Source organism: Polypterus senegalus, chromosome 7 (assembly GCF_016835505.1).
Source record: "Polypterus senegalus isolate Bchr_013 chromosome 7, ASM1683550v1, whole genome shotgun sequence".
NCBI lineage: Eukaryota > Metazoa > Chordata > Cladistia > Polypteriformes > Polypteridae > Polypterus > Polypterus senegalus.
The window spans coordinates 34,472,016-34,760,373 of record NC_053160.1 but is presented as its reverse complement, the minus strand read 5'-3'; the positions used below and the strand labels follow the sequence as shown (position 1 = coordinate 34,760,373).

The following is a 288,358-nucleotide window of genomic DNA, read 5'->3' as shown; positions in this document are numbered from 1 at the left end:
ATGTGTTAAAGAGACTAAATAAGTCAAAAATCAAGTCAGTAAAATCCACTGACTGGCTATTTTATCCAGATGTGACCCTCAGTTCATTATAGCCTGGCCTCAAAAATGTGACTAAGGAGTGCTGGATAAGTTGTTGCAGGTACACTGCTTCTGATAGCTTCTTCTCCTCCCACAGTTTCTCAGTTGGGAATAAACATCTGGCAATGGCACTAAGATGACATTGCAATCATTTACCTAGAAACATTCCAGCACTATACAGCTGTGTGTTATGAAATATTATCTGGCTGAAAACAAAAAAAAAAACACTTGCAAGCTGTGACTCCACCATATTGAAATGTTGCTATACTGATATCAAGGGCTGAGTGTGTGGCACATTACAACCGCACATGACAGAGTGGACATAAGGATTCAAAGGTCATCACATCAAAGTGTAGGGGTATCGAACCTGGACTAATCGGATTAGGCAGTGGTTTGCCAATCCTTAAATTCTTATTTTATCAAGCAGAGGGAGACATTTGGTTGAGTAATTCCACCATGGTGTCCTAAGAAGTGTCTCTGGGGGTCTTTTCTGCCCACTGCTATCAAGCAATTTAATGCTTCCACCCAATGTACCTATTAGGTTTATTCGTATTTATTTATCAATTTATTGGCTGTATTATTTTTCCTATGCATTTATATCCATGTTTTTATGTTTCTGCTGCTCTATACATCTGAATTTCCCCATGGGATTAATAAAGTGTATCGAGTCTGGTCTAATCTAATTAACAGCAATACCACATTCAAGAAAAGATATTATGAATTGTGTTTTCTTATGCCATCTCTGCCATCAAAGTGAATTAAATCATACTGTTGCCTGATTTCCCTCATTGTACACATAAAGGACCCCCTGGTACCTGCTTAAGCAGGATTGACTGTATATGTGGTACATTTGCCGACTGAGATGTTAACTACATGGGAAGGGTATGTGTGTGTAATAAGTGTGCACATAGTGTAGTTATCTTGAAATTAATTAGAATTTACTGATCATATATATAGTCATTTAACTTATCATTTTTGGCAGTTTCTGAAAAACAGAGCTGGAAGCCAGGCAATCATATTCCTTTATTTAAAAATGAAGATTATATTACTGAAGAAATTCCACAGCCGTTATCTCAGCATTCCCTATAAACAAGTTAAATTGTATGAATATAAATTAGCAGATGGAAGAAAATCTATTCAGTAGCTGAACATTAGGACAGTCATTGCTGGCTTTGACAGCACAAAGGCTAAGTAATGATATGCTAAACAGAGCATTTGAGCAATCTGCAGCATGTACTGTATATTAAAACTGCCAGTGTTAGTTTTTACAAAAATCTCAATAAAGAACCTCACAAGTAAATAAATATTAAACTACAAGAAGTGAGGTTCAGGGTGTTGTGTGAAACACACTGCAACTAAACTTTAACTTTATCACCTGGACTCTCATTACCTTCTTATTCCAAAAAAAAAAAAAGAAATCTTATAAAGTCAAGAATGGTGGGATGGATATGAACAAATTTTCAAATGATGCCTTCTATAATGCTTTACACATGGCTATAGACTTAGATGAATTGATTTTTTTTGTTCTTTAATTTAAAAAAGGGGGGTAGGGAGTTTAATCTTATTTTTGTTTCTTTGTATTTCTATATTTCTTTTAACCCAGCCACAGGGGATGCACAAACAAGTGTATTTCTTCGTGCCAGTCCCAAGCTCAGACAAATGGGAAGGGTTAGGTCACGGAGGTCATCCTGTGTAAAATTTTGCCAGATCAATATGCGGACAACAATACAGATTTCCATACCGGATCGGTTAAGCCCTGGGTTAACAATGACTGCCACCAGTACTGTTAGCCAGCAGGGTACTGGCAGAAATTGGCATGCTGTTGGCCGAAGAAGAGGTGGAAGGTGAGGGACAGGCAGGGGGAGAAGAGGAAGGTGAACAGGGTGAAAGTGAGGGTAGGAACTTTGAATGCTGGCAGTATGACTGGTAAGGGGAGAGAGTTAGCTGATATGATGGAGAGAAGGAAGGATGATATATTTTGCATGCAAGAGACCAGATGGAAGTGAGTAAGGCCAGGTGTATTGGAGGTTGCTTAAAATTGTTCTACCATGTTGTGGATGGGAGGAGAAATGAGTCGTTCTGAAGGAATAGAATGTCAAAGGTGTTTTGGAGGTGAAAAGAGTGATGGACAGAGTGATGATTATGAATCTGGAAATTGACGGTGTGATGATAAATGTTGTTATTGCATATGTCCTGCAAGTTGTGTGTGCGATGGATGAGAAAGAAGATTTCTGGAGTGAGTGTTGGATGAAGTGGTGGAGAGTATACCCAAGGGAGAGAGAGTGGTGACTGGAGTGGATTTCAATGGACATGTTGGTGAATGGAACAGAGGAGATGAGGAGGTGATGGGTAGGTATGGTGTCAATGAGAGGTGTGCAGAAGGTTAGATTGTAGTGGATTTTGCGAAAAGATTGGACATGGCTGTGGTGAATACGTATTTTAAGAAGAAGGAGGACCACTGGGTGACATACAAGAATGGAGGAAGATGCACACAGGTAGATTATATCTTATGCAGGAGAGTCAGTCTAAAGGAGACTGGAGACTCTGAAGTGGTTGCAGGGGAAAGCGTAGTTAGGCAACATAGGATGGTAGTCTGTAGGATGACACTGGATATCAAGAAGATGAGGAGAGTGAGGACAGAACCAAGGATCAAATGGCAGAAGTTGAAAAAAGAAGACTGTAAGGTTGAGGTCAGGGAAGGAGTTAAGACAGGCACTGGGTGGCAGTGAAGAGTTACCAGATAGCTAGGTAGCTACAGCAGATGTGGTAAGTGAGACAGCTAGAAGGGTGCTTGGTGTGACATCTAGATAGAGGAAGGAAGACAAGGGAACCTGGTGGTGGAATGGGGAATTACAGAAGAGTATTCAGAGGAAGAGCTAGGAAAGATGCACAACAGGTTGGGGAGATAAAGGTGTCGGAGATGGCTGGGGTGGCGACCCGGCCGGGACACCTAGGAAGACCGGAGGAGGGCTTACGCCTTCCCCAGACCATGTGAGGGCGACCGTCCTGGTTCCTTTGGGGGCCATGGGTACAGAACTTAGAAGCTCAACCCTGTAGGGGCCCGTGGTCACTACCAGGGGGCACTCCTGTGCCTTTGGAGCCCTGGACCCCGGCACTTCCGACACACCCGGAAGGGCCGGGAGGAAGAAGACTGGGGAAACCCTGGAGTATTTCCGGGTATACAGCCGGCACTTCCGCCACGCTGGGGCGTGTCGGTGGGTGATTGCCGGGAAGCACCTGGAGCACATCCGGGTGTGCATAAAAGGGGCTGCCTCCCTTCGCAAGATGGCGAGAGTCGGGAGTGGAGTGGACTAGAGCTGGAGAAGAGAGAAGGAGGCGGTCTGAAGTGAAGGCATTGCGCTTTGTGGCCAGGACTTTTGGGACTTTTGGGGGTTGTGCACTGTACATAATGTTCAATAAACATGTGTTGGGTGAGTTGAACGTGTCCGCCAGTCTGTGTCCGGGCCAGTCTCCACAAAGGATAAAGATGGAAACTTACACACAAGTGACTAGAGTGTGTTGAGCAGATGGAAAGAGTACTTTAAGAGGCTGATGAATGAAGGGAATGAGAGAGAAAGAAGGTTGGATGATGTGGAGATAGTGAATTGGGAAGTGCAATGGATTAGCAAGGAGGAAGTAAGGGCAGCTATGAAGAGAACGAAGAATGGAAAGGTTGTTGGTTCAGATGACATACCTGTGGTAGCACAATAGTGTTTAGGAGTTTAGTGTTAGTTTAAAGTAGTAATAGATTTGCGGGTAAATGCAGACAGAGGCCATTTATCTGTTCTCATCCTCTTAGATCTGAGTGTGGCATTCGATACCATTGATCATAATATTCTTAGAAATCGCCTTAGTCAATGGGTGGGCCTCTCTGGCAGTGTCTTAAATTGGTTTGAATCATACCTGGCAGGGAGAAAATTCTTTGTTAGTTGTGGTAATCACAACTCACAGACACATGATATCCAATATGGTTTTCCACAAGGCTCTATCCTGGGTCCGCTGCTCTTCTCAATCTACATGCTTCTGTTAGGTCAGATTATCTCAGGGCACAACATGAGCTACCATAGCTATGCTGATGACACACAGCTGTATTTATCAATAGCACCTGATGACCCCGATTCTCTTGATTCACTAACACAATGTCTGACTTGTATCTCAGAATGGATGAATAGTAACTTTCTCAAATTAAATAAAGAGAAAACTGAAATCTTAGTGATTGGCAATAATGGATACAATGAGGTTATTAGAAATAAACTGGATACATTAGAATTAAAAGTCAAGACGGAGGTAAAAAGCTTAGGGGTAACTGTTGACTGTAATCTAAATTTTAAATCACATATTAATCAGATCACTAGGATAGCATTTTTTCACTTAAGAAACATAAAGTTAGACCTCTTATATTACTGAAAGATGCTGAGAAATTAGTTCACGCGTTTGTTTTCAGTCGACTAGATTACTGTAATGCACTCCTCTCAGGACTACCCAAAAAAGACATAAATCGTTTGCAACGAGTGCAGAATGCAGCTGCTAGAATCCTAACTAGAAAAAGAAAATCTGAGCACATCTCTCCAGTTTTGATGTCATTACACTGGTTACCTGTGTCATTCAGGATTGACTTTAAAATTCTGCTTATGGTTTATAAAGCCATAAATAATCTTGCCCCATCTTATATATCGGAATGTCTGACACCTTATATTCCAAATCGTAACCTCAGATCCTCAAATGAGTGTCTCCTTAGAATTCCAAGAACAAAACTTAAAAGAAGTGGTGAGGCGGCCTTCTGCTGTTAAGCAACTAAAATCTGGAATAGCCTGCCAATAGGAATTTGCCAGGTTAATACAGTGGATCACTTTAAAAAACACATTACTTTAACATGGCCTTCTCATAACTTCACTGTACTTAAAATTCTAATACTCTGAATATCCAACTCATTATAATACCTATTCATGGTGGCTCTAAAATCTGTACTAACCCCTACTCTCTCTTCTGTTTCCTTTTCCGGTGTCCTTTTGGTGGTGGCATCTACATAAAAGTACCGTGATGTTCCAACAATGATGGATGGATTAAAAGCCAGAAGTCTGTATGTCCATCAACATCAAGTGACTCCGTGAGAACCCTAACTACAAAGAGGACTATTTCATTTATGTTAGGTAGAATGCCTAGAGGGGACTAGGCGGTCCCATGGCCTGGAACCCCTGCAGATTTAATTTTTTTCTAAAGCCGTCTGGAGTTTTTTTTTTTGTTTTTTCTGTCCATCCTGGCCATCGGAACTTACTCCTTTTCTATGTTAACTAGTTGTCTTATTTTAATTTCTTATTTTGTCTTTTATTTTTCTTTTCATCATTATGTAAAGCACTTTGAGCTACTTTTTGCATGAAAATGTGCTATATAAATAAATGCTGTTGTTGTTTAGGAGAGATGGCAGTGGAGTTTTTAATGAGATTGTTTAATGCAATCTTGGAAAGTGAGAGAATGCTTGAGGAGTGGAGAAAAAGTGTACTGGTACCGATTTCTAAGAATAAGGGGGGTGTGCAGAGCTCTTGCAACTACAATGGAATAAAATTGATGGGCCACAGTGTGAAGTTATGGGAAAGAGTAGATGAAGCTACAGTAGGTTAAGAAGGGAGGTGATGATTAGTGAGCAGCGGAATGACAGAAGACTGCATATGCAAAGTTTGCTCTAAGGGTGTTGATGGAGAAGTGTAGAGAAGGACAGAATGAGTTTGTATTGTGCCTTTGTGGACTTAGAGAAAGCATATGACAGGATGCCTAGAGAGGAGTTGTGGTATTGTATGAGGAAGTCGGGAGTGGCAGAGAAGTATGTAAGAGTGGAACAGGATATGTTCGAGGGAAAGTGACAGATGCATTTAAAGTAGAGGTGGGATTACATCAAGGATCAGCTCTGAATCCTTACTTATTTGCAATTTTGATGGACAGGTGATGGACAAGAGATTAGACGAGAATCTCCATGGACTTTGATGTTTGCGGATGACATTGTGTGTAGCAAGAGTAGGGAGCTGGTTTAAGAGACCCTGGATAGATGGAGGTATGCTCTAGGGAGGAGAGGAATGAATGTCAGTTGGAACAAGACAGAATACATGTGTGTGAATGAAAGAGAGGTCAGAGGAATGGAGAGGATGCAGGGAGTAGAGTTGGCAAAGTTGGAGGAGTTTAAATACTTGGGACCAACAGTACAGAGTAATGGGGAGAGTGGAAGAGAGGTGAAGAAGAGAGTTCAGGCAGTGTGGAGTGGGTTGAAAACAGTGTCAGGAGTGATATGTGACAGACAGGTACCAGCAAGAGTGAAACAGAAAGTCTACAAAATGGTAGTGAGACCAGCTATGTCATAAGGGCTGGAGATGGTGGCACTAACCAAAAAACAGGAGACAGAGCTGGAGATTGCAGAATTAAAGATGTTAAGACCTGCATTGGGTGTGACAAGGATGAGCAAGATTAGAAATGAGGAAATTCAAGGGTCACTACTTGTTGGACAGTTGGAAAACAAAGCCAGAGAGGCAAGATTACGTTGGTTTGGGCATATGCAGAGAAGAGATGCTGGGTACATTGGGAGAAGGATGCTAAGGATAGAGCTGCCAGGCAAGAGAAAAAGAGGAAGGCCTAAGAGAAAGTTTATGGATGTGGTGAGAGAGGACATGAAGGTGGTTGGTGTAACAGAGCAAGATGAGGAGGACAGGAAGATATGGAAAAAGATGATCCTCTGTGGCAACCCATAACGGGAGCAGCCGAAACAAAAAGAAGTATTTCTATGTTTCTTTTGATTTGTCTCTATTGATTTCGATGCAAATGGTCTTGTCTATTATTATCATTATTCATTTGATTGAGTAGTATTGTAATGTTCTACTTTTTAAAAATAAAATAAAAAAACACAGAAAATATGTCATATAATGTATTAACCATCTTGTGTTAAAACTCCGTGTGAAACGTGTTGGAATATCTTTGGTTTCTATCCAGTCTGCTGCTAACATTCCCCATTTTATATTCAAAATGTTTTCAAAATTTATAATTAATTGAACCAAAGTCTGGCATCGAATATGATTGTATTTCAATTTAGTTTTCCATTGCCTTATCACTTATGTTATTTTCTATACAATGTCTAATGGGCTTGTCTGTTTCTTTGTTTTTTTAATTAACTGTGTGCAGTATCTTTCTGATTTGATGTAAGCTGTCTTTGCTGTAATCTTTTAAACACAATTCTGTTTTATACTAACATCCATCCATCTTCTGAACCTAATCAATCCATTACTCTAACCAGCAGAGTGAGGACATTTTTATTGAAAAAAACAAATCATCAGTTGTTTGTTTATTTTATAGATGAGATTTTAAAATGCTAAATAGAAGTAAAGTTTTGGGAGAGATGGAGGTCAAACCATCACGTGTACATTCAGTTAAAGGGGAGAACCAGAAATTGCATCTTGACTGCTTGGTTGAAAACTTTGATTCTTAAAATAAAGTCCTTCTTTTAATTTATTTTTGATTTTAGGTAAAGAACATTCAGTCTGTGCTACAGCTCACAGATCTTAAATGGGCCAATTCTGATACTTCACAGCAACGCCCTGTGACGAGGAAGCAACCGATGATGCGAAACGTGATATGTTTCATGAGGTTGTCAAGGTGGTGCAAACATTAAAGTTAATTTATAAAGAAAGAACATACTGAAAATTCCTAAAACAGGACAAATAGGTATACTGCATAAAATACAGTATATATATTACATTGTATAATATACTGTGTATATCCTACTGGAGATTCTGACAGTTACACTTCCACACCAAACTTAAGACTTCCCTTTTTACCCATCAGTTTCTGTCTGTAGGGCTTCCATCATGACATTTGCCTATTGCAAGTTGTATAGGGTGGTCCAGATCTCGCAATTTTTGTTACACTATAACTTATTAAGTTTATTGCACAGAAAATCACCTGAAAAATCCCGGACCATTGAGAAGTGTGTGAACTGATGACAAGAAGAATTGTCTTTGCGCCGAACTGGAATCATCCCCGCATAAATCAAGGTCATCCAGACAATCTGGATCTGCATAATTAGATATGGACCACCCTGTACTAGCCATATTCCAATTTTTCTGCAGTGTATTGATTTAGATCATAGCTCTGCCTCCAACCTGGCTTTTCAACCAGTGGGTGGTGTTATGTTCAGACTTGAATCCTGCGTTTCTTTAATAGGAGGGGAATAAGGGGTGTAGTGAACTGGGGGTTTGTGGGAAAACAGAGCAAAATGCAGAGGACAGAAAGATAAGGAAGAAGATGATCCACTGTGGCAACCCCTAACAGGAGTAGCTGAAAAAAGAAGAAAATATTAAGTGAGTTATAAATAGCAGTAGGTTACCTAAACATCAGCCAAAAATAAAAAGTAGTTTTCAGCAGAATTTGGAAAACAATTTCAACTTTGTTGAGATTTTAGAAGAAGTATATACAGGTATTTAATTAGCGGTTATATAAAATTAAATGTATATATAGATGTGTGAGGCTAAAGTAAAATATTATATGGTAAAAAGATTGCTTAATTATTGAGCACACTTATTTTTCACACTTATTCTAGTCTGGAGTACTAATAATATATTGCTAATAGAAGTACTAATAATATTAATTAATTATGTTTTAAAATGATTTAATTTGGCTTCATGGTACATTGGTTACCACTTCTGCATCCAGAATCCATCGTCCTTGATTTGAATCACACATTCTGGCTGTTCTCTGCATTTATATTTTCTCTCTCTGACTGCAGGATATTTTCCCATGGTTCTCTAGTTTCCCTCCAACATCCTAAACATTATATTATATGCAATAGATTAAGTGGCAGTTGTAAATTGGGTCTCTGTATGCGTATATTTTTCTCTTATGGACTGTGTATTATCCACAGGTTCTTCTTGCCTGACACTGAGGGGATTAAGCATGTTTTAGAATGTTACGCTATTAATTATATTTAATATTTAGAACTTTGCAATTTGTCTATCTATTCATCCATTTTCATGGGTCACAAAGAGTCAGAAATCATCCCACCATCACTGAGTGTAAGGCACGTGCCAACTTAGCCCACAACAGAACACTGTTTTATTGTGTTATCACGTCATATGTATCTAACACAAATGGCAACAAACTAATCTATTCATCCATCCACCCATCCATGCATTATCCAACCTGCTATATCCTAACTACAGGGTCACGGGGGTATTGGCACTTGGTCACTTGGCAAGACTATATAAAGATCTATCTATCTATCTATCTATCTATCTATCTATCTATCTATCTATCTATCTATCTATCTATCTATCTATCTATCTATCTATCTATCTATCTCTATCTATCTATCATATAGTGCCTTTCATATCTATCTATCTATCTATCTATCTATCTATCTATCTATCTATCTATCTTGCAAAGCATAATAACCAATAGCAGCAACTACTGTATAAGTAAAACAAACAGCTATACAACTTAAGTGAGTTCACGCAGCCTTCATTCTCTCACAGATGACATTTCCCAGATGGTCCAGTTCTTTAGGTACAAATTATATATCCTTAATCAAAAAATGAAAAGGCAGATTTCTTGCCAGAGAGAAAGCTCCTTTTCAAGTGTCTGTGAAAATGTCCATGACTCCTCTCAAATTGTCACTTTTTTGCAGCTGAGCTGAGCCCTTTAAAATGTGTCAGAAAGGCACCCACTAACCTAAACTAAAAGTGAGAAATATCTTTTGAAAAAGATCTACCCTCCAATTGTGCCCAAATAAACACACACACACCTGACTTTCATTCTGCTAGCAGAGCTTTATCACACAAGCCAAGGTCATTTCCCATGGACATCAAAAAGCTACAGTTTTTTAACTTAGCAAAGCACTCTAAATGTTGCTTTGCTTTTCATATATGCCAGAATAAAATGTATTTATGTTCAGCTTGACAAAACTTTGAAGTGTTACACCCAGGCTCCTGAAAGATGACTTCCAGGCTCATCAGATGGTACTTTCAACCCGAGTCAAGTGTTAGTGCTGTCACATAATGCCTCTCCTCTGCTTCTGTCTGGTGATCCAATGATTGAAGACATGATGACATTTGATGTCACTTCTGGGTTGCGATCAGCTGAGCCTGTGATTTCAGCCGAGTTGGCAGCTATTTTGAGGCAGACTAGTGTTGGACTCATGCCTGGAAAGTTGTTCTCTCAACCGTTTTGTTATTTCACATCTATTCTACGGAGATCACCTGCCGGTGCCCCGACCCTATATAATCTTCTTTAAGTTTCATTTCACAAAAGGCTTTGGCCATTTGCCCTGAAGTCTGTCAGTTGAAAATGTTAAAGCACCTGTAATACAGACTCAGTGACACGCTCTGCCTTCCTCAGTCACCAGACAATTTATGTTGTGCATTTAATTAATTTGAGTACAGTTATGACATGGAAGAAAACTCGGACCACCCAGAGAAAAATCTGCATGGAAATCAGACATGGAAAACATGACCAAGATGGGATTCAATCCCAGTCTCTACTATTTAGACAGAACTAAAATGAAACGTCTTTCTAAATAATCCTTTAGAAAGACAAGGATTATGAGCTGAAAAGGTCTGTATTGAGCAGTGTAGTTTAAGGAAGACCTGCCTGATCCTAGAAATACTCCATTTTATGTTGTTTACGGAGCGTCAGTGTATTCTTCAGACATTTATTTTGCAGAACGATGATTCCTGGAAGCAACATGTTTAGTGTAAATTCTTCCTTTCCCAGAGGACTGTGCAGATTTTAGGTAGCTCAGCAGGAAAGCTGACATTTACGACTTCCAACCCCACAGATTATCTGTAATTCAGTACCTGTCAGATGGTGTATACTACCAGAGCTGGAAATCTTCCAAGAAATTCGTTTTTTATATTCTTCTCGAGGAGCCTCTTTTGGAAGTCTCTTCTCTACTGTGTGATTTAACTACGATTTTTGCTTCCGTTGCCAAATGCCACTCAAATCACCAATAATCCAATGCCGTTCCTTCCCCCGTGGCTTTAATCCTCTTCATTGTATTACCAGGAGACAATGCTTTCCAAAGTCCTTTCTCTTCCTGCCGTCTGCCACTTTTCCCGATGATGCTTAGCTCCAGGTGTTTTCCCTTCTGAGGCAGTCTAAGTGCTCCCAGGAGTGCTCACTTCAGGGCTGCGTTGTGACAACTCGGCTGCTTCACTGTCTGATCCCAAAGCTTTCTGTTGAGTGGCTTTGTTTCCTAGTTTGCTGTGGTTTCCCTTCCTAAACTAAATTCTTAACAGCATGGCAAAGTGCATTCTTCTCTTTTTAACATGAATTAAACTAACGAAATTGTTAAAATCTTTATTCATAATGTTAAATGAATAAATACTACTGGAATTCAACAATGTGCTTGTAAAACATGAAGAGCTCAAACCTGTGTTTAATCATATTGAAAGCTGTATTGTGTGATAACTGCAACTGTTTACAGAAATATATATTCCTTTATAACAACTGAAGTTGCATTTATTTAGCTAAAGTTTCTGTTTAATTTAGTTAGAAAACAACTTGCAGGAGCAAACTTTGGGTGGAGTGATGAAAGATGATATTTCTAGTAGCGGCGTCACTTCTTTTAGATTACCACAGACGTTCCAGTTGAAGTTATTGTACTGTGTATGTGTGATTAAAACATGAGAGGAAAACACAAAAATAGGGAAACTGCAATAAAAAAGCATATGATAGGAAAATGTAGAGGTGGCTTTTGTGATCAGCAGGTTAAAATTAATAAGGTACACCAAAAGTTTTCAGGAAGCAAAATCTTCATAGTCCAGAGTAATATGTCACAGTCAAGCATTTGGAACACTTCATTTTCTTCTTTGAAAGTGTGGGGGATGTTGGTTTACAGCTCAGTCAAACACAAGTGTGCAATAGTACAAAATGTGCCAATATTTATGTACAAATGTAAAAAGAAATGTGTACAATAGGAATCACTGAATACTGAGCCACTCACGTATTGAAGGATGCATCCATACTTATCAGCAGTGCCCTTCGTTCCTCCCTCCCTCCCTGCTCATGGTACTTACGGAGCTCTATTTATTTTGAAGACATACGTGCTGTCAGTCAGCTGTGACTCTGAGGCTTGTCATTGTGCCATATATGCCAACACGTGGGCAGACAGAGGTGATTGAGTGCTGGTAAATATGGCATGTCTGGTGAGTAGTAACTGGTACTTCATTTAAAAGCCATCTTTTGTGCCAAGCTGAGGGGGGTCTTCTGTTACAAAGACAATGGGAGAAGATGAAGGGAGTGAAAAATACAAAGACTTACATCTAAAAAGAACAAAAGTATGCATAATGCCAACGAAAAAAGAACAAGGTGTTCCTATGTTTCTTCATAATTAATGCAAAAATCCTTTAATAGAGCTAAACATCACTGTTCATGAATAAAAAAAAATAATTCTTCACTTTACTGAATTCATTTTCTAGCTCTGTCCGCCATTGAATGTCGGCTGTAACTTCATGTTTGCTTGAGACCCTGGACGTGTGAACTGATATATCCATGTGCCCCCGACAGGGATTGTGTAAGCAAGTGGGTCTGTTTCTTATTAGTATATTTATTTTTAGTTGCCCACATAGTTAACACTGTTCATAAACCATTACAGATAAAACCTTTACAGATATGTAAAAAATTACAATCCAATGTAGATAGAATTATCATTTCAAATCCACTTAAACCCTGTGAACACTAGGGGGCACCCTAGAACCCCAAACACTAGATACAACTCAGCCATACCGTGCGTCTCTTGTACAGTCCAGTACCATATACACAACCACTAAATGAACAAATAAGCACCTCCATCTTCTTTTCTCCTCCCTATCTCTCTATCTCTCTCAAGTGTTGTCCACTACCTCCCAACTCTGACCCCCTAATAAACGGAGATGTTTCCTTTTTTATCTTGAACCCTGAAGTACTTCTGGTGTTACCATGTTGCTTGCTGGAAGCATATGGAAGCTTCCCACAATATGCTGGTGCATTTTTCATAGCCTGTGGCACCCAAGGTCCATGGTGGGGGTGGCCCTTCCATACTACAAGTCCCTGGCAACCCTGCAGGTGTCCAAGCTGGGCTCCTATCAGATGAATACTGCTACCTGTTGTATTGGGGGACAAATTGTTCCTGAAATCTGTTCATGCCCCATCAATCCTCATCGAGACAATCCCAATTAGGACAGAACTCAAGGATCAGCTCAGCTAGGTTGTGTCCACATCCCTGTTCTCCATCCATTATGGCCTACAAGCCAGGTAGAATATCATCCTTGCCGGGATGCCAGTCCTTCTACTCTTGCACTTGCAACCCATCTCAAGATTATGGGGGCCTAAAGCCTACTCTGGCAACACTGGACTGGGTGCTAATCCTAATCTAACACAGGGCACCAACATAGGCATATAGGATTAACTGAATAAAGCCATAAAATGACATAAAGGGTGACTTATAGTAAACTAAATTCAACAAGATGGTACATAACATTATAACACAATAAAATGGTAATTTCATACAGGAAGATTTCCATAAGTGTTGTGAAATAAGGAAGACAAAAGTATGATTTAGTAATAAATCAACACATGCAGAGTTCTAACAGAAACGTATAAAAAATCAGTTTAATTTGAATGTTTAATGCCAGGGACCGACCAGATTCATACCTTAAGGGTGACCACATTGTGTTTTTTACAGGGAGACACAAGGGCTTTGTTTGGAGCTTATTTCTATTTAATGTTATTCAAAACAAAGAAGACAAGGTAACCATGGTGGCTCTTTGTTATGTTTTTTTAGTGCCAAAGTGATTATTTTACATTTTAGTCATTGGGCCCTCCTCAGGGAAGCAGTCTGCTGATCAATGTCTCCAGGACTACCTTTTGTTATACCCTGAAGGAGAAGAAATTGAAAATGACAAATTAAATGAGACTCAGAACTGTTGAGACGTTTTTTCATTTCATCTGAGCTTAATAAACTAGGTAAAATACCATCAAAAATGATATACAAAATAATATAAAAATCATGAATATATTGGTTAGCTCTGCTGCTGTCACAGTTACCAGTCTGAGTGTGGATGAACTGGAGTGTGTGAACTGGGTTAAATGGCTTGAATAATAAGTGCAGGATATTAGAAACTACCACACATGCATATAAGAGGAGACTACAATAAATCTTGAAGGCCTGTCTGTATCTACCTAAACAAAGTTAGAATGGCTGGACTATCTCTCCACTGAAAAATGTCCGTAATTAGTCTCCTCTTATTTGCTCCTTTTGTATTCTTTCAATGTTGTAGCCCCTGTTTTTTTCTGTCAACTGAAGTCTTGCCAACACTTCCCAGGAAGGCCTGCTAGAATTCCCTCTTGTGGCCAGTTTATCCCTGCAAACATAGACAGCAGTCTTCCTTTCAAGTGGTCAGCCAACCCACTGGTCTCCTGGCCACTACACACACTAGTATGAGACCACATATAGCTCAAAATATATTTTTTTTTATGGGGAATTTTTCTCATTGCTGTTCTTGATTTATGTATATGCCTCAAGAGTAGTTAATTATGGAGGTATATCTGTCATCTTGGAATATTATGTCTCTTGTTGCTGGTGTTCATATTGTATGTTAATGTCAGTGATAGCATTGCCAGGACAATTTATAGCCTAACACCTATCCAGTACCAACGTGCATTGTTTGCAATCCAGTATCATATCAAGGTTTGTCCTTGGGTACTCTAATTTGTCTCCCATTTCAGAAAAAACATGCACATACAGTTATATAGGAAACCTAAATTGACTGAATCTGAAGAATTATGTTTGTGTGAACAACTAGTGCCAAATCCAAAGTTGGCTTCATCTTCATCTCAATGATTCTAGTTCAGACAAACAATTGGATAACTGATAGAAGGAAATACTACTGCTACTGCTACTACTACAGCTACTACTTAACTTTGTCAACTAACTGTGTGTTTGTCTATTTAAGTGACAAGCTTTTCTCTAATGGGCTCTTAATATAACATTAGAGCATACTGTCCTCATGAAGCTGTCATCTTGCCTTGTCTCAATATGATGAACAAAAGTCTAAAAGCAATTGTCTATTTTTGGTTCATCTGATCTGTTTAGGAGGTACCACCAGACCACAAAGGCTTTCCTGGAGACTTGGAGCAGATTGGACATATTATTTTTCCAGAAGAGGGGCAGACTACTGACCCCATGGTGACATTTACACAAGGTAAGGATTAAGTAGTTGCAAAGTACAATCTCTCTAAAATATCCTGGAGAGAAACAGTAGGGCGACGATATGTGATCTTCAGGTTATCAATCAATCAATCAATCAATCAATCAACATTTATTTATATAGCACATACAGTGGTGTGAAAAACTATTTGCCCCCTTCCTGATTTCTTATTCTTTTGCATGTTTGTCACACAAAATGTTTCTGATCATCAAACACATTTAACCATTAGTCAAATATAACACAAGTAAACACAAAATGCAGTTTTAAAATGATGGTTTTTATTATTTAGGGAGAAAAAAAAATCCAAACCTACATGGCCCTGTGTGAAAAAGTAATTGCCCCCTTGTTAAAAAATAACCTAACTGTGTTCAATTTCCGTAGCCACCCCTAGGCCTGATTACTGCCACACCTGTTTCAATCAAGAAATCACTTAAATAGGAGCTGCCTGACACAGAGAAGTAGACCAAAAGCACCTCAAAAGCTAGACATCATGCCAAGATCCAAAGAAATTCAGGAACAAATGAGAACAGAAGTAATTGAGATCTATCAGTCTGGTAAAGGTTATAAAGCCATTTCTAAAGCTTTGGGACTCCAGCGAACCACAGTGAGAGCCATTATCCACAAATGGCAAAAACATGGAACAGTGGTGAACCTTCCCAGGAGTGGCCGGCCGACCAAAATTACCCCAAGAGCGCAGAGACGACTCATCCGAGAGGTCACAAAAGACCCCAGGACAACGTCTAAAGAACTGCAGGCTTCACTTGCCTCAATTAAGGTCAGTGTTCACGACTCAACCATAAAAAAGAGACTGGGCAAAAACGGTCTGCATGGCAGATTTCCAAGACGCAAACCACTGTTAAGCAAAAAGAACATTTGGGCTCGTATCAATTTTGCTAAGAAACATCTCAATGATTGCCAAGACTTTTGGGAAAATACCTTGTGGACTGATGAGACAAAAGTTGAACTTTTTGGAAAGCAAATGTCCCATTACATCTGGCGTAAAAGGAACACGGTATTTCAGAAAAAGAACATCATACCAACAGTAAAATATGGTGGTGGTAGTGTGATGGTCTGGGGTTGTTTTGCTGCTTCAGGACCTGGAAGGCTTGCTGTGATAGATGGAACCATGAATTCTACTGTCTACCAAAAAATCCTGAAGGAGAATGTCCGGCCATCTGTTCGTCAATTCAAGCTGAAGTGATCTTGGGTGCTGCAACAGGACAATGACCCAAAACACACCAGCAAATCCACCTCTGAATGGCTGAAGAAAAACAAAATGAAGACTTTGGAGTGGCCTAGTCAAAGTCCTGACCTGAATCCAATTGAGATGCTATGGCATGACCTTAAAAAGGCGGTTCATGCTAGAAAACCCTCAAATAAAGCTGAATTACAACAATTCTGCAAAGATGAGTGGGCGGAAATTCCTCCAGAGCGCTTTAAAAGACTCATTGCAAGTTATCGCAAACACTTGATTGCAGTTATTGCTGCTAAGGGTGGCCCAACCAGTTATTAGGTTCAGGGGACAATTACTTTTTCAAACAGGGCAATGTAGGTTTGGATTATTTTTTCTCCCTAAATAATAAAAACCATCATTTTAAAACTGCATTTTGTGTTTACTTGTGTTATATTTGACTAATGGTTAAATGTGTTTGATGATCAGAAACATTTTGTGTGACAAACATGCAAAAGAATAAGAAATCAGGAAGGGGGCAAATCATTTTTCACACCACTGTATTCATACAAAAAAAAATGTAGCTCAAAGTGCTTTACAAAAAGAATACAAAAATAGAAGACACAATTAAAAATAAACATAAGTCAACATTAATTAACATAGAATAAGTAAGGTCCGATGGCCAGGGTGGACAGAAAAAACAAAAAACTCCAAAAGCTGGAGAAAAAAAATAAAATCTGTAGGAGTTCCAGACCACAAGACCGCCCAGTCCCCTCTGGGCAAGATCAGGGAAGACATAAAAAGACCCGCGAGACTAGAGAGATTGGCCACGGAGCGTCTCACGGGGACCTTAAATATGAGACTTTGTGCCAAGAGATTGACCCAGGACTGTCTCGCGATGACGCAGAACATGAGATTCTTGCAAGACACGCCCTACTTACAAATAAACAAGAGCACGGGCAGCCAACAAGACACTCAGTCGTGTTTTGGCTTTCAGCACACACACATCCTGGGCTCTCAGCGCATATAAAGCGTATAAGGACAATACGTTATAAATGAAACGTAGACGACTAAGTGAAGAAGAAAGCAGCGCAGAGTAAAGCGACTCAAAAGTATTGGAGAGACAAAAAAGAAAAAGAATGATCTAGGTGCAAATTCATAAAATAAGGAAAATAATTATCAGCCCGGAACAAGTGGAATTGGAAAAAAAGCACATGCAATCCAGACATTGGCGCTATACACATGCAGAGCAGGTTAGAGATTATGAAAGCAGTGGAATTCGAGAGGCTCAAAAAAAAATAGTTGATGTGATACACGTGTGGAGAAAGTTAAAGATATGAAAGGAGGAAAATTAGAAAGTATAAAAAAAGAAAGTAAAGATTGCAGTAGAGCAAACAAACTGAAATTATTACTCGATAAAGGGAAAACAAAGTAGAGTAGAAAACAAAGTAAAACGTCATAAAAAGGTTAAAAAAAAAAGAGGTCCAAACACATGCAGAGCAAGTTAGAGATAATGAAAACTGGAATTCAAAACTCAAGAAAAACATAGGCATGAAACACATGCAAAGCAAGATACAGAATATGAAAGCAGAAAAAAATGACAGTGTGAAAACAAAGAAAGTAAACATTACATTAGCGCAAAGGGAGAAATTATTACTCAGAGAAATAACGAAAAGGTGAATAGAGATCAAATATACGGACATAGGTGATATGTCAGAAGTATGTAAATATTGAAAGGCTTTGAAGTTTAAGTCAAGAGAATTTCAAAAGCGTGGCTTACTTCACATGCATTTATTGGCTACTTTGCAAAACAAATGATTAACTGCTGATGATGCAGATCGTTTAGTCTGTGCTGAAATTCCAAACAGAGAAACCTATCCTGAATTACGGTACAAAGTCATTAAACACATATCTCACTGACCTTATTAAAAAGATTCAGTTGGGACTCAAAAGATTCCTAATATTGTTTTTACAGAAGTTCTGAAATAAAAGTGAAACTAATGAAATAACAGCAACAATTAAAAGAAAAAAAAAATCTTAAAAGTGTGTATCCGGAAAAACAAAAACGGGGGTTGGCGAGCGAAGTGAGCAGGGGGCAAAGCCCCCTAGTAATTCTTAAAAGTAATTCAAAGTAGATGAATAATTACCATCAACATCTTTATGGAAATGAGTAAAAGTATTAAAAATCAAAATTTATAGTTCCATTAACTGCATTAAGTATAAGGTTTAAGAAAATTGAATGTCAGCAGTCTCAGTGCTGGTTCTAATTAGTGAGTGAAACAGGCAAATTACAACAGTTTTGTGAGACTAACACTAAAATTCAGTTTGCATGTGATTTAACAATTATAAAAAGCAAAACTCATTAAAAACGTGTTTTTTTTTCTTGAGGTTTTTAATGTTTTTTTTTAATGGTTTTGAGGGAAAGAAAAACAAGGAAACTTGCTCTTTAAAGCCATGTTCTTCCACTTGTGTTTACCCATGTTTTTCCTATAGCTGTCATGCATATGTCAGATCTGATCTTTTTATGGCTGTCGTCCACATTGCCATGCAAGCACATGTAGAAATATGACATGCTGCATATTTTCCACACAAAGATGCACCAAAATGCCCCATGATGCATTGCTGTATTTTCCCAAATGGCAAATCTCACTAGATAGGAAGCCACTCCCCCAGGTTGTTACCTAGCAAACGGCTTTTTCCTGTTTCTTGATTCCTGCAGAAAAAGTTAAGGATATGCTCTCTTTGGTCACCGTGAAGTTTCAAGTTTCATTTCTGTTTCTAGTGCATATTTAGGATTGCAGACTCCAAGCTTGTCATCATAATTAGCAAAATGAGGATCACACTATCAGAACACAACTGGCGGCTCAAAAAATCTACACGTGAAAGGGAAGGAGTCTGGTGATTTTTATTCATTGGAGATTGTTATTAAGTGGACAAAAATTAAACAGGCAGATGCATTCGGAAATTAAAGAATATAAGCAGTTCCAGCTGGGATTGATCACCTTTCTTCTTGTGTCAATAGCACACATTTTGCTTGAAGGAATATGCAATTTGTTTCACACATTTTTTTTTTGCAAAGCAAAACTTCAAACATTTGTTGCAAATTAAATTTCACAGAAATTATTTTGCTCATCGGTTGTTCTATTTTTGGCCATATTAGAGATGGAATATCACCTCCATACTAAATGTAAACTGGGTACTTCTTGGGCATAAGAAACTAGTTGGGTGCTGAAAATGCGTTAAACACATCAAAACACGTAGAATACGAATTTCACCCCCTTGACCTTGAATGTGCCGCATCCCACATGAAAAATCCAAGCTAATGTCCTTCACATCGCTACATGAACAATCTAAGTCAATGTCCATCACACCATAACATTTTAATTTATCACTGTAAACATGTAGCAGTATCAGCTTAATGCACTCTCATTTTTTCACATTGTTTTCATCACTTACCGTATATACTTGCGTATAAGTCGGGTGTTGAAACCTGAAAAATCGATCATAAAATCAGACCCTGACTTATTCATCAATTCAAAAATGTGACACTTATTTTTTTTTTTTTACATCTTCTTGCCTCCTCCAATTTCACATCAGTTTTTCAGACACATCGAATTTTGTTGCAGTATCACAGTTACGAATTTCTTTCGCCATTTCAACAACTTCTAATTTAAAACAAGCTTCATATTTTCTTCTGATCGAACGTTCCGTCATAGATAAGGGACGTTCTTAAGATAAAGGTGTATGAGGGTGTGGGCGTTAGCATATCTAATTTCTTGGACCAATAGTGTGAGTTTTCCACATTCGACTTACACGACCGACATTAAAAAATACCAGAAATTATACGATAAAATCATGCCCCGACTTATCCGTGGGAGGACTTATTCATGAGTATATACGGTAAGCCTAACAATCACCATAAACCTCAAGAAAAGTGACTTGAATGTGAAATGGAAAATAACACAGTTTTATGAAACTAACACGAAACAAGAAAGACTCATTGCATATGGTTGCCAAATTAAATTTAAGACCTGTAATTGTTTAAAAAATTCTACCGTTCTACGAAGATTCAGCAGGTCCTCTGCTTTCATCTTTTATCTAGAGTTTCTGGATATGTATTTTCAAGTGTGAATATTTATTGCCAAATTACTTGCAATGAGTAAAGCACAATCTGGCTGAAGTGTTAGTAGACTGAATGGATGAAAAATGTTATAAACCTCATTCTTGGGGGTTCCTAGGCCTGATGAGTTACAGTGTCTGTTCGAAGAAAAAGTTAACACTGCATCAGCAACATGCTGAATGGAGCTGTAATCCATTGAGCAATTAATTTCATTGTCTCCTGTTGATTTTTCTTTTTTTTTATTAAGTTGGTTAACCTCCATTAAGCTGGTGACCTCCATTTGTTTCCTGGGGTTCAAGACGGGCAGTGGACACAGTCACCTGATTCGGTGTGTGATGTCATAGTGGTCATTTTCCCTGTTGAAGGAGGAGTGGGAATATGGTTAACTATCAGCAATGACTACTAGTGAGGACCCATTGGATTTTTCACTTATTGAGCTTGATCACCCACAAGAAGTTGTTAAGAAATCTTGCAATACAGTGTATTGATAAATCAGCAAAAATAATTTTAGGCCTGTTCAGGATCTATATAAATCTAAATAGGATCTACTGTATATACATGTCCCACACTTAAGGACAGGTAACAATCTCTTAATTCTTGTAATCAAGAGCATTTTTACAGATCATTAAAGGAATATCAATGCGTTGATATTCTCTTTCATTTTGAAGCCACTCAAATATAGCATTTGATTCACCAATGTCTCCTCCAGATCTCCATCCACCTCCATCCAACCTAAATGTGTTTACTTTTAGATGTTACTTTTGTATATGTTTAATTGCTACACTAAGGCAGAATGCTAATGAGACTGAGGCAAGTCTAAAGAGACTACAAGGTGAATTTAATGGCTGAGATTTAAAGCATATTTTATGAAGTGTAAAATAGACGCAAAGATCATAAAGAGCTGGGGGATATCACCCCATATACTTGTCAATCAGGTAAATTGTTGACAAGTCTTTACAGACACGAGTTCAAAACAGATCTGAGGTGAAACAAAACATGGCTGTTATATATTTAGCAGGCAGGAGGAGAAGGGTTCATGGGTCCTGAACCAGATGTGATGTTTATAGCAGACTGGTTCTTCTGGTGGTCTGCAGAGGAAAAGGGGAGAAAATGTTATGGTACAGTGCCAAACCCTTGTCTGATGGAGAAATACATTTATTTCAGCTCATAAACTATCTCCCATGCACACATGTGTGACACGGTCCTCTCTTCAGCCCAGACACATCAGGTTGGGTGAACCAAGAGGTCCTGAACCCGAGAAAGAGCATTGGCAGTGGCTTGGAGAGAACCTTGGTAATAAACTACAGTAAATCTATAAGGCTGTAGGTCCAAGAACCACTTTGTGACTCTCGGGTTTGACTCCTTGTGCACCGCTATCCACTGCAAAGCCACGGGGTAAAATCACAGTCTAGGAGGTAATACCTCAGCTGTGCAACTGCCCAAGTAATCACCAAAGCCTCTCGTTCCACTGCCACATACAGGATTTCCCTGTCCAACAGTTTCCATGATTTTGAGTTCAATACCATTGATGCTTTGGCTCAACACAGCACCAAGTCCTGTGTCTGAAGCGTCGGTCTGGAGAATAAAAGTCAAAAAGAAGTTGGGAGTAATTAATACTGGTTCCAACGTCAGGGCCAGCTTTAGATCATGAAATGCAAAGTCAGCCTGTTTGTTAAATCAGTCAAGGGTGACGCTCTCCTGGAAAAGTGGAACACAAACTGAGCGTTAGAATCCCGCCAATCCAAGAAAGGCTTGAATATGCCTTTTGGTCTTTCAGGTCATTTCCGGTTGGCATAACTTTGGGACACTGTGGTCTTGCTATGCCTCTATCCCCCAGGTTGGCTTTGTTCAATCCAAAGATCTACACAAAGAAGCTTGCGGTTGGGCTCATGCTTCTGCCTTGTAGATTGTGTCCGGGACTCTCCCATTTGTATTTGGAGCCTCTGTAGCTCAGCGGCCATATTGTTAAGGACAGTGTTCAGGTTCTTCTCTTCAGACATCTTTAAGCACACAATCCTGCCGACTATGCCACTGTGAAATTGAGACACAAAGATCATAAAGAGTTGGGGGATAACACTCCTTACACTTGGCAATTGGGTAAATTGCTGACAAGTCTTTACAGACACAAGTTCAAAACAGAACTGAGGTGAAACAACAGACATGGCTGTTATATTTAGCAGACAGTAAGAGGAGGGTGGGGAGCAGAACCAGAAGTGATGACTTAGGATGCTTGTTCATGGGGACCGTAATCGAAAGTGATGTTTTTAGGAGTCTGGTTCTTCTGAAGGCCTGTGGAGGAAAAGAGGAGAAATTGTTAGAGTGCAATGCCAGCCCCTAGTCTGGTTGAGAAACACATTTATTTGAGCCTGTAAAATATCTCCCATGTGCATGTGTGTGATAGATGTAACAGAAAAAGGAGAAAGAAATACTGTATTTATAAAACTGTAGAGCAAAATGAGATCAAAAACAAGCTAATTTCTGCAATTCTTTAGTTTTAGAAGTGCTCAAGATCAAGTCTTTTGTGAGCCGTACAATGCAAGTGTGTGCCATACTACTTGGCAATGCATTTCATCTGCAGCCACAAAACGGTGGCTGACACTGTGATGGTAGAAGATAGAAGAACAGGTGAGAAGGTACCAAAGGAGAAGAGGATAACGCTGGTCTCACCTTGAGAAAGGAAGCAAAATGAAAGAATATTAACAAAGTCAAAAGATTTGTGTTTCTTTTTTTGTTCAGATTTGCTATTTCAGATTTATTTTTCCTCAGTAGGAAAATTGTGGATTGTCTTTTTGGAGTGGGAGGTGAGATACTGCCTCAAGTAGAGGAGTTTAACTACCTCGGGGTCTTGTTCACAAGTGAGAGGAAAAGGAATGGTGAGATCAACAGATGGATAGTGGCGGCTACTGCAGTTCTGTGGTCACTATACTGATCCATAGTGGTGAAGAAGAAGCTGTGCCAAAAGTCGAAGCTCTGAATTAACCAGTCAATCTACGTCATGATCTTCGGGTACAAATGGCTGAAATGAGCTTTTTCCACAGTGTGCCTTGGCCCTCCCTTAGAGATAGGGTAAGAAAGACAAACATCTGGGAAAGGCTTGGATCCTTTGCATCAAGAGGAGCCAGTTGAGGTTGATTGGGCATTTAATATGGCTGCCTCCCTGATGCCTTCCTGTGGAGGTTTTACAGGCATGGCCAGCAGGGAGAACTCAGGGGTGACCATGGGCTTGTTGAGAGGATTACATCTCTTAGCAATGCTTTGGGATCCCACAGTATGAGTTGGCAAGTGTGGCGGGGGAAAGGGACATATGGGCCTCACTGATAAGAGTGCTGCTCCTGTGACCCAGTCTCAGATAAGCGGTGGGAAATGAATGAATGATTTATGATTTTTTTTAAATCCTCATTTGTCCTGTAACATGACTCATTTCTCCATTTGTCCACAGTGCATTGTGCAAGTCATTGTACAAAGAGCACTTTGGACTGCTCATTCTTCAATGCAATAAAAATCAGCAATCATATCATTTCTATCCATAACTGGCAATATCAGATACTCTGTATTTATGAAGAAAAGCTTATAAACTGGGAAGTGCACCTGTGCAATATCAAGGCACTTATTTCTGAAATGGCTTCTTTTAGCTATGTGCTTAATCTGTTAATATAACCATGCATTTTTGCTGTTGTAACAAAGAGCTTCAGAGAAAATTTTAATTTCTAAAGGATATATTTGGTTTAGAGTAAACAAACTGATATGACAAACATGTTGAGGTAGGCATTCTGTTTCCCAAGGAGGATGTAAAAATATTACTCAGCATATCAATACCAAAAAACAGAAATATGCTGAAATGAGTATGCCAGGTGGGCAGACGCAGCTTCTGCAAGCATAGAGCAATTTGCACATTGTTCAGCATCATAAATAAAATACAATCTGAGTGGTCATGTAGGGCTTTCTAATTCCATTGAGTTATCATATGTGCATGCTGTGTCAGAGAGGCTCACCAGATCAACAAACTGATTAAGATGGCAGGCTCACCTATGGGCACACTCAACCCCCTGGAGGTAGTAGCTGATGAGATACAAAACTGAGTACATCTCTCTCTACTTACGGTAATATGCCTTTCCAATGCTTCATGATGACTGCTCTCTTATCTTTAGCCAAGCCAGATGTTATTTTTGTGGGTTTGGGGAGGGTTCATTTTTATATTTCCATATTTCTTGAGCTTCAGTAAAATGCTGAAAAATATCTCTGATACATACTTCATGCCAAAAAGGCTTTGGATTGATTGGACACTCAGAAGTGAAACTGACATTTTCAAATTGGCTGCTTTGCAATGTGGCTGGTCAGGTTCTCCTTTATATTTACTAGTTGACATGTTGACTAATTCACAAAATTTTAACACAAACAATTTTGCAACTATTCAGTGCAATTTTGTCTATACTGAACATGTCTGAATTACATGACTGTGACAATACACATTCTGTTAGTGGGGAGCATGGTGGCACAGCAGTTAGTGCAGCTGCTTCATAGTACCAGGGGAAAGATTTTGATTCGTAGTCTGGTCGCTAACTGGTAGGAGTTGATTCTTTCTGTGTAGTGTGTGACATATTCCTTTTAGTATTCGTGTTCTCCTCTTGTAGACATTTAACTTATTGGTTGGTGACTCTGAATGGGCCCATTGTAAGTGAGCACTCGTTTCTACATGCATGTGCCCTCCAATGGACTGGCATCCAGCCTGGGGGTTGTGCCTGATGCTGCCAAGATAGATTTGAGTCTCCATGACCTAGAATTGGACTAAGCAGGATTAATTATGAATGTTTGAATGGACAGTTCATTAGTAAGTATATAGATTAATCATGACAAATGTCAGAATAAAGAGTAAAAGCCACAAATTCAACATGTCCAGTAATTGCAGTGTTTTGATATTTTATTACTACTATCAACATGTTATCAGGACCAATTCAGTTGTTTCCAGTTATTACTGAAAATTCAGATGATTAAACAGACTGCTGAAGTCTGTCAATTATTCTATTTTATTCTGCGTAATGTATGATTTAAAATATTTATTTCTTAATTATTCTTAAGAGTTTATATTTGTGCACTCATTACATGAGACTACTTTTTTAATGGAGTACTAGGGGGCTCCGCCCCCTGCTTGCTTCACTCGCCCACCCCCGGGTTTGGTTGACCGGATATACAATTTAAAGAGATTTTTATTTTCATGGGAAGTGTTACATATTCTTTCGATACTATTTTGCATCGCTTCTCCGTGATCATAAATATACACCTGGCTAAATTTTGATTTCTTCAAAATTAAACTTGTTGTAGCTTTAATTGTTGCGGGACCACAGATTCTCATAACGTATGGTCCATTATTGTGTAAATCTGCGTTTTGAGCATTGAATGATGTAAGTTTATTGTAGACTCTTTAGCCTGTAGTGTTTGTGGATTTCACTTTCACCAAACAACAAATCTTTTAATTCTCGCGGATACACTTCTTCATTGGAAGGCAACACTACTTTTCACTGATGGCAACACGAATTAGATGATCTACAAGTCTCATGAGTTAAACTTTAAAGCCTTACTATATCTATATACATCTGACATATCATTTATGTTCATATATTCATTTATTTTTTGCTGTTCCGTTATTTCACTGAGTAATAATTTCTGTTTGTTTGTGCTAATGCAATTTTTACTTTTTTTTTTGATACTTTTGAATTTTACTACTTTCATATTCCTTAACCCACTCTGCATGTGTATCCCGCCAATGTTTTTGAACGTCTTTATGAAGTCTTTTATTTCTGACCCCGATTAGACCTACAAGGTTTTCAATTCCAGTTGGTCCGGGCTGATTATTACTTTCCTTATTAGAATTTGCACATAATTATTGTTCTTTTTTGCGCTTTTGGGTCTCACGCTGCTCTTTATTCTTTGCTTGGTCGTTGACGTGCTGATGACAAATTTACCCCACATTTCATATTTTATTGTGTTCATAAGTTATGAATTACTTATGAATGCTTTGAAATCACTGCAGCTTTTCTTTGTCTGATGCCTCCTGACTCACCAATTTGAAAAACCCCCATATATGATACAGTATATCATTCGACTCATATTGATGTTGTAACAAATCGACTCCAGACAGTCACAAAGGTTTGGGGCAGCCACCCGTATAATATGATCCTGGCTGCAAAAGGTTTGAAAAAGTGAGTTATTCACAAGACTGAGTCCAAAACAGAACTCATTAAGAGGAGAGGAGGTAAGATGGCGGTTTTAAGGGCTAGAAGAGGAAATGATGTCATCCACGCCGGAACTGGAAGTGATGCCTTCAAAGGCGCCTGAATCGGAAGTGACATCATCAGTGGCACCGGAACTGTAAGTGACGTCATCAGTGGTGCCGGAACCGTAAGTGACGTCATCAGTGGTGCCGGAACCTGATTGGGTTTCCCAGGAATGGTCTGCAAGAGACTGTCAGCACACTCCTCCACCCCCTGGTCTGACGTAGTGTTAGTTACTCAAGCCCTAATTGCACATACTGTATGTGACAATGTCTAGTTATGCAAGATGTTGAGCATTTTTGGATTCACCCCTCTATTTAGCCTTCTAGACCTGAAAACCCCTAATTTAGGTGAAATCTTGAACATATTTTGTTCAGGAATTTACACCCTTATAATAAAGAGTAAAGTAATAAGTGTCTTCAGCAAAAATGTTCAGAAGGATGTGTAGTTGTGCATTCCATATAAATGGTGTTCACTCCCAAATGGGATATGAGGGGTCAAAGTACTCCTATTCACAAAACTTTGAAAAAATGTGGATTAGTAATATCGGAAAGTAGGGTGTTTTATGCTGTTTCAAGGTTGATGTTCACAAATGCAATAATCTTTTCAATATTTGATTCTTTACTGGTGGCCCTAGTCCTGTAAGAGCCATTCCCAGAAGATTACAAATGACAAATTTCAAACATAAGGATGTGAGGTATCATTTTAGACTACTTCAAGGTCAATGATTCTGAATATGATATTATTTTTGATTTTGTATTAGGGATCTAACCCTCTACGGACTCAATGAGAAGATGAAAAATAACAAATTTCTATTACAATACAATCAAGAATCTTGCACACATTTTAATATTTAAAATATTTGGTGCAACTATTGTTTCTTTATTATTTACCTCATGAAACAAATCATTACAGTTCTTATTAACACCCTAAATTAGAGCAGCTTATGCTAATTCAGACTTTTTCGCTTTTCTTTTTTTTTCTTAGGGTCAAGAGTGATACCAATTGATGTTCTTGAAGAAGGGAAGACTGGCCTTGTAGAAAATACAATGCTGGTTAGTACTCAGAACTGGAAATGTAAAATGTCATAAAGACTGAAGAACGCTATGGACACACATTGGAGACATTATATGAAATAGAGGCAATTGAGCTAATATGTCCAGGTGTCTATTAAACATACGCAGTGTTCACAAGCAATGGGAAATAATGAGCTTATCACTTTGAACTAGTAGAGCTGCAGTAGAATTCAGAGACAACTTTGTTATTCCAAATGCTAATCTGTTGCTTTATTTTGTTAGTAAAATGGAATGAGATAACAGATCTGGGGTTCCAACTAGGAGACTCTGGTTAATAGTCACTTTCTACTGACAAATGAGTGAAACAAGTTCGTGAAAATACTGTAGTCTGTCAACTTGATTTTAGACCAAAGAAGCCAAGCTTTCGGGAAAATTATGCATTCTCCTTTGAGTCTGCTTTTAGACTAACAATGTCAAATGGTGGTAAGGCGACTTTTATTCATTCATACCAGAAGGAGTAGGATCAGAGGCAGAGAAGAAGTGACGCTGGTCCACTTCTGGGCTTTTTTCCTCCGTTCTAGAGAAGGAATCTGATACTGTATGAGCCACTGTTCCACTCCCCAACAATTTCCCCAGTAAACATATAAAGCAGTTACCATAACAGTAAATACATTTTTTTCACTTTACATAAATTTTGTGAAAGCAAGCACTATTACAAAATGTATAAATGAGCACAATCCTAATCCGACAAAGACATGTGCATATGTTGAGCAGCACGGTTTATTAGTGCAGGGTTTCTCAAACTTTTGTCTTTGCGCCACATGATAAAACGTATGGAAACTAAACCGTGAACAACGGCATACTAGTGCGTCATGGTACACCGTTTGAGAAGCACTGCATTAGTAATTGGTGGCATTATCTCAGAGCTCCAGATTTCAGTTCCATTAATGAGGCTTGCACATGTTCACTCATTGTTTGCTTGGGTTTATTTCCACTCCTACATTTTAATATGGACATGTCAATCTACTTAATGGCTCTCAATTAGCCCTGTGAGGATGTGAGCAAAGTGAACACTGTGTTTAGCTGGCACCCCATTCACAAGTTTTAAAGTTTCACCCCAGTTTTTAAATTCCTTATTAAACACTTACATTTTCCCCAAATCAGCCATGGTAAATTATTTTCCCAGCTGGAAAGTGAAATGCTGCATAAAGTGTGTTTAGAAAGTGAACAGTTGATGAAGTCAAGTCAAGTGTAATGAGGATGAATTTTTTCAATTTGTTAAATACGACAAACTATTTAGGATTACTTAGATAAGATATAGCTTTAAGTGCATGAACTTCAAAAAGGTTTGAAGGAAAGTAGGCACATGACAGGTAGATCTGACAGGAAATGGCATCGTTCTGTCAGCAGATGAAGGGAGAAGCTGCAGAAGCTGATTTCCTACATGAGATAGAGGATGGGCCCCTAGAGAAAGAGGCCAAGTCTTTAGAAATGGGCCAATGTTGAGACAACTTCGAGAAAAGTGGCTGTTAGATATGTTCTTCTTTTGAACTAGCAGCTAAACATATTGATGGGAATAGCAATGTTTTAACTGACTGTTCAATTCTGGGACATATTTATGCAAACAGATAAGAATTCTGAGAAAATGCATATGTTTAGCAAATGTTAAAAACATATGTTATTCTTTATTAGAATGTATTATCTAGCCAGTAAGTATATGTTTGTAAAAAGCTGTTTAATAGGGGCTTAAGAACTTTATTAACTTGTATCTCATAATTAGCTTAAAATAACTTCTCTGACTGGTAGCAAAACCAAGAAAAATTCTCAGTCATCCCATTTTGACTGATATCACTTACTGAAAATAGCCATCAAACCACAGTGTAAGAGAAGGCACCTCTATTGGCTTGACGGAGACACCATACAGCCTTTGAGACAGCAGATGATATATAGGTTTTGATATGAGAGATGTGAAATGCAGTGTTAGTGTGTGTGTGTGTGAGAGAGAGAGACAGCATAGGCAGTTTTGAAGATGCAATGACACATCATGCTGTCCAACAGCAAAAAGTACAATACGACCTACAAAATGAAAATTCTCCCAAACAAAAGGGAGGAAAAGGGAGGCTGTGCCATGGTGCATACGTTTAAAGAACATCTTAGTTGGATTAAAAAGACTCGATTCTTTAAATTACACAGCTGGCTATATGGACATTAATTTGAATCATTTAGGTTGTAGGCTTTCTTCTACTTCACACTTTTAATGTTCAATGTCTGTATTAATTTAAATAAAGATAAAATTAAATTTTGATATTCTCTCACTGAAAACGCCTTTTAAAACCCTTAAACCAGCGGAACCAGCTATAGTCGGTTCCCAGTGCAATTTGCCAGCATGCCAGAACCGAGTATTTTCGGAAAAGCACATTCGTTGAATGCTGCAACTGGCTAAAGTCGGTTTCCAGTACAATTGGGAAGCACGCTGATGCCAAGTATATGCGGCGACGTACATTCATTGAACTCTGCAACCGGTTAAAGTTGTTTCTCAGTGCAATTTGCCAACACGCTGGAGCCGAGTATATTCGGTGATGTTTATTCCTTGAATGCTGCAACTGGCTATAGTCGTGTCTCAGTGCAATTTGCCAGCACGCAGCGGGTAAGTATATTCAGAGACGTACATTCAGTGAACCCTGCAACCGGCTATATTTGCTTCACCGGAGCTGATCAGTCAGTGCCGTATATTCGTTGAGCAGCCAGCTCACGACCACTGCCGGCCCCGGCAGAACTGCAGCACCACTGTCTGTGGGATTCAGCCGCTGCACTAGACGATCCTGCAATCATCAGTGTTTACCTCTGTGTGTTTGCGTGCAGCCAGTTCAAGTGCAGTTGACTCGGTGATTTACCGAATTTCATCAATGGTGTCAGTTGCACCTTGAACATATAATAATAGGTTGTTGCAGTAGCTTTTTTTAAGTTTTTACAGTTCATTTGCAGTGTGTAAAATGATCAGTGTTGCAGTAATTGTGATGCTCTTTGCATGAAAAAAAATACGTGTTCTATTAAAATTTCACATTTTCTTTGTGAATTGTGACGTTTACTTAAGTGCAGCGAAAAAGTATTTGGCATCCTCATTTGAAGGATTTGTTGTTTGTACAGACCTTTCAGATGTAGTACTTATGGGAACCAAAGGGTATGGATATCCTGTCTGAAGGTTTTCCTAGTTTCTGTTAGATTATTCGTGCAGCCCTTTCAATGGTAACTATCTCCTACCACACCTTTGCATCCTGCCAGTTGGACAGCTCTTGAAGAGGCTCTTGGCCTTTGCTTGGGTTGTTTAAAGTGTAGATATTTCAGGGGTAAAGATTCAGGTGCTGAAAGGTATAGGCATTTCAGCAAGAGTGCAGTTCGTGAACAGAGTGGCCCCTGGTCCTTGCTAAGGTACTAAAGCTGAGGTAGCCAGCCTCAGCCATTCTTGCTTTGGACTTGAAGTTATTATTCTAGCAACCCTGGGTGCAGACAGCCATATCTATAACCCGGCAGGGGCAGTGACAGGCCCTTGGCAACTGTCATGTTTGAGACCTGAGTGATGAGTGAATGTCAAATAGGTAAGTACTACAGGGTGTACATAAAAGTCAAGGCTAAAAATGTAGGCATTTTAGTATTACCTTCTCTGCCAATGTAAAAAAACCTTAGATGCTGAAGTATCTTTTGTGAACACTTTTTTCACAATAAATCATCATCATTTCAAATACTGTTTTGTAATTCTGGGTCAACAAAGTAGCAAAGGTGGTGAGGCCTCCAAAAAACCTGCGGAACAGATCTTACCCAGCGTAACTATGACCCAGGAAAATGGGAGGCTTAAGGCTGTACTAGACCTCAAGCAGAAAATAAGCCTTAAAGTCAAAAATAAAGAAAGAAGGAAATCTCTTAAAAATATCTCGCCAGGGAGGGAAAACTGCAAAAACAATCTTTGTAAACTTGAAGATTTATTAATAAAAAAAGTAAATAAAGAACAACCGCTCAAAATTGCAGACTGAGGCATAAATGGAGTTGCCTAAACAATGGTGATTCACAGCAACCAAGTCCCAGTACATCATAAGATAAATCCTTAAACAGAGGAAAAAATGTCAAAAAGTCAGAAAATACAAAGAGAAGCAAAAGCAAAACAGGGGAACTCTTGGCAAACCACTGCCACATACATAATGTACCGCAGAGGGACTGCAAATCCCATGGCCCCCTGCTCTTGGGGAACCACTCATAAAATACGTGGAACATACAGGCATATAAAGAAGCTTCAATATTTTTAAACATAACAAAAACAATAATACATTAAATATATTGACTAAATGGCAAATGAACAGAACAATATTAACAAAAATGATAATAATAATTCAAATTGAAAAATGAATGAAAATGGGAAGGAAAAGAACAAACTTAAGTCAGGGAAGGAACCATGGACAAAACATAACATACAGCAGTTCTTGGTCTAATTTCTAATGTGGGAGACTCTACCTTTTACTTTATTTAGAGTGATGACAAAGACACTATCACAATTTGATGTACTGATGGAGCAAGCCATTAAACTGGATTTGTATCAACTATTGAGGCAATCCATTTGTGTTTCTTTCAGATTGTAGGTCCTGACGGACGAGAAGGGCCCCATTATCATGAAGGGCCAAATGATCGAAAAAAGTCCTGCAATCTAAAAGCAGCTTGTGAGCACGAAAAAATTCTTGACCAATTAAGAACAAAGATGAACTACAAGTGTGCCATGGTGAATAAAGCGTTGCAGAATATGTCCGAACATATGGAGAGGTATTCATGTTATTTTGTACTGTCTCATAATGATTTTTAAATTGAATGTTGGAAAATGAGTCTGTAGAAATAGAAAATTCTGTTTTGAGTAAATAATCAAGATTTACAAACATGCCACTCAGATCTCAGAAAGATTTAAATAAAGTGGGGCACAATAATTTCCATAATATCAAACAACAACACAAAACTAACATCATAGAGAAATACTGATTAACACAATATCCATCCTGAATAAGTGTATGCATCACAGTTAACATCAAATGATGGCAATAGTGAGATGATAGTGATTGGAATGGGAATAAAAGTCAACCTCAAAGGCCATAAGTCCCACCCATACTTCACCAGGAGTAGTCTGACACTGTATAACCGGGATGACAAGCTGTCAATAGTTCATTAGCAAAAAAATAGTTCTTAAGATTTACAGAAAGTCTCAATAGAAAAACACTTGGTGGCTACCTTGAAGATACTGTGGTCTTTGATGTAGTTAATTTACATCGTATAAACTTAAATATATCATTCCAACAATGACTGGAGACTAGCTTATTGTATAATTCTCTCCCTCTCATCCCCATAGCTGCTTGAAGACATTGTAGAATGTGGAACTAAGTATTTCCACCACTGCTCTTTTTAATCTCTCTGTTATAAAAAGCAATCTTGAGAGGGAGACTAGGGAGATGAAACATGATTTTCTCAGAAGACAATTTGACATTTTGTGAGAGACACTTTAACGTCACGCGAGTCAAGGCAGTGAGACAACATTTAAAACAAATTCACAGACATCTAACTTAGCAGTTGTTGGAATGCTTTTGTCAGACACACTTTACGTGCTCCCAGCTCTTAAAACAACGCCAAGAGACAAGCAGAACACGCAGCTCGCCAGCAGCAGCAAGCCAGCAGATGATCCTACTGCTTCTCCTTAGTGTGCAGTTCAGCCCCCCTCTTCACAAAGCGAGCGGCAGAGACGCGAAGTGGCAAAAGGACAGCTGCTGTACAGGCTTTTAAATGATCGATACGCAGCATGACAAGCAGAACACACAGCGCACCAGCAGCAGCAACAAGCCAGCAGATGATCCAACCGCTTCTCCTTAGTGTGCGTTTATCTGCCCCCCCTTCACAACATGAGCATCGTTATATGTCCTGTGAAAAAGTGATATAACCACGCCTGGGGCCGGAAATAAAGGACAAGTATTGTTTTTACAAAATTTTTAAAGTAAAAGTGAAAATAATGCATATGTAACAATTCCCATGAAAATAACAATCTCTTTAAATTGTATATCCGGTAAACCAAACCTGGGGGGGTGGGCGAGAGAAGTGAGCAGGGGGCAAAGCCCCCAAGTTTAAATAAATAATCTGGAAAAGAAAATTCTAAGTTGGTTAGGTTTGCAGATGATATCAAACAAGGTGGAATGACAGATAATGAATTATCAGACTCATTACAGAGGGACTTGGACAACACACAGGTCTGGACAGATGTTTGGCAGAAGAAAATTAAGAAAATGTATAGTATTACATTTCAGAAGTAAAAATGTTAGATTAGAATGTACAATTTGAGGTCTGTATCTTATAAGCACACCATATGAGAAGGACCTAGGAGTCACAGTGGACTCATCACTATATACATCCAGAAAGTATACAGAAGAGATCCAGAAAGCTAATAGGTTGTTAGATAATATATCATGCACTAGTGAAGCCTGACCTGGAGTACTGTGCTCAGGTTTGGTCTCCATATTACAATAAGGACAGGGCAGTGCTTGAGAAAGTCCTGACGAGAGCACATAAGCTGATTCCTGGAATAGAGGTGTGAGATATGAGGATAGATTGAGGAGCTGAACCTTTTCAATTTAAGCAAACTGGGATTAAGAGGTGACATGACTGAATTGCTTAAAATTATAAAAGGAATTAGTACACTGTATCCCATCCTTTGGATTTAGGACAATTTTGCGACAAGAACATGGGGACACAGTTGGAAAGTTGTTATTGGAAGATTGCACGCAAATTTAAGAAAGTTTTTCTTAGCACAGAGAACCATAGGTAAATGGATTAAATTACCAAGTAGTGTGGTGGAGAGTAGGACTTCAGGGTTCTTCAGATCTCAACTTAATGTTATTTTGAAAAGTCTAGTTAGAATATGAAGTTACAAGCATTTGGGCAGAACAGCCTGTTCTTGCCACAATTGTCCTAATGTTCTGTCCTTCATTGTGGAGTTTATGTGGTTTTCTTTTGTTATTTGGGGTTTCTCCACATTCTGAGACCACCTCTGGACATGTCTAGAATCATTTGTAGGGCCCAAAAATTAAATGCCCTGGTGTTTCTACATCCCTGTATTCTATGTAGCCTGTAACAGGATTGGTTTCTTGCTGTTTTTTCTTTATGTTGTGTGGAGTTTCTCTATGGCTGTGTTTTTCCTTATACACACAGAAACATCTACATTAATTATTGACTCTAAATTTTAATGTATGCTTACACTGCAATAGACGGACATCAGTCTGCATTATGGATCTGCCCACCTGTCTGTCAGGTAGAATGGCTGGACCACTTGACTACCTTCTAGTACCACTCTCTAGCACTTGTTCTCTTACATCCTATCTTTCAATCTTCCATCTCACCTACTTGTTTTAGACTTAAAGGACAGAATGCCAAAATATCTTTAAAATCCATTCTGGTACCACTTTTCACCATATCCTGGAATCATCTGTAGGTCTAAAGAGTACAATGTTCCTGGTGTTTCTATATCTACTGTATGTAGTACATAAAGAGATCAGCCTCTTTTTGGCTGTTTTTTACTCAGTTGTCTACTGGTAGTAACATGTGTTACTAAATAACAGACTGGAGAACAAAAAAAACACATTTCTCCATTCCTCCCAAACCTCACTCTTAAAAGAGAAACATGTCTTGAACTTGATTCCAGCTTTTCTTGCCAATGAATACAAGCTGCCACTTACTGCTCAAAAGTTATACTGGCCACTTCCCAGCCTCCAAAACTTCTATCTGTCTGTCTTTGGTGCCCATAGTAAGATTTCAAGGGCACCCACCATAGGTGCAGGGGTTTCCATGCAGAGGATTTTCCTTTCTTCTCAATATTGCTGTAATGGGAGGAATGGTGGTGACATGACAATGTTTGATTCTAGGTTTGTTAACACTATAAATTTTCCCTACTCCAATTAGGAGCAGCAAGGCTTAGGCTTGCAAGCATACTGGAGAAGATAGCCAGTCTGAAGAGATGAGCCTAACTGCACCCCTCCATAGGTATGACGTAGGTCACATGGTGCCCACAACATCATGGAACACCCACAACATCAGTCACAAAATGCTGAGTTAGATAACCCTTGTACAGCCCTCATCTTGACCATAATGTAACCAGGCATTCAATGTCCATTTTGTGACTGACATTGTGGGTGTTACATAATGTACTTGATGTTGGGGTGTTATGCTACTGACCTCATAGGTTCCCCACTAGGGGAAGCTCCTCAAAGACACCCGCAAAAATGTAAGTGTTGGCCGTGAAATGTGGAAACATTCCTCAAATGTTACTTGGAAGTGTTTCTGGTCACAGGCTTGAAAGCCTCGTGCCACCAAACTGGGGAGATTAGAGTTGTAGGTACCTGGTAATGAGGGATTAAAAGGTGAGAAAAAAGCAGGCAGGCTGGAAGGCTGGATAGAGAAATGTAAATCTGTGTGTTGAAGGTGTTAATGGGTAAGTGTGCCAGGCATTGTGTGTGTGTGCTTAAGGAGGCCAAAAGGCTTACACTTTATTATTTTCATCCTTTTGTGTATTCTCCTTTTACATGCCCATTTTATTCACTTGTTTTGTTAATAAAAACCCTGTTTTGGGGATGGCTCTCATGTCCCCTAAAGTTCACACTCATAAAGCTTTCCATTCTCATTATCAGTGTGAGTTTTACTCTTGTTCTTATGGATGAAGCAGTTTCTGCCCCAGGTCCTGTGCCATTTTGGTGCCACTTTCTTCCCATGTAATGCTTTGTTCTGGCGAGAAACCGTAAACTCCTGTAAAAGAATAACATGACTTGATGTTTATTAAAATAAACTGTGAACTCAAGCAAGTATCACTTGGGCATCCTAAACACATGTCTATTCAGGATATGGCAACATGTTTTGCAGTTTATGATACAATTGGTGTAGTACGTTCTGTATGACATTGTGAGAGCGCACCAAAGTGAAAGGACATTAGTGGGAAAAATGTAATGTAGTCCAGGTGGAATCAAGCAAAAATGTCTTCATACTATTGGTTTTGGAAATTTGGAGCAAATTACCTACTCAAGTAAAACCCAAATGACATTTTTTAAAAAAAGGTCCACATAGGATACTTGGAAAACTAATCTATTAATTATTAAAATCAGGGTGATGAACTGAGTGATGTCTTGGTGGTAACATTCCTTATTACAGTGTCGTCATGACCCTATAGGATAAATGTAATATCAGTCATAACATTTATATATTATTTTTCATTTGTAGTCTGGCAAATAAAATTGAGAAACTGAAGACTGAAGTTGAGAAGCAGGTTCTTGAGACTAAAGAACGTCAAACTGAAACTGAGGAGATTGCTTTGGTAAGAACGTTGGTACACCTAACAGGTGGTGGAATCTTCACAATCTAAATTAGTCTGAATGTTTTAATATGATGAAGTGTATATATTAATATTCATTTCTTAACTACTCTGTGTCCATGATTGATAGCCTTAGGTGGGAAATGAAATTTTGTTTCAAGAGATTTAAGAAAACACATTGCCTATCTATGTTTTCCAATAAGGAGAAAAAAGAACTTGAAAGAGAACTACTGAAGGCAAAGACAGCAGCCGAATATTATGAGAAGAAGTTTAAGGATGTGTCGAAAAAGCACAATGAAACAATTGAAGTAAGTGACCAATCACAAGAGCACTTTGCAGCTATATCAGAAATAGGGCAATCCATTGGTGTGCAGGTACAGTATGTAGTGCACAATCTACTGGGCACCATGATTGACTGGACTATGATAGCTGATGTAGGCAGTATCAGATGCATTGCATTTGTTGATAATTTAAGAATAATAAGCTTGAGAAACTTGTTTGGTTAGCTAAGTTGCCCCAATATCTCATCAAGATACTTTTTAATAGTTATCAAGGTTTCCACTTGATAGATCAATTTGATTGCTGCCTGAATTTTAACAAAGTGAACTACGTTCCTGTACAGCTTTTCGCTCAGTGGTACTGTATGTTTATTTGCAGTGTCTGCATTGCAACATGCTGTCCAGGTGAAAAAAAACCACATCCAGAATGTCAGATATCAATTTCTACTTGATGCTCATTTTTTATTTATTATAGTTTCCTTTTGTAGTTTCTATTCTTGCTCTGCACTTTGCATAACAAGACAGTTTCCACTATTCTTTTAAGGCATTATTTCATTGTGTTTCATTTTAAATACCTTTACTGTTTACAACAACAACAGCATTTATTTATATAGCACATTTTCATACAAGTGGTGTATCTCAAAGTGCTTTACATGATGAGGAAACAAAAGTTTGCATGAAACAAATATAAGATTAGGCAATACTAAATAACAAAGATGAAAGTAAGGTCAGATGGCCAAGAGGACAGAAAAAAACACGGCCAAGAGACCACCCAGCTCCCACTGGGCATTCTATCCAACATAAATGATCAAAATTATCCTTCATAGTTTTCAGGCTTCATGTGAAAGAATTTGATTAATGGTAATGTGGATATCTGGGTTATTGCCTTCAATCCATCAATGTAGGGACTGCATGCTGTCTTGATAAGATATTGGGGTCAGAAATCGCCACTACAGAAAAAACGGAAAAAGAATAGCAGAGAATAGAAGAGATTTATACAGAATGTGGAGCCTTGATGAAAATGATAATTCAAATCATTAGTGTAACGTGTAGCTATGAGAAAACCATGTTAAAATAATGGGTTTTTAGGAGTTTTTTTTTTAAAATGCTTCACTGTATTAGCCTGGTGAATGTGTATTGGTAAAATATTCCAGATTTTAGGAGCATAACAGCAAAAGGCTGCCTCACCAATTCTTCTAAGTTTAGCTCTTAGAATTATAATCAGACACTCATTTGAAGATCTAAGGTTACGACTTGGAGTGTAAGGTGACAGGCATTCCAAAATATAGGAAGGAGTGAGATTATTTAAGGCTTTGTAAACCATAAGCAGTATTTTAAACTCAGTTCTGGCAGCTGCACTCTGCACTCATTGCAACTGATTGATTTCTTTCTTGGGTAGTCCTGAGAGGAGTGCATTACAGTAATCTAGTCGACTGAAAACAAAAGCGTGAACTGGTTATTCAGTATCTTGCAAAGTTATAAGGGAATAAATTTTGCTATATTCCTTGAGTGAAAAAATGCTGTCCTAGTAATCTGATTATCGTGTGATTTAAAATTTAGGTCAGATTTAATAATTACACCTAAATTCTTTACCCCCATCTTGACTTTTAAGCCTAATGGATCAAGTTTATTTCTAATACCCTCACTATATCCATTTTTGCCAATAACTAAGATTTCTGTTTTCTCATTATTTAGTCTGAGAAAATTACTACTCATCCACACAGAAACAAAAGACATTAGGTCAGTGAACCAAGAGAGTCGGGGTCATCAGGTGCTATTGATAAAAACAGGTGTGTGCCATCAAAATAGCTGTGGTAGCTCACATTATGCTTTGAGATAATCTGACCTAATGAAAGCATGTAGATCAAAAAGTGGAACCAGGACAGATCCTTGTGGAACACCATGTAATATATCATGTGTCTTCGAAGTATAATTACCACATCTAACAAAACATTTTCGACCTGTTAAGTAAGACTCAAACCAATCTAAGACATTACCAGAGAGGCCCACCCACGGACTAAGGCAATTTATAAGAATATTGTAATCAATGGTATTAGATGCTGCACTTCTGTCTAAGAGGACGAGAACAGATAAATGGCCTCTATCTGCATTAACATGCAAGCCATTTACTAGTTTAACCAGTGCAGTATCTATACTGTGATTTTTTTTCTAAAACCTGACTGAAACTTGTCAAGAAGAGCATGTTTATTCAAGCGATCATTTAGCTGCATATTGACTTTGCCTTTTTTAGAATTTTACTTAAGAAAGGCGGGTTAGAAACTTTTATATCTAAAACTGTCAAAAACAGAGGAGTCAAGATTATTTTTCTTGAGCATGGGTTTAACAACGGCATTCTTAAGACAGTCTAGGAAGACCCCTGTATCTAATAGCACATCAGGTACTTCTTTGAAAAAGCTTGTTGGTATTGGGTCAAGGACGCAAAGGGAAGGTTTCAATTGAGAAATTATTCTACAAAGATTGAATAAACTATGAGAAGCAAGTCTGGTTAGCCTTACAATTTCTACTGTAAAGAGCAGATTAATAATACATTTTATTTATATAGTACTTTTCCCATATTCCAAAGTGTTTCACAGAAATTCAGAAAGAACAAGTGGGCTTATACAATATTGAACATAAATAATATGAACATAAATAATAAAGATAAATACAGAATATACAACACATTGAAATAGAATCAATAAACCAGAATAAAATATAAAAATATCTCTTTTTATTATAAAAGGAAATTCTGAGATGAGACTTTTTCCAAGAGATTTTTTCAAGTCCTGCGAGACAAGACTTTGGCCATGAGGTTTTTTCCCATCCTTCTCTCAACCATATTCAACTATGCACACGGCCCTCTCACCTCTCATTCGTGTGAATGCTTTTGACAGACACAGTTCCTGCTCTCTATGCTTGTACATTTTTACGTTTTTCTCACTTTAAGTTCCCAATAAAAGAAGACTTATTATGTCCATATCTATTGAAGAATTTCAACCCAATGGGTTATCAACAGAAGAAATGAGTACACGGGCAATCCTAGCACCGAGAAACGATATAGTCAAACGAATTAACGCGAAAATTGTCGATCGGTTACACAACAAATTGGTTAAATGCGTATCAATAGACTTTGCTGAAACAGCTGGTGGTGATCGTGCAGAATAAGAAAACATCAACTTACAATATCCCGAAGAATATCTACAACCATTAACACCGTCCGGTCTTCCACCACTCGAATTACTGGTTGAAAGAAGGATGTATCCAAGAAAGGTTATGTAGTACATCTCTCGCAGATAACATTAGACATCAAAGGAGATTTTGATATGTCATTCGTATTAAAACGTTAACAGTTTCCCGTTAGAATAGCTTTTGCAAAGATAATTAACAAATCACAGGGACAAACATTTGAAAAAGTCAGTTTATTTATTAGAGAGAAAGAAACAATATTCATTCATGGGCAGTTATACATTGCGTTGTCAGGACAAAAGTCCAAACACAGAATCAAAATTCAATGCAATATTGATGAAACTTTAATTCAAAAAATAGTTTTTACTGAAGTTTTACAGTAAAAGTGTAGTTAGTTCTATTATGCATATGTAACAATTCCCATGAAAATAACAATCTGTTTAAATTGTACATCCGCATCCCCATACGCGAGCGGAAGAGCCGCAAAGTGGCTAGTGCATAGCCCTGGAGTTGGCGAGTGAAGCGAGCAGTGGGCAAAAGAAAGAAAACCCTGACCACATAACATAATTTGTTGTACAAACACACATCTTCCTGGTGATCTGGACAGCTGGTTAAACTGAAAGAAGGGTCTGAAAGTTAGGGTAAATTAAATGCCTTCATAAACAAATGAGTTTTAAGTTGTTTTTGAAAGAATGAATTGAATTATTAAAGTTAAGACATTTCGACTTTAATCTTGATATTGATTTTCTTCACTGTGTCCCTGTTTTTCTTCTCTGTGGCCCTAATATGCTTCCGTATGAAACTCAGATGGTAGGCTGTGACTCGTCTTTTCACCTCGACTTTGATATGTGACGACTTCCTTTTTATTTTGAGCACTGTGCGACTTTCTGAACTTGAACTTTTGAGTGCCTCCACCATGCTGTGCCACTCCATCAATTTCCCTTTGTTCCTTATACCACTGCTTAAGCCACCAAGTAGTACATTTTTCCTTGCCTCCACTTCACTGATCTGGACCTCCATTTCGCATTGACTGAAATTCTTCTTTTTCACACATGTTTTTATCTTTATCTTTTAATAAAATATTGAACCTGAAGGGAAGGGGCTGTTTATAGTGATTTGTATATTCAAATAGGTGAAATTCAGGGAGGAGTTGAAGTGGGGCTGTATGCACAGGCACGTGCATTAAAATTCACGCTGGAAAGAGGGAAAGAGCGTAGAACTTTGCTTATGCAGTTTTATGTATCTGAATTTTTTCGTACATACATACATTTCTAGTATTCTCCATATGCTATGTTTTAGTGTGAATTTTACACAAGGCATTACACATGATGCCCCTTGCCCTAACACCTCTCTCCTAATTTAAGGCTCACTGAAAGTCTTCCTTGAAGGAACTTTTAAGCCTCAGCCAAGGGATACTTCCTGTGTTATCCTGATAATCACATATGGTGTCTAGAGCACCCTCTTGATCTTCTGGGAGCATTCTAATAGAGACTCCCCCACCTCACCATGCAAGCCTTGTGTGTTCATGCACTACTGAGACATTGTAGCCTCATTAGCATTACATTTTTTCTCAAAATACATGTAAAAAGTGTTGCAATTTTTGGCTTGAAAAATTACATTTTTATTAAATCTCATCTTTCTGCTGTAAAACGTGCAAAACACTAAAGGTACAAAGTCAGAAGTTTCGAAAGTATAAAAATAATAATAATAATGAATAATAGCAATAATAATAATAACATGAAGAGCACACTGTACATGTGCTAATGACGCAAGTAACACTTTCGGATTCCCAGAATCATTTTCGGTTTCACTGACTGTTTCAATTTACCATGGAATTTACCATGGAATACCCGCTTCAAGATAATTCATATGGACCACAGCCCCTAGTGATGTTTTACACACTTCCCTCAATACGAACATAGACACCAGTCTTGACACTGCCAATTGTCTATTTATTATAATAACCCTATAAGGTTCTGTTCCACCCCCGTTTTCTTGAAATTCTCCTGCATTTTACTTTTGACCTTGACTGAACAATTGGTAAGTGATTTTGGTTGTGGAGAATTTAAAGCTCCTAGACACCACCACGTTCAGCTTTTTACCTTAAAAAGTCAACATATATTATGTGTTGAATTTCTGCTCTATTGCTATTTTTATCAATTTGTTGTCATTTTATACGTCTTTGTAATTTTTGGTGATTTTGTACCATTCCTTTAAATGTAGTTATTGTCCTTGTTCCTTGAGGGTAGGGCTCAGGGAGGCAAGCCCACCCTAACATCACCATTCCTGAACCCTCCCTCAGGCTATATAAATTGGTGCAGAAGGCTCAGAAGTTTAGAACATTCATTTGTTAGATTGTCACTATTTTTTTTTTACTTCCTTCTTCTGTTTTAAGGACTCTGATTTCTGGATTATGGATTTGGATTTGTTTATTTATGATTGCATTTTAGGAAAACTTCTTTGTGCCTCTTTTTGCCTTTTGAATCATTTATTCATAAAGATTCTTCATTTACCTTTTAATACACACAAAGGGTTTACTGTCATTGTGCTATTGTGATATTTATGGTTGTTTTGCCAGTTCACCGTTTTGGTGTTCTCCAGCTGAAGCCAGCCAGTAGTTCAGGCAAGCCTCTGCTGTGCAGGCTTGTTTAAGTTCTGGCCTGCTCTCTTGCTTATTTTATGAGGCCTCACAACTGCTTAGCCTCTGAGGAAGCTCCATATTAAAATATCACAAGACTAATTTTCCACACATGCATTACAATTAAGTGTTTTGACACATTTCATCATGGTTTTGCAAGGCAATATTTCTGTTGAAGGCAGGAAGTGGCTAGATAGAGTGGCAGACACAGTTTCTAAAACTGGTTCCTATGTCTCACTGTGAAGACTCTTTGCTTTGCAATTCCACTGAAATCACACTCCACCCTCCACCTGTGTGGTAAATGGATTAGGACATTGAATCCAACAGGGGGTATAGTCACCACAGAGAAGATATTAAGAGAAGAGAAATAAGGTTCAAAAGAAAGGATGTATTTAACTTGCTTTTAAGTGCAGCTTTCAGTTCTTACAGTACATACTGTGACTTTTGCTCCCTTGAACCCCTGTCCACGACTCCAGACACCAGGCAAAAGTCCAATCCTTGACTCTATTCAAATGCCACAGTGCACAAAACACCCTCTCCTCCACTATACTCATATAATCACAATAATACAAACAATAAATCAATCCTCCACTCCCAGACGCATTGCCACCCTTCCACCCAGCTCAGCTTGCCGTCTGGGAGCTCCCACAGTCCTTTTATATACCCTGACCCGGAAGTGTTCTCAATCCCCAGGCCATGTGATCCTCAATCACTTCCGGGTCAGGTAAAAGTTCTTTTCTTCACCCCGGAAGCCCGTCGCTCTTCCTTTGACGAACTTCCGGGTCATAGGGCACTAATAAGTCTTTGGTCCTCCCTCTTGCGGCCCCTGTGGTATCCAGCAGGGTCTTGTATAAAAACTACATAGTCCATGACTCCCTGCTGGTGTTTGGGGCACCTCCATACTGCAAGGAGGGCTCCATCTGGCGGCCTGGGGGTATTGGCCGGGATGACAAGCCGGCCACATCTCACAATACATAGTACATTATATACATACATACAGCTGAAGACATTGCAGATGACTGCTCTAAATACTTTCCCAGAAAAAAAAAAGACAAAATTAGTTTGAATTTAGAAAATATGGATAGCAAGTCATTTGGAGTTCATCTGGTGGATGTGAGAGATGTATTTTCCAGTGGATTATAGTCATCCTGAAAAATGATCAGAAGAAGGGATGTATTAGAATTAAATTGTGGAATGAAAGAATTTTTCAACTTAAGGAGACTTGAGAACAGTAGATTATGAATGTCACATAAAAATAGAAAAGTATGGTCTGAACACAATTAGATTGAGTGAGTTTAAGTGGACAGCAAAAAGATACAGGTATACAAATGAATATTTACTTGTATTTTCTTTGAGTACTGAGGTTTTTGTCTTTCATCTTAAACTGGGAGTTCTAAACTCGCCTTCTATAAGTGAGTGGGGTACATGAAGGAGAGTATCCAGTGATGTACATGCACTCCATTCAGGTTAAATTACTGCTTTTCAACCAATGATGTTTGGGTAGGCCATGCTTCCATGAAAAAGTTTTACAATGGATGGTGTGGCAGTAGGGGGCGCTAGTGCTCCCTTGAACCCTCAGGTACAACTCCAGACCCCAGGTAAAAGTCCAAGACTCTTTATTATTTTTCACAGTGCACCAAGCACCTTCAACACTACTCATAAACAATAAATCAATTCTAACACAGTTATACTAATCACTCCTCCTCGCCCAGACACTTTGCTCCTCTCCCTCCCAGCACAGCTCAGCGTCTGGACTGAGCCTTCGTCCTTTTATAGCCCCTGACCCGGAGGTGTTCCTGTCCCAGCAGTCCACAGTTCCTTACTCCTTCCGGGTCAGGGCAATCAATCCATTAGTTTAACCCAGGAGCACAACATTCCTTCCCGTCACATGACCGTGACGTACTCCCGGGTCATAAGGCATCCCCAAGGTATCCAACAGGGCTGCGTATAAATACTATAAAGTCCATAAGGCCCTGCTGGACCTCGGGGCACGATTCTGCTGTTGGGAGAGCTCCTCCTGGCGGCCCGGGGGTGAGGACCGGCATGGGAAGCCGGCAGTCCTCCACAATGGATAGATCGTTTATGATTGCTGGAGAAACAAAATGTCTAAGTTAAGTAGAAGTAAAAATGAAAGAAATACAAGATAATTACTAAATCATACCATGGCATATAGGAGATCACCTCTGCCTGTTTTGTAGTCTGTAGTTATGTAGTTACAATGTTAGCCTGTCGAGGTGTAGTGCAAGTTGAAGAAAATTCATGCAAATTTAAAGTATGTTTGTGGCTAGAAACATCTTTTTGTTATGTCAGCAAACTGACTAGATTTGAGAAATGAGAGAATTGACGAGTTAACAGAAAAAGATCAAAAACCAGAGCGTCAAGGCCAAAACAAGATACAAAAAGCATGGTTAAAACTTCAGAGCAAAATGTCAGAATCAGGAAATGCTAGCACTGAGAAACACTAAGAAACAATATTTTTAAAAAAGTGTTTTGAATACTCCTCTTGGATGAGGAAATGATTTTCCTGGAGGAACAAGTGCATTTGCCCTAATAACAGGAGCTTCAAAATGGTGGCAAGTGTGAAAAACAAAATGGAGGATGAAACAGTCCAAAAAAAGTTTTAACCTTTAAAAGAAAGGAGAATCACCACAAGTAAACATCAGAATCAGATTCAGTGACTCAAAAAATCCATAAACAAGTGTAAAATGAAATATCAGAAAAAAGGAATCTAATCCTAATACTTTTGCTTTGTCCCTGTGATCTCAATGTCCTTTTTATGTGGTATGCTGTCAAGATCCTGATAGATTTGTTTTCCATACTCATTTTTTTTGGCCAGGTCCATTTTATTTTTTGCATTAATCCACTCCTTTCCACAGAGTACAATGGGTTATGCATGTACTTTTGATGAATGACCATGGGTTATGCTCTTTCCTCTTTCTCTCCATTGCTAAATGGAAATATGAGCCAGTAGATCAGCTCAGTCTCTGCCTACTGTAGCATTAGCCTATTCTTTTGTGAGCCTAATGCAGACAGTAGACATATTTTGGCAGGTACACTCAGCAGGCAGGTCAAAAGCATTTAAAATACTGTCTGGACAGCTTGCGGTAGCAGCAATTGCTGAAGTAACATTACCAGTGCCAGATATATAGCTCAGCTTGGACTGTTTTGTAAATCAAAATTTGCACACAAGGCTTTGTGTTTTCTTTTAACATTTTCAAAAGACATAAAGAGACAATAAAGAATCTCATGGATGGCTTTGCAACTGAAAGATTGATTTGTCAATTTGTGTGCTTTTTGTGAGAAAACTAAAAGAGAAAAAAGTTATAGCCAATGCACTAATTCTGTAGCTGAAACAGAAAAGTAGCCATTATACTGAAAATCTGTGACAATTTTGACTTTTACTTTCAAATTTAAAATCACATTTGATTATATTACATTTTCAGTATTTTGGAGATTCCAAATACTCCAATATTCGGATTTGGAGTCCTGCCACGTGCAAAAGTTCGCTGATAACACTGCTATTGTGGGCTGCATCAGGAGTGGGCAGGAGGAGGAGTAAAGGATGCTAATCAAAGATTTTGTTAAATGGTGTGACTCAAACCACTTACACCTGAACACCAGCAAGACCAAGGAACTGGTGGTGGATTTTAGGAGGCCCAGGCCCCTCATGGGCCCCGTGATCATCAGAGGAGACTGTGTGCAGAGGGCACAGACCTATAAATACCTGTGCCGCTGGATGACAAATTGGACTGGACTGGACTGCCAGTACTGATGCTCTGTGTAAGAAAGGTCAGAGCCGACTATATTTTCTCAGAAGGTTGGCGTCCTTCAACATCTGCAATAAGATGTTGCAAATGTTCTACCAGACGGTTGTGGAGAGTGCCCTTTTCTATGCGGTGGTGTGCTGGGGAGGCAGCATAAAGAAGGACGTCTCATGCCTGAACAACTTGTTAAGAAGGCAGGCTCTATTGTAGGAATAAAGCTGGACAGTTTAACATCTGTAGCAGAGCGAAAGCAAACTCCTGTCAATCATGAATAATCCACTGCATCCACTTAACAGTGTCATCTCCAGGCAGAGGAGTAGCTTCAGTGACAGACTTTTGTCACTGTCTTGCTCCACTGACAGACTAAGGAGATCATTCCTCCCCCACACTATGCGACTCTTCAATTCCACCCGGGGGAGTAAATGTTAACATTACTCAAAGTTATTGTCTGTTTTTGCATGCTTTTTTATTACTCTTGAATTTAATATTGTTTTTTTTTTTTGTTTTGTTTTTTGTATCAGTATGATGCTGCTGGATTATATGAATTTCCCCTTGGGATTAATAAAGTATTTATCTATCTATCTATCTATCTATCTATCTATCTATCTATCTATCTATCTATCTATCTATCTATCTATCTATCTACAGTGGGATGCAAAAGTTTGGGCAACCTTGTTAATAGTCATTATTTTCCTGTATAAATCGTTGGTTGTTACGATAAAAAATGTCAGTTAAATATATCATATTGGAGACACACACAGTGATATTTGAGAAGTAAAATGAAGTTTATTGGATTTACAGAAAGTGTGCAATAATTGTTCAAACAAAATCAGGCAGGTGCATAAATTTGGGCACCACAAAAAAGAAATGAAATCAATATTTAGTAGATCCGCCTTTTGCAGAAATTACAGCCTCTAAACGCTTCCTGTAGGTTCCAATGAGAGTCTGGATTGTGGTTGAAGGTATTTTGGACCATTCCTCTTTACAAAACATCTCTAGTTCATTCAGGTTTGATGGCTTCCGAGCATGGACAGCTCTCTTTAACTCACACCACAGATTTTCAATTATATTCAGGTCTGGGGACTGAGATGGCCATTCCAGAACGTTGTACTTGTTCCTCTGCATGAATGCCTTAGTGGATTTTGAGCAGTGTTTCAGGTCGTTGTCTTGTTGAAAGATCCAGCCCCGGCGCAGCTTCAGCTTTGTCACTGATTCCTGGACATTGGTCTCCAGAATCTGCTGATACTGAGTGGAATCCATGTGTCCCTCAACTTTGACAAGATTCCCAGTCCCTGCACTGGCCACACAGCCCCACAGCATGATGGAACCACCACCATATTTTACTGTAGGTAGCAGGTGTTTTTCTTGGAATGCTGTGTTCTTTTTCCTCCATGCATAACGCCCTTGTTATGCCCAAATAACTCAATTTTAGTTTCATCAGTCCACAGCACCTTATTCCAAAATGAAGCTGGCTTGTCCAAATGTGCTTGAGCATACCTCAAGCGGCTCTGTTTGTGCTGTGGGTGGAGAAAAGGCTTCCTCTGCATCACTCTCGCATACAGCATCTCCTTGTGTAAAGTGCGCCGAATGGTTGAACGATGCACAGTGACTCCATCTGCTGCAAGATGATGTTGTAGGTCTTTGGTGCTGGTCTGTGGGTTGACTCTGACTGTTCTCACCATTCGTCGCTTCTGTCTATCAGAAATCTTTCTTGGTCTGCCACTTTGAGCCTTAACTTGAACTGAGCCTGTGGTCTTCCATTTCCTCAATATGTTCCTAACTGTGGAAACAGACAGCTTAAATCTCTGGGACAGCTTTCTGTATCCTTCCCCTAAACCATGATGGTGAACAATCTTTGTCTTTAGGTCATTTGAGAGTTGTTTTGTGATCCCCATGTTGCTACTCTTCAGAGAACATTAAAGGAGGAGGGAAACTTACAATTGACCCCCTTAAATACTCTTTCTCATTATAGGATTCACCTGTGTATGTAGCTTACAAAGCCAATTTGAGTTCCAATAATTAGTTTTGGAATAAATAAAATGACAACGGTGCCCAAATTTATGCACCTGCCTGATTTTGTTTGAACAATTATTGCACACTTTCTGTAAATCCAATAAACTTCATTTCACTTCTCAAATATCACTGTGTGTGTCTCCTATATGATATATTTAACTGACATTTTTATCGTAACAACCAACAATTTCTACAGGAAAATAATGACTATTAACAAGGTTGCCCAAACTTTTGCATTCCACTCTATCTATCTATCTATCTATCTATCTATCTATCTATCTATCTATCTATCTATCTATCTATCTATCTATCTATCTATCTATCTATCTATCTATCTATCTATCTATCTATCTATCTATCTATCTATCTATCTATCTATCTATCTATCTATCTATATTTCACAAATAATTCTAATTTAAAAGTGGCAGAGCTGCCCTGGAGAATCCCATGTCACTCACAATGAAAAAAAAATCTATATAAGCAAGTTACTGAGATGAGGGATTCCAACACAATAAACAACAAAAAAAAAAAGATGGCCTAGAGCAGTGGTTATGGTATATGACAGAGAAATTAATGAGTAGAAAGTCTTGTTAAGGTCTGTGGGTAATTCATTTAAGGCAGCAAATTCAGAACCAAACAGAAAACTCACTTGGAAAGATTACCGGGACAAGCACACTTGTTCTTACAATAAAGGTATGAAATCTCTGCCTCTGCTTTGCCACTTTACTCTATTTGTATCGTTTTTGTTGTCTAATCTTTGTATTTACTATTTGATCTGAAAATTATATATGTCAGGTCTAATTTCTTGCTCCTCCTGACCACCATCAGTAAAGATATTTTCTGTTTAGTGTAACCAGTAGAGGATGTAATGGCACTCTCATACTCCAAACACAGTTCTGGGGTCAAAACATTTAGTTTTAATTAGCAAAGCTTCTTTTACAAGGTTCTTCTGTGTGAGCCAAATCTAGCACAGTAATGTTATGCAATACGATACTGTCCCCTCTCTCTTCTCTCTGTCCTCTGCTCCTCCGAGGTGAGTGTTTCCAGCCCCTCTCCAGACTCAGACTTGACCTGAGTGAGGCAGAGCTGTTCTTCATATACAAGACCCAGTCGTACCTTCTGTACCAGGGCATTGTCCATTGGAAGTCCTTCTAGGTTAGGTGGAAGCCTCACAAAGTAGGGAGTACAAGTCTCTAAAGCACCCTGGCCACACCCCCAGAACACAACAGGGCCAGCATGCCCTGTGGGTACCTGTACGGGTACCATAGCACATGTGAATAATTCATATTGATTTAAATACTATTGATTGGTCTGTAGTTTTACTCTGAAACAAACTTGCTGGTAATGTTGTGATAGAAAAAAGACTGACTGGTGGGTTGACTAGTTAAGTGATTCATTGATTAAAAATCGATGTAAAAATATGCAAAGGTATCCTAATGAAAAGAAAAAATTAGATCATAATCATAACTTAGTATTAATTAACCTTTTTACTTCCTCCTTTCTTCTTTCCGCGGCAGACAGTAATAGTCCATACGCCCGTTGTTTTTGAGAATCTCAACCACTTTATTTACTCCTGTAAGCCAAGAACACCTTCTGAGAGAGCAAAGGAAAAAAAAAAAAGAAAGCAACATAAAACGAGGCTCTTGCACAACTGTTTGGGGTGTTTCTATTCAACTATTTTTTCTTTAGCAAGCCAAATACGTGCCCGCTGAAATAAGGACAACACAAAATTAATTAGCTAATAGACATTAAAATTGTTTAAGTACTACGAAAATATTAAAAGAAAAGTTACATAGTGTTTAAACAAACAGCAATACCTGAGAGGAAAGGAAAAAAAAAGAACGCAATCGTAACATAAAACAAAGCACTTGCACAACTTTCTGGGGTGCTTCTATTCACCTTTTTTTGCAAAAGAGAGGGGAGAACAATACAAACCATCACTTCAATGCTAAAATAAAAATCTTAAAAATCTTTTAAACAAAGAAAATGAATAAATAAATAAACAGAGCTCCACAAGCCCATCCTACCTCTAGCAAGCCTGCTGAAACAAGGACATGAGTACCCATAAATGCACCCCAATTCAGAGCCTACAACACATGCTCTCCTGACAATTGGTTCCTACTTAACATTATGTACATACTATATAAAAATAATATACAAAATACAAATAAACAAACCCCAAAGTACAAATATAACATAGAAAACCAGATTAACCCTGTTACAGCGATACCCGGACAGTGCAGTGAAGAATCAAATCTGAATCAACTCTTGAGTAGTATGAACATTAGAACACTCTAGACGAGTGTTCATCTTATTTAATCTGAGCAGTACTTCACCCTCTACAATTTCCAAATCCCTCAGTACCTCCTTAGCTGTCATGTTTACCTCTGGGAGGTTATTCACTTGTGAACACCTCAGAAAAATGTACGTTTAGGGCATCCACTATTTCATTGTCTGTAATCTCTTGGGGTCTTCTTTCGCCTTATCTGCTATAATCCTCTCCAACTGTCTTTTAGCTTCCCTGATATCCTTTCTTAATGGTTGCTCTCATGTACTCATACGCTCTACAATTCACTTTGCAGTCATTAGTCTTACATTCCTTATAAAGCAGTTTTTTCCTTTTTTTAAATCTTTATTAATCCACTGTGAAGTTTTTTTTTAATTTATGCATATGATACTGTAAGCAATGAAATACATAAAGAAGTCACATTTAAGTGTGTAATACAAAGGGAGTGAGAAAAAGCAGTTCCTTAGTCCCGTAAGAGTGTGTAATTACATGGATTTAAAACATGAGAGTGCTGGCTATAATGTGTTACAAATGTCTAGAGGTCATTCTGTTAAATTCCATTTGAAAATAAATATGAAAATTCAAAAACGACATAACAGGCTACCTTATTTTTACTGATTTGGTCTACTAATTAAATCAAGCTTGTCTATAACATTACAAATGTTCTAACAAAACCTCTGCTTCAGTGCTTCACTCTTACTGCATTTATTGATTACAAACCATGTTTCTAATGTAAAGTGCCAAGTGTGATTATTTCAGTGCTTCATATGTGCCCTTTCACCCGATTTAATAAAGTGCAATACATAACAAACAATGAATCTGGCTTATAATGTGAGATATTTTCTTTTTTAATAGTTGTTTTTATTCCAAACAATGCCTTTATTAAATGCTGGTAAATAAATAATAGGTTTCTTAATTTGCTCATCTGCTTATAATTTAAGTAAATTGTCAATACATTTTCCTGCTGTATGCCTTGGTGGAAGGTAGTTTAATCTGGAAGGCATCTTCAGCTCTCACAACATAAAAACAGTCCACATCCAATTACAGATGTTAATGTGTCAATATGTACTTTATATTTAGATTGTTGAACAGGACTGGTTCCATCACCAAGAGAGTTCTCATGAAGACAGTGAACAGATGAGCGATGCTTCGGGTCCTGAAGAAGGCCACCTTGCAGATCTCAAAGAGACCTTTACTTTACCAGGCGAGTCTTATAGTGGGTTGCACTTAATGCTCAGTTATTTTGAGCTGCCTGTTCAATATACAATTTCATTCATGATCTGCTTCAGTTTTATTTTATCAAACGCAATAATTCAAACCTTTTATGTTTTTAAGATTTAATTTGGGGGAGAGCACACAAACCTAACTGCATCACAGCTGAGGTCGTCAGGAGGGAGAGGATACATAATAAGTAGTTTTCACCAACTGCTTTATTAAACTGGTTGTTTTATAGAAGCCATACTTGTTTCTTTGTACAGGACTTTGGTACAACTTCTGTTGTTTTTAAATGTGCTTTATAAATAACTAATTGATTGATTGATTGTTCCACTACAATATAAGCTTGAGAGGCAGACTCCTTTTCAGTCTTACCCATAATTAAAAAATGGGGATTCAATTTTAGCCATTTTCTAACATTCATTCTATCAGCTTTGTAAATATTAATGATGTACATTAACGACATTGAACAAATGCTCAAGCTCCTGTCTAAAACACTGAGTTTCCGGCATTCTAGGTATAAAACATAATCATTGTCGCTAGAAGGGCACTAATAACCACAACCATTAGCTATAAATTTGGCTATTGAGCCACCATTCTCTGTGAGTCACACTAGAGACTTGCTCAGGGTGGAACTTACCTCCATATTTACATTAGCTGTGGCCTTTTTTTTTTAAATAAATTTTGAGAAATTTATTTATTAATGTAGTGCAGCTACTAGGGTGGGACAGGCCTATGCCACTGCATTAACTATTGCCAAGACAGAGAGGACATGAGCACAATATAAACTTTGTAGAGCTACAATTACAGATTAGAATGCAGAATAAACTCTACAGAATTTAGTAACAATGCTAAGTGAAAGTTTTCTCTGTTCAGTACGTAACTCACTCTCAAAGTCTACAGTGAGTTCCTCCATCTGGTGATAATCAGGTTAGTTCAATACTGTGAGCAAGCGGAATTTGGGCAAAGCTTATACATCATTTACTTAATGTACAAATCATTCAGTTCAGTGACTCTTATGTAGCACACTTCTCAAGGCACACTTGGAGCACTTGCACATTTATTTATTTAATTTATGCGTCAATGTAAATGGTACAATTCTTTATTGCACCAGATGGTGCTTGAGGATAATGTGAGACCATTTGTCAACCAAAAGTCAACCTTGCAACATGACAATGATCATAAACATACTAGTAAATCCATCAAGAAATGTCTGTAAAGAAAGAAATGGGGAGTTCTGGAATGGCCAAGTCAAAGCCTGGATCTGAATCCCATCAAGGTGCTGTGGGGAGGGGGGTTTGAAATGGTCTGTGTACATAAGATACCCCTCAGATATCACACAACTGAAATAATCCTGCATTTTCACATAACTGTATTATGTATCTACCAATAATTAATGCAGGACGGATCTTTATATTACAAACATCAAGGATGACTGTGTTAATGATAACCTAAGTTAGGAGTCATAATATGTGCAGTTCTTCATATAATAATTAAATAGCTGCATAGGTACGGGTGACTGAATAATCTCGCATTGACATGCATTCATTTACTTTAATAGTCTGTTGAATGATAATAGTTACCTGAAATGTTTAAGGAGAACTAAAACAGTAATTAATATAAAGAGCTTAAAGATTATTTCCATGCTGAAAAGAAAAGAAGGTAAACAACAACATTTCGACTGTATAGCTTTCATTTGGTGTGTAACTGAGAAGCAAAGAACAGGTAACATATATAGGAGAAGAAGGAGGGAACAAAGTCAGAGCAGATGGAAGGATAAAAGGTAAGAGGTGAGAAAAAGCTGCCATTACAGAAAATGAAGGGAGAGGTTAAAAAGTTAGTTGATCATTAAGACCAGATAAAATATGTGATTCCTAGTGTGAGACCATTGCTTCTACTGTTTTTCTTAGAAAAGTGTCTTTGAAGCTCTGTGAAGGAATACAAACCGAGAGATCAGTGTGGGTATGATCAAGGGATATGAAGTGTTCAACAGTAGGCTTTATAAGGTCTTTAATTTTAATGCCTTGAACATGTTTCCTGATTTCCTCTCCTAGCCATCTCCCTCTGTCACCTAATTAGATGGTTGGACACCTCCTTTAAGAAATTAACTAAATACAATTGTTAGACTGGCAAGATACCTGTAGTTTAATATTGGATTTACCAGAGGGACCAGATACAAGGGTATTGTTAGTGATATAATTGCAAGTGACATGGTGGCTCCTGTTGCATTTCAAAGTACCTCTTGGAGAATGTGACTCTCCTCTATGTAGTGAGCTGCAGATGAGAGGTTTGTGTAGGCTGGTGGTCGACAGCAGGAGATCAAGAGAGGATTAGGAAAAAAGGCTCCTGTGGAAGGATCAGTCTGAAAATTGGGAAATTTTGCTTAATGACCTGTCCGAGAGATAGAGTGTAGGGTGAAATGGGAGGACCGGTGAATGCTTTCATCACTGGGGTTCCTCTTAGAGAGAAAGTTAAGAGGTTCAGGGCCCTGTTCACAGTTTGAGAAGGGTATCCTCTATTAATACAAAAAAAATAATTCAGTAGTTATTTTTAATTATTGCATATAATATAATATACCGTACTGCGGTGGGTTGGCACCCTGCCCAGGATTGGTTCCTGCCTTGTGCCCTGTGTTGGCTGGGATTGGCTCCGGCAGACCCCCGTGACCCTATTCGGATTCAGCGGGTTAGAAAATGGATGGATAATATACCGTATATACTCGCGTATAAGTCGGGTCTTGAAAGCCGAAAAATTCATCATAAAATGAGACCCCGACTTATACGTCCACTTAAAAATATGAAGATCAATTAATTATTTTTACATCTTCTTGCTTCCTCCAATCTCGCATCATTTTCTCAGACACTTTGAATTTTGTTGCTACAGCGCAGTTACCAATTTATTTCGCCACTTCAACAACTTTTAATTTAAAACCAGCTTCATATTTTCTTCTGATCGAAAGCTCCATCGTAGATAAGGGATGCTCTTACGATAAAGATATATGAGGGTGTGCGATACAAAAAACACAAAACAGAGCAAACGTCGCTTTGGAATAGTTCAGGTATTACCGTGTGGTCACATAAACACAATATATAGAAAAAAAGGCAGTGTGCTCCATGGTAGTCTCTCAGGTAGGCATTAGCATATCAAAATTTCTTGGACCAATAGCGTGAGTTTTCCGCATTCGACTTATATGACCGACATTATAAAATACCAGAGATTATACGGTAAAATCAAACCCTGACTTATCTGCGGGAGAACTTTAACACAAGTATATACGGTAATATAATATTATTATGAAACATACTACTGTAGGCTAATTAATTTAATTGGGAAGAAATGACAGTAATATAAAACTTACTTTCACATGCTGTTGAAAAGACTATAAAAGGGAACTAACAGGACAAAACGTGTTGTTTGTTACTGTCACCTAAGAACTCACTGTTCTTTACAGCAATAAAGAACATGAATTAATTATTTGTGTATTGTCTTCACCTAATGATGCCAATGGCTCCAGTCTTTGATACTTTGCAATGTATCTTATAACAAGATTAGATTATATAATATGTTTCTGCCTCAATACATAAGTAGACATCCTAAAGACTTTACAGCGCAGGTATAAAATTGGGTTGGTCTTTATACATCATGTTACCAAGAGGTTTTGGTTATACTGTATGTTTTGAAAGGCAGATATTGACTATTACATTAGCGGTGTTATCAGCCACAACATAAAGCATCTGATTCAATGACATCCGATGTTACCTTGTGATTTGATTTATCTGGCAGTGAATGCTATTTTGTTGTCCATTAGTTTGTGTGTTCTGAGTTGTATGTTTGTATGAGTTTGGTTAGTTTGAATTTTTAATTGCATCTAACTGTATAATCCCACATTAACTACAGTATTTTGCATTGTTAATTGAAATTAGGTTGTTTAAAAGATGTCTTTTCAGAATTCTCATGTTATTTGGTTTATTTCGGACTGCCCTTTTTTACAGAACCTGGTATAACAGTAAGGATGCCAGTAGAAGAATATATGGACAACAAAACTGAAGCAGTTGAAAAACGGAAGCAGGTAGCTATAAAAACATTGTACATGCACAAACTCTTGGAAATTGTATTAAAGTAAAAAAAATAAAATCCTATAGTAGTTCTGCTAACTTGGAAGCTAACAAACAAATAACCAGGGAAGTTTCAGAAATGTCGAACTACAGTATGTTTCAACTTTCAGGTCAGAAAGATTCTAAATATTTTGCTAAATATTTTGGTTAAATGATGCTGTCTTCCAAAGTGAGATAAGCTCTAGCAAACAAATCACATTTGAAAAAATACACAGCCAAATTAAGCTGAGGGTTTACTGTTGAAATAATAAGTGAAATGTATTCATTAGTATGATTCGCTGTGAGAGCTTCAAAAGGAGCCATTCTATTCCAAGCAGCTTTCCAGATTTTAATCCATTTTAAAACCTGCATTAAAAATAAGTACAGGTTGAGTATCCATAATACGAGATTCCAAAATCCTCCAAAATCTGAAAGTTTTTGAGCACTGACAGGATGCCACCTGTGTTCCATCTAATTTTTTTTTTCACTGCTGAATGGATGTGAACAACATATGTGCAGATTTCAAAAGGATTTATTCATTCTGAGCCTTGGCTACTATGAAGTGCAATTGAGCTAGGACCCATGGTTGCTAACTGGGGTTGGGGTCTTCCATGAATCAGCGTGTGCCATGAAACATCATCACTCAATCAACAGTGCAGGAATTTTGGGAGTGATACGCTAACACCTACCCTATGCGTTAATGGATGTCACTGCTTTTGGTTAACAAAAGCATCTTCATTCTCCCCAGGTGCCCTTTTTTAGCAAGATGAGTGCAGTAAATTGTTCCAGTTACATTACGAAAACTGGACATTGCTGCAAAATGCAAAAACATGTTTTATGTATGTACACACACCACACAAAACTTAATGTAATGTCTCGTCGGTTGGTTAATAGCTTCCAGGACATCAGACATGATGGAATGAAGGCTGTCTGAGATATTTCCAGCCTATCAGCCAGTTACCTGAGAACCAAAAAAGTTCTTTCATGGAAATACACAGCATTAGCCCTCTTAAATGAGAACCAAAATAGAGTCCATACATCATATTTATCACGTTTTAGTTCAATATGTTTGTCACCTCAACACACATTATAATAATGGCTTTATGATACAAATTTATTATAAGCGTGAGTCATCGTGGCTGAATTTCCCTACTTGACCAAGGGAGTCCCCAAGATATCTCATTGTGTATATGTGAATATTCCAAAATCGAAAAATCCAAACTACTTGTTTCTGATTAGAGATACTTGGCCTGTATCACTGCCTGTTAATTTCAATAATATAGCCATAAAAAATTATGGACACTTACACGTTCAGGACAGGACTGGCAGCATCCCTAAGTTAACTGTTTCAGGAATATAATGGAATTCACTTTTTTACATTTATTCAGATGACCCAATTATTTTCTGGGACAATATTAAAGGATATGTTCAGTATTTTTCAAACTGAAGCAATTTCTTCACAATCATGGCATATTTTAATTTTCCAAATAAAATTGTGTTGTGATGTGAGCCATTTTTAATAAATTTGAAAAGTACCTTGTCTGTTCTTGCAGTTTTCAATAGGGCTGAAGGGTATGAGGGTCCAAACATGAAAAATAAGGCTTGACCAAATGTGTCTATTTTTCAAGACAGGAATTATATCAGATAATAATCTACATCTTAAGATTGTAAAAATATTGTAAAACGGTATATCCATGTTGCTTTAGAAAGGAATAATGTAAGCAATCCATTTTTGGGTTTCAGTAATTTTAAAATGAAAGTAATCTCTTCACCGGAACTCCCTGATTGTCTCCCTCTCCATGGCAGTGTGTGGAAGGCAAGAAACGTGCATCTGCCCATCACGCATATGCACTCATGCACAATCCCGTTCACGCTAACCTGGAATTGTCATTTCAAATTATCTTTATGACTCGGTGTATGTGTTAGAGAGATCACTACACAAAGTTTGGGAGGAATGCAAACTCCACACAGTCAATGACCAGGCGCACAATTCAAACCTGTGATTCTAGATCGGTGAAACAGCAATGGTAATGACTGTTGCTCAACATAAAAGCTACTCATCTACACTGTATTCAGTTTGCTAGTAAACAACATTTCCATTGTTAATATTCTACAGCTTTACATTTCAGCCTGCTTCTCTAGCAGCAGCAGTGAAATGACTCACCTTCAGTATGATGGTATGTTAGGAACTGTAGTTGGTGTCAATAATGGGCGATCGGGAGCACATTTTCTTTTCCTCTTCAGCTGCAAGTAGTTGTCCATGGAGAAAATAATGTTTCAAACTCGCAGTTCTGCTTTTAGTAGGCCTTCCATTTGACTTGCCATAACTTTAAGGTATTATGATTACTACAAGGAAGCAAAAGGAAACTGTAGAATTCTTTTTTTGAAATACATGTTTGCATCCTGGATAAGCGTATTTTCTAACCATTTCTTCGAAAGACAAATTTGCTCTGAACAGCTTCTGTCACGTGTTTAGTTTTATGCTGATCAATTTACTTATTTTTGTCTAAACTGCACCCACAATTGCGACTGTAAGTAAACAAGTGAACAAGAAATATATTCTTAACTCAAGAAAAATAATTCCAAGACTCTAGTTTTCTTTCTTTATCACAAGGATGCCTCATAAATGCAGAAGGCATGTTTTCTTAAATTGAAACCTTTGCTGCTTTAAAGTGTACGTATTTGGTAAGACTAAAGCTTTTTCATCCACCTATGGACCCCGATACCCTACAACTCCATTGTGGTCTGCATGAATAAACAAGGCATTGTTATAATTTAGAAAAAATGTTTCACTTAAGAACACAACATTATGTGGCACATTAATAGATACCATAATTGTGAAGAAATAGTTTTGACTTGAAAAAAACTAAACTTAAGCTTTAAACTTACATGACAGTCCCAGGTTGGTACCAAATCAAAAGGATGGAATCCTGAAGGTGCATAAAAGATATGTGCCTAATAAAATCTGAAAGGTTTTCAATTTGTTTATAATCAAAATTCTGCACCTCACTCTACTACAAGTAATTTGGAATTAAATAACTTCATTGTTTAGAGTTTTTCAAAGCTGCATAACAATTCTCTTCTCAGACTGGAAGAAGAACTCCTCTCTTTCAAAGGCTATCCATTCTCTAGATATTTGTCAAATTTCTTATGACAAAGAAGCAAACATTAACTCCATCAATTATTAAGCAGAATTATATGTTAAGGCCTAATTCTCTTATGGTTGGTTTACTCACATTCTGGCATTGCTGTTTTTGTGTATGCAAAGCTATTCTAAAATCTTCAGTTTGGCTTAGACAGTTTTTATTGCCCTTTTTGGTGAACACAGTGTTAAATTTCTTGAGAGTCATATTAATGTCATTGACCATGAAACTGATGGGTTTACTTTAAATAGTTTAGTTTTAGTTGTCATTAATATCAAAAGTAAACTTCCAATTTGGTCTTTTCAGTTGACTGGCTGTTTTATTGTGGTTCCTAAAACAAAAATCCCTCATTTCAATGTGCAGACTATTTCCTGTAGATCCACCATTATATGCCATCTTCTTGCCATCCGTGCTCTTTTTCTGCACTTAGGAACAAACCTAGATAACAATCTTAACTGGAATACTAATACAAAAAAAAAAATTCTCTAAATACAACCAGCACTTATTTCTCCTCCATAAACTCAAACTATTTAAAGTAGACAAGGACCTCATGTTGTCCTTTTATCGCGTCTGTTCCAGTCTGTGATCACTTTCAGTTTCATTGCCTGGTTTAATAGTCTGACAAACCAAAATTCAAAAAAGCTCCAGCAGATTACAAAGTATGCAGCTAAAGTTATTGGGGCTGATGTAGATGACTTGACTAGTGTGTGTCAGAGGGCAATGTTAAAGAAACTGGAAACCATCTAAACTGATGACAGTCATCCATTACATGTAGAACTAAAGTTCAGTAAATCAGGAATCAGGATAGTCGCTTTGAAAACACACACAACTCGCTCCAGAAATTCCTTTCTTCCTAGTGCCATACAACTTTTCAATAAGAAATATCATATATAATGATTAAAGTTTTGATATGTATCCTGTAACCTTTTTTTTTGGTGTAAATATGCATTATCTAACTGCCTTACCTTAACCTTTCTTGTTTCTATTTGTCTGTTTTATTTCATTCTGTCTGTTATTAGATGCAAATGAGAATGCAAATTTAATGTTTTCTTGTGTAAACATGACTAAATAAAGAAACCTTAAACCTTTAAACCTTACCTCGCTGAAAGGAGCCAAGAGATAACAGCTACTTTGACCCTTCTGTTTGGGAGAAATCCCTCTTTTTATCTTTCCCTGGAATGGCACAATAGAACAACAAGGCAATCAGGATGGCAGATTTTGACATTTGATCCTGTTATTGTAGTCTTTAACTTTTTTAATATGTCAAAATGGGAAGCCACACAAATCATTGTGACAATCCCAGCATACCACCTGAATGATTAACAGGTTTCACAGAAAATGTTAACTGAAGCACCCAGCGTGCAATGGGCTTCAAGTGTTTCTCAGCTTTTGTGGATATGCTGCTGTAGCTCAGATGCCTCGTGACATGAAGGTCTCTTGGTGACTCTGTTCTGTTCTTTCTGCTGCTTCCATAATCAGCGCATTGTCTGATGTTGTAAGGCTGGTTGGAGGTGTACACTTGTCTCCGTTTGTGATATTATTTGTGAGCTGCCTGTGTCCATGCTTCTGACATTTAAAATCAGGCAGTAATCACAATTTCATTACCATGTTTGGTGCTTGTGTAATTAAGTAGGCATGCACACTGAGCAGCTCTGTCCTTGCAAACAATTCAAAACAGTTCTTATCTGATCAAAGTACCCAAAAGGTCAATTCACACCTTAAAATTAAATTAGAAGAGAGAGAGAGAGTGAGAGATCTTACATCCATAGGACCAACATAATACAGATTTATCATTTTACTGTTAACATGTAAAAGCTGGAATGAAGAGTGTCTAAAATACATTGTGATGGAAACCAGGGCATCAGCGAGCAAGCACAATCACACCAAGAATCCCAGGTTCATAAGATGGATGGTTTATTCACCAATTCATCCTCAAAGTAATAAAAGCACACAATATACAGGTTTTCTGTATCTCCCTACAATTCCCCCTTGCGGCACCCATGGTCCCCAGCAGGGCTGTATTGCTGGACTACATCTCACAGCATTGCCTGCTGGTTCCCGAATGGGCACCTTCATGGAGGGCTGCTGCCATCTATCATCTGGGGGGACCTCTTCTAGTGGGCTGTTCGTCCATTTGTTCTAGCCATTTCTTCCAGGTCTGGTTCCTCTCTCTTCCCTGGTCGAGATGCATGTCTGCCATTGAGGAGCCTCCCGTCCGGGTAAGAAACCATTCCCTCTTCTGGCTGCAATGCCGGTCAAGCACATGTGATATCTACAACATTCTTAATGATACATTCCGCAACACGGGCATAAGCTGAACACTGAAACTTCAGTCAAACGTTTGACACTGTGTGTTATTATCACTCTATCAATTAATTAGTAAGATCTGTTAGTAATTAATCATCTCCAGAATGCTATTTTTAAAGTGTTTATTACATTTTTCACTTTCAGAAGAAGAAAGATAAGAAGAAGTATTCATGGTTGAATCGGCTGATGGGTAAAAATGCAGAGAACCATCCGGTAATTTCCTCTCCTTTTAGTTTCTCTGTGTAGGTGGTGTTTATAGCTCTTAAAGTAGGAGGGCTTCTGCCGGACTAACAAACACTGCTGTGTTTTAAATGGTGGCAGTTGTAGGATATATAAATTGTATGTCTATGCTTATATTTTCTAAGTCTCGGGGTACTTGTATTTAATAAGAAGCAGCTTTTTGTAGCTTGCAAGCTCATTCAGCATTTACTCCTAACATTTGAGTACATGGTGATGGAAAATGTGTATTTAAAGAAAAACAAAAAAAGAGTAAAAGACATTGGAGATGAAAAGGTTACAGTGAGGTGGCAAAAATCATCATCATTAGTCATGCTAACTGATGGCAAGACGTTTTTCATCAAAACTTCAACAAGGAGCAAGAATCTGGGACGAAAAGGATTCCAAAAGTCAAAATAAAAACTTAATATGAAGACCTCAATAACGAAAACTAAATGCACATTAGGATTGTTCTTAAATTATCCAAAAGCTTTAATGCTGATTCCTATGTGCAAAATGGGCATGGCATGACAGTGAAACATCCTGGTACATAAGTGACAACACACTTTGAAACTGTTAGCAAAATGACAGTGGGTATGAAACCAGAAGAAAAAAATGATAAAACAAAATGTTAGTGGAAAGACATCATTGCTATAGTAATAAAATTTAATAAACTAATTTACCAGTCAGTCTACATCTCTACCCTTCCATGATCATGACCTTTGGACAATGACCAAAAAAATGAGATCGCAGGTACAAGTGGCCGAAATGAGCTTTATCCATGCGCTGGTTGGGCTCTCCCTTAGAGATAGGGTGAAAAGCACAGACCTCTGGGAGTGGCTTGGAGGAAACGCTGCTGACCCTCTACACTGAGATGAGCCAACTTGAAGTGGTTTGGCCATCTGATACGAATGCTTCCTGTATGCCTTCCTATGAAGGTTTTTCAGGCACAACCATCTTGGAGGAAGACCTAGAACTCACTGGAAGGATTATATCTCCCAGATGGCCTGGGAACCCCTTGGGATCCCACAGTATGACTTGGCAAATGTGGTTTAGGAAGAGGAAATGTGGGCCATATTGCTAAGACCGTTGCTCTCATGAGCCAGTTTTGGATAAGTGGTGGAAAATGAATGAATGAATGAATGAAAAAACAAACAGAAAACAACCAAGAATGATACTTTGTAGAATGGTGACAACTAACTAATGGCTGGCTTTCTTCTCAGATAATGTATTCTTCAGCATTTCCTGTGGTCAGTGCACTCATATGAGTTGTGAAACTTCATTAGTTCCATAGAGATGACTGAGTTGTCAAAGGTTAATCAAGCATAAGGAGAATTTAAGAAACCCACCACCTCACCATCTTAATCAAGATAGATATATGGAACAGTAGTATAAAGTCAATAATGCAAATCATTACAGTTTAAATGGAGATTGGATTGCACTTTGTCATATAGTAATACAAAAGGATTTAGTGAAGAGAATATGTCAAGTGTAGCTGCAAAAGATGAGAACAATGGGCTTACATACTGTATCCATATGTGGTGTATGAAATCTGACAGAATGTGAAAATTTCTGAAAACCCTGTCTCAAAAAAGTAATACTTGAATTAAATTCTATTTAATTTGAATAGCTTAATTAAAACAATTGTAACGAGAACAGGCAATTCAGCCCACCAAAGTGGTCTATATTTTTCACCTAACATTTTCAAAATGACATCAAGACAAGAGTTGAAAGTCACCAAAGTCCTACTCTAAGTTCAAGTGTGCCTGAAATAATCAAACATTAGTTGCAAATGAAAACGTTTACAGAAAGAAGGAAGTAATTCACATATTCAATACAAAAAAAAGCACAATGAATTAAAAGTACAGAAACTGATGTCTTTCTTAGTCTTATTTTCTTATTATATGTCTACACAAAGAAATAAAAAATCTGAATTCATGCATTACATAGAAGAACCCCAAAACAAAACACAAAACTAAACCCTCAACCAAACTAAACAACAGTTCCTTTACAAACACTATTCTAATAACATGCAGAGAAAGCAAAAAAAAAAAGTGAAATGATTAAATCTATAAGAAATGAAAGCTTAAATTCAAAAACAAAAACCAGAACAATATTTTTTTTGAAAAGAGAAGACTTGCTATTTCATACAATAACCCATAATGAACTTTAAAATGGGAGACACCTAAGAGTAAGATGGCCACTAACAGAGACAGAAACTCAAAGCTTCAGCAGGTAGACTTAGGGCTTGAAGAGGCGTTAAATAGGAGTCTGGGTACGCCAGCATTAGGTCCTTTAATGTGTTTAATGACATCTGTATTATCGTCTTTCCTTCTACTTACTCTTTACCTGTTTTCTTCAAGGGTAAGTGAACTCGTCAAGTTTGTTATCAGGTTGGTCTACTGTTGCACTCTAAGATGAACACACATACATAGCTATACGCATACACACAGACCCTAACTACAACAGTGCCCCAATGAATGACATACACATGCTGATTAACCTCTAGCACCTCTATCACACAAGTGCTTTAAGAATAACACAGCCTGTCACTCTCTCAGCGCTTCAAGAGACTTACTTTTTTAAATTATTATATACAATGTTTTAATGATATCTCAGACCTAAATATTACTTTTGGTCTACAAGAATACATTTAAACATACAAAGGCTCAGCAGTCTTGACTATACGCCGTTTATCAGCCAAGAATACCTTACTTTACGTACTGTTCCATAATATGGGGTGGAGCTCTCACCCGCAGCCTTAATAAACCTCACAGCACAAAGGTAATGATAAATCTCTGGCTGCACCAGGTGCTCAAAGAAATCTACCTTATTATTTCAATCACTCTATAGACATTAAGACAAAGCGTAGAAAGTTAAAAGCAGCATTATATTTATTACAGGAATAATAATAATACCACTGGAACAAAGAATAATAGAAAATAAGACTGATAGAAAAGTCTGGATATATTTATAGTCTTTAGAAAAAGCTTATGAAAAAAAGTAAAGATGATAAGGATGAATGTCCCAGTGCAGCGTTTGATTTAGCAATCGATGTTCATGAAAATGCTGTTAACTGACGATCGGATGAAAACTGGTCATAGGTGTCTTTATTTTCTTCTCTGAAGTTGCTTTTCCGTCATCGCTGTTTCTCTTCTGACATTGCTTTCAAATGAGGCATATTTATTATAAAGTTTCATGCCGTGGTTTCACAACACATGATTGTTGCATGCACCTGATTGGCTGGCCATCAATATGATGGATGAATTTTGCTCAAACTCTTTATTCTATCTTTTCCCAGATAATAAGGTTTTTTTTTTTTATGTTGCCTAAAACATTGCCATGTCATCCTTTCTCAGGCTGTAAACCAAATTGCTGTCCCAGATGTCCATCCATAAAGTAATCAATATCCTGAGGTATCGGCTCAGTCTTCCTTTCCCCGGCTGTAAAACCATTTTAGCACTATGCTGTGAACAACTGTTATAAAAGTGAGGTGTAAGGGAAGGGGGTATGCCTTTTTATTATAATGCCTATACAAGTGTCTTACATCTGAATTCATCTTGTTGGGATTGAGCAAAATATAATAAAAATATAGAGAATAATTCACTCACATCTTCTACAACTCTGTGATGGCCAGTGCGATTTCCTACACTGTGGTGTGCTGGGCTGGTAACATCACTTCAAGAGAGGCCCACCAAATTAACAAGATAATTAAAAGGGCAGGCTCAGTTATAGGAAGAACTCTCAGCCCCTGGAGGTCATAGCAAAGGAGAGAGTTAAAACAAAACTGAGTGACATTATGAACAGTGCTATACATCCTCTCTCTGACCACTAACACTAAAGACTTTCAGTCAGTGAATTATTCAGCAAAAGACTATGAAGAATTGCTATGGGGGCTCCTTTATACCAACAGCAATACATCTGCATAAAGCCTCACTGTGACTGGGACTGCCAAATCCAGATGTTTTCTTTCTTGTTTGTCATTCGGGTGTGTATTCAGACCAGTGTGCATAGTGTGTGTGTTTGTGTGTGCATTTATTTATTTAATAAGCTTCTGCAGAAACTCAAATGCCCCCTGGGAACAAAGAAAATTCTTTCTATCACGTATAATGTCTCTCTTCATGGTATAGACTCAACCAAATGTGCAGGTTACTGTTATAGGAAATTATCAATGAATTTGGGGATGAATAGTGATTTATCTGAACTGTGTGTAAGGCAAGGAATGTTTGTATACAATACTTATCCCTAACATTTCTTTTTTTTTTTTTTGCTTCTCAGATTAAGAAGTCTCAAAAAAGAACATAAAACTAATGTTTGGCAAAAGAGACCATTCAGCTCATCTTGGCTTCTCTGTTTTGTGTTCCTCCGTTTGAAAGACAGAGATGGGGTATTTGCCAGAGTGCTAGTTTGGGTAACTGATTAAATATGTTAACAATGTAAAAAACAGTGTTTTATAAAATGTGTATAAAATTTCTTCTTTTAGCACCTTTCTGTTGACCCTGCATTATTTTGTGGGCACATGTCATGTCTCTTCTGAAATCACTGCATTGGCTCCCTGTTCCAGCATACATAAAATTAAAATGCTTGATGTTTGCCTAGAGAGTAGTCAGTGGGTCAGCACCCATACATGCAGAGACATTTGTGAGATCCTGTGCTCCTTCTTGCCACCGATGAATGGTGTCTGGTGGCATCAAATGTCAGTCCTGACTCTCTTCATATGCAGTGGAATGAGGTGCCCACCTCCTTTCAAAATTCTGCCTCCTTCAGCGTGTTTCAGTAGCGTTTAAAGACTCTCTTGCTCTGTAAACTTCTGTCTAACTGATATTAATTGTTATGTTTTTGTAATCTAGGACTTGTAACTACTTGCTTGTATTTTGTTCTGAGCTATTCACTTGAGATTATCAATTTTGTAACCTTGTCATGTAATACTTGTTCCCAAACAGTCCCCCAGACTGATGTTTACTCGATTATGTTGACTTTTTTGTAAGTTGCTTTGGATACAGGTGTCTTCTAAGCAAAGGAATGGAAACAGAAATGTTTTTCTCGTGATATTTAGAATAAATATAATTTTGTTCTTTTAATTTTTTTGTTTCTGTTTTCAAGTTCAAATTTCAAATTTTCAAGTTGTCATATACAGATAACAAAAGAAACATCATTACCAGTAATGAAATTCTTGAACTCAGAGCCCCCTCAGATTGCATAGTAAAATTAACACTTAATATAAATTTAAAAAAGGAGACCCTGGTTCGCTTCCTGGGTCCTCCTTGCGTGGAGTTTGTATGTTCTCTCCGTGTCTGCGTGGGTTTCCTCTCACAGTCCAAAGACATGCAGGTTAGGTACATTGGCGATTCTAAATTGGCCCTAGTGTGTGTGTGTGTGTGTGCGCCCTGCGGTGGGCTGGGGTCCTGCCTGGGGTTTGTTTCCTGCCTTGCGCCCTGTGTTGGCTGAGATTGGCTCCAGCAGACCCCCCATGACCCTGTAGTTAGGATATAACGGGTTCGATAATGGATGGATGGATAAAATTAAAAAGTAAAAAAATATTAAAAGTAAGAATAACATGGTAAGGTGCATGGTATAATATTAAACGTCTGTAGGGCAAGGGAGTGTAGTATATGTTTATGTATGTTCCAGCCTATGTACAGAAGGTAAGTTTAAAAGTGACTAGTATTTTTAAAATGATTTTTGTTGCAAAAGTGATCAATATTCACCTGTTAAGTAGCCTGCTGGCTTGTAGGCAGAAACTGCCCCTAAACCTGCTGGTACGGGTCTGGATGCACCTGTACCACATGCCAGATAAATCTGTGGCTGGGATGGCGGGGATCAGAGAGGATCCACTGTGTCTTCCTCCTGCAGTGAGAGATCCTGGATGGCTGGCAGCACAGTCCCGGTGATGTGTTGCACTGATCTGACCACCCTCTGTAGAACTTTACAATCCAGAGCATTACAGCTGCCATACCAGATCATGATACAACCAGATCAAATACTCTCAATGGTACATCAGTAGAAAGTGGTGAGTATTCTGGAGTCCATGCCAAACCACCTCAGCTGCCGTAGAAAAAAGAGCCGCTGTTTTGCTGCTTTCATGATTATACATAGATGGTGCAACCAGCTTAGGTCCTCACTGATACTGATCCCCAGGAATCTGAAACAACTGACTCCCTCCACCTCTGTTCCCTGAATGTAAATGGGGTATGCCCACCACTCCACAATCTCCTATAATCCATGATCAGCTCCTTGGTCTTGCTGATGTGGAGCAGCAGGTTGTCACCACACCATGAAATGTCAGGATTCTGACCTCTGCTCTATAGGCAGACTCGTCTCCCCCTGATATTCAGCTGATAATGGTTGTATCGTCTGCAAATGTAATGATAGTGCAGGAGATTTGTGTGACTTTATGTTTCACGTGCTCCTTACAGCACAGTGCAGTCTGTTATGTTTTAGTTTATGAGAGCAATTGTATAAGATAATGGTCAACAAAGCCATTGCAAAATCTTTATTTTTATTATTGTTTATCAGGATTATCACTATACCTAATGTGACCTGAAAGATATGTACACCTAAAAATTAAAATAGCAGGAATGCAAAATCAAAAGACAGTATAAAGCGGAAATTGAACTGAAAACATTTTGGTTTGAAGGTCAAGTCCTTAGTCATTACAGCACACCCCCTTAAAATATCATCTCTATCATCTATTTGAATAGTGAAGTTTTTTTTTGTTTGTTTTATTAAAGGATTACTCCATCCAAAACTGTTTTTTTATCTGTTACCATGTTTGTCGCGATGACCTAGTATGGAGATTGCAAATGTTAAAGGGGTATGATAGAGGGGTACCAATACAACAGAAAAGCAAACTATATTAAAACATCCACAAACAAATCTCACATACGTAATTCATATGTCAGTTACCAAGCTGTATCCTCACAATGTCCAAAACACGTACTTTTTTTGCTAAAATATTGTTTAAAATAAATAATTTCTGGAAAATCAGATTATTGTATGAGGTGAAAACTCATTCACATGTGATCAGTGAATAAAGGGGAGAAGCAAATCTTCAATTCAAAAGCTTAATACTGCCTGTGTCTGCACTACCCTGATTGTCTGGGAGTATTTATTTAACAAACTTTAAGCAAAAAATGAATGCACTTTGGATGTTGTGAGTATACAACTGGCTGAATGACACATGGAATATGCAAAACCATTAACTAGATTTTTTAATGTAGATTTTAATAATGTTTTGCTGTTGTTGAGTATTAGCCTGTTATGGGCCCCAATTAATGTCTGTTGTATCATAACTTTTATGACATTTCTTCTGCATGAAAATATGATATTAAAAATTCTCTAGCCTATCACTACAAGAAAATGGGGTAAGTAATAAATTTAAAAAATATATTTTTTTGTGTGGAGAATTCCATTAATGCACACATTATTTTATTGTCTGGCCTCTTAGTTGGTGATAGCTCTTTAAATAGTGAAAGTTAAATTCACTGAAGACATTTTCTAAAATAGAGAAATAGCGCTCACAAATTGATGCACAGATCTAGTGTAAATAGAGTGAGCAGTATTTAATTGTCATAGACATTGTACATTAATTTAAACCATCTTATTAATAGTCTTCTTAACAAAAAATGATATTATATAATGTATAATATATAAATGTATAATTCTAAATACACTATAAGGTATACAATCTGCTTTAATTAAAGCAACTCAGATCCTGGAGCACTGCTGTGTCCAGCAGGGGGCGCTAGCTCCCTTGTTGGAATGAGTTCTTTTGTAATTGCGGCATGTTACATAACCCAAAACTATACAGATGTAATGAAAAAGGCGATACCCCTCCCTTAGTGATACAGTGGTAAGAAATCACATAGGAGAAATAACTTAGCTTTCTTTAATGACGGTTTACACTGCATAACACGCGAAGGAAGCCATGACAAGAACCCAATTTGGGAGTGGGGGCCCGATATATACAGTCTGTCATTTTCATCGCTGTGTTGGACGGATTTTTCGGGTCAGATGATGTTATCTCCCATCTGTCCGTCGACTTCAAAGGTGTGTCAGGCAATGTTCCAAGGCTTTATACTCTTTCTTCACGTGTAGGCCCTCACTTAGGTGAATCATGCCATTCCAAACAAGGCAAAGAGGATACAGTTTCATGCTGACTTTGACACACAAAAATAGTATACAATGCCCATTTCGCAGTTGTCCCTGTCTTGTCTTCTAATGCAGTTCTAAATGATGAGCCTCTGTGCTAAATCTGGTTCTGTGTTAGCCGTGTATGTGAGTAGAAAGATAAGTAGATTTATAAAATATTTGTACAGAGCACAGTGATATATTAAACATACACACTTATTACAGCTGCAATTATTGCTACTAATTCAGTCTACTTCTTATGTGTTTTAAGGAATTTGCTGTTTAAGATTCATAAACTTTGTTTCAAACAATCAAACAATAATGAGATGTAAAGGAAGTTAGCAGATGACCAGCTACAATAAGTTGATTCCATTACTGGTTATAATATGTATCCATTATATAATGTTTCAATAAAATATTTGAAAGCAAAAAAGTGAAGGAAATATTGAATACTTCTGGGCCACCAAACCTATGAAATCATCACTGGTATCTGGTATGGCATATCATAGCAATAATAAGCCATAGAGTATGCATTTCCCCAGCATTAAGAATTTACTTCTAATTAAGAAATAAAAATGGTGACTCTCCCAGAGCTTGTTTTGTGAACCCTGAGTTAGCTGGTCACCTGTTGTGTTTCCTTACATCTCTGGTGTCAGTGCGGACCTGCACCTTATATTGGAGGCTGAGTGAGAAAGAGAGAAGGCCCAACTAACATCACCACAAAGTGCTCCACTTACAGTCTGTCCTTATGTAAGAGATACGGGAGTTACTCCTTTAGCTCACTCTGACAAGAAGTTCAATTTAGAGTGCCATTAGAATCCAGCAGATTTGGCTTCAGGGCTGTCTGCCAGCAGTTACCGCAGTGCAAATCTGCAAACTAACAAGGCTCATTATGCATGTGTATGTAAACTCATGGCAGAACAATTGGCATTACTCGTCAGCCTTTGCATTGTGTTGGCAGTGAAGTGTGGTTTCCGTATGGAGCTGCACAGTACAGTGGAGGCTGGGTTACAGAGAGAAGCCCAGCTGACATCAACTAGAATCTCTCTGCTTACAGCCTTTCATTGACAGAAGGAAATTAATGCTTTAACTCACATTGACAAGGAGGTAGATTTAGAGGGACAGCAAGGGGTACTAACACTACCTCTGTGTGAACCCATGGTAGAACAAAATCTCATTATAGTTTGGCTCCTGGTTAATGAAAAAATAACCAATTAAGGGTTTTACATTTTAAAAGTTGGATTCATGGAGGGATGCTTCATTAGTAACAATATTACTTGTTATTTAAGTGGTTAAAATAAAAACTGTGACCCTCCAGTGAATGCTTTTGTTATTACACCTTTACAGTAAAATCGGATTTGTTCCAAATCTACCCCTGTGGCCGACTCTAAGCTGCCTGCTTGACATTCCTCTGTTTACACGGTTGTCATCTATTTTAAGGTATTGTTCCCTAATGAATCAGCTCACCAGAGGTGCACATTTATGCTTTATGATTGAACTTCAAAAAGGCACCTCAGAGTACCCAAACTAATGACCTTAAATACCACCATTCTGTACCGCGGTTTTATATGGAGGCCCAAAAGGCATATCATATTAATACAAAGTGGCAGGCACAACAAAACAAAAGAAAGGCATGAAATTACCAAGGAAAATGAGGGCATGAAATTAAACATTAGCAGTGAGGCTTCTCATATTACAGTGCATAAAATGATAATTACAGCAGATAACTGGCAGGCTATTTTAAGATGTTTCAGCTAATGCTTTGTTCATTGTCGTTTACCAAATGACAAATTCAAACACTTTTAATGGGTTAGAATAATGTTAATTTATTTACTTGTATGCACTTTTTAAGATCTGTAAAATTACAGTTGCAAATATAATACATACTGTATTTTTATGTTTTAATTTAATCATACCTAGCCATAGACATTTACACCAGCACCAGCCTGTAATATTCTGCTCTTAATAATCTCTGATGCCTCACTTGTCACATTGGTATTCCAAGTCCTCAGTGTTTGATACATGCACGCATTTACTGACAGCTGGAAGACACATTCTGTACTTTCTTGAGCATCAGCAAATCACAGCTTACAGTACAAGCAGCACTCATGGTCTTACAAATGAACCCACTTAAGTAGCTGGGACTTGGCACTGGAATACCCATAGCTTGAAAGTAAGTGCATCCAACAGTATTTTATGCGTTGACTTTACTAATGGGTGGCACTGTGATATGTCTTGCTGTCTCACAGCTTGAAATGACTACAATTGGGTAAGTCTATATGAAGTTTGCATAAAGTAACCAAATCTGCTTGGGTTTTGACAAAGAACTTGTGATTCTTCCACAGTTCAGGAATCATGTAGTTGCTAAGCTGCCTACTATGGCTCTGTGTGAGTAACTGTGAGATTGTGTTAAACTGCTACCCCCGTTCTGAGTTGCCTTCTGCTGTTTATTTTGTCTGTGCCCTTACAAAGGAAAGCAGGTCCCAAATCTAATAGACTTAATTGCATTTCACTGGCAGAGACAGATGATTTTTAAGAAGTGTAGCTGACCAGACTATTTGTCTAAATGTAATAATGTGGATCCCTTATGCAAACTGACTTGCAAATGACAGTTTCACATAATGATTTTATGGATTTCTGCACAGGCATGTTAACAACTTATTTATAGTCACACAGTAAGTCATTAATATAAGGTAAACTGGTCACCTTCTATTAATAATCATTATACCACATCGCCTGCTTATTGTTCTGTACAGTCAAGGAAAAGTAAAATATTGTTGACCTATAAACAAGCAATCTTAAAAAACACAGGTTTAGAATGCTTCCCAAAAGATTTCCTGCACCACATTTACTGGGAGCACATGAGCTGCAACACAGTATAATAATGTCAGTATAAGACAATGTATTCGTAACAAATAGAAAACATGATACTGACTGTGTTATTGTGATTTTTCCCTCTACTTACCCTTTACCTATTTTCTACAGGGATAATTATGCTCATCAGGTTCGTTATGTGGTTGGTCTATGATTGCACCTTAAGATTAACACACACATACATAGATATACGCATACACACAGACCCTAACCACAAAAGTACCATATGAAAGACGTATACACATGCACGTTATTCCCTAGCACTTTAACCCACACAAGCACTGTATGAATAACACGTGCACAGTCTGCTTTCTCTAGTACTCCAAGAGACTTACTTATCATAAGCACGAACAACGTGCGATGTCTTAGATATATCTCAGAACTAAATATTATCTTTAGTCTACAAGAATATATTCAAACATACAAAGGCTTAACATCCCTGTCTGTAGGCCATTTATCAGCCAGTGAATGTTTTACTTTAACGCACTACTTCCATCACTCTAGATATGAAGACAAAGAAAAGAAAGTTAAAAGCAATGTGTTATTTATTAAAGAGCAATAATACCAGTAGAAAAATGAATAAAAGAAAATGTGAATAGCATAGTCTGGATCTATATAGTCTTTAGAAAAAGGCTTACAAAAAGTTAAAGATGTCAAAGATGAATGTCCCAGGTGGCTTGTAATCCAGCACTCGAAGTTGTTCATGAGATGCTTTGCTGATGATCAGATGAAAAAAAGGTGCACGCTTCTGGTGCCTCTTCTGACGTTACTCTTCTGTTGTCACTGTTTCCTCTTCTGACGTTGCTTTCAGACAAAGCATATTTATATATACTGTATATAATTCACTAAGGGCATGCAAGACGCACACAAGACAGAGAGCCACGCCCGCAAACTCTAACAGAGACCTGCCTGCCAACTGTAAGACCATGGGATACCATGGGATACGCACGACAGGGCCAGGCCCGCCAACTCACAGAGCCCCGCCCGCCAACTCTAACACCATGGGATACGCTTGACAGAGACCCGCCCGCCAACTCTAACCCTCCTCCCGCGTCATGGGATATGCATGACAGAGCCCCGCCCGCACACTGTAGCCCTCCTCCCGCGTGCACCGTCGCTCTCAAAGCATGTGCACTGCCTGCTCATGTGCACACAACAACTCACCAAACACAGCCCCAGTCGCTTTTGTCTGTGCTACAGTCCACATGCACCTCTGAGCCATGTTGACTTTTCATTGTTCTTTTTGGTTCCGGCTGCTTTTCTATATATACAGTATAATTGACCAAGTCGCCCGACCATGGGGTACGCACGACAAAGCCCTGACCGCCCACTCTAGCCCTCCTCCCGCGTTATGGGGAATGCACGACAGAGCCCCGTCCGCCATTCACTAAGGGCACGCAAGATGCACACAAGACAGAGAGCCACACCCGCCAACTCACAGAGCCCCGTCCGCCAACTGTAAGACCATGGAATACCATGGGATATGCACGAGAGGGCCAGGCCCGCCAACTCCTCTAATGGCCAATGAAGAGCATTACAAGAAGTACATACTACGGTAGGTAGGCCAATGTTATGTTCTTGGATGAGAATGGCGATATGTTCTTGAAAAGCGGCGTAAAATTGAATGCGATGACTGTGCATGGGTTTTGCGAGTTGACACTGAAAGGAACTGGAATGAGTTTGCAAGTGCTTCTTGAGAGCACGAGTTGTTTTGAAGCATTACTGGCAATGTTCACATTGCATAATTCGTTCAGTGGAGTGTGATTTTAAATGTGCGTTAAGATATCTCTGCAGTTGGAACGTTTTCGATCAAATAGTGTATTGAAAGACCTGTGTGGAATGTGTTTGTTCACATTGTGTGTGTGTTTAAATGTGCTTTGAGATACTTCTGGAGCGTGAAGGTTTTTGAGCAAATGTTGCATTGAAATTCCGGTGTGAAATGCGTTTGTAAATGTTTTTCAGTAAGAGGATAGTGGGAAGGTGACGTCACATCAGCGTGGCTGCAGACAAATGTTTGTGTTGAATGGATTTGCACATGGTTGAGGAGATCCGTCTCTGTAATGGCACTAGACTTTATGTTACTTTATGTAAGACTATCACATCTGCTACCTCACAAACTGTCCTTATTCCCCGGATTTCACTGACCCCATCAGATTCAAATTTGCCTTTAACTTTTACACACAGACAATTTCCTGCTAGATTGGCATTTGCAATGACAATTAATAAGGCACAAGGCAAAACTTTCAAAAAGATATGCCTGTATCTGCCAAAACCTGTTTTCAGTCACGGACAATTGTATGTTGCTCTCTCCAGAGTTCCATCTTTTCATTCACTGACAGTTGTATCCTCAAACCCTCCCCATTTGGACAACTGTGTCTTTCAGGAGGTGTTCACACATCAATAAATAATTATGAGGCGTATGCTATGCTGCGGGTTGGCTAGTTTATTATAAAATTCTATGCTGGGGTTTTGCAACACGTGATTGTTAGATACACCTGACTGGCTGGCTGTCAATACGATGGATGAATTCTCTCAGACTCTTTAATCTGTTTGAGTATGTCCATTTTCCAAAGCAATTAAGTTTTTGATTTTTAAGAATCTATTTTCTGTAAACTGTAAACTAATTTGGCAATTTGTAGTCCCACGGCATCTCCTTCTGTTCACAGGCTGTAAAGTAATCGGATACAACCTGAAGCACGGCATGTCTTCCTTTCCCAAGCTGTAAACCACTTTAGTCCTGTTGCCCATCTCTTCACAGGTGATAAAATCATCAATACAGTTTGAGGCATCTCCTGAATCTCCTGCTCACTTCAAACAGATATTACTGTGATTGATATTGGTACAATTTAGGAAAACAATGCTTTGATGTTAAACTGCCCATGTAAGTGTCCTGTATTTAAGTTCATCTTGTTTTGTCTTGAGCAAAATATAATGAAAATATAGACAAAAATTAGCAGATTTTGCACACCACAGCACTGACATCACGCAACCTGTAAAATTAAATACTTTTAGTTAATAGAACAGCAATAATAGACAGCATTCACTCCTGATCATGCGCCTGCACCTTTGGCAGGCTGGTCAGAGCAGTGTCTGCTGCCAATTCAACAGTGGTAGCCCTTGCTACATCATGTACAGCAGAACGCTGAAGGAGGTCTAACATTTTGGACCTGAGACTTCTTGTGGGCTCTCTTATAGTCAACCTTCTGCATCACTCCAGTTTAATACTGCAAGAGACTCTTCATCACCTATGGGTTCCAAGCATTCTCATTTGAGGCGACCAACGGCCAAGCAGTGGCTTTAAAATCAAGAACCCCGAGTGCATTCTTGCAGACATCCTTGTAGCATCTGGAGTATTCCTGGAGGTCTTTTGCCTGATGCCAGTTGTACAAAGAGGAGGTCCTTGGGTATCTGACCATCACCCTCATGTTAAATGTGACCCAGTCAGGCATATGTGTGTGATTGAGGAAGATGAAGATGGAGGTGGTACCTGCCCCCTCAAGCACTGCACTGTTGGTGATCTTGTCAGTGCATGTGAAAAGAGCTGAGCTATTGTTATGGTTTTGTGTACAGCGTCCAAGTCTTGCTAGCACACATCAATGTGCTCAGTGTGCAGATGATATGGTTTTTGGTGTTCTCTATGTGGTTGCTGTTGGCACAAACTCTCTTTGTCAACCTTGAAAAACAGAGCAGATAATTGCACTAAACAGTTTTACACTGTATATAAGTAGAGGTAAGAATGTGTCCCACTCTCTGTTTTCTGACCCATGACACCTTTGAAAGTTACCATACCATACCATTTTCCCAACCCAGTATATCCTACCACAGGGTCACGGGGGTCTGCTGGACCCAATCCCAGCTAACACAGGGTGCAAGGCAGGAACAAACACCGGGCAGGGCACCAGCCCACCACAGGGCACACACACACACCCACGGAACAATTTAGAACCGCCAATACACCTAACCTGCATGTCTTTGGACTGTGGGAGGAAAACCGGAGCACCCAGAGGAAACCCACACAGACATGGGGAGAACATGCAAACTCCACGCAGGGAGGACACGGGAAGCGAACCCAGATCTCCTTACTGCGAGGCAGTAGTGCTACCATCACACCACCGTGTCTCCCCCTTTGAAAGTTATATAGGATTTCCATCAATTATGGGTGGTGATAATACAAAGGTAAATTTGTAGCAATGTGTCATGAGAATCATTTTATTAATTCAATGCTAATGTCTGAAAACAATAGTTAAATGGTCTAAAGTCAGTGCTTTCATGTTTTCACCAACGTTATCCATCTCTTTAAACATTTGCTGAACTTTCTTAATGCAGTCTTAGGGTCCTGTAGAACAGAGCTGTGTCAAGCAAATCTGAATGGAGCAGCAATCCACTGAATGGTACACTCACACACACCATTAGTTGGTTAGGATTTGAACTTCGTCTTTTGAAGCTTGACAGGAACAGTCCCAACTTGCTGCCCTTCACCAGTTTTATAGTCAGGTCTGATATGTTAAAGTGGTGAATTGGTTATAGACCGGTAAGTTCTAACAACATGGCTCTGCACTTACTCAGTTATCCATCCATCCATCCATCCATTTCCTAACCCGTTGAATCCGAATACAGGGTCACGGGGGTCTGCTGGAGCCAATCCCAGCCAACACAGGGCACAAGGCAGGAACCAATCCTGGGCAGGGTGCCAACCCACCGCAGGACACACACAAACACACCCACACACCAAGCACACACTAGGGCCAATTTAGAATCACCAATCCACCTAACCTGCATGTCTTTGGATTGTGGGAGAAAACCGAGCGCCGGAGGAAACCCACGCAGACACGGGAGAACATGCAAACTCCACGCAGGGAGGACTCGGGAAGCGAACCCGGGTCTCCTAACTGCGAGGCACTTACTCAGTTATTCTTTTTCAAAGTCAGATTGTCTTTTCTTGTGTTTAATTTCTTAACAGCAGTTCTGCTAAATTCAAAGTTCTTGTTAATTTCTCCATGTGACATTTCTTCTCGCTCTCATTCTATATGGGTTATTTCACACCTTCACTTTTTTTCTTACCTTCATATCTTCACTTTTTTTGTTAAGTTCTAAATTGTTGGATTAATCTTGTGCCTTCAAACTTGTTTGCTGAACTTTGCCTTTTAAGACCCTTCTACTGTAATGTCACATATAAGTTTAACAACTATGTCTCAAGATCAGTCACTTTCAGTACTGGTATGCTCACATTTCATTAATGTGACCCTTTTGTCATCCTTGTGAAGAAAGTGTAATTAGAGACACCTTTTATAACCAGCAGGGGGGCACTGCCAAAACATGAAAATGAATAAAATGCTTTTATTAATCTTGTTGGTTTTCCCCAAGTCATAAGATACCAATACCACGTAGCCATTTTGAGAATATGCGCCGCAGCCAGTTTTGACCTAATCAGACTTTCTCTATGGAAATCCTACCAATACTGCACCAGGACTCTGAGTGGGTGTCTCTACCCAATAGAGATCTGTGATTTCGATTTCACAGCATTTTTAGGTGAGCATACACTACATCACATTTTATGGTGCTGCCTGATTTGTACTGTGTATATGCAAACAGTTTGCGGTAGATGAGATATGAAGTATTTTCATGTCATTAGATAATAATGAGCTTATCACTCATGTAAATTTATATTAGGAAATGTCATGATATTAACGTTTTCTGGACTCAAAAAATAAAGCAGATAGATAGATAGATAGATAGATAGATAGATAGATAGATAGATAGATAGATAGATAGATAGGAAAGGCACTATATAATAGATAGATAGATAGATAGATAGATAGATAGATAGATAGATAGATAGATAGATAGATAGATAGATAGATAGATAGATAGATAGATAGATGTTTTGAATGGCCACATCATTTTTAGGTTTAGAATATTTCTGAAGGAGTTAATTTCTAAATATGTTACCACGGTGTCAATTTCTGAGAGTTGTTATTCAGGATTGCCAGGCTGATCCTAAACAGGATGACTAGGGGTATCCGATATGTGATGTCATCATGGTGATGATATAAAGGGGTCAGCATGGTGCACTTCTTGGTTGACCAAATTTTTGGATATATCAAAATAAAACCCTATTATTATTATTATTATTAAAGAAATCTTGGTTTACAAATTCTTTTCTGTTGATTGACTTTTATTTAAATTTTACATTTTGGCATAGGCAGATTGAACTATTTTGGTTCTTGACTTTCTTGCTATGTTTCTCGAGCTATGGTTTGATTCTTCTCCTTCCAATTTCAGTATTGGCTTATTATTACTGTTATGTTCCAACTTCTTTACTCATCTTTACTCAAAATGGCTAGTGCCATGTACAGTCAGTACATAGGTGCTATAAATCGCACAGACCAAAATATTAACATAGCTACCATATGTTTGATTACAGACATTATTTTTGACACAGTGCAGCTCACTCAAGTCTCTCTGTTAACTGGACTTAAACTGACGCTGTGAAATATATTCTTTATAAGCATAAATCTAAAAAGTTATCTTGCAAAGTAAACTTAAAAAATGTACTTGTTGGACATCAATGTCAATCCAATCCTAAAGTAAGACAAGCTATCAAACAATGTCATAAACATATTTCCACCTTACAGATCAGGTAGCATCATAAAATGTAGTCTGGTTTACATCTGCATGAAAATCGGGCCGGGGAGCCCAGAGGTATTTGCCACGGGTTTCTCAGAAGGCCCTTCTAGCCAGAGAGCCACAGATCTTGAAGTTTGGAGGCAGCAGTAGACAAAGACTCAAATGGCAGAAGGAGGACCAGAGTTGGAGATGAAGTGTGTTTATTGAGAAATGCAAAAACTCTAAATAAATCACTTAACCAGAATTAAGCTTTGCACATTTGATAACTGTGTGAAATGCTAAAAGCCTATTCATTTCTAGGAAAATTGCTTCAGCAAATCTCGCACAATGTAATTAAACATTTTGCATTTTTTCAATGATTTTGGTTTTCAATATTTTGCCAAAATCATAGCTTTATTAAGGAAATGTTGCCACATGATTTTTTGACAATCTTTGGAATTGTCATGCCATCAGCAATACAATGATAAGATGGATTACCTGGAAGCAGTCTCAACTGGCAACCATAGTAGATCTGAAGTGTCCACTTTCCTCATTTTCATTTTTTAAATGTTGCTCATTTATTTTTCTTATGGTAATTTTTCCAAACCAGAAAACTGAAGGTTTATTTTAACCACACATTTTTTAATATATGAATGAATATATACAATCATAATGAACATTTGTGGAACTTTCCTAATAAAAACATAATGCACACCAATACAGGTAACAGTTGAATGTCCATAATATATGATTTTTCTGTAACTGTCAAGGATTTATACACTTTTTTTGTTCATATGAAGGCTGTACCATAAAGACATTCATTAAGGTTTTCGTTACAGGCAATCATTAGGTTACCAACTGAAAGTTTTGGCGCTTTGTCCTGTTCCTGTTGAAAAAACACACTTGAGAGAGTAGCCATGCACACATGTAACTCATGTCAGGAGCCATTGACATGTAAACAGATGTGTTAAACAGCTGTATAAAGCAGTGTTTCTCAATCTGTTAGTAGGTTGTGAGTTGCTTCCGATGAGTCACCAGCTTAAATTTAAAAAATAAAAGCTGTTTTAGTTCAGCTTGATTTCCCCACTTGACATGGCAAAGGGGATGTTCCTCGATATTAAATGTTGCCATTATTGCAGCTGTTACACCATGGGGGACCTCCCTCGGGTTCTTCGATATTAAACATTGTGACACTTGAGGGCGCTGTCGCTCCTCAAACCCCGCAGACAAAAGTCCAGGACACCAAGTAAAAGTGCTAGAAATAATTTGAATTTCTTTTCCTTTTGATATTGTGCCACAGCAGTAAACACCACACATGCTACAATAATCAATAATCCAATACAAATAATACAATCCTCCTCTCCTCCCAGCAGCTCCGTCACTCTACCTCCCAACTCCGGCTCAGCTTGCTGGGTCTGCACCAGTCCTTTAAATAGTCCTTGACCCGGAAGTGCTCCTGTCCTTCTGTCCATGTGACTCCATAGCACTTCCAGGTCAGATAAAGACTTATATTTTTCTTTAGCCCGGAAGTACTTCTGTTTCTCCGTCCTCGTGACATGGGAGTACTTACGGGTTACCAGGAAAATAAAAATCCCCGTGTCTCCCTGCAGCATCCCAAGATAGTATCTATGGTACCCAGCAGGGCTGTGAAGCCGAACTCCATCTCCCATGGTGCCCTGAGGGAATCCGGGGAACCTCCATGCTGCAGGAAAGACGCCATCTAGGTTCTTGGATGTGTCAGCTGGGATGAGAAGCTGGCCATCATCCACAACATTTATACCAATGCACTCAAAACTCTGAGGAGGAAACCCCACCAGTCCACAAACACAGAGAGTACTCTATTTCATTGATGTACACTGTTATAAGATATTACAGCGGAAAATGTTGCCTATAGTCATCACTGACTAAAAACAGATAAAACCGGGTCCAGAGGCAAAAAAGGTTGTGAACCGATGGTACAGAGCACACTCTTTGGGATGGCAGGTGAAAAGTGAAATCCCAGGAGAAAATCTTTTCAACAGAACAAGAACCTGACAACCCCACATAGGCAGTCACCGTGTTTACATACAAACAAAAAACTGGTAGTAGGTGAGTAACCCAGTTAAGGCAGAACCCTGGTTTCTTAAGCATGCGTGATTACATGAACAAGTACACTCCTTTCAAAGATGCTCTGACCTCATTAAATTGTGCAAAAAAAAGTTAACTGTCATCATCTGCGTTTGAGAATCCAATAACAAGCCTGCAATAATTTTCATATGTTTTATAACTACATTTAATACTTTGTGTGCGGTAAAGTAATCCCTTTTCAACATCCTTAACCAACCTGAGTCCCTGATGGTTCGTGGTATAAACACTAGCCACTGTGTCACCTGATCACATTATTTCAATATCTAGAGCAAAGAGCTGGACCAAAACTAAACTGACATCTTTATTTATATACTTCTGTTACTGGATTGTATGCAGCATAATCGTTTATACTTGGTAATGTGATTGAGCCCTACTAAGGAATGGCATACCAGTACATGTGCTTTTTGCCTTACACCTGGTGCTGCTGGGATAATAATAACACAGATATTTTTACTTCAGTAAAATAAGTATTTTGTTAGGTTACTTCTTATATTGGACTATGTAACATACGTTACTTTTAACGTGTAAGCCCACCAACATCATTCCCACTGCACTGTATGTGTACGTTCAGTAATGGGACAGATTATTCCAACCAGGAGAAGAAATAATGTAATTGTCTGAATATTTGTGTAGCCCGTCTACTCCAACTGTGTGTAGAAAGGGGCCCTGAGTTCTTTACTCTAACGTCTAATTTGTTAGGATTCTACTTACTTTAATATTTTACGTCTCGGGTTACATTGAACAAAACATAATTAATTCTATCAATACACTGGTTAGATAATAACAAATAATGGTAAAAGAAATTACCTGTTAACATTCGTTCCCAACCCAATAGTTTATATTACACAAACTTATAATAAACAACAGGAACCTGGGTTATAAATCAATAATGAACTCCCAGGATAATTATAAGTCAACAAACACAATTAATAAACTGAAAATAATCAGGAACTATATTACACTATTAATACTAAAATAAAACACATTCAGTCTTGTCACTCTATTTGAAACAAAACGTTGCAGGCCTGATTTGTGGCTTGGGAGTGTTGTGACCAAAAACTTAGCGGTCCTTTCACTCCATCAGGAGCAACAAAATAAAATTAAAAAAGGTACCTTACTTGGCAATGTGGTTATCAGTCCAACAAATCCTTTTGACCTCTCTGCCTCTGTCTATGAGCAGGTAGATGCTGTTTAGTGAATCCAAAAATGTCTCCGTCATCCAAATAAGCAAACGTCCACCATTAGCGTGTTGAGCTGAGTTAACTCCTGCCTCTGGTAGTTCGCTCTGTTACTCCCCTCGTTGAATTAACAAGTCGTTCCTCACCAGATAGACCCTGCAAATGTCTAATCAAACTTCTTCGTCTATCTCAGCAGTTCGTATGCCGGTAAATTATCTGGTTGATAATTTATCTCTCAAACTTTCTGCTATACCACTTCAGCGTCACGCTCTCTCTTTTCCTCCTTGCTCTCCTTTTACCTCCACAGCCGGTTCCTCCACCCCCTTCCGTTTTCTCTACCATATCCGGTTATCAAAATAAAAGTCAACATACCCACGTAAACGAACTACTATACTAAAATGAGCAGTTTAAAACACAAACATTTACATTTTTACATTAATTAGTGATTTAAACACATTTCTACCTGGGCTACATTTGCCTCAGGAAATGTATCTTCTACCTGTGGCTGCTGGAAACGTGTGTGAGGCTAACACATACACAGGTGAACAGAGTGCAACGGGATGCACAGATGGCAAAATTGCCAACTGTATCCCAGTTAAGGATTTACATGGCCAAAAAGCGGGTTACTCATGGAGAAATGTAGCTCTGTTAATTCGATTTCTCAGAGACCAATAATCCAGTTTCTCTAACTGGAATAATAGTTTACAGTGCATTTTAGAAACCAGATTTCTGTGAACAACCAATTAAAGTGCATGTAAACACACTTGATGAGTGAGATTGGAAACTAGGACTCCGGAAATCATCAGTTGTGCTATAATATACAATTTACTGAATTCCGTGATTTATTAAAGTGTTAAAACTTAAAGAAATTATCAGGAATGTAAACAATAAGATATTTTATATATTAATCCTTGTCTCTGGCCCAGAAATATCACTGCAGTGGGTACAGTACAGTACATTTTCACACTCGTCTGTCCTACACAAGGCTGACTGAACAAAATTTACAGATTATAGCATTTCTAAAGAACTGATGCTGATACATGTTTGTTCCCTTATAATAAAAATGATTCATCCAGCCGTTTTTTATGATACTCTAATTCAATTTTAGGAAAAGGGTGTGGGGATGTGGGAAGGTACAGGAGCCCATAACAGCATCATTGACACAAGGCAGGAACCAACTTTAGAAGGGTCAGCGTATACTTGCTCATGTTGGGCCTACTTAGAGTAGCCAGTAATATTCCTGCTAAAGTGAAAAATCACAGGCACTCTTTTGACTTTTGTGCCGTTTTTAAGATCTCTGAATGACTACAAATGTTTCATGAAAATATTAGTGGTGTGTACGTGTGCGGGTGTGTGTTCCCCTGTAAGGGACTGGCACGCCGTTCAGGGGTTGTTTCTGCTTTGCGCCCTCTGCTTGTGTAATGGGCTTGAATTCAGCGTTTTAAATATTCTGCTACAGGTTATTGATGATGGCTATCTACAGGACATAAACATTTTCCTGTCTTGCAAAACAGTCACTTACTTTGAATAATCAGACTGTTTTGATTAGTATCTCATCCACACACAATGTGGTGATAAAGAATTGCCTGCTTTCTTTAAAAATGAACGAGTTCTGGGGACATTGGTTTCTAATCAGGTACTTCTTGATAGCTGACAAGAATAGTATTGTTGAACCAAAGTAAATGTGTTTACACTGTTGTTCTGCAGAGGAAATTGGCATGCACCATTGTTTAACTGACCGTCTTGATGATCTATGCAGAGATTGAAGCATTTATATATTTCTGGGTAAATGAGAATACTGTAAAGTAGAACAGAGAAGTATGGTCTGAGACTTGGGACTGCTGCCTGCTTCTTTTAAGCTTTTTTATCACCCCATCGCGGTGGCTACACCCTGTAGCAACAGTGGCTTGTACCTGCCCCAGATTTCCCTAGGCCTGAGGCCAGTAGTGCTTACTGAGATTGGCTCCAGCCCCCATCAACCATGCTTAGGATTACGTGGGCTTAAAAAATGGTATTATATAATGTATTAGACACATCTTTTTTTCATAAATGCAAACTCAGGAACAATTATTTATGAATTCATATTGTGAACACTCATTAACATCTAAGTGAGACCTATCACCAAATGCTCTGTTCTAAGGAATGCCAGACATTTTTTTGAATATCAGAAACAGCTTCATGCACTAAAAGAAGTCAATCCTATTCTAAAAACAGCTCATTCTGTTTGCTGTAGTTGGGGTGCTAAATATATCTGTTGATGACATACTTTTGCATGAACATGACACACACATATGCAGTCATCAGTCTTCTGAGTAAATCCGTTATGGAAAACAGTATTAAATAAAAACAAATTGGATCCAATCAAGACAACGTGTTTGTGGATTGATAGAGTGACCAAGGATCTGGAGTATGGCTGTCTCTTGATAATCCTATCAGCATTACAGCCATTTAACATTGTGAGGATGCCCGTGTAGTGTAAAAATAAGGACGATTTTCAATATGTGCATTGTACATAGTAATGGGTAGCAAGGCTGGTAGCAATTCTGGGTATAGCCAACAGTCATTCTGTCAGAATATCAAAGGTGGAAGAACAAAAAAATCTTTTTTAAATTCCTGATAAAAAGCTAGCAGTTCAGCTGGGCTGCAGCATGGGCAAACCCAAAGGAAACAGTGAGAAAAGATCTGGAGATGGATCATAAACCATAGACAGTTAAATTCGGTGTCAGGAAAACCTACAATTAAACACTAAAACCAAAACACTAACCAAGGAATTTCTAAATGGTAAATACCTCAAAACACACCAACATAATTACATTCATAATCCACAATCTCAGATGTGTCATCCATGCTGTCCTACCTGTTTAAAGAGTTTCACCCATAATGTCACAGTGTTTGACTTATGAAACAACACCCCAAGCAATGGTTCCACAAAATGGGATAATCTATTATATACCTACACTTCAGACCATTTTAGTTTTCCATGTAACATATCTACAGTACCTACCTAAGTGTCGTGAACTAGGGAGTTCACAAAAACTGCTTCAAAACGACTCACAAATAGAAGGGTCCATCAACCTTCAGCTTGTAAACCAAGAAAGGACAAGCAAAGTGTTGTATTTTCAGCAACACACAAAGGGCTGAAGTTGTGTTATGCCTCAAAAAAAGCAGAAAAGAGTCCCAAAATGTTGTAAAAAAAGGGCTCAGAACGTCCTCTAGAGGAGATAAAGACTGTCAAAATCCTGCTTTGTGACAAGATGCGCAAAAGACATAGAGGGCAATGCCTTCAAAATTGGCAAACACAGTACAAATAGGAAATCCAAGAGAATATTTAAAAAGAGGCCTAAAAATTCCAGAAAAACAGTAATAATCAAAAATAGCAGTAGACACCCGAGAACTCACCAACCACCTAGTGCATACAAAAGTATCACACTTGAATGAGGGCTTCCCCCAGCTTTTATGAGACTGATTGTGGTACCAAGCTTATGACTAACAGGTGGTCCCATTTCCAGAGACCCATACATAAAATACAGGGAACAACACCAAGCAAACACTGAAACACAGAAACTAAATAGTGCATAAATTGCATAAAAATACATAAATGTACAAATAACAAATACCATTACTAATAAGTTCATAAACAAATGGATCAACTGAAGAGACATAAAATGGAATTTAAAACATTGGCTGAAACAGAACATGAAGACTCTTTATAGGTTTTTTTTTTTCAAAAATGGTATATTGCACAAATAAGCTCCAAGGAGCACAAAAGGCCTGAAGGAGTTACCTTAACAGAATAGGCAATCTACTGGTGAACAAATCACAAAAATCACCAATTCAAAGAGGTGTTGAGAAACAGGGCAAGAGGTCAAAAATTCCAGAGAATCCATGAAAAACAGCAATAATCACAACAGAACTCACCAACACCTAGTGCACACAATGTACTGCAAGGGGCTGTGTGTCCTCTAAGCCTTTAAAGGACTGAGGGCAGTTCCTTGACAGAGATGGACAGGTGGCCCAACTGTTGGTGAACCACCCACAAAATATATGGAACATTTAAATCTGTAATCATATCCAGGTATATGTGGACTCCAATCGTGTGTGGGTGTGGGTGAACACACTTGTTTTGTCTTGGTAGAGTAATATATCACTCTACTTTCCCCTTTTGTATTATTAATATGTAGCCTTTGTCAGAATGCTTCAAATCTCATAGACTTATCACTGTTTATAAGGTATTGTACCCTATAACCTCTCCCCACCTTCCCTTCTACATTTATAACCTCAGGCAATTAGGTGTAGTAAAAGACAAGCAAGAGTTAAGTTAGAATTTAAATAATGTACTATTGATAATATTCAGAAATAATAACAATAAGCAAAATACATTTGAATATTGGCAACCATACAACCTGATAAATGCTGATGTGTAATTTTAGTTGGCACACAGACTTGTTACTTTAAATGTCATTAGTTAAGGCATCATTTTGTGGCTTTCTTCAGAACAGGCCGCATGCCTGTCTTAATATGGCTGCTGAGTTGTGCTTATCAGTGTGTTGTCCTTTTCAGTTCATGTGAGATGCTGTTTCATCAGATGTTTGTAAGAGAGAGAACGAGGGGTAAAGCAAGAAAATGTATAGATTCTCTATCCAAACCCTACAGCCAATAGGGCATCATGATACTTAATGGCTTCAGGCAACTTTAGACCAATGGGACACACAATGCTTTTCACACCTGCCCCCAAAACCATTTGTTGAGCTGATGTTTGCCAGCTAGGTAGTGTGGCTTTCTTTTGGGGCTTGACTGAGAGAGTCCTGCAGAGAATCAATTACCAAACTGGTTTGAGTCACTTTCCCCAACCCTGTCATAAAATAAGAAAAGACTGGTTCTTAACCATCAAACAATTGCTGTTCTTATCGATGATAGACATTAGTGTTGTAAGTTACAAATAAAGACATACAAAACATTTATCAACTTATATGCAAAATTTCACACCACAACAATGCTTCGTTCCAGGTTTGATTAGGGTGCTTGGCTAATTGTGCACAAATGTACAGAGGCAGGTGGATAAGTCAGATGCCTCATTCATGCCTTGGAGGTAACAGCGTATCACACCTGCACCAAATCATACAGGAAAAATAAAAAAGAGCCTGCACGGAAGGCCAAAATCAGGTAACAGAAAAATGAAAAACAGAAAGAAGGAATTAAAAGAGAACTAGAGAAAGAGCAAGAAGGAGGATTGAGAGAGAGAGCCCGCATGGACAAGGAGTGAGAGGCAGGTGGTCTTGAGTGAGCCTCTGGGAGAAGAGCCTGGCGTTGATGAAGTGGCACACCTATAGAATGATGCTGGGGAGCAGAGGCTTCATGCATAATGCCGTGCATAGAATTCACACTAAAACATGGCGTACGGACAAAAGCGGAAATGTTCATACGCACAGAAAAATCCAGATGCATAAATTTGTGTGTTCACCAACTTCCACGTTCTTCCGCTCCATTAATCTCGGTCAACGTGAAAAGTAATGCATGTGCATGCGCTTGCTGCTACTCCCCAAACTCCTTCCAGAATTACGCCTCTTTGAATATGCAAATCAATATAAATATCCCTTAAGCTCAGCGTTCTGTGAAAAGGCAATGGCAAAAGCACAGGGGGAGATAGAAGACTTTAAGCGAATACCAAATGGAGGTAAGGAAAAATGTAATATTTGTTGGTTTAAACAGTGGTATAAACAACAAAAGGAAGTTTATCGAGTGACATAGAGTGTCGGAGAAACTCGAAAGCTCAAGTTCACAAAGTTGCACAGTGCCTGAAAAAAAACAGAAGTTGTCAGATATCAAAGTCGCTGTGAAAAGGTGAGTTGTAGCCCATCGTCTGTGAGTCATATGGAAGCTTATAGGGTACAGAGAAAAGATAAAAATAGGGATACACTGGGGAAAAAAGCTCGAAATGTGAACTATAATCTCGAAATTTCACATAGTTTATTTTGTCATTAAAGCAGAACATCATAAACTTCATCTTAAAATTGTTTCATTTACTAGTTTCTCAAATCCCATCATTAACTAAAGTAGCATGTTAAATGCTTTATTTTGTATTTGATCCTCTATGTGCTCTATGTGTGTGAATCAATACGTGCTTCCGGGTTTTCACTTCCTTCGACAGGACACAGAATCCATTACATTCGTGTTATTACAGCTCTCTGAATAATTAAAATACTGAGATTTATACTTGATATCATTTTCATGATGATAGGAGTTAAAGCATGTTATTAAACATGGGAACACGGTGGCGCAGTGATTGTTCCTGCCTCACGCAAGATGCTTGCTGTGCCGTGCGCTACCTTTGATAAAATAATTTACTACAGCAGTACTGTCTCTTTCAAATGTACTAACCTCCAATTCCTGTCCTTCCTTTTCTTTCTCCAAGTACCTAATTGCCACACAATCTGATCTGTAATAGATGTTAAGCCATCTGTAAGCTGAGAACGCCGATATTCAAAACTTTTAAAGAACATTGAAATATCTTTGTAGTACATGTTTAATTATTCTATCCATCTATCCTTCCAGTGTTGCGCCAGCCCCAGGAAGAATACTGCGCGAGGCAGGAACAATCCCTGAACAGCGCGCCAGCACGTTGCTAGCGCTGCGACACTGTGTCCTCACATGTTTAATTATTAACAATTTAGATTATTTAAATGATGTTAACATTTTATCTGTATAATGTAACAAACATATTTTGCTGCATCTCATCTTATTTCATCTTATCACAGGTTTACAATGAGGTAATTGTACAAACAGTTCTACAAGGAGCAATTGATGGACTGATTGAGTGCGTTTTTAGTTCTTGGGATGAAACTGTTTCGAGTTTCGAGGTCAATAGAGGAAAGGCTCTGAAGCGTTTGCCATATGAGAGCAGTTCAAATAGGCAGCATGGCTGAGGCAGTGTGTGCCATATACCGATAATTCTCTTTCCGATCAGCTACTGTACAGCTGTGATTCACACTCAGATACAGTGATAGAAATGCTCTGAGTGGTGCAGTGAGAGTAATAATGGAAAAAGATGATCCGATGTGGCAACCCCTAACAGGAGCATCTGAAAAAAGAAGAAGAAGGTGCAGTGAAAGTAACAACACTAAAGCAGCTATGGTATTTGGAATAGTTTGGCCATTCCGTGGACCATTATATTGTTACAGGTTAAATATAATCAGATGCCTTAAACTAATAAACAATATGTGGTTAATTTCAGTGTATATGATAAAGCTGCGTCAGAGATGTGGATCTAAAAAAGAAAGGGAAACCTCACAGGAACAGTAGCACTGCTTTGACACCAGGTGCCGCCAGTTTGCAAAACCGAGCGGAGAACTTACGTACACCAAGCATTTAGCTGGCGTGAAAATGTGCGTAGCTTTACACCAAGTTTAGGTTTTATACATCGTGATTTGAGCATGGAAACGGGAGTATGCAGCATTTTTGTGCATACACACCGTTTATACATCAGGCCCCAGGAGTGGCCTACTATGCGATGTTTCCCGCTGATGCTGAGGGAGTGGTGGCGGTAGACTGGTATGTAACTCTGAGCGGCACCCTGTAATTGTTGCAGGCCCGGTATTGAGGACCTGAGTCTGGATCTGAATGTAGATTGCACCTGTCCTTGGGCGTCTCTGCTTACTGCGAGGTCTGGACCGGATAAGGGGAGGATCGTCATGCTTTTGAGGGAAGTGTTGGGGCTCACAGTTTTTTAAATAAACTGTCTCAGGATTTTAGAATAATTACAATATCCTATAAATCTAACAAAGAAAGAAAGATCAGCATAACTAAATGTGTTGCATAGAATAAACATCATAGATAAATTAAACCTTATATACTATACAGAATATACACATTGCTGGAATTTGAGGGAATCGTTATGAATGACAGCAGTGCTGAACTGGGGATTGAAGATTATCATATACAAAAGTAAAATGGTTCTGTGGTAAAATGAACATGAAATACTAATTGCTTAATTCCAGAAGCTTAATATAACCAAAATGATCATGCTCAAATAATCTCTGATGTTCAAAACGTTCACTTCTAATAAAGAACATATTAATTAGGACCAATTTATTCAAAACAGAATATATATTTTTATCATCACCTGCATTGTAACAACAGGGGGCTCTAAAATGACTTGTATAAGGCTATAGATTAAATTTTGTAAATTAGGAATTCCCAAACATTCTGAGGGCCTGAGTGTTGTGAATTCTTGCCACAATGAAGCTCAAACACGGTTTTAGGCCACCGAAAAACTCACAACTCACATAAAATACTAGAACTGTCCTATTTTTAGTTCAGAACCCACTGGGTGGCCCGCACCTCAGGCAGCCAAGCCTCAACTCATTTGGTAGGCTTCGAGCCTGCATAGGCCTAAAAATGGGACTAAGACAACTTTATGTTTCAATGGAGAATGGTGGAAAGGAAAACCGGTAAACTCCATGGTCCAAAACACAAAAAATAAAACAAGAGTGTTTTATTTTTTTTAATTTTTTTTTAAATGTTATTAATTTTATTGTAATCATTCCATACAAATAGATCAATTTTTACAAAAAAAAATAGGATGAAAACAACTTAACCCCCACCCCTAAGAAAGAGAGCAAAGCCAACGGAGTAAAACTTAAAGCTTGTAAACATACCTAAATTGATTAGTTTAAAAGGGCAATAGAGATGAATGAAGAAGAAAAAGAAATGTGGAAAGAATAGCTTCCTCTGCGCTTTAAGAGCTTATTCTAAAATATTATTGATTAGATCCTGCCAGGTTTTGAAAACATTCTGTACCGATCTGCTAACTGAGAATTTGATTGTTTCCATTTTCAGATAGTATAAAACATCGGTTTCCCACTGACTTAAAAGAGGAGAGTTAGGATTCTTCCACTTTAGCAAAATAAGTCTACGTGCCAAAAGTGTACTGAATGCAATCACAGTTTGTTTGTCCTTCTCCACTTTAGGCCCATCTGGAAGAACACCAAACACAGCTGGATTAGGAGGGATTGTGACACCAAGGCTGTCTGAAAGGCACTTAAAAATTTTGGTCCAAAACGATGTTAATATGCTGCAGGCCCAAAAAATGTAACCCAGTGAAGCTGGGACTTGATTGCAGCGTTCGCAGGTTGGATCTTTACCTGGGAACAGTTCTGGACAGTTTTAAGCGAGACAGATGTGCTCGATATATAATCGAGTTGAATAATTGTATACTTTGCGCATATGGAGCTCGAGTGAATTCTCTGCATTGCTACCTTCCACTCCTTTTCTGATATATTGATTAAGAGATCTTTTTCCCATTGTCCTCTTGGATCTTTGAAAGGGAGGTACAGTAAAATAATTTTATATATTGCAGAGATGGTGTCTAAGTCCTCGAAATTGAGCAATATTTTTTCCAGCCTGGAGGAGGGTGCAAGATGAGGAAAATCGGGCAGGTTCTGTTTAACAGAGTTCCTAATTTGAAGATAGTGAAAGAAATGTGTAGCTGGAAAGTAAAATTTGGAAATGTAATTGTTCATAGGATGCAAAGTAGTTGTCTATATAAAGAGCTCTAAGCAATTTAATCCCAAATCTTTTCCAGATATTAAAAACTGCATATGCTTGCGAGAGTTGAAAGAGGTGCTTCTCTTGCAGAGGTGCCACAGATAAAAGATTCAAATGTAAGTTAATAATCCAATTGTGCTTCACTCACTCAGAATATGGAACCAATGTAGAAAGCATTTTAGGAAGAAGAGTGTTTTAAAATAAAGAATGAATTGAAAAGATTCCAAAAAAAGCACAAGAAAGGCAATGCAGGACAAAAGGATCAAAAACAGATTTATCCTGAAGGTAAAACTAAAAAGAAAACCAATCCAATAAATCTCAAACCACAAAAGTACCTTAAAACAAAGCAGGGGAAAAAACAAGAAAAGCAACATCATAAATCAAAAGGCAAGAATTAAAATAGAAATGCAATGACAAAACTTGAGTACTAACTGAAACTTTTGCTTTTCTACTTATTTTTAAATACATAGAAAATTAATTTAGATTACTTTGTAGAGATCTGTTTTTACTTTCACATTAAACAGTCTTTTTTGGATGATCAGTATCAAGATGGTCAAATTAAATCCCGATGAATCAATGCTCTATAACAGTAAAATGTGAAAACTTCCAGGAGTATGAATATTTTTATATGCACTGTAGTTTCTAACATTTAATACTATTATTTGTCCATATACACTGAAAATGTAAGCTACAGTACATATCTGTACGTAAATGTACAGTAAATAGAGCAAACTAAGTGCTGACACTAAGTCATTTTAAAGAATAAATCACAGGGGTGTATTGATTAATGATTACTTTCACCATCTGCTATTGGGATGCAAGAAAAGGTTATAATTTGGTAGAAAAGGGAATTTTTGGTAAAACCTTCATTGAAATTCCAACTTATTTTAAACTAAGATGGTGGCATTACCATCACAGCTGAAAACTGATGTCCATTGTAACGTTCAAGTGAAGGAACAGCAAATGAAAAGATATAATGAACAGATGGGTCTTCCGTCTGGATCAGATCTTCATCAGTCGTCAAAAGAAGGGAGTTCTAGAGAGTCTGAGAGTCTGATGTGTATTTGCCAAGAGTTGGATAGAGAGGTTTGAAAACAGCAATAGCATCAGAAGCTCTCACAACAGGTTTTACGGTGTAAGTAACCTGGATACATACTCAAGAGTGATGGAGCGGGATGGTCTGTAAAGACTATGCCCAACGGCCAGAGTGGAATTAACTGATTTGTATTACGAAGAATGCTCTTCTGAACACCAATCAAATACAGCAATAAGCACAAAGCAGGAACCAACTCTGAAAGCAGCACCAGTCCATCAGATGGAAGTCTCATATGAACATCTAAACAGCTACCAATCCACCAAGAAACATTAAGGATGCATGCAAGAAACATGTACTGACATGGAGAAACTTCACGCAGAGGGAATCCCTGTCTGCAGTGGAACTGGTTTTGAACAGCTAAGAGTTAGTATCAGTGACTTATTCATTTAAACTAATTCACTTGAGTTTAATGTCATTAGGCTTTACAATACAATGAAAAGTACTGAATGTTCAAGTGTGGTATCCAAGATGAAAATATGAGATTTGACTTAATACAACCATAAATAATCCATTTTAACTCTTGGGAAAGACCATATAAGACATATTTTATCGAACATAGACTACTGAGGTGTACAGTTGCTAGTTTAAAGGTCCACTTAGTGATACTTCCAACTCAGAAACTATTCAGACAAGTAGTTTTAAAATTAATTTTGTGGAAAACTGTTTTTTCGACAGTTGTGTCAAATCAGCTTTTATCCAATTTACATTTTCCCCCATGGTCTTCTTGATAAATGCATTTCAAAGTTACAGTTTGAGTCTGATTTATTTAGCTCCCTCGTCACTTCAAACATTTTTATCATGTTTCTTGTTTGCTTGGCTGGAAATCATTCAGCTTCTTTAGTTTTTGTTCAATGCTCCAGAGATGCAGTATTTAGCTCAGTGATAAAAATGTAAAAAATCCTAAAGTTGAACCATACAGTATATGAACAGCTGTTGAGAAAATACTTTTTTCCAAAACACTAAAGGCAAAAAAGAAACCAGATAAAGGTTTGGATGAATTGATATGCTTGTAATAAAAAAGAACAGCAGCCAAGAGATTTAATTATACTAAGTCTCATTCTGTAAGCTTTATGTTTACTGTTTTGTTGGGTTTTTTTTTGCCACACTGTATGCAATGTTTAATACTGTTGCATCTATCTGCTGCGTTTTGACTCAATTGACCATAATTTACTCCTTCAACGCCTTGAACATTTTGTTGACACTGAAGGTCCCACCCACAAATGGTTTACTTCACACCTAACCAACAGAACCATGTCAGTTAACACTGGAAATGATTTCTCTTCTACAGAAATTTTACCATATATACTCGCATTTAAGTTCTCCCACAGATAAGTCGGGCCTGATTTTACCGTATAATTTCCAGTATTTTATAATGTCGTTGCATAAGTCGAATGCAGAAAACTCACGCTATTGATCCAAGAGATTATGATACGCTAACACCCACCTGAGAGAGTAAAAATTGGAGCACACTGCCTTTTTTCTATGTATTGTGCCTATGTGACCACACAGTAATACCCAAACTCTTCTGAAGCAACATTTGCACTGTTTTGTGTTTTTTGTATCTCACATCCTCATACACATTTATCATAAGAGCATCCCTTATCTACAATGGTGCGTTCGATCAGAAGAAAATATGAAGCAGGTTTTAAATTAAAAGTCGTTAAAGTGTCGAAAAAAATTGGTAACTGCACTTCTGCAACAAAATTCAATGTGTCTGAGAAACTGATGTGAGATTGGAAGAAGCAAGAAAATGTGTAAAAAAAGCCCAAAAAGCTAAGTGTCGTATTTTTGAACAGGTGTATAAGTCAGAGTCTGATTTTATGATCGATTTTTGGGGTTTCAAGACCTGGCGTATACGTAAGTATATATGGTAATTATGGGGCTCTCCAAGGTTCTGTTTTAGGGACACATGCTTTTCTCATTGTATCTTCTTCCAATAGGGAAGATTATCACTATCTGAAAATAAAATGTCTCCTTTTACATTTAAGCTGATGATTGTCAGCTTTATCTGCCTATAAAGTTTAATGACACTGGCAATTTTTCTTTACTTCATGACTGCTTAGAGGAGATTAGGACATGGATGGTCAATCAGTCTGTCAATCAGCTTTGCATTTTATATAAATAGTAGCCGTACCCATGGCTGCACCCAAATAGTAATGAAACAGGACACATTTTAAAAATCAATAGATGTTGGCACTATATCTGTGCGTGTTCAGCTGTGACGGGAGAATGTTCCCCGTGTGGGGCTGTGATATCTCTGGTCCTCTAAAACACAGAGCTCTGATCTCTCTCTCAAAAATGTCAAATGTTACTCCTTAACAATCTGTAGATGATAATGTCTGTTGAACAAACAGGTATTGCTAGTTAAGTGAAGGCAAGGTATGCTCCAACACGTGATAAGACGTAGACCAACTCAAACAGATGCTGGTGAGTGAATGCCCCTTGCTGTTGGCCCACAGCCACTCTCTTGGATTTGCATAAATACATCGGTACAGCAAGCGAACTATGGTACTTAGCGCAATGAGAGAAGTCGCAAAATCAACAAATGCAAATTGAAGCACATTATAGAAAACAACCAGATCTAAATTCATTAAGCAATTCTCTCATGAAAAGCGGACAGACATACAGACAGAACACGCATGGACCACGACATTTTTAAAACCTTAGCGAGCACCTATGGGCCAAGGGTAACCTACATTCCAAATTTCAAGTCCCAAGTTCTTATGGTTCAGGAGATTTCATGATGCGTGAGTCAGTGTTATTTGGCTTTTATATATTGTGGTGTCCGGATGGAGTTGGTACCCAGCCGGGACACCCGAGAAGACTGGAGGAGGGCTTGTGCCTCCTTCAGACCTTGAGGGGGTGACCACCCTGGGGGCCGCGGGTAAAGAGCTGGGAAGCTCGACCCTGTATGGACCCGGGGTTACCGCCAGGGGGACCCCAATACCTGGAAGACCCTGGACCTCAGCACTTCCTGGTAAGAGGAACAGGGACATCCGGAGTGCTTCCGGGGAGACAGCCAGAACTTCTGCCACACTGGGGCGTGTCGGTGGGAGATTGCCGGGAACACACCTGGAGCACATCCGGGTGCTTATTTAAAGGGGCCGCCTCCCTTCAGAAGGGGACAAGAGTCGGGTGGAAGAGTGGGCAAGGTTTCTGGAGGGGGCAGGAGGCGGCCTGAAGAAGAGAAGAGAGAGAGGAAGGCATTGTGTTGGCCTGGACTGAGGGGTATTGGGGCTTGTGAGCATTAACTTGTGATAAGAACAATGAAAAATAAATGTATGTTGGATGACTTGAGCGTGTCTGCCTGTCTGTGTCCGGGGCAATGTCCACAATATATAGATAGATTTGAAATACAAAGACATTCCAATGGTGTCTCCAGATTAGATAGAATTAGTTTTGTCAGTCAGTAAATTGTCAGGTAGAACCAGAATTTAGAAAAACTTTGCTTATTGCAAGATTTAGAAGATCCTAAATACAATCATGCCTTCTACACCAGTAAAGCATACTAACCATCTCACATTATAGTAAAGCACAGTTAATCAAAAAGACAATATGACCAAACACGTTAGATCATATTGTGACTACATCATGATATGTTAGTAGACCCAGTAGTCTGTGCTTATGGAAGTAGAATGGCCTAATGGTCGTGGTGCTGGAATCTAAAGCTTACATCTGCCCACCACTGACTTGCTCTGAGACCATCAGCAGATCATTTACTCTCCAATAATAGAAATCAGGAAACATTTAGGCTATATTTGCAATTTGAAAGATTTTTTTTGTATGAAGGTATCCTGTTTATAATATAAATGCTTCATAAAATATCATTTACTATTAGAAAAAAAATAAAACCTTGTTCAAGCCATCCATTCATCTTCTATACACATATAATAAAATAAAGGGTCCTGTGAACAAATAATGGACAGCTTATCAGCCAATTACCTATTCAATGATCCTGGAACACTAAAATTTACATCTTTAATCCATAAACAATTTTCTCAATTCATTAAAAAATGACAGATTTCTCTCTTAACCTGGAGCTGAGGCTGGTTATAGCACTTGAGGAAAAGTACGTAACTGACCAGTTTCTAATGTTCACATTAAACTGAAACACATCTGTCAAAATCTGTCACAAATGGAAACTATTTTTCAAAGTTTCATTCCAGTCATAGAAATATTTCAGGCTTGTCTCCAAATGATATGTGATGCGCTGATGATACTAGCCAACGGGAATCATTACAGTGGCCCCAAAGTTCAAGAGCTAGAAAACTTGCACAAAATGCACCAGCATTAAAAGATGGCACATGTACAAAGCAAGGGGGGTGGGGGCACCATTAAGAGGTGGCACATGCCAGAGAGTACAGGTTACCATGTTAACAGGTGGTGTGCCAGCATTAAGAGCAGGTTCACACAAAACATGACAGATGGGAGCTTTAAGAAGGGGCTCATTTAAAACCCTCTTATTGCTCCCACCCTGTATCACTGCTTTCAATGTTTAGCCACTTGCACGTTAGGGTTCTCATTGATGGTTTACAATTAGATTAAACAGATTTCTGCTCTTGTAGAATTTTCAAGCTCTCTCAAACTTTCACAGCACATTTACTCCACATTGCTGTCCAAGTGATCTCAAGATGTAATCTCATTGCATTGAACTCAATTAAAATAAAGTTGTAAAGTGTAGGTGGAGGGCCATACAGTCTATCTCTCAGTACCTCAAACCCCAGAAACAACCACACTAACAACTGCCCCAGGTTCAGATAAGTGTTTTATTTTATAACAAATAAGGTTATTATTTTTGTTCCTTTCTCTTCCACTCTTCCCCAGGCATGTGTTGTCCAGTTCCTCTCTCAACTTAAGAAGGCTACTTTTATGCTGGACCTGGAAGTATTTCCAACACTGTGACATTACACCAAGGAAGCAGTTCTGGGTCAATTGGAGCCCATCTCAGAATAAGGAGAAGCTTATCCATTTTCGGCAGCTCCCTTTGTGGCATTTACACCACCCATCAGGGCTACCTAACAGGACTACAATTCCTAGGTTGTTCTGCTGGTGTGCGCTTGGGTGATCCAACAAAGGGTTGCTGACTGCACCACTTGTAGCCCTGATAGGTGGTCCCCCCATCTTTACATTTTACTGTCCCACTTGGGAATAACAACACTAGCCATCCTGGTAGAGACATCCATTAAATGGGCCTTTCAGCCAAACAAGGAGCCCTGTTGGAAGGCCAGTCCATTCTTGCCTTCCAATGCAATATACAGTATAATTGACAATTATAATTACATAATTCTAATTGAGGTGAGATGATAGATTTAGCAATTAATAATTATTAAGTAATTTTAATAGATAATCCTATATTTCAGAATGCCTTTCACCTTACACTCCAGATCATAACCTTAGATCTTCAAATGAGTGTCTGCTTAGAATTCCAAGAGCTAAACTTAAAAGAAGTGGTGAGGCGGCCTTCTGCTGTTATGCACCTAAAATCTGCAATAGCTTACCAATAGAAATTGAAAGGCTAATACGGTGGAGCACTTTAAAAAAACTGCTAAAAACTCAATTTTTTAACATGGCTTTCTCATAGCTTCATTATAGTTTAATCCTGATATTCTGAATATGCATTTAATTATCATTGTCATTCATGGTGGTGGCTGCGGTGGGCTGGCGCCCTGCCCAGGGTTTGTTTCCTGCCTTGCACCCAGTGTTGGCTGGGATTGGCTCCAGCGGACCCCCATGACCCTGTAGTTAGGATATAGCGGATTGGATACTGGATGGATGGATGGATTCATGGTGGCTCTGAAATCTGTACTAACCCCTACTTTCTCTTCTGTTCTTTTTCACGTTTTCTGTGGTGGCGACCTGTGCCACCAGCACCCAATCAAAGCACCGTGCTGTCCCTACATTGATGGATTGAAGGCCAGAGGTCCACATGACCATCATCATCAAGTTCTTCCATGTGAAGCATGAAAACCATGAGGACGGATTGAGATCATTTATGTTAGGTAGAATGCCTAGAGGAGGCTGGGTGGTCTCGTGGCCTCGGAACCCTTGCAGATTTTGTTTCTTTTTTTTCCTCCAGCCGTCTGGAGTTTTTTTTTGTCCTCCCTGGCCATTAGACCTTTATTCTATGTTAATTAGTATTGGCTAATTTAATTTTTTTATTTTGTCTTTTCTCTCTTTCTTCATCCTGTAAAGCACTCTGATCTACATGGTTTGTATGACAACGTGCTATAGAAATAAATATTGTTAAAGTTGTTTTAATTGTATCAGTATTTATGAAGACTGAAGTTAGACTGGAAATAAGAATGTGCCAGAATTGTCTATTTCTGCAACTGACATTTCACATTAAAAATGGACATGGTCACAAAGCATAATCAATGCCGTCCTTGTGTTGCATTTTTCAGGGAAGGTGAGTGTTTTTCCACTGCTTCACAGTTAAGATTGAATTGTCTGATATTACAGTAAGTCTTGTGAAGCCTCTTTAAGATTACTCAGAATAAGCTCGGAACTGTCTTATACCTCAGAAGTGTTAGCACACACTTAAAAATCCTCTGGAGAGAAAAGAGACAGCAAAGTCAAATGTTTCTTTTATTTCTTTGGTGTACAAGCTAATCAAATCTTTCTTTGTTGCCCATAATCAAAAGCTCAGAAAAGCAGCATGTTCCAACATCGAACAACAGCACAGTGTTACGTTACAGCCAAGGTCTGTTCCCTGGCTTATGTTTATTTTCTGTTTAATTGTTATTCTTGCCATAGTTTTTATTAATACTCTTTGTCATTGGTAGAAAAGGTATATAATAGTCCATTTTCTTGTTGAATCTTGTGATCTTTTGTGACTTTTTGCATCTGGTTCTCAGGTTTTGCTATTGGATTTCTGATCTTGACTTGTTTGCACTGCATTGCCTTGTTAGGCTAATCCTTTTGCCCTTATAATGCTTTTTCCCTTTTTGTTTTCTTTTTGTTCCCTTTTTCATTGCTTATCGATAAATTCTTTATTTATAAAGATTTGGATTAGCCTTGTCATTCCAAGACAAAAGTTTTCCCTGTCCCTTGAATGGTATTTTTGTGCTTTTGGGAAAATCAATGGTATTTTTTAAAATTTTAAAAGCCAGTGTCCCATTTTGGGCTTATGCAGGCCTGAACTCCTACCCCGGTTTTGGGGTCAGGTTGCCTGGGTTGAGTCCTGTTTCTGAGGATGTCCAGTGACGTTCTGCTTAGGTTTTCATTTATTTTGAGGCCTGATTAAACCTTTTCACCATTTTGTGGTGCAGCACAAGCCTTTGTTCATGTTTGTTTCCTAGTACCCTTCATACCAATTGTAAACTGCATGAACAGACAAAGTACTTTTACAAGTGATAAGAAACGCTTCACTTTAGAACATTATTTTATGTGGCAAATTAAAATAAACCATAGTTGTGAAGAAATAACTCCAACTTGAAAAATAACAAAAGTATCCTTTAACAAAATAAATTTCAACAAAGAAATGTGAAAATGCATTCAAACACCTCATTTTGGCAGGTGCTGAAATAAACCTAAACATCAAGGAAGCAAATAAAAGACACCAAGCAGACCAACCAGAAGAATGAGAATCATCTGTGCAATCCAAGCATAAAAATGAATGAAATAGTTATTTGCATGTCCAGCCAACGTGAAACATGTTGCCGCTCTCTGATGCCAAGATAAACAAGAATAGATTAGAATACACAATTCATTTTAATTAACCGAAAACATAAATCAGCTCACTTAATGTCCTTGTTACTCTTATTTCTATGTTCCTATTACCAGAAACCTTGCAGAAACTGAGAAAGACTTCAGTAAGATTTAATTGTTAAAAAGGGGCACCATGCTTAGTAATAGATGAGGAAAACATCTAAGTATAATTTTGAATATAAACATGAAAATCCTAGTTTTAAATCTTCCAAAATGAAGCTTAGCTGCTTCTGAAGAATAAAATGTTTGAAATTAATAGGATGTACATGTAGGCCCTATAATTTTTAACCCACATTGAAAGATATGTGTTCAAAACATTTGTTCGCTCGATTAGGAGCAAGGTTTTCAGTGGAGTCCCCCAGGGGTTTGTCCGTGGACCGTTACTTTTTCTGGTTAATATTAATAACATGGACTCTGGTATAGTTAGTAAACCTGTGATGACACTAAAGTTGGAGGGATGGCAGACATTGAGGAGGAAGCAAAAAGAATTCATAAAGTTCTGGACAACCTTCAGAACTGGGCGAACACCTAGAAAATGGAGTTTAATGTAGAAAAGTGCTACATATGGGCAAAAGGAACATCAATTATAAATACAAGATGGGAGACACGATCATAGAGGAAACGACCTCTGAAAAAGATTTAAGGGAGCGCGATGATACAACATTTTCATCATCTAAGCAATGCATAGAAGCTATTCAAAAGGCATATAAAATGTTAGGTTATATCATAAAAACTGCTCAGACTACATGATGCGCTAGTACAAGTGAATCTGGAGTACTCTGTGCAGTTCTCGTCACCACACCACAAGAAAGACAAGGCAGCACTTGAAGCTGTGCAGAGAAGAGCAACCAAGTGCATCCTAGGACTCAGAGATTTAAACCTGTTTAGTCTTGAGATGCAGAGACTGTGTGGGGACCTAATCTATCCATCCATGCATTTTCCAACCCGCTGAATCAGAACACAGGGTCACGGGGGTCTGCTGGAGCCAATCCCAGCCAACACAGGGCACAAGGCAGGAACCAATCCCAGGCATGGTGCCAAACCACCGCAGGACCTAATCTAGGTATTTAAAAATCTTCAGATGCATTGATAATGTAGATCCACAGACATTATTTCAGCTTAAGGGTGAATCACATACTCGGGGACATCAATGCAAATTAAAGGGAAGTGCATTTAAAACTGAAGCGTGAAGGATTCTTTATGCAAAGAGTTGTGGGAATCTGGAACAAACTGCAGGGATATGTAGTTGAAGCAGAAACCTTGACAACCTTTAAGAAGTATTGGGATGAGATATTGGGACAGCTTAGCTTTTAGCTAAAAAGGCAAGCAACAAATGGACTGAATGGTCTCCTCTTATTTGTCAAATTTGTTATGTTCTATATTCTTTCTTATAAAACATAAATCTCAGTTTAAGGTTAAAGTGCACAGAGCAGGCAATGTTAAAATTATTAAAAATAAAGATGATTCTTTATCTGCTGGCATGCCTAACAAGACATGTAGCCTTAAGTTGCTCAAAATGGAAATGCCTGTGTTAATGTGTAGTGATTAATTCAGAGTCGTAAAAAAGCAGTATAACTATGTGGGAGTGAATTGAAGTGAGTTTCCATAAATGCTACTTTAATGAAAAGCTAGATCCATAGGATAAACTGTACGGTGCGTGAAATATTTGGGCTGTGCATGTTTTATACATTGTTAAAGGCGGCATTAGCTGTTTTTCTTTCTTTTAGATATACAACAGTGATCTATGCCACTACACTAAACTTACGTGCCTCTGCTTATTAGTTCAATGAGTGGATATCTGAACACATTAGAATGTTGACACATTCAAAATTATAGGTAAAGCACTTGTGACAGGCTGCTTTTAGGCTGCAGCAATTGAAGTTTAAATGATTTAGAAGGAAACTGCACACAGAGAAGAAAAGACTGAAGCATGCATGCTGTGCTGCAAAATCAACAACACGAACTGGAATTTGGCCATTTTGACAAGACATTCCAGGCTCAAATACTCATTTGGTTTTTAAAACTGAAATATGAAATGGTTGGTAATTATTCCAATTTGTGTATTATTAAAGCTGGAGGATCTTTTAAAATAAACATGCAAATAACAAAATTTATAATTAGAAGGAAATACAATGTAAGAAATGTACTGTGTTTGCAAAGCTTCATCAGATGGATTAAGATAGGCATTAAAGCAGCAAACAAATACAAAATCTTTCTCGACATATTTGAAATAGAATGCTGACTACATAAATCTGCATGAAATCGAGAATTAAAAAGTAGTCACTTAAAAGCAGCAGTGTACTTATTAAAATTATAAATTAGCATTATTTATTTTTTCTGTTGGACCTTTGCTGTCTTTTCCCTTAATCCTAATGCCATTTTCTGGTTCCATACTGTATCTTCAAATTAAAGTCTGCTCTAAGGAGGCAGGCAGGCAATTGTCTAGTCTGATTTCCTGATGCGTAGAACTTAACATCCTTGGCTTTTCCAGTCTGGTTGATTAATTAGCTGTTAATAGCTGGCTTTTTGGTAGTCATATTGAAGTCACCATCTCTGTCCACAGCATTTCCCTCACAAAACATCTAATCTTACAAAAATAATTCTGTGACCTTGAAATAGCCCAACTGAAGTGAATGACCAGAGCAAAGAAGTTGGTTTTTACCTCAATTAGGTGCCAAGTCTTTATTTTTAAACTCCGCATTAGTTACATGCTATAAATAGATGGACGCTAGGTGGCACTGTTGCCCCTTTTAAACCCAACAGACAGACGTTCTGGACACAGGTTAAAGCACCAAGAAGTATTTTATTATTTCTTCTTCCCATACAGTGCCTCCAAAGCACTACAGCCACAATAAGTTCAGCAATAAAGCACAATATTCTTCTCCTCCACACCTCTTAGCAAGTGTTGTCCACCTCCTCCCGACTCAGGCTCGTCTGCTGGGTCTTCAGCAGTCCTTTATATAGTGGCCGACCTGGAAGTGCTTCTGTTCTTCCTTCCACATGACTTTTCAACACTTCCAGGTCAGATGGAGAACTCAAATTCTTTAGTCAGCCCGGAAGTACTTTGGGGATCCTGTCCACATGAATCATTATTACTTCCAGGCTATAGGGAAAGTATGACTCCCCTGGTCCTTCGACAGCTCCCCCTGGTGGCACCCACAGCACCCAACAGGGCTGTGAAACCGAACTCCAAGTCCCAGGATGCCACCGCTATACTCCAGGGGAGCTGCCATCTAGCGTCTTGGGGAGCCAGTGTCCAAAAGTTGCTGCCTGCCCCCATCTTCTCCTTCTTGGAGTGTCCCGGGCAGGGTGAGCTGCCAGCCATCCATCACAATGCGTTTGGAGACAAAGTTACTACTCCTGTCTTGTCTTAAGCTGATTCAGAGACCTGTAAGTGTAAGCATCAATCCGTTTGCATTTGTTCCTGTGCTAATTTTGTTAACGTCCTTAAACCAGGGCTCCTCAGATTTGCTCCAGGAGTGCCGCAGTGGAATCAGAAGTCAATCTTTGATGATAACAAAACTTGTTTAATTTGTTTAATTGTTAATTTAATTGTAAATTGTGAATTTAATTTGTTTAACTGTTTGTTAGTGCTTACATTCTGCTGTGCCAGGTCATTTCTTTTTGCACTTGTAATCCAAATGATTTATGGCCCAGGGGAGCTTAGTAATTCTAAGTCCTTCATTTTCTCTTCAATTTTCTTCATAAGATTTTTTAGATACTTCATGATAAATCACAGCTAGGTGTAATTGGGACCAAGTTAGATGGTGAGATCATTGCTATTGTAGAGAAAACAAGAAGCAATTAAAAACAGTCAATATAAATGTATAAGACTAAAAGATGCAATTAAGAATCTTGTCAAGCAAGTTAACTCATTTGAAGCACAAAATTGTTGCTTGTGAAATAATTGGGTTCAAATTAAGAAACTGGGGTGGAACAAAAACATGAAACCGCTGCAGCCTCCTGGAAGCACAACTGATGCTTTCCCATTTAACCATTTTAATGGTTAGAACATTGAAGCCTAATGCAATTCAATATTATGAAATGCAAAATGTTATTCTAATAGTCAATAGTCTCGTCTGTCTTCATTCAATTAATACACTCCTCCATCTTCTCTTTTTTGCCTGTTTGAAAAATGTAAAATATCCTTGTATTGCTTCCTTTTGAAAGATGCTGGGATAAAGATAAAGTTAAGTAAAAGTACAATAAAAGTTAAAACACAATTGTATGATACAGTGCCATCAGAAAGTATTCAGACCTCCTCACGTTTTTCACATTTTGTTACATTGAAGCCTTGTGCTAAAATCATTTAAATTCATTTTTTCTCCTCATCAAGCAACACTCAGTACCTCAGAATGACAAAGCAAAAACAGGATTTTTAGGAATATTTGCCAATTTATTAAAAACTAAAAAATGAAATATCATATTTACGCAAGTAGTTAGACCCTTTTTTCAGTACTTAGTTGAAGCACCTTTGGCAGCAGTTGCAGCCAGGATTCTTCTTGGATTTGACATGACAAACTTTGCACTTCTGGGTGTGGAGATTTTTCAGCCATTCTTCTCTGCAGATCCTCTCAGGCTCCGTCAGGTTCAAAGAAGTCCATCAGTGGACAGTTATTTTCAGGTCTCTCCAAAGATGTTTCATTGGGTTCAAGTCTGAGTTCTTGCTGGGCAACTCAAGAACTTGCACAAAGCTCTCTAAGCCAGAGGTGAGCATCGCTGGTGCAGGAAGGTGTGCTGTGCCTGCTAGGATTTTGTTCCAACTGAATTGCTTAATGAGAAGTCAGTTATTGCTGATGAAGTACTTATTGCTCAAGTGACATTTTAGTCGCCTCATTTATTAAGATTTCCCACCCTTAATTGCTTATTTTATTCTGAACAGCTGCATTCACTGTTTTAAGTGCTCCTTATTAGCAATAAGACACATTAAACAAAGGAACCAATCAGCTGTTCTCCCTCTAGCTTGTTTCCATTTACACCTGTGTGTATCCATCATGCACTACAGTAATCCCTCGCTACTTCGCGGTTCACTTTTCGCAGATTCACGACTTTGCGGGTTTTTAAATATAGTAGTAGTATTTCCTAGTCTAAGAACAACAAAACAAATTTGGTGACTAAGTGCGTTGTAACACGGGCTGTAATTGGTACATGGGAGGAAGAAGACAAATCACAGCTTCCCGCTTTCTAATCGGGCCCGTGATTGGTGCTTTGACTGATGCCCAGATCCCACAGCACCTCCCCTTGTCTCTCTGTCGCGGCCATTTTGCTTCAAGCTTTCTCGCCGAGCGGTTTACTTTACACTGTACTGTGTGTGATTTTTTTGTGGTTTCTTTGTGTTGAACTTCGCTTCAATTTTCACCCCCTGCAATGGCTCCCAAACGTGCTCCTTCTTCCAAGGCTGGTGCTGAGCCTAAACGCCAACGAAGAATGATGATGATTGCTGAGAAGGTGAAACTTCTGGATATGTTGAAGGAAGGGAGAACGTTCGCAGCTGTGGCTGCAGACTGGCTAAGGATCTGCAAAAGCGGTCACAGGAATGGGGTTTGATTGGTCCAATTTTGCAACAAGGTCAACAACGTCATGACCGCCTACAAGCTGCTCTTCAACCGTAAAAAGAAGCAGCGGCAGCAATTGCCGATCACAATGTTTTTGCAGCCTCGTAAAAAAGAGCCAGTTCATACCTCTACTATGAATACACCTTCGGAAACAGTGGAAGAGGTGCCTCAGGAAATGGCACCGCCGTCTGAAGAGACGTAAAATACAGTTATTGGCTACGCAGTAAAAGTCTTCATCACCTTCATCGTCATCATTTTTAATGAACAGCATATTCATTATCATCATCACGTCATATATAGGTACATGTACTTCGCTATACAGTAACTGTAAACTTATCTACCGATTTCATATTGCTTAACAGTTGTCCCTGTTATTAATAGAGTAAAGGGTGGGTTGTAAACAGTACAAGGAGGGGTTAAAAATGTCCAAATACACGTTAAATGATTAAATAAATATGGTGTCCCTACTTCGTGGAAATTCAGTTATTGCGACCGGCCTTAGAACCTATCTCCCATGATAAACGAGGGATTACTGTATTCAGTTTAGAAGAAACCCAAAGAGAAAAAAAACTGAAGGACTGAAAATGTCTCATCCATTTTAAGCTTCAAATCACTTGTATAACATCCTTAGAAAGGAAAAACAAATCTACAATATAAGAAATACCTGACATTGCAGAGTTAAAGCACTAACAAGCAATGAAATTAAATAAGACATGTTATTGGCAAGGATTTTTTTCTAATTAAGAAACTGGGTTTGATCAAAAACCTGCAGCCATTGCAGCCCTCCAGGACCGAATTTTCTCACCCCTACTCTAAACCACTGCTGTGTTATTGTTGCTTTGTGCGTAGGCTCATTGTCCTGTAGGAATGTGAGGTTTTGCCCAAGTCTTAGGTCCAGAGCACTCTGGGGCAGGTTTTCATTAAGGATATCTCTGTATTTTCCTCAACCCTGACTGGTCTCAAAGGGTGGAGTGGCGGCTCTGAGGTAGGGATCTGCACTGGTAATCGGAAGGTTGCCGGTTCAAATCCTGTAAATGCCCAAAGTGACTCTACTCTGTTGGGCCCCTGAGCTAGGCCCTTAACCTGCAATAGCTCCATCCTGGGTATGAAATTAATCTGCATCCAGCTCTGTAAGTAGGCCCTCCAACCTGCAGGGAAAAACCTGGGGGTTAGTAGCAGAACTGGCACTCCAGCCACCATAAAAAACCTCCTACTGTTCCATTCCATCTGAACTAGTGTGGTGCTGAGGTGTCGCCCATTGCATGGCTGCACTCGGGTCCTAATCTAGGGATTCTGAGTTGATTTGTCATGTGGTGGGTGCACTTTCTCTGACTAGTCTCACAATCTACAACCTGACAGAACAATGTTGCCACCATAATACTTCCCTTTTGGAATGGTATTGCACAGATAATGAATGATGCCAGACTTCCTCCAGAACTGAGGCCAAATAATTCAATCTTGGTTTAAGCAAACCAGAGAATCTTGTTTCACATAGTCATTTAGGTTCTTTTTTGTAAACTCCTAGTGAACTTTCATGTGTCATCTGGCCACTGTGCCATAAAGCCCAGATTAGTGGAGTATTACAGTAGTGGTTGTTCTTCTGAAAGAATCTCCTTCTGCAAGGCAGGTTCTCAGTAGGTCAGCCTGAGTAACCATCAGGTTCTTAGTCACCTCTCTAACCCTGGGTCTTCTCCCTTGATTGTTATATATTTTCATGACTAAAAGTGGTAAAAAAATAAATAAATCATTGTTTATTTTCACTAGGAATGCCTTTAAGTTGAGGTTTTGTTTTCCTCTTTTCCATTGTCAATTGACCACACTTCTATTCTTGTATTAATGTACATTGATATTTGCATTACTTTGTTATTGATGAATCACTGAAAATCATAATGGCTGTAACCCAGTCAATCTTTCCATAAAAGTAGGATAAAAATTGGTCGCAGTTAGGAGTGAGTGAATGAGTGCAACAAGTGCAGAATGCAGCTGCTAGAATCTTAACTAGGAAAAGAAAATCCGAGCACATCTCTCCAGTTTTGATGTCACTACATTGGTTACCTGTGTCATTTAGAATTGACTTTTAAATCCTGCTTATAGTTTACAAAGCCTTAAATAATCTCGCTCCATCCTATATTTCAGAATGCCTTTCACCTTACCCTCCAAATTGTAACCTTAGATCTTCAAATGAGTGTCTGCTTAGAATTTCAAGAACTAAACTTAAAAGAAGTGATGAGGCGGCTTTCTGCTGTTATGCACCTAAAATCTGGAATAGCTTACCGATAGAAATTTGCCAGGCTAATACGGTGGAGCACTTTAAAAAACTGCTGAAAACTCATTATTTTAACAGGGCTTTCTCGTTGCTTCGTTTTAGTGTAACCCTGATACTCTGTATATGTATTGAATTATCATTTTTTAGTGGCTCTGAAATCCGTACTAACCCCTACTTTCTCTGCTGTTCTTTTTCCATTTTTTTTCAGCCATCTGGAGTTTATTTTTTGGTTTTCGTCTGTCCTCCCTGGTCATTGGACCTTACTTTTATTCAACCTTAATTAGTATTGTCTAATTTTATTCTTAGATTTTGTCTTTTTTTCCCTCTTTTGTTCATCCTGTAAATCACTTTGAGTTACATCATTTGTATGAAAATGTGTTATAGAAATAAATGTTGGTGTTGTTGTTGAGTGAGACAGGTGTACGTGTACTTTAATGAGCAAAGACAAAGAGCAGTCACATAACAGCCTGGCATCTCAAATCAATCACCACACCAAAAGGGTTAAGTGGAAACTAACTTTCTTGTCCTATGGTCTTTTCTTTATTTGAAAACAACATGCAAATGGTTTCTAAGCGTATGGCTCATTCTCTTTAAGACATTGGTGGTGACCTCACAAAATTAAACTATTAACCCTTAACTATTCGCACCATTTCTCATCTCATAAGTACTCGCGCGGTGTACTTTATGCACCACTGTTAAAATGGCTATTTATATGCATGCTGTGAGGCTATAATATAAAATATTGCAATAATTTTAAATTGTATATGTTTTAATGTAATTTAATACCATATTCCTGAATAGTTTGACACAGTCTAGGACTATCTGAAAACAAACTTGATCCACTTCTCCAGTGCTCAGTTCGTCACCAGTCACACTTTTATCCACTGCAGGATTTGCACACGTATCACATTTCACTTCCGTTGTTGAATGAAGAACATCTCATTGTTGTCATACATACAAAAGTACCCGCGCAGTGTACCAAATACACCACATGGAACTTGCAACTGTGCATCCACTCATAAAACTGGCTGGGGGCATGCTGGAGGGAAACCATTGCAACACTTTACTTGTAGTGAATCAAACTGAGGGTAGATGGTGGATGCTGCTGGATGGTTCGAGTAAAAGGACTTTGGACAAAAATAACTGAGATTGGCGTACAAAATACACCAATGTGATTAGTGAAGGGTTAAAGAAAATTAAATGAAAAAAGCAAACAAATAGAATATTTGTAGTGAAAGAACTGTTTACCTTGAAGTATATGTTAGTGTATGTAGGTACATATTGTTTCATTGTACAGTATATTTTGTTGCCATCATGTGATTGTAAATATTTATAAGCATTTCGAGCCTGTACTTGTCAGAAATAGTTTTGATTGGCAAATTTCGGGGAAAGCGTTTTTATGCACCGAATATGCTGTTTTTGCCAGTGACCTTGTTTACAGAATATTTTCCTGGATGTTTGCCCTGCTGACAGCTTAGCAAACATTTTTTTCCCCAGCAACCCAGGATGCTTTGCGAGGCCAGCTTGACATCACAAAGTTGTAGCAGCCATACGCAGAATTTTCATGCATGTATACTGTAAAACCGTTGCAGCCATTAACTCCTGCCAGACAATCAGCTAAATACTGAATTAACCAGAAACAAGATGGGGTCAGGATGGGCAGAAATAAGATACCTGCCTGCCAATCTGAGGATTGACTGGCTGTGTAGACTAAATTGAAGCAAGACAGCCACTGCTTAGGTTTTGCAATGATTGACTGTTTAGACAAGGGAGCTATTACTTAAGTTGTGGATGGGCTGGGTGCACAGACAAAACATCCAAATAGAGTTGGCTGCCTTGCAGGCTGCATGACTGAACAGAAAAAGAGAGCCGTCACCTTTCTGGATGACCAGCTTAAATGAACGGGAGAGCTGCTACTTATTTTTACAAGTTGGGCTTTAATAGAACAAAACTGCTCAAAGTGACAAGGCTGACTTCTCATGAATAGAACAGCCACTGCTCAATGAAATAAGGCCACTTTAAATAGAAAAGGACAGCCACTGCTCAGTGCTGCGAAGTCGGCTCAACATGGCCTGATATTTGCTGCTCAAAGAGATACAGCTGGATTCTTAGGAACAAGGCAGCCCGCTACTGAGCAACGATCTCAGCCAGGTAATCAGAGCCAGCAATACTACCACTCAGTATAAAAAGGCCAGCTTCTCTGAAACAGGACAATTTACTGCTCATCATGGCATTGTCAGCTTAATAGAATAGCGCAGTCACTACTTGTCATGACTCAGCAGCCATAAGAGGTTGGGTTACCTGCCATTCAGTGAGAAACAGCTAAAGGCTTAGAAACAGAACAAAATAGGGCAGTGTGTAACACTGACATCACTGTAAAAACAAACAAAAAAAAGCTTTAAGTTAAATTATTCCTAGAGCTTTTAATCATGTGGAGTTGCAGGTCCTCAACACTAAGAAACATAACATTCCCAAGCCCACTTCATCCAAGAGAAGGTGATGGGAGGCTGGAGCTGATCCTCACAGCACTGGACACAAAGCAGGAAACAGCCCTGGACAGGGCATCAGTCCATCATAAGGCTCACTTACACACACACTTACACTCATGTGTGTAGACACTCAATTGAGTGTCTGAGTATCTGGAGCAACACCCATGCAAACAACACAGAGGCAACCACCAGGCACAGGATCTGATCCTGGAATACTGGAAGACAGAGTTAATTATCCATCCATCCATTATCCAACCTGCTATATCCAAACTACCGGGTCATGGGGGTCTGCTGGAGCCAATCCCAGCCAACACAGGGTGCAAGGCAGGAAACAAACCCCGGACAGGGCGCCAGCCCACCACAGACAGAGTTAATTATCTTTTCCTTATACTTTTTCATATGCCATAAGTACTTAAAACAAAACACTTAAAGTCAGAGATCAAAAGCATATCTGATGGGACAAAGTGTAGTGCTATAAACTTCAAAAGACATCTTACCACTCCATTTGATGTCGGGAATTGTGAAGGGGTTGGAAATGGACTCATAGCCTGTAAGTTAAGGCTTTCAATCTGAGAAAACATATTTGAGAAATGCTGCTTCATTAATATATACATCTACGGAAAGATTTTACAACAGTCTGAAAATAACTCCATAACATTAGCATCAACTTAAGACTAAACATGCTTATTGTTGTGATGTGAAAGTTTGCATAGAAGTTGATAAATATTTTGTATGTGTTTATTTGGAACTTAGAAAAAGCAATGCAATATTAGTGTTACATTGTAAATAATAACAGCAATGGTTTGATGGTTTAAGAACCCCTTCCCCCCTCTTAGGAATGAGTCTCTTTGTAATTTTACGACAGGGTTGGGAGAAGTGCCTCAAACAAGTTTGGCAAGTGTTTCTCTGCTAAGGTCTCTCTCTCAAACCCTACAGGAAAGCCAGACTGCCTAACTGGCAAGCTTCACGGGGGTAGGTATGAAGGTGTTCTCTGCCCCATTGTTCTGAAGTATGGCTGTTTGGAATTGGCTTGTAACAGAAGCCTTTAAGTACCACGACGCCCTATTGGCTGTAGGGGTTGGACTGAAAGCATTCATTTGCTTGCTATACCCAGCTCTCTCTCTCTCTTACCAAACTGATGAAAGACCATCTCACACCATGGACTGAAAAGGACAACACAATGAAGAGCATAGCTCTGCAGCCATATTGAGACAGGCATGCGGCCTGTTCTGAAGAAAGATGACCACAAAATGATGCCTTAACTAGAGACATTTTAAATAAATAACAAGTTTGTGTGCCACCTGAAACTACACGTCACAATTTATCAGTTTGTATGGTTGCCAATATTCAAATGTACTTTGCATTTTGTTAATATTTATGAACATTATCAATAATAAATTATTTAAATTGTAACTTAACTCCTACTTGTCTTTTACTACACCCAATAGCCTGAGGTTATAAATGTAGAAGGGAAGGTGGAGAGAGGTTATATGGTACAATACCTTATAATCAGTGGTAAGTCTGTGAAATTTGAGACATTCTGACAAAGGTTACATATTAATAATACAAAAGGGGAAAGTAGAGCAATATATTACTCTACCAAGACAAAGCACTTATGAAAAATATTACATGTGTCATAGAAAGTCTTAAGTTAAGTCCAATGATTTTGAAGACTTGAAACTGGATGACTGTCCATTTGAGTGGGTTAGACATTTGGCAGCTGTGTCCTTGTAAGATCTAAGCAGTTCTCCTTTTCCATAATGCAAATGTAATTTCCTTATCTCATAAGCTCCAATTTCCTGCACAGTATTAATGCTGCAGTTAAACTGTGAGTATCCAAACTTGGCTATAACCTATGCAAAGCTATCTGCAGGTTTGTTTAAATTGATTTTCTGCCACGTTACTTTTTACAAAAAGGCAAGCTCACATTTCATTGTATGTTTTGCTTTTATGTTTGAAAAATCTGTGTATGACCTAAGGGTATCTAACCATAAATAAACAGTAATGAGGACTATTGTATCTGAAAGACACACCAAAAGATGTGGGTATTCAAAAGCTGAAGAGGCCTTTGGTCAAACCTTAACAGAGATCAGAAATCATAGTAATTTACTCAAATCACAAATTCTTTTAACAAAGCACATACTAACAAGTTGAATGGTATTTATCTGTAATCTCTGAGAACCAGAAAGGGCATGGCGCTGATCTTTATATCATCACACTTGATCCTGCTCACTGCTGGTTAACCCTGCTTAGCAATGTCTTGAATATAACAAACACAGTCTGACTAAGTATATAAGAAAACAGTCATGATGTCATGGCAAAATATTTTTACATTTAATAAAGAGGCTATGAACCACAACATAAGTTTAACATGACAAATGAAGTGTCTGAGAATTATTGTGATTGCCCAAAGAACAGGATATGATTTACTTAGATGGAGATGTGGTCAGAAATAGCAAAAATTCTAAATCAAAAAATCAGAGAGTAGTCAAGCAATCAAGTTATCAAGAGTCAAAGGCAAAACAAACGTGAAAAACCAGAAGTGAATCCTAGCAATAGGACCTACAAGGAAAATAAGCTAACCACACTAAAGAGTTATAAAATTTATGAATTACATATGGTAAAGTCATTGAATATTTATGCTGCAATATTCAAGACGTCACCAGCACTACAATCAAGGTCACGTGACATATACTGATGCAAAGAGAGAGAGAAGCAGGCAGGAAGGCCTGAAAGAGAGCTGGAGCGTGAGCAAGCGAGTGGCTTGAGAGTTAGAGAGGGAGAGGACAGGCAGCTGGGAAGGAGAGCTCCTTGAGGGGAACGCGTGACTGACACCCAGGCACTGAAGAAGTTATTCCTCTGGCTGGGTGATTTAGAGAGCCAGAGTGATATGGTGTTTGAAAAGGAAACTCGCAATGTAATTCCAGGAAGGCAGGGGAGGGGTCAACAAGGCTCGGGCTGGGAGCCCCATTGTGAACGCCATGGCCTTTGGGGACCCGAGCCTAGGTCCGGAGTGGGAGCCTTGTTGTAGACATGGAACAGCAGGGGCCTAGAACCGTGGAAGATTGGCTATGTCTGTCGGCAGAGCAACTCCTCTGCTGCGAGGCCTGCACAGGATGAGCAGAAGAGACATCCATATTACAGGGACGCACCGGGGATTTGATTTCAAAAGGCAGTCACCTGTCTGTGTTTTTAACCTCGACTTTTAAAAGGATCATTTATTTGGATTTTAACCTCCACTTTCACTTCCTTTATTGGATTATTTTTTTATTGAACTTTGCACACTGCATTTTTGAACACTCTTTTTACACCTTCCCTTTATTTTGTGCTGTGTCCTCATTTGTTCAGCTCCCTCAGTTATAGTACAGGTGATGCGGGTCCCAGAGGCTCCCAGAGAGAACTGGTAGCATGGAGCCAATCAGCATCGTCACTGGAAGTACAAATTTCTGTCTGTACCTCCATTAAAATATAAAAATCTGAGGAAATAACTATAAATCATTATGAATCACCTCCAAAATTGTTTCAGACTGAGTTCATAGAAACTGTTCCAATGAAAATAATGAACAGATTACTCACAAATCCAGGCTTCATTGAAAAGTAACAAAATGAAAAGTATCAATGAAATAGTTCGCATGACACATTCACTACAGACTGACAGAAGACATGGGAGAATCTGAAGCCAAGAGGAAGAAAATTCTATGGTCTGATGGGATGAGATTTCGCATTTTATGTCTTAACACCAGAATTACTAAATACGGTGCCATCTTTCACCTTTATACCTGGTGCAGCAGCGCTGTTCTTATATGTGAGTGGACATTTCTTGCGGGGAGGGCTTCTGTTCTCTTTCTCTGATGTAGAACGCTCATCCTCATCTGAGTTCACCTCTGTTATAGCACGTCTTTATTTGAAAGCAGCAGTGTCAGATTGGAACGAGTGTGAACGCGACTGAGAGAATAAAACGGAATAAAAAAAAATAAATAAAAAATATGCTAACCTTAACAAGTACCATACAGTTACACCGGCTGTTACAGATGCAAATCAAATATATGTTTTTATTGTATAATAGTAACAATAAGAGCAGCTCACTTCTCAACCCGTTTATTTTGGGACACGTCAAGGCTCAAACCTGCGACCTGTTGATTATGAGTCAGCAGTTCTTACCACTGTACTACCAAAGCAGTTGTGACAACGAAGTGCACTATCCCGATTTCTAGGTACCTGACTCCCTGATAAACAAGGCTTCAGCTGGGAGAGGTTTTTGCCTTTCCTGTGGTGGTGAGGGGATGGGATAACAGGCTGTTTGCTGCTTGGGCTTATCAACACTTTTACAACACAAAAGATGCTGAATGGAGAGCTGTGAATGGATTTAAGGTGGCCCGGGTTTTTTCGTGGGCTTTGGTAATTCTAGTGTTAAGAACACTCATCATTTCTATTAAAAGACTTGAGAGTTGTGTTTAGATTGTAGATACTGTTCTTAGATGGTTTACTTCATACTTATCAAACTGTATCCAGTATTGGCAGACGTCTAATGTTATTACTTCCACATTTTTTACTAGGATCGGGTAAGGTGTCCCTCAGAGTACAATGCTTGGGCCAACATGATTTTTAACATACTACAGTATAAGTTTATAAATTGCAGATAATAATATTTGGAAACAAATCTTTTTATTTTCACATGTATGTGATCTGACACTGGAAAAAGTCAAAATATTTAAAAGAGATGCAACCAAGAAATGAGGAAAGAATCCCATTATCAAAAAATTTGGAGCAAGGTTGTAATCAGAAAGTCAAAAAACCAAATTGTCAAAACTCAACATGTTAACCTAAACTCACAGGTGAAAGAGGATTGGAGTAACAGAGAAGATTTTAAAGAAAGGACCTGTAAATGAAGACATGGTTAAAAAAAAAAAAAAAAGCATTCGTACCATAAAGACTAAACTGATCTTTTACACATTGTAACTTGTGGTGGTCAAGTAGTAACCAGGAGTGCTGCTAGCAATGACAGACTCCTCTAAGATCCAAAAAAAATGAAGTTATGATGTGAAAAACCAATACCATTATTAAGACAAAAAAGCAGCAATTACATAAATTAATTATATCTGTTTTTAAACCATAAAATCATGACAGTTCTATTTACCAATCAAATTAAAATGTATTTATTATATCATGTCAGTCATAGTGATGTTCAATAATGTTGAATAATACTTACATGAAAGCCTATTGATGAGTAGAAATTGATAAACAGCAACAATATTCTGCCAATTTTATTCTCAGAGGACTTCATTTGTTTTTATCTTGCATCTGTTAAAGAAATAGTGCCAAAACCTTTTAAAACTTTGTATATTACAAGTGTAATAGTGTAATGGGCTCTACTTGAATGTAGTGGCTTCTGAAGAGGAATTGTAAAGCCCTTCTTCCTACTCTTAGTAATGATACTCTTGGTAGAATTTATAAATTAACAGAAGGCTACAAATAGGATGAAATGAACAGCTCATTTATAAAACATTGTATGGGTCAATTCTGTATGAATTAAATGTATAAAGTAATTTCTCTGCATGGTGAGAAGATGGCATATCTGACTCAGAATATAATCCCAGAGTGCTTTCATTATGCTTCTGTATATACTGAAATCAGTTTAATAGGTTTGGACTAATCCATGTAAGAACACTGCGTTACAGCCCAACATATTTTTCATGCCTGAATAACACAATAGTGCGATCAACAGTGTCAAAAGCTATGTGTAAATTTATCAGCATAATGCCTGTAGCACTTTGAAATGTTTTAGAGTGTTCTTTACCAGATGAGACTATTTCTGTACACAGAGTTGAGCTACTAAAATTTATCCAGTAGCTTCAGTGATTCAGGTCAGAATGAACTTGTGAGGTACAGTAGATTGGGCCTCAAACACCCACACACACTTCCTTATACAGTGAGGTTGGTTCCTTTACTGCCAAATTGCAAGTTTATTAAAAATCAGAAACTTAAATCTCTCATTTATATAAGTATTCAGACCTTCCCTTTGCCGTGGCACTCCAGCTTGTGGTAAAGTCATCCTGTTTGGTTTAATTGTTCTTGAAATTGGCAGATCCCTATGGTTTCCATTTTTGACATGTTTTTCAATTTTGTCAGCATCAGACTTTATATCATTCACTGTTGTTCTTCCTACTCTGTAAATTGAAGCCATCCTTGAAGCTCTTTCACCATTTTGTAAATGTTTAATGATTTCAATTTTCTGTGACAATTCCAACAACACACACCATAACAATATATAGTAAATTAATTATAACAAAGGAGAAAAGCTACTAAATGCTATTAAAACTGAAGGTATGTAACTGACACTGTGCTTGGGAAGAGCATTACCTGCTAGCACAAAGGAGAGTTGTTCCAATGCGCCTAGCCCGCAGCATACCACGCAGCAGTAGTAGTAAAGTAATAGATAGGAGCTGGCATGTGAAATTTTTTTTTTTGGCCACAACAGATAACAGAGTCTGATGGATAATCAAGGTTTTACTGTATATATATATATGCCCAGGAGGACTGGAGGAGGGCTTGTGCCTCCTCCAGACCATGAGAGGTTGACTGCCCTGGTTGTGTTGGGGGTCAACCTTGTAGGGGCCTGTGGCCATCACCAGGAGGGCTTCTGGGTGCGCATCCGGCACTTCCGCCACATGGGGGTGTGTCCGCAGAGGATTGCCGGGAAGCAGCTGGAGCCTATCTGGGCTGGTATATAAGGGATTGCCTCCCTCCATTCGATAGCGAGAGTCGGGTGAAAGAGGATGGAGCTGAGAGAGAGGAGTGGAGGCGGCCAGAAGGAAGGCATTGGTAACTGTGAGGCCTGGACTTTGGGGGATCGGAGCACTGGGTTGTGCACTGGAACTTTATTGTAAATATTGTAAAATAAATATGAGTGTGTTGGGTGCTAAACCGTTGTCCGTCTGTCTGTGTCCAGATCCCGTTCCACAATATATATATATATATATATATATATATATATATATATATATATATATATATATATATATATATATATATATATAAAGCTATAACAGAATGAATTATTAAACATAAGGAAAAGGACTGAATGTAACTGAATGTTTGAATGTGAGGGGTTAACTAAATGTGACTTAAAGCTTAACCGCATAAGGCTTCTGCCTCATCTTAGAAAAGGTTAGAATGAGGTAAACGAGTAACAAACACCCCCTATGAAGTGGTGCTAAGATTAATAGAACAATCAGCAAAACAGAAATTCAGTCAAAAATTACTGGTGGCATTAGATGATTGGAGGAGGTAAGAAAGTTCTGCATGTTAAGAGTCAGATGATGTGATGTATTAGATAAGGTGATGGTAATTAGAAAAAATGATAAAAGGAGATGAACTGTTTAATTCATTGATCACTCCATGGACTGAGATATTTGTGCATAACTCTGTGCAAATAAAGAAATGTTCTGCATTCTCTTCTGAACTCTGTAACTGTCTTCCTTAAAGATAGTGAAGAGCTTTTTCCGCGACACTACCAGGAGAAAGAATAGTGGCCACCACAAGGACAAGGATAAAAGAATCAGGAGAGAAGTGTAAACCAAAGAAAATTCTATTGTTGACTAGGAGTCCCAAGCACTAAACCAAAACTGATCAATGTCAGTTGTAGAGGGTCACAGTAGCTGAAGGTTTTTGTTCCCACTGACTTGCTTAAAAAGAAAACAATGTTTGCCAAAAGCAAGTCTTATTTAATAATACTGACTTTTCAGTGTTTTATCTCCGTAATGTCAGGTCATTCTTTAATTCAGTTCTTCAAGCCTTCAAGCAACTGTGGCTCTCCAGGACCAACGTTGCTCACCTCTGATTTAAAGGGTCTGAGTCTTAAATATCAAGTCAATTAAATGAAGTTAATCAGCAGCAAAAGCAAATCACTAATTGGTGAAAATGGTGAGAATGAAAAATGTAGCCACTGTGGCTTTCCAGTTGGACACCCCTGCACTAAAGAGTTCCAAAGCACATAGTCACAAAAATGGCCACTAGAGGAGGAAACTGTCAAACCTGGCTAGTAACAACGGCGAGAAGAACTCACCACTCCAAACTGCAATCAGAATGAACCGCCAGGAAGTGTGTAAGACCCTCAATTTATAGGATGCAGGGCAGTAACTGCCAATGATTGACAGGTGACCCGCCACTTGGGGAACCACCCACAAAATGCATGGAACATAATAAAGGTGGCTTAAATACATATACAAAACCAAATAAAAAGTATAATGCACTTAAACATAAACCAAAGAATAAAAAAATTAACAAAAGAGACATGAATCTGAACACCAGCTAGGAGAGGAATCCTAGCTAAGGAATGTCAATAGTGAGAGTGCAAACCAGGCAGTCAAAGAGATCTATTATCAAACCAAAATCCATCCATCCATTTTCTAACCCGCTGAATCCAAATACAGGGTCACGGGGGTCTGCTGGAGCCAATCCCAGCCAACACAGGGCACAAGGCAGGAACCAATCCTGAGCAGAGTGCCAACCCACCGCAGGACACACACAAACACACCAAGCACACACTAGGGCCAATTTAGAATTGCCAATCCACCTAACCTGCATGTCTTTGGATTGTGGGAGGAAACCGGAGTGCCCGGAGGAAACCCACGCAGACACGGGGAGAACATGCAAACTCCACGCAGGGAGGACCCAGGAAGCGAACCCGGGTCTCCTAACTGCGAGGCAGCAGTGCTACCACTGCGCCACCGTGCCGCCCTCAAACCAAAATGTTAGCCAAAAACAGGCTTAGCATAAAGTCTAGAAGCCGAAAAAACATACGGGGAAACACTAGGAAAACCTTTTAGTGTGTATACACAATCTTGGACAAAGTATTGTTCATGACGCTAACCTTTATTTGGCCACACTGATGATGTCATTATGTGCGAAACTGGTCGTTGTGTCATAGAATGTTGCAAAGAAAATGGCCGCATGCATTAAAAAAGCAAAATAGAGTGGCAGAATTTATGAGCACAATGTTTTACTTTGCTCAATACCAATTACAAAAAGAAACTATCAAGAGATTCTGATTCTCTGTGTTTTAAAACTCACAGTAAACCAACTCTGAACCTGACATGAATTGCCATGTTGTGATCTTTGGCTCCACTTTCTTTTATAATCTTCTTGTCTTTGGGGCTTGTTCTTTGGGCCACAATTCTGTGTCTACTCAATTCTGTGTCTACTCAATTTTGGTCTATACTGTATATTTTCCATTCCAAATGTATATAGCTGTCATAAGGGGGGTAATTTTGAAGGGTGGGGTCTTGTTATTTTTATTGCTTCTTTTCTCTTTTCCATGAGTTGTATAACTGAATATTTATTTCTGTGAGCCCGGTCTGTTAAACTTCAATGCTCTTCAGTAAAGCTGACAAGCATACAGGATGAGATCATGTCAACCCCAAGGAGCTTTTACTCTGATTGCAGCGTACGTATTATTCAATTTATATGTTAGTTAGTAGTACAAAATGACAGAGTTTGATAGGAATCAAAATGTTGGTCTTTGTCAGCCCAAGTGGTCAGCCTGCTTTATGGAAGCAAATGTTTGGTGTATGGATATGGCAGTGGCGTGATGCTGGTGATGAAGTTGGTTTTCAAAATACAAGGTAATACACAGAAGTATAGGCAAAATGAAAAAAGAACATTAAAATAATGGAGTCTCACTTCCAACCTGATCAGAACAGATGATCTTATACATTGTTCCATATATGGTTTTACAGTGGGTGAAAATGGCATCTGAGATCATTTGTACGGAGTCCATTTTAGTGCATCTTCCTCCTTCGAACAAAATACCATCCTTGCTCTGGCAAAACTCGATCCTCCCTCTTACCTCTTTCAAACCTCTGTCTGACAAAGTGCCATTCCTGCCTCTGACCTCCACCAAAATGATCTCTTCTCCATCTTACCTCAGACTCAAAAACAACAGAAATGCAAACTGGATGCTTCAAAACAGGAGATGGTAGACAACATTTGTTTTTACAATGACAGCAGTTAACCCGACCATTCGTTAGAAAATAATTATGTATCTGTCTCCTTTCTTTCAGGCCTCTTTCCTCCTCTCAGTTACAATTTAGCCATAATAACTGTCCTACTTCAAGTACAGCTAATGAAGGTAATTCTAACCACTTCTGGGATATCCCAGGGGTATGGATTGGTTATGGAGATTCTAGGGCCATCTGTCTAAAGCTATCTGTTGCAGCCCCAGGTGTCCCGACAGTCCTGAATCCCAGAACTGTATTACAGGACCAAGCCAACTGCAGCCTGCCTGTCCATTATAATAGAGCAATGTTCATCATACAGCAGCTATCTTCTGAATATTTTGTAGTAATGGCACAACAGCTGCTTCACTAACTAGTGTCTTCCACTACCCTTACATTTTTGCTCATCCTGGATGTTCTTAACTCTTGGGTTCTTATTACGACCTCCTGTAGGTGACACCCTACCCATAGTGGCAGGACTGCACCAGCTACTTCTGTTAGGCCTCTTATGGCCCAACTCCTCAGTATGCCTGTACTATGGCCCTAACACTGAGACATATCTGTCATTTTTTATTGTTTGCTTCCAGTTTAGTTGGTGAAGTGGGTGTCAGGATAATCTGCATAATAAAATATCAGCTAATAAAGGTTTACAGGGTCCAATTAGATTAAATGAAGGAAACATTGAAATGGTAATCATGGTATCTACAATAAGTGCTGATTAACAATAGTTTAAATGCAGAAAATCATACTGAATTTAAAATCTGAAACACAAAGGTTGCACAGCTCCATTTATTTTTGAACGTGTCAAGAGATTCATTATCTCCAGGACTGTTGCTTTGTGCTGGCTGCAGCTCAGCTAAGAGATACAAACCAACATGAGAATAAAGGATAAAAACCAAGAGATGTGAGAGGTTTGGCAATCATGGATGTGTGAACGTTGTCAATAGGCAAAATCAAGACAAGCAGGCAAAAGGCATGCTCTCCCTGTAAGAAACACACAATTCCATTTTGAATTTTAATTCTGTTAAACAATTTAAGAAAATTGCATTTAAATATTTAATAAATTACATGGAAACATGGTCTACTGCAAGGGGCCGTGTTATTTATTTTTAGCTTGTGTGGCGTGCAGTGGGTGCACCAGCTCCCCAAACCTGACGCAAGCAGACGCAAACACAAGTTTCTAAGCTTCCTAAGCAGCGTTTCCCACAGCCCAGCACAATACACATTTCACACCACAAAGATACACAGGAATTCTTTCTTTTCTCCATCTCCATCTCTTCTTCTCTCTTTCTTTCTGTCCACCTCCACTCCTCCTCCAGCAAGCTTCATCACCTTCCTCCTGATTCTGGCTTCTGGAGCAGTGGCACCCAGGAGCACTTCCGGTGGCCCGTTAGTGTGGTCTGGAAATACTTCTGGGTGAGACGAAAGCCCAACAAAGTAGGGCTCTGTAGGCCCTGCGGAACCCATAAAACCCAATAAGGCGGTTCTGAACTCCATGCCCTGTGGGATTCTGCAGTGCTGTAGCAACCCAAGGGGGCTGCCATCTAGTGCTACAGAGGAGGTAATGCCCTGTGCAGGTTCTCTTCCCTGATCCTTACAGTATATAGGCGTCCCAGCCATGCAAGGGCCCTGGCCATCTGCCACACTTGCTATTATAAATTTAAGCTGATGCAATACAACACATTTGTGGTGGCTTGTGGGTAGTTTGAACACACACAGTGCAGCACTCTGCCTTTAGTCTAGTTGAAGCATAGGTCAAATGAACATGGACGCTCTGCTATGGGGTTGCACCATTGTTGAACAATGCACCACAATGAGATTTCTTTTGGCAGAGGGATTTAAGCCTGCTGAAATTCATTGAAATTATTAATCAATTAAAGAACGAAAGTCAAAAACTTTGATTCTGTGACAATATATGCCTTATATATAAGTATTACAGTGTCATGAAAAAGTATTTACCCCTCTCCAGTTTTCTTATATTATTTCAATATTTTAATGCTAACTTTTCACAGCTCTACACCCAAAATGTAATATTAGTTAAAGGACACATGAGTAAACAAATAATATTGGGTAAAACTTTTTTAATTTATCAAATGAACCAAGTTATCCAACAATAAGTAGTAAGAGTAAGCTGATTGAACACAGCCAGGCTTGACGACAGTCAGTCCTGTTCAATACAATCCTTACTTCTTTTCACCCTCACCATTAAACTCAACTTAACAACACAAACATTCAATGAGCTCATAGAGTCATGATTAAGGAAAGAGATCAGAAAAAAATTATTGTCATCTGTCAGCCTGGAAGGGGCTATGTAGCCATTTGTAAGGTTCTGGCACGCCACCGAATCACAAATGGAGATTATGGCTCTCACACTGAATAGTGAGTAGCCTGCATACCAAAATGACTCCAAGAGCACAGTGTAAAATCAACCAGGAAGTCACCAAAACCCTAAACAATTCACAGAGCTGCAAGAATCACATGCCCAGGCAAAGATCAACGTACCACAAAATCAAAAAGACCCTGGGTAAAATTAAGCTTAGTGGAGAAGAAACCACTGCTAACCAGGAAGAACATATGTGGACACCTCTCATTTGCTAGGAAATATCTGGATGGTGACTAAGCCTTTTGAGAAATAGGTCCATTGACAGCTGAGACCAAAGACAGAGGATTTTGAATGGCATGAGCCCCAGTAGTTCTGAAGTAAATCAACCACAGCTTTCTACAATCACAGTATCATATCATCAGTCAAAAATGGTGGTGGCACTGTGCTGGTGTGGAGATGCCTTGGTGCCTGAGGATCTGGATGACTTGCTATGATTAAAGGAATCGTAAACTCTGCTCTGTATCAGAAAATCTTTAAAGAGAATGCCTAGTCATCTGTCTCTGAGCTGAGGCATAGTTGAGTCATGCAGTAAGGCAATGATCCAAAATAACAAAAGAAAATCCATATCAGAATGGTTGAAAAGAAGGAAAATTACAGTTTTGGGCTGAACTAGACAAAGTCCAGGTCTAAGCCAAATGGGGATGCTTGCAGCAAAAGAACCGAAACAAGCAGGTTAGCATCAGAAACCTAATAATATTTCTGAATCACACCTCAGAGTCGGCTAAAACTCCTCCGAAGGGACGTGAAGGGCCGAGTTTGAATTGCAGAAGCAACTGGTTAGTCATTGCAGGATTTTTTCTGAGATTTTTCACATAAGGCAGACAGACATTTCAAGGTAAGGTAGCTATACTCACTACTCATGGGGTGGGAGAGGGTTAATTAGTATATGCAAGAAAGAATGCCCCTGTGCTCTGTAGATGTCCCAATAATGACCCTACAAAGGTAACACAAAAAGTTACTACGTGAAAGAGGCAATTACATTTTAATTCGGTGCAGACTAGTTTTGGATAGTTTTGTTAGTTCAATATATAGAATAGGTAAAAAAAACAAAAAACTTTTTCACTCACTTATCCTTTATCTAATATTACACATTGATTGAAGATTTAAAAACAATTTATTCTGAAAAATCCAATTTAAAGAAAGAAATCTGGATATCAGTGGCAAATCCTTTTTCATGACACAGTATACATAGAAAGTACTATTTCTGTACAGCAACATCTATTGGAGCGATTTTCCTCAAAATCAATAAACTTCTAGAATTTTAAAATGCTTACCCCCAAATAACTGTGCCAAGTTTCATCTGGATTGAGTGGATTGCTTTTATCATGTCCAGAGTGTCACATCCTGCTGCACACACACACGCACACAGCTGTTTCTACGAAAGCAGGCATATCAGGTCAACTTAGGTTTGCTTTTTGTGTCACGTGTACCTTTTAGTCCTGGAATCAGCCCAGTCACTCTTCTCTGGACTTCCTCTAGTGCTGCTGTGTCATTTTAGTAATACGGAGACCAAAACTGAACACAGTACTCCCGGTGAGGTCTCACCAGTGTGTTATATAACTTAAACGTAACATCGCTTGACTTGTTCTTCACAAATCATGCTATATAACCTAACATCCTAGTAGCACGGTCTGGATGTAGATAGTGACGAGTCCACTATAACTCAGTGACCTCCCACTGTGTATTAAAATCGAACATTTTTACTTCCTACATGTAATACTTTACATTTTACTTAAATTACATTTTATCTGTCTCAAATCTGCCAAAGCCTGTATGCTATCCAGGTTCCTCTATTACAATTTAGCTGATTCTACATCATCTGCCCTTCCATCTAGTTTAGTATCATCTGCAAACTTAACCAGCTTATTTATAATATTCTTGTCGTTTTATGTATCTTAAAAAGAGCAGCAGCCCTAGCACTGATCCCTGAAGGCCGGCACTTTTAACATCACCTAATTCTCAAAGAGATACCCTCACCCTAACACTTTTGTTTGAGCCAAAGTTTGACCCACCTTCAGGCCACTCTCTCAATTCTCCCTTTTTTTAGTTAGACTTAAGACACTAAAAACAAAATAGTAAAGCAATGACACAAGATCAACAACAACAACAACATTTATTTATATAGCACATTTTCATACAAACAGTAGCTCAAAGTGATTTACATATTAAAGAATAGAAAAATGAAAGACACAATTATAAAATAAAATAAATCAACATTAATTAACATCGAATAAGAGTAAGGTTCAATGGCCAGGGGACAGAAAAACAAAAACTCCAGACGGCTGGAGAAAAATAAAATCTGTAGGGATTCCAGACCATGAGACCGCCCAGTCCCCTCTGGGCATTCTACCTAACATAAATGAAACAGTCCTCTTTGGATTTAGGGTTCTCACGGAAGGGCTTGATGAAGATGGTCACGTAGAGTTCTGCCTTTTAATCCATCCATCATTGTTGGAGCATCATGAAGCTTTGAGTAGGTGGAGGTGGCCACCACAAAGAAACCGGAAAAACAAACAGAAAAGAGAATAGGGGTCAGTACGGATTTTAGAGCCACCATGAATAGTTATTATGAGGAAATTGAACATATAGAGTATCAGGATTAAGTTAAATTAAGATTAAATTGAAGTTATAGAAAAGCCATGTTAAAGTAATGTGTTTTCAGCAGTGTTTTAAAGTGCTCTACTGTATCAGCCTGGTGAATTCCTATTGGCAGGCTATTCCAGATTTTAGGTGCATAGCAGCAGAAGGCCGCCTCACCACTTCTTTTAAGTTTTGTTCTTGGAATTCTAAGGATAAACTCATTTGAAGATCTGAGGTTACAATTTGGAAAATAAGGTGTCAGACATTCCGATATATAAGATGGGGCGAGATTATTTAAGGCTTTATAAACCATAAGCAGAATTTTAAAGTCAATTCTGAATGACACATACCACATGCATGACAGAACAGGTCATCCATCTGAAGCTAAGCATGTTCGGGCCCAGCCGGCACTTGGATCAGAGACCATTTAGGAAAGAGCTTGGGTTGCAGCTGGAAGACGTGTTGTTGGGGCCAGCAGGGTCCACTAACCCTGTGGTCTGAAAGTGGATCCCAATGCCCCAGTGCAGTGATGGGGACAATGTCCCGTAAAAATGGTGCTGTCCTTCGGAAGAGATGTAAAACCGAAGTCCTGAATCTGTGTGGTCATAAAAGATCCCATGGCATCCTTCGTAATGAGCAGGGGGTATCCCAATGTCCAGGCTAAATTGCCCACCATGGCCACCTAATCATTCCCTGTCTCTAATTGGCTATCTCTCTCTGCGTACTGGCGCATAAATGGCTGCTGTCACATCATCCAGGTGGATGCAACACATTAGTGGTGGTTCAAGTGGCTCCTCACTCACTGAAGTGCTTTGAATAGTGAGAAAAATGCTATATACATGTAGAGAATTATTACTAAGATCTATCAAAATTAATGTCTGAAGTGTGCAGGAGCTAAAGAAAACATTCAACTCTCTTGGACTTTTTTATTTTAATATACTAATATTTATTTATTTTGTATAGGCTTAGTATTAATCAACATAAAAAAAATAAAAATTAAGAAATTTGTACAGATTATTGAAAATTTAAATCCGGTTGTCATGGGTGTCAGTACCTACCCTGGTATCATCAAGTGCAAGACAAGAACCAGGCTTACAGTCAATCAATCAATCAACATTTATTTATATAGCACATATTCATACAAAAAAATGTAGCTCAAAGTGCTTTACAAAATGAAGAATAGAAAAATAGAAGACACAATAAAAAATAAACATAAGTCAACATTAATTAACATAGAATAAGTAAGGTCCGATGGCCAGGGTGGACAGAAAAAAAAAACAAAAAAACTCCAAAGGCTGGAGAAAAAAATAAAATTTGCAGGGATTCCAGACCAAGAGACCACCCAGTCCCCTCTGGGCAATCTACCTAACATAAATCAAACAGTCCTCTTTGTATTTAGTTTTCATGGAAGGACCTGATGATGATGGTCCCGTAGACTTCTGGCTTTCAGTCCATCAATGTTGGAGCATCATGATGCTTTGAGTAGGTGGTGGTGGCGCAGGCCGCCACCACAAAGAAACCGGAAAAAGAAACAGAAGAGAGAGTTGGGGTCAGTACCGATTTTAGAGCCACCATGAATAGTTATTGTGATGAATTGAACATACAGAGTATCAGGATTAAGTTAAAGTGAAGTTATAAACAGGCCATGTTAAAGTAATGTGTTTTCAGCAGTGTTTTAAAGTGCTCTACTGTATCAGCCTGGCGAATTCCTATTGGCAGGCTATTCCAGATTTTAGGTGCATAGCAGCAGAAGGCCGCCTCACCACTTCTTTTAAGTTTAGATTTTGGAATTCACACTCATTTGAAGATCTAAGGTTACGATTTGGAATATAAGGTGTCAGACATTCCGATATATAAGATGGGGCGAGATTATTTAAGGCTTTATAAACCATAAGCAGTATTTTAAAGTCAATCCTGAATGACACAGGCAACCAGTGTAGTGACAGTCTTAAAAATGAAGGTGCCAAAGTCTGAGCAATGTCATAGAAGGACCATTTTTAGATCCCAAAAGAACCACTTAGTTGAAAATTCCAGAAAAAAACAAAAATGTCTAGTTAGATTCATAACAAATTCAATCAATAACCATGAATGGCCGTATGCCATTCTAATTTGGCATGTACATAAGAAATGTAATGATTTACTTCATGAGGTAAAAGTACATAATAAGTATAGTTGTGTCAGATTTTTTAAATACTAAAATACATGCTTCAGTTTTAATGTTTAAAGTCTGCTCTCGATTATAATAGAAATTGGTCATTTTTCACCCTCTGATAGAGGTCCACGGAGGGATAGATCCCTAGTAAAGGACCAAAAATACTCAAAAAATAACATCATACTTGTGATCGCTGACCTTGAAATAGTCTAAAATGACACTAGACGTTCTTATATTTAAAATTGGTCATTTTTACCCTTCTGGGAGTGGTGCTTAGAGGGCTACGACCACCAGTAAAGGATCAAATATTAAAAGTATCATATTTGTGATCAGCAACCTTGGGATCACATAAAATGAGACTCCATTTGATTCTCATTTTTTTGTTTGGTGAAAAGGAGTAACTTTGACCCTTTATATCTCATTGGGGGTGTTGAAAGAACAATTTCATGTTCTTATGATCATTTTTTGCTGAAGATGCCTGTTGGTTTAATTTTTATCATAAGAATCTAATCCCCATGAACAAAATATGTATAGAGTCCAAAAATGGCCTAAAAATGAGTTTTGTTTTTGGGTCTAGATAACAGGCCAAGGAGCGTCTGAGAGCAGTCATCATTCAGGGGGAGGACGTGGAAGTGGTGCAGAGCTACAACAAACTGGACAAGTGCTGTACAAGAAGGGCCAGAGCAGACTGCACTTCCTGGGGAGATTCAGGTCTTGTGATGTTGGCAGCAAGCTGCTGGAAATCTTCTACCAGTCCATAGTAGCCAGTGTGGTGTTCTGCGCTGCGGTCTCCTGGGGAAGCAACCTGAGCTCAAAAGAAGCAGAACCCCTGGACACACTGGAAGCTGTTGTGGAAAAGAGGATGGTGGCAAAATTGAACGCCATCATGAAATATCTCCTCCATCCCCTCCAGGAGGTTCTCTCTTGGAGCACTTTTAGCCATGGGCTCATCCCACCATATTGTGCTGAAAACCGCCTTTAGGGGTCTTTTTTGCCCACTGCTATCAGGCAGTATAATGCTTCCTCCCAATTTACTCATTAAGTTCATTTTGAAATATCTGCACAATATACAGCATATTGATTGATTGGCTGTATTATTTGTCCTGTGAGAACATATCCTTGTTTTTTTATGTCTCAGCTACTGTATGAATCTGATTTTCCCCATGGGATTAATAAAGTTTATCTAATCTAAGAAGTGTGATGTCTTGCATAACTATAGACATCAGGATGAGTTGAATGGTATGGTATATTATACATAGAGGTTTTCTCATACCTGTAAATCAGGTGGGTATGGGCAAAAAGAAAAATTCAAGTGATCTCAAAGCATTCCCAAGTAACTCTTATGAACATACTGTAACAGATGATAGCAGATTTGTGAAACACCAACGTTTTTCTTGATTATTAAAAGGATTCTGGCTGTAACAATCACACAGGCTAAGTTCAGCTTTTCTTGACCCGTTAGTGTCCTGCTAAGTAGCCTAGTGGGCATTAAAGATTTGTGTTTTGTCCATGTATTAGGAAGCTTTTCAAAGCAAAAAGAACTACTTTTGGATATAAAGAACCCTTCTCAGAATGAAATGGTCCTGGGTTAAAGAAAGGCTCCACAAAGACCCACACAACTTAGTAAAGTGCCATTTTACAACTAGTACTTTTAAAAGTTCTGGGTAACAGTTTAGAAATACACCACTGCTACTACAATTATTATGATAACAGTAATACATCATATTGCCATATAACTGGGACATTATTAATATTCTTACAGTTAGCACAACTATATCTTAAATGCACTCTAAAGACATGCGATTGGGCATTTTGTTATAATTGAACTGAGTTATGAAATGAGTGCACCTTAAAAACAACTGGGGACAAATGGGCACAAAGAATAGATGGCTGACTTATCAGCTGAAATGATTTTGTCTTTTCATCATGCACTGAATAAAGCAATTACAAAGACACAGATCACAAGAATCAAGTTACATTAATAAGTAGAAAAACAAATGCACAGTATAAAACGTTTTCCAAGTGTGGCGTTTTGTTTGTAACATCACAAAAGCAAATAAATGACAAGTGGTAATTTTCACATCAGTTGTAAATTTTGATTGCGATAAGAACCCGAAATGTGTACACCAGTTAAAATTCATTTCAATGGAGCTGTGAAACCTTTTAACTGTCATATTTTTTTTACCATAATAACCCACTACAGGCTCCGTTTTTCCTTCTTTGGAGTTTATGCTACCTCTCTGTCCCCCCATCGCTTCCGGAGGGCTTGATTCGCTGCAGATGACATCAGCTGCGAAAAAAAAAGCAGACTGATCTCTAATGCATTTTCTCCTCCCAGGTCCTAGTCATGACACAGTGTCTGGGATATAAAAGGGAGAACCACTCCTTCCTAGCTTACTCCGCGTCTGCCGGTAGCTGATTAGTTTCCACAGTTGGAGGCAGGCAGAGAGACAGAAGGGGGTTCAGGATGGCGACGCTTGTGGAAGTGGCGGACCCTGAGCCCACTTGTAGTAGCAATCTAATGTCTTCTTCATCCTCTTCAAGCCTTTCTCACCGATTTCTTGACAATAAGTTTTATCTGCTGGTGGTCATCGGAGAAATGGTCACAGACGATCTTCTAAGGTGTGCCATTGCAGATATTGAGCGAGGTAAGGTGCGGTGTATTTGACGTACAATAGAAAAGAGAGGGTGGGCACCTGCTGAGCACTTGACAATAAACCAGACTGAAGCATCCCGTCATCATGATCAGAAACTTCAGGCTTCTAATGCATTTGTTTTCGAAATCACGGGATCTTTTTTCCTTTTTTTAGGCACTTAATCTGGACAAACTATTGTGGTTTGTGATGGCAATTCAATTTCAGTCAAGTGATCTCCTTTTAAAGAGCCTGCATAGTGATGCCTGCACGCGGCTTCTCTTTGTAGCAAGGGAAGTGTCTGCCTCATTGTTGCTGCTGCTGTCGGAATTGCCGCACCGCCCCTCCCAGTCCATTAAGGAAAATATGCTGGTGCTGCAAATCAAACAGATGGTTGCATCGCAAAGCTGGGGCTCAATATATCGAAGAACTGGGGGATATCTATGCCTCCGGGTCGAGGACACAAAAGGAAGGCGCTTTGGGTGACCTTACTGCGTTGCGCAGCATGTGCTACCTGCGATGAGAATGCCATGCTTCTTACTAATGAATCAGCATTTCTGCGAGCTGAGCGTCGCTCCTTTCTTCACTTCCATCCCCACCCACCTTGAGCGCTTTTAAGGGATGTGTGCCTCTATGCAGCATTTTTTTAAACAAAGACGAGCTTTATTCCTTAATTTTTTTTTTACAAATTAATTCTTTAATATCTTATACCTTAATGCATAATTTACCACTGCAAGTGTAGCTTACTTTAAATAGAATAAACAGATTTTGTATTTGTTAATTCAGTTCTATTAATTTTTACTCTGCGCATAGCGTTAAGGGCTTTTATTGTGCACGGAGTCTTTTAATCAGCAGAGCATCCACAAAAGTAGAATTAATCTCTTGTGCGATTATACATGTGCCCATGAAGCAGATAAAAGGTTAACGGCGCAAAACGCTTCTAGAAGCTTTTGACTACAAAGTCTCGTATGTCAGATTTCTGTAGTCGGTATATCCCGTTTCATTTCAAACTTCAGTTTAACCCGAAGCTTTCAACAACCATTCATCTGGCATCACTACGGTCGATAAGCAGACAAAAAGTCATCAAAGTGAATATTTACTGGCTTCGCCAGGTGCCCACGACAATGCCTTTCATTGCATGCACTTTACTCATTCATTCTTTCCACTTGGGATTTTTGCTCGCAATCAGCTACCGGCAAGTGGGCGTGGTCGAGTCCGCAGTGCGGTCCCTACGGAAAGAGCAAGAGGACAGTTTCCTGCAAAGGGCGTTTCAAAGAACTGCGCACACGTAACTAGGGATGTCAGCTCGGGATACGGATGTTGCTCTATTGATCAGCGCATCGGCTCTCAGATTAGGTTCTGATCGTGACATCTTCTATTGTTGGGACCTAACACCAGCATCTTTGTCAAAAGGCATATCAGGAATAACATCGGCAGTCAGGGCTTAGTGTGTTCAGGTTATAATGCTTTCTTGAAATAATTATCAATATTAGTGGTCAAATTAAAATATATATGTAATTAGAACTATAATGAGAAAACGCATTAGTGCGTGACTAGTTCTCAAATAGTGCACCCGTTTTCTGACCTATAAAACATTGAATTATTGCTTGTATAACTTGATCGTTCCCAGATGGCACTGTACATATGGATGTGTGTGTGTGTGTTTCTTTTATTTATTTTTATTTTTTTTTTCAAACATGCGGTTTATCAGACTAAGACATCAAACAAAGACCACTATCAAGGCTAATGTCGGAACACGTGATTAATCAAATTCTGCACAAACTTAATCACCATAAGAGATTTCTGATTTATATTCTATGCTGTAGGACTGGCAGGCTGGCACGTAGACACACACATTAGTGCACACTTTCAGTTTTGAAAGGAATTTACAGAATGAGAGGACAGGCTTAACAATAGTTTGGGACACGATAGATTTCTGTCTCTTGTATACAAATTAGAATTTGTATTATTACAATATTCTAGGAAAATTGTTTTATACAAATAACATATATAAGAAATGTGGTATAGTGGTAAAGGCTTTAGAGTCCAAACCCAGAGCTGGTGGGTTTCCAATATGCTACTGACACTGAGTGACCCTAAGCAAGTCACTTCACCTGTTTGCTCCAATTGGAGGGATAAACCCAAAAGAAATGTAATCAATCATAGGTCAAATTTTGTAAGCTGTCCTGGATAAAGGTATCAGCCAAACAAGTAAATGGAATGTAAATCGGTTTGCACTGCTGACTCATGGTGTCCAGAGTTCATATGCCTTGTTTGCTTATGGTATATGTAGAGTTTCTGCTCTCCATATGTGTGCATGGGGATTTTTCACATCTTCAAAGTTGTGCATTGGGTTTATTGGTACTTCTAAATTGGCCCTGTGATGGACTGGTTGCTGTCCCAGATGGCTTCCTGGCATATGTCCAGTGCTGACTGGAAAGGCTTAGGCACTCGCTGCACTCTTACAATTAATGGTTCTAAAATGACACTTTACTTGATTACATGGTTCCTCATAGATCAACAAGGAACCATTTCATTCTAGGAAGGGGTCTTTTCATCGTTAGGCTTTTAAAAGTTCCTAATATGCATGGGAAAAAACAAATCTTTAATCTCTAGTCTGCTACTAGCAGGATACTAAGTGATCATGAAAACCTGAATTCAGCCTGTGTTATTGTATGCATTGGGAGTCCTTTGAAAATCAGGAAACTAGTGGTATTTCACAAATCTTTTTTCATCCATTCATAGCTATGTGTGGAATCTGTTATAGATCTGAATAAATTAAGGTTCTTTCTGGAACCTTCATGTGGAATGTTCAATTTGGGAAAGAAAAATGGCTTCCCTATGGCACTGGTCTGCAGAACTGCTCTGGCACCTTTATTTTCAAAACAGGTTACCCTGAAATGGATCAAGCAAATTTGCAAATGTTTTTATGGTCTACTATTTCCTACACACCATAATAGAATATGGCGCTTCTGTTGTGTTAGATTTCTCAGACTGACGTCTGTCTATGATGTACTGGTGCCCCACCCAGGGTTTTTTGTTGCCTCCATTGTAGGCGTTCTCAGGCTTTATCTTTTCACTGCAATAAGTAATGATATTTTGCTGTTCTTAGAATTTGTGGAAGTTCTAATATGTTTAGAGACCTTGATGAAAATGTAAGCTAGCTAAAGTTTTGATTGTATCCAACATAGATTTGTGGATTCAAGTACTTTTTTTTTTTACTTTTTTTAAAATATGGGTTGCTTGATAAATATTTCACATTTGATTCAATTTATATCTTTGTGTTTTGTGTTACTGTAGGTTAAACCTTTATTCTTTTATGCTCAAATTGTTCCCCATCTTTTTTTTTTATCATTATTTATGGTAGAAATATGTGCCTTGGTTTGAAGTTCCTAAAATCTTTGTCAGCTGACATTGTGATCCTGAAGTCCTTAGTTGTTATATGCTGTGGGGATTTTCATTTCAACTTCTATTTGTATGTATAGCTCTCTTCACTGGGTGTGGGATCTGAGCACTATACTAAAACAAATTATGTGGTGTACATACATACAAATACAGGGTGATCCAGATCTAATTATGCAGATCCAGATCGTCTGGATGACCTTTGATTTATGCGGGGATGATTCCAGTTCGGCACGAAGATGATTCTTCATGTCGTCAGTTCACACACTTCTCGATGGTCTGGGATTTTTCGGGTGGTTTTCTATGTAATAAACTTAATAAGTTATAGCGTAATGAAAATTGCATAATTAGATCTGGACCACCGTATATAGAAATGAGCTTAAATAGAAAAAACAAACACATTTCAAATGTATTCCAATAAACAAATGGTGACCATATAAGTTCATCAAAATGACAGGTGAGATATGGACATTTAGCAATGGAGAAGAGGAGACGAACACAAAGAATGTCACAGTGTATGTTTATCTGTGTAACGTTTTGTCTGGCAGTCCTACCGTAAGGCACTAGAGATGCTGTGTAGACCAGCACGGGACCACTGGCGTGAACTTTCTTTGCCATGCGCGTCTAATCCTAAACCCAATGTCAGATTAACACACACTGTTACATGATGATGCACAGTTGGTCTTTTTTCAGTAGGATGACTCAACACTTTCTTAATTCAGCTGATCGTATACACTAGCAAACAGCCTGCTAAAAGCACACTAGCACACTTTCCATGCAGATGCTACCTTTCAAAAGTTTGCACTCTCACACTATTCTTTACAAGACATTTTACAATGCACTGTGTCACATAACTGCAAGGGCATGAACGAAATACATAATGGCACCTCAGTAGCAGTATCAAAATGAAGAACAGCCAGGTCATTTTTCACAAATCACATATTTAAACTTACAGGTTCACAGTTACCCAGCCTCCTCTTTAAACAGCCTTTTTATTTGAGCACAAAGGCATCCAACATGATTAAAAAAATCAAAATGTAGACTGTTCAACTAGTCCTTAGCGGTATTATATGTCACATCATTTAAAATGCATTTATCAGTTTAGATTTGCCAATTTCCGTAGAAAAGTTGTAAGCAACTCATTCAACAATTTTAATTTTCATATCTAATTAGGATTAAAGCTCCTAAGGCCTATGCTGGTAGCATTAGAAGCAAGGAGGAAAGTAACCCTGGATGGAGTGCCCGTCAATCTCCGGTCACACTCCCATCAAGCCAATTTAGAATCGTGTGTGACATTGATGTTACATGACATCTTTGGGGTGTTTGACGAAAGCCTAGAGCACCCAATGAAATAGAAGAAGGTACAAACTCTGCCCAGATACCACCTGGGACTCTGGGGACAGCCCTGGCCCATTTAGGAAACCCTTTCACCCCAAAATGTACAGCTTATAAGAAAAGGTTTATGATATCTAGACATTTTTCTTTATTTGTAAATGTTATTTTCTAAATATTTAGAGTCTGTCCATCCATTTTCTGTCTAATGCAGGGTTACATTGAGCTTCACACAATCCCAATAGCACTGGGTAAAAAGTAGATACTGACGGCCCATGGACGATGCCACTCTCACACTGGGTCAGTTGTAGAGAGACCAGTTAACCTCAGATGACTATCAGCAGAAAACCACAGGAAGCCCACCAAATATGAGAGACTGCACAGACTCTACATAGATACGACCCAGAACTGTATGGCATCAGCACTAGCAGTAATACCCATATTTAAAATGTAGTGATCTTTATTTTATCCTTCCCTTTGTTTCTTCTTGACCACATTCTTATGGTCTACTCCTAAAACTTCAAGTAAGTAGTAAAGCCTGAGCAGCTCACCGAGCAAATTACTTTGGACTGTTTGGCAGCTGAGGGCCCGTAGAGTAAATGAGTTTATCTTGAAGGCTAAAAGTAACACCAACCAGAATTTACCAGGAGCGACTAACTCAGCGTCACACTGAGCACAAGCAGAGGGAAGTGTCCTCCTAAGAAATGAACTCTTGCCAGTGAAGAAACTTCCTAAAACACTGATTCGATCATTTCTCCAAAATTGCTTATTTCACTAATAGGGTCATGATTGGCCAGGGTCTATTTCTATAATTATGCCTCTATTTTATTATTTTCTTTACTGTTTCATTTTGAGTGTATTATGTGCAGCCATGTGAACACAGTGGTAAAATCTTGCTTTTTCCAGTTGAGGCGGCTGTCAAAAATCAAGCCTGTTTTGTCTAAACACAACCTTGAAACAGTGATACATGCCTTTATAACATCTCGTCTAGATTACTGCAATGCGCTTCTTTTTGGAATTAGCCAGGCCTCCATTGCTCGCCTACAGCTGGTATAAAATGCCGCTGCTCGATTTTTAACTGGTACCAGCAAACACGAGCACATTACCTCAATTTTGGCTTCCCTTCACTGGCTTCCAGTTCATTTTTGAATCCATTTTAAGATCCTTGTATTTGTTTTTAAATCCTTTATTGATTGTGCCTCATTTTATTTGGCGGAACTGCTGCACCCTTATGTATCGTCTTGCTCTCTCAGGTCAGCAGACCAGATGCTTTTACTTAAGACCTAAGACATGATGTAAACTCTGAGGTGATCCAGAGTTTTGGAGCTGCAACTGAAAAAGCCTAAACGATTTGCCGTTGCACGTTCGTTTCCCAGGCTCCTTTTTTTGCTGTCTTTATATCTTATTTAAAAACACACTTTTACTCCCTGGCCTTTAACCCAGTATGATATGTTGATTATCTGTGTACTTTTTATTATGAATTTCTTCAGCTCTTCTGTGTTTGTGTTTCTGTTTCTTATACCCTTTGGTTATTGTGTGTCTGATGTGTTGGGTTTTATTGTACAGCACTTTGGTCAGCCTTGAAGTTGTTTTTAAAGTGCTTTATAAGTAAATAAATAAATAGTTGTTGTATGTTGGTGGCTGGAACACTGAAGACTTCCTCTAGGGATCTATTTATCTATTTAATCTATTTTTTTTTTTTACTATTTAATTTAATATTGTTTCTTTGTATCAGTATACTGCTGCTGGATTATGTGAATTTCCCCTTGGGATTAATAAAGTATCTATCTATCTTTAGCTACCTTCTCAAAAATATTGCTTCTTTAATGGTGCTTCACTGGAGTGTGTGGATCCGCGTGGAACCTTTACTTGACAAACAATTCTGGAAAGGGTTCTTTGGGCTTTGAAAAGTTTCCTAATACATGGACAGAGCAGAAACTTTTCATTTATTGTAGGCTACTAACAGAATTCTTATAGATCAAGAAAATATGAACTTCGCATGTGTTGCTGTATGCAGCCAGAGTCTTTTTAAAATCCTCTATTTATGATTACTTATCGAGCCCGTTACAGATACTGTACACATAAATAAAGGTTCTTTCTGGAACCTTCATCTAAATGGTTCTTTTAGGAACCAGAAATGGTTTCCCTGTGGCATCTCTCTGAAGAACCCCTTTGGTACCTTTATTTTTAAGACTATGGAGCTGCTTCCTTTAATTTTGAAGAGTCAGTCAATCTACCTTATCTATCTACAGTGCCCTCCATAATGTCTGGGATAAGGACACATTTTTACTTGATGTACCCCACTGCTCCAAAGTTCAAAATTACAAATCAAACACTTCAAACCTGATTAAAGTGCACACTGCAGAATTTAATTTAATAGGATTTGCATACATTTTGATCACAGGGTAACTGGTCTCCACCACACGCGCCATACTGCTGCGTCCTGGCCTTGGATTCAATTAACCCTCAAAGCTTCTGCTTTGTGAAATGTGTGCAATGTGCCATACAAACCGCCACGAAGGAGTAATGCAAACACCCTTTATTTCTTGATTTTTGTTTATTAACAGTCTGAAATATTAAAACAGAGGACATAACAAATGACTATTCAAGCTCAGTGATTCCTCCTCCTCTCACAGTAACACAACAAATACTGGGAGAGGCTCATTAGTCTGTAAGAATAGATAGATAGACAGCGTGCCATCCATAATGTATGGGTAATCAAGGAAAAAATGTGTTTTTGTCTCATACATTATGGATGGCACGCTATCTATCTATCTATCTATCTATCTATCTATCTATCTATCTATCTATCTATCTATCTATCTATCTATCCTTACAGACTAGGACTGATCTCAGGCTGACTGGAGTTCTTGAAAGTTCATGTATACTAAATTTAGATTACACAACTGATGAAATCAAAGAGAATAGAATGTTCCCAGTATAAAAATTCCCAGTTGGCAGAGATTGTTGAGAGATGTTAAATTCATTTGTACAGTCTTAAAAAGGCATATGGGGATAAATTGAGTTTTTATTAGCAAATGTAAAAAAATCACACATTTTTGTCCATGGAGATATCCTTTTAGCCTCAATTTTACTCAAATTAAAAATAAATAATAGCTCATAATATATTGCAGGAATGATTATCATTTTATAACTGTATCAGGAAAGTTTGGCTTATAGGGAGCATATCAGTGCTCCCAATCCCCAGTCTTCTTTTTCTACATCTTACAATGAAACAAACTCTTTTTCTTCTTCTATCTTTCTTTTCTTCCTTTGTTCCTCCCAGATGGACTTTGTCCTTCCTCTATACCTGACTCCAACTCCCTGGGTGAGGTGAAGTGGCCTTTTTTTACACCAGACCTTGAGAGTATTTCCAGTGTCCCAATAGTGCACCCAAGAAGTGCTTTGAATTCAGACAGAATCTCCCTAAAAGGAGTAATGCTCCTTCCTGCAGCTCACCCTGGCATCTCCTGAGCAACCCAGTAAAGAATCCATTAGGACTGCAGCTACCATGCACCCCTGCAGATGTGTACATGAGAGATCCAGAGGGATGCTGCCATCTATCACACTGCAGGAGCACATGGCCCTGGGTGGCTGTATCCCTCCATCCATACATTATAAAGGCTTTCCAGCCAGTCAAGGGTCATCCATCCTAGCCAGGATGCCAGCCAATTTGTGTTCTCTTGACAATCTGTCTAAAGAAAAAATATACAATATGATGAATAAATGCAATTATCCAAAATATATTTAACTTTTTTGAGACAAGCATAGGGTCAAGTAGGTGAAAATCAAAATATAAATGGAGCGTGAGCCTTCTCTTCATTACCCATCCAAGAGCCCTGCTCCATTTACAGTTCTTGACTGGTGAATTTCTCTCATTGCTTATAGCGACATTCGATGTCTGCGTTGAACAGAATAAAACACGCTGTGTTTGAACGCGTTTAGTTCAGCACGACTTTTAAAGTCCACCACTGGAGGGTCAACTTGGCTTTTTACTATAATCCTACATGTGTTAATATCCTTTACTTTACAAATAAATGTCAGCTTTTTGATGTTTCTCCACATAAACCCTTCAGTCATTGACATCTTCAAACAGAAGGCCACTATTAAATGAAGCAGAAAATGAACACTAGGAGGGAAATTCTGGAAAAGTGTTGTCTGTTTCCTGTATGCCTGGAGGCGTTTCAGAATGAGATAATGGGGATACCTTTTACTACTTAATTACACAAGAACAATGCTTGAAAGAGTCCATTCTCATGAGGTCTAACAGTAGTGTTGAATAGCAAATAAACCAAGGCACTTATAGTGCTGGACTTTTTAATAGTCATTTCATTCTCTTTTTTTATAATAACATTTTAAATATTAGCCAGGTGTAGTGCATTTTATGTGAAGTCTTTAAAAACAAGATAAAAGGAAGACAATAATAGAGATCTCAGACAAGAAATAAAAAATTTAAACAAATCTGGTTTGCATGTCTACAGTAATCAAGCCAATAAAATACTACAGATAGCCTACTGACCCATTATTTTCTGCTCTCATTTTAAACTGCTTTTGTCTTCAACAAGAACCAGAAATAACTCTATTTTAAAGCTTCCTTGCCTCTAGCTTCAATTAAGAACAAAGGCATGTCCAGGAGCATTATATAAATTAGTGAAATTATAAATAATTTAGAAGCAAGAGCACAAAGAGATCCTGGAAAGATGAGAGCTGAGTGATGAAAGCTTGTTTTTGCAACTTTCAAAGAATAAATGGAGCCTTGTTCAGCAGTTTGGTTTCCCCTACATTTATTGTGACTACAGCCCAACTTCTCCAAAAGTGGACTGGATGACTTGACACAGGGTGGTGCCAGAGATTTTGGCACTGAAGTAACACGGGTACAGTGATGGTGAGGTGTATTTGGAATTCCTTTTTATATTCCATACCCATTTGGTGCACTCTGTGGATGTCAAGATAATACTCAGGGGACTGTGTAGCCGGTGATGCTGTTAATCTCCTGAGGCGCACGTGGTCAAGTACAAAAGTAATTATGGTGTTGGCTGTTGTGTTGCATTAGTAAAACTTCTTTTCATTCTATTCTTAGTTTTCCATTTACAGCTAAATCATATCAAGATATTTTTTTTCTGACCAGTCACATGACTTTGATATTTACTGTTAAAATTATGAAAATTTTACGTCATCCAGGACCTGAGCTGAGCTGAGCAAGCCCATCTCTGAGGAGAGCAGTTCAGTCCTGTATGGTTTTAAAGTGAAAGAAGGCAATCTGAAACGAGCCACAGATTAAACGTGAAATACTGAACGAAAATGACCTTCTCTACATGCAGAATTTAAAGGTAGTGGTGCTGTTTAACCCTTCATCTGCAAAAAAGAATTGATTCAAATGTTATCTGTTGGCACTTTGGTAGCGCTGTTGCCTCACAGTGAGGAGACCAGGATTTACGTCCCTGGTCCTCACTCTGTGGAGCTTATATGTTCCCCTCATGGCTTTATGGGATCTCTGCAGGTGCTCTGGTTTTCCAAACCCTGCGGATAAGGTGGATTGGCCCTGTGTGTGTGTGTGTGTGTGTGTGTGTGTGTGTGTGTTCACCCTGGGATGGACTGGCGCCTCCTCCAGGAATTGTTCCAGCTTTGTGCTCTGTGCTTACTGATTAGGTGGATTGGCCTTAGTGCAATTTTGTGGATAAAGCAGGTTAGAAGATGGATGGATGGACTATCTGTTGGGGATGCATGCTTAACTCTCCAGTTTTCTAGCCTGCATATGTAAAATATTTTGTGCCGAGTTAAGGAAAATGAAACAGTAATACTGATGCAGTGTAAAATGGGGCTAAAGTGTTACATTTGTTATTTTAGAAACGAGAGTCAATCCTATTATGGTAAATTCAAGAGAATTTCAAAGTAGCATTCAATCCAAGTGTAGCACTGTAAAATGTTTCAAAAGAACTCTAATATTCTTTCCAGTCATAGCTATAATAATCCTTATTTTTTGCCTAATTTTCAGTAAATCATTTTAGTCATTTTGTTAATTTATCTTGAAATTGGCTGGTGGTAGTCCTTGCAATCCAATCCTTTTTTTGTTATAATTAATCATCATATTGTCTTTTTACTTTCTTGTGGAAGTTATACAAGAAATCATTTTCAAAATTTACTTTCTTTAGAATTGCCATCTTCAAATAAATATTGTAAAAAAGGAATCCAGACACGGTAAAAAGGTGAAGCAGGCACAGACGAGTCTTGACCCATGGCTGCAAGTCCCCAAGCTGCTAGCAGCTGGCTGTGGCCTACACTGGCCTAACAATAAAGCACTTGCCTTTAATGTTCAAAATATTAGTCATGACTCAAAATGCCCAACAAGGGAGAGAAACTGTAAAAACTCTGGGTTGTAACTAAAACTGCAAAAGGAATCTTTACAAACAGAATGTTTTCTGAAAAAAGGCACAAAAAAAGCTCAGATAAGCTGGACAGAATTGTCTAAATGACAATTGAAAAGTAACAAGAGACAATACACTAATCTAAAGACACAATTCTGGAGACTGGAGCAAAATAATAAAAAAAGAAGAACCAAATGAAAATCAATACTTACAGTAACTCCTTACAAACTCAATGACCCACTACCGGGTCCTTCTTTCTATCTAAGTTACAAAGCCAGAGGGAGGTCTCCGCAGCACTAACGTCAGGGTGGACCCATATCTTGGGGTTCCGTCCTCAAATAACAAGGAATGGACACCATTGTCAAAAGACAGTACATAATAAACAAGTACTAAATGAAATTTACAGAAAAATAATACCCTAAAAATTAACAAAAACAAAACGATAAATACAGACGAAAAAAATAAACCCTAGTTGTAAAATAATAATAATAATAATAATGCTTTAGTATATGTGACTCATTAATGGTGTCTAACTTGAACCAGTACTTAAAGTGGTTTTTGAATATTTTATGTATGGTTCTTATACTGTATTCATGATGTTACATATTTCTGAATGAATTTAATTCTTTCACATTGTTACTGTCTTGGTCAGACTTAGCTAGAATAGAGTGAATTGGAAAAAATGTTAATTTTTAATTTATTTTTGTTAAAAGCAGCTTGTCCCTTTATGCATGAAGCAGAAACCTATCCGTCTTATCCTACTAGAAAGGGTTAAAGTAAGGAATCAACCTTGGATGGGGTGCCAGATCCTTACAGGACACACTCACGCAACACCCCCACACTGGGCAAGTTTAAAGTTGGCAATGAGCCTAATGCAGGAGTGCAGGAGTGCAGGAGAGGAGACTATGGTCAGTACAGGGCAGGAATCAAGCTGTAAAAGGTATCGAGAACATTCCCTTTATATTTGGAATGATTGCCACACTTTTATGGCCATTTAAGGTAGGTACTCTAGCCAGTTGTCCTTGGTGCAAATGGAAGTAAATTTGGAGTCAGGAGGAGAAATGTAAAAGGATTCAACTGGCATCAGGAAGACAGAACAGGATTAGTGGATAGAAGGAATCACAGGGAAAAGGGAGTGTTCTGGATTGTGTTGGTAGTGGATACGTGCATTAGGCACTCCATCGGATAGTGCTTGCTTTAGGTTCTCTTGTATAATGTATCCCTTCTTATTTAATAAATCTCCTTTGGTTTATTCTATTTCGGTCTAATTTGAGCCATTCCAGGTTTACACCGGTATGCTAAGAAATGTGCTGGTACTTTATGTTTAAATTGGAAGAGGCCCACTTCAGGTACTGTTCTTATAGCATATTTCATACATTGGATGTAGATCAAAATGCTTTTAAATTATTTTATGGAGAAGAACACTTGTTGAATCCTTTAGTCTATTTAGACACACACACAAGTAAGAATTTGAAGGTACTGTTTACACTTATTAATGACTTTAAAAAGCAATAAACATACAATATGTAGTTATCTTGCCATGCTGGTGAAAACCTATTATTCTGTGGTCCCATTTCAATGAAACGTGTTTTGCTTTGACATTCATGTGGCTTTTCCTCTGCAAACACAGTCAAGTGATAAGTGTGGTCAACTCTTGTCTTTTCAGGGTCATGATTTATTTTAAATCAATTTATGATTTCTGAGGACAATGCTGACATGATTGGCTGTGGCCCTGCACAATATATTATGAAATTAAAACTGAAGTCATCACTGAATGAAAAGGAAGGGGCTAGGACAAAAGTTGTAGGTTTATTTTTCATACAAAGTGTAAATATGCAGCAATATTTGCAGAGAGGCTCTGTTTCCAGGAGGAAATTAAAGGGGTGGCATGAAGACAGATGCAGTTTAACTCCATGATTTTGGAGTTCTTTGCTAAGCTGTCATGGTGATCAATATTCTGTGTGCAGTCAAACATGTGCCAACTAAGTAAAGCTTTTGTGAAAGTTGATTGCTTTATTACTTTTGTCCTTTGCTTTTATACAGCAAATGGTGAATGGAGAAGAAAAACAATGTAGGCTGTGTGTGTTTAGAGGCATGAGTTTTTTGCTTGGAATTCGGGTCATCCATCCTTTTGAATTTAGGATTATTGAAGCTTATGAGTTGCATTGTAGGCCACTCAAGCTTAACACTCCAGTTTAGAACAGAAGTGAGTAATTTATCTAAGATGACTACAACCCCCCTTTTTAACATTTTCGAAAATAATATGTGCAACAGATATAGAAGGCCAGGAATTGTTCCATGAGAGTAATTGTTCTGAAGTTTAGGCTTTGAAGAAATTATTTATTTTTGTAGATACCTGTATTTCTTTACTGTAATATGGGCATGTCATTTTTACATTTTGTCATATTTTGTCCATTTTGTTAATTGCAAATGCTAGCATTTGTGTACTTTTTATGACGGCAGCCATAGAATTTTCACATATTTCAATAGAATAGTTATACAGTAGACAGCAGTTAAACTCACTAATGTTAATGTTGCACACGCAAGTACAAATTTCACTGTACTCAGTAATTGTGACGATAATGACCTTTAAAACCAATAAACATATCTGGGCTAATTTGGTTTCATTGCCATTGTGTGATAACCAGCATTTACACTGTGTGATGTCATCAGCTGGAAACTATTTAAGATGGCGGTACACTAGTCCTGGAATCCACAATTGTTAATTCAATGGGAAATCATTTCAGAGCTTTAGCTAATAATTATAATTAATCTTGGAAGACAGGACTTGATGTGTTTGGTGGCTAAGATTTGGGTTTGTGTATTGGACTTAGTTGCTTTGGTTCTTTGATTATAATTTTTTTTTTCTTTTGGCTTTGACCTTGCTAGTTTTTAACAAAGATTTTTTTCTCCTCTCCTGGTCCTTTCATAATTCTGACTTGTTGGCTTGTCTTTGTAGCCATTGGCTGTACATTAATGGCGACATGTACCTAACCATCAGTGAACTGGTGAGATCAACTGCTGAAGAAATCATCCATCACTGTGTTATAAATTAACTCTTGTGGGAAAGCCAAAACGGACAAAACACCCTGTACAATTTGTTAAATTTATTAAGTGAAATAATAAAAGGAAATCCAAAAATAATTTAATTTGCAAAAAGACAAGTCAAAATAGAAAAACATACACTGAACAAGAACTTATTTCTTGTAAAAAAATCAATCAAGGGAAGAAATGAAACCAGAAACAAAGCAAATGAATATTGGGGTCTTCCAGGATGCCCCATTTAATATGATTGTCCAAGGGATGAAAAGAGGGCACATCCATCTTGAAAATAAAGACTGGCAATTGCCGTATTGTATTTAAGTTGCTTGTTAGGAGCAGAAAACTCCAAATTGTCATGATGTTGGTCCAGAAATGAATGCCAACAACCGGTTATCTTCTGAAATACGCATCACTGGCCCCAGAAGAAGAAGGAATTTGTTCTTATGGGAGGTGACATCAGCAATCCTCTGTGGTTTTCTCTTCCTTCATTCTAAGGAAATAGACAGAACTAATGTCTGTGGGTGTCACACCTAATTCCTTCCCCTTATTAGAAAAATGTTCCCAAGGCTCTCATGTCTGACAAGCTATGTTGAAAATCCTTCTGAAAGCTGAAAATAAAAATTTTGTGTAGACAAATAAGGTTATAAGAAACTGAATTTAATCAAGAATAGTTAGTATGAATCTATCATTCCAAAAATCACAATCCAAAAATCTCAAAAACCTAAGCACGGACACACATCCCAAATTCAAATTTTCAAAACTCCATGCACTGACTAATGTGAAAGAAAAAGAGTAAAGAGAAGCAGATGTCTTAAATAGCCATCTGTTAACTGTGACCCTAATGACAACAATACTCAAGGATTGTAAATTAGTTAGTACAGTGAACCCTCGTTTATCACGGTTAATCCTTTCCTGACTCTACCGTGATAAATGAATTTTCGCGAAGTAGGATTCTTTATTTATAAATCGAATATTTTCGCAGTTAGAGTATAGAAAACCTGTTTACGACCTTCTAAATACATTTTTTAACATTATTAGAGCCCTCTAGACAATAGAACACCCTTTAGTCACCATTACACTCGTATTACCCAATATATTAGACAAAATAAGAGAAAATAAGACATATTAGACGTTACAAATATCATATTACTAGGCGCACTTGCCTTTTAAGGTGACCGACTTTTATCCGCAATTTTTGTGCGCTCCATGTGTACATCAGGCATGTAAGTGTAGGGAATGAGAACATCAAAGTGCCCATTCATAACATCTCCTGAAAACCCAAGTTTTTTTGTATCCCCTCAAGTGCCTGTCCAAAGTCGTACAATGTCAGCCCGAATCTGTACCGCTGAAGACGGAGTTTCATGCACTAAACTATAGATAAGAATAAGCAAGCACCATCTCCCCTGATATTTACTACACGGTGAGGCATTTGTACTCCATCAACATTAATTATTTCCAGAGACATAATTTTGTCTATTTTTCCAGTGCATCGCGCACAAAAGCAAGGGAACGATGAGAGCACCAGAACTCTGCTCACATCGCCGCTCGCACTCAAGCTGCAAGTAGTAAGTCTGTAATAAGCGGAATACCGCTACGCTTTGCACTCACGAGACGGAAGGACAATCCCGAACGCTTTTATATAGTAGATTATTGTACTGTACATTTAATTACACACAACCACTAACCTATGAAGGCACGACCTCAGTAGGAGAGTCCTCAGAGGTGGTGCAGTATCTTCAGCAGGTGCGTTGTTGTCTTCAGTGAAGAAGTACTAGGAGTAGGCAGTGGGTGTCTGGGTGCGGCTAAAGAACATCTTTATAGGCAGTTGCTGGCGCTGACTTTTCATATGCGTGAGGAGGCTTTTGTAGGGTATTGCCATCTTTAATCATATCCAAGAGTTTCACCTTCTCCTGGATAGTAAGCATCTTCCTCCGGTGCTCAGTTTTATTGTCAGAAGACTTAGAAAAAGCAGCACGTTTAGGAGCCATCGTAGGGCTTAGATAAAAGTTCTCAGAAAGCGCATGCGTAGTGACGTAAGCGTGTATGAGAAAAAAATCGCGATAGAGTGAAGCCGCGAAAGTCGAAGCGTGATATAGCGAGGGATCACTGTAGTCCCATCCCTCTAAAACACTTAATCTAACAACACAAACATAAATAAACAATATATAAAAACATGAACTCAATTTAGAATAATAAATATTTATTGATGAAAAATAGTTAACGTAACTAAACGCAATAGGAAGCAGATAAAAACAATTTTAAGTTTGAGTATTCAAAATGTAATATTATTCAGTGCAAGTTATGATGCTAAACCCAATTAAAGTAGCGTAGCTTTTGGTTTATTGTTTTACTGTCTTAATTCCTTGCCTGTCACAGACTCTACTTTTCTTTCCCATCTTTTTTTCTCTTTCTCTCTCAAACTTCCTTTTTGCCATGACAATTTTCCACCTTGGGAAAACACACTGCAGCCAAAATAATGTCACACCCACAGCTAATGATTCACAAGTGTCTTAAATAGGCCTCTCAACTAACTGAAGTCCTAGTAACTGTAGCACTTCAGAGTGGCAATTCAATAAAAGGCCCCACTGCTGCAAACATAAAACACAATAAAAGGTAACAGATGGGTAAAGTTTAAAAAATGAGATAATCAATTAGATTGGTTAGAGTGCCCATGTTGATACCAGTCTGCCACGAAAGTGCCTGCAATGGGCACATGAGCATCAGAACTGGACCATGAAGCAATGGAAGAAGGTGGCCTGATTTGATGAATCATGTTTATGTGGATGGCCGGGTGTATGGGTGTTGTTTACCTGGAGAAGTAATGGTAGCAGGATGCCCTTTGGGAAAAAGACAAGCAAGCGAATGCAGGATAATGTGCCCCACCACACTTCAAAAATTGTATAGGAATGTTTTAAGTAACATTCATGGTGTTGACTTGGCCTCAATATTCCCCAGATCTCATTGCAGCTGTGCGATGTACTGGAAAAATTGGTCTAATCCATGGATGTCCCACCACACAATTTAATTTTGCTGCTAACATCTTGGTGCCAGATACAACAGGATACCTTCAGAGGTCTTGTGGTGTCCATACCTTGACCGTTCAGAGCTGTTATGGCGGCATCAGGGCGACTGAGTCAATATTAGATAGGTGGTTTTAATATTGTGGCTGATCGGCAAATAATTAAAAAAATTAATATAACCAAACTTTTATTACCTTTTTTTTTTTTTTAACTTCACCTGGCCAGCTGATTATGTACACTCAGGGGTCACCTTATTGGGTATCCCTACCTAAAACTGAGTTGTTCTTCCTGTTGCACCCAGCACAGCCTGAATTCATTGGATTATAGACTCTGTACTTCCCCTAACTGATTTGGACATGTCCTGTTTAAAAACTCCATTGGCAGATGACTACAGTATGCTGCTGCTATAAAAGGATCCCACCTGATTGACATCAATGTGAAAATAACCTTTATGTCCCCAACTTTGTTCTGTTAGTGGCAATTCTTAAAGTGTACATGAATGAAGTATATCGATTATGTAAAATAGGAAGGAAACAATGTAAAGAATGCGTAGCAGGATACAAAAGACAAAAAGGAGATGAATAATCAATGAGAGAAAAGACATTGACGTAGTCAAAGGATGGACAGAAGGTCAGGAAACCAAGACAAGCCAAAAAATGATTGTCAAAGCCCAAAACAGAAGTCAAGGTCAAAAGTACAAAGTGAAAATCCTAACAATAAACTGAATTCTTTACCCCACACCAGGCAAAAGAAACATTCAATTGATTTGTTGTTTTGATTTAAAAATTATGGCACCAGGGCATTTTACAAGAAACTAGAACACCAGGCACCACCATGTTTTATGGAGGCACAGTGATGACAACGTGGTCATTTCTATAATAAACATTGTAGTGCCCATGCATATGTGAACAAAATGGCAATGACTGAACAAGGAAGACCCTCAAATTATGCTTTAAAATAAATAAACAAATCAACGAATGAATGGCATGAAACATGTGCCAAAATAAGAAAATAAACCACCACATGTACCAAACTGAGATTCGTGAAACATATCCATCGTATGCGTTTACACAGGTGGTGTTGTTTTTGAAGCATAACAAATGTACTGTATATACATTTTAATTAGTGAAAATAATAAAGTGTTATAAATCATTCATTCAGAGTCATCCATCCCATTTTCAAATGTAACTATTCAAATACAGGATAACAATGGGCAAGTGCGTAGCAAGGAGCATTACCTCAACAAATGGACCGGGAACAATGCTGTGAATTGCAGTGTGGACGAGTTGTTCCATTGATAGTGTCACTTCACAGCTGCAATGGCAACAAAATAAATGCGGTATCAATATCAGTCAATCACAATGCCAATAGTAAGCTTGTATTAAAGAATCTTTCAGCATACAAATCCACTGTCAGACTATCTTAGGAGAATCATGATAAAAGACTACAGAGATTAATGTAGTAGAACATTTAGCCTAACCAAGCTTCACCAATCCTATCCACCTAATGTCCCTAGAGTCCTACTGTTCACCATAGTATGTAGTAACTTATTCCATGTGTCTATAGTTCTGTATTTGAAGAAAAATGTTCTAACGTATGTATGAAACGGTGAAGTTTCTAACTGTGCCTCTGTATTCTTGTTGAGCTCATTTTAAGATAACAGTCTCATCCACTGAACTAATTTCCTTCATAATTTTAAACACTTCGATCATGTCACCTCATAATCGCCTTTTGCTTAAACTGAAAAGGTTCATCTTCTTCAAATCATAATTACATCCACTACAGTCCTAGAATCAGTCTAGTCGCTCTTCTCTCGCCTGTTTCTAGTAGTACTATAGGTGGGAGTCCAAAACTACACATAGTACTCCAGATGAGGTCTCACCAGTGAATTACGAAGCTACAGAATAACCTCCTTGGACTTGTACTCTACACATCAGGGTACCATATAACCTAACATTCTGTTAGCCTTCTTAATGGCTTCTGAACACTGTCTGGAAGTTGAAAGTCATAAATCCACTATGACTCCTAGGTCCACCTCATAAGAGACACTTTCAAGTTTCCTCCCAGTGTATATTCAAATCTAACATTTTTACTTCCTATGTGTAACACTTTATGTTTACTAATCTTTAATTTCATCTCCCACAAATCTGCCCAAGCCTGAATGCCGTCCAAGTCTCTCTGTCATGATTCGGTGCATTGTAAATTATCTGCCATTCCACCTAGCTTGGTAGCATCTTCAAGCTTGAGCAGTTTGTTGTTTATATTCCTATTCAGATCATTTATGTATTTTGAAAGTAGCAGTCTGGTAGTTAGCAGAAGTCTTGTCAATGCCCTGGCTGTTGTCTTCTCCAGATGCTGTAGGAGTGTGCAGAAGCTCGGAATGTAAGGTTATGGAGAACCTAAATTTGAAAGTCCTGGGTTTAAGCAGTAGCAGTTCTCCGGCATGTCCAGGGTTCAGTGATGATGGGGTTGCAAAGTGCCAGGGTATGGTAACACTTTTTTGTGATTTTAGAGTAATATTGTTTCAGAACAATAGACCAATCAGTGTCCAGCTAGGAGTGTTGTCACTGTTTTTCTTTAGGTGTCTGCAAAAGAAATAACATTTACACAAAGAGTACATATACAGTAAGTGGAGAATTCTCCACATGGAGTGAGGCCATCAGTTGAACTCTCAGGGGTCTGACCTTGGACCGTTTCTTTTTCTGATTTATGTTAATGACATAGATTACAGCTTAGTTAGTGAAACACTGAAACTGGAATGGCAGACATTGATTAGGCAGGAAGAAAACTCAAAAAGACCGGGACAAGTTTTGGGACTTGATGAACACTTGGGAAATGCAGTTTAACCCTTTGAACCCTGCCCTCCCTAACATTATAGCACTATAACCTTAGCCATGCCAGCAATTTTCAATAATTCTGAAAACCAAAAAATTTTGATTTATAAAAGTACAATTTTATTTCATGATAATAAGCCACAATGCTATAACAACAAATTGATACTATAGAACAAGCTGTATCACTTACCATCTCACAGTTTTCATCATGTTGTATTGTACCATTGTACATATCTAATGTCAAAACTGCACCTTTAAGTGAGCTGCATTCAAAGCAGTTTTAATTACCAAAATCAATGCATAAGAACACTTCACGTGATTTACACCAGTGCACAGTTTTAAATCACTTTGGCTGCTCCCTTGTCCTTGACTCCCAGATTTGGCTCTTTGCCTGGTTATATTATTCTACACACTCTACTCATCTATTGCTTTGAGCTGCTCCCACACTAAATTGCAAATGGAAATCCTTTTCACTTACTTCTAGAAACATATGAGAAAAAACAAAACTTACCTGTAGCAAAAACACAGTAGCGGAACTAGACAGCAGTATAGTACCGTATGTGCATAGTCAGTAAAGGCCAACATGCCAGCTGGCCAGGTTATGATGGTAGATAGTTGTAGTGGCCATTCAGGAAGATTTAGAGGGTAGTAGTGTTACAGTAGTGCAGTGTAGCAGCTATGCATAGGAAGTTATTCAGGCTTCTGATGGCTGATAGGTTGGTCGTTATACCAGACTTTTGGTGCATACTGCTATGTGGTTGGCCTGAAAACCAACCTGCCTGTTTCAAAGGGTTAATGTAGGAAAGTACAAAGTGCTACAGATGGGCAAAATGAGAGTCAGTTATAAATATAAGATGGTACACAATGTTGTATGGGAAGCAACCTCTGAAAAGGATTTAGAGGTTTATTATGACACAATGTTTTCATTATTTAAATAATGTGCAAAAACAGTTAAAAAGCCAAATAAAATGTTAGGTTATGTCATAAAGTCTGCTGAAAATAAATATAGGGATGTTGTGCTCAAAATATATAATGCACTAGAGAGACTGGATCTGGAGTACTGTGTGCAGTTCTGGTCGCCACGCTAAAAGAAAGACGTAGCAGCACTTGAAGTTCTGCAGAGGGAAGCAACGAAGTCCACCTCAAGATTTAAGGTCTTGTCGTATTGTGACAGACTTGGAGAATTAAGCCTTTTTAGTCTCAAGCTGAGAAGACCGTGTGGGGACCTAATCCAAGTCTTCAAAATCCTCAAAGGCGTTGATTTAGCAGATCCAGCAGAATTCTTTCAACTTAATCGTGTATTACTTACTTACCAGTGGAAATTAAGGGGAAGTGCATTTAGGACTGAAGCCAGGAAGCACTTTTCTTTAAGCAAGGAGTTGTAGAAACCTGAAACAAACTACTACTAAGACATGTAGTTGAAGCAGAAACATTGACCACCTATAAAAGATATCTGGATGACATCGGGACAGCTTAGCCATTTCTTAAACAAATGAGTGACAAATGGACTGAATGGTCTCTTTTTTGCCAGATATGTCCTTGTGTTCTTCCTTGACCCTTATCCAAGCAGAGTCTGAGAAGTACTTTCCATTGTGGCTGAGTGTCAGAATGACGAGACATAGGAGTGACAGAATTGTTGGGACACCCACCAAGTCATCCAGCTTAATCACACTGTCCAAATCAAATATGTGCCTTTATAGCCCATTTGGTCAAATCAGCAAAAAGAACAAAAAGTATCGGGCTCTTTTGCCCTCAAAATCTGCATCCTTCAGGGAGCTCTGTCCGGCGGTCTTCTTTACTCATAAAAGACACCTCCTTCCGGGTGGCCGGGCTTCTTGTGTGGCGTTGACCAGAAGAGGCATGAATAAATGCCATCACTGTGCAGTTTCTCAGAGAGAAGAAAAAGAAAACACTAGCAACAATACCCCCTCTCATCCCAGTGGGTTATCTCATACCTCGAATAAGACCATGAGGAGATCCTCGGATGTGCCTGTGTGACACAATGGACTTAGAGCACAGGAATAAAAGCAAACTGACAAGCAATGTATAATTATAAAGAAAAGTGAGCATTGTAATATGGTGATAATGATGATAATACTAATGATTAGGCATAAAAATGCATATTGTGTATGAAAGAATAATATTTCATAAGCAGGCTATTAATGTAACACTTACTATGAAGAGCTTATTAAATACACAGACCACAGTGAAGCACTGAATATCATTAAATGTCACTGCTGCCTGCAGGGTCAAGGACTATCCCAGTAACACCAAACAGAGAGTGTGAACAAACCTTGGATGGAGCACCGGTTCATCACATCAAAACCTATTCACACACCTATTCTTGTTTATATTTGGGAAACCTAAAGCTGCCAAACAATCATGCCAAGACCATAAGTCTTTGGTATATGGATGGAAACCAGAGTACCTGGAGAAACAACACTGGCAATGGCCGGGCCAGCATTCGAAATGAGGATCCTGGAGGCTCTCCAGTGCACCACCAAGCTGGTATATTAAAACACATTAATGTTGAAAAAATTTGTGCCATTTTAATTTGTTACTGCCTTGTCCATTTTAAGATAAACATCTTTACTTTAATCGTTAATGGTCTTGGTGAAATTTACATTTTCGTTTGTTGAAGATGTAATTTAATGTGCGCTTAATTTGATTTGCTCTTTCTAAACATTACCATGGCAACATGGCCAATTTAGCCGTGTAGTTTTCGTTCTTCACGATTGGTGGTCTTAATTATGGAAATGATCCTTTCACAGTCCAGTCCTTCTTGAGTTCTCAGTAGAGTGGGCATGAATGCCATTGAAGTACAGTATGTGCTGGAGACAAGCCATTTAACCCCCTCCCCCCACCACCAGCTCCCCTCAGTCCCCTCCTTTTTTTTATCCATCTCACTTCCTCGACATATTCCCCTTGGAGGCTGTCTGCAGATCTTGTATGAGGAGTTAGATATGGAGGCATTAATTTTAGCCATGTTTTTCACTCCCCCTGGGGTCCCTCAGCTAATGGTAAGTGTCTCAAACTGCTACACCCTTGGGTAACGTAACAGCCGTGGATGGTGAATGTAATCCCTCCTAAACCAGAACTAATCTGTGTAATGTAATTCGGCCCACCCATTCTGTTTTATGTACAGTGGCTGCAAGCAAGTGCATAATCATATTATCTGTCAGACTTTCATTGAGAAGATGAACAAAACGGCAGTCTAAAGGACAATTCTCCATGCTTGTTAGTCCTTTGGGCTTTTGAACATCAGTAAGCAAACTGAGCAATCAGTAAGCAAACATTAATATCCAATGCTTGTAATGCATACAATTTAAGCCTTAAGTCAACTAAGGATCACGTCTGTAGGCCTGAACTAGTGCAGCCATTATGACCTCCAGCATGAGATGAGACATGGGAGAGTACACAGGATGGCCTTAAATTCCAAAAAAATGTCTAAAAAATATTTATTTTAATTCCTTAGAAAAACCTGCTTGATTGGAGATAGGGCCACATAGGGCTGACGGCATTGTTCACAAGTCAGGAATTCATGTTGGACGGGCACCAGTCTCCCCAGGCCCAATTAGGAACTACTAAAAAAAGGAACATATGCACCACCCAGCATTCACTGGGCATACTACCTAACACAGATGTCCTTAAGTTGCTCCACAGTGTTTCCTGGCTTGGTGTTAGAGGATTTGCTGCAGTAGGACTCCTGGACATCAACACAAATATAGGGAATATAATGTGTACATAGTGTGTGTGTGTATGTGTATATATATATATATATATATATATATATATATATATATATATATATATATATATAATATGACAGAGAGAGAGATATGGATGACACTTTTCCCCTTACACAAGAGTTTTAGTAGGTTGGTGAGTAAGTACATCCGTTCCCTTCGTATCAGTCAGCTACAACATACGTCAGTTGTGGTCTCTAAAAGGTGCTATTAAACAAAACTTAAATGCTGCCTATGTGGACGCTAAAGTCGGAAACAAAAGTCGGAGACAAAAACACCAATTTAAAATAAAAAGCAATTTTTTTATTCTTGGTGAGTTAAAAAGACTATGTATGAGGTGACTACTTATAATCATTACCGTTAATAATGTTTTTTTCTTTCTCACCTATGAGGCAAAAATAAGCAAAAAGAAAAAAAAAATGTGTTCCTTTATATGAGAGTTGCACTGGGTCAGTAAATATGTAGTCATGTTTAGTACTGCCACATCAATCAGATACTACATGTGTTCTTCATTCTAGCTTACTACTGCATTGTTCACATTATATCTTGTGTCATGCCTCAACCTACGTATTGTGGAAAACCAGCCCGGACACCAACACAGACAGACGCAGGAGGCCCCAAACACACACGTTTATTTAAAGTATTTACAGTCCCGCACACAACACAGTGCCCCCAGCACCAAACACCTCTCTAAAGTCCAGGCCTCTCAATGGTCCTTCCTCCACCACCTCTGTTCCTGTGTCCCGAGCGTTGTCTTTTGTCTCCAGACTCCGGCTAACGACTGAAGAAAAGCTGGCTCTTTTATATCCACCTGGATGTGCTCCAGGTGCCCTCTAACGATATTCCTGCTGATAAGCCAGCATCCGGGGCTCCTCAATCCTCCGGGCACCCCCCCGGTGGTGGCCACGGGACCCTGTAGGGTTGAGCTGCCATGCTCATTTCCCATGGCCCCAATACAGACCAGGGCAGCTGCCCTCTCGTGGTCCAGGGGAGGTATAATTCCTCTCCTGGTCCTTCCAGGCATCCTGGCTGGGCATGAGCCCCCAGCCAACCACCATCATGGAGAAAAATCTCTGTACAGACAAATGCATTATATATGTGCATTCACTGAAGTAAATGTCAGCACAGAAAAATGAATTTGCATTAAATCAACTTGGCTGCTGGCAGCAATGAGTACAACTCTCAGCACTCCGTCACAACAACAAATTCTGCAAGAAGATATATTTTTTCTAAACTAACACCTCCACTACTTCACATACATATCTTGTGTGTTGAGTAATTCTTTGGAATTAGTTGAGGCTCCTGAGATATAGGAGTCCAAAATCATCGTGCTTTTTGCATGATATGGGCTTGACTAGCAAAGTAACTCAAATACAGTGAATAAACTAGGGGGCTCTGCCACCTGCTCACTTTGCTCTGCCCACCTCCGTGTTTGGTTTACTGGATATACAATTTAAAGAGATTGTTATTTTCATGGGAATTGTTACATATGCATTATTTCCACATTTACTTTAAAACTTTAATAAAAACAATATTTGGAATTAACTTTTCTTCAAAATCGCATTGAATTTTGATTCCGTGTTTGGACTTACATCGTGACAACACGACATATAACTGACTGTGAGTGAATATTTTTTTCTTTCTCTCTAATAAATAAAATGACATTTTTTAATGTTTTTCCATGCTCCTTCTTCTTTGTTTTGTTGTTGACGTGTCATCTAGAACGTACTGTATAAAATTATTGTCCTGATGAAATTTATAAAAGCTGAGAGTGCAGGAAGTGTGTCTGCCAAAAGCATTCACACGACTGAGGTTAGATTACCGTGGTCTTGTTTAAAAATAGTGGTAAGCATGGTGTGACTTGAAAGAATCTTCTGTTAAAAGTCTCCGTCTCTTGGGACTTCATACCGCACCAACGTTTTTGGAATCTCTTAATTCTTGCTGGCAACACGAATTAGACGATCTATAAGTCTCAGACTTAAAGTTTAAATCCAAACAATATATTCAATCTCTTTTCGCTGTTCCATTATTTCACCGAGTAATAATTTCAATTTGTTTGCGCTAATGCAATCTCTCCTCTCCTTTTTTTTTTTTTTTTAGGCCTTTCAAAGTTTCGTACTTCCATTATCTCTAACCTACTCTGCACATGTACCGCACCAACATTTTTGAATTCTTTACGGCGTTCTACTTGTCATCTAGTCTTTGCCCTTAATTTCCAGCCCCGCGCATAGTTAAATCTCTTTCTCGCGTGACGTATACGTGTCTTTCTGAGAAGGTCACGTCCCGACCAAAGATTTTTTTTATACAATACAGATATATAGATTATATAGACAACATGTAATATAACACAGATATAGTGGATATATAAAGAGGAAATTTGCAATAATATAAAGAATATAGTGAATATATAACAGATATACAAAGTAAAACAAACACAGAAAAGTATAGTTTTGTATACAGAAAGAATACATTGAGGATATACAATACTGTATATAGGCACATAAACATTGCAGTGAATACAGTCATGTAACAAAATAAGTACACCCCATGAAAACTGTTGACATTTTCAACATATTTGAACAGACAAACATTAGATCTTAATGCAAACAGTGCCTACCAATTAAGGTGATATACTTGAACAAATGACACATAAAAATGACAAGGTGTATTCTTTCCCATACAGGAGCTACGATGTGAGACAATGGCCGCCATATAGAGGCGACCTGCTTCCATTGCGAGTCCTCTTAGCAGCCACCTGTTACAATAGCTATTGATATCCTTTATTCGGTCCAAGCCATTTCCAGCATCAGCTTTCCGCTCCTTTCTTGTTTCAATAAGATAGTTCTGAGTCTGCTTCTGTCTCTTTTATTCCTTTGAAATAGGTATCACTCCTAATTTATTGGACTTTAACTTACATCTGTTTTACATGGAACAGTAATGACTTGTACAATATTTTCGAGTCAAGGGACTGTATTCTAAATTAACAAAAATGCAGATTTGTCTCATGAAATAAGGATTTATCACTACTTCAACTCCATAAAATTTGAATCTGGTGTTCCAGATTAGCTGCCAATGATTAGAACCTCCTTAGGGGGTGCGGAGGTGGACCTGTCTTCTTTAATCTGCAGATCTCTCGGGTCTGGTGTCCTCTCTGCTATTGACGTGTGTGTTGTCATTATGCCAAGATCAAAAGAGCTTTTTGAGGTCATCACAAAAAAGTTGTGGATGCCTATGAGTCTGGCAAGATATTTAAAAATGTCACCAAATTAACAATCAATCAGTGTCATTCCGCTGTAAGGATAATCGTCTACAGGTTGTGTAGATTTCAAATGACTGCTACTTTATCAGGACATGTTCAGAAAATTCAGCCCAAGAGCTGACTGTTTGATACTTAAAGAAGTCTCCAAGAACGCAAAAATTTCATTGTGGGAACAGCAGGTAACTCTTGAAAAATTTGGTGTCAAAATGCATGCATCTACAATCAGAAAGAGATTTCGCAAAATTGGCCTACTTGTGAAATATGCCAGGAAAAGGCCTTTGCTGTCCAACACGAACATTAGAGCAAGACAAGTTTGCAATTGAACACATAAACAAAGATCAGGCCTTCAGGAACAATGTGCTTTGGACAAATGAATCACAGGTAGAGTTGTTTGGCCACAGTAGAAGAACCTCACACCAACTGTGAAGCATGGTGGTTGAAGTTTTATGGTTTGAGGTTACTTTGTTGCCTCAGGGCCTGGGCAGTTTGCAGTCATCGAGTCAACTATGAATTCTGCATCATATCAAAGTGTGCTTTAGGAGAAGGAAAGGCTATCTGTTCAAAAGTTGAAGTTGAGCTACAAATGGACCTTTTAACACGATAATAATCTAAAGCACATGAGCAAATCCACCAAGGAATAGCTCAGAAAGAAGAAATAGAGGGTTATGGGCAGGCCTAGTCAAAGCCCTGATCTGAATCCCATTGCAGTGTTATGGGGGGATGTAAAGAGCGCAGTACATGCAAGAAAACACAGAAACATCTTGCAGCTGAAGGAACTTTGCATGGAGAAATGGCCAAACATTTCACCGAGTTGATGTCACAGACCAGGTGGGCAGTTATGCAAAATGCTTACAAGAAGTAATTTCTGCTAATGGGGACAATGCCAAGTTCTGAGGCCAAGGGTGGACATACTTTTTCCACAGCAATACATCTGTTGATCTATTCGTTATCTTTATCAGGAGGCACTGTCTGCATGAAGATCTACTGTTTGGCTTTTCAAACATGTTAAAAAAAAAAAGTCAACAATTTCCATGGGATATCCAGTACTAGCATTATGGATGTGATGAGAAGTCAAGAAAAATGACACCTTTTATTGGCTAACTAAAAAGACTACAATATGCAAGCTCTTGAGGCAACTCAGGCCCCTTCTTCAGGCAAGTTTGCTTGACTTCCCATTACATGGGGATATAGAGAATATCTGTAAAAACTGTGTGTGGGTTTATATATACTGTATACACACCTAAAGGATTATTAGGAACAGCATACTAATACGGTGTTTGACCCCCTTTCGCCTTCAGAACTGCCTTAATTCTACGTGGCATTGATTCAACAAGGTGCTGAAAGCATTCTTTAGAAATGTTGGCCCATATTGATAGGATAGCATCTTGCAGTTGATGGAGATTTGTGGGATGCACATCCAGGGCATGAAGCTCCCGTTCCACCACATCCCAAAGATGCTCTATTGGGTTGAGATCTGGTGACTGTGGGGGCCATTTTAGTACAGTGAACTCCTTGTCATGTTCAAGAAACAAATTTGAAATGATTCGAGCTTTGTGACATGGTGCATTATCCTGCTGGAAGTAGCCATCAGAGGATGGGTACATGGTGGTCATGAAGGGATGGACATGGTCAGAAACAATACTCAGGTAGCCCGTGGCATTTAAACGATGCCCAATTGGCACTAAGGGGCCTAAAGTGTGCCAAGAAAACCTCCCCCACACCATTACACCACCACCACCAGCCTGCACAGTGGTAACAAGGCATGATGGGTCCATGTTCTCATTCTGTTTACGCCAAATTCTGACTCTACCGTTTGAATGTCTCAACAGAAATTGAGACTCATCAGACCAGGCAACATATTTTTCCAGTCTTCAACTGTCCAATTTTGGTGAGCTCGTGCAAATTGTAGCCTCCTTTTCCTATTTGTAGTGGAGATGAGTGGTACCCGGTGGGGTCTTCTTCTGTTGTAGTCCATCCGCCTCAAGGTTGTGCGCGTTGTGGCTTCACAAATGCTTTGCTGCATACCTCAGTTGTAACGAGTGGTTATTTCAGTCAAAGTTGTCTTCTATCAGCTTGAATCAGTCGGCCCATTCTCCTCTGACCTCTAGCATCAACAAGGCATTTTCGCCCACAGGACTGCCGATACGGATGTTTTTCCCTTTTCACACCATTCTTTGTAAACCCTAGAAATGGTTGTGCGTGAAAATCCCAGTAACTGAGCAGATTGTGAAATATTCAGACCGGCCCGTCTGGCACCAACAACCATGCCACGCTCAAAATTGCTTAAATCACCTTTCTTTCCCATTCTGAAATTCAGTTTGGAGTTCAGGAGATTGTCTTGACCAGGACCACACACCTAAATGCATTGAAGCAACTGCCATGTGATTGGTTGATTAGATAATTGCATTAATGAGAAACTGAACAGGTGTTCCTAATAATCCTTTAGGTGAGTGTATTAATATAATATAATACTGTATATATATACAGGGTGAGTCAAAGGTATGTTAACATTTGAATGGTGGAAACAATTTATTCACAAAACATATCTCATATGTGAAAGATGATTTACAGAAATGTCTCAACCTGTTCACCATCATATAAATTCCATCCATTATCCAACCCACTATATCCTAACTACAGGGTCACAGGAGTCTGCTGGAGCCAATCCCAGCCAACACAGGGCGCAAGGCAGGAAACAAACCCCGTGCAGGGCACCAGCCCACCGCAGAATCATATAAATTGTCCACAAAAATTGTATATAAGTATATGCATAGCAAGCAGTACCATTAGTGTTAACATAATTTTGACTCACGCTGTGTATATATATATATATATATATATATATATATATAAAATTGTAATTGTGAGGTGTTCATTTTCTGGTTTCTTTGTGAAGGTGTGTGATTTTGTGATGGAATGCTTCAAACGTATTGTCCCCCACTTTTAGACTAAAGCTCCCTAAAGCCCTTCAGTTTAATGCAGATACCCAGATAAGAAAGAGTGCTTTAGGCTCTACCCACCTACTGAAATAATTGCCATACTGTCATAAATAAATAAATAAAGAGAAGAAGAATGTCTCTTGGGGACTGTGATGTGGCTGGCTGAAAGGAAGCTCTAGTAATAAAACACACATTTACTTTGTTCTTTCATTGTAGAAAGCCTGATACTAATAACACTTTAAAATATTTCTTATGATCATTGCTATATTTTTTTTCTGTGTAGTTTGTTTTTAACCCTTGTAAACTTGAATGTTGGCATCACCTATTGTTTTTCATGACAGTTTTATCCTGATAATCCCACCATCCATTTTCAGAACCTCTTTCCTCCATTTCAAGGTTGCAGAAAGTCCATACTTACCCTCATAGCTTTAGAAGTGAGACAGAAGCCAAGTCTCCTTGCAGCATTTCTTGTGATGTTCACTGAGGCAAGTTAGTGTCATCGGCTAATCCAACATGCACATTTCTGAGATGTGAAAGGTAATCACAATATCTTGAGAAAATTCAGGGCCAATGTGTAGATTCCACCCAGTCAGTGAACCCCATTTTCTGGGGCCAAATTAGCACTGTCCCCCATACTACCATCCTGTTCCTGTGTCGATCATTCATCCATCCATTATCAAAACCCCATAATTAACTTCAAGATTGGGCAATATGGAGACTATCTGGACAGCATTAATTCCAGGCATGAATTAACTCTGCCTGAGATTACAGGGCGCTCTCTCACTCTCTTTCTCACACACACACACACACACAGCAATCACACATGTAGGAGTAAAACTGAAGTACCAAGAGGGAAACAAATCATAGGAATGGGGAGAATGAGCAAACTCCAGTCCAAGATTTGAACCCAGGACTCTGGCACTGTGTGGTATCAGTGCCATCCAATGCACCTCCAATCTTTCTTAGCCAAGCATGCATAACACATTTCAGGGTGCAGAGACAAAGGAAAATTAAGCTTCTAGACTGCAATACTTATTGTATGACTACTAAATAAATGCAGTAAAATGTGCCACTTTTCCAAAACCATGTCCCATGTTTGAAGAATACCAGACTATTCTCCAAGTCCTTTTAAAAATGTTTATTTCTGTACTGAATGTACAGAACGTAACATATGACATCTTTTTTCATTAAATGTGTATGTATGGACTACACTGTATGAGTGGTTTAGATATTTGTGTTCATTTTATCCAAATGGCCTACAATGGCTACAGTCTGGGAAGAAAAGTCTTGCTATTAAACCCCAGGATTGTCAAATGTGCTGCAGACCAGCGTGCCAGGCTGTCAATTCTATCTTGAAATATTTTATTCATCCATTTACTGATTTAGCTGAAGAGTTCTGGAGAGGTGAAGCCTGGTCTTGTTGTGTATTAGATCATTCTTTTTTTCTTATTTGATTTTCTTAAATTGTAACTATTTAATAATCTTATTTGTTAATATTCTTCAAAACTATATATTTGATTTTGGAAACAATGATTTTTCTAGCAAAGATTAAGCTTTCTTTCATAGGAAAACTGAAAAGATTTTACATTGTGCTACTTGAAACACCATTTGAATTAAACAGAATTAAGTATGTTTTAGTGTAGGTATTTACTCACGTCATTCTAAATTTTAGAAATACATTTTGTTGAGTTTACACATTTAGATGTTTTTTATCTCTAAATCCTACTACACCTCAAAATCGCGAGGTGTAGGTTGATTAATGGCTCTGTTTTCTCAGTATGATTTATTGTGGATGCTTGCATGAATGAGCCCTGAGATGAATTCGCCCCTGCCTGTGTCTGATTCCAACAGGACAGCCTCGGGGCCTTAAAACCTTAAATTGCATTAAATCAGTTCAATAATACATTCATCAGATCCAGAAAGTCTTCAGACCCCCCCCTTCAATTTCTGCACACTGTATTGTGTTGTAGATTTAATTTTAAATGTCCAGATTTGCCATTTTTGCCCATCAGTGTACACTCAAAATCCCAAAATGACAACGTGAAAACACAGGGACACAGTTGGAAATTCGTTGGAGGTAAATTTCACACAAACATAAGGAAGTTTTTCTTTGCCTAGAGAACCACCGACACGTGAAATAAGAGACCAAGAAGTGAGGTGGACAGTAGGGATTGTCAAAACTCGACAATGTTATTTTGAAGGTATTTTGTGGATAGGACTGGTGAGCTTTGTTGGTCTGAGTGGCGTGTTCTCATCTAGATTGTTCTAATGTTTTAACGTTTATAGATAAGTTTGCAAATTAATTAAAGATCAAAAATTAAATCTTTAATTTATATAACTATTCAGACCCTCAATTCAGCAGTTTGTAAAGCCCTTTTGGCAGCAATTACAGCTTTCAGTCTTCTTGGGCAAGTCTCTGCAAGCTTTGCATACCTGGAATTGGCCAGTTTATCTGCATTCTTCCTTGTAGATCCTCTCAAGCTCCATTAGACAGAATGGGAAGCGTCTGTAAACTGCAATCTTCACGTCTTTCCACACATGTTCTATGGGGTTTAGGTCCGGGACACTCAAGGGCTGTCAGAGATTTGTCCCAAAGCTACTCCAGCGTTGTTTTAGCTGGAGTTGTGTGAACTCTGCAACAGGTTACCATCATTCTCACCTCAATTCTGACCAGCCTCGCTGTCCCTGTTGCTAAAAAGCACCCACATGGCATGATGCTACCACCATCATGCTTTTCTGTAGTGATGGTATTAGGTAGGCAAGGTGAGCAGTGGCTGGTCTTTGCCAGATATTCTACTTGGATTTCTACCCAAAGAGTTCAATTTTTGTCGCATCATTTCATCTTCTTCTATGAAGCTTCTTGTGACTGTCAAGATAACCTCCTGTTCCCCTCCCAAATTGCTGTAAATTTGACTTCTATTTCAGAGATCCTCATATATTACATTTGTACAGTAACTTAGGGGAGGGGAAGGCATTGAAGGCATTGAACGGATTATTTAATGGATAAAAAAATAATAATTTTTTGCATCATTATTTGCACCTCCTGCGGTGGGTTGGCACCCTGCCCAGGATTGGTTCCTGCCTTGTGCCCTGTGTTGGCTGGGATTGGCTCCAGCAGACCCCCGTGACCCTGTATTCGGATTCAGCGGGTTAGAAAATGGATGGATGGATGGATTTGCACCTCTTCAGCACCATGTGTTATAGTGGAAACATTCCAGGGCCACAAAAAACAGAAAATTGTCAAAAGAAATATCAAAGAGAATATCCTGGACAATCTCACCAAGAATTCACCAACAGATTAAAAAGTCGCCTGTGATCTTGTTGTACAATCCTAAAGACTTTTGTTCTAATGATTGCTGCTTACTTATGTCATGATAGAGAGAGAGAGAGAGATAGGTAGGGCTTTATTTGTCCTCAGCGGGAAATGTGTTTTTACAGAAGCTCTTTAAATCCATCCATCCATCCATCCATCCTCTTCCACTTATCCGAAATCAGGTCGCGGGGGCAGCAGCTTGAGCAGAGATGCCCAGACTTCCCTCTCCTCTGCCACTTCTAGCTCTTCAGGGGGAATACATAGTCCCTCCAGCGTGTCCTGGGTCTTCCCCGGGGCCTCCTCCCGGTTGGACGTGCCCGGAACACCCCACCAGGGAGGCGTCCAGGAGGCATCCTGATTAGATGCCCGAGCCACCTCATCTGACTCCTCTCGATGCGGAGGAGCAGCGGCTCTACTCTGAGCCCCTCCCGGATGACTGAGCTTCTCACTTTATCTGTAAGGGAAAGCCCAGACACCCTGCGGAGGAAACTCATTTCAGCCGCTTGTATTCGCGACCTCGTTCTTTCGGTCACTACCCAAAGCTCATGACCATAAGTGAGGGTAGGAACGTAGATCGACTGGTAAATTGAGAGTTTTGCCTTACGACTCAGGTCCTTTTTCACTACGACAGACCGATGCAGAGCCCGCATCACACAGACGCTGCACCGATCCGCCTGAATCTCTTTAAATATATATATATATATATATATATATATATATATATATATATATATATATATATATATATATATATATAGTTTAACTGTAAAATATTGCAAAGAATACGCAACACGCGTTTCGCCCTAATTCTGGGCTCATCAGGCGTACACACTCACTGCACCCCCTCTTGGGGTTCGAACCTCGGACGTCAGCGGCAAAGCCTCTTAACGTTGCGCCACGGCGTGTGGTTCGTTTATTTGACAGCATGTAGATCGGGGTAATTACATTCATGGCATTCACAGTCTGAATCACAATCTGATTGTATGTGTAATATTCTAATAACCAGTCGGAATACTTTCTCAATTGTGAATTTATTATTTTAAACTTGTTGGAAATGACAGGTGTTACGTCAAGTCACTCTTACAACTCCTAAGTTGACTTAACAGCGTTGAGCCCTTCTGCAAAACCTAAAACACAAGGTCCCTTGCTGTCCGGTCTGCCTATTGGGCAGTGCCTAATTAACTGCCTGATTAATAATACAACAGTATGGATGGTTACCCACCAGGTAACGCTTGTGGTTGGTCTGCAAGTCGGCAAACATCCGCCACGGTGCCCTCGACTTGCAGACTTGTGCCAGAAAAAGTTTAAGACAGTCCAGGAGAAGGTTCAACTACTGGATTTGCTCCCGGAACTAAAACGTTTGCCACAGTAGCCAAGCGAGGAGCTGTAAATCCTCTGTTTTGCTGTGCAGTCATTATCTTCATCACATATACAGTATATCTAATGAGGTGGTGCACTGCCGTCTCGCAGTAAGGAGATCAGGGTTCATATCCTGGGTCCTCCCTGCATGGAGTTTACATGTTCTCCCCATATCAGGTTGAGTGTTCTCCGGATTGTCCATTTTCCTCTCACAGTCCAAAGCCATGCAAGTGAATTGGTGACACCTTAGTGTTTGTTTGCCCTGTGACATATTGGTGCCCTGAACGGGGTTTGTTTCTGTATTGCGCCCTGTGCTGGTTGGGATAGGCTCCAACACCCCTCACAAACCTGTTCAGGATTAAGTGGATTAGAAAATGATATGACTATAAATACGGTGGATTCAGAAAGTTTTCAGATTAATTCACTTTTTCCATATTTTCTTATGTTGTCGCCTTGTGCTAAAATCATTTAAAGTAATTTCTTCCCCACATCAAACAACATTCAATACACCAGTATGACCACAGGATTTTAGAAATTTTTGCAAATTTATGAATCACATTGGCGCACTTTGTTCACTGCTTAGCTGGAGCACCATTGGAGTCTTTTTGGGTCTGACATAACAAGCGTTGCACTCCTGGATTTCGAGATTTTCTGCCATTCCATTCTTCTCCAGCTCTGTTGGGCTAGATGGAGACCCTTATTGAACAGCTGTTTTCTGGTCTCTCCAGAGATGTTCAGTTGAGTTCAAGTCAGGGCTTTGGCTGGGCAACTCAAAGACATTCCCAAGTTGTCCCTAAGCCACTCCTGTGTTGCCTTTGCTTGTGCTTAGGGTTTCTGTCCTGTTAGAAAGTGAACTTTCAACCCATTCTGAGGTCCAGAGTTCCCTGGAGCAGGTTTTCATTTAGGATATCCCTTTATTTCGCTCCATGCAGCTCTCCCTTAAAATGCTGTCTACTGTGCCAGTCCCCAACCCCGCAGCATGATGCTGCCAATATCTTGCTCAACACTTTAATGGTATTGCACAGGTGATGAGCAGCGCCTGGTTTCCTCCAGACGTGCGGTTAATCGTTTTTCATCAGAGAGGAGAATTTTGTTACTCACTATCTCAGAGTTGTTAGGTGCCCTTTTGCAGGCTCCAAGTGGGCTTTGCCGTGCTTTAACTGAAGTGAGGCTTTTGTGTAGCCATTCTGTCATAAAGCCAAGATTGGTGGAGTATTGCAGGGAGGTTGTCCTTCTAGACGTTCCTCCCATCTCCACAGAGGTTCTCTGTAGCTCAGTCAAAGTGAGATTTGGATTCTTGGTCACCTTTCTTACCAATGCCCTTCTTTCACGATTACTTGATTTGGCTGGGTGGTCACCTCTAGGAAGAGTCGTGGATGTTCCAGACTTCATCCATTTAAGGATTATGGATGCAATTGTCATCTTGGGAACCATCAATACTGGATTTTTTTTTTTGTATCCTTCCCCAGATCTGAGCCTTGACACAATCCTGCCTCTAATCTCTGCAGGCAATTCCTACGACCTTCATGGCTTGGTTTTTGTTCTCATAGACATTGTCAGCTGTGGTTCCTTCTATAGACACATGCTTGCCTTTCCAAATCAGCTTGAATCAATATAATTGACCACAGGTTGGCTCCACATGAGGTGCAGAAACATCTCAATGACGATTAATAGAATTTCAAACGTTATAGCAAAGAGTCTGAGTACTTGTGTCAAAGTGACATTTCGTTTTTTTATTTTTAATAAAATAGCAAATATTTTAAATATTCTGTTCTTGCTTTATCTTTCTGGGGTAATAAGTATTGCTTGATGTGGGGGAAAATGAATTTAAGCAATTTTAGTACAAAGTTGCAACACAGCAAAATGTGGAAAAAAAACTGAAACGATCTGAATATGGAATCCACTGTATACGGATATTAGTTTGACTTGCTGTTTAGTAATCTTATGACTTCTGGATGGAAGTGGTCTCTAAATCGACTGGTGCCTATGGCCCTGTACCATTTGTCAGGAGGACTATGTAGGATGGATTTAAGATTTGCCTTTGTCACGCAAGCAAGTGTTGTAACACGACCTGGGCACAAAGGCAAGTGAGTGCCGGTCTAGCTTACCAGGATATTATTATTATGTAAAATACAATTACAAAGCTCAAAAATGAATGACATCAAGCAGTAAAATTATGTTTAAAAGCGATAAGATGGTCGAAAAGGATTGCAATGTTATTGTTAATGAGGAGGGAGGCAGCTCAGTGCTAGCCTGTTATATAAGAAAATTCAGTTATCTCTCAGTGGAGAAGAGCAAATCTGCTGGATTAAAATCACAACAGATGGAGGTTTGGGTCTTCCTGAAGGAACAGATTCTTTCTAAAGCTCAACTACCTAACTTAAGACTTGTAGCAGCATATTCTTGAAGATAAAAGTAATTCCCTCAATGACAATGGCCGGATTAGCTGCAGTTAGAAAGTTCACCAAACAACCTGTGCCTTCTGTCCCTGTTTCTGATGTTGTAAACCCCATCATTTTGGTTCAAAATAGACTTCTTTTTAAGAGACCCTTTTTACAATCTCCTCCAGGTGAGCTTTGTCCACCGTCCAACTCACCTAGACAAGGCTGAGTGGCTTCTTTTATCTTGGACCTAGGAGTACTCCCCATGCTAGGGCAGAGCCTGGGTTAAACAGAAGTCCCACAGAGTAGGAATGATAGATCCCTGCAGCACCTTCTCCTGGCAGCACCCACAGAAACTGACAAGGCTGCCCTAATGGGACTACAGTTCCCAGCATGCCTTGCAGGTGTCACTTAGTGTGCTGGGGGAGCAGGCAGTCCTGCCAGGCTGCCACACCCTTTCCTTCCACCCAATTGGCCTCCTGGCCAGGTATTTTTCCTCAGGCCAACCCTGCTGAGATGCCAGTGTATTCACTGCTGACTGGCATCTTCTGCCTGTCTCCTGGCTGAGGCAGGATGATCTTTGCCCTCTTGTCCAGGTAAACAACCTTGTCACGTCCTGGCTGGGAGGTTAGCCATATATGTTATCCATCACAGTGGATATTTGACTTTAGAATATTTGCATTTTCTTGCCTAATCACCATTATTTCAATCTGTGTAGAAAAACTGGCAGGAAATTTATTAAATAAGAAGTGTGTGTTTATTTAATTGTTTGAATTAATATTCAAAATGATGCTCTGTGAGGAAAAATCCATTGTTATTATACCTTTTTGTTATTTCTGTTGTTAATGTTTTTTATCCTTATTTTTGCACTGCTTTCACAGTACCATGTTTTGTGTTTTGCTATCTGCACCATTTTGTGAAGAATTTTTTGTGGGTTCAGCATTTCTGAAAAGAAAATTACAGAAGACGCAAGGGTCAGGTCTGCTGCCACAAAACCTGAGATGAAATCTGTGTTCTGACTAGAAAAGGCAGTCGAGATCAGGATCAGGAGAAAGAATGTAATCAAAAGCAAGCAAAGGATAAAATCAATAGTCAAAAAGACAGGCGTCAAAACCAAATCACAAATCAGAAATCAAGGACAAGGAGCAAAGCTTAAATCAATAACCAGTAATCAAAAGTAGTAAGAAGTCCAGTAGCTAAGTTTAAAATAACTCGGATACATTAGGACTCCTCAGCTTGACATTTAATCAGTCGTGCTGATGATGTCACCGCCATGTAGTCCCAGTGCATCATGGGATACACCGTCATGGAAATGCTTGATGTGAACCCCCCAAAAACAGCAGTGGCATAGTCCAAACAAAAATCACATCGGAAAAGCCATTAAATAAATTTCAACTTTCAAAGCTCCTATCACAAAGCTACTGGTGAGAATTGACTCTCTGGATACCCGAGCCAAAGAATCGACACCAAGTCTAAAGGAAGCTCATAAAAAATGCAATAAAAACCACCAATTGTAACAATCTGGTCCAATCAGTTATTATGTGGAGTTTCCACTTTGGTCCTGTGTGTGCATGGATTTATTCCAGGTACCCGCCTGTGACCTCCATGTCCCATACTGTTGGATTAATCGGTATCTCTTAAGTAATCGCCCTAATTGAAGTTGGTTCTCATCTGATGGTATAAGGTGGAGAAAATGAATGAATTGAATGAGATGGCATTTTAGTTATACCTCAGTTATGCCTCAGAGCTCTAGAGAGCTAGGTTCAAAGTCTGGACTGATCACAGCCTATGTGCATCTTGCATGTTTTCCACATGTTTAAGGCGCATTACACTCATTAAAACACTCCGATAATTTTGAAGAGACTAGGCTGTTCGGCCCAACAAATCTCACCAATCCTATTCACGTCATTTCTCATTGCAGTTTTATAGACCCTTAAAGTCCCATAGTCCACCTGTACAGGATTTCTCTGGGCTCTCTGCATGTTCAGAAGCAGTGCATGTTAATCTAGTATGAGTGAGTGCAGCAGACTGATGTACTGTTCAGGGTTAGTCCCTGTCATGCATGGAATGAACAGATTCAGAGAAAGCAGATACGGGGGAATCAAAATGAATATTGTTCATTTATTTGATGACAGTGTTATCAGTTCAAACTGTCAAATGAGGACAATGGGCATGGTGAAAATAAAAGGATCTAAGCATCATTATGAAAGACTTAAAAGAGAGAAATGATCAACGTTCATCCATCACTGGTTAACAGTTACAAAATGATGTTCTGTAAGGAGAAAGCCTTTGTTACTGTACTTTTCAATTATGGCTCAATAGAGCACCTTGTCATTGTGCAGTCTGTGAAGACAGGATATGAAATAAAGGCGTATTTTATTGTTGCTGCGGACATGGACTCAGGCACAAACGTTTCTGTAACCACATTTTCCATTTCTGGAACAGCCCTGAGTATTACAAATTATGGTTTGGTTTTTAGCTCCGCGCCGGCACTTGGTGAGGAACACTGTGCAAGAACAAAGTCATTTGTGCTGCTGTGTTGTACTTCTGAGTTGGCAATGATAGATCGGCCATCTAGTTCTGTGAAGAGGATTACTTGTATTCTGTTTTGTGTGTTGTACTTACCCCCATTTTTTGACAACCATTGCACTCCCAAATTACCTGGAATTCACTCTCTCTCTGAATTGCCTTTCCCAAGATTTCTTCCATTTTCCCTACGAGGGTTTTTTTTGGGAGTCAAGACTGGGGGACTGTCAAATGACAGGGCCTGTTAAAGCCCAATGAGACATTCCTTATGTGAATTTCTGGGCTATGCAAGAAATAAATGGTTGTTGTTGTTGTTGTTTCATATGTTATTATATAGCCAGTGAAGGACAAAGAGCAAAAGAATCAACAGAAGATGCCGTGTAGATTTGAAATGAAATGTGAATGGGTTTGACTTCTCGTCTATAGTGTGTGTGTGTACTGCCATTCCAGCACTACAATGTGGTTAAACAATCTTCATCTGGATAATTCTGCTCATCACCCATCCCTTCCCAGCAAAATGACAAACTATTTAACATATAATCAAGAGCTACAGAGAGGAGCTAATAATAAACTACAATCAAACACATATAATTAAGTTTCAAAAAGGGACGTGTTCTCTAAAAACGTCGCAGGCGGTGGATCTCTAATTGCTGCCTTCAAACTGAACTGCTAAGAGGCTCTGAGTAATGTACCTGAAGTTATTGCCTTATTTTCCACCAAAATATTAATGAATAGCCTCATTGTTACACACCATTAATGACAAAAACATGGCAAACAATACGGTAGGAATTTTGACAGACAATCTAAAATCCCTTTATTCAACTTAAAGTTGTTGAACAGCATAGATTTCTTTCTGCAGTGTGAGTATCCTCTGGGTGACTTTTTGGAAGAGTTGAGTATCGGATCAAAGTAATTATATAAATTGCATTTGTTCTGGAGTTTTGATCACAGAGACAGACACATATTAACAGGATGCAAGCAAACTGTGCCATTGTGCCGAAGCATTAAATGACTTTTATAACAAATGGAAATAAATCTATACGGCGAATGACAAAACGACATCTATTATGGTGGTGTTTCTGAATAATAGTTGAGTGTTAAAGTGCTTTATTCAATAGTAATGCTGCTATTACTTATAATGACGATGCACTTGCTGTATTGACTGCTGCGTAAGATGAAGCTCCGACTTCAAACCGGAAGGTTCCCCTATGATGCATCATTAGAGAATAAAAGAAAGCTGGGAAAGTAGAAGAGAAATCTGAGCCTGAGGCAATGAGAGTCAGGGGATGAAATGTATCTCATATTATATTGTGCGAACAATCTTCTTTTATTTGTGGGTACAGAAAAAGAAGACAAAAATCTACTTGGTACCTGGAGTGAAAATCAGATTTAAAGAAACATATTAAGTGTATCCACCATTAAAAAGAAACAGGTCCGTGTGATCCTGTGATGCTGAATCTGTGCACAGGTTAAAATATGGTAGAAATGAACCAGAACAACAACCTTGCACTCAGTTCCAAGAAAGTAAAGGAACTGATTCTGAACTTCAGGAAACTAAACTACGGTGGTCACCATCCCATTAGCATTAACGGCGAGAGGGTTTCAGATTCTTGGGAGTCAACGTCAGCCAAGAACTGTCATGGACAACAAACACAACGGTAATGGCCAAGAAAAGTCTTCAGAGGCTTCACTTTCTGAGGAGCCTTAAGAAAGCACAACTCCCACAACAGCCACTGGTTAACTTGTACAGGTACACCAGGGAGTCTGTCATCATGTACTGCATCACAGTGTGGTACTCTGGCTGCACATCTGAGCAGGAAGAACCTCCAAATATAATTAAAATGACTCAGAGAATTACTAACGCTTCATTGGAAGATCTCTTCACTACCCGCGGCAGTAGAAAAGCAAAGAACATCTGTAGAGATCCAACCCACCCCGGCCATTGCTTTTGTACTCCTCTGGCCTCTGGCAGGCACTTCAGAGTCCTACATGCCCGTACTACAGCTTTTACCCCAAAGCAATCCTCCTATTAAATACAAAGATATCACTTCACCTTCCTATAACTGAAACCACCACTGATTGACCTGAACTTCTGCATCAACCACACAGTCACACATTGATATGACCCTGTGGAAATCATGAGCATTGCATCAACTGTAATCTTCACAGTGACTTCATGTACTTGTGACTTCATTTGTTTGTGATTTAATTTATTATTTCTTAATTTATGCTTACATGTTTACCTTTACTACATATTTACCTTTACTTCTACTCTTTGTATAGTTGGAACTGTAAATAGTTTCATGTTTACTTAGTTTATTGTCTACTCTTATATACTTTTATCTAAGACATCTATAGGCTTGCTCCAAACGATATTTCATTTTACTGTACAGTGTCAATAAAGGTATTTTGCATCTGAATGAATGCAAATGATTGAACTCACATATTATTGGAACATTTCCCTCCTGTTTGACCCTGACTGGGCCACTTAACTGGCCTTCTTATAGAATACGCTACCTTGGCTGTCCGCTTGTCTGTCCAGGATTTTAAATCACCCTTAGCTTGCAAACCATTTGACCTATCGACCTGAACTTTGGTACACATATACTATGTGACGTCTACTATCTCCTTTTGCCGTGATGATTAAGGGCGGAGTGGTGACTCTGAGGCTAAGGATCTGTGCTGGCATCCAGAAGGTTGCTGGTTCGAATCCCCGTCACTGCCAAAAGAGATCCTACTCTGCTGGGCCCTTGAGCAAGACCCTTAACCTGTAATTGCTCCAGGAGCGCTGTACAATGGCTGACCCTGCTCTCTGACCCCAAGGGGTATGCAAAAACTAACAAATTCCTAATACAAGAAATTATATAAGGTGAAATAAAGAACAAAAAAAAAAGATTAAACCCCAAGGTTATTCCTCTTTTTATTTTTATTTTATTTTATTGTAGAATCAACTGTCGTTATGGCCAGCAGAGCGGCTGTGCGGCGCATGCGTATGGGCGCCGTTCTCCTCCCTACTACCTTCACCGTCACTTCACCTACCTCTTCATATCATAAACCATCCTTGAGGCAGATTGAAGACTGTGAAGAAGTGCCAGCTTAAGTGAAAAATTAAGGAAAACATACTAAGTAATTGCAACACAAACACTGACTTAATCAGTTTTAATGTGAAAAGATGCAGACGAAAGAAGAGAAGAAGCGGGCCGCTAGGGTGGAGAAAAGGAGAGTTGCTCAAAAAGCAGCCAGCACAGCAACCTCTGAGCAAACGAATGTTAAACGTACAGAGAAAGAGTCTGAAAACTAGGAATGCTCAAGTCAAGTGTTTTCACTGCATGTTATCGTGCAGTGCGCCATTACTGGTGTATAATAATATGTAAGTAAACAATTGCAGTGATCTTGCGAGTTGGGCTGGGTAAGGGTGTCTGCCAAAAAAACGTATTAATAAATTAACAAACTGTCAAAAATTCATCTCCACGATGCAGAACATAACAACTATACAGCATGTCATTCATCCATTTACTAAGTCCACTTCTTCCATTATATGGTTGCAGAAAACCAAAGCCCATCTTAGCAGCACTTTGCACAAAGGAGGAATTCCCTGTGGATGGGATGCTGCTGTATTGCATGGCACACTTAGGCATCGATTCAGGGGTCATTTAAAATGGAAAACCTCCATAATTAGAGTGACTAGGCTAAAAGTAGAATTCACATCTCTGGAGTTGTGAGGAAGCAGTTCAGACCACTGTGCCGCCCATGTCATTCTCTGATACCTCCATCTAACATACATAGTTTACCTTGTGTTGTTTTCTGTCATTTCTTGTGTGTAATTATATAAAATAACAGTTTTTAATTATTTCATATCTCGTGATGCAAATTGTACACTGTATTGCTTTTATGACATAATCTACAGTACCTTGAAACTCTCAAAGATTTACCTTTTCAAGAATATTAGGCAAGGTTGAAACAACTGATATTTCAGGGCAAAGTTAATTTGAAAGTAACTGGATCTCTACTTCAGAAATGGATTTAAAAAAGTTTGATTCCATGGCTTCAATGCTGTCTGTGTAGATCTTTCATATTGTTTTTACTCCACAGTTTTTAGGTTGGCCAAATGAGTAGAATTTTGTAGACCCTATGGTGCTGTAGTGGTGACACTATGCAGAAAACGAGGGGGCTGACAGAAAGAAAGCCAGAGATCTGCTGACGTCACCAGTAAACTCACTGCTCAAAGCATTCAGAGACAGTCTTGCCACAGCCCGACTAATGGAGTTTCTCCTGTAAGCTCACACCGCAAGTAGATTGCATCTAAGCCGGACATCACAAGTTCACGGTTGGCCCCTGGCAGTTCAAAACAGTGCAAATCTTCAAATTTACTGTATATACTCGTGGATAAGTTCTCCCGCGAATAAGTTTGGACTTGATTTTACTGTATAATTTCTGGCATTTTGTAATGTCGGCCGTATAAGTAGAATGCGGAAAATACACGCTATTGGTCCAAGAGATTATAATATGCTAATGCCCACCTAAGAGAGTAACCATGGAGCACACTACCTTTTTTTTTCTATGTGGGTGTGGCAATGCGTTGTATCAGCGTGTGCTCCTAACCTCTCTCTCTCTCTCTCTCTATTGAGCCTATGTGACCACACGGTAATACCCAAACTATTCCAAAGCAACGTTTGCACTGATTTATGTTTTTTGTATCATACACCCTCATACACTTTTATTGTAAGAGCATCCCTTACCTTAGATGGAGCATTCAATCAGAAGAAAATATGAAGCTGGTTTTAAATTAAATGTCGTTGAAGTAGCGAAAGAAATTGGTAACTGCGCTGCTGCAGCAAAATTCAATATATCTGAGAAACTGATGCGAGATTGGAGATGTTTTTTAAAAAAAAATAAAATTAAGTGCCATTTTTGAATGGGTGTATAAGTCGGGGTCTGATTTTATGATCAATTTTTCGAGTTTCAAGACCCGACTTATACGTGAGAATATACAGTAGATGCTTTGTGGTGTAAGTGCATGATAATTCAGTTGGTGATAGGATGTGCATGGTGAATGGATGAAATGTAGTGGGGACTAGCTAGGAGATCGGCTGACATCACTTGGTAAAACATGAGACATCAGACAGACGAACTTCTGTTCAATTTGTGAAGTCCAAAATACCCGTGTTCCTTATTCATCATCACTGCATTTTATGAATTGTACTTCATTGGTTTGTCAGCTGACACACAGAACCTGCCCCCTATGCTTAAAGACTTGATTTTGTTGTGGACGAGATGAAGTGAGTTGCTGATTATGTCAGACTACACGAACGGCTTCATGGGACTGCACCACCAATTACCTCTGACTCACCAAGATTACGTAAATGAAGGCTACAGCTGTAAATTGTTGGAAAGATCACATGATGTGTGGGGTTTTGGCAAATTAAATATTTTAGGAATGTTACTGGCTTTGCCTCAGATTGCTTTATTATTTGGTATATTGGTTAAATCACATTCAAACATTTGTTATTGGTTACAGCAAATTAGAAATGTAAAGTGATTACTGTGCTGGGTGCAGAGTTCAATATATTTTCAAAATCAGTCATTAGACCCAATATTTAGTTCTACTACTAGCTAAAATGGCTATTAGTGGCTAGGGGGACAACCCCATGAATATTAATACCAGTGCTGGGATTTGGTTTCTTGCGCTAGGCCTGGTCCCTATGAGATTAGCAGCTCCTTGCCATTGTCAACTGTGGCCAGTAAGGGGTGTAGCAGCACCCCAAACCCCAGATACAATTGCAAACACCAAGTCCCGGATGCAAATAATAGTTTATTAACAAGGAGAACTCCCTCAACAGGTTTCTCTTCACAACATACAACAGAACCATCCAAAATGTATCTTCCCTGAGTATTTCCTTCCTCCTTCCACTCTTCTCAACAAGCCTTGTCTGCCTTCTCCCGACTCCAACTCCATAGGTGAAGCAAATCAGTCTCCTTTATACCAGACCCAGGAGTACTTCCAGTGCATGACACTGCATCCAGAAGGCATTTTCAGGTCAGGCAGACCCTCTCTAAACTGATGACAGCTCCTCCTGCTAGCTACCCCTGGTAGAATGATCTTGCCACCAGTCATGCTAGGGGAACACATGGCCCCAGGAGGAAAACTTGCGGCTGTGACACCGCTTTATGTACCTTTCCTTAAATTTGAATTTCCTAATCATTTTACTTTGTAGTGTATATGTAGTCGTCAGTAGTGCATTTTACATAGACTGGGATAATGGACAAATACATAATTTCCTAACCTATTTAACCTAATTTAATTTTAGGGTAGTGGGAAGTTTGGGTCTATCCCACCATTATTGGGAGGAAAGGAGGAGCCAACACTAAATAGAGCACCAGACAATCATGTATAAATAAGATATGGAAAAACTATATAGTAACAACTTACTTTTTGTTTTTTAGTTATATTTTAAGGGTAAAAGATATCATTTGACATGTGCAAAAAGTTGATAAATGAAGAACAAACTAGATATGTGATCAGTCCATTCAGCTTAACACTTTCACATCCCAACCCACCGCTGTTACTTCAGGTGTGCCCTCTGTCCTGGGGCCTCTTCTTTTTCTTATTTACCGTCTTCCCCTTGGCAACATCTTTTGTAAATATAACATCAATTTTCACTGTTATGCTGACGACACCCAGCTCTACCATGCTAGTAAACACACCTCTTCCTTTCCACCATCTTTGCTTATTGACTGCATTGCTGAAATGAAATCCTGGTTTTCTTCAAATTTTCTTAAATTAAACAGTGACAAAACTGAGGTTCTCCTCATTGGTACAAAATCATCATTATCTAAAGCAGATAATCTTTCACTTGCTATTGATAACTCCTTTGTTTCCCCTTTACCTCCGGTCAAGAGTCTGGGTGTCGTCCTTGATAGTACTCTGTCTTTTCAATCTCATATTAATAACATCACCCGGTCTGCTTACTTCCGCCTGTGTAATATTAATCGCATTCGCCCTTCCCTCACTCCCCATACCGCTGCCATTTTGTTCACAGTCTTGTTACTTATCATCTGGACTATGCAATTCGCTCCTCTTTGGTCTCTCTAATAAATCTCTCCATAAGCTTCAGCTAGTCCAGAATTCTGCAGCTCGCATCATTACTCGAACCCCATCTATTCACCATATTACTCTGGTCTTGCAGCAGCTTCATTGGCTCCCCATTAAGTTTCAAATTGATTTTAAAACTCCTCTGTTAACATTTAAGGCCTTTCATAACTTCGTCTCTCCTTATCTGTCTGACCTTCTTCATGTTGCCATTCCCTCCCATAACCTTAGATCCTCTTCCTCCATCCACCTGACCGCCCCTCTCGCCCGTCTAACCACCATTGGCAGCAGAGCATACAGCCGTTCTGCTCCCAAGTTCTGGAACTGAGCTTAGAAATACTAAATCATTCTCAACTTTCAAATGTAAACTTAAAATCCATCTGTTGAAAATGGCTTTTTCTCTATGATTACGATGGCTTTGTTTAGTTTTAACTTTTTATATTTTCTGTTTTTTCTGGTACTTTAAGCTCTGTTTATAATGTGCTTTTTATTTATTGTTTGTTTGGTGTCCTTGAGTACTTAGTAAAGCGCCTTTGTAGAAATAAAATGTATTATTATTATTAAATGTATGCAACTATGAGGTTGTGGATTCAAATCCCACTACTGACACTGTGGGACCCTGAGCAAGTCACTTCCCCTGCCTGTGCTCCAATTGGAAAAATAAATGTTAAGAATGGGATCTTAATGTTGTCTTAGATTAAAATATCAGCCACATAAGTAAATGTTTTATATAAAGAATTTATTTTTTTTATTTGAAGCAATTAAAATATTATAATTAGCAAATAGCCCTCTTCAAGATGAATTTAGAGGAGGGTTGTGATCTTCATATTGAGGTCCCACCCTATCAGCCAAAGGTGCTTGTAGGTAGAGGTTCTGTGCTATGCATAATCAAAACTGTGATATATAATTTATTTTGTCATGCTATTAAATATTAATATTAAAAGAAATTAATAATAACATTCATTACCTGTTTTTACAGGAATTCGGTCATGGGACACCAATCTCATTGAATGCAATCTGGATCAAGAACTGAAGCTCTTTGTATCTCGACACTCTGCAAGATTTTCACCAGAGGTTAGAGGTAAGTGGCTTAAATGAGCTTATTGAGTGCTTGATTATTCTGTTTATATCTGTATATATATATATATATATATATATATATATATATATATATATATATATATATATATATATATATATATATATATATATATAAATATATATATATTGTGGAGCCGACCCGGACACAGACAGGCAGACATGTTCCCCCTTGTTGAATCACCACCACACGTATTTATTTAAAATATTTACAAATAATTTGGTCACTCAGACCCAGAATAAAGTGCACAAACCCCAACAATCACAGTCCTGGCCACAATTGCCTTCTTCTCCGGCCGCCTCCACTCTCCTTTCTTGGCTTGTCCTTCTTCCACCCGACTCCAGCGCTGAATGAATGGAGACGGCCCCTTTTATACAGTCCCCGGATGAGCCCCAGGTGTTCCCGGCATTCCTCCCTTGGCCACGCCCCAGTGTGGCGGAAGTGCCGGCTGTCCTCCCGGCAGCTCTCCGGGTGCCGTCCTAAATCTTCCCCCCAGCACTTCCTGGTGTGGCGGAAGTGCTGAGGTAACAGGTCCCCAAGGCATTGGGGCGCCTCCTGGCGGTGACCCCGGCCCCTACAGGGTGGAGCTTCCATGCCCTGTACCCGTGGCCCCCAGAGCAACCAGGAAGGCTGCCCCCACGTGATCCAGGGTGGGCTCTGACCCTCTTCCGGTCCCTCATAGTGTCCCGGCCGGGTCATTGCCCCTGGCATCCCCTGACTATATATATATATATATATATAGTGACAGATAGGGGGCGCTGTCGTCCCCTTGAACCCTCAGACAATACATCAGACACTAGGTAAAAGTCCAATAATCGACTTTATTATTATAATTAGCACCCTCCTCTCCACAATACTCATAAATCACAAAACAATACTAATCAATAACCAATTCTCCACTCCCAGACGCGTTTCCACCCTTCCACCCAGCTCAGCTCACCCATCTGGGTTTCCCACAATCCTTTTATAGTCCGTGACCCAGAAGTGCTTCCGAATCCTGAGTCCATGTGACTTCCTAGCACTTCCAAGTCAGATGAAAAGTCTTTTTTTCATCCCGGAAGTACGTCATTCTACATGTCGCTGTGACTAAGATGTACTTCTGGGTTATAGGGCACGTACGAGTCTCTGGGCCTCCCTGCAGCGTCCTCTGTTGGCCCCCAAGGTATCCAGCATGGCTGTAAAGGAAAACTCCCCTGTCCATGATTCCCTGCTGGCATTCGGGGTACCTCCATACTGTAGGGAGGGCTCCACTTGGCAGCCTGGGGGTACTGGCTGGCCATATTCCACAATATATATATATATAATATCCAACGTTTGTCTGTCTGTCTGTCTGTCCGCTTTTCACGAGAGAACTACTTAACAGACTTTTTTATATAATTTTCTTGAACATTCCAGTTGATTTTGTGACTCATTGCCTCATTACGCTATGTACTTTGTATCATAGTTCGCTTATGGTACTGATTTATTTGCGAAAATCCGAGAGAGACACAGCAGGCCAAGGGGAGGAGGGTAGGGTCCTCCTTACTCACGTGCCAGCCTTGAGGTGTATCTTACATTCTCTTAGCTAGCAAATGAGAGAACTAATTTACGGATTTAGATCCGTTTTTTTTTCTGTAATTTGCTTGAACATTCTGGTTGATTTTGTGACTTCTCTCATCGCACTAAGAATCCTAGTTTGCTTGCAGGAGCAATATATTCGGCCGAGGGGAGGGGGAAGCATGACATCAGGAGTAGGGAGCCGGGCACAGCCCTCCTCACTGCCCTGTTTCACTAATACGTGGGCGGAGTCGCGGGCATGGCTAGTACCATGTAAAAGGATTTTAGATGATATTGATACGTGGTGTTTATTTGTATAATAAAACTCTTGTGGACACATTCACTTTTCTGACAGAACTTGAGTTATGTGCCATCCCCAAACTGGCAGAAGTCATTACTACAATAGCATCATTCTAACCTTTGCACTTACAAATATCTCCATCTTAAATTTAAAGTAACACAATTATCTGTGTGTCCATAGCCAGCTTCTGAATTATCAATCGATGTACGATAAAGCTGTATTTTTTCACACTGGTTGCCAATAGTTTATTTTTCTTCTTATTTAAATGATGTACAACAGCCTTGATAATGAGATTATAATCATGTTATCTTTGATTCACATTAGCATATAGAAAAGGTTTAATATTAATCAAAATAAAGTGAGGCTAACGCATTAGTCCTGAGAGCCTAAAGCCACTGAGCAAAATTTCCTTTGTGTCAGAAGAACGCAGCATGCAAATGTAAAGCACTGACTCCAATAATCTCCCACTTCAGTCTAGTAGTCTAATGCAATGTGTAAGCCACATCAGCCCAGGATTTCTGTCGAGACAGTGACACACTTTTTTAAATTATTCAATATCTCAATGTATTTCAAAGAGCCTGCATTGATAGCACTTAAAAGTTACAGCTGAGAAGAAAGTTAATCTCAAAAAGGAGAAGAAGGTTTAATAAATTGTACGCATTTCTCTTTTATCTCCCCATATGAATCACAGCTTCTGTAATCTGGTGTGCTGTCTATTGGTGATTATTTGCTACTCAATGTTATTTATAACCAAATAACAACATCAGATAGACACATTGACAGCTTCTAAAGGTCTGTCCACATTGCATTAATCCCTGCACCATTTCTATGCCCTCTCAGTCTTACAGGCTTTACGGCTGCTGAACAAAAAACATCTCATCCGTCCTTCTGTTAATGTAATTTAGAGCCTGTTGGAAGCAGAATCAGGTGCAAGAAGGAAACAAAACTCTGGGAACAACTTCAGTAGTGTGATCGATAGATCAGCTTGATCAAATTTTGGAGAGATTAAGTGAATAGGATTTATGGTCTTTGTTGGGCTGATTTGCCATTTCTTTGTTAAGATTATTCCAATGTTAAGTTTGTGATAGGGACACACCCATTTACTCATGCCAACTAATTCAGAGTCACCATTCATTTTAACTGAAGTACCAGCAGAAAACTCAGGCAGGCACTAGAGAAGCATTCAGACCCCATCCAGGCAGTGCCTAAACCCAAATTTGAAGGGGGCACTAGAGGAACATACAGGCCCCATCCAGGCAGTACCTAAGCCTGAATTTGAGGGGGCACTAGATGAACATTCAGACTCCACCTAGGTAGTGTCTAAGCTGGAATTTGAACCCAGCACATTAGTACTGTGAGGCAGTCAGACTAACCCCTGCACTACCATACCGTCCTGGCCAAAACAAGCAGTCTCATCTCATCCTTAATACAATTCAGGTTATGGGAAGGCCATAGCCTATGCCAGTGCACTGAGCACAAGAAAGGAAACTGTCCTATACTAGGTGCCACTTACACACACGCACACACAAGGGCTAATTTGGAATGGCCATTTATTGCGGTCAGAACAGTCAAACTCCTCAAGGACACTGTCCAGATACAGGATTTGATTCTGGAAGACTGGATTTGTGAGGTGGCAGATCCACTGAGACACCCCAAACTATTATAAAATCTAATAACTTAGTTAATGGACTGTGGTGGGCTGGCACCCTGTCTGGGGTTGGTTTCCTGCCTTGCACCCTGTGTTGGCTGGGATTGGCTCCAGCAGACCCCCGTGACCCTGTAGTTAGGATATGGCGGGTTGGATGATGGGTGGATGGATGGATAGTGTGACGGACAGCCGGGTCCCATGCCCGGCCGGGACGCCTCTGCTGCATACGTCCCAGGGGAGCCACCATGGACAGTGCAATGCCTTCCCCGGGGCGCCTGGGGGCAGCCTCCCTGGCTCAGTCTCCCCCGTGGCTCCATGGTACATGGAGTCCACCACAGTCCGGTTGGGAGATGGGGTGGCCGCTAGGGGGTGCTGCGGAGAGCCAGCCGCCACAATGGACGACTTACCAGCCCCACCCGGAGGTGCAATTAAGACCAGCTGGTCAGGCACCTGGAGCACTTCCGGGTGGGCTATAAAGCAGGCAACCTCCCTCCATTCGTGGCCAGAATCGGGAGGAAGAGGTGAGGTTGCCTGGGAGAAGTGGTGGTGGCAGGAAAGGTTGTTTAAGTTTGTGCTTTGTGTTTTGGGGACTGTGTTGGGCCTGTGGGACACGGGGAAGACGTGCCCCACGGCTGAAAAAACAAAGAATAAAGCCTGTGTTTTGTACACGTGCCTATGCGTGGTCTGTGCCGGGCCGGGCGCTATATAGCGCTTATTACAACAGTTAATGGAAAAAGTTTCTACTATAAATTGCAATCACTCTCAAATGGGAAGCAGTGGCAAGGAGTATGAGCATAACGTGCAACTGCAGGCTTAATGAACAAGTAAAGCATGCCATTGATCTGCTTTATTGTCACATAAAACATAGTACGTTCATTTATTTTGTAAAGCTGCTCTCAGAGTCACAGAGATGCACAGTGCATTGATTCATTCATATATTCATTCATTCATTCAAAAGCAGCTTTGTGGGCGTATGCAGTGAATGCTTTTCTAAAAGATTACTTCTGTGCATTTCTTGTAGACAGAATCATGTTGGGTTCATCCAGACATTCATCTTTACAGCACAGCTGTAATTGTCTACTTTAGGTTGAGATTTCTAATATAATTTAGCTCATTTTCTTAACTATAAATATTTTGCACTTAATAGGTTGATTGGAGCATGCAAGCCGTAATAGCAACAAAGCAACGTAACAATTCCATTTTTAGATGACATGTGCAATGAGGTACAGCAAGTCCATGATAGGAAGAGCCGAGCTCATCAGATAGTTGCCTGCTAGTGTTGAGTGAACCTCGTTGAATTCACTTGGCCTTAAGTTCAGTGAAATTGTGGAAAGTTGCAGGAATTTTGTTGAACTTCGCAAAATGCTTCAAATTCGACAGAGAAGGAGAACCTGAACATGTTTTGTGTGGAGTATACTGATGCAGTAAGTCAGTCCCAAAGGGCTAGGGACATGTCTGCCAGCTGGCTGGACGGATTATTGTGGCCAAAAAATGTGACCTGAGCTGTGAGGCAGCATTAATAACCTCAGTGGCACTATGCCTTAGATAAAACTATTAGTAGTAAAGGAATAGTCCAACCAATAATGATATATGATTTATATGTTAATTTTTCCATGTAGTTTCTAGTGATGGCTAAGAAAAAAATGTTAATCTCATGTTTTCATGCACAACACAGATAAAAAAAAATATGATATACGGTAATAGAACCCAATTGTGACTAATGCTGTATAACGGCAGACAATGTAAAAAACATCCATGGAAAAAAGAAAATAAATTTTACATTACTTGTGTCACATAATCCAGTCATATGGTGAAAATATCCAAAACATTACATTTTTTGCTGAAATAATGTTAAAGGACTCTTAACAAATGAATGAGGGGTAGAGGAAAATCTTCAATTTAAAGTGCAGCATTATGGGAATGCGTTTCCTGTTCATGACGTGCGCAGCGTTTCGGGAAGTATCTATTAAGCAATATGTTGGGGCTTAAATGACACCCAGCGGGCCTGTAATGTTTATTTTGTTGTTCTTTTGTTTTATTTGGTATGTTGTAAATTTCTTGTGTAATCCCCACCTTTGTGTCTTATTTTCGTGTAATAAACCACCTTATTTTTGGTTACTTTGGCTTCCCAGATTTAAAATCTCATTTGAAGGGCTATTTCAATGGAATAATTTCAATATGAAGTGCTTCTTCATTTTAGAGTAGAAAACAAGAACCCTTGCTGAATCCTACTAAACAAAAAAACACTTTACGTTTGGTTGTGTTGGGGTCCGAGGGTGGCGATGTTCCCCTTTATGCTGTTTAGTATGTAGAACTTAACAGAAAGCCCCAAATCCCACACTCTTACTACACCGTCAGGAATTAACTGCTGTTGTAGTTCAATACATCCCCTTGCCTTTACATTTGTAACCTCGGGCAATTAGGTAGACCACCAGAATGGGCAGGAGAGAGAAAGTTACACATTTACTTGTGCATTATTGATCTCGTCTTTTTTTGGCTGTTCCCATTAGGGGTTTGCCACAGTGGATCATCTCTTTCCATATCTTCCTCTCCTCTGCATCTTGCTCTGCCCATCACTTGCATGTCCTCTCTCACCACATCCAAATTATCAGAGTTTAAATATATGTGGGCAGAATAATAATAATACGACCTGGGTAAATAATCCATTCATCCTGCTTAGACTACCAAGTGGTTTTCTGTCTTGGTCTCCAGTTTAGCTTGGTCTTTGTCCCAAGGTGGTCCGATATGTTCCTTGGATGGAATGGCAGGCAGCATCGCCTGTTTGAATATGTCTGCCGAGAAAGAGACTTTCTTTCTTACCCTGTTTTTATGTTCGTCTGGCTTACCTGATGTACCTCCTTGACCAATGGGATCTCATAATGCAAGGTGACTCCCTACTTCATTCCAATCTTGCTTCAGCTCAGGTGGGTTTATCAGGTAGATTTATCCCCCATTCCAGCCCACGCTTTCAACCTGCGTGGGCAAGGGGAGTCATAACTTCTGCCTGCCCCTTCCATTCCAGGCTCTGATGTTAATGTCCTTTCATCTCAGCCCAGACGTATTCCACCAGACTAGCTGACCATCCAATATCTCAGATTTTATCTTTACTGGCTTTAACCTGAAGGGCAAACAGACCTACACACCAAACACACACCGGGGCCAATTTAGCAACACCATTTTACTGAACCTGCACGACTTTGAACAGTGAGAGGGAAAAATCAGGAGAACCCTGAGAAAAAACCACACACACTTTGCGAGAACATGCAACCTCCACACAGGGAGGACCAGGGACACAAACTTATGTCTCATTACATTAAGGCAGTCCAAACTCTAAAGTATTATTATTTTTAGGTACAACTTTTTATCATAATATTAATATGCCATCTTCATGCCCTCAGAAAACTTCTATTTTATGCCATGACTTACTGCTTCACAGAATAAACTCCATGGCCAGCACAATAAAACTGCAAACGCTGTTATGGAGTAAAAGGAAGTGTGGGCAATGGATGCTTGCAGTTGGCAAATGAACTTTATTTTAATTCACTCAGGTAGTTGTTTATCTTTGCTGAGCTTTTACTACTGGAACAGATTAATTTAGAATGTCATTTGATTTATCACAAAAGTGCTCATAACTCAATAACACTAAACAATGTAATAATGGTGCTATATAGCGCCTGACCCGACCCAGATTGGAGTCGGGAGGCACGTATAAAATGAAAAGACTTATTATTTTCTTCAGCTGGAGGGCATGTCTTCCCCGTAATCCCCCCAGCCACAACTCAGTCCCAAATAAAGCACAGTACACTAAGCACTATTTCTTCTTCCTGTCTTCCACCACCACTCCTCCTCAGCCAGCCTTGTTCATCTCCACCCGACTCTGGCCGCTGAGTGGTGGTTGCTGGTTCCCTTTTATCAGGCACTCGGAAGTGCTCCAGATGGTTGATTATCGACATCTAGCTGCACTTCCGGGTAAGGTGAAACCAGTTCCCAAAAGGGGCCAGCCGCTCCTGATGCAGCACCCCCTGGCGGCGCCTGCGGAACCCCACAGAGCTGCACAGAACTCCATCCCCCATGAAGCCCTGGGGGAGTCCGAGGCACCGCTGCGACCCAGGGATGCTGCCATCTAGAGTCCTGGGCTTCCCACCCTTGTCCCCCTAGCAGATGTGGTGAAGGGGTGTCCCGGCCAGGTATGGGCTCCAGCCATCTGTCGCAACAAACAAAAAAAAAAAAAGGAAAAGACAAAAAAGCAGTCATCTTTAATGCCATGAAAAAAGAAAATGTTATATGTTTCTTATTTTTTGAATACATAGCTGTGGTGTCGACCCTTCTTTTTTTATGCCTAGTCTTGCTTGTTTGGCAGTTGCCTTCTATTATCAGGCTCATGCTGACTGACTGTGCCCAGCGATGCACTCATCCGTTCAGTCTGACCCATGGAGCGCAGGGCTGTTTCTGACTGCAGTGTGATCATTTTCCCTTGTCTACTGCCATGCTGAATACTAGCTTAGAAATTGATGGTCAGATAGCCACTATAAATAATGTATAATAATTGTAAAAAACTATTATTATTTATAGCTTGATAGCTATCAAGTGTTTTCTAACTTTTTCCATGGGGATCAAAAGTTCATATTCAGTACATATTAGTGTGTTTGGAGCTCAGAGGAAAGATTTGATTGGAAGTGCACAGGGTACACCATACCTGTAAGTGAAATGCTCATATAGAACATGCACAAATAAACAGCAAATATAAGCTTTCACGTTTCATGTGTAATCAAAGACACAAGTTCCTTGTAGGTTTTGTTCATCCCATAATAAGGTCTTACTACTCTTTCACCTCTGAATTGCAGCCTGCTCTTATTCTGTGCCAGGTCCTGAACGGAAGGTCGAGAATTGTTCACCTTGAAGCTACTGACATTTACAGCGGGCAGCACGGTGGCGCATTGGTAGTGCTGCTGCCTCGTAGTAAGGAGACATGGGTTCGCCTCCGCGCGTGGAGTTTGCATGTTCTCCCTGTGTCCGCGTGGGTCTCTTCCGGGTACTCCGGATTCCTCCCACAGTCCAAAGACATGCAGGTTAGGGGCATTGGCAATCCTAAATTGTCCCTAGTGTGTGCTTGGTGGGTGTGTGTGCCCTGTGGTGGGCTGGCGCCCTGCCTGGGGATTTGTTCCTGCCTTGTGCCCTGTGTTGGCTGGGATAGGCTCTAGCAGACCCCTGTGACCCTGTGTTAGGATATAGCGGGTTGGGTAACGACTGACTGACATTTACAGCTCTTTAAGCCGTGTCAGTGGAAGTCAGAGTGACTTTATAGTGTTGTCTTTGCTCTGCTGTCCTCTACTCTCACCATTGTATTCTTACTTGCAGCAGCAGCACTCCTCTTGCTCAAGAAGATGACCAAAATTAACTTCCATTTTGGTCCAAACTAAAAATGCAACAAAAACTTACATTTTCTGTTGGTGTATAAAACAACAGGACGTATATTTAAACAAATCAAATTTAAGCAGGGATAAACACCAGTTTATAGGCAAATTGCATTATTATATTAACAGGCATTAATAAACACTATAGCCCAAAATGGTGCTGACCACAATAAACAAAATTTCAATGAAATAACATCAAGTAAATAATACAAAAAAATGAAAATAATTAAATGCATAATAATGTTACTAGGTTACGAAACATTCCTGATGACATGTCTGGTCAGTCTATTTATCATTTGTCTCTCTTGAAAATCAATGTGTTTGAGAGGCTTTTATGAAGTGTCCCATTGAAATGGTCACTACATGGAAATGAAGAACTACGGATGCTTGCTTACTGTATTCAAAACCAGCTTTGCCCACTTTGACTTTTCATTCATGTTCAATTCCTTGCTCCCCTTCTTTTGCGTTCAGCATTGTTACCATTTCTTTGTTTTGTCATTGCGGCTTAATAAAGCTGTTTCTGTAAATGTTTTTGGACTTGTTCAGTTTTCTATCACTATTTTCTTCTTAATAAACTTGGAATGAGAGTTTCTCAGACAGATACGCTCTCATCTCATTAACTCTTCACTATCTCGTATTCACATCTGACAGTGTCTTTCAATTTGACTTTGCAGCATATCAGTGTTTTTGCAAGTTGACCTTAGAAAAGAGTCATCATTGAGTGCCATAAGGCACAGATAGCACCAACAAATAGACCTTTGAAGGCGTTGTCATTGGTTAGAAGTTACCGAACATTTTGAAGAATGCTGCTATAAAAATCTGTACCAACAATGGTATTTTTTTGTATGTTACTTACCCCATGTATTTGGTATTTGTGGCCGAGAAAAAAATTAAATGTCATGTTTCCATACAGAATGGAGAGAAACAAGTTTATGAGATAATAGAAGCCAATAGAGATCAATGTTGTACAACGACAAATGTGAAAATCCTCCATTGAAAGAACAAAAAAAAAAATCGGCATCTGTTATCCAGTCACTTGCTCAAAACATACAAAACAGATTTTTTTTTTTACTAAAATATTACTAAATAGTGTGACAGATGACCAGGGAACTTGTCCCACCAGGATGCCTCTGGGATGGAACGAGAGGGGGAGGTGATATATTGGGTATATTACCTCCCCCAGAACACAAGAGGGCGACTTGGAGCCTGGAAGCTCAGCCCTGTTGGGGCCCGTGGTCACCACCAAGGGGCGCCTTGACAATTCCAGAGTCTTGGATGGCAGTACTTCCACCACACCAGAAAGTGCTGCTGGAAGCACATCCGGGTACAATATAAAAGAAGTCGCCTCACTCCATTTGGGGAGCTGGAGTCAGGAGGCAGAGGACAGGGCTTGCGAGTGAAGGAGTGAGGGCGGCAGGAGAGAAGGTAAAAAGAAAGACAGATTAAGAAAAAAGGACCGGGAGCGCTATTGTAGGTGATCTGTGTGTGGTGCTGAATTGTAAAGGGAGACCTGTAAATAAAACATTGTGTGTTTTTGGGACATTTGTCTCGGTGTCTGTTTGTGTCTGGTCTGAATCTCCACAATAGCTACTGTACTTCCAGATTGAGCAGCATGCACATAAACATTATCCCTAAAGACTCTCTGGCGTCACTTTTTCACTTGAAGTCCTGGCTCTCTGCATCATTCATTGGTCAAGAGTCTGTCTGTCTTAAATTCAAAAAGTCTTTCCCATGAGTCTTTAGTTTTCTGTTTATGTGTGCACTGATAATTCTGGAAATAACTGTTTCTCAATATTTCAGCAAAAAAAAAACATTTGTTTTGAATGTTTTGAACAAGTGGCTGGAAAACAGATGTAGATTATACACACAATGTTAATTCTTTTTCTTTTTTCTGTGGACATTTTTTATATTATTTGCTGTTACACAGCATTGGTCACCGTTGACTTCTGTTATATTATAAACTTCTTTCTCTCCATTCTGCACGAGAACGTGTTGTTAAAAACTTTTCTTGGCCAGCACTACAAAGTAAATAATGTTAAATAATATATTTAAAACTATCACTTTTGGATGGTGTATTCTAATGCGTGATTTTAGACTCAAATTCTGCTGAATGCTCTGTTGGAATATTTTCTTTTTAATCTACTTTTCATTGCTAACTTGCTTTAACTTGTTTTGCTGTTTCTAGAAAAGAAAGTTTTTAATTTGGAGAGCTTAACTTCGACAAAAGAAAAATCACAAATCATTAGTCTTTGCATGTTTTCAACAAACTACTTTTCTTACATTTGGTTTACAGGTCATCTTCACTCTGTTAAAGTTTGATCGATTTGGGAAAGAATACGGAACTATTGTTACCGCCATGGCTTTACCTTTTCCCTTTTTTCCAGTTCTTTTGTGTCTTTGAGAACTGAAGCCGACTTTCCCTTTCACTCACCCAGCCTACGACAGCACCGATCTGAAAAACTCCAGCTTTATGTAAACCATAAAATCGCCTGCTGACCTCCAGGCTCTGTAACATTACCTTTTTTAGAAAAAAGGCCATTTTTGTTTAAAGACCACCTACTAAGAATATACAAAGAGTGAGCTGCTGATGGATGTGAATTCTATTCCTGACACATTTTTATTGAGAAGCAAATTAGACACCCTCTTGTCACAAAAATCCACTGTCCGTCCCTTTACGAAGCTTGGCAGAGTGAGCACTAACAATTAATGCATTACAGTGTCTGTCATTTCTTAGAAGAAGGAGCAAGCCGGTAATTTCTATGGTAAAATAAGATGTGTTCAGACAAGCAAATGGGAAGGGAACTAAAATTAGAAGTTTTAAATGTTTAGACTTTTTCTTTCCCTTTTCTTTGCCGTCTGAGTATAAACAGTGCATTTGCTGGAGTGATTCAGGACTTAAAAATAACTGTCTGGCTGTCTGTTCCTGTTAGTATATTATAGTCATTAATGCACTTGATGGCTTCCAATTCAGTTAAATTAAAAAGATGGGGCTTTTTAGCTTTGTTAGGAACACAGCTGGCAAGATTATCCCTTTAGGTTGCTTCAGTCTGAGCATTTTAAGAAATACATGCATAAAAACACACACTCATATTCACACACAATGGCTCAATGAAGGGTTGATTAATACCCACAAATCAACCTAACCTGCATGTCCATTTACTGAACCTCCACAATCTACGTCAGGGTTGTGAAAGTACAGTCAAGTAATAAATGGACAGGGTGCCATACTTGCTCATAATGATCTGGTTCTGAGTCGTAAATCAACTTAACCCCACATTTCATACCATCCAGCCATCCATCCTTCCTTAACTAATTGTGGGTTTGTGGAATGCCAGAGCAGTTTCCTGCAATACCAAGCACAAGTCAGAAACCAGAACTGGATGTCATGCCAGTGCACTACAGGAACAACTCACACACACAAACCAATTTGAATTCATCATTTACCCTAACCTACATGGCCTACAAAACCCACTTAATTCAACTTAGGATTTTGAAGGCCAATACCTGTTACAGATACATTGAGCAATGAATGGACAGGGTACACCAGTCATGTATAATGAGTTAATTTAAAGTTGCAAATCAACCTAACATGACTGTCATATCATCTATCATTCCATCAATTTACTAAATCCACATAATCTAGTCAGGGTTATAAAGGTGAATGTCTATTCCGGCAGCACTGCATAATGAATAATGAGTCAATTCAGAGTCATCAATCAGACTAACCTGCATGCAACCATCCATCCATTTCCTGAACAAGCTTTTGTAGGTTCATGGATTGTTATGCCTCTCTATACACCTCCTCACTAGGTCCTATTATCATCCCCTTTTGATTTCTTATACCAGTGCAGTTTTGAAGATATGATATACCCGTTATTCCCATCAGAGGACCACATGGTATCAGCTAGACTCTCTGCATGTCTCAGTGATATTGCAACCTGGAAGAAGGAACACCATTTCCAGCTCAACCTGGCAAAGGCTTTCTTGTCATCCCAGTTCATCCTTCTGCTCAGCACCCCATCTCTGTTCAGCTTGGCCCATTTAGCCAAGTCTGTATGCAGTCTTGGGGTGGTGATTGATGACCAGCTGTCCTTCAGGAATCATGTTGCTACGATCTCTTGGTCTTGCAGATTCACTCTGTACAATATTGACAAGTTCAGACCATATCTGCAAGAGTAAAGAGCACAACTCCTGGTCCAGTCTTTGATCAAGTCATGTTTGCATTAATGCAACTGCCTGCTGGCAGGAAGCCCCTGCAGATGATTCAAATGCAATGGCATGTCGGGTGTTCAACCATTTGAAGCAGGCACATGTCACTCCTCTCTTCAGATCACATTGGCGTCATCTAGTAAGCGCATATTAAGTTCAAATCCTTGATGCTTGCCTACAGAGTAGTCAATTGGTCAACACCTAAACATGTAGAGACATTTGTGACGTCCTAGGGTCTTTCTCAGCCACTTAGGCAGCGGGTGATGCCACCTCTGAATGGCATCAAACCTCATTCCAGACTATTTTCATGTGTAGTTCCTAGCTGGTGGAATGAGCTGCCCACCTCCATTCGAAATTCTGGCTTCCTCGATGGGTTTAAAAAGCATTTGAAGACCCTCTTTTTTTGGTGAATTTCTGCCTAATTGAAATTATCTGTTCTAGGATTAGGAATTCTAATGAGCTTGCATTCTGTTCTGAGCTGTTCATTTGTTAAGATTCGTTCTGTAACCCTATCCTATAACACTTGTTCTTAAACAGTGCCCCGGACTGATGTTTACTCAATTAAGTGGACCTCTTTTGTAAGACACTTGGATAAAAGTGTCTGCTAAGTCAATAAGTGTAAATTTAACTCGAAGCATTAAGGACAAGGTGGAAACATCCTATATGGTATGCCAGTCTAACACAGGGCACCCTCATGCACACACAAGTTAATTTAGAATAACTAGTTATCCTCACCTGAATGTCATCCATCCATCCATTTAATAAACTCCTTTAATTGCAGGAAACAATGAGCATTGCATGGGGAGGTGCACCATAATAAGGTCACAATACAGTCATCAATGGATATCACATCATCCATCCATTTACCAAAACCTGCCTAATCCAGTTTGATGGCTGTGGTGAGCTGTAGCCAATGCCAATGGCAATGAGCCAACGACCGAATTCAAACTTGGATTTGATGTTAGTTTACTGCAGAGCACATTCGGGCATACGCCTATAACCACAACAACTACGTTTATTTATATACCATACAAAGTAACTCAAAGGGCTTTACAAAAATAATGGAGTTACAACAGAAAGTAAAAACAAAAGAACCATTATTTATAACAGTAGAGAATCTATATGTCCATTTTAATAACAAATCTTATGATCAAATGGTCAGGAAGGACATGAAAACAGTTGGTAGGTCAAGTCAAGTCAAGCTGGGGAGCATGAACTGGTACAGTGTGTTGCTGCACCCACCACATGACGAATCAGCTCAGGATCCCGGTTACAAACCCCGAGGCAGACACACGGTCCAGTCCCACCCTCTGGAAATGACCCTCTGTCTGCTGCAGCCAAGTGTTACGTGGGTGACCTCTTGGCCTGGTCCAGCCACTGGAGTCCCCAATAATGAGGATTCTGTGAGCTGGATCACCCTTTGGGGAAACGTGCCACATGGCCGTAGTGCCGTAACTGATACTTCCTCAAAATACAGGCAATGTGCTCCATTCAGGACTCCATGAGCAACTGCTCATTTGACACGAAGTCAAAGCAACGGTACCCAAGGATTTTCCGGAGAGACACGGTACCAAAGAAGTCCAGTCTTCGTCTCAGGTCACTGGAGAGCGTCCATGTCTCGCAACCATATAACAAGACAGGAAGCACCAGGACTCTTAGGACTTGGACCTTCATCCTTTTGCATAGATATCAGGAGCGCAACACACCCCTTTCCAGTGACCTCATGACCCCCCCATGCTCTCCCAATCCATCTACTGACTTCACAGGAAGAGTCACCAGAGACATGAACGTCACTGCCAAGGTAAGTAAACCACTCAACAAGGTCAACACTCTCTCCACAATCAGAAACACTGCTGATGGCCGTGCCCAAGAGGTCATTAAAGGCCCAGATCTTAGTTTTTATCCAGGACACTCACAAGCCCAGACACTCAGACTCCTCGCTCAGTCTCTTGAGAACCCTGATCAGAGTCTTCATTGACTCCGCGAAGATCATAGCATTGTCAGCAAAGTCAAGATCTGTTGGTGAAGAAAGATTCATAGATCTTGACTTCACAGTCACTAATACACATAAATTTAGAATCACTGATTAACCAAACCTGCATTTAATATCATAAATCTACTGGTGATTCTACCCCGTCCAGTTGTAGGGTTATGGGGAGTAGGAGCCTATTCCGGCCGCATCAGTTGAAAGGCAGGAACTGTTTCTGGATTAGGGGACTGGTACATCTCAAAACACATATGTTAACTAGCATAATATAAAAGCCTTTGGGGATGTGGAGAGGAAAAAGGAGTAAGAGGAGAAAACTTAAATCAAAGTACTCGGAGAAAATTCTACCCACATACTCTAATTCACCTGACTGAGGTGGAGGAGCTTCTTTAAAGCTGGACTTGAGAGTATTTCTGGTGCAATCATATGGCCTCCAAAAAGCACTTCTGGGTGAGGCGAAACCTCTATGCAACAGGGGAGTCTTCTGTCAACAGCACCCTCTAGTGGCCCCCCCCAAGGACCCCAACAGGACTCCCTTCTCATGTTCAAGTAGAAGCTATACCAGAGGGATGCTGCCATCCAGTAGTCTGTGGGAACGCATTCCCCTGGGCACTGTCAATCCCAAAGTGCCTACCAGCATGGCCCTCTTAGCAACATCATAGCCCCCCAGGCAACGTAATGCGCTGGAACCCCTGTTTTGATAACAAAACAGAAATATAGATAAGCATCAGAAACATCTGGGGCCACCAGCCAGTGCCCACTGTGCCACTGTGCCTCCCGGCTTAATAAGAGGACTCCATTTCATTCCAGTCACAACGTCAGTCCATCCATGATGTCCATCACAATACCTAATAATTAAAAATGTAGGCAAGTTTAAAAATACGTGCCTAAATTTCAATCACTGTCTGATCTCTGTGCTATTATTACATTTCTATCTTTTCTGAGACCAGAAGAAGGATGGCGTATTGAGGAGAGTTTAGACTTCTTTGTTTTATGGGTTTTTTTATTGCATTCTAACAATTGCAGTAATGTTGCACTGAACGTTCTTGCTGTATGTGTAGAGTAGTAGGTAGGATACAGAGCGATAGACGGCAGTTTTTTTTTTTTTAATTGTTACCTTCTTATGCTTACAGCTACTGTATATGTTGAAAAAATGAAAATCTTGTAAAACTATTGTGTTAGCAAAGGCAGCTGCTACCCCATTTTATTTAGCTGGTCAATTAGAAGACAAAATGATCCTCTGACATTCTGCTGCTTAGGCATAATGTTAGCAGGGCTCATTTTGTCGATGTTTCCTTAAGAGGTTTTTTTTTTTTTTTGCTTCACTCTTTTTTTGTCCTTGAAGGTTCCCCAGTGGAAACAGTTGCCTTGCAACGAAGCAAAGAAAGGCAGGTTGGGTAATTAGAACAAGAGCGTGGCTGTTCCTTTGTGTGAAGCCGGCTGACGGTGGAGCAGGACAGGCTGTGATCATTATGGCAGTGACGGAGAGACCCGATATTGCTGAATGAATTTAATTTCATTTGCCTGTGTGTTAAAATAAAGAACCCCTTTCTCTTTTTTTTTTTTAGGAATAAAGTAAGTTTTGCAGCTCATTATGAAGGCTGCTTTGCCTTTTCTTTGGCAGAGGCAAAACCTCTCAGTCAATGTCTGGGCCAGCAGGGAGTCGTGGGCTCAGACGCTCAGCGTTGTGCAATTTAATTTGTTCATGGTAGAGGGGGACCATTCCTGCCATTGGCACTTTTATGTTGCTTGTTTAAAGTAGAAAACTTTTTTATTACCCTTTCAATGCTTTATTTCATATCAGTTAATCGGTGCTGTCAACAACATGCATTATCATAAGGCACTTTATAGAACAAACACATTCACCACTGGGCTAAATGCTCACTAAGGTTTAATCAAGCAATTTTGATTTTATGGAATATACAGAGCAGGGACACATCCATAATCAATGCTAATCTGACAGGCACTGGGATATGAGGGGATTCATAAATTCATACATAATAATAAAAAAAGTAAAGTATTCATTTGTCATTTTCAAAAGATGCAGGTTGAATGTTTCTGAAAGCTTAGCAGAGTATGAGGCTTTGAATGAAAAGCATGACAGGAATTGAATTATTTAATTTTGAGTGGCTCTGGGGTGTGTTAGCATCTTGTGAATGCTGCGGGGGTAGTGACATATGGCAGAGAGAGAAAATGTAATTTTTAACCTACAATTGATGGCTTTTCCCAAACAGGGATTTGCAAAGTGTGCTAAATTATATATACAGTATATATATATACAGGGCGGCACGGTGGCGCAGTGGTAGCGCTGCTGCCTCGCAGTTAGGAGACCCAGGTTCGCTTCCCGGGTCCTCCCTGTGTGGAGTTCTCCCCGTGTCTGCGTGGGTTTCCTCCCACAGTCCAAAGACATGCAGGTTAGGTGGACTGGCGTATCTAAATTGGCCCGAGTGTGTGCTTGGTGTTTGTGTGTGTCCTGCGGTGGGTTGACACCCTGCCTGGGATTGGTTCCTGCCTTGTGCCCTATGTTGGCTGGGATTGGCTCCAGAAGACCCCCGTGACCCTGTGTTCGGATTCAACGGGTTGGAAAATGAATGAATGAATATATATATATTATATATATATGTTATTATTTTTTTTAAAGTTCCTCTATCATGCTTTTGGTAACTTTGCATTGTGATATTCTATATGAACCTTATTTTAAACATTAACCTTCATTATGTTTATCCATCCATCCATCCATCCATTATCCAACCCACTATATCCTAACTACAGGGTCACAGGGGTCTTCTGGAGCCAAATCCCAGCCAACACAGGGTGCAATGCAGGAAATAAACCCCGGGCAGGGCGCCAGCCCACCGCAGGACACACACCCACACACACACCAAGCACACGCTAGGGACAATTTAGGATCACCAATGCACATAACCTTTCATTATGTTTATCTGATGCAAAATGAATCCAACAATGCAAAGATGGTTTATACAGTACTTTTCAGTGCCTTGTATTCTAAAATCGTTATTTGATGTGGCACCTAACCCACCTTCGCTTTTAAATGGCAGATTTAGCTAAGCACACCGGGAAATGGCCACATTTGAAATCCTGGTTTAAAAAATACTTTTAGCTTTTCATCGTCTGTAGAGAGCAGATAATTGGCCGGCTGTGAATAGAAGATGAGATTGTGAGGTATCGATCAGTAAAGAGCCCCCTAGGAGGTCCAAGTCTGGAGGCCAATGGCTGAAACCCATTCATTTATTTGGATTTACTGAGAAGCTTGGGTTAAACCACTGCTCTTTGTCTACCGTTGTGGTCCCACTGCACGCTAAAGCACCCTGACCTCACACCTTCTCTTTCACTTGTCTGTGCATCGGTTTAAATTCAGGTCATTGCTAAGCCATGTGGGACTAAACATGAAATGATGAAAGCTGCTGGGTGGTGTTATGAGGTGAATTCAATAAAATAAACCCAGCATCCGGAAGATCTGGTTATCAGAAACACATGGTCTACATCTGGGAAAGGTTTCAGCAATTCATGTTATAGTATTTCTATTACTAATTAGTCAAAAGCAACTGATTTGGCTTTGCATCCCTGAAGATGTTGGTAGTGAGACCAGCTATGCTATATGGGTTGGAGACGGTGGCACTGACCAGAAAGCAGGATACAGAGCTGGAGGTGGCAGAGTTAAAGATGCTAAGATTTACATTGGGTGTGACGAGGATGGACAGGATAAGAAATGAGTACATTAGAGGGTCAGCTGAAGTTGAATGGCTTGGAGACAAAGTCATCGTTGGTTTGGACATGTGCAGAGGAGAGATGCTGAGTATATTGAGAGAAGGATGTTAAGGATAGAGCTGCCAGGCAAGAGGAAAAGAGGAAGGCCTAAGAGAAGGTTTATAGATGTGGTGAGAGAGGACATGCAGGTGATGATGGGTGTAACAGAACAAGATGCAGAGAACAGAAAGATATGGAAGAAGATGATCCACTGTGGTGACCCCTAACGGGAGCAGCCGAAAGAAGAAGAAGAATCCTTGAAGATATCTCATTATTCATTCAAGCAGTTTCTTCAGTTCAACCAAGTGGCATTTAAATCCTTATGAGTAATCCAACCATTTACTGTAATCCAATCACCATGCTGTCAAGAACCTCTAGACGCAGTTGCTAAAGGGATTAAATGACTGGAAGTGTGGATTTTTGTGAAGCATTACATGTGTTTGATGGATGGTGTCTGTTGTGCCAGTCTGACACATTCTAACTTTTTTTTTTTAGACCAGTCATCTTCTCTGTCCAAAATATGTAACTTACTGTCCTCAAAGAAGGGTTGCTTGTCCTTTAAGATTAAGTAGACTGCTGAGTCTGGACCTAAAGATTCAGTCCTTCTCTGTTGGTTGTTCCATCTGCCCAGTGTATCGATCACTGTGTGCACAATGTCATTTGCCTATGTTGGGCATTGGGTCCTTTTGGATTAATAATGAATGTGTGTAATGGAGATCAATTCACCTTAGAGAGAAGTTGGGAGCACAAGCTGAATGATGAACCCCAAGATTGGGACCTGAGTACAGCGGGTGACACCTCAGCACCACACTGGAACACTGTGAGGTTTTCTACAGTGGCTAGAATTCCAGCATAGCCAGCAACGCCCAGGTTTTCTGTGTAAGTCGGATGTGTCATAACGCCATACCCAGGAAAAAGCTATTTGCTCAAGGGCCCAATGGAGTAGAGTCAGTTCTGGCATTTATGGGATTGGAACCAACATCCTTCCAATTGTGGGCGCAGATCGCTAGCCTCGGAGTCACAGCGCCACCCAAGTCACCTTACTAGAAGGGTAATTGTATGTGTGTCTGCCCGATTGCTATGACTGTGTCATTCTAACAAATGGCACATCACAAATATTTGTAATAATAAAATGCATCGCATTTGCCATTCCAGCAAATGGTGGATCATAAACATTAACACAACTTTTAATAATCAAATGGCATATAACAGAAACATGTGCATTGTATTTTTCATTCCAGTAGAGGGTACGTCACAAACATTTATAGTAACACATTTTATTACTATAAATGTTCATGAGGTTCCATCTGTTGGAATGAAAATGCAATGGATTTTATTACTTACATGCATTACAAAATACATTCCAATCTTTCCAATAGATGTTGCACTGCAAACGTTAAAGCTGAGGTCTCCATTGTTTACTTAGTTTAGTCTTAGACAGATGGCACAGCTAGTACTTAATATTTTAGCAATTGTTTGTTAATTATCATTTAAGAACTAACTGGATATTTAAAAGAAAGAAACAGTTTTCTGACAATTAAACATATTAAATGACTGAATGGTGATAAAAAAATTTAAGAAAAGCATTGTTTTAAGAAAAGCAACCATGTCTTGATGTTACAAAATTTACTTAACCTTCTCACTGGGCCTTTAAGAAATCCTGTTAATTGCTTGGAGGCACAAAGTAACTGATTGTGGAATAATGCTTTGTTATAACGCACGCCATTTTTGACTAAGTTTACAAATGACTTGCTCAATGTGAAGCTGGCAATTTCATATTCTATCTGTGATATCAGAAGCATAGATTTAGTTTGAATGAGCTTCAAATATCAAAGATGGGGACACTTTAAATTTTATGAGACATCCCCTCCAGGAAGGTAGGTATGAGAAGGCAGTTTACAACTTAATTACCTGCACATTCTTTCTCTCTTTCTTGTTCACTTGAAATGACATTTGTGCATTCTTCGAAGCTGAATGATCCCCCAGTTAGAACGATTTTGTTTTAATACTAGCCATGGTACCTGTCAAAGACAGGTGGTAGAATAATTAAAAAATATTTGCTATCCCTTACCCTACGTGGATCTTCAGTGCCATTCCCCTGTATCTGCGAGAGCAAACGCCTCTTAACCACCGTTCCCTCTCTTTAATGCATTCCCGTCTGCTTCTCAGACTCTGCCATCATTTTCAGGGAACCTTTCTCACCTCTTATCCGGTTTTATATTTGCCGTCAAAACAACTCTGTCAGCAGGCTTCATAAGCCTTTACATCTCCTTGCGTGTCTCATACTCAAACTTCCTCTTTCATCGCGTCACCAAAGCCAAACTGAACAATCAGATTGCTCAGAGGGGCCGGCCACAAAGACATTAGTGTTTTATTATTGTAGATAGCACTCTTTACATTAGTGAACTGAACACAGACCATCCAATCTATAAATAAAGACAAACGGGCTTGAGGAAAGACCTGAAAACCAACATGCTCCTATGGGTCCAGTGGCATAAAATTGATGTTCGATAGACTCTTATCTGCTGGCCACCTGATCTGCATGCACGTAACTGATCTGTCTGTCATGACCCCAATTCTTCCGTGTGTTTATAACAGGATTAGGGATGTCAGTGAAGTGTAGCAGGTGAGGGGTTAACGTGAGCTCAGAAGGGAGAAGGTGGGCACACCACACTGAACTCATACAATCACATTTTCCTCAGCTCATGCCTTACAAGTGCAGACTTTTAGATAGGACATGAAACCAGACTTCTAAGTACTTGTAGACATCAAAGTTGTCTTGCCAGCATTTCCAACGGAGTGAGGATTAATCCTGAAAACCTAAAATATCTCTGCTGCTCTGCCTTATCTGCCATGGGGTGAGCTGATAACAACTTCTCAAAGAGTATTGCATTTCAGCTGGAAATAAAATGACCATGAGTCCTATCTGCAAAGCACTTTGGGATAGAAAGACATACATCTGTGAATGTATTATTACGCCTGAAATTATTTGAGGTTTAATCTTTCATGCAGTGTGCTGCGCAAAGCTCTTTGAAGACCCAAGTGCTTTGATAATAAAGTCAGTTAGCCTGCCACTCTTAAATCCCATAATCTTCATCTCTTTATAAATTCAATGACTCGGCATTGCTTATGATCCTCACGTCACCCTTTGCTTTACTGAATTTTGGGATAAAGTTTGCATTTTTTTCCACTTTGAAAATATTTATATACATTTTTCCTTAGAAGTGCACCATATTTTAGTCCTATTACAGACCCCGTTCACTGCATGTGTCTGTCTGTCTGTTTGTGATGATTTTTAGTCAACTAATACTTTCCTATTTGTAGCAACTTTAGTGAAAACACGCTATGGCCTTCTGTAGTTAATGAGTAAAAGGCGAGGGTCCCATAGGCGTGTAATCACAGTGGAAAAATACTTGTAAACATCTCCAGGATGTCTTTGAGTAAGAAAGAACGGGTTTGGATAATTCCACTTGTATGAAGATTGACACAAAATTTGACCCACTGCCCCAGACCGTGATGCATTGACACAGGGCTGCCATTTTGTATTTTTCTTTTTTGATTCCAGACTTTTGGGGAACAATGTAAATTACACATACAACTTTGCCTAATTTAATTCAGAGTCACGGGGGAGACCAGAGGCTGCAGTATCAGGTGCAAGTCAGGCAACAACCAAGTCCATGAAAGATCATTATAGATTATTATAATTTAATTATTTAAGAAATGTAATTTCCTAGTGACCCCTGTGAATATAAATCAGATTAAGCATGCTTAATAATCCTCTATTGAATTAAGTAGTCTTGAAAATGAGTTTGGGAAAAAAAATGCTCAAAACTAACTAGCTGTAAAAATGTCTGGTAGCTCGAAAGAATGATACCAGTAAATTATAATGTCCATCTCTGGTCCAGATGTGGTTCTCAGAATGAAAATCTGTCTGGGAACTCCTTGCTAATATACTGGTACTGGAGAACCATGAAGTCTGTCTGCTTCTGCAGAGGTTCTGCCCACAGGGGTTCTTTCTAACCAGCACACCAGTTTCCTTCGGTCCGTGCACTATAAACATTCGGGGTACAACCAAAACAGCCATTTGTCTTCACTTGCATTTCAGTGGCCATCAGTTACCACTATTTGTTCTACTGTATATTCCAAAAAACACAAATGAAGCAACGTCTGGATGGCTATCAGAATGTGTCCCATGTGCATACTGTGTGTGCACAGTATTTTTAAACTAGGTGGCCAGGGAGAATGTGTGAAGCAAACATTGACACGGACCAGCTAGAGAATCAAACCCCTATACAGCAGCTCCTGCTGCAAGGCAGCATCCCTAACCACTGTGTCATCAGAATCTGGTAAATGTTGTTTCAAAAAGCCAGGCATTTGAAGGTCAGTGCTTTTAAACAGACAATACAGTTCCGGTACTTTGTCCCTGGAATGCTGCTCTTACATTTTTAAGAAATTCTTCTAATTCATTATACCCATTTGTGTAATTAAAATTGCAATCCATTTGTCTTCTCTTGCATTTCAGTGGCCTTCAGTCACCACTATTTGCTCTGCTGTATATTTAAGTCACTCACACGTTAAAGAAATCCATCTTTTGCTATTTGGATTGTGGCCCCACTTTCCATTTTCTTTTTGTTCAGACCTTTCCAACCCGTCTCTTTGCCATAGTGGTGACAAACTGGCCTCCTTTTTATTTAGACAATCGGTTTATTGACTGATTTTCTTTATCATGTGAGCGTGCCTTGCAAACCCGAATTATCTTTGGCCATTATGTGTGCACATTGTGATCACTACACAGTATTCCTTTATTTTCCTTCTGACAACAGTACTTTATCAAGTAACTGTCTTTGTATTTTTGTCATTAAAAAATGCAGATGAGCCACACCGTGATGCAAGGCAACACAGCTTCCTTTGAACGTGAGCCGGATTCCTGTTTTTTGTGCTCGTTGTCCTCTTAAAACTTTTTGCTGAGTAAACTGGAGTGTCAGCTCAGCTGAATGTGTGATTTAACACAGCAGTGAGCAGACATTTATGATCATTATTAAAAGGATGTGTAAAAACTGAATGATTTCCCTGGCATAGCCTTGCTTTTACAATTTTATGTATTTTGTACCCCAGATAAAATAAAAAATGCATAATAAGATGAATTCCTCATATATAACAACAATAATAAATGGGCAGCACCACACCCAGTTATGGTAAAGGCAGAGGTTCCTCCTTTGTGTTATTGGGACTGTATTTTTGTTTTATCCTACTGGTTTGGTTTTCCTCCGACGTTCCTAAAGACACGCTGGTAAGATGAACTGGTGATTCCACATTGCCCTGTGAGAGTGAGCGTGTGTGCATTATCTACATAGGATTCCAAAAGTCTTCAGAACCTTTCACTTTCTGCACCCTGTATTGTGCGGCAGATTTCATTTTAAAAGGATAAATTTGCAATTTTCGCTCATAAAACTACACTCATTTGTCTTCTCTTGCATTTCAGTGGCCATCAGTCACCACTATTTGCTCTGCTGTATATTTAAGTCACTCACACGTTAAAGAAATCCATCTTTTGCTATTTGGATTGTGGCCCCACTTTCCATTTTCTTGTTGTTCAGACCTTTCCAACCCGTCTCTTTGCCATAGTGGTGACAAACTGGCCTCCTTTTTATTTAGACAATCGGTTTATTGACTGATTTTCTTTATCATGTGAGCGTGCCTTGCAAACCCGAATTATCTTTGGCCATTATGTGTGCACATTGTGATCACTACACAGTATTCCTTTATTTTCCTTCTGACAACAGTACTTTATCAAGTAGCTGTCTTTGTATTTTTAAAATCCATCCATCCATTATCCAACCCGCTATATCCTAATTACAGGGTCACGGGGGGTCTGCTGGAGCCAATCCCAGCCAACACAGGGCGCAAGGCAGGAAACAAACCCAGCTTGATCAAATTTTGGACAGATTAGGTGAATAGGATTTATGGTCTTTGTTGGGCTCATTTGCCATTTCTTTGTTAAAATTTTGTAAAAAGTTTGTGATAGGGGCACACCCATTTACTCATGCCAACTAATTCATAGTCACCATTCCTTTTCATTGAAGTACTTGCAGAAAACTCAGGCAGGCTCTAGAGAAGCATTCAGACCCCATCCAGGCAGTACCTAACCCAAAATTTGAAGGGGGCACTAGAGGAACATCCAAGCCCCGTCCAGGCAGTACCTAAGACTGAATTGTGTGGAAGATTTCATTTTAAATGGATACATTTGCAATTTTTGCTCAAAAAACTACACTCAATAAAAAAAATCCATCCATCCATTATCCAACCCGCTATATCCTAATTACAGGGTCAGGGGGGTCTGTTGGAGCCAATCCCAGCCAACACAGGGTGCAAGGCAGGAAACAAACCCTAGGCAGGGTGCCAATCCACCGCAGGACACACACACCAATCACACACACACCAATCACACACTAGGGACAATGTAGGACCGCCAATGCACCTAACCTGCATGTCTTTGGACTGTGGGAGGAAACCCTCGCAGACATGGGGAGAACATGCAAACTCCAAACAGGGAGGACCCAGGAAGCGAATCCAGGTCTACTTACTGTGAGGCAGCAGTGCTATGCACTGCGCCACCATACCACCCATAAACTAAAATGACACAGTAAAAACATATTTTCAGAAAGGTTGGCAGGTTTATTAAAAATCAATACCTGAAATCTAAGGCCCTTAATTCAGTACTTTTCAGTAGAACCATTGACAGCAATTACAGCTTCATGTGTGGTTGGGTAAGTCTCTACTAGCTTTGGGGAACTCTAGGAAAAGTCCTGGAGCTTCCAAACTTCTCGTTCACAATTACTGAGGTCAATATGGTCCTGAGGACATTCAAAGCTTCTAAATGGTTTTATAACCCTTGACCTAACCTATGCCTCACCACGGGTTTATCATGGAGTCTACAGAGATATTTCTCTAGACTTCATGGCTTGGATTTTGTCCTGACATGCAGTGTAAATGTTTGGACTTTATATACAAAGGTGCATGGATTTCTAAATGATTTCCAATCAGTTCAGTTTGCCACATATGGACTCCAATCACGTTCTAGAAACATCCATCCATCCATCCATTATCCAACTATAGGGTCACGAGGGTCTGCTGGAGCCAATCCCCGCCAACACCGGGCACAAGGCAGGAACAAACCCCAGGGCAGGGTGCCAGCCCACCGCAGCCATAGCAAAGGGTCTGACTAATTATATGAATGAGAGAATTCTGTTTTTAATGTTTAATAAATATACAAACTATTCATAAAACAGCTCACTATAAGCCAGTAAGCTTAATGTGCATCACAGGTAAATTGATGGAAGGAATTATTAAGGAAAAGACTGAGCAACATGTGAAAAGAGTATGAGTTTTACTGAACAATCAGCATGGGTTCAGAAGAGGGAGTTCATGTTTTACTAACATGCTGGAATTCTATGAGGAAGCAACAAAAGGATACGATCAAAGAGGAACTTATGATATTATTATTCATCTTTACAATCAGAAAACATTTGATGAGGTGCCACATGAGAAGTTGGGCATCAAATTGAAATAAGTGGGAGTTCAGGATGTTATTTGTAGATGTATGCAAAATTGGCTCAGATACAGTAAGCAGGGGAGTTAGGGTCTGAGTAACTTTATTAGAATCGGGTGAAGTTATGAGTGGTGTCCCACAGGGGTCAGTGCTAGGGATGCTGCTGTTTTCAATATTTATAAATGATTTGGATAGGAAGCTGGTTAAGTTTGCAGATGATATAGAATCAGCTAAAATGTTACAGTGGGACTTGGACAGCACACAGGTGTGGGCAGATGTGTGGCATATGAAACTGAAAGTACACCTTATGAGAAGAATCTAAGAGTCGCAGTGGATTATCAAATGTCATAGAGTGCTCAGGAGCCATTAAGAAGGCTAACAGAATGTTGATGTGTGGAGTACAAGTCCAAGCTTTATAACACACTGGTGAGGCCTCATCTGGAGTACTGTGTGCAGTTCTGGTCTCCAGGCTACAAAAAGGACATAGCAGCGCTAGAAAAGGTCCAGAGAAGAGCGACTAGGCTGATTCCAGGGCTACAGGGGTTGAATTATGAGGAAAGATTAAAAGAGCTGAGCCTTTACAGTTTAAGCAAAAGAGGATTAACAGGAGACATGAGTGAAGTGTTTAAAATAAAGAAAGGAATTAGTACAGTGGATTGAGACTGTTATTTTAAAATGAGTTCATCAAGAACAGGGTGGCACAGTTGGAAACGTATGGGTAAATTTCACACAAACAATAGGAAGTTTTTATTTACACGAAGAACGATACACACATGGAATAAGTTACAAAATAGTGTGGTAAACAGTAAGATTTTAGGGACTGTCAAAATTTGTTATTTTAGAAGGATAAAGTGGATAGGACTGGCAAGCTTTGTTGGGCTAAATGGCCTGTTGCCGTCTAGAGTGTTCTACTATAGGTAAAAGCAAGCCTACGTATCTTATGCCTGCACTAATGAAGCAACAAAACAGTTCCTCAGTTTGTCATTATGGGTTTTTGGGTGAAGATTGATGGACAGAAATGGCAAATTTATCCAATTTAAAGTAAATCTACAACACAATAAATTGTGCAGAAAGTTAAGCAGTCCCAATGCTTATTGAATCTGCTTGCTCTATCTATCTATCTATCTATCTATCTATCTATCTATCTATCTATCTATCTATCTATCATATAGTGCCTTTCATATCTATCTATCTATCTATCTATCTATCTATCTATCTATCTATCTATCTATCTATCTATCTATCTATCTATCATATAGTGCCTTTCATATCTATCTATCTATCTATCTATCATATAGTGCCTTTCATATCTATCTATCTATCTATCATATAGTGCCTTTCATATCTATCTATCTATCTATCTATCTATCTATCTATCTATCTATCTATCTATCTATCTATCTATCTATCTATCTATCATATAGTGCCTTTCATATCTATCTATCTATCTATCTATCTATCTAAGACAAGCAAGAAAGATAAAATTCATGTTTGACCCTTTCATTCAAAATTAGCCTAGAACTGTAAATTCTAAGTGTGAAACTGTTTGAGTAGCTATTTGTTCATTGTATTAATTTTCAATACAGAGTTGACACAGAAAAAGAATGGGTGGATGTTCCTTTGCATAACAGGAGCCATCTTTACTGGCATGGTGAAGATGGGGTGTATACAGTCTATCTGCTTCCGTTAAACCCACAACTCCATCCATCCATTTTCTAACCCGCTGAATCCGAATACAGGGTCACGGGGGTCTGCTGGAGCCAATCCTGGGCAGGGTGCCAACCCACCGCAGGACACACACAAACACACCCATACACCAAGCACACACTAGGGCCAATTTAGAATCTCCAATCCACCTAACCTGCATGTCTTTGGATTGTGGGAGGAAACCGGAGCGCCCGGAGGAAACCCACGCAGACACGGGAGAACATACAAACTCCACGCAGGGAGGACCCGGGAAGCGAACCCGGGTCTCCTAACTGCGAGGCAGCAGCGCTACCACTGCGCCACCGTGCCGCCCTACCCACAACTCCGTAGCTTCCCAAGTTAATATGTGCATCATTCTTTTTTATTGTATATGGCACCATCCAAAATATTTGTACTTTACTCATTATGTATACATTGAGTGCAATGTGTTTTGTGCCAAACAATGACTCCAGCGTGTAAGTGAAATACTTGCTCTGCTATCTGTCTAAGACAGGTTAAATTCTAAGTAATCAATGTAGACCTCAGCATTAACGTTTGTAGTGCACCATGCACTAGGTATGTCTGTATTATATGCCAATCGATATGGGATTTATAAAAGCAGTGTTAATATTCCTGATGCTCCATCTGTTGGAATGACAAATGCAATGCATTTTATTACTAAAAATGTTTGTGATGCGCCATCTTTTGGAATGACACAGAGATAGCAACTGGATGGACACACGGAGAGACACACGGACACTTAAGCGTTTATTAAGGTACATATATATATTCTATCTTTTTATCTTAAACTGTTTGTAAAGCACGCTACCTTGATTGTCTTTGTTCTGCACAACACCCCTAATGTTAAGGTTAATAAGAAAACCAGTCATATTGGCACATTGCTTTGTCTCATTAAATGTACCTTCTGGTGACAGATAAGAGATTGACACTTTGATTTTGCTGAAGGCCACGCTAAGAGGAAAACAGAACTGTTCCTGTGACCTTCAGTTCCTCTGGGAAATGAGTTTTTCATTTTCCTTGTCACCTTTTTCACCCTGCTGTCTTCCGTGCAGGCACACATACATGTTGCTCTGTTAATGTCACAGATGTCATAAAGCTGCCGCAGAGTTATGTGGGCCAATTAGACCTTAATGCAGCTTTGAAAGGCAGGCGGGTGCCTGAAATTTTTATGGCGGCATGCAACAGTGTAAAGCAGGTTATTAGTATGCATGTCAGGTGGTGTCTGACCTGCAGAAAATAATATTTCACTGATGTAAGTGAGAGGGTGGCATCCTGCAGAACTCGCTTGCGCTTTTGGAAATTTATTACTGCCTTTAGATGATAGTTCATGGAAGATAGTAGGGAAGAGAGAAGCTGTATGCCTTATACAGTATGTTGAAGTCCTGAATAGATGAACATTCTCCCAACTCTTTTGCTATACATAATTTTTTTAAATAGTATTTTAGAGATCGAGAGTCTGTCCCTGTAGTAATGGATGCAGGGCAAGAACCAACCCAGAACGAGGCTGCAAAATATTTTGTATGCAAATGTCAAAACTCTGAGTCTTCCTTCTTTTGAAATGCAAGTCAACCATACCAGATTAAATCAGCGATCAGAACATTTCAATGGGAGCAGTAATGTGAAATGCTTAGCAGACAAAGTGTAGGACAGCAGGACTAAAAGGACAATCTTCTTTCATGAATTACATGTGTTTAATCAGAATTATTCACAAACGCTTTGATTTTACATTAGTTTTTGGATTTTTTTTTTTTTTTGTTTTATCTGGCATGTCCTGACTCACCAGTAAGAGGAAACACCAAACACAATATACTGTTCTGTGCTTCTTGATGTCCAGTTATGCTAGACACCAAATTTTTTGAAGTTCCCCCCTATTTTGAGGCACTTTTAGACCATATTTTGTGTAGGAAATTACACCCCTGTGTCAAAAACCCAAGGGTTTTACACCTAATTGAGATACAACGGGTCAAAGTTGCTGCTTTTCACAAAACTTTGAAAAAAAAGGGGATCAGTAATCTAGGCATGTGGAGAGTCATTTTACACTATTTCAAAGGTGCTGGTCATAAATATTATAATATTTTTATTATATACCAGTGGAGGTAGCACTCTAAGAGTCACTCCCAGAAGGTGACAAACTTCAAACATAAGCATGTGAGGTATCATTTTAGACTCAGGTCAAGGTCAGTGATTACAATATCATATTGTTTTTGAGTTTTGATCCTTTCAGCACAAGTGTACCAAAAATGCTACGGGGGCTCCTTTATACCAACAGCAATACATCTGCATAATGCCGCACTGGGACTGGGACAGCCAAGTCAGACATTTTCTTTTCTTTCTTCTATTATATAGTGCTATCTATCTATCGTATAGTGCCTGTCTATCTATCTATCTATCTATCTATCTATCTATCTATCTATCTATCTATCTATCTATCTATCTATCTATCTATCTATCTATCTATCTATCTATCTATCTATCGTATAGTGCCTGTCTATCTATCTATCTATCTATCTATCAGGGATGTAGTCCTCTTTAGAAATCTCAATTAAAATCAAGAAAATTTATATTTAAACTTTCAAATTGAAACATAAATTTTATTACTTCAAAAACCTGAGGCAACTATTCTTGTTTATTGTGTACTTCTTCCTCCCGAAGTAAATCTTTACACTTCTTATGAATACCTTAAACTAGGGTGGCTTGTGCTAATTCAGACTTTTTTTTAATTTTATTTACTTATTGTTATATAATTTCTTTTGTGTATTGTGATGATATGGTGCTCATCAGGAGTGATTTAGGGGAGAAGTAAATAAAAACAATTACAGAGGCACTTTTGGGAGAGTTCTGACCAGCCGCATTACGGTCTGGTACAGCAATTGCAGCACGCTCGACGGCTAAAAATGTACAAATAGCGAGGTCAGTGGAGGGTGCCAATCCCTTCTGTGAAAGACACATCTTCCAAATGCAAGGCCTGCTGTATTATGCAGGATCCCTTTCATTGATTCTTCATTCTTTTGCCATCTGGAAAAAGAAACAGAAAGCATCAGAGTCAGACTTGCCATGTTGTGTGATAGCTTTTCCCCCAGGCTGTCCATCTCCTCACAGAAATTCTGCCCCCATGATCTTCCACTCTAATTAGCAGCCTAGATCTGAATTGTTTCATCCAGTTTTTGCACAAGTCACCTCATGGGATAAAGTGTCTTGAATCCATGTCACATTAGCTGACTTTTAGTCACAAAGTATAACAAGTTTGCTGACCACAGTTGCTGAACTCATCACTGTACCATGTCCATTTAAAAGAGTGAAAATCACTGCTCATGTCACATTTACCAACTAAATGCCAACCTTATTGTGTAGTCATGGTGCCCCTTTTTTCTGAAATTCCAAAAGCAGGCTTCCTGGTCATTTCAGCTGCAATCTCAGCCCTTTTTTTTTTTTTTTTCTTTCTGTCATGGTACGTAAAACATGAGACATGATGCCCAAAACACATAGCAACTAATATTTTAAAAGGTGATCACCAATATGACATCGTGGAAGAAGCAAAATTCATCGAAATAAAATAAACAGATATGAACAAAAACTAAAATACAATATGAAAGTGAAACTGAAAGTTATCGGACGCCAAATCTAAGGAAAAAATTTCCACGTGTCACGTAAAATTTCTAAAATCTCCAAAAAAATGAATAAAAATACAGAATCATAACATCTTTGGCTTAATCCTTTTCTATTTTCCTCTCGTTCTCCGTTTGATTTATTTTATAGAACAATACTGACTTTTGTTACTCTGTGTTTTCTCAAGTTTCGTGTGTATTTTTCCAAGAGAGTCTTGCCGACAGACATTGAAATACCGGTAGGTAGTTGAATATCCCCCTTGACATTCTGAAATTGTCAAACCCTACACATCACGACCTTCACTATTACTTGCTCCTTTCTCGTGTTCACAGGTTTCTATGTACAGCAACAGCAGTGATAATTAAGCCCAAAGCAACAACTATAATCTTTTTATTTTCCTATTCTCTTTTTTGCAATTATGAATTGATGTGTTCACAGATGTCCTGCAATAAATACTGTGCTACCTCAACAGAATAAGAGGAAAACCAGGAAGCAAGATGTAACCGTAAGACATGCTATAATAGTAACCACTAAGCAAAACTCAAAGTGTAAGCCCTAGCCAAAAATTGTAACGAAAAAAAAAAAACTAAAGAAAACACAATCGTTTGTTTTAGGAATACATCCATATACCTGAATAGGAAATGGCCACCAGGGTTAACTTTTTAACCCCATTTTGTAATTGATGCCAAGGTCGTAACCTACGAGATAACACACATCGTTACAACGGGAGCACAAAATGATGTCACAACAAACTCTAGGTAAAATAAATTTTAACAATATTAAATCAATGTTCAAAATAAAACATAAACTGACTAAGAATTCTGGCTTCCCAAAACCACCAAATTGCCATCAAAAGGGTGGAAAACTTCTCTTCTTCTTTTGGCTGCTCCCATTAGGGGTCGCCACAGCGGATCATCTTCTTCCATATCTTTCTGTCCTCTCCATCTTGTTCTGTTACACCCACCACCTGCATGTCCTCTCTCACCACATCCATAAACCTTCTCTTAAGCTTTCCTCTTTTCCTCTTAACTGGCAGCTCTATCTTTAGCATCCTTCTCCCAATATACTCAGCATCTCTCCTCTGCACATGTCCAAACCAACGCAATCTCGCCTCTCTGACTTTGTCTCTCAACCGTCCAACTTGAGCTGACCCTCTAATGTCCTCATTTCTAATCCTGTCCATCCTCATCACGCCCAATGCAAATGTTAACATCTTTAATTCTGCCATCTCCAGCTCTGTCTCCTGCTTTCTGGTCAGTGCCACCGTCTCCAACCCATATAACATAGCTGGTCTCACTATACGTATAGATAACTTCTCTTATACAGTATGATAAGAAAAAAAAAAATGAATTCATAGCAGACTACTATGTTAAGTACTGCAGCAGCCAGCATGCTGCCATAGCTAATAGTGGTCTATTAGAACACATCTGTCTGACATATTTGCTTTTAATCATTTTCACGTGTCGGACACATTCAGATCAGGTTTGAATTAGTTTGAATAGGCAAGCAAAAAAATATATATGTGCTAAAAAGCAGAATTGAGTCACTTTTACCTGTAGCTTTTTCAAAGTTTATTGTCATGTGCACAGTAAGGAAACACGTTTCCCTGTACAATGAAATTCTTTCTTTGCTGTCCACACCAAATGACAAAACCAACGTATAAGGATAAACATAAATAATAAGTACCAGATAGATAATAAGTAACAGAGGCAGCATAAAGTATAAAAACAGAATAGGAGTATAAAATGTAATGTATAGGTGGGTGTGTGATGGACAAGTCAAATACAGTTGTGTGAGGAAGATAGAATGAGGTGAATGATGGTTTTAAACTCTAGTCAGTTATTTAGGAGTCTAATGGCCTTGGGAAAGAAAGAGTTCTTTAGCCTGGAAGTCCTGCATTTCATACTTCTATACCTACTGCCTGAGGGTAGAAGTATAAACAGTTCGTGTTCCCTGATGATCGAGGCAGTTCTCCTGCGGACTCTGCAGTTGTAGATGCTCTGCAGAGATGGCTGTGGGGTCCTGGTGATCTTCTCAGCAGTCTTTACCACTCTCTGCAGGTGTTTGCAGTCCATAGCAGTAGTGTTACCGTAACACACGGTGATGCAGCTGGTCAAGATGTTCTCAACAATGCAGCTGTAAAAGTTGCTGAGGATCTTAGTCGACACACGCCAATTTAGAGGTGCAAATTGACGTAAAGACATGTTTAATATGTGGAACCTGACTGCAGAGAAACAGACACAGAAATGAAACGTTTCTGCGTGTTTTACATGGTCTGTGACCTTGTCTGGGTTTGAACTCTGACTCCTGCAGCTGTGACCCAGCAATGCTAACCACTAGTCTTCTATGTATGAATCTGAATCATCCATTTCAAGGAGGAAAGACTTGTTGAAAAAATAAAATATTAATAATTATTATTGTTAGTTAGACAATCAAATCAATCAGATTTGCAATGGTAGTGGGCCAGAGCCCTTCAGTTGCTTACATTTTGTAAAATTAGCTGCATCACTTAAAACAATACCTGGCCAGATCAGTTTTTGCTGCAGTGCAATCCCTTCCATGCTAAATGTCACTTTTAAACTTAATATTTTACCAGCAGACTGCCTCTTCCTGTCAATGCAGTTTCCAGCCTTTAAACCCAGATAGTTTGGCAGCCAGTACTTGTGTCGTAGGAGTGCGTATTTTCACGAGTTTGAGATTTGGTCAGAGAGGACTGTCTACCACTGATTCTTTTCCCACCTCCATATTATTTCCTTGTATGCTGTGGAGCATATGCCATTTGTAGGAAAAAAAAAGCTTTGTTATGAAAAAAAAAAAACTCCATACTGCCAACGTGAAAATTAGAAAACTGCATGCAAATGACCTGAGGCGCATATCTGTTTTCAGACTTCATTGCAAGTGTTTGTTTTACCCACAGTACCTGTTTGGGTTCCTCTCTGCAAAGTTGAACCCCACTGCTGCCTCTTCTGATCGCGCTGATTCTATTCTGAGCCTACTTGTTACCCATAATAGTTAGACGTTATTCTCATTTACATAACATTTCCTCTGTATTTAGCTGCTGGCAGTGACAAATAAGGCCAATGTGGTGTTAAGGACATCAACCGGCTGAGCCTGATGAGGATGCACTTACAGAAGAAAGGCAATGCCTTTTGATTGAAATAATACTCCGGGGAAATTTTGAGCAGAGTCCATTCTATGGATTTTTCCACAGCTTATTGTAGCTGTCATTTCAATGAGCTTGTGCATAAATCAGACCCAAAATACAAAGAAAGAGTGCGTATCAGTGAATTTCTTTAGTCCACGAATTGGCCCAGCATGTGTGTTTGTGTCCTGCGATTGCTTAGTGTAATGTCCAGGGTTAGTTCCTGCTTAGTGCCCATCACTAATAAATAGATTGACATTTTTAATGTTAAAATTGTGCCACTTGTTTCAATTGGGTCAGTTTACTGCCAAAACAACAAGTGTTCCCAACTTCAGGCTAGCCACGTTTTGTCTGCTAACTGGCATATGTCTGCTATTAATCTAAGTAAGTAGAGGGCTTAGTTAATTGGCACTGTGTTCATTTCATTAGCAGGCAGCAATGAAAAAGATGGCTCTTTTCGTTTTGCTTATCTTATGAAAACCAGAGTAACGCTAAGTGCTGTAGAACATAAACATGTTCCTTGAGATGAACTTCATAGGAGTGGAGGCATTGCAAAAAAATTAAGGAAGCTTTAGTATAGTTTATGAAGGCTGATAATTCAGAAAACACTAAAGCCAATACCCCCTTCAGTGTTTTAATTTAGCCTGTGAGATATTTGCTGCCAAACTGGCATCTTTGAAAGGTGAAGGCCCTGATGCACCACGGGTTGCATTAAGTGGAAAATAGTCTCATCTGTGCCAACAACAATTGAATTGTGCAGACTGAAATCGATGCTGGCACAGAGTTAATTAGGCTTAGTGCAACAAAATGAATTGAATTACGAATGGAAATAAGGACATGCTTGTTTCATTAATCTGTTTTCCATATTTTTACTTGGGGTGAATCCATGGGCAGCTGTTAATTTATGGGTCCTCTCGACAGCAGAAGCCAGCAGGGATGGCAATGGAGGCACGTGACTAAAAGCTACAGGGCATCCTGGCGAGGCATGTTGCCTGCCTTCACTATCTGTAATCAATTAAGGGGTCCACATGAAAATATTTATGATTATATTTTTATTATATTTAACCAGTGTTGTTTAATATTGTGATTTTTAATGTGAATGCAACCACAGAATGATAAGCTGGCACCCCTTGGTACAAGACAGAAACCAAACCTTGACAGGGCAAATATTTTATTTGTATTACTAGGAGGGCCAAGCCGCCTGGCAACCCCAAGTTGCGGCCAGAATATTAGTAAAATCTGTAAATGTACAAAAGAAAAATAATTATTTATTGGAGTCAAAATTATTAAATTCTATAAATATCCATCCATCCATCCATTATCCAACCCGCTATATCCTAATTACAGGGTCACGGGGGTCTGCTGGAGCCAATCCCAGCCAACACAGGGCGCAAGGCAGGAAACAAACCCTGGGCAGGGTGCCAGCCCACTGCAGCACTATAAATATGTAAAAGAAAAATTAATTATTATTTAACGGAGTAAATAAAATATTTACTCTCATACCAATTGGAGTATTCCCATTTAACTGAGGTCCACTATGCTCGATGACTAAATAAACGATCGACTCGTTTTAACTGACATTCTAAAAAATGACTCATTTAAATGACAGGAAAACTAAAAGTGGTATGCAATGGGTCATCATAACATGACCTTAAGCTAACTAAATCACCTAAATACAAACATTGGTGTTATAAATAGATCTTTTTTTTAATAGTTTGCTCCTGTGAAAGAGAGTTTACTCAATCAAGAATAAAAACCACCACTTTCTTGATATTAAAAAACATGACTTTCTTGATATTTTAGTTTGTAAATTTAAAAATGGAACAAGAATCTGAAAATCTAACCCCATCACATTAAAGTTCGATAAATTCTGAAAAGAATGATGCCAAACATATATATGTAGGTTTTAAAGTAAGCGTGACAAAAAGTGACATAAAAAGTCACATAAAATCATTGCACTTTTAGGGTTAGGACTTTATATATTGAGAGTAGATTATTCATTTGAAACCATACTGATTCATTTTTTTTTACTTGGATCTACCAGCTTCTTACAAAAATATTAATGCTAAATAGATAGATAGATCAAGCAGATTCAATGAGTATTCAGACTCCTTAACTTTCTGCACAATTTATTGTGTTGTAGATTTAGTTTAAATTGGATAAATTTGCCATTTCTGTCCATCAAACTTCACCCAATAACCCATAATGACAAAGTCAGAACCTGTTTCATTGCTTCATTAGTGCAGTCATAAGATACGTAGGCTTGCTTCTACCTATAGTAGAACAATCTAGACCAGAGGTCGCCAACTGCGGTCCTGGAGGACCACCGTGACTGCAGGTTTTCATTCTAACTCTTTTTAATGAATGCCCTATTTGTGTTGCTAATTAACTTCCTGTGAATTCATTTTAATTGAATTGCATTTTTAAGATTTGCTCCCCTGAATTGCTTTATTTCTTTCCTTAAATGGCACCCAAATAGAAATGAAGTGTGAAGTGAGGGAGCCAAGAGAAGACCAGCTAAGTCAGGGCCTCAAACTCCAACCAATTTCACTCCAACCAGCTGCTTAATGAGGTGCAGAGTCTTGTTGTTAATTAAACTCGTTCTTTAATTCCGTGGCTTGTTGCTGCTCTTGTGGTGCATTAGCTAGCAGACATTTCCGAAATTGTTGATTTTCTCTTTTCTGTTAAAATCTTTTGGGGACCTGAGCAGACCAACATTCCTGAGTCCTTCATCTTTCTTTATTTTCAGATATTGTACGATGGACACCAGTTGTTTTGGCTCATTTTGTATCTCATTATTGTTTGGCTGCTGATTTAGGAAAAAGAAACAATTAAGGGGTCTGAGTCTTCAAGAGCAACTCAATTAAAATTAGTTCAGAAGACATTAATTAGCAGCAGAAACAGGTCACTCATTAAGAAAAGGGTTGGAATGAAATAGCTTTTTTTTACAGAAATACTGTATAAAAAGCAACATGAACCCACTTTAAACACACACATATACAAATGACAAAAATCCAAAAACCTCTAACTTGACCCAAGATAAGACAGCGTACTGCCTTAACTATAACGGAGCCCCTGCTGTGTTTCTTGACCCACTTCTGCTGAATAATTTACTGGCTAAAAGTACTTAGAGAAATACTCCACCTAGGAATTGTATTTTGTTTAACTGTTACTATGTACTGTGTGTGCTTTATAGTGACGGGCAACAAAAATGTTTAATTTATGTTTTTTTAAGAATGAGAGAATATAGTTGATCATATAATGAAATATATTGGCTATCAATGCCAGAGAAAAGCAAATGATGTGAAAAACTGATGGAAAGAAGAAAAAAAAATTCCTACATTACTTGTGTCACATAATCCCTATGTCTGGTATCCAGTCTTATGTTCCTCTTTTCGTACAGCACAACTAAATATCAATGAACTCTTTCTAAAATCTATGCCTTTTTTGCAATATGAGTGTAATGAAATGCGCTGATTACATTCGGAAAACCAGACACGGTTTTATATTGACCTTTTACACTCGCACCACATGGAAACAGAATGCAGTGCCTTGTCAGTCCTTTAGGACTTCCAGCCCAGCAGGCATGATGGGACAGAAGCTTGGGCGAGATATTTTGACGTTCCATCTGGTAGTTGCCTATTGCCAGAAAGCCAACTATTGTTGAAATGTGGCTATAAACAGGTGTACCCTGATTTTGGGCTGTCTTTCAAATGCCAGGCCCAATTCAGCTCATAGTTAATAAATAATAATGATAATAATACAATTTTATTTGTATTGTGCCTTTCCCATGCTTAAAGCGTTTCCAAGAGAATGCCTCTTTGGGGCTCAAATTATCTCATAAGACAGTCATCATCATGGGCAAAACAAATCCTACTGGTTCCTAAAAGCTTCTTCCCTTCATGTATGACCATTTCTATTGTCTTTAAGCAGAGCCAAACAAGCCATGTTGGGTCAAATAATTAGGCCATGAACAGATGTATGACATGATGTTTAAAGCCTCCGTATGCAGGTAGTGAATCACACTTATTTTTACTTAATGCCATTACTGACAGTAAGTGGTTGCATTGCTTATAATACTGGAAAAATACAAAAGGAGGTCAATATAAAAAATGAAAACCCAAGTATGTGGTTCAGTGGAAATACGCAGCATTGGTCCTCTTAAAAGACAAAGACTTTAATGTCTCTACATCATATTCTTCACTTCTAAGGTTTAATATGTTTGTCATGTCAATAGATGTTATAATAACGGATTGCTCATATGAATTACTGAGGGTGTGAGTTGTCATTTAGCTGGTTTTGCTTTTGCCTCATTGCCCTACTTTATCAAGCGTGTCATTGTTTCCCACTTTCTCTGAAATTGTTGCGTACACATGAGTTATTTGTCACAAGTTATTCCATCAAGTTTTCTATTAAAAATCCTGCCTTTTGTGTAAAAAGTTCTGTATGAACATTTCAGGCCTCTTTTTGTGCATACACAGGTTTTAGAAATCTGACTCCTGGTGCTTTCAAACTTCTCCCGTTTCACAATTATTGAGGCCACTGTATTCCCAGAAACACTCAATTTGATTGTGAAGGCCTGCAGAGCGTTCCTTAGACACCAGGACGTCATTTTTGTCCTGACATGCAGTGTGAATTGTGAGACCTGATATTCTCAGGTGTGTTTCTTTCTAAATGATGTCCAACCAATTCACGTGGACTCCAATCAAGTTCTAGACACATCTGAAGGAGAATTAAAGAAATCAGGACCCCCCTTAGCATAATTTGGAGTGCCACAGCAAAGGATGTGAACACTTATATGAATGAGAGATTTCAATTTTTGATTTTTAATATATTTATTAACCTTTATCCATCCATCCATCCATTATCCAACCCGCTATATCCTAACGACAGGGTCATGGGGGTCTACTGGAGCCAATCCCAGCCAACACAGGGTGCAAGGCAGGAAACAAACCCTGGGCAGGACGCCAGCCCACTGCAGTATCAACCTTTATGAGAACATATTTTCATTTTCTCCTTATGGGTTATTGAGTGCACATTGATAGGCAAAAGTGGCAAATGTGTCCGTTTTAAGTTAAATCTACAACACAACATAGCATGGAGAAAGTGACAGTGTCTGAATACTTTCTGAATCCACTATAGGTGGCAGGCATAGACTGTTACACTCACACACCCATGCTGGGCTTATCTAGACTTGATAATGAACTCAACACACACATCTTAGGGATGTCAGAGAAAGACGAGAGCACTTGAAGTATAACACATACAGACGAGTGGAGAACATACAAACGACAGTGACAAGGCTGGCAACCTGGAGATGTGAAGCAACAGCAATAACTGCTGGGCTTTGATGCTGAAATAGAAATAATAATAATAATAGAGAGAGGGGTAAGGAGCACGCACTGATACAGCGCATTGCTGCACCCACCACATGACAAACCAACTCAGGATCCCAGATTACAACAACAACAACAACATTTATTTATATAGCACATTTTCATACAAAAAATGTAGCTCAAAGTGCTTTACATAATGAAGAATATAAAAATAAAGGACACAGTAAGAAAATAAAATAAGTCAACATTAATTAACACAGAATAAGAGTAAGGTCCGATGGCCAGGGTGGACAGAAAAAACAAAAAAAAACTCCAGACGGCTGGAGAAAAACAAAAAAATCTTCTGGGATTCCAGACCGTGAGACCACCCAGTGCCCTCTGGGCATTCTACCTAACATAAATGAAACAGATTAGGACCCGAGTGCAGCCAGGCGACGGGTGACACCTCAGCACCACACTAGTTCAGATTGAATGGAACAGTGGGAGGTTTTTTATGTTGGCTGGAGTGCCAATTCTGCCACCAACCCCCAGGTTTTCCCAGCAGTTTGGAGAGCCTACATTCAGGGCTGGACGCTGATTAACGTCATACCTAGGATGGAGCAATTGCAGGTTAAGGGCCTTTCTTGCTCAAGGGCCCATCAGAGTAGAGCCTCTTCTGGCGTTTACAGGATTTGGACCGGCAATCTTCCGATTGCCAGTTCAAATCTCTAGCCTCAGAGCCACAACTCTGTCCATAATAATAATAGTGATAATAATAATAATAATAATAGTATCCTTCTGCTTCTCAAATCTGCCTAATATGATCAACTGTAATAGGTATCCAGTTGTTATATAGGCAGCTCCGGATAAAAGACCTGGATGGGACAATAATAGCAATAATAATAATAATAACAATCTCTCTAGCTTTCGCTCCCTCTTTCTGCCAGTTCAGTGGCCATTTCCTAATTCGTGGCTGGTTGCTTCCTTCTATGAGGAGTATTGGAGCTGAATGTGTTATGGCCGGCTTCCCGTCCTGACACTGGTCTCCTTTAGCTACCTTTTACAGATGTTTCAGTAGGACACTACCCTTATTCAAACCCTAGGACACAGAGTGATGATCATGATGGTCATAATGAAAGGGCACAGATTCCTATTTATTTTAACTGTCGATTACAAACATCTGCATGTCAGTTTGATTTGTTTCACCTCATTTGCCCTCCAAGCCATCCTGTTCATCACGACAGGACCTCATTTGGCACAAGTGCAGTGACTGCATGAACAGACCGGACTAGTGGTCCTATTGACAGAACTCCATCTCTGACAGCAAGTCCATGTGACCAAAGGTCCAGGCCTGTATCAGGAAATATGAATGACATCAGGAAGCATTTCTCCTGACTCATCAGACTAATCTATAATTGATTCTAAAAAGCAATGATACAATTAGTGGATGTATACCAGATGGCCATTCAGTAGATATACATGTGTTTACTGCTCCATAAAGCACAGAGAGGAAACCACAAGATGAGTTTGCTTTACATTTTATGATGCCTCTGTCTTTCTCTCTAAAGCATAAGTGCATTGCATTACCACAAAGTTTGGGACTAGAGAGCTTTTTCTGTCTGTAATTGTCTAATCAGCATTTGAAAAGCTTGTTTAGAAAGCGTGCTTTAAAAGCTTTGGGCTGGGAGGTAGCAATGCTTTTTTTAAACATTAACAGTTTCTCTTTCAGCCAGCAGCTTCATATTGTTTAGTAAGATTTTAAACAAAAAACTATGCGATAATGTGACCCTCATTGAACATACTGCTTGTATTATGGTGTCTTCAATGCCACAAATTTTGCATGTGGATGGCATGCAGTAGAAGACAGCGGCCCCCTAGTCCAAGATGAGAAGAAACAGACCTCATAGCACGTAGGTAGCAAATAGTGCCTTTCATTTTTGCACCCAAGTTATCTTGTAACCTTCATCCATATCTTGTTATTTTTTTGTGTCGCATTCTCCTTTTCTTAATTTGTTGGACACTTTCAGTATTGAAAATGAAGTCAATTCAATTATAGTGACTGTTGACGCAAGATTGCCCAATGATGGATTAGTTGTGCTGCCTTGTATCTAGTGCTGCTTCATCTTTTTACAATCCTGAAGTGGAATATGAAGGAATGATTAACTGAAAGCCTTGCAACTGAGCAGGCAAAAGCATTCATTTCAGGATTAACTGTGCCTGGCTGCTGGACAGAACTTGTATGTTGCTACACCCATGGGATGCATTTCTTGTTTTTACTTTTCTCACACATTGGGTGATGAGTTTTCAATGGAATTCAAACTTTTAGGCACTGTGAAGTACAATTTGACCTCTTAAGTGATGACAGTATATGTGCTGGGATGTGAGCCTGGCGATGTGGTAACTGAAAAATGTATAACTCAATCTGAATAAAACGTGGTGCCAGTATTTTTAAAATGTATAAAGCCATTTGCTGTATAGAGATAACTATACATACTTTGGATGTATTTGTATTGTAAAAGAACAAGTGGCGAGAGCACAAAGGTTTGGGGTCTCAAATGTGAAAACCCCACTTCATAAGTGCTGCATTGGTGTGGTGTTGCAACTTTGAGACAGCACCATGCAGCCATCAGCGCATTTGAATAACAAGAACGTTCTTCATTTTGTCATCAAATGACAGGCCGAGATGTTATGATTCTTAGTTTCGTATGTGCATTTTGTATTTATGAGGCTATACAAAAAAATTAAAAATAAAATATTTTGACTTGTGTCACCAATTTGTTGGTAAAATAAGAGTACAGGCAACCCCACGTTTTGTAACATTGATGTCGCAAACAGCATCCGTTGCCAATAAGTGTCCGGCAGAAGTCTGGTATTGCTTTCGCTATTGGTATAAAAATGGCAACACACTGTTAGGATTCTGGCACCATTGAATAGCAGAAAACAAAGCTGGCTGGCCTGTCACAATATAGGCCTCACCCAGGCAACATAAGCAACTAGCAGGCTTTGGGTCTAACAAGGCCCCAGACATGGGAAACAGGCTCTTAAAGTTCAAAATACAAGAAAAGTCTCCAGAATATCAAAAAATGCCCCACAAGAGGGATAGACTTGTACAGATAAAAAAAATGAATCTTTACAATAGAGAATATTTATTCACAAAAAAGAAAAATATAACAAAAATGTTGAAAAGCACAGAAAAAGAGTTGCCTAAAAGACAAGCCAAGGTAAGTCCCAAAACACTATACAGAAGAAGAATCTAAAAAACAGAGTGAAAAGTCAGCAAAAACTGTAAATCCAACAAGAAAAACAAAACTCAATGTGATCTCTAAAATTTCACGTAATAATCCACACGGGACATCCTATAAATGCGGATTTCAATATTTTGTATGTATGTATTGTAATAAGAATGAGTCGGAGACATCATAAAGATTTCGGGCAGCCACCCGTATAATTGAATCGGCTGCAAAAAGTAGTTTTAAATAGCACGATGTGCTTAGTTCAGAGTTCAGAACAGAACTGCCTGTACTGAGGCAAGATGGCAGTTTTAAAGGGCTGGAAGGGAAATGACGTCATCTATGCCGGAACTGGGAGTGGTGTCCTTGTGCCCGGAAGTGACGTCATCCTTGGGGCAGGAAACAGGCGGGATTTCCTGGAAAAGGTCTGCAAGGGACTGAGAGAGATAGTCAGTACACTCCGCCACCCCCTGGCCTGGCGTAGAATTACTCGTGTTTAGGCCCTTTAGCTGATTCCCTTGCGCACGTGTGTGACAGTATCCATCTAGACTAACTGAAGCAGTTGAAACGCAAGTGGTGTCAGACTCCATGTTATCCATGTCATTTAGTCATTTGTTCTGATGTTGTGCAGCTTTGAGCCGTATGCTGTCAGGTCTTTACACTTTTACCAGTTTAGAGATGCACTGCTTACAGATGGAAAAAAAAGATGCAGTCGCTGGTATTGCTTGACAGCTGCTCAGCAATAGAATTTCTAAATGTTTGCTTTAAAAAAATCTCAGCTTGGGGGTATTTCTTTCTTTCTCAAGTAGCACATATGTATTCAGTAAGTCATTTCTAAAGCTGGCAAAGTATGACAATGTGTGAAATGTAGCCTCGTACCATGTAATATGTGATTAAGGCAAGACGGAACTGGCAGGTTACAGGGAAGCAAACAACAAAAAGAAAAAGATACACTTGGACAGCTCTCTCGTGAGGGGCTTGTGGTTTGCTTAGCCCATGTGCTAACAAATGTCCATCTAACAAGCCTGAGTGACTTCACAAGAAGCGTATCCAGACAGGCCCTCACCCTCTGTGGCAGGGGCATCACTTTTTGTACTTTACCCACTGAGGCATCACTTCTTTATTATTTGCCTTTACCAGCTTTGCCTGGCTTTTCATGTGAAAAACAAAAAAAAAAGATACACCTGATCTCCACGTGTTCCTGATGGCAGAAGTGCTGTCAGCATGTGGCAATTAACTTTCAAATTATTGGCTTAACCACGGAGTCTACAGTGGCAGACTGCCGAGTGGCATCCTCCACCTGCCGCCAGTGGCACATGTATGAGACCGTGAGACGCCAGACAGTGGCATTAACTACTGAATCTCAAACCAGTTAGTTTTATTTAAGTACAGTTTTAATCTGAACACCCAGGTGTATGAACAGTAATAAATCAGGAAAGGTTTTCATTTGACAAAACCTGTTTTGTTTTTTAATTCTTATGAGGAATTATATGGATATCCTGTGCTTCAAACAGAATGATCGAAGAACCTTGTCCACTTAATATTTTTAAATTATTATTTAATTAAATAGAGAATATAGCAGTGTAATTCCTTTTTTTTTTTATTTTTATTAATTTTATTGCAATCCATACAAGGCAATCAAGTTTTTACAATAAGAAGAATTGAGTTAAGAACAGATGGATCCCCACCCCGAGAGAGAGAGCAAGCCAAACGGCGTAAAATTTAAGGCTTGTAAAAATACCTAAATTAATAAATTCTCTGTGCTTTATAAACTTACTTTAAAATATTACTGATTAGATCCTGCCATGTTTTGAAAAAAGTCTGCACAGATCCTCTAACTGAGTATTTGATTTTTTCCAATTTCAAATAATATAACACATCGGTTTCCCACTGACTTAAAGGAGGAGAGTTTGGGTTCTTCCAGTTTATCAGAATGAGTCTGCGTGCCAAGAGTGTAAGCAGTGTAATTCCAAAACAAATCCCACAAATTAATAAATATCACATACTTAATAATGGACGGCACGGTGGCGCAGTGGTAGCGCTGCTGCCTCGCAGTTAGGAGACCCGGGTTCGCTTCCCAGGTCCTCCCTGCGTGGAGTTTGCTTGTTCTTCCCGTGTCTGCGTGGGTTTAATCCCACAGTCCAAAGACATGCAGGTTAGGTGAATTGGCGATTCTAAATTGGCCCTAGTGTGTGCTTGGTGTGTGTCCTGCACCCTGGCACCCTGCCCAGGATTGGTTCCTGCCTTGTGCCCTGTGTTGGCTGGGATTGGCTCCAGCAGACCCCTGTGTTCGGATTCAGTGCGTTGGAAAATGGATGGATGGATACTTAATAATAATTTATTTTATTTATAGGTGACACACTAGGACACCTTACAGAGCACATTAGTAACAACAGTCACAACATAAAATAATGAAATATTACAGTACAATAAAACCAGAATAAATACAATAATAAAATTAAATTTAATTTAATCAGCTAAAATTATCAGACAGAATAAACCAGTTTAAGAAGATATGTTTTAAGATGAGATTTCAACGTAGGAAGAGAGTCGATATTACGAATGTCTTGTGGGAGAGAGTTCCAGAGGCGAGGGGCAGCTAGACTGAAAGCTCTAAACCTCTTGGTAGTCAAGCCAGCAGGAGGTATAATAAGACTGATAGAGGAAGAAGATCTAAGGATACGAGAAGGAATGGAGATGTGAAGAAGATCAGAAAGATAAGGAGGTGCCAGATTATGAATGGTCTTGTAAGTAATATACAGAATCTTAAAATCGATGTGATATTTAATAGGGAGTGGGTGAAACTGCTGAAGGACTGGAATAATGTGTTCTATGGACGGAGTTCTGGTAATAATACGAGCTGCAGCATTCTGAACCAATTGGAGTTTGTAAAGGAGTTTGTGATGAAGACCAGAAATGATAGAATTACAATAATCAATACGAGATGTAACCAGAGCATGAGCAAGAATAGCGGTGCTGGTAGCTGAAAGACATGGATGTAAACTGCTGATATTACGTAGATGGAAATATGCAGACTGAGTGACATTATTAATATGTGCCTCGAATTTTAAGGTACTATCGAGAATAACACCTAAGCTCTTCACCGGGAAGGAAGAAGAGATTAGAGAATTATCACAATCAATGAAATATTACCACATTTATCTAAAACGGATTTAGTTCCTACCAGAGGAATCTCTGCTTTATCACTATTTAATTTAAGAAAAATAGCAGACAGCAGCACATGAGGGCTGTTACTGAATTAAAGACCGACCCTGCCCAAGCAGACCGGAGATACAACAGAGTGTCAGAGGTCAGAAAGAAAGAAAGAGAACAAAGGCACAAGACTGGGTAAAATTATATCAAGAAAAATAAGAAATTGGGCAAACAGTTTCCCAGTGCCCATGCTGATGCATTTTTGCTGTCCCTTTATACAATATGTGGTCATTTCTGACTCTTCATTTGCCGTGAGATTCATACAACTTTTTCACTTCTCAAAAAAATTGCCAAAGAATAATTGGGTTTTGTTTTCTTCTAAATTTGTGTCATTCACACAAGAAGAAATGTGTTTACTTCCTGTCTTCAATTTTTTTTCTTCATTAATTCAACATGTGTCTGTCTGCCTGTCATTCCAGTCTGCGTGTCAAATCCACAGAACAAGCAGTGTGGTGTGTTGTTGTGGTTAAGTCTTTGGACAAATCTCACTACTGACACTGTGTGACCCTCAGCAAGTCACTTGACCTGCCTGTGCCCCAATTGGAAAAACCAGAAGAAATACAATACAATACAATACAATACAGTTTATTTTTGTATAGCCCAAAATCACACAGGAAGTGCCGCAATGGGCTTTAACAGGCCCTGCCTTTTGACAGCCCCCCAGCCTTGACTCTCTGAGAAGACAAGGAAAAACTCTCAATAAAAACCTTGTAGGGAAAAATGGAAGAAACCTCGGGAAAGGCAGGTCAAAGAGAGACCCCTTTCCAGGTAGGTTGGGCGTGCAGTTGATGTCAAAAGTAGGGGGTCAATACAATACAATATACAGAACAGAACAATTCCTTAAGACAGCATAATAATAAAAATTTTAGAAGTACGGTTTAACAGTAGATGATATGACATAATTAGGTTTGGATATTTTTAGAGTCCTGGAGACCTCATCCATCTAGCTGCCTCCCCATTTGGCCATGCCACGGCTGAAACGTTGCTCCGATGAAAGGACCCCTCTTTCCCATGATTCCTGTGATCCTCCATCAGGGATGACTTTACCATAGGCAGGCAAACAACTTGGCAGGTGGGCCGTGGCACCAATGGCCACATTTGGATACCGAGAAAAGAAACAGAATAGGTGAGGGTTAGTATTCAAATATAATTATCATGTTACTTATGTTTTTGTGCTAATGACTAACAACAGAGATGCAGTTTGTACAGTTAATCAGCAGCTCTAGTCAGGATATGCTAAACTGAAGTAGTGAGTCTTCAGCCAGGATTTAAAGGCTGAGATTGAAGGGCATCTCTTATGGAAGCAGGAAGACCATTCCACAGTTTAGGGGCCCTGTAACTAAAAGCTCGACCTCCCACTGTTATTTTATTAATCCTTGGAATCCTAAGCAGACCGGCATCTTGAGATCTTAATGTGCTCAGGTTTGTAAGTCACGATAAGTTCAGACAAGTAAGCCGGACCTCGGCCATTTAATGCTTTATATGTTAAAAGGAGGATTTTGAAATCTGCCCTAAACTTAACTGGGAGCCAGTGTAAAGATTTAAGAACTGGAGTTATGTGTTCATATTTTCTTGTTCTTGTAATAATTCTTGCAGCCGCATTTTGGATTAACTGGAGGCTGTATAGAGAACAGTTTGAACAGCCAGTGAACACCACATTGCAGTAGTCAATCCTACTAGAGATAAATGCATGAATTAATTTCTCACAATCCTGTTTATTTAGAAAGCGCCTTAATTTCCTAACATTTTTAAGATGGAAAAAACATGATTTGGACGACTTTGTAATATGCGCTTTAAATGATATGCTAGAATCAAAGATAACTCCTAGATTGCGGGCTGAGTAAAATTAATTGGGATTCCAACTGAGTTAAATGACGACAAAATAGTGCTTTGATCAGCGTCATTCCCTCCAACAATTAACATCTCTGTTTTATCTGTATTTAAAGACAAGTAGTTCTCATTCATCCATTCCTTTAATTCACTAACACAACTAATTAAGGACAACATCAGAGAAACTTCATTTGATTTAAATGAAAGGTATAACTGGGTGTCATCTGCATACGAGTGAAAATTAACATTATGTTTCCTAATGAGAGATCCCAGTGGAAGCATGTAAAGTGAAAACAGTAAAGGTCCCAGTACTGAGCCCTGCGGGACACCATATTGAACTTCTGTGTATAATGATGGAGTACTGTCTGCACATTTCTGTACATACTGTACGTACCATAGCTGTTGTAAGTTGCCTTGGATAAAGATAACAGTAAGTGTGCATATACGCAACTAGGATAACGCGGTTGCTAAGTAATGACCTTCCATGTTTGGAGATTTCCTGTGCAGAAAACACAGTTATTTGAACAGTGGTGTGTTTTAGCCTGCAAGTCACATTTTTAAAAAAACATAATGCACTTCTCTGCAGTGATATGAATAAGAGGAATCAATAGAACTGATTTTGCTTTATGCAGCTGCAGAAAAGGACACAGGTAAACACGGAGGAGTGAATGTGGATTTAGACAGCAGAATTCCTTGTTTTCCACCCAAAAAAAAACAGACTCTTAAGTGAGTTTTGCATTTTGAAACAGCAAAGTGAATTCTAGTGTCAGTTTTGCAAAACTGCATACAAATCAAACTTGCCCATTTCACTCTTCACTTGCCTTCAACCTTCTAAATAAATATATTTTCTTAGACATGCTACACATTAACATAACAGCCATGGGAGATGTCACCTCACTATGTCTTTAAATAGATGTTTATATAAAATAAAGACAGTGTGGCGGACGGCCAGGATGGGACACCTCTCCTTTATATGGTTTGGGGGAACAAGCAGGGACTGAACAGTACCTCCCCCAGGATGCTAGATGGCAGCCCCCTGCAGTTCTCTACAACCCTGTTGGGATCCGGGGGTGCCGCCAGGGGGCACTTCAGTTGTTCCTGAGCCCATGTGGGTGGCACATCCGCTATACCCAGAAGTGCAGCCGGAAATAGGTTGTCAAACACCTGGAGCACTTCTGGGTGGGCTATAAAAGAAGCCAGCAACCACCACTCCGGAAGCCAGAGTTGGGAGGAGGAAGAATAAAGGAGAAAAGAGTAAAAAGAAAAAGACTTGTTGGAGTTGTGGGGAAGGTGTTGCCCCCAGGCGAAGAAAAGAAAAATAAAACATTTATTTGTTTTTTCAGTGTGCCTCCTGCGTCTGTCTGTGTTGGGTTGAGCGCTGGTATAGCGGCTTTTGTCACAACAGACAGATAAATTGATAGTGCCCAGGCATTAGCGTCTATAAATGTTTCTGAATCTTCGCATTTTCCTTTTCTCTTCATGAACAAAGCCTAACGAGTCCATCTCAGCTTTTGTCTTTGAAGCAAGACTGTTTCCGTATTTCTTTGATGGTACTATGGAATGTTCATTATCATCATCATCACCACTAATTATTCATAATGAGAGTGACACTTCTCAGGTTTGACTTTAGATGACAGAAGAGTCCACACATTGATTGCAGACTTGGGATGCTGGGGACAGGAAGTTCTCTCTTGTTCACATCTGTTTTCTCCTCCCTCTTTTGTCCTCCTCATCAGAAAATTGTCTCTAATTAAATTACAGCTTGATGAACGATGAGGTACCATAGAGGGAATTCTGTACTTAGGGTGTCCAAGCCACCTAGGATTTGAGGGTGACTTTGAACCATTTCACCTGGCTGCTCTGAGTACCCTGGCTTCAGATCACCTTGAAATGTTGGACTTGACTCAGAAGATGAGACTCAGGCAGCCTGTTTCATGACCTGTCCAACAGAGCTGGATATGTAGGATAATGGCCTTTCATGATGATAGCTTTGGTCTTTTTCAGTCTAATAATTTCCAATTAGAATATTCACCTTGTGTTCATGTGTTCAGGTCAGTCGTATTCCTGTTTTCTTTGTCAAGAGCCTTGTGATGGTATAATGATTGATTGATTGGTTGATGCCAGTGATGGAGGTGCTAAATCTTAGCATGCATTGCAAATTCCTGCAAAATGTGATTGACCATTATCAGAATACGTAGTGAATAGGTGGTAGTGGTTAACACGTCAGCCTCATAGATTCAGGACCCCCAGGCTCTAAATTCCACTTTCATGTTCTTTCAATGTCCTTGTGGGTTTTTTCTCAAAGATGTCTGTGTTAAGTTGGTTAGCAGGTCTAAACTGGTCCTGTGTAGCTGTCTTTAAGAGTGTGCCATGTCACAGACCGGCATCCTCTCTGGGGTTTGGTCGCGGATAGGCACGTCCTTTGATGTCCCTGAACTGGATTAACAAAATGTATGGGTGGATATTTAATTTGTCTAAATGCTCTTTTATTTTGAGACCAGTATACTGCACATCCTAGGTTCAGATTCAGCCTGGGTTATTGTTGGCGTACAGTTTGCACATTCTCCCAGTGTTTGTGTGTGTTTTCAACTGGATGCTTTTGGATTCTCTTACAAATTCCCAGCGACACCCTAGTGAGGTTAACGCGAGTGCGAGTATTGGTGTGTGTCTGATTTGACCCGTTGATGAGCTGGCTTGGTACCCAGTGTGCCCAGTGCTTCCAGGATAGGAAGACCTTTAATAGTATTACATTTTGTCACCATATTCACGTATTTGACTTACTTTGGGATTTGATAGGGCCTCCTCGAGTTTTTACAGTTCACTTCCCAAATTGCCTGCGTTACACTATTACACTACCTGCCTAAAAATGTCATCTGTCAATGAAAAATTAACCTGAAAAATAAAAAAGCAAATAAATATTAATGCTAACTGTGACTAGAGAAGGGCCAGAGAAATGGGAGTCTGAGAGTTTTGTTTTCCCACTTTATTTGTGGCCAGAAGACTATTTCTCATTTACTCTCCACCACCCCCTTCACATATTGTGGTAAGACCCACCAATAATATTATAAGAGTGTGCTGCTTGGTGTGTACCGTGGACTCGCTCTGTTATCCTTTAGTGTCAGCTACATATGGTATAATCTACTCAAAGGTCTGATTAAACATCGCCGGTCTTCTGCCTGCTGTGACCTATTATTAGTCGCTGAGTTGTTGCAGGCAGGGGACAACTTGATTATAGACAAAGAGCGGCTTGGAAACTCCTCCACTGTCTCCGTCGTAGGCATTTCTGCAAGTCGTCTGCATTTTTAGTGAGGCAAAGCATACACATAGCACAGCATTCTTAAACCGGTGGGGGGGCAGGAGCTGAGCTTTTCTTTGTGTTGCATTTCAGCTTCGCTCCTGTAAAGAATTAACATCATCGTCTGAGTGGCACTGCCAGTCACATGAAACTGACAAAGTAAACCGCTTTATAGTGAACGTCTACAGTGGCACACATTCATTCACGTATACCTTCATTTTTAGAACCTGCTTAATTCAACCCAAGTCATGAGATCCTGAGTCCTGTCCTGCCAACATCAGGCCCAAGGCAAGAATTAACCTTGGACTAGGTGCCTGTCCATCACAGAGCCATTGTGTATCAAATTTATTTATTTTTCTAGACACAGATGAATAGGATGAGAAATCATTAGAAGCATAATCTAAAGAATGAGTAAGCAGAGGGAAAACTGGGACAAGCTGTGCTTAGTTCACCCTGTACCTCTGGATGGTCAAAGAAGAACAATTTCTTGTATTTGTGTTCAGGGCCGCACATGCAATTTTTTGGTAAGAGGTGCTGCCAGCTACAAAGATTATCTCTCTATTATAAAAGAAAATCTTGAGACAAGACTATTGCCAAGAGATTTTTTTAAGCCCCATCCTACTTTCACACGGTCCTCTCATCTCTCATTCATGTGAATGCTTTTGACAGACACAGTTCCTGCGTTCTCAGCTCTTATACATTTTTATGTTTTCCTCACTTTAAGTTCCCAATAAAATAAGACTTATTATGTCCAAATCTTATTGAAGAATTTCATCCCAAAGGGTTATCAACAGAAGAAATGAATACACGGGCAATGCTAGCACTGAGAAATGATGAAGTCAAACAAATTAACGTGAAAATTGTAGATCGGTCACACAGCAAATTGGTTAAATGTGTGTCAGTACACTGTGCTGAAACAGTTGGTTGTGATCGTGCGGAAGATGAAAACATCAACTTACAATATCCCATAGAATATCTACAAACATCATCCTGTCTTCCACCGGCTGAATTACTATTGAAAGAAGGATGTATTATAATGTTATTGTGTAATTTATGTATGAGTGATAGATAGATAGATAGATAGATAGATAGATAGATAGATAGATAGATAGATAGATAGATAGATAGATAGATAGATAGATGGATAGATAGATAGATAGATAGATAGATAGATAGATAGATAGATAGATAGATAGATAGATAGATACTTTATTAATCCCAAGAGGAAATTCACATAATCCAGCAGCAGTATACTGAAACAAAGAAACAATATTAAATTAAATTGTAATAAAAATGAAAAAAATTAAAATAAAATTAATGTTCGCATTTACTCCCTGGGTGGAATTGAAGAGTCATAGTGTGGGGAGGAACGATCTCCTCAGTCTGTCAGTGGAGCAGGACAGTGACAAAAGTCTGTCACTGAAGCTACTCCTCTGCCTGGAGATGACACTGTTCAGTGGATGCAGTGGATTCTTCATGATTGACAGGAGTTTGCTTAGTGCCCGTCGCTCTGCCACAGATGTTAAACTGTCCAACTTTAATCCTACAATACAGCCTGCCTTCTTAAAAAGTTTGTCCAGGCGTGAGGCGTCTTTCATCTTTATGCTGCCACCCCAGCACACCACCGTGTAAAAGAGGGCACTCGCCACAACTGTCTGGTAGAACATCTGCAGCATCTTACTGCAGATGTTGAAGGATGCCAACCTTCTCAGAAAGTATAGTCTGCTCTGACCTTTCTTACATAGAGCATCAGTATTGGCAGTCCAGTCCAATTTGTCATCCAGCTGCACTCCCAGATATTTAAAGGTCTGCACCCTCTGTACACAGTCACCTCTGATGGGCTATGCAATAAGACAAGATTAGTTGTATTCAAAATTGGTCGAACAATTCTGACATGTAAAATTTTAACAGGCAACAAGAAAGGTAATGTAGTACATCTTCTGTGGATAACATTAGACACCAAAGGAGATCTTGATATGCCATTCGTATTAAAACGTTTACAGTTTCCCATTAGAATAGCTTTTGCTGTGACAATTAACAATTCACAGGGACAAACATTTGAAAAAGTCAGTTTGTTTATTAGAGAGAAAGAAACAAAATCACGGGCAGTTATACGTTGTGTTGTCACGATGTAAGTCCAAACACGGAATCAAAATTCAATGCGGTATTGACAAAAAGTAAATCCCAAATATTGTTTTTACTGAAGTTTTACAGTAAAAGTGTAAGTTTAAAAAGTATTTGCATGTTAATTTCAAGGCAAAACAGAATGAAAATGTATAACGCAACCTGAAGTGAGCAAGCGAAGTGAGCAGGGGGCAGAGCTCCCTAGTCTTATATATAAACATCTACGCGTGGACGTGTGTGTGTGTCTGTCGGTCCAGCCTGGAAGTGCGAGGCTACAGTATGAAGCTCAAAGAGCCAGCCAAGCAGCCCCAAGTTAACGAGTCGGAAGAAGAAAGAAGTACAAGACGCTGAAGACGCAAGAAGCTGAAGAAAGTGACTCTGTTGCCAAAGTGAAACCGCTGAGGAAAGACAAATCGCTGATAGAGAAAGGTGAGCAAGCACGTCCACAAAACAAAACTGCTGACTCTGCATTTACATTTTTTTTTTTTGACGATTTCAATAGTTTCTAGGAGTCCAGGCTTTTTACAGCATGGGCGTACACCGCTAGTACAGTATAAATACATAATCCACCTAGGCCTAAATGACGTACATACAATACATGCATGAGAAATGAATTTCTGCATCTAGCCCTACTGCAGCAACCACCATCGTTTATTTATTTCATTAAAAAATTGCTACATTCAAAATTTAAACACACAAGGCTTAGATTTTTGCAAGTTTTCAGTCTCTTCTTTCAAAACTCCAATAAACTTTGCGTCTTGTTCAGTAGAGCGAACACAGTGCCAACTCAGTAAGTGTGCAATGTTTCCCAACTGGCTTCATTGCCAAATGACCTTGCCAAACCATAAATGATTTGTCATCAACAACAATGTGCTCAGGCATGTACACTTTAGTGATTCTCTCAATCGGTGCGTCAAGTAACAGTTTTATTTTCAAAAGGGATTTCTCACCAATGGGGAAAGTAATAGGTAACAAAATGCAAATACAAGACACATTTTTCTGTTGTGACCTGCCAGCATTTCAAATGATGGTTTTGTTGACCAGCACATCTCATCCTTAGCTTTCTGAATTTTATACACTAAACACAAAGAAAGCCAGCAACTCGCCATGACATCAGACCTCAGGAGAAGTGATGGCTCAACAGGAACATGGACCTGGCAAGCTAGTAAACAACACAAAGTCACTAACTCTGCCCACCAGCAAGGCAGTACACACATGAAGTAATGGGAAAAATGATATGTTAGATTGTACTGAACTTGATACTTATTAAAACATAGACATGGGCTTAGCTTACACCTTGAATCATCAAAAAAGGCGTGTTTAGATCTGGAATGGACTTATTATGGTCTGGCCTATCCTAGCAGCTTGGACACAATGTAGGAACCAACCTTGAACAAGGTTCCAGCCAATCACAGGGCCCACTCCACACCTACCCACACACAAAACCAATTTGGAATTGTCAGCTCCCCAAACCAGCATGTCTTTAGGAATATGGGAGGAAAAGCAGAGGACCCTGAGATAAACTCATGTAGACACAGGGAGAATGTGCAAACTCTACACAGATAATGCCTCGGTATGATTTTCAAATCAAGCATGATGTATCTGGAGGCAACAGTCCTAATAATGGAGAGTAAATACTTAGAAATACAGCTATTAGTATGTCTTCAAATATGCAAAATGAGTTATCAATAAAGTGGTTAAAAATTAAAACAAAAAGTCAATAAATCAATTTGAAACTTCCTGCTGCTTTCCCTAGAGGGCTGCTGCAACTATACTCCGTTCATTTTGAATGATTTAAAATTCATGGTTTCTGGCTTATACTTTCAGCAGAATCGGTCTGCTTGTAGACCCCGTTTCATGTTCTGCCCAGTAAATGCTCAGTTCAATAAGAATCCTGCCAAGAAACCATTCTAATTCAGTCGTCACGTAGTCTCCAGGAGGTGCTCTCTCTGTGTCACTAGCACTTGCCTTGGTTTCAAAAATGCTGAAGACTGTGACAGTGGATAGCAGGATACCCACCGTGGTCACATCATAGGTCACGTTACTCTTGATGTGAATCTTACTTTCATGGTCTGAACTGATCAGAGCAGCAATATTCATCTGTGGCAGGGTGTTGACATAATTCATGGTTTAATTTCCTTAGCATTCTAAATGTGTGTATCTCATTGAAATTGTCTGTGTTATGTGATGCTGGTCAGAAAGACAAGGTAGTGTTTTTTTGTTTGCAGATTGTGTATCCATGTATGATGTGATTTAGCTATTTACGATATACTGTACATATTCTAACTAACAGCATTCGACAAAGGTAACTTCGTACCAGATCTAGATTTCACTGTCCAGCATGGATTACATAGACTCAAGAAGAACACATTATATGTTGTTGAAATTCACTTTAATTGGTATTTTTCCCTTGGTTCCCACTGCCTATTATGAAAAAAAAGTTGCATTGAATTCAGGTGACCGTTGAAGGTGACATGATAACTTTATTCATTACTAGCTGTGTAAGCCCATGCTGTAAAAAGCCCTAGAAATGGTCAGAAAAAACACTGAAATGTCGAGATGTCAGGTAATTAAAAGGAACTACTCTGGGCATCTCACTCCCAGGAGGCTTCATATTACCGACGTACCCTCTTCGCTTGTGCATTAGCAATTAAGTGACTTTGTCTTTCTTCATAGGTTTCGTTTTGCCGATGTGCTCACATCTCTTGTGTATTAGCGGCAGGAGAAAAAGTAAAAGGGATACTGTTTTGCAGATGTGCTTGTCTCGCTTCTGTATTAGCAGCTAAGCAAGTGTCTCTTTCTTCAAAGGTTTTGTTTTGCCGATGTGCTGGCCTCACTTGTGTATTAGCGGCTAAGCGACTTTGTTTTTCTTTGGAGGTTTCATTTTGCCGACATGCTGGCCTCACTTCTGTATTAGCAGCTAAGCAACTTTGTCTTTCTTCGGAGGTTTCATTTTGCCGACGTGCTTGCCTCACTTGTGTATTAGCAGCTAAGCAACTTTGTCTTTCTTTGGAGGTTTCATTTTGCCGACATGCTGGCCTCACTTGTGTATTAGCGGCTAAGCAACTTTGTCTTTCTTCAGAGGTTTCATTTTGCCAACGTGCTTGCCTCACTTCTGTATTAGCGGCTAAGCAACTTTGTCTTTCTTCGGAAGTTTCGTTTAGCCGACTTACTGGCCTCACTTGTGTATTAGCAGCTAAGCGAGTTTCTGTTTCCTTGGAGCCCTTACCCCGACTCCACCTCTCACTTATGGGCCAGACAGACAGACAGACAGACACACTTCCACATGCAGACATTCATACCGTATTTATGTGTGTACCCAAAAAATAGCATTAGAAAATCAGGTGCGCGTTATACACGAGGAAATGTAATTCTGTAATGTTTACTTCTTCTGCTTGGGCTTGCTTGTTCGCTCTCTCTCTCTCGCTCGCTCGCTCACTCATGCTCTCTCTCTCTCGCTCGCTCACTCATGCTCTCTCTCTCTCGCTCGCTTGCTCGCACTCTCACTCAACAGTGCTCTCTCTCTCTCTTTAAACACTTCCTATACAATCACAACGCACATCGTACACGGGGCAAAACTTTTTTCGCGATTTTCTTTGTAAAAATGAGGATGCGTGTCTTACAAGAGGGCGCGTGGTACACGAGTGAATACGGTATATAAGATACTTTATTTTCAGAGGGCACTGTATGGTAAAGTCATCATATCATATTTAAACAAGCAAAACAACTGAAATACTGTGCTTCAATAAGAAGTCCAGCTGGTGTGCAGGCAGTGAACTCTGGAGGGGCTAGCATTGTAATGGAGGACCTCATGTATCTGTGGGTCACAGGCTAGTGATTTAAACTGTCTAATTAAAAAAAGTTTTAAGGGAGGAAGAGGACAACGCACCAAGTGAAGGACATTATTGACCCAACATTGTGTAGTTTGTAACCTGGAATATACAATGGGTATTGTGATATTATGATATTGTTGGTTTCCATTTATGTTTAACCAGTCTCTACCTTCCTATCTGTGTGTTTTACCAAATCTGAATTTATATGTGTTATGTTATTAGTAATTAGTATAATCTATACTAATTTGCATATTGTAATCTGTTCAGTTAGCCAATAATAGGTGTTATTTTGCTTGAGTTCTCATTGTTGAGTGTTAACAATAATAACAAATAGCTATTTAGATAGCTAGAAGTAAATACAGGTTTTGGACAGAAGGGGGTGCTACTGCCGCATAACTCAATTCTTCAAAAAATGAAAATGCAATATATGAAATGTAATAAATGAAAGAGAAAGAGAATTATAGTAACAAACATTAAACAAGAATAAACCTAACAAAAATAAAGAAAAGCAAAAGGCAGGAAAAAGCCTTTTAGCAAAATCCAAACATCTCTACCAATTAAGCAAACAACAAATTGACATTTCAATACTTTTTTTCTAAAAAGTTTCTAAAGTTCAGGTTTTCAGACTTTTGTCACTAATCCTGTATAGAAGCCTTTTTTTTTTTGCATTGATTATAACAGTGAATTTTTTCATACACCTGACTTTTGCCATTTTTTCCCACTCATCTTTGCATTCTGTGAAATTGTGAAGGAGTCTCTTGTGCAAGGTGCTCTGTGTACGAGAGGACATCGAATTTTTGACAGGTTTGACATCTCCTCCAATTTGAGGTCATGCAACATGCCACTGGCTGACTTGCTCCCATTTCTGCTAAGGTGTCCATCATACAATACAGTTTGTTTCAGTTAAATCTTTACAGAGGAGAGTGAAGGTCTGAGACATTATCGATCTGTTCTTGGGGCTGTGAAACCTGTGGATGGTACTCTTAAAAAAAAAAAAAAAGAAAGAAAGAAAATGAACAGTTTTGGAAAGGCCTGGTGTGGCTGAATGAGAGCACTAATGAGAGATCGAGTTAAATAACAAGTTTCTTGAAGAGTGAGAATTGGCTTCTAATTAAGCAACTGGTTGCAGCAAAAATGCTGTGCCAGGGGGAATTGTGTATGAGAACTCGGAGTTAGCCGATCACTTGTTGGCTTGCTTTGCTTCGTGTTATTGGTTGGCTGGTTAAGGAGAAAATAATTAAGGGTTGAGAACCTTAAACAGACAGTTGATTAAAATTAAGGCAAAAGAAGGATATTCCATTAGAAGCAATAACTGGTTAATAACTAAGACAGTGGCTGGAATGGAAACTTGCTGTGGTCCACAGGGATCTGAGTTTTGACAGAGGAGTTCCTTTACATATTGACAAATTGAGTTATGCAGCATTAGCACCCCCTTCTGGTCAAAACCTGTATTTACTCCTATATATCTAAGTGACCATACGATTGAATCGACTGTAATAAATTGATGGAGAGTATTAAATGCTGAGAATAATGTGAAAGCCGTCTGCTTCTGGTCACTCATTCAGTGATGTTTTCCCTGTTGTCCAAGTGTACAATAATGGCGCTAGGGTTGTTTACTCTGAGTAGGGACACTGGCTGCCCTTCTGTTTGAAATTAATGAAGGCTCTGTGCTCACACCAGCCCTATGGGTTTAGCTCAGCACTTGTTATGAAAGGTAATAAATCTTCCATAACCTTCAATCTCTGACATGAACGGGACATCTTGCAGTTGCCCTTCAGGCAAGCAGAATAATGATGGTACACAAGCAAGTCTTTGTTTGACTGGTTGGCATCTTGGGAAAATGATCTTCGCATTACTTTGCATATTTTTAATATAGTCACCCCTCAGTTGCAGCCGTAATACATTTTGTCCATTCAATTTTTGTCAGCACTTTATCTAGAAGCTCAAATAAATCATCTTTATTTTACCATAAAGAATCCCTGCACTGCTGTCTAAGTATGAGGTCTTAATTTAATTTGGAATGGGATTCAGGCTTTTCCTACTCATAAATAATGAAGAGAAGAAATGTATTAGTCCTTAAATTATTTTAACTATTTCTTTTTCACCTGCTTGTAATTTTTGCTGCATCTATTCATGGACAGTTTTTATTTATTTGTCATTTTGTCTGACACAGCACAATGCTAACATGAAATACAAGGTTTGAACAAGACAGTAAATTGTGGGAAAGAGGAGTCGATTGGTTTTCTCTCTCTTGCATGAAATTTTCCTGCTCCCATGACTTATTATTCAATGGCCTTGAGATACTGAAGTTGTGCATGCACAGTCGGCTTGGCACCATTATTTCATTCACACCACAACATTAGAGACTAAGCTAGCGCCTCCTGAGAAACATCATCAGTCTGTCTATTTTCATTTTCCACTAATATTGCTATAGGGAGCCCATCCCTGGAAGTATTAGGTACAAGGTAGACCACCTTCACCCATAATCATCTAGTTTAGAGCCACCAGCCTTCCAGATATGATCAGATTCTCGACTAATCAGTAAAATTATAAAAAATATACCAAAGCATACAGTCAGCTAGCCGTGAGGCAGCAGTACCAACCACTTTGCTCTCTGAATATACAACATGACCCACAGATGAGTGGCAAAAGCATTCCATTTTTTTTAGTAGGAAATGTCAAAGATGGCACCTCTAGATCAAATATTCTGGGACAGTGAAAGTTTTTTAAGAGTGCCCTTGAATTTGTAGAAGAGGTTTAACAAGAGCAACATTGGTACCCTATGCTCTGTACAGAATAACAAATACTGTATATACTCGCGTGTAAGTCGGGTCTTGAAACCTGAAAAATCGATCAAAAAACCAGAGCCAGACTTATACGCCAGTTCAAAAATGCGACCTTTAATTTTTTTTTTTACATCTTCTTGCTTCCTCCAATCTCGCATCAGTTTCTCAGACGCATCGAATTTTGTTGCAGCAGCACAGTTACCAATTTCTTTTGCTACTTCAACAACGTTTAATTTATAACCAGCTTCATATTTTCTTCTGATCGAACGATCCATCGTAGATAAGGGATGTTCTTATGATAAAGGTGTATGAGGGTGTGAGATACAAAAAACACAAAATAGTGCAATCTTCGCTTTGGAATAGTTCGAGTATTACCGTGTGGTCACGTAGGCACAATAGAGAGAGAGAGAGAGAGGTTAGGAGCACACGCTGATACAGCGCATTGGCACACCCACATAGAAACAAAAGGCAGTCCGCTCCGTGGTTACTCTCTCAGGTGGGCGTTAGCATATCATAATCTCTTGGATCAATAGCGTGAATTTTCCGCATTCGACTTATACGACCGACATTGTAAAATATCAGAAATTATACTGTAAAATCAAGTCCCGACTTATCCGCGGGAGAACTTATCCGTGAGTATATACAGTAAGCTGCACACCCCACCAAAGCAAATGAGGACAAGTAGTCTAACCTGGAATAACTACTGTCAAAGGTCACAAACAACTTTCATTAAGGAGAAAATCAATACAATATATTCGTGTATAACTCATTTACATTACCAGCTCTGTATACATTTACAAATATCTTCTCAGTGGCATTTAATTAGAGCAGTAGAACAATTGTGACAAGAAGAATCCATTCAGCCCAACAAGCTTGTCCATCCTATTCAAAATAACATCAAGCCGAGATTTGAAGATCCCTAAAGTCCTACGTTTAACCGCAATACTTGGTAATTTATTTGACGTGTTAATGGTTTTTTGTTTGAAGTGCAATTTTCAAACATTTATGTGAAATCAGCCATTAACAAGTTTCTAACTGTGTCTCCATTTGTTAATGGCTCTAAACGGATAATCATAATGCTGGAACTTAAACCATATTCAAACTATATACAATATGGAGATACATTCAAGAGGTTTAGTTGTGGTTTGACCAAACATTAGAATGGTCCAGAACTTTGATAGTTGTATGATGGTTGATGTCAGATGTGGTGGTGCCAGCAGTTCTCATGGTCTAATCACCTTATTAATCAGAAAACAATGGCCAGACTCTTGCTAGCTAACAGGGAAGCCAAAAACAGTCCAATAACAGCACTTCATATCGATGGTGTGCTGGGGGAATCTCCAAACACGCAACACATCCAGTTTCCAAAGTAGATGGGCCACACTGGTTTCTACCTTTATCAACTTGGATTAGGATCACCAAAACAGGATGATTTAAGACTGGAAACATGCTTTCTGGTCTAACAAATCTTGATCTCTGCTCTGACATGCATGCAGAAGGGTCAAAATATATTGTAACAACATGAATCCATGGATTCATTCTGCCTTGTGTCAGCATTACTGTTTCAGCATGCATTGGGCCTCTTAACACCAGATTAGGGTCATTTGAATGCCACATCACATCTTTGCATTGCTGGTGATCATGGGCATCCCTTTATGGCCTTAGCCTGCCCTTTTAAAAATGGAAACTTCAAAGTAAAATAATGTGTCATGTCACAAAGCTTGCTTTATCTAAAGTGGGGATTGAGGTACAGCATGAATGTGTGGCTGAAAAAGCTACAGGAACTGTGAGCTGATTAAGTCAGCATGGACCAAAATCCCTTAGAAATGTGTATGGTATCTGGTTGAAGCCTTAGAATTTTTTTTGATAGCTTGTTGAAGCTATTTCTTGAGAATTGCAGGCTGCTGCGTGGTCTACAGGAGGTCTATCCCTGTAATAGGCCTCTAAGTGAGGTTCAGTCTTGTGTGGACTTGGCCCGGACACAGACATGCGGACATGTTGTAATCACCACCACACGTTTTATTTACAATATTTACAATTATTACACTGGTCACACAGACCCAAATAATTGTCACTCAGACCCAGTCACGTGCACAATACACCCCAAACACAGTCCTGGTCACAAATGCCTCTCTTCGGGCCGCCTCCACACCTCCTCTGTGCTTCGTCCTGCCTCCTCCCGACTCCAGCGCTGAATGAATGGAGACGGCCCTTTTTATACAATTCCCGGATGAGCACCAAGTGTTCCCGGCATTCCTCCCGGCAGCTCTCCGGGTGTCTCCCAAAGTCTTCCCCCCAGCACTTCCTGGTGTGGCGGAAGTGCTGGGGCAACAGGTCCCCAAGGCATTGGGGTGCCTCCTGGCGGTGACCACGGGCCCCTACAGGGTAGGGCTTCCATGCCCTCAACCTGTGGCCCCCAGAACAACCAGGAAGGCGGCCCCCACGTGATCCAGGGTGGGCTTTGACCCTCTTCCGGTCCCTCACGGCGTCCCGGCCGGGTCGTTGCCCCTGGCATCCCTGACACTTGTCAAAAGAGAAAATGAACATGCTGAATGTGAAACAACCATGCAACATTTACTGTCTTCTTCCTCTTCAATTTTTCCACTTCTATGTTGGATCAATGTGTTTGATCAACCTTGTCCAGATAGCTCGGTCCTGCATTTCCTCGCCAGTCAAGCCATTTTCCTTCAGATCTTCTCTTACTCTATCCATCCACCTCTGCTTTGGCTCTCACTCACTATCTCTTCCCCTGTACTTTCATTCTAATCACACTTTAGTCCACATGTTCATTGTTTCTCCTCATCACATGTCCATACCACTTCAACCTACTTTCTTAGATATATCTATCACTTTTGTGGTACCTCTGATTTCTTATAATGTCCTTTTTTGGTAACTCCGCACACCAAATTTCTACATTCTCATTTCAGACACATCAGACTTCTTCTCCTGCTCCTTAACTGCCCATATCTCAGCTAAGGTCTCAAAAACCTTACCTTTATCCTTTGCCTTATCTCTTTCATCACACAATACTCCCAACAACTTCTTCCAATTGTTCCATCCACACTACACTCTGTGGGTTATCTCTGCATCTAAATTTCCCCCTTGGGTTACCAAGATCCTAGATATTTAGATTTATCCACTCTTCGTCAATAGCTCTCCCTGCAGGCTAACCTCTGAATCCTGATCATCATTACACCTCATATATTCAGTCTTCTTCCTATTTATCTACAATTCTCTATCTACCAAAGCCCTTCTCTATTCCCCCAACTTTCATTTCACTTCCTATTTTCTGGGGTGGTGCATGAAAAAGCAGCCCCGCACACAGCAAGGAGCCCAATCTAGTGATGGCAGCAGCAAATGTAGTCAAGTGAAGCAAGCGAGAAGTCCCAGTTCACAGTTTGTTTTGTCATATCTTCTTATATAATATGATACCGTAGCTCTCCATTTGTCTGTCCAGGATTTTAAATCACCTGTAGCTCGCAAACCGTCTGAACTATTGACCTGAAATTCAGTACACATATACTACGTGGGGCGGCACGGTGGCGCAGTGGTAGCGCTGCCGCCTTGCAGTTAGGAGACCCGGGTTCGCTTCCCGGGTCCTCCCTGCGTGGGTTTCCTCCGGGCGCTCCGGTTTCCTCCCACAATCCAAAGACATGCAGGTTAGGTGGATTGGCGATTCTAAATTGGCCCTAGTGTGTGCTTGGTGTTTGTGTGTGTCCTGCAGTGGGTTGGCACCCTGCCCAGGATTGGTTCCTGTGTTGGCTGGGATTGGCTCCAGCAGACCCCTGTATTCGGATTCAGCGGGTTAGAAAATGGATGGATGGATATACTACGTGACATCTACTATCCGCTTTCGGGGTGATGATTGACCTCCAAGATTATTCCTCTTTTAATTTTTATTTTATTTTATTGTTGAATCAACTCTCAAGAGCGGCCAGCAGGGTGGCCGTGTGGCATGTACGTACGGGCGCCGTTCTCATCCCTACCACCTTTGCCGTCACTTCCCCTACCTCTTCATATTTTAAATCATTCTTGAGGCAGATTGAAGACTTCAGTGCCAGCTTCAGTGAAAAATTAAGGAAAACATACCAAGTAATTGCAACACAAACGCCGACTTAATCAGTTTTAATTAACGCGAAAAGATGGCAACAAAAGAAGAGAAGAAGCAGGCCGCTCGGTTGAAGAAAAGAAGAGCTGCTCAGGAAGCAGCCAAACGTACAGAGAAAGAGGAGGAAAACTAGGAATGCTCAAGTCAAGTGTATTCGCTGCACGTTATCATACAGTGCGCCGTTACTGGTGAGTTATATTACTTACACGTGCCGGAGAGAAGATGCTTTATGCTGTAGTCACTGGATCAGTGCATTTCACTTGAGTTCTAACAGGCAAGTTAAAACATGAGGGATTTATTGAATAATATCCTGTTGCAAGCACTTCTGCAAAATGCACAGTTAAGCAATTGGTGAAAAAATGATGTAATGCTGGGTTTGAGCAATGCACCGAAAGGAAAGCACTATGCAAGTACTGACGCCTTCATCACTGAAATGTAACGCTTACCTCTTTTCTTAAAGGGTTTTTATCCATCCATGTCTGTGAGTGGCCACATCAAATGCAAGGCAGGCACCATTCCGAGGTGGGAGAAATTAATCTCACTAATAATAGCTCAAAAGAAAATACATATACAGTATATTAGGTTAATACCCGTTAGCAACAATAAACAAAACTCGTCTATTCAGATTCACTTGGCTCTGGACATTCCATGACACACTACAGTTGATGATTTGGGTGGGGAGTTATTTACGAGTGACATTACTAGTGAACCTCCATCCTAAAAGTACTGTGTAAGGTCAAAAGGGATGACTTGATCAAAGTGGCAGTGCCAGGCAGGTCCAACATCTCTCATTTAAAAGAGAAAAAAGTCAGCAGCAATGAATTAAATGTATTGTTTTCGATTCATTAAGGTTGTATTGTGTTGTTTTTTGGACTAATGATAGTGTTCTTATGATGGGATCCATCCATCCATTTCCTAACCCACTGAATCCGAATACAGGGTCACGGGGGTCTGCTGGAGCCAATCCCAGCCAACACAGGGTACAAGGCACGAACCAATCCTGGGCAGGGTGCCAACCCACTGCAGGACACACACAAACACACCAAGCACACACTAGGGCCAATTTAGAATCGCCAATCCACCTAACCTGCATGTCTTTGGACTGTGGGAGGAAACCGGACCACCCAGATGAAACCCACGCAGACCCATGCAAACTCCACGCAGGGAGGACCCGGGAAGCGAACCCGGGTCTCCTAACTGCGAGGCAGCAGCGCTACCCTCTGCGCCACCGTGCTGCCATGATGGGATCTATGTAAAATAAATACAAATGGATCAGTTTAGTTTAACAAGTTTTGCATTTATTGTTTTGTTCGAATGCTTACTGGGCAGAGTGGTGGCTCTGAGGCTAGGGATTTGCACTGGTAATCGGAAGTTTGCCAGTTCAAATCCAGTAAAACGCCATAAGTGACTCTACTCCGTTGGGCCCCTGAGCAAGGCCCTTAACCTGCAATTGCTCCATCCTGGCTATGATGTTAGTCTGCATCCATCCCTACATGTAGGCCCTCCAACCTGCAGGGAAAAACCTGGGGGTTGGTGGCAGAATTGGCACTCCAGCCACCATAAGAAACCTCCCAGTGTTCCATTCCATCTGAACTAGTGAGGTGTCACCCGTTGCATGGCTGCGCTCGAGTCCTAATCTGGGATCCTGAGTTGGTATGTCATGTGGTGGGTGCGACAATAAGCTGTATCAGCGCCTGCTCCTGACCTCTTACTTTGAAAGGCATTCAGTACCAAATAATAGCTGGGTTGATAAACATTTCCTTGTGAAGTTGGTTAGTAGAAACCATCCATTCAGTTACTCATTAGGGTGACAATGGACTGAAGCCTTTACTAAAGCAAAAACCTGCCCTGAAACAATTCCCAGACTGCAATGTTTTTAAACAAAAATAACGTTGACCATGCTAGCATTTTCACATTGTGTGTAAAAGTACCTCCATCCACAGTAAAACATTTAAAAAACGCATATGAGGTAGACATTCGCCTCTTGGCATGCATGCATCAGTGGAAAAGTCCTTGTAGGATGGTCGTAAAAATGTACTGCCTGTTAACTTATTTGCCTTTTCGTACGTATGCGGCATTCAAACTGTACAAAATTAAATTAAAAAAAATTTTAAAAGCACCTCTTCTGTGTCTATTGTGCAGGAATATGGTTTTCTTTCGTGTAAGGAGCAGGATCCAGTTAGGGAAGGGCTATGTAATAAGCACAGACAAATCAGAGGATGGTTACATTTTATGTTATTAAAAGTCTATATGTTTTCGCCCGCTCATGTCTAGATGGTGTTTTCTGAAGTATACGGACAAAAGGTGAAAACAGATACTAGTGTCTATGTTTGTAATGTGGATGTACCCTGAGGTGCGGATCTAACACAAGCTGCACTCATGTGGTTACTCTCAGGGGACAATTCAGAGACTCGCCAACGTAACACCAGCACCCCAAGGTGCATTTATACTCCTAGAACTGGAATACCGACTGGGAAAATGACTGTCACTGTCCGGCATTGAGTCGGCACGAGGATTAAACGGGCAGACACTTCATCATCACACTACCATTAGATCACAATTGCCAACTGATCATTAAGATAAATGTAGACAAAACAGGTTCCTTTTTTTCCCCACAGCTTTAACTCCAGCTGTTCTGCTTCCACACTATCATACAAATAGGGTGCTGTTGATAGTTATATTAATCCATAAGTGCTTTACATTCCTTTAACCTAAACATTTGAGCACTTTGAGTAGGGAGAAAAGTGCTATATAAATGTAAAGAATTATTATTATTATTATTACTACATAAAGTATGACGGAGCACATTTGACACAATGCCTCTCCTATAAACAGCGTACCTTAAGTCCTGATCAAACCTCTTTATCCATGAGTTATCCATGTTGGGCCCTGTCACTCCTCATGTACTGTCTGTGGCTCACAATGAGATGCCATCAAACTCATATCTAATCTTTCATGCTGAGGCCCTGTCTCACTCTGCGTGCTGTTCATACCAGACCTTCATCACAATGTGTCTACTGTATTCCTTACAAGGAGGTGCCTCACACTGAAGTCCTACCACACTTCATCTAATGCTACTCATCGTACCTCGACTACTGCTGGTGTCACAGGTGGCTCACACCAAAGCCCCCTCACAGCTCTTTTTACTGCCCTCTTGAAAGATGGCGCTGGCCACATTTCACCTACTGTGGACATTTAGACGTGTTACACTTGATATGCTGTCTGTCTTAAAGACATCACGCTCCAACGCCCTGTCAGAATTTGCTTGTCCTCTCCTTCTAGCTCTCTTTCTCTAAAAGGTGGTGTCATTCATTTCAACACACCGTCATAGTTCATCTGCTGTCTGTCTTGCTGGAGGCTCAGGCTGAAGCGCCATTTCACATGTTTGTTTGCTGCTTACACCAAAGTCTAATCACTCCTGGTCTCCTGCCTCTTACTGTATGCCATCCAAACTGAGCTCTCATACCAGTTCAGGTATTGGGCAGTCCGCCCTGAGGCCCAGTCACACCTCATCTGTCGTTCACACGAGGTTCTATTGCATTGTCTACTGTCTCTCCTACAGGTGGGTTCTAAGGGAGTCTACTGAAACCTTTACTTGTGAATAAAGTTGTAGCAGAGCACAGAAAAGCCGTCAATGAATCCATCTTTTTTTATATTGGGCCTTTCACAGCAAACAGCATCACAAGAAAATCAAGAACATAATATGAAGATAACACAGAAAATAAGATAATTCAGATACAATACAATGTGTTTGTGTTTGTATTTAAAGATGGAAACTCTTCCAGTTCATTTTGTAATATTAGTTGACTGATTTGTTTTTTCTTGTTTGTTTAATTTCAAGGCCAGAAGATCCTGCACCACAAAAGCAATGTCCTAGAAACTGTAGTTCTCATCAATCCTTCAGATGAAGCCGTGTGCACCGAGGTAAGCACATCAATGTCACCCTCCTTGATGCTTGATTTTGAAGTGTTGAAACTGCAATCCAGAAGTCATTCTTTACATTTCTTTTCTTGTCATCTCCAAACTTCAGTAATACACTGAACCAGCTGTACAACTTAATGAAAGGATAAGTGTCCATACAGTTGCTACTTCTCTGCCATTCTAAAAAAGGGTGCATCACAAACATTTTTTGTAATAAAATGCATTGCATTTGTCATTCAAACAGATGGTGCATCACAAACATTAAAACTGCTTTTATGAATGCCATACCAAATAGACGATAACAGAGGCAGGGGCACCGACATGGCATGGTGCACCACAAATGTTAACCCTGAGCACAGCCTCTGTTGATTAAATAGATTTTAACGCGCCTCAGACAGGTAGTTCAGCTAGTTAACTTAGAATTGATTATTTGATGCCATGCTGTTTGGATTTACAACTTTGGTTTTGCTTACACACCTTTGATATTTAGCTTTGTATTGCTACCATACATCCATCCATCCATTTTCTAACCCGCTGAATCCGAATACAGGGTCACGGGGGTCTGCTGGAGCCAATCCCAGCCAACACAGGGCACAAGGCAGGAACCAATCCTGGGCAGGGTGCCAACCCACCGCAGGACACACACAAACACATCCACACACCAAGCACACACTAGGGCCAATTTAGAATCGCCAATCCACCTAACCTGCATGTCTTTGGATTGTGGGAGGAAACCGGAGTGCCCGGAGGAAACCCACGCAGACACGGGAGAACATGCAAACTCCACGCAGGGAGGACCCAGGAAGTGAACCCGGGTCTTCTAACTGCGAGGCAGCAGCGCTACCACTGCGCCACCGTGCCGCCCGCTACCATACATGCAGGTGAATTCTATACTAGAATAAGAACATTTAGATGTAATCCAAGATGGCTGGTGTGGTATGTGGAAGTAACCCCTGAGGAAGACAGGAATAGTTCAATCAATCAGTCTTTATTCAGTCATAGATGAGTACATGGATTCAAGCTTTGCAAAGCAGAAGAGCAAAGTTTCTCAGTTTCAATCAGCTTTTAATATTCATTTTCCTCCGACCCGCTTACTTATGTAACAGCATCTAAGCATTTCATCAAATCAGCCAAGCTTTTTTTTTTTTGTGTACGTGTCAAGAGGGGCCCCAAAGAAGGAACGGTCATCTTTCCTGTGTCTAACAGGCGCATTCCTAAAGAAGGAATTTGTCTTATGTCAACTTACTTCACCTTATCTTATGACAGACGCCTGTATGAATAACCTACCGTTATAATAAAACAGCTTTTAATCCTTAGTAGCCTGTAAACAGTTACATTTTCTTTCACAGATACTATAGCCGATGGGAGGCTTGATTCATTTAAAAAGTCACACTCTTGATTGAACAGTTCTGCTCCTCTATTTTACAATGACTGCCAATCGGACATAGTCTTGATGTCAAAGTTTAAAGCAGTGGTTCTCAAACTGTGGTGCGGGACCCCTAGGGGGGCGCGAAAATGTGAAAAAAAGAAAACAAGAATTGAAAATATGAAAAATACATCTATTGAAACCAAAACAAATTAACTTAAATTACATTCTGATACTAGAAAAATAAATATAGAGTTAGATAAATGTCTATAAAAGGTAAGTAGGTATAATAAAATATGCATCTATGATATATCATTAATTAAAAAAGAACAAATTGGTATTAGTGAGCTCCATTCAAAAAACGTTTTAACGATTAAAATTGTTATGAAAACTCGGGTCGCAAATACTTAAAGGTTGAGAAACGCTGATTAAAAGTGATTTCTGTTGCAAGATTACAGTTTCTAATTTTCATTTCTGACAGCAGCCTGAATGAAAATCATCAGGTCAGCTTAGAATAAAATCTTCGCTTGTGGCTTTCTGAAACAGAGCCATTCAGTGGCATAGGCAGCATAGACTGTCATGCATGGAAATGGAGGTGCCACATGTCATGAGAGAGAGAGAAAACACGGATTCACTTCCATCCTGTGACCTCTGTGATCAGCAAACCCTATCCATATTAGCAGAAAAAAAGGATAGTCCCCCCACATAAACTAGGGTGAGATACTGTAGGAGAGCACCTTCATTGTGTTGATGTTTCTTCACCATCCAAAATAAAAGTCGAGGAAGCTAAAAAAGGTAAAAATTGGCTGTTTATCAGAAATTAGACACAATTTCATTTTTATTTTGGTTTGTTCTAAACAGAAATGGTATTATTACATTCCTATTCCTACGTTTCACCCCTCTTTCTCTAGTCGGTAACTGGTTAGAATGAAATAAAAGAATGGTTGATGGCGTTCTTTGTATATGATGATAAGCCACATTGCTTATGGGAAATGCCTATGGTATTATATCAAAGTCTTGCCTTAAAGTAGAAACATGTATATTTGTTTATTAAGCAGATTAAATTTCCGTAGTATGTATCATTTTAAACAAAAAATATTTTTGTAATATGTACAAATAAAAATTTATTAAACAATCAAAAGGCCTTAAACAAAGGGATTGTGTGGCTATAAGTGTAACTGACTAGCTTACCTGTAATAAATCATCACAAAAGGCAAACGTAAGCCTGTAGAAGGATGCAGTGGCCTACATATTTTAACAAAACGGAATAGTAAATGTACAGTAACTGGCTACATATCTTAGCTTGCTACATATGCCTAGCTGTGGCTACAACTTTAACATCTCAGTAGAAACAGAAAATTAAGAATAAACATTCATAGCGTGCATCATAACGTGTCGCAGAACTTGGCTGCCTCACACACACAACGTTTTAATAGCATAATACCTAACAGTCACTGCTTTTATAGCATAATCTGCCTGCATCATATATCAGACAAAAACTACTAAATGTTAGCATTTTACTAAAAAGGCAATAAGGCAGTGCAGACTTTAAGTGTCCTTTTAGCCTGCTTACTACACATAAACTTCTACAGTGGTGACTGAAAACACAATGTTACATCAATGTGGATTTCTGTGATTGTTTACATGCCAAACTTCTTATTTAGACAAATAAACAGGATATCCTCCAAAAATCCTCTCATTTAAATAGTGCATAAAGATGGCACTAATTTGAGGCTCAACACCGACCTCCGTAACGGGGAGAGGAAGGAAATTCATTGCCAGTTTGTTCACTCTGAATGTGTCGCTGTAGAATATGGCTGTTATTTCCAGACTTTATATCCCTGCATCCCTCCACTTTGCAATTAGACTTGTTGGTTGCACAGTCATAGCTAAAAAAATTTCCACATGGATTTTCCTGCCACCACCCCATCATCCATCCATCCATCCATTATCCAACCCGCTATATCCTAACTACAGGTTCACAGGGGTCTGCTGGAGCCAATCCCAGCCAACACAGGGCGCAAGGCAGGAAACAAACCCCGGGACGGGTGCCAACCCACTGCAGCCACCCCATCCATCCAACCATCCATCCTCTTCCACTTATCCGAGATCGGGTCGCGGGGGCAGCAGCTTAAGCAGAGAGGCCCAGACTTCCCTTTCCCCGGCCACTTCTTCCAGCTCTTCCAGGAGAATCCCAAGGCGTTCCCAGGCCAGCCGGGAGACATAGTCCCACCAGCATGTCTTGGGTCTTCCCTGGGGCCTCCTCCCGGTTAGACATGCCTGGAACACCTCACCAGGGAGGCGTCCAGGAGGCATCCTGATCAGATGCCCGAGCCACCTCATCTGACTCCTCTCAATGCGGAGGAGCAGCGTCTCTACTCTGAGCTCCTCCCGGATGACTGAGCTTCTCACCCTATCTTTAAGGGAAAGCCCAGACACCCTGCGGAGGAAATTCATTTCAGCTGCTTGTATTCACGATCTCGTTCTTTCGGTCACTACCCATAGCTCATGACCATAGGTGAGGGTAGAAGTGTAAATCGACTGGTAAATTGAGAGCTTTGCCTTACGGCTCAGCTCCTTTTTCACCACGAAAGACCGATGCAGAGCTCGCATCACTGCGGACGCCACACCGATCCGCCTGTTGATCTCACACTCCATTCTTCCCTCACTCGAGAACAAAACCCAGAGATACTTGAACTCCTCCACTTGGGGCAGGATCTCGCTCCCAACCCTGAGAGGGCACTCTATCCTTTTCCGGCTGAGGACCATGCTCTCGGATTTGGAGGTGCTGATTCTCATCCCAGTCACTTCACACTCAGCTATGAACCGATCCAGACAGAGCTGAAGATCACGGCCTGATGAAGCAAACAGGACAACATCATCTGCAAAAAGCAGTGACCCAATCCTGAGTCCACCAAACCGGACCCCCTCAACACCCTGGCATCTGTCCATAAAAGTTAGGAACAGAATAAGTGACAAAGGGCAGCAATGGCGGAGTGCAACTCTCACTGGAAACGGGTTCGACTTACTGCCGGCAATGTGGACCAAGCTCTGACACCGCAGCCACCCCATCATTGAAAATCAATTGGATAACGTTATTCCATGTGATACAATTCTGGAGAAAAATGTAAGCTTACAGGGAAAATGTTTAGGCTATATAAATTATTTTCATTAAATATAATGGGAATGCAAAATAACATTATTAACTGGTTAGCATGTTTCTAAAAAAACAATTTGTTTTGTTCACAGCTTCAGTTATGTTTAGTGAAAAATTGCATTTGTTTTCGATTTTGGTTCTGTGTAATCAGTGGCTTGTTAAAGTATGGGTGGCACAGGACAGCCACACCAAATAATTCAGAATAGCAATTATGGCCCAAGCCGGTCAGTCCATTAGGGGCAGCATTTATGAAAATTAAGGGACACACACTTCGTAAATTCCGCATTATGTACACAGTGGGGCATTGCTTATGTAGTTAAAGGGGCGCACAATCTAGGCACTGAGGGGAAACCTGGTTGTCAAAGTCTAATGCTGACTACCCGCTATGGACGCCATCCACCCTCTCCGTCCCAGGGTTCCCATAGGGCTTTGACTGGCACTGCATGTAACATTTCTAATCACTGGTGTTAATTATATCCAAACAAACATGAAAGAGAAAAGTGATTGAAATCAAAAGCCATGTTTTCTCTCTGGGCCTTCCTCCTCAGGCAATTTGTTTCTCTTTCACTCACTAGCTAGTTACTAGACCATAAAATTTCTTTATTCCCTCCTTGTCATGTCTTCTAACTCCTGACTCTCTTTTCACACCAGTCAGCCTTTGTACAAAACTGTCATTTTAACTCTGGACTCGAGTTAGTGCTCTGGCCTTGGGGCAGTACTTAACCTTTCTGGGGGTTACACCGGGTATCACCGGTCAAGAAGCCCCAAAAAGCTCTTCCAGTTTACAGTATTTCCCTTCTTTAGGACATATGAGTTGAATTTTCAGTACAGGCTTCTGGCATTACTGCATTGTTGAGTTATCAGGAGCTCTTAAAAGATCACTTTGTTAAGGCAGCATGTGTTAAAGGGGTCCACGTTTCCACTGACCCCATTTAAGTAGAGTGTTGACTGGAGTCTCTTGTCAGCCTTAACAGGCCTTTCTCTACTTCTCTCTGTTGTACTGGGCAACAGAGATATTTCATTTCAAATATGGAATTAAATGTGAAAGAATGGACCATAGGTGAGCTTATGTTACTCATTCTGGCAATTTTTCTTTCTTTTTATTCTCTCTTCATGGTACATGATGATGCTTTTATGACCTTCTTTATCACACCTTCTCCATAGGTCCGCTTGATGATTACTGATACTGCAAGACACAAGCTTCTAATCCTGTCGGGACAGTGCTTTGAAAACTCAGGAGAGCTTATTCTACAATCTGGCGCATTTTCGTTTCAAAATTTCATAGACATTTTCACGGATCAAGAGGTAAGATGATTTTTCAAGAATGAGAGGAAACAGTGGTGGGAACTTTCATGAGCATAACTTGGCTAATCTACGGTCAAAGCCAAAACAAATTTAAGTGGGGTGGTATTTGGTTTGCATGGTGGGACCAACATGTGATTATGATACACATAAGAACCCCAGTACATTCAATTCAATACAAATATGTATGAAAATGCATACATAGCTGACAACAGCAAACACAGCTTCTTACACAATGCAGATGTTGCTTCTGTCAAGTATGAATAAAGGTGTACATGCAAGTGCTCAGGATCACTCATACAGAAAACCAAACATACAGCACTGGATATACCATTCAGGGTACAAAATATCATACAATAAACTAAAAATTAATAGAAATTTTACCATACACATTCAAGAATGTCTCATCTGTAGCTCCTTTTAGCACTCATGCAGCTAACAAGGCTACTAAAATGCCAGCAATATACTGTTAGCTTAATACTGTATTTGGCTAGCAATATACTTCAGTAATAATAATAATAATAATACATTTAGCATCTTTCCCATGTCTATATAAACTCTTCCAAGGCTGAGGCTTGTTATTAGTAGGTTAACACCACATATACAGTATATTGTACTAAGGCCAATGTTAAACCACTGAACTCACCATTAGAAGAGTTGAATTTGAGGAGTCTGAAAACTGAATCTCTGCAAGACCCTCTCCCTAATCATTCCTATTTGAACAAAAAATTATTTGTATTCAGATTATTTTCATTATGGTAAAGAAATTATTTAAAATGTAATATATGCAGCACTTTTAAAAAGTATTCATCTATCTGGGAAGTTTCATATTTTAGCATTATACAACTTCATCAAAGTGGATTTAATTTGGATCTTTTGACATTGGTCAGTGAAAATGACTCTTTAATGTAAAAGTAAAAATAGGTCTCTGCAAAGTGGCCTAAATTAGCTGCAAATAGAGAACACACAAAAATGAATCGCAGAAGTATTCAGTCCCTTCAAATGAGTTGACGCACCTTTGGCAGCCATGACAGCCTCTCTCTACCTCTATCAGTGATGCATAGCTGAACACTGCAATTGTTTTCCCATTCAACTTTGCAAAGCTCATTTTACTCTCTCAAAGCCTTCCAGAGCCTCTTGCAGAGACGCATCTCCACACATGAAGCTGCAACTACCATGCTTTCATGGTGGGGATGGTGTGTCTATAATAATTTGCAATTTTGGGCTTACGACAAACATGGAGTTTAGTTTGATGGCCAAAAGCTCAATGTTGGTCTCATCTGACCATAGAACCTTCTTTTAACTGACGTCAGAGTCTCCCATGTGCCTTTTTTTTAAAGCGGCTTTCTCTTTGCCACTATGACATAAAGTCATGACTGGCCAAGCATCTGGGCAACAGCTGTTGAATGTATAATCTCTTAATCTCATCCACCTTAGCTTCTAGATCTCATCTCCATCACTAGTCTTCTCACACGATCACAGTTGGTATGGATGGTATAACAATAAAGCCACTTGACTTAACTTGACTTGACAGTATTTGTGGACGGCCCGCTCTAGGCAGGTTTACAGTTTTGCCATGCTCTTTTTATTTCTTAATGATTAATTTAAGGCATATTCAAAGATGTGGATATTTTATAGTCTCCATCCCGTAACCTTTCCTTTTCAATTACATTTCACTGAGTTCCCTTGAGTGTTCTTTTGATTTCTTTGTTGTGCTGACTTGCCACAAGCGGACCCTTCTACATAAAGGGGCATGTAGAATACAACAAACTGAGACACTAGACAAGTCAAAGTGTAAACAGATCTCTGCAAACAGATCTAAATTAATTACAAATATAAAATGATTGTGTAAGTAGTCTTCCCCCCTTAATATGACACACCTAAATCATCACTGGTGCATCCAATTAGTGAAGTAGAGATCACTTGTTTATAAGCACCTTTCAAACAAAATGTACAAAGTGTTTCACAATTTGAAACAAGAACATAATAATAAAAAAGGAAACTATTATATAAGGGGTATATACTTTTAAAAGAAGGAAAAATATAACTCAGGAATGAGTAAACAGTTAAATAAATCAAGAAGAGATGTGTGAGAAGACCCAAGTGTCCTATGACGGTGACTATCATTCAAGCTTTACAGGCTACTGCTTTGTTACTAGCTTCTCCAGTCCAGCATGTGGAGAGACTGCAAGTCACATTACTAAGTCAAGGGAAATAATCTTTTATTCATCCCAACATTTTTTTCTCTTCCCTCGATCCTGAGAGTGAAGATTGCCTGGAGCCTTTTAACTGTGAAATGATTACACGTTTTCTGTAAACCCTTTCATCATCTTCTGAGAACAAGGTATTATCTTGATCCTTTCGGCTTACTGTAAATTGCATATTGAAGGTGTGTTATGCCTTCTTGCAGTGTGCTCTCATAATGAACTGCCAAACCCAGAATAATGTAATAGAGGCCAAATTATCATAAAAATACTGTAAATCACTCAAGGAAGGGAGAAACAAAGGGAATGTACAAAGTGAATAATCAAAACAACCGATCTGCTGGAAGATTTGCTTGGCCTACTTACACGAGTTGTTGATACCTTTCTACAAATTGGGGTAGTTTGTCCACATAGTCACTTCTCCAGTACCAAATGCACTTCCATCTCTCTTCTCCTGCCATCACTAAGCCCATACTAGGTTCCTCTCCTGACTTGAAACTAATCAAACTACTGACTTGGGGGTAGATTTAAAATTGCCTCCCAGAGTCACTTCCAACTGGAAATAGAATTACTTTTGGGTCCAAGGGTGGGTTTTGTAAAGATCTGAAGCCACCAAGTCACTGTACCATCTTATTTCCCATGATCCTTTCATAGCAAATTATGGGATAGTTCTACATTACTTAACTCTTTGAGGGCTGAATATTTTTTGCAGGCAACTCACTTTTCTGAAAAACACACAAAGCAAAGGTTTCACATGTAAATCAACGTAAAGCGTCTGTTGCTGTGGCTGCAGTCAGTGCCTGTTCAGGGTCCCTGGTAGCTGTGTAGGGGCAGCTCGATGGCCCGTAAGAATGCATGTCGGGCCAGCTGCCTGGTCTGTCTTCTTGTGGCAGTGTGACACAATCTGGTTTGTACCTGTTGTCATGGTAAGTGGCACTCCTCCCAGGCGAATGTTGCCGTAGGTGCATCAGCTACACAAGTGTGTTCAGCACCATGAACAGCTGGGGACCGATACGCTAAAGCCAGTACCTCACTTTCATTTTCAATCTCTATCTTCAGATCACCTGTCCGACAAGTCAGGGTCTGATTCGGCGATATTACACAAAATGTCGTCCACGGAGTGTTTTGCTTTGTGCATTCACTTTGGTCTCTCGTCAGATGTCGGAGCCATTTTAGAGGTTGTTTGCTCTTTGCTACTCACGCATATGCAGGTAAAGCAACGAAGCTAACTTTCCTTCTAGCAAAGAGGGTCACTCTAAAATGTAACAGTGAATTCCAAGGCTGATTACCGTCCTCTACCCCTGAATTTTGACAAAAGTCGACATCTGCCCTGAAAGAGTTAAAAGAATGACATAGTCCAACACCTTTCGGCATATGCTTTCAGAAAAATGAGTGGAATGTAAACAGCAGCACTCCATTTCTGGGTGTAGAATACAAGCTGCCCTCTACTAGGATGTAAGCATTAACCATCCTAGTAGACAATTTTCTGTGGCTTTGCCATGTCTCTACAAGGAGGGACATGCCTACTATTTAGTTTCCTGTGGAAATGTTATACCATTTCTCCAAGGTTACACTTCTCATACTTCTACACTGTTTTACCCCTCCATTGGCATCCCAAAGTACTGACAGATGGGTACAACAACAACAATTTGTTTCTTGTATAACCCAACATCACACTAAGAATGCCTCAATGGGCTTTAACAGGTCATGTTTTTTGACAGCTCCCCAGCCTTGACTCCCTAAGTAGATAAGAAATCCACAACCAAAAAAAAAACTCTTTAGGGAAAAAAATCTTAGGAAAAGCAATTTTAGGAAATGCAATTCATAGAGAAACCCCCATCCAGGTAAGTTGGGTGTGCAATGGGTGTGAAAAATGGACTAAATAAAAACACACAAAACAGAACACATATAATCCTCTTAAAAGAGCTAGACGGCCAATCTATCATTGCCACCCCAGAAATACAATACGTATACAATACTATTACATTGCCACTTAGAGGATCTGTTCAAAACTTTATCAATATAATACAAGATCTAATTATTAAAATTTTATTAATTATATCGGGGGAAAGGATATTCACCTTTCTTTTTAAAGATTTGTTCTTGCTGTTGGCTCTCTCACCTCTCTCAGCCAGGGGCTGAATTGGCGATTGTATGTAAGGTTATTTTCTTTGTTGTAAAAGTAAGTCTGGATTGTGTGGAAAGTTATTTTCTTCATATAAAATCTCTCTATTATAAAAAAAAAAATCTTGGAAGGAGACGAGACATGATTGTTTCAGAGACACTTTCACGTCACGCGAGACAGCAATAGTTTATGCAAAGAGATTTGGAAAAGTCCTGAGTGGTTATGTCAGACACATTTCACGTAGAGAGAAAGAAACGACATTTACTCACGGGCAGTTATATGTTGCATTGTCGCGATGTAATTCCAAACACGGAATCAAAATTCAATTTCGATACTGATGAAAAGGTAAAAGTGAAAAGAGATCGAATATATGGACATAGGTGATATGACAGAAGTGCACCATGCAAAATGCAGATCACGCTGCACGACAGCAACAGCAATCCAGCAGCTGATTGAGCAAAGAGGAGTCATTCCCATTGTGTCACCGTTTAAGAGGGGGTGTCGGAGGAGCGAACGTGTCACCTTGGGGTGCATTCAGCCCCTGTCTTCACAACGAGAATGGTAGAGACACGAAGTGGTTGGCCCGTAAGCACAGGTGGGCGGGGGGCCTCCTAGTCTATAAAAAAAATAAGAAATAAAGTGGTACAAACTACTTTGTTCTTGCAAAGCACTCCTCACCAAGAGCAGACGCACAGCACTATGACAACTCTCAAGGCAAGAGAACTGTCACACTGTCCTCCCACAATGGCTGCTTGGTTTGCATCCTGCCCTCCCAGAGCAGGTCTTTCCTCTCTCTCTCTCTGTCTCTATTTAATGGCCCTTGTCCAATTCCTGTGCCAGATGTTTACTTCATGGCAAGCACTTACCCACCAGACGACTCATTAAAATAAAAATGAATTGGAAGCCGGGAATAGGGACTGTGTGCAGTCTCAAACAGCACAGAGTGTTTTATTTGTTTTTTGTTCCACAATTGTATGAACTCCCTAAAAACAGACACAGAGCAACCTTTCTCACATAATAATTACTTAATATAAAATATTACGGCATTAGATAATCACACTTGATTATATCAGAGTATTCTAAAACTTCTTATTACTTTAAATTGTTCTTGAAAACACATTTGAACATTAAATACAACTGTGTAGCGTGAGATTTACAAGTGCATTTTAAATGCAAAACTGCCAATGCAACAAACCAGCTTAAAGGTACTTGACATTTCTTGTTTGAACGTTTGTACTCGTCAGGAAGTGCAGTTATTGTGGTGTCAAATGAATATTTCATTAACGCAGGCACAGCTGCGTTCCCTGTCAATTACTTAATGGTGCATAAATAGAAAAGGAAATAATAATCTGTTTGGTAACATCTTTACTCTAGCATGCAAATGGCTTCTGGCTTACTTCAGCGTTTGCACCAAAACACAAGGTTTGCAATTTTTTTTCTGCGGTTCTTGTTTGAAGTCATCAGATCTCTCTTCAGTTATACCTTTTTTGCCTGTTCACACAAGTGGCACATTACTTTGCTGTCTTTAACAAAAAAAAAATACATTTTACCTTGCCAGTTCCTAAAATAAAATTCATTAGTAGATTCAACATGTGGCAGAATAATTGGTATGTCTACATGACCTGTGATATCCATGAAGAATCCTCACTTCATTAAACCCAATAATGTGTGTATGATTGTGCTCGTGATGCACTGGCGCTATATCAAGGCATGGTTTCTTTCTTGACGTCATCTGCAACCCCACGCGACCCTTAGCTACGCTAATTGGCTTCAAAATAAATTAATGGATGGAAGAAAGGTTAAATAGATTTTCTAATGTGTGCAAGTGTGCCCTGTCCAGGCTTCATTCTTACTTTGCACCTGATGCAGCAGGGATAGGGTGCACCACCACTAAACTGTATTAGTTAAACTGAATACAAAAAGGTATTCACCCTTTGGAAGTTTTTACATTTTATTGTTATACTCCATCACAGTAGATTTCATTTGGATTATGGGGCAATGATCATTAGAGAAAGACTCTTTAATGTCAAAGTGAAAACAGATCTCTGCAAACTGGTCTAAATCACTTACAAATAAAATACAGTGGAACCTTGGATTGTGAGTAACTTGGTTTGCGAGTGTTTTGCAAGACGACCTAAAATTTTTAATAAATTTTGACTTGATAAACAAGCGAGGTGTTGCAATACGATTAATCCGTATACGCTTTGTCTGCCGAGTGTCACATGATCACAACTGAGCTGATGGTTCTTCTCTCTCTCGCTGTGGGATTGTGGGTAATCGTCTCCCATTCTCCATCTGAGTTGGCGTGCCTCACTCATATAGTCAACATCCGTACCAGTGTTTACTGTTTATTATAGCATTGTGACCACATGTGTATTGTAACATGTGAGTCTTGGTACTTTAGCAACACCAGCTTTATTCAGCTTGAAACAGGAACAGCACGCTTATTTATTGTAGCGAGATTTGCCGCTCTCCTATACACAGACACAGCAGTCAGGCAAATTCGGGGCCAAGTTAGTGGCCGAGTAATACTGTGACCTGCATTTATAATTTTCCTTGTATCATCCATCGATGGCAGGCGCTTTATAGAATGTCCATAAATGTCCATACGGCGAACTGCTACAGCGCTGGGAGCCTGTGGTTGCTTCGGGACGCTCTTCCGCATGTCGTCTCGTTGGGTGGAATCCCAAAAGAGTTTAGAAACTCACTCACACCAGCCATGATTCTTTTCAAAGGTAAAGTGCAGGTTAATTTGTTTTATGTATTTTTACTTTATATTTTGTATTAATCATTTTTATATGAATATTTGTGGGTTGCGAAACGAATCATCTGAGTTTCCATTATTTCTTATGGGCAAATTCACTTTGATATATGAGTGCTTTGGATTACCCACCTCCATTCAAAACTCTGACACTCTCAATGTGCTGAAGAAGCATTTGAAGATTCCTGTTAGGTAAATTTCTGTCTAACTGATATTAGCTGTTAGGTTTTTATAATCTAGGAATTGTAATGAGTTTGTATTTTGTTCTGAGTTCTATGCTTAAGATGATTAATTTTGTACCCTTGTCCCCAAACAGTCCACGTGAGTGATGTTACTTGATTATGATGAAATCTTTTGTAAGTTACTTTGGATAAAATCATCTGCCAAGCAAATAAATGTAAATATAAGAAGACTAAAGAGAGCAACTACCAAGAGACATGTGGGAGACTCTGAAGTTAGATGGAACAAGGTTCCACAATGTGATGGGACCAGAGATGAGCTTTCAGTCTAAACATCATATTTGAATTCTTACAGTTCTCAATGGTCCACAAACATGTCATTCACATTACCAGTAGATTGTCATTTGTCATACCAACTTTAAAATAGTGTTACAAGAAGGAATTCTTCTTTGTCAAGATAAATAATACAAAATTTTCTTTGCATGAAGCACATTGACCGTAATACAAAGTATTGTTTGCTCCTCTGTTACAGATTGGATTCAATGTACTGTATGTGGTAATGGTGAAAATGCAATGAGCTACTAACCACTTGTCCATGGCCAGTGAAACTGCATTTAGCATACAGTGCTGCCATGGCACTATACACAGTATACTCCCACCTCATTGATTCAACTCCCACATCATCCCAAAAATTGTCACATCCTTGTGCTGCACCTGTTATTTACAATTCCAAACTTCAAACTACTGTCCTGGTCGCTTCATCTCTTAAGCTTGTCTCTGTCATTCCTTCCTCTTTCTCCCTATCTTATACTGTATGTGTCTTTGCTGTCAGTCATCTCTCTCTTTGACTGTTTCATAGGTTGTGATAGAGGTGGCGGTGTCATGGGGAATGTTCATTATATCTCTGTACCACAGATGCAAAATCTCTCAGTGATGCGTCAATGGCGCTGTTTATAGGCTATGTCTCAGATTACATAATGAGCGCAGTATAACACTCTCTCCACAGAATTCTCGCTTGGAAGAACTTGACTAATTTTACTACACAGTCATGTGACAACCCATCAAAAACATGAAATTGGTTTGCAATCCATAGTGTAAGAAACACTGATCTAAACCCATCCACTTATCAAGATACCTTTGTGAAAACAATTCTCTTTCCATACTACAAGACAGCCTACATCCAAATAATATAAAGGACACCCTATTCCTGTTTCTTGCAATGTACAACGTTTCACTGGTTTTAGATCTATTTGATATACTTTAACAAAAACAAAAAGCACATTTTGTACTGATGAACATCTTTAAACCATTTAAATGTCTTCTTTGCTTCCCCCAGATTGGTGAACTACTGAGCACAACACATCCAGCAAACAAAGCCAGTTTGACTTTATTTTGTCCAGAAGAGGGGGACTGGAAGAATTCGAGCTTGGACAAACACAATCTGCAAGACTTCATCAATATCAAATTGAATTCCCCTTCTATCCTACCTGAAATGGAAGGACTTTCAGAATTCACTGAATATCTATCTGAATCTGTGGAAATTCCCTCACCATTTGACATCCTGGAGCCTCCAACCTCTGGTGGCTTCCTGAAACTCTCTAAACCATGCTGCTATATCTTTCCTGGTGGAAGAGGCGACTCCGCACTTTTTGCAGTCAATGGGTTCAACATGCTTATCAATGGAGGGTCGGATCGTAAGTCATGTTTTTGGAAGCTTGTACGACACTTGGACCGAGTAGATTCAATACTTCTGACCCACATTGGAGATGACAACCTCCCAGGAATTAACAGCATGCTGCAGCGCAAAATTGCTGAAGTAGAAGAGGAGCAATCACAAGGATCAACAGCAAATAGTGACTGGATGAAAAATCTAATTTCTCCCGATTTAGGAGTTATATTTCTTAATGTTCCAGAGAACCTCAAAATCCCAGAGCCTAATTATAGAATTCGGAGAAGCATTGAAGAAGCAAATCTCACATTGCAATATTTAAACAGATTATCTTTGAAGACCGAACCACTATACAGAGGAGTGGGTAATACCATTGATCCGATCATTCTTTTTCAGAAAATGGGAGTGGGTAGACTAGAAATGTATGCATTAAACCCTGTAAAAAATAGCAAAGAGTTACAATACTTCATGCACCAGTGGACTGGCAGCAGCAAGGAAACTGCTTCAGTATTGCTACCAGATGGGAAAGAATCTGAGATTCCAGTCTCTCACATGACTTCCATTTCATCTTTGATTGTGTGGCATCCCGCTAACCCAAGTGAAAAGATTGTTCGCGTTCTGTTTCCAGGCAATGCAACTCAGCAAAGTATCTTAGAGGGTCTGGAGAAACTCCGACATCTAGACTATCTCAAACAACCAGTGGTCACGCAAAAGGAACTTAAAGAAAACACAGGAGCCCAGAGTTTAAAACAAGCAAAGACAAAACACAAAACAGACAGCAAAGAAAGCCTAAAGTCAATATCAAGACCATCTTCCGTAAAAGGAGTAAGGAAAGAGTCAAAAGAAGAAACACCAGAAGTCCCAAAATCAACTATAGAGGCACAGCAAGAAAAGCCCCATAAGGAAGAAAAGAAGGAAAGGCCTCTTGTCAAAAAGGAAAAACCAAAGGTGGTGGCATCAGACAAAGAAGTGCAAGGAAAACCAGAACAGCCAGTCAAGGTAGAGAGTTCTGAGAAACAAAAGACTGACATCAAGTCCAGAGTTGCAAAAGAAAAAGTGGTCAAAAAGGAGCCAAAAGTTCAGAAAGTTGAAGAGAAGAAAAAAGAAGAAAAGGAGGTAAAAAAAGAAGGCATCAGGAAAGAGGAAAAAGTCATCACTGGCAAAGAAGAGCAGATTGTAAAAGAAGGAATGAAAAAAGAACTTAAAAAAGAACTAAAACGTGATGTGAAGAGGGAAGGAAAGAAAGAAGTAAAGAAGGAGATGCCAATGAAGGAAGCAAAAAAGGAAGCAAAAAAGGATGAGAAGAAAGATGAGGTTAAAAAGGATGTAAAGAAACTCTCTAAAGACACAAAAAAAGCAGCTGCTCCACAAGGAGATGCCAAAAAACTTGTGCCAAAACCAAAAATACAAAAGAAAGAAGAGGCTCCAAAGAAGGAGGTGGGCAGTATGGGAAAGCCAAAAGACAAAGCTAAGACTAAACCTCTCAAGAAAGACAGTAAGCCTAGTGATGCCAGGCCACTGGCCACTGCCGCTGCCGTTGCCGCTGCTTGGCGGCTGCTGCAGCAGCAGCAGCAGTCAGTGAGCTAGATGAAGAAGTGACAGCCGCCACTGTGGAAGTTCTGGAAGCTGAGCGGTCACTAATGTCTACACCTGAAGATCTCACCAAAGACTTTGAAGAACTCAAGGCCCAGGAAATAACTGAGAATGTTATGACCGTGCCATCTGAACAGTCTCCAAATATTTTCGATGAACCAGTTGTTATAGTCCACCGCGAAGACATAGTGGCCAGCAAGACCTCCCCAGAAACTGGGCCTGTTGAATCTCCAGATGAGGGAATAACAACCACAGAAGCTGAAGGAGAGTGTGAACAGACTCCAGATGAACTGGAGGCTAAGGAAAACATTAATGAGGATGATAACAATGAAAAGTTTGAAGATGAGGGTACAGGCTTTGAGGAGACATCTGAAATGGGTGACTATGAGGAGAAGACAGAGACTGAGGGTGTAGAGGAAGAAAACAAAGAGGCCAGTGTTGAAAGTGCATTCATCTTGAAGGGGGAAATAGCTGATGCCAGAGCAGCTGACTTGATTGATCCACACAAAGACAACCAAATGTCATTTATAACAGACAAGGAACCCGCCAAGGAATATAAACAGACAGATGATGATTTGGAAGAAGTATCTGAGAAAGAAGAGACTGAAGAAGATGAAGAGACAGAATGTGATAAAAAAGATATGAAACATTTAAAAGATCAAGAATCTGAGGAAGACCATGACAGTGAGCATACTGATGTAAAAGTGAAAGACTCCCTGCCAGTCGCAACTCCACCCAAACTTTCTGCACCTCAGTCTCCTGCTATGGAACATGCATCTATCCATGATGAAACACTTCCTTTGGGATCTGAAAGTGAAGCCACTGCTTCGGATGAAGAGAACAGAGAAGAACCACTAGAGGAGTTTACTGCAACTTCAGGCTATACACAATCTACAATTGAAATTTCTAGTGAACCCACACCTATGGATGAAATGTCAACACCAAGAGATATTATGAGTGATGAAACAACCAATGAAGAATCTGACTCTCCATCTCAAGATTACGTCAAGTTCAAAATGACAGAGTTTTCAAATGGTTTTGACAGAACCAAACTCTCACCTCTTCCAGCTAGTTCCAATGAATCATCATCAGACTATTCAAAAACAGGTGCCACAGAAGGCAGGGATTACCAACACTCTGCTTCAACAATTTCGCCACCTTCATCAATGGAAGAAGATAGAGTGTGCAAGATACTAGAAAGTGAAATACATGCCACAAAGGATAAGGAAGAAGAATCTGAATTAGGTTTTGGTACTCCAGACAAATTAACACTTGATACTAAAACTAGTCCAGCTGCTCTGTCACCACTAGCTAAAACTCCAACAAGTGAACGAAGTGTAAACTTTGATTTGACTCCAACAGCAATTGCCAAACCTATTGAAATGGGAATTATTTCTACTGAAGTTACTGGTGAAACAGTTGAACCTTCTATTAGCCCTGATGATAAAACATTAGAAGTTGCCTCTCCTCACTCTACTCCTGGAAGTGCAGGACATACTCCTTTTCATCAGTCACCAGTAGAGGAAAAGACCAGTAATCTGCCCGTTAATGCTGATGAAAAAATCACCAGCCCAACTATAGTGGCACCACCTAGTGAAGAAGAGAAACTTTTAGATGATAGAATCAGTCCAATGGATGAACCTGTACCAGATGCTGCTTCGCCCTTTGAAAAGGTTCTTTCTCCACTCCGCAGTCCACCACCAATTGGGTCTGAATCTTCATTGGAAGGCATTTTGGATATTAAACCACACTTGGATAGTGTTGAGCTACCCACCAAGAGCAATAATGAAGACAACAAGTCTTCAACTAACTTGAATCCATTTCTTGATTATTCTTCAGAAAGTTCGTTTAGCCCTTTACAAGAGAAACAAAAGATTTTGGATGTGGAACCTTGCCTCAAAGAAGAGAAGACATATGAGAGTGCAATAACTGCAAGTAAAATGGAGGAACCTTATCATTCAGTGAAGCCTTCATCAGATATATCTCCAATTTTACCTGAGTCATGTCAATTTGGATCATTTAAAGAGGAAAGCAAGATGTCAATTTCTGAAGGAACCACTTCAGATAAATCAGCCACCCCTGTTGATGAGGTGGTGGCAGAGGATACATTTTCACACATAGAAGGCGTAGCTTCTGTCTCAACTGCTTCCCTTGCCACAAGCTCCTTCCCAGAACCAACAGCAGATGATGTGTCTCCTTCACTACATGCTGAGGTTGGCTCACCACACTCCACAGAAGTGGACGATTCCTTATCCGTGTCTGTTGTACAAACACCAACTGCATTCCAAGATACAGAGATGTCACCATCTAAAGAAGAATGCCCAAGACCAATGTCAATTTCTCCAGATTTTTCACCAAAAACAGCCAAATCAAGAACACCAGTTCAGGAGATGAAGTCTCCAGAACAATCAACGATGTCTGTAGAATTTGGCCAGGAATCTCCAGATCATTCTTTAGCACTGGATTTTAGCAAACAGTCTCCAGAGCACCAAGCCCTTAGTGCCAGTGCTCTTCATGTCACAGAAAATGGGCCCACAGAAGTAGAGTACAGCCCTACTGATACTCATGAACTGGCATTTTCAGAAAAATCAAACATTCTTCAAGACAAAACGATGCCTTTCCAAGACACTGATTCACCTCACATTTCAGCTTCTCCATCAGAAGCCTCTCAGTCAACATCATCAGGTCGAACGCCTTCACAAGTAGCTTCTCCACTGCGTGAGGAACATATTGTGGATGCCTCTGAACCATCTCATATTTCATTATTTGGGCTTGGAAGCTGCACTAGTGCAGAAAGTGCAAGTGCAACACTTAAAGCTGAGGAATTTTCAACACATCAAGATAAATCTCCAGTCACACCAAAAGCAGCTTCCAGTACTTACTCTCCTATTTCTCCAGATTTATCACCTGTATTAGGAGGTTCAGCTGCACCAGAAGGTTTGCCTTTTGAACCTGAGGAAGTCCAGCAGAAGCAGAGCAAGTCCCCCATTAACCTAAAGACTCCTTCGCCTGAAGTGGAATGCTATTCTACTTTTTCTATACAAAGTTCAGATGAACCCTTGAAAAAAGAGGAATCTCCCGTTAGTCCTAAGGAAGCATCTCCCTTATATTCACCATTGTCATCTCATTCTTCATTTTGTGCAGAAAAGTCTATAAATCAGGAAAGCTCTCCAGTTAAAATAGATGATGCTAGTCCAAAAGACACTAAATCCCCTGTAACTTCAAAACCAACATCTCCAGCATATTTTGTAGGCTCAACCGAGTCATCGTTTGCCCTCAGAAGTCCAGCACCACCTGAAACACTGTCGTTACAAACCAGTGAATTGTCACCTGAAAATATCAAGTCTCCTCAAAGTCATAAAGAACAGTCTCATGAACATATATATTCTCCTGATTCAGGTGACCTTAAAGAAAAAAGCAGTCCTTCTGATTATTCATCAACATATTTGTCATTACAGAAATCAAAATCTGAAGTGGAAAAGCAAGAGACAAAAGTTCAAGACACAATGAAAAGCATGGACAAATCCCCAGACGAGGCTCAAGTAAAGCAGGCTCTTTCACCTAAATCTAGAAATGATGTTGATTTATGCTTGGTGAATGCATGCGAATATAGGCATCCTAAAACGGAGCTCTCTCCATCATTTATCAATCCAAGCCCTCTGGAATATTTTGCAAATGAGGATGATTCCCAAAAAGATGAGAGGCCTTTAACTCAAGCAAGTGGAGGACCACCCCCATCAGGAGGAAAACCACACTCTAGACAATGTGATGAAACTCCACCAACTTCAGTCAGTGAGTCCTTGCCTTCTCAAACAGATTCTGATGTTCCTCCAGGAACCGAAGAATGCCCCTCTATTACAGCCGATGCGAACATTGATTCTGAAGATGAATCTGAAACCCTTCCAACCGACAAAACTTTAACCTACAGGCATGCAGATCCCCCACCAATTCCGCTGAGAGACCCAGCTCCATCCCCTCCTTATCCTGATGTCTGCATGGTGGACCCTGAAGCTATACCCTCAGACCAGGCAGTGGGGAAATCATTGAAAAAAGACACCAAGGATAAAACTAAGATCAAGAAACAGACCGTCAAGACAAAGTCATCATCACCAGCACGAAAAAGTGACAAGCCGAAACTTTCAGGAGTGAACTCAAAGACTACTGCTGTAAAAGACTCATTAGACAAGGTTTCCAAAATAGGTTCTCCAAAAAAGAAAGACAATTTAGTAACCAAGTCAAGTGCCAATGGAGATATAAATCATGTTGAGGAAAAGGATGCAAAGAATGCTACTAATACTTCCACTTCAAGGGGTACAAAAAGTGCCACTACAGGTAGGTGTAATTAATGCATATTACTATATTTAATCCTTCACTATTCTACAGTGAGGAAAATCATTTCTAGTCAGAATATATATATATATCTATACTAATAAAAGGCAAAGCCCTCACTCACTCACTCACTCACTCACTGACTCATCACTAATTCTCCAACTTCCCGTGTGGGTGGAAGGCTGAAATTTGGCAGGTTGATTCCTTACAGCTTCCTTACAAAAGTTGGGCAGGTTTTATATCGAAATTCTACGCGTAATGGTCATAACTGGAAGCAGTTTTTCTCCATTTACTGTAATGGAGATGAGCTTCAACGCCGTGGGGGCGGAGTTTCGTGTGACATCACGCCTCCCACGTAATCACGCAGTACATAGAAAACCAGGAAGACCTCAAAAATGCGCTCAAGAAAACATGCATTATATAATTGAGAAGGCAGCGAAACAATAAGAAGCGAGTTCTGCTACTTCGGAAACAAAGCACGATGTAAACCTACACTTTAAATTAAGTTCATAGACAGGCTGCCGCTGGCGTTTGTAATTTAGTGCCTGCCCATAGAAGGCCGTCCGTCAGCGGCAATCCAATAGCAAACTGCCACGGGTAAATATTTACGGGTGAAGGACTGTGCTTATGGAGAGGAAGATGAGATGGTCAGGGTGGTGTTTGACACAAACTCAGCGAAACTGCGAGAGAAAGTTTTAAGTGCCAGGACTAAGGTAACATTTAAATACAGCCATGGACATAGCACGAGATGGCACCAGCACAGCTGGGAACCTTCGATGCAAGTACACCGAGTGGCTCACGTGAACTGGACGCAGTGCACAGATAAAAAGCAACAGTTCCAAAGAGCGCTGAACAAAAACCGAATTACACAGTTGAAAAGGCAGCAAAAAATATGAAGCGTCTGATAAGCATATTCATAAATGCAGCTACTGTGGAAACAAAGCACAAGGTGGAAAAAGTCAATGTCCCGCTAAAGGAAGACAGTGTAAAAAAAACCCGTGCATGCAGTGTGTCGGGTCTCAGATAAAGAAGAAGACGAGCTGTTTATTGATGCAGTAAGAAACGAATCGATGAATGAAACCTGTCATCTTTACAACGATTGACAATCACGGAATTTAACTTGAACACAACACATCGTACAAATACGACCCTGATTGAAAGAAATAATGATAATCAAATCCTTGATGACAGCAACATTCAATAACACTCACAAAACAAATACTGTATATTGACAGTCATGTTACGTTATTTTTAAAATGTTCTCTTTTCTTTTTCATAACTTCTACTTCTCCACTGCGATATTCGAGGTTCGATTCCCGAGAGGGGATGCACTGAGTACGTACGCGCGCTACTGATTTATTTTACCTTCGCATCTCCTTGGTTTGGGACGTATGAAAAAATATTCGGTTAACGCAGAATCATGTTACGTTATTTTTAAAATGTTTCCTTTATTAGCACAAGCACAGCTGAGAAGCTTCGATGCATGTACTCCATAACGCGTTAAAAAAATAACGCATTTAATCACACTTTCAATTCCAAGCAAACGGAACTTTTGTCAATGCATCATTTCCTGGTACATCCATTACACTGATGCACACATCACAGCTACAAAAATGTTAGAGTCGGAATAAAGCGCGTTCCTACGACTGGTCATTTCGACTTCCCGAGCGAAGCCTTGATAAAAGCGTGGTTTTGTGCACACTGAAAAGCAAGCAAAATTAGATGCATTACAGAAAGCGGACTTTGTGGCTCTTACTGGGGATCATTGGACTTCCGTGACCGTTAGTAATTCTAATTACATCTAATTACAAAATGTTCAATGATCACACTGTTTTAGCCTAATGTACAAAATAATTTTGGCTAAGGTTACTCAGAGTTTAAAGATTAAGTTGGTCAAATTACCTTTTATGTTTCTGACTTATTTTTTTCAGAAGAAAAACTGCACTTTATGTTGAAATTTTGGTTATTATTATTTAAAGACAATACTATTCTGAAAATCTACTTAAAGTACTTAAACTACCACTTTATTTTTAAGTCTGCCCAATTTTAACCAGGGATGATATTTTTGTTTCTGTTTTGAATTCAAATGCAGTTTAAAGGCTTTTTTTTTCAGAAATTAAAAGAGCTTGAGTTTACAATATTCATGTCCATGTCTATTATTTGATTCTGTCGCCCACTAAAACACTTTTAAATTAAAAAAAAAAACATTTGCGATTTGGGGCAAATTTACGTGTGCGATTACATACGATTAATCAAGATTAATTCTTACACAGCCTCTAATTAATTGGATTCATTTTTTAATCGAGTCCCACCCCTAATATATATATATATGTAGATTTGTATATATAAATGTGTATATACAGTATATATGTAGATATGTATATGTGTATATACAGTATGTATATATACAGTATGTATATATATGTATGTGTGTATATGTATATATATATAACTGTGTATATATATGTGTATAGATGTATATATATATATATATATATATATATATATTTATATATTTAAATGCCAGGAACACTCATGACAATGACAAAACAATTACATTGTCAATCATGTTACGTTATTATTAAAATGTTTCCTTTTCTTTTTACTTCTCCGCTGCCAATCGCAGGTATTTTGCTATATATATATATATATATATATATATATATATACAGATATATATAAATATATATATACAGATATATACAGATATATATAAATATATATATATATAAATAGATAGATATGACAACAACACTCAATATCAATGACAAAACAATTACATTAACAATCATCTTACGTTATTTTTAAAATGTTTGCTTTTCATTTTCATAACTTCTTTAACACACTACTTCTCGCTGCAAGCTGGTATTTTGCTAGTATATATATATATATATATATATATATATATATAATAAATACTTTTTAAAAATCACGCTTATATTAAGTTAAAAAGTGTACTAAAAAGTAGAAAATAAGTCTCTCATACATCACTCGTAAAATAAACCGTGGGCACTTTTCATCAATCAACATTCAAAAAATTAAAATCTTAGCAAAAGTGCCCACGCTTTTATTTTATGAATGATGTATGAGAGACTTATTTTTTACTTTTTAGTACACTTTTTAACTTAATATAAGCATGGTTTTTAAAAAGTATTTTTTCATATATATTTTCAAATTTTTAGTCTTGGGTTTGTTTCAGTATAATTTTGTAATCAATATTTTAACACTTCCTTTAATATTTCTATATTAATATTTCTTTTTAATATTTATTCTTCATATGAAAATTTCATTTCTTAATTAACATGGATTAATTGATCAATTAGTGAAACTAATTATTAATGTATCATCATCGGAATTGAGTAAGTGTGCAAAATTTCTAGTCATTTGGACAATAGGAAGTAGGTTAAATATTGATTACAAGATCTGTACCAGACAACAAACAGGTGAAGTTAAAATAAGCGTGGTAATAATAATAATAAATAATAATAAAAAAACTGACTCCATCCCATAATTTTTTTTAAACCAGACAGCAACTTCGGTATGCTTCAACTTAAATGTTTAAATTCTAAAAATTCTTGATTGTGATAGAAATTTCTCATTTTCACCCTCTGATAGTGGTCCACAGAGAGACAGATCCATAGTAAAAGATCAAGAATCAAAAATAATATTCATAATCACTGACCTTGAAATAATCTAAAATGAAACCCCACATGCTTGTTTGAAATTTTTTTTTAAATTTACCTCCTGGGACTGGTAACTAGACGGCCAACACTACTGGTAAAGAACCAAATATCAAAATATTGCCATATTTATGATCAGCATCCTCGGAATAGCACAAAACGACAGTTCACCTACCTATTTCACTGATCACCATTTTTTTGAAATTCTGTGAAAAGGAGTAACTTTGACCTCTCGTGTTCCTTTAGGGGGTTAAATCCTGAGAGTGGTTGATGTGGCCTGCACAACGTCAAGTCCTCCTAATCGTCTTTGTTGTAGACACCTATCAGTCTACTCTTTATCATAAGGGTGTAATTTCCTGTACAAAATATGGTCCAACAATTGCCTAAAAATGTGGGGGTTTAGGTTCTAGAGAGCCAAAATGCTCAACATCTTGCATAACTAGACATCAAAATGAGTTCAACAGTATATCATATATATATTGTGAGTCAGGAGGCACCCAACATAAAACACAAATAATTTCAAGGCATTTATAAATAATTCTTATGAACACAATAATCCACTGCTGAACATAGTTAGTTAAGACTCTACTGATTAAACACAAACTCTCATCTGCTCAACCTGCTGATAGTTTTTCACACTAGACACGCAAGTTTTCATGCCAGCTCCAGAGTTTAAATACAGGAATAAAATAATTTTAAGCCATTTGTGAGATATTTGAGCTCCATCCTGCCTTTAAAGAGTCCTTGGTGGTCTTTGTATTTGAATGTATGTGATTTATTTGGCAGAATATACCATAGCTACTGTATAAATAGTATTCCAAACCCAGCATTTTTCCACATTTTATTGGCTTGCAATATAGTATTGTAATGCAATTAGGTTTTTTTGCCAAAAAGCTACAGATCAGCCATAATAATTTAGTAACTAAAAAAAACCCATATAACTTATTTTTTACTTTGGGGTCCATTATTGGTAGAGGAACGTTTTGTAAAAATTACATATATGAGTTATTCTGAATCAGTCTATACCTGCTTTGAACATAAGAACACTAATTTTTGTCCATTCATCTTTACAATATTTTTTAAGTTTTAGTTTCACAGACTTGCCGTTTCTCTACAATCTGCTGATCATGTTTCAATGACTTCTAAATTTTCATCCATCCATCCATCCCGGACAGCTGTTTTATTAACAACCTTATCCCAGATCTGCCATGACTGTTTGTTTGATTTCAAGGCACCCTTTTTTCTTCGGTGTTCTGCTAGTGAAATGTGCTACTTCTCAGAGAGTATTTAAATGGAGCACTTCAGACAAACCTTAAATTGCCCAAAGGTGGATTCTATTCACCTGATATAAGCAGAAGAACATACACTTTCATAAACAACTGGAAACAATTCATTCCATCAGTCTTGTTTAGGGTGCCATGGTGGCGTTGGAGTATCACTGCTGTTCAAGTTCAAGTTCTGGGTGCTCCCTGCATGGAATTTGCATGTTCTCTCTGTGTGTACATGCGTTTCCTCCTGCACCCCAAACACAGGCAGGTTAGGTGGGCTGGTGGTGTTAAACTGGCAATCTGATGTGTGTGTTCAACCTGTGATAGACTGGCCATCCTGCCTTTGTGCCCATTGCTTGATAGATCTTGTTTAGGGATTCATTATTCCAAGGCCTATGAACCCACTGTTCATTGATCAGTTTCCCAAAATCCCCTGTCAGCATTACAGTTACAGTTTTTTGGGTGGCCTTTGACTATATGAATTTATAAATTTAAGGGCCTTGGTTCAAATTGTTTTGAAATGTTATTTCATAAAATATTTAAAGTGTACTGTGTAAAATCATTTTTAGCTATTCACTATATAGGCAATTCTGATAATACAGCATAGCGCACAGATGTTAATGAACTGTCAGATATGTTCGGGTATTGGAAGGTGTCTTTATATGCACTATTTATACAAAGTTACACCCATTCATCTGTTTATGGTAACATTAGTGAAATGTTATTTCAACAAAATCTCCAAACCCCACCTATCAGCCCTCCCGTATTGGCAAGTCATACTTTGCACACCAGTGACGTAAAGCGTTATGCTGTTTTATTGGATGAATATAAACTGTGCATTGTGTGTTTGATTTGTGTTGACAGATGTCTTATATGTCTGTGCTGCTGTATACTTTGATGTAATTTAGAAGACGGATTTTGAAATTTTAATGTACTGTATATAAATTTAAGTTACATTAAAATAGCATTTACTGTAAATACGAAGGGCTGGCAAAAAGAGTAAGTTCATTAATCGTATTTTATGGTGAGTCCAAAAGCATAGAATCCATTTTATGGGATGATAAAGCAGGAACAAATGTGTACTATCAAAACATTTTCTCATCAAACATGATTTGCAGTGGGTTTGAATCTGCGCCTATTTACTGTACTCCATGTGTCTGCATGGATTTTTCCCTAAGTACTCAACTTTTCCACTCACATTTCAGATACTTGCAGGTTAGGCTGATTGGCAGTTCCTAATTATTCCAGTATGACTGAGTGTGATTGTGTGAGCAAGTTACATTCCACAATAGTTTAGTTTGAACTTTCTGCTCAGTGCCACCACAATTAACTTTCACCTTCCACAACTGTAGAACTAAACTGGTTTAGGCCGATTCAGAAAATGAATAGATGGATCACATTAACACCAAGAATCCCTGTGGCCTTTACCCCTGTTGTCTAAACACACTGTCATTATTCATGGTGTTAGGAGAACCAGCTCCAGATGCTCATTTTCCAGTCACAACTCTTATTTTCTTTTCCAGGCCCTGGAAGCAATAAAACATTAGGAAGTGGAAATGGACCATCTGGATCCTCATTTTATCTAGACCTGGTTTACATTCCGAATCATTGCAATGCTAAGAATGTGGATGCGGAGTTCTTCAAACGTGTGCGGTCTTCTTACTATGTTATAAGTGGGAATGACACGACAGCTGAGGAGCCTAGCAAGGCTGTTCTGGATGCCCTGCTTGAAGGAAAGGCCCAGTGGAGTAATAACTTACAGGTAAAGATGGAATTTGTTTTATTTTGATTCTAACATCCCACAGTGGTTTGTTCCTCAGATCCCATTAATGATGCTCGTGATAATGATTATTACTTATCATTCATTGTTAGGTCAGTTTGGTCCATGCATTTATTTTTAAATCCAGTATATAAACATTTCAAATCAATTTAAAAAAGGGAAAGGTGAGTGTATTTTACGAGTTAAGGAAAGGGCCCATTATCTGTCTTGTGGTTTCTGATTTGGAATAAATGACCATTTTTATAATATATATTAGACATTTTTGTTGATGGAGTGACACCTTGTGGTCTTCACTAGTATACCTGCTCAATAAATAAAAGTAGGCTTAGGTATACTGAATGTCCATCCATCCATCCAGCCATCCATTATCTAACCCGCTATATCCTAACACAGGGTCATAGGTGTCTGCTGGAACCCAGCCAGCACAGGGCACAAGGCAGGAACAAATCACGGGCAGGGCACCAGCCCACCACAGGGCACAGACATACACACACACCAAGCACAGACTAGGGACAATTTAAGATCGCCAATGCACCTATCCTGCATGTCTTTTGACAGTGGGAGGAAACTGGAGCACCTGGAGGAAACCCACGCAGACATGGGGAGAACATGCAAACTCCACGCAGCGAGGACCTGGAAAGCGAACCCAGGTCTCCTTACTGCAAGGCAGCAGCACTACCACTGCGCCACCATGCTGCCCTATACTGAATGTGTTTCTCATATAACCAATACATGGGAAAACAAAACAGCATGTCACCTCAGCTTCCTTGCTGCCTTTGGAAATTTTTAAGTCTTGACATCAGTCCTCACCTGACAACTTTTCAGTGTGAAACTATTGCAGCTCGTAGAATGCACACAATTCTAAATAAGACAATGGGAGAGCTCATTTTGTGTTTAAACAGATATTATTCTGTACTAATGAGTAATGCTGATGCGCAAAATCATTTTCAAGTCAAATTTGCTGGTTTCACCAGTGACCTTATCACTGATAATTTTCTGTGTGGCTGGCTTAGACAAACATTTTTTTCCCCCACAGTGCCACATGATGTTTTATTAGGCCAGCGTTACGTCACAGAGATGCAGCAGTCAATGTTGGATGGGACAGCCCCTCCAAGTATATAACACTGATCCTAATATCAGCTGTTATGCTGGATCAACCGCTTTACCAGATGAAATTCTTATCCTGGTATGGATTTAATAAGAACCGTTTTATTCGTATGATATAAATTAGCAGAAAACATGAATAAATTCAAAACATAAAACACACATGCAGACGTAAAACTTGAAACGTGTTGGTCTATTCCTGTCTTAAAGGTAATGTCTTTTTGAATGGAGTTGTATTTAATACGTGATCCTTACACTTTAATAGTATTACCCAGAGTGCATTGCAGTAGATGCAAATAAGAAAGGAGTGAAGAATCAATGTGCTTTAAAAGTGTAACACTTATTTGGTAGCAGTGGAAGTGAGCAAGCGAGTACGTCAGAGAAAGAGAAAAAATAAAAACAAAGAGAGATAAATACCTGCTATGGAATCAGTGGAGTCCAAGCCTCACTGAATTCAAGCTTCCTTTACTATTCTGATATTTTACCTCCGGAAGGCAGGGTGGTGCAGTGGTTAGCATGGCTGTCTCATAGCTCAGTTCTCTATTTGTCCACAATAATTGGTCCAGCAAAGTTGGCAGACACTTCTCCAGCTATCAGAGACACTTAAAATACCACTGCACCATTATACCCCACTCAATGCATTGCGCTGAATTTGGCGAAGTTACTGAACTTTTCTGCAATTTTGCCTAACTCACTGCTCAGTACTACTAATGAGACTGAAATAGGTTTCAGAATCTTTTGTTAAATAGTAACCGTGGACTTGGGAATGACTTAAAATGTTCCTTATTCTGCTTAGTTGTTGTTCTCACTGCTAATCAAACAAAAGCACTAAACATTTTCCTTTCCATTTCAGGTGACCTTAATCCCCACCCATGACTCAGATGTAATGAGGGAGTGGTACCGGCAGACTCATGAAAAACAGCAAGACCTAAACATCATGGTTTTAGCCAGCAGCAGTACCGTCGTCATGCAAGATGAATCTTTTCCTGCTTGCAAAATTGAACTGTGATGCTCATGACTCTCTTTTCATTGTAAACTCCAGTGAAAAATGAAAATGCCCAGTCAGGAATGAAGCCAGTACATGAAAGGACCCACCCAAAAAATAAATAAATAACAGCTACATACTCTCAGTGATGCAAGTCACTAAACTAACCTCGTCTCTGTTAGCCACTAAAGCATCAGCTCCCAAAACAGATTTCAGACTAGTGCTGCACGATACCTGATGCAAAAGGCCACTAAGCCTTTGATGCCACTACATGTGAAGGACCTCATAAGCAAATTGGTCCAGTAGGTCTGTGGTAAATGCAGTCCACAAGTGCCCGAGCAATAGTTTGAATCCTGTTTGGGGGCTAAATGATGTACAAAAATCAGTTACCCCAAGGCATGCTCCCTAAGAAACAGCTTAAACAAACAGTGTTCCTTTCAGTCATGCCATCTTTCTGTTTAACCCTGAAAAGCCTGCATGACCATAAACATCTGAAAGCAGCAAAAAGGCTACTAAAATATAGCAAAGACCAAAGGATGAGGGAGTACACAGTTCTGGAAAATTTGCCTTAGAAAGTGACTTGAATGTAAAAAAAAAATCTAACAAACTGAGAAAATGGATACTTAATGCACTTAATTTTGTAATGTGAAACAGCAGGTGTTTTAATTCAATGAACAAAAAAGTCAATAACAAACAGCCATTTAGGACAAACGTTTATACACTAGTGCTGAAGTTTGAGTGCGCATTTACGTTGTGGTTCCACATTCCTATGATAATCTCAGCTGAATTGTTCATTTTTTGATTGATTGGTTGGTTGCTTGATTCATGATTTGTAACAGCCTTTTATGAGTAAAATAAGACATTTGTAAATGACTCACAACAAAAAACAAAAAAACAAAGCCTTTTAAACCAGTGCATACATGAAGAGGTTGGCTATAAGTAATTGAAGATTTGTTTTATTTTTTTGATTTTTTTAATGTTATGATTAGAGATCCTTTTGGTTTCTGTGAATTTTACAAATGGACGGGGCAACATTTGAAGTCTGTTTAAATGTACAAAAAATGCACTTGTGTAACCATGATGGCAGCTGAAAGCCACGTAATGGGATTTTGTGAGTTTCTCATTTCTTGGACTTTTGTGTTTTTAATTTTTTGTTCTAGTTTGCCAAGTTTTTCTTTTTTCTTTTGGTGTGTGTTACACAGCTGTCTCCCTATGGAGTGGCCTTGTTTGATCGCACTGTATTGTTCATTTCAATGATTGTTTACTATTGCATTTGTTTTGCACTCGTATGTTTGCACTTCAGTTGGACATGAGCCTTTTTGCCTAGAATCATCTTAATACAACAGATATGACAGGTCATTTCAAGTTTAGTAGGAGACTGCCATTATTATAAGTTTCTTTTTGGCAATATTTGTGAGGAAAATGTTTGATTTTAAGACTTTTCTGGGACTGTGACATAATATCTGACATCTCCCAGGACCAAATTTCATTTCCTTGGCGGGTCACCAGATGGGGATTGCATGTTCTCCACTTTTTTTATTCAGTACTCTGGTTTCCTCCCTAGATTTGTGCATGTTCAATTCACTTCTAATTCTAAAATGGCCTTTATATTAGCAGGAGCACCCTCAGTGGACTACCATCCCATCCAAGGATGACTCCCTGTGAAAGTGATAATGTGAAAAATGGATAGACAGATTTTGTAATATTTTAACAGTCTGTTTTTGACATGGTACATAAAAAATAATTTCTCTCATCCAGAACTTGTTGGCCATATAATAGGGACTGTCTTCCCGTGACCCAGATCATTCTAAATTAGTACAGAAAGCAGACAGCAAAAGACATGTTTTCAAGTAGGATTTGGTATTGTTTTTAAACCTTTGGGAGATTAGTTTAAATTTATTACACAAACTAAATTGTTAGTGTTTATCTTCTGCTCTTTGCTGCCTGTAACAGTATTCCCAAATAAAAACGACAAGTGACTCCAGATGTTGACCTCATTAGGTATTTCTTTTATGGAATGCTGTTTTTTTGGTTTTTTTTTTATCCAGCGCTGACTGATTTGTTTTTATTATATTAACTACACTCTAACAGAAATGTGACGTCGAAAAACAGTTGGATGACTGAAAAGATTATCTTTTATAACTATAGAAATCTGTCCAATTTTGAATGATGTCAAAATTTTGAATCTGCACTTTTTTATTTTACAATGGTACATTGAAGGAATTGAAGTCCTGATTGTAGTTCTTTATTTATAAATCATTTTGATTTTCAAAATGAGAATTTTTAGGATCATTAATTTGTATCCGATTGTGATTTTTATTTATTTATTTTTTAAGGAATGGCAAAAATGATGAGTAAGTTGATTTCTGGATGAATGGAGAGCCGATTGTACAAAATTATGTTAACTTTAGTATTGTGTCTTCAGTCGAAGGAGATTTTTGAAAAGTTTGATTATGCTGAAGAGTGCATGTCTGTGATGCACCTCAGGAAAGCAACTCTTTACAAGGCCACCTTGCCACAAGTGCTCACCTACTCTATTTTTTTTAATGAACCTGTAGGGAATGAGCACACAACTTTTCCATCACTTAGTCTGTGTTCAGATATGAGACACAGTGTACTTCGATAAACAAAGTCTTTCTTTTCCAGATTTTTGCATTTGTATAAAGATGTATTAATGGGCAGAGACATTACTGGGTGAACACAGCTGGTTGTGACCAGGATGGCAACTTTTTCTGACCTTGGGGTTCTCTTAAGCTTTCCATATGAGCCTGCAGTTAACAATAGTTTAATGTGGGGCCATACCATTAAATACAACAGATTTTAAAATAAATGCTTTCAGTGGGGGCTGCAAATGCAACTATGGGTGCTGTATATGTCGCTTTGAAAAGCTGTAAACTGAAATAAATGCTGTATCCCACTCTTGTGTTTGAAGTTTGCACCCCATATAGTATTAATAAACTATCGAACAAGTTACATCACCCAAGCTCCATAACACTTATAGAAGCATCTTTCAACTGTACCAAATAATAATCAATTTTTATCATAAGAGATAAAAATCTAAAGAGTTGCACCACTGAATACGTTGTCTAAAAAGGTTTCATTTATGATCCGCTTTTAAAACTTGCAGAGAAAGAAAATGACTGAGTAATTATTCATGGGACTGGGATACAAAATATTTTACCTCTTGGCTGTACTTAAAGGTACATAACGGTTCACACACATTTTTTTTTTCCCATCCCAAAGCTGTAAATGGAAATGATCCTATCTCCCCGCTGCTCAATGTTCACATCTTTCTTTGCATGTTCTCATGGGGGCTGGATGGCCCTAATAGGACTGCAAGGCTGGTAACATCATTAGCACAGCAACAGTTCATTTTGGTTTCATACCTGCATGAATGTTTTCTTGCCATGATACTAAATAGTCACACCAGTTCTAGTTGCCAGCTGAGAGTCACCTAATACTATTGTCTCTCCTCTGAATGATTGTTTGTGTGTTCATCAGCGGCAGTGTATGGTATTTATGTCTTATAATCCTGCATCATTCAATTCTACTCTATTCAATTCTATCCTATTCAGTCATATCTAATGTAGAATTTAGTTTCCAGTGAAAGTATTAAGTAGTGCTTCTCTGATATTTGTGTGCAATATCTCCCTTTCCTGCTGAGGAATTTGATGTAAAGGGGCAATTTAAAATAAAAAGGGAAAAAAATGATCCACAATAAAAGCCATGTGGAAACGAATGCACTGTGTACTACTTTTTGTTTCTGACTTGTTGGATTGTTTTCTGTAACACGGATGTGAGCAGTAGGTCTGCAGAGAACAGGCCAAATGAGGACATTAGCGTTCCCTCTGCATTTTGACTTTCTTTATCCTAGGGTTCAAGATTCACAACTCTTTGGACAAAAGGAATCCAGATATTTTCTTTCAGGTCATCAGTAAAGCATTAATTCGTGGATGCCACTCTGGAACTAAAAGGAAGTTCAATTTCCTGGGAAAAAGAATCTTTGAGAATTGTGGATTTTGTTAGGTTATTGTCTTCATTGAAGGTTTTAAAAACAGAAAAAGGGAACAGCTGTGCAGTCACTAAAGGTATTCTCTCTTTTGATATTGAGTAAAGGACAATATTAAGAATGCAAATAAACCAAGTGAAAAGAAATTAACTTTCAAGTCTCATAGCCAGGTATGCTAATCCATGAAGACAGTCATCATACTGGAGCCCCAAGATCCCATGACAGCTCTACTATGTCCAAGTCAGTCCTAGAGTGCACAAAGTTTCAAAACTGTACAGAATTAAAATTAGAAAATCAATAAAGTGAAGATGATATACAGTGGTGTGAAAAACTATTTGCCCCCTTCGTGATTTCTTATTTTTTTGCATGTTTGTCACACAAAATGTTTCTGATCATCAAACACATTTAACCATTAGTCAAATATAACACAAGTAAACACAAAATGCAGTTTTTAAATGATGGTTTTTATTATTTAGGGAGAAAAAAAATCCAAACCTACATGGCCCTGTGTGAAAAAGTAATTGCCCCTTGTTAAAAATAACCTAACTGTGGTGTATCACACCTGCGTTCAATTTCCGTAGCCACCCCCAGGCCTGATTACTGCCACACCTGTTTCAATCAAGAAATCACTTAAATAGGAGCTGCCTGACATAGAGAAGTAGACCAAAAGCACCTCAAAAGCTAGACATCATGCCAAGATCCAAAGAAATTCAGGAACAAATGAGAACAGAAGTAATTGAGATCTATCAGTCTGGTAAAGGTTATAAAGCCATTTCTAAAGCTTTGGGACTCCAGCGAACCACAGTGAGAGCCATTATCCACAAATGGCAAAAACATGGAACAGTGGTGAACCTTCCCAGGAGTGGCCGGCCGACCAAAATTACCCCAAGAGCGTAGAGACGACTCATCCGAGAGGTCACAAAAGACCCCAGGACAACGTCTAAAGAACTGCAGGCCTCACTTGCCTCAATTGAGGTCAGTGTTCACGACTCCACCATAAGAAAGAGACTGGGCAAAAACGGCCTGCATGGCAGATTTCCAAGACGCAAACCACTGTTAAGCAAAAAGAACATTAGGGCTTGTCTCAATTTTGCTAAGAAACATCTCGATGATTGCCAAGACTTTTGGGAAAATACCTTGTGGACTGATGAGACAAAAGTTGAACTTTTTGGAAGGCAAATGTCCCGTTACATCTGGCGTAAAAGGAACACAGCATTTCAGAAAAAGAACATCATACCAACAGTAAAATATGGTGGTGGTAGTGTGATGGTCTGGGGTTGTTTTGCTGCTTCAGGACCTGGAAGGCTTGCTGTGATAGATGGAACCATGAATTCTACTGTCTACCAAAAAATCCTGAAGGAGAATGTCTGGCCATCTGTTCGTCAACTCAAGCTGAAGCGATCTTGGGTGCTGCAACAGGACAATGACCCAAAACACACCAGCAAATCCACCTCTGAATGGCTGAAGAAAACAAAATGAAGACTTTGGAGTGGCCTAGTCAAAGTCCTGACCTGAATCCAATTGAGATGCTATGGCATGACCTTAAAAAGGCGGTTCATGCTAGAAAACCCTTGAATAAAGCTGAATTACAACAATTCTGCAAAGATGAGTGGGTCACAATTCCTCCAGAGCGCTGTAAAAGACTCATTGCAAGTTATCACAAACGCTTGATTGCAGTTATTAGGTTCAGGGGGCAATTACTTTTTCACACAGGGCCATGTAGGTTTGGATTTTTTCTCCCTAAATAATAAAAACCATCATTTAAAAACTGCATTTTGTGTTTACTTGTGTTATATTTGACTAATGGTTAAATGTGTTTGATGATCAGAAACATTTTGTGTGACAAACATGCAAAAGGATAAGAAATCAGGAAGGGAGCAAATAGTTTTTCACACCACTGTATGAAGCTAAGGTATCCATTTTGGTGGCTTAGTAACAGGGTCTAAAATACTAGCAAATGCAGATCTATTATCCTGCAATCTTCTATATATATATATGATTTTGTGCAACGTTTTTATGTGACTTTTTGTCACACTTTAAATCGGGCTTATTTTAAAATCTACGTATATATGTTTGGTATCATTCTTTAATGAGATGTTATTAGATTTTCAGATTCTTATTCCGTTTTTAAATTAAAAAACTAAAATATCAAGAAAGTCGTGGTTTTTGTCAGTTAAAATGAATGGATCGTTTATTTAGTCTCTTATAAATTACTCATCTAGCATAGTGGACCTCAGTTTAACAAGAATACTCCAATCGGTAAGAGAGTAAATATTTTATTCTCATTTCATGACTTTTACTCCTAATTAATTTTTCTTTTACATATTTATAGAATTTTGTGATTTTGACTCCAATAAATAATCATTTTTCTTTTGTAAATTTACAGATTTTACTAATATTCTGGCCACAACTGGGGCCTAGTACTTTATAAACAAATCACATGATGACAGTTTTCATCGATTTATTTGTCTTCTATTCTGTTTTCACATACTATAAGATTTTGTCCACAAACAACATTGCACAATAACAGACTTATACTGAAGATACACTGAATCTCTGCTCTCTGAACCGGAGATCTTGTAGAAATTAATTTCTAGAAAACAAAAACATGACTGCAAAACAAACATAGTAAAGGATAGTCAAATAGAAATTGCTGTGAGAATTTGTGCATTTTTTTAGTTAAAAATTAAAAAGAAAAGTCCATCTCACTTTGCAAATATTGAATATGTTAAATGTTTTGCATGTGAATAAAGCAGAGAGGTTATGATTAATCACTACTTACTTTACATTAGAGGTTATGAATTGTGAATTTCCCCTTGGGATTAAAAAAAAGTATCTAATCTAATCTAGTAACCTGGGAACATAATCTTTTTAAGACCTGCCTAAAATTGGGACAACTTCTGCGATTATCAGGGGTTAAATTGGTTCAGTTACTCTGTAATGTGTGTCAATGATAAGTTCCCCTAAATAGGAAATATAAGTGAGATAGCCAAATCAGAAGAAGCTATCCTTGCTCAAAACTAAAATCTAAGATAACTAAATAGAAATAAATTAAATACACCAAAATATTCAGAAGACAAAATACAGTGGTGCAGAAAAAAGCAGCCCTTTATGTTGTAAGGAGCCTTACTTTGGTTTTTGCAGCAAGAAACACAGTCAAAGGAAGACAGCAGGAAGTCCATGTGAACATTTTAGTAATTTTGTTAGTTCTGTTATTTATGTGCATGCTAGGGAGAAGGCATGATGTACTCAATGAAACAGCATAATTCAATTGTGAAACTGTATGTTCATATACAGGTAGGCACCTTCAATTTGACTCATTATGGATTCACAGAACAATATCGCATTGTGAGTGCTTCTGCAAAACACACAATTGAGCAAATGGTTAAAAAGCAACAATCTAATGTTTCCAGAAGTAATGAACTAAAAAAAAAAAAAAAAAAGAAACCCTTCACTCCACATCCCAGAGAAGGCCGCCAAAGTTGTGAGCTATATGGAAAGAAGTCCTCACAAGTCATAAGATTATCATGACAGATGGTATTGTCCCAAAGATCACGTCTGTGCATGCTCTATCATTTGTGGGTACTTTTTTGTCACCATAGATATCAATACAAAATGCTTTTTTTCCAATTTTGTGTTCATACTTCGGTTCTGAAACTGAACCTGTTCAATCAATATTAGACTGTAGAAATTAAAAACACTATCAAAACCCAAATATTATTTGTGATGCTGTCACAATAATTGGAAAAAATGAAAGCAGATCTAATATCAATCACACTGTACTTTGAACATAATCCTTTACAGTGATTAGTGCTTGACTGATATGTGCTACCTAACTGGCTTGAGGTGCTGAAGTTAAACAATTTGTCTAAGGAGCTCATATCTGTGCTCCTTTTACTTTCAGGATAAGTATAGTTCCCGATAATAGATCATTTTTATTGTTCACATTAATATTAATAAAAATAACCACTTGAATTGAGTATTGTGTGGTTCTTTAATGCATGAGGCAGGGCTGTAGTTCACCTTTTACTTTAAGTCTAAAAACAGAGAAGGGATTTAGAAGAAAAATTCTCGTTGGACAGAATATTGAGAATGTGTTGGCAGACGGATTTGACTATGAAGTATGACTGCAGAAAAAGGAATCAATCAAGAATCACCATCATCTCCTATATATAGTATAAAATATTAAAAACTTCAAATACCATGTTTCTTGGCTCATAATTGCAAAATGGAATTTAATGAATACATTATAGAGCAAACACAACCCCAAGTCCATAATAAATCTTTAATATTGGATTAATATTTTAAAAAAATGTCTCAACTCACCAGCACTCTTTTTGGGGGATTCTCTTCATCTAACCTCCAGTTTTTCAAGAATTTTCATACCTTGGTGCTTCTTAAGTGGCTGGTAATTTAAACTTTTCACCTTGTTGCTTCAATATTTACTTTGTTAGGGCAATGCATAGACCTGCTTTTGTTTTGTAGATTTGTTTGAACAATTTTACATTTTTCACTTTGAAGTCCATAAACTGAAACTCCTTCAAGCATAGGAGTATTGGTAGCTGAAACTCAGTAAAAAATAGCATTGGTTAAGCAATTTGCAAATTAGATAGCTAAAGTCTCTCTCATGCATATAAGAGAGAGACTTTGTTATTTGTTAAAGACTAATAACAATTTGGTGGAAGAGTATGCTGCTGTACAGATAAGAATATGGAATCCTTGCACATACATGTATAAATACCTCACTACTAAAACAGAAAGAAGTGGCGTTGCTCTTATCTAAATAGAGTCAATGAACACCTGCTCTACTGTAATTTTAATTTCAGATCAGAAAATAATTGTACTTCACAGATGCACTCCAACTCAAACATAAACAGCTGATGAGCTTTGACTGTCTAGTGTCAAGTATGGGCTTAGAGTCCATCACTAAGTCTTCTTTTTGCCTTTTAGTCCAGCAAACCCCTAAGCCCCCCCCCTCCCCTTCTGTGCCTGTGATATGGCAACTTTTATTAGGTGGCAGCCACAAAACGAATGGGCAAGGGACAGAAGAAATGCAATGACAGATGAGATGATGGTTTATGAACATCAGTTTCTCAGAAATATTCTAACCAATTTGACGTCCAGGTGCAGTCTCAACCTTCAATAATTTAGTGGGGTCTTCTTATTGGTTTGGGTGCAGCAGGCTGTCAGTCATGAAACCTTATTGGCAGCGAAAGTCTGAACTTTTACACTATGGTCTGACTACGTATTTTGTGAATTGTTTAAATGGCTCATTTAAAAAAATGTCCAACATGGAATTGCCAATTTAACATTTTGCAAAAGAGAAAATGAAGTTGTTGTAAAATGTATCTGTTTTTCTGACTGGATGTTGTCTCTGTTTATATCAGAAGTTCAGTTCCAACATAAGGGGCAGATGCTACTTACCATTATTTTGACAGCAGACCAAATTACACATACACATGCTAAATGCTTTAAATATGCCAGATTTCAAGAACACATGCTATTAAAACATAAAATCTAAATTTGTGGGAAAAATGTAAGAGATACATTGTGGTTTAGTTTTAGCCTTTTCCTAGATGGGGGCACTGGATTAATCTAAGAGATTTTCACACATAATTAGCCAAGAAGCAGTACAAAGTTTACCACACATATAAACCATAATAATAAAATAATAAACCTGAACCACAAACAGAACAAAAACTTTATTTGTTTCATGTGCCTACATATCAGGCCTAGATTTCTGAAACCGATATAGCTTTTCTTGTTTCACTTGCATGCTAACCGGATCAATCTTATTTAATGACCATTAGTAACATTAAGATTTCGCATTATTGTCTAAAAGCCAAAATCATTTCATCATACTCATTATAGTCAATACTTAACTTATGACAGCATACTGCAGTTTTTCTCTTTTTTTGTATCTGGGCCTTTCCATTCCCAGTTGTGGTGAGCGCCCTCTTCTACGCGGTGGTGTGCTGGGGAGGTAGCATAAAGAAGAGGGATGCCTCGCACCTGGACAAACTGGTGAGGAAGGCAGGCTCTATTGTAGGCACAGAGCTGGACAGTTTGACATCCGTGGCAGAACGACAGGCACTGAGCAGGCTCCTGTCAATAATGGAAAATCCACTGCATCCACTGAACAGGATCATCTCCAGACAGAGGAGCAACTTCCACTGGAAGACTGAGGAGATCGTTCCTCCCCCACACTACACGACTCTTCAATTCCACCCGTGTAAACGTTAATATCATACAAAATTATTGTCTGCCTGTTACACCTTCATAATTATCACTCTTTAATTTAATATTGTTCTTTATCAGTATGCTGGTGCTGGAGTATGTGAATTTCCCCTTGGGATTAATAAAGTATCTATCTACTGAAGGCTTTTTCCTGACTATACTTAACTTTTTTACCTTTCATATTAATTATACAGTAAAAGAAGCAAATATGAATGGAACATTTTGTTCATGAAATAATCAGGACTCCATATAATTGAACACAGGTGGTGGCCAATTAATTTGCTGTGTTATTTAGACAGTAATTAGTTACACATCTGATATTCAATTATTCTTATTAAAGGACCTGTGTACTTACAGTATCCAATCTATTTTTTTTCATTTTTAGTAAATTTTGATATTCATAGCGAACATACAAGAGAAGATATGCTAATAGTAAAAGAAATCCTGAAGTGTGTCACTCTGCACAATTTGAATACAAAATATGAAATTTACATTGAAGACTGGCCCAAAAATGGCTATGTAAAATATATGAAAATATACAAATTAAGAGAACACCGTATTTTCTTTTCCAATTAATAACTAATCTGTTTGTACTTCTAATTGGACTGCTATTTTGATTGAACATTAGATTACACATTTGTGTCTTGTATCATGTTACTCCAGAAACAGTAACATAAATAAAAT

The 288,358-nt window shown here is 39.2% G+C and overlaps 1 protein-coding gene across 1 annotated transcript; it reads left to right on the top strand.

Annotated features, from left to right (window-relative positions):
- Positions 1-131,446: 131,446 nt before the first annotated feature.
- Positions 131,447-278,700, top strand: map1b (microtubule-associated protein 1B). The gene is given in 8 exon segments (XM_039758471.1): positions 131,447-131,712; positions 179,285-179,386; positions 247,847-247,929; positions 253,614-253,754; positions 262,357-264,235; positions 264,238-268,614; positions 275,083-275,321; positions 277,297-278,700. Coding segments are annotated over 8 exon segments (7,158 nt in total). The 5' UTR covers positions 131,447-131,531; the 3' UTR covers positions 277,453-278,700.
- Positions 278,701-288,358: the final 9,658 nt, after the last annotated feature.